Below are 288,358 nucleotides of genomic sequence, written 5' to 3'. Positions count from 1 at the left end.
CCTAAAAAGGTGGATCTAAAATCTAAACTACACTATGTGTGATGTTTTTTAGTTTTCTGGATATTCGATAACATATAAATATATTGACGAGGTATAGCAAGGAACCCTCCTGACTTAATTTTCCAAAATAAATTGTTTTTTGAAAATTATTTTTTGATAATTCTGTTATTCCAAACAAATTTGCAAATTCAACCCAAAAACAATATTTCAAAATATGATTTGCAAGATAAAAAAAAATAAGTTTGAAGTTTTATTAAGATAGAAAATCTATTTCGAAATATTATTTGAACAGGAACTTTGAAACTTTTTTAATCAAAAGCCGTTTCTGGTTGTCACTCAAATTTGACCTGTTTAATTTTTCTTTCGTAAAAATACAATTTCGGTGTTTATCAACCAAAGCTATCTTAACCGAATTTATTCCATAATATCACTTTGTTAATCTATAATATAATTTATAATATTTTGATTGTTCCTTCCTCTGTTAGTCCGTACGTTGTGACTTGAAAAAAAAAGCCAGATACAAGTTTTGAAGGCCAAACTGCTTTTAAAATGGCCAATTCGCAAAATTTGGTTTTAAAAAGGCCAATTTGGCAACCCCAGACAAGAATATGGGAGGGATTTCTTTGATGGAGCTTCGTTTTCGAATATCAATATAATAATATATAATTATTGTTGTAACGATGTCAGAAAGGAAATCGTAGCAATTTCGACGTGCAGCAGTTCTTCACCGATGAAAGAAGTCAGCGAAACATTATGTAAAAAAATAAAACAGAATAACACTTTTTGATAAGGTGCTGGGTTAAACGAGTAAATTACAATGTGATTGTATTTTTATTGAACTATGTAGCACAATATTATTTTCCGGGTATTTTTTTAGTACTTACTAATTTATGTTTTTGGGGTCAGTTCTACATTTAAAATGCAATGAAAACTATTTTCATAGAAATGTTAATAAACTCATTTTTTCTCCAAAAATCTCACTCAGAAAAATATCTGCTTTATCCAAACATATTTGTTGATTAAATATATTGCTTATTCCGTGGAAATACTCCATCATGTCACAAAAATTTTTCAACATTAAATAGATTTAAATAAGTACACTAATACTTTTGCATTTCTATTTCAGGTTTCGGTATCACAATGATGTAAATGCTTCAGTGAATTTCATGTTTGATGCAAGTCTACGATGGGTCGGTGTTCGCATGGACATGACATTCACCTGTGTTTCCATTGTAGCAGCGTTGGTATTTGTTTGTACAAGAGGCGCCATTGCTCCGTCATTTGCCGCAATGGCGATGGGATTCATTAACTTGGTAAAACAATTTTCTTCCATATGAACTCATATAGTTACCATAGGGAAATAGAAAAGGCGATATCCACAGTCTTTACAGCAATCCCCCAGGCAAAACTGTACTTTTCATTAACTTTTTATGTTGGATCCAACCAAAGGTTTCTGTATTTTCGACCAGCGTGTAGGAATCCTAGTCGCCGATTAAACTAAACGAAGTTCGCAAAATGTGACGCATAAACAGTAGATCATAATTATGGTTGATAGACTCGGTTCGATATTTCGTTTATTATGAACGTTAAATGCTCCCTGGAGGCGACTATTAAATTAGATCAACATACAAGAAATTCTCGTAGGAATAATTAGTCAATAAAGATTATTAGGAAAAAAGAACGATTTCAATGAAATGTCTTCAATTGGACAAATAGAATTGAAGTGGGAACTTTATAATTCGATCCCGTAATTAATTGGTTGGAGATTTATTGCATTTAGGAAAACTGAATAAACAAAAAACCTTGGCTTAATTCTTAATCCGCATGTAATGGTATTATAATTTGAATATATTTTCCAGTGATTTTCATTGTCAAAACTGATAACATTCAGCTAATTATTATTCATAAGATTACGAAGATTGGAAAAATGTTTAGCACGGATTTTTGATCAAGTAAAATTCAAGAAACACTACTCTTTAGCTTTATTTATTTTGAGGTTGTACTTCAAACAATTCCCGTCACTGTACTGTCGCAATTCATGCATTACTCTTCCAACATACCGGGCGCGGATTTACAATTCACAAAGATGCCCACAGATATTGTTATATTTTTGCGTTTGGTAGCAGGAATTGAAGTAACATAGGCGAATTATGTTAAGATGGATTTCTTTTCAAAGAATAATGTAAGAGGTTACCGCGGAATTCTGCTTTGATGTTCTAATAAAAAAAAATGGACTGGGTTCTTGACAACATTCTCCGCTCTAACCCGTTCAGTCCGGTTCTCGAGAACTCAACTCGATCCCAACCTCTTCACTGCCGGCCTTATATTGTCTCATTCATGCAAATTAAGACGCGATCGAACCTGATGATTTTTCACTTTTCTGTGTCCCGTCAGTCGGGTTTCGAGTTCGCACATGCCACCCTTAGCAGTCCGCTTCCATGATTGCAATTGCCCCAAAATTTTCCCTACAGATGTGCCAGTTTTTTAAGTGCCCTTTCGCTGCTTCGTATATGCCTAAAAATAATTTTACAAAACTGCAATAGCGCCCGATAAATTATTTTAAATTAGCAGACATTTACTCGACCACAATATTACAGGGCGTTACACGAATGCACTATTTATTTATTCAATTATTTTTTAAATTTATTTTTAATTGTATTCTTTGTGGAAACATGCTACTAAATATACAAATAGGATCCTTTGAAATTATTACAATATAGACAATGGAAACGTAGTAGTGTCAGAGTTATGTTGTCTGAAAGCCCGTTTTCTAGCATGGCCACCCGACCCGTAGCACACAGCGCTTTAGTTAAAATCCAGTAGAAGTTGAAATCTGAATCCGTTGTTCTCTGGTTTTACGTGTGGCAAGAGAACTTGTTTCAGACGCAGAACCACAAATTAATACATTAAGAGTAATAATGTGACTTCTGTGTTAGTCATTTGTGTGTTGTGGGCATAACTTTCCCGATTTTGTATGTAACTGCCTAAGCCATGTTGCTTGGCAGGAATAAAAGCTGTTAATCTTGCAGATTAATGCATAGCTATGATCAACGAGGAGGGGGAGGATTGTATTCAAGTAATTCTTTACAGTGAATCGAGATCCTCAAGTGGCTTTTTACGCTATTAAGTTGTAACTCATTAGTATATAAAAAAGGTTTTCTTTTAAAACTTTATATTCGTTGTCACAAAATAACTTCCGTATTGAAATCTGTTGATTTATTTAGAAATGGCTGGGAAAAGGGTGAGAAATCACCAATACGATTTATCACAAGAATTTACGGCTTTGCTGATAGGATGATAGGAGAAACTACTACACGACGGACAATATTTGATAGCACGTAATTTCTGTACGTAATTATAAACGCGAATATTTTCAAAAGAAACGCCGACTATCTAGAACAGACTTCCGCGAAACTGTAGGGATCTTTTGCGTGAGGGACTAATAAGAGTTTTCACCGTCTCGAGTTGCGTCCCTTACCGGTGTACGTTTTGCTTTGTTTACAATGATAATAGAGACGCCATTATGTAAAAGCCGATCGATCGTTCTGTCATTTCCAATCCATTCACATCCTCAATAAGATAAGGGCACAGGTTCCTTCAAGAGATACTGATAAATTATTATTATACCTTTGCACATATTTGCAAATGCATTTTTCAATTCTGGATTTTATTAAACCTAATTTTCTCATACATGTACGGATATGATTATTTCAGTTATTTTTGAATTATGAATAAACTGGGGAAAAGAAGAATCCAGTTATTATGTGTTTGAACTAGTTGTCAGAAAACTATGTTGATTTTTTTTAATTGTCAATAAATTTGAGAGACATTTTTTTTTTACTTAAACCTGATTTAAAAAGAAAAATATTGCTTTCATTATGAAGGAGACATAAACAAATAAGATTGAAAAAAAAAACTTTCTTGTGTAAGGGGTTTTCTTGAGACATCACTATTATTGGGAGGGTTCCACGGAGGTAAAAGGTTTGGGAAAAACTGTTCAAGGAATACCAACGACATCAAAAGTAGATGTAAAAAGAAATCCAACCCACATTTATAGACCAAAAGTAACAAAAAGCAATAGAAAGTTAAGAACAAAGGAACATAAAAAGGGACAATTACCTTTTCTTTTTTTTTTCATAATTGATGTATTTTCTTTTCAGATTTTGAATGTGGCTCAGTTTTTTGTTCGTCTGCTCAATGACACAGAGGCCAGATTTACATCCATCGAAAGGCTCAATGAATATTTATCAGTAAGTCAAGCCCGGGAATAAAATGCAAGAAAACATCATAGCCAGTTAACTCTCTCTCTCTCTCTCTCTCTCTCTCTCTCTCTCTCTCTCTCTCTCTCTCTCTCTCTCTCTCTCTCTCTGTATATATATATATATATATATATATATATATATATATATGTTAACTGAAATTTGAAAATACTTTCATATTACAGCTTGTATATTACTGTAAAATTTAAGTTCATACAAATATTAATATCAATATTTATAAGACAATTCCAATCAAATAAAGAAGTTCAATATATAAGATAGAATAACATTATAAGCTAGCAAGACCCGTGTACCGGCGTTTCCCATTGGAAGTATGCCCCTCACATTACTTGTAAAAAAAATATTAAACTACGGTTGTTAGTAGGAACCAGTAAAATGGCGGGCTCTGGCTCCCGTAGACAAAATGAATGTACCGTGCTGTTAGAATCTATAAATTCATTATGTGCTGTGATTATTCTGTGCTTTCACCTAAGGTGTCACCATCGTGTCACGAGGAAAAGAAACAACAAAAAAAAACTGCTGTGAACCTGACCAATGGTTCCCATAACCTTTAAAAGAGTAAACGTATCCAGTAGCTGATACTAATTGGGTTGCCATATTCTACTAAATATATGAAGCTACATCTTTCAGGGAAAAATGCCAATAAAAGGCCAAATTATAACTATAGCCAGATTTTCACAAAGAAAAAAGCCAAATTAGAAAACAAATAGTGTGTGCGTAAATATATAAACATTTATGTATTTTACACATCATTATATTTATATCTTGTGTGCGTGTGTATGATGGTGACGCTGTAAACCAACGCTTTCATGTATATTTATATATTGGAGAGTTTTGTTTCCAAATAATCGCGTGTTTTATTGCAATTTGTTCCACAAAAAAAAAACGAAATTTTAATAAAAGAAATATGTTGGGGAAATAAAATAGTCGGTAAAAAATGAGTTCGTTTTTTTTTTCGTTCGAAAACTTCTGCGTTTTTTTTAAATGTTAAAAACGTAAATATTTGGGAAATAATCTGTTTAATTTAATCCAGAGTTAATTACACGAAATTATAGTTATATTTTAAAATAGATTCATTTTATTTTGTTTAACAAGCTTCCGTACTTTTTTTAATTTTAAAAACGCTAATATTTGGGAAATAGTCCCTTTAATTTAATCCAGAGTTAATTGCACGAAATTATAGTCATATTTTAAAATAAGTTCATTTTATTTCGTTCAATAAACTAAATAACTTATTTTATAATAAAAACCGCAAATATTTGGGAGCTAACCGCTTCAATTTAGTCTAGAGGTAATAACACGTTATTATAGTTATATTTTATTTTTTATATATTATATATATTTTATATATAATATATTTTTTATATATTATATATATTTAAATACAGTTTCAGAAAGTGCTAAAACCAGCAGATTCTAGCTTCGTGTCGTATATATAATCTTTTAACCAGTTTCTATCCTCTGGAGGTATTCTGTCGAAAAATAAACTTGTACATGTAAATTTCTGATGTACAATTTTTATTTATATTTATAGTATATATATATATATATATATATATATATATATTTATAGTATATATATATATATATTTATAGTATATATATATATACACACATATATATATATGTGTGTGTGTGTATGTATGTATGTATGTATGTATGTATGTATGTATGTATGTATGTATGTATATATATATATATATATTGGAAAATATAGAATGAGTCATTTATTTAATAAGGATATACATACATGTATTTGGGGGATAAAGTGAGCTCTTTATACCAAGGTATTTCGAAGCCTAATGCTTCTCATCAGAAGAATAGAGAAGGTGCTAGGTAACATAATGGGGATGTGACGTGTAGCGAGAGAATTATCAGGAACAAAATAAATAAAATTATCGATGTTGTTAGGGGAAACTATATTGAATTCTAAGATAAAGGAGGGGCGTACTATATAAAGTGTAGTGTAAGAAGGAGTATATTGTTTCTATCATAGTTTTAAATAATGTAAGTAGTTTATGTATTTAAGATTCAGCGGGAGGTATAGGGGCTGTGGTTCTATTTTATCCGTATGTAAGATATATAGTGCAGGGTATTTACGTTAAAGGTTTTTATCGATAGCAGTAACCGAGATAACAACAGCACTTAGAGACGGTGTATGTTTTCAAGCATAATATTATGATGAAGAATTAAAGCGATGACGTATATACTAAGCAGGATTAATCGAAGTAACTTATATCACAACGTTACTTATAAGTTGAGTATGGCTGTATCGTGATGTTACGAGATTAATTCAAGTTAGGTTGTGGATTAGATGGGTGTGCTAGGGATTTAATTTAGTAGGATAAACTAATAGCAGCTGTAAACAAATTCATAATTAATATAAGATGGAAAGCATACCACCATGACCTTAACCTTAATTTAAAGCAAGCCCACTTGATAACCCCCCAAGTAAACCACACGCCCCACAGTAACTTAGCAAATCCTCCTCTGCTACCAAATAGTAAATCCAGGCAAAAAGAACAGGAGAGAATGGCAGCTTTTTTATCAGCTTTTGGCCGAAAATTTGGCTCCAAGAGGTTAAAATTGAAAAAATTGACCTTTGCAGACTCTACCAAACTCCTCCCCCAATTTTGGGTCTAAATACTTGAAATTTTTTATGTAGGTTACCTGGATGAGTAAAAAATTTATTATATATATATATATATATATATATATATATATATATATATATATATATATATATATTATTATTATTATTATTATTATTATTATTATTATTTTAGAGGTACAGAATTTATATACAGTTTTGAAAATAATAAGAGGAAGTTTCTCAAGAGCTCTTTCGGCTATCATCTCATCAGGAGAAAATCGATAGCGTACAAAATAATATTATGTCGAAAATAAAGAGTTCTAATGGGGAACTTGTTAAATGTGCCAAAAGTACGGGGACACTAAAATAAATTTATTAACGTTTAAAAAACGATTAAAATATTGGCACAACGAGGGAGAAAAAAAAGATTCAAAGTTCCCCAAAGAGAAACAATGCGTTGGATGTTTCCTTTTGCCGACACAAAGAAGGTTGACGCACCGCAATAGAGACAGACTCTAAAATGTTTAAATGGTTTTTGGAGTCCGCTCTATGTAGCACCTCGAACCATTTTATTTTATATCTATCGGCACAGCACGGGTTGTCAACCAAATGCTGGCCAATAGCAGAGTTCAAGGCTGCAGAAGTAGGGAGACCACCATCCTTCCTTATCTGATGTTCGATGGAACATGCTGGTTTATACGAGTCAAAAGGTGCAAGGATGTTCGCCCAACATAACCAGCATCGCACTGGCATTTAAATTGATATACAATATTGCTATTTGGGATGTAAGGCAAACTATCCTTGGGAAAAGACGGAAAAGCAGGTCTCGTAGTATATACCAAACGCAAGGACACAGAATAAAAGCAGATGAGATGATAACCGAAAGAGCTCTTGAGAAACTTCCGCTTATTATTTTCAAAACTGTATATATATATATATATATATATATATATATATATATATATATATATATATATATATATATATATATATATGCACATAACGTTATGAGCAGTACATAGGGGCCGAGCTAGTATATATATATATATATATATATATATATATATATATATATATATATATATATATATATATATATCAGTGGTACAGATTGTTGTTGGTGAACATATGCCTACGAATATTAAAAACATTATTTAATGTTTATTAAAAATAATTGTGGGGATGCATTTGATTTATTTCTTGATCTGTGGACTAATTTTCGTAATATTATTTTTTTTTAAATAAAAAATAATTTACAAAAACAAAAATACAAAAAATAATTTACAGAAACAACCAAATATGCTTTGATGGTTTACCATATATATATATTCCATTTTTATTGTTTTCAATTTTACAAATGTTTTTAGTTGCCACCGGAGGTCAGCGATAAGACCATTGTCGAACGAACGCACAAAGGTTGGCCTGTCTCTGGCGACATTCAATTCTCGGACGTATGGATGCGATACAGAGAGGATATGAGTCCCGTATTAAAATACGTTTCCTTCCATATTTTCAACAAGCAGAAAGTGGGGATTGTCGGACGGACGGGAGCGGGTAAGTTATATTGAAACACTTATATATACTTATGTATTCGGCGTTACTTAGGTGTCACTACGTCAGGCCATTTAATAATACTTATTCGGACCTTTCGTTTTTTATTGTTAAGGGTTACATAGTCAAGAGCGGAGATGAATTTTTTTTTTAAGTTTGACCAGTTATAGGAGTCGGATTCAATTTTTTTTAATTAATTAATTAAGATTATTACTGAGTATTGAAAAACTTATTATTACTGAGTATTGAAAAATGTATTATTACTGAGTATTGAAAAATGTATTATTACTGAGTATTGAAAAACTTTAAAATAAGGAGTGTCAGTCGGAACTTTTGGAATCCTAGAAGTCGAAGTCGGATCTTACATCTTCTGCATCAGTAACCGATTAAGTAGAAGTATTTTACATGTTATTAACATGATAATAACATACTTCGCTACAGTTCATTTAAAAAGTATGCAATCCAGTCAGGACATTTGATAATATTGAAATATTTTTAGGTATGACCGAAAATCAAAAAGTTGTTTGTGTGTTTACGTCATTAATGGAAAATAAAAGTTATTGGTAATCTACTTATTTTATTTGATAGATATACATTTTCATTTTTCTGAACTGCATAATAACTGATTCATTTCTAACAAGTATTTTACTATAAAAACAGTAGATTAAAAATGTTGGTTTATAACAACTGCTTAAACTGATGCTTTTCTGTAATGATTTCAGTGTCATTACTTGCTAATGACTGTGTGCGGTTTTCTTTACAACATGCCATAACAATTTATAATACTCCTTCTTCAAATATAGATTTAATTTGGATTTTTTGGATCCTATTTCTATCTTATTTACACCTAACATAAATTGAATTTTACTTCTGTTCTTGTCAAGATGGTGCTACCTTTAAGAACGAAGCCATTAGAAACCGTGATTATGAGTTCGAGCCACGTCCGATTCTGTATATGTGTTAACTTTGTCGGTTGAAATCAATAAGTCATTTCAAATTCTAACTTTTCGCTTATGTTTTCCCTTTTCTATTTTCAACATAATTTGTTGAAATTATAATTTATCTTCTTTTAAAAAAGATACTACATATTATATAAAGAGGATAATATAACGTTTTTAAACACATCTTTATTGTTTCCGGTTATTATGTATAAAACCCAGCGGCGTTAGCTTTATATTGACTTCAATAATGTTTATACAAATTCGTTTTTATAATAAAAAATGCGATTGAACGACGTCTAATAATTTATGTATTTAAGAGTTAACAAAGAAGACTTTCTATTTTCCAATTAAAATATTTCCGAACAACATATGTTGTCTGGGATTATTTGTAAATATGTTTCGAGATATTCTTTTATATTCTGCTACATTTAAAGAAGTGGTAATATATAAAAAATATGGCAGGTTGGAAAGAAGACAGGGCGCAGCTATTACTATTATGACGATTACCCATTATAGAAAAACGTCAATTGTTGTTTTAAAAGAAAATATTTTACTTATTATAATAGTAAAGTAATCCTTAAAAAGAAACTGGATATTATATAGTTCGAAACAATGGAAAAGTGAATCAACTAAATAAAACAGGTAGATCGTTCATCAATTATATTTTTAATGAATTAATAATGATATGAGCAATTTATATTTGCGATCGTAATTTAACAATGTTTTCATATTACGAGTGTCCAGATAGACTCACATCGTTTTTTAATATAATGCAGTTAGATACGTTACTATGATGTTAACAATATAGTTCAACAATAGCAAATGAAAAATGGCTAGTCAGAACTTAAGTTTGATATATCCAACTTTTAAAATTTTATCAGTTTTATATATCTACAAGTATTTAAAAAAATATCTAACCTTAAGGTATAAAAATCATCACATATCTTTACACTTGACCAAATTTATTTTTTTTTTTAATTTACAATACTTTCTGTATGAGTTCGCACACTTTTCCAGATGGCTCTTTCCACTTCTAGATTCTACATCTGCAATGCTTTCTCTGAAATGCAATACATTTCTGTCGTCGCTTTTTTCATATTTTTATATCGTGTATCAAATCGTTTCGCTTTCAACATGGAAATTCTATTTTCACATAATGTGCACTGTAACAGTTTACTTTTGAAAGATCTTTGAATCATTTTTTTTTATAAAATCCTTCATGCGTAATAATTTACATGCACTTTTTTGTTTTGTTTTTCAGGAAAATCGTCTTTAGGAACTGTTTTATTCAGACTTGTGGAGATTTATAAAGGGCACATATTTATCGATCAAGTAGACATAGCATCGGTCGATCTGGAAGAATTAAGAAGCAAAATTTCAATTATTCCACAAGATCCAGTTCTTTTTACGGGAACAATGAGGTAATATTTCGTGTTTTTTTTGGGGGGGGAGAGGGATATTTTGTTTTTACTAGTGGGTCAGCAGTAATCAAAGCGATGCGAGGTTTAATTATATGGAATGGTATGGAATGGAATGGTAGTTATTAATAGTTGAAAGCTGAACGAAAGAGTTGAGGATGATTAATGAAATTAACAAATTAAGGATATAAATTATGTTTTCAATCTTAAAAAAATGGTTTTTACCCATGGAATTAATCCACATCTGTTATTAATCACTTATGCTGCTCATGTCTTATAATTTGTGTGTTGTATTCTTGGGTATCTAAATGAAACATTGTATATCCACTAATTATTATTCTGACAGCAAAACCACCCAATAGCTATAAATGTGTTTCACTCCGATTAGAAGATGTCTACTCTTGCATTTATGGATAAAAACATTTAGAACAGGGAGTGAAGTAAGAAAATAAGTAAATCAGCATGGATTTTACCAACTTAAGATGTCAGATGACAAAATCAATTAAACGATATGAAAACATTCAAGTAGAATGACAATAAATTTTAAAACATTAAATAATAATAAATAAATTAGAAAATCTCACTCGAAATATTGTACAAGGATTTATAAAATAAAGAAACAGCGAGATCTAATTTAGGAACTCAACGAATGGGATATATAAAAAAAATTTAAATGGCTTAGGGTTTTCTGTGAAAACTTCTCATGACTCTGTTCTTAAATAAAGATACGAAAATTAGGCGATATATTAATATTTAAATGGGCTTTTCCGTAACTACAGCAAAGGTAAATGCTTTTTACATGCTCTTCCCGTTAAGGGAATTTTTTTTTCTTTCTCTTCAAAAATGCTCTATTGTCAAAAGTGTATTTATTCATAAAGTCTGAAGAAATGCTGGTTTTGGAAAATTTTCAAACGATACATGGAAACAATTGTAACGTAAAATGAAATACACTTTTTGTTGCCATCAACGCCCTGTTTGAAGTCTTGATTTTGCTTCCACAGTAGAACCAACACAAAGTCAAGTATCTGCAGAATGTCTTCTTGGTTCCTCCTCTTCTCTTTTCTCTCTCCCAACAATCGAACACAGCATATAATAACAAAACTCTAAAGCACGTCTGACAGCACTGACTTCTGGCAACAGTCTGCCCCTCCTCTTAACAACACAGGCTTTTTATATCGCAAAATCGTTCACCTCTATTTGCATATTCTTCTAACTCACGTGATCACTACTCTATAAATAAGAGTCTTGACCGTTTCTTTTCTTTCTTTTTATTTATTTTCGGTGACCGACCCGCACGTGGTCTATCCAGGTAAGTCACGCATTTTTCCACACTCCCCCCTGATCTCATGATCACAAACAGGACATGCGGGCAATCGTCGTTGGCGGGTACTCCTTCGAAGAATTGGGGGCAGCACTTCCTCATTGCTGTTTTCTTCATTACCACCATCATTACTACCAGTCTGTTCCATTATCCCGTCTCGTGGTTCCATAGGCGGTGTCTCACAATCAGGGCAGGGGGGCAGTATCCGTCTTTGTCGGGTACTTCTCCGAAGAATCGGAGGCGTCATCTCCTCGGTATGCTCCATCATCCCTTCTCGCGGGGTTTCGCAATCACGGGGGGTGGGCAGTATTCGTCTCTGTCGAGTATTTCGATGAGGCATTACTTCCTTGTGTCCATCGCTCTCCTCACTATTGTCATCAGTATGTCCCATCATTCCCTCGTCTGGTTCTGTTGGTGGTGTTTCTATGCTCACCTGAAGGGGCAGTAAGTGATCAGGATCATCTCTGAACGGTGTGTGATCCTCCTCATCGTCCTCAGAATCAGAAGAGGTATAACAAGGGCGGATATCTTTTACGTGACGTGGTATGCCACCAATCAACATGGTCTGAGGACTTATGATTTCGTCTATTTCCCCCGGAAAAATTTCGTAGTGCACCCAGCATTCGGGGGTTTTATCCAAACAAGGTCTCCCACCTGATATGGTGTATTGACAACACTCACCACTGATGGTATGGCATCAACTCCTTTCACACGCTGTTCATATTGGTAAATCCCATTGGCTGGTGCAGTTCCTGGTGTTGCATTGTCCTTGGGTGTTATATTATACCAGTACACAGCTTCTGGAATAGAGCACTGCGTCCTGGCTGCAATTCTTTTGATGGTGCGGTGACACCGTTCTGCTATACCATTACCCTCGGGATAATATGCACACCGATAATGCATTTTAATCCCCCATTCGTGCACGAATTTCTGAAATTCTTGACATCGAAATGTGGCGGCATTATCAGTCAGAATTTCAATCGGGGCACCACGTTCAAAAAAGACGGCTCTCAACTGTTGTATAATGCTGGCTGCATCCTGTCGTGTCAACAGGCGCCATATTGTGAAACGCGTCGGGCCACAATCCGTCATGGTCAAAAAATGTTTGTCCCCATAATGTGTTATGTCCATCCCTACTCGCTGCCAGTTGCCCTCCACCTCGAGCTTCCCTTTTTGCCATTGGGATGGTGCCGGATCAATTCTCTGACACTCTTCACACGAACGTATGGCTGCTTTCACTGATGCTTTTGTAGTTGCAGGGCATACTCTTCGGACAAAATATGCAGTCCTCTGAATTCCAGGATGTCCAATCTGCTGGTGTATCATACGGATCTGGTCAGGTGTTAATTGATCCGTTACAGTCGCGCATGTTTGTTGTTGAAGATCGGATCCCTGCCTCATTGCATCGATCCACCTCTTTGGTACTCGAGTCAAGCTATCAGCCAAATTCTGCATCGACGAGACTAACGTAATGTCTACCTGCAAGCTGTATTCGTCAACTAGACGCTTAATTATTGCTAGTCTCCTTCGTACTAGCATTTCACTTGCAGCTCTAGTCTTAACTCGAGCCTTTCCAGTCAAGGTGTCGGTTAACCAATGGTAAACACACAATGAGTCAGTGTGGAGATGCACAACATTAGTCTGCCATTGCAATGCGAGATTAAGACCTTTTAACGTGGCATCAAGTTCTGCCAAATTTATATGTTGGGCATCATTTTTCGGACGAAGCCAGCATGCATCTTCCACAACAACACCTAGTTGCTCCAGCACGACACCTGTAGCTAACGAACTTGCGTCAACCCATGCATTTAGTTCGTTTCCAGACACTTGCTACTCACCCTGGGCAGGGTCATTCCTATGCACTCTGGACAACATTTCAGCCATCATTTGTTGGAGAGAATCATCATCCGCAACATCGTCCCATCCTTTTGTTACTGTAGTCACTCGTCTTTTCACCACTCCTGTTGCCGATCGGAGCCATCCACAGACAGGTAGATGTCCTACCAATTTACCACAGATAGAAAACACAGTACGTCTTGTTAATACATTGGGTAACTTTGGAAGTGGGCTCCCTCGTTTCCATCGCAACGTATTGCCCTCCTCCCAGACCTCGAGGCCTAGCACGGGCACTCCATCCTTTAGGCGCTTAGGGTCTTTGCTTATTAACCCAAACGCTTTCAGTTTTATTCGAACTGCATCCGCAGACATTATGTCCTCATTAACATAGATGTCATCTATGTAGGCTGAAGCAGCTTTTGCTGTGGTCTCATCCTGCATCAAAACAGTTTTAATAATGGTTGTCATAATCAAGGGTGCTACGTTTAGGCCAAAACCCAAACGTGTCAAACAATATAGTTTTCCCTTGAGTAGTACTGTCTGAAACGGCCATAATGACTCATGGACACGTATCTGCAGGTAGGCCCTCTTTAGATCCAGAAGTGCTACATTGCTCCCTTTTTGACGCCACTCTCTCAGTTTAGCAGCGCACACATCTGCGTTTCCGGTAAACGCATCAACATGCCGATTCAACTCTCGGTAATCCATTACGGGACGAATTTTTTCTTTGGTAGGTTGTTCAACAGCCATGAGCGGAATTAATCCCTTGGGTGGTCCCAGACGTTCCTGTGGGTATGGTATTAACCAACCATTGTCAATCCACATCTGAAGTTCTTCTTCATATGCGGCCCTATTCTTGGTAGAAACTGCATACTCTGGAATCGTGTTGCACAGCCGATCTGGTTCCTGGCCCATGGCCCATTTCCACTTTGCAGTCCACACCCTTTCGTTGTCATCAAATGTAGCACAGAAGTCCTTTTCTTCAATCGACATGGCTGCACAGACGTCTTTCCCTTCTCCAAGCCTGATACCTCTAGCTGCTGTGATTGTAACGCCTCCTAGTGCTTGTATTGCATCAATTCCAAGCAACATGTCGTAGCCAAGGGGTTTCTCCTGCATCACCAGAACGTCAACTTTAGCTGTGTCACCCTTCTCAGTACAGATTGTGACTGTCCCTTCACCACAACATACCCGTGATAAGCCATTGATGGTCATAACGCCGACTGGGTTCCTCCGCCACACCGGACAGCAATGGGCACTAACTATAGACCGGGAACACCCCGTGTCTATAAGTGCTGAACACTGCACATCATCAAGTTTAACGCTAATGACAGGCAATCCTGTGTTTATTGGTTGGCAGGGGGCAAGGGTAGCGATAGTACCTTGCCCCCAACTTCGTTTCCCGAACAGTTGCGAGATATGTGCCCAAACTTATTGCAGCGATAGCATTGCACTGGTCTCTTTGATTGTGGATATACACCTCTCCTATCACTCCGGCACTCTTTAGCAAAATGATTGGCCTCCCCACATTTATAGCACACTGGGGTGGCATGCTTATTACTATCTGGAAGAGAGTCCACATTGCCTCCATGTCGAAAACGAGCTGCTGCTGCAATTGGTTCCTGTTCCTTACAGATGTTTCGAGCTCGGGCCAATAACTCATCAGTTGACAATTCATCGATTCTTGATGATGCCCGCAACAGTTTACTGGCCTCCTCGGGTAGGCCTACCAAAAAAGCACAGCTTAATATTTTATCGTTGACCCCACCAAACGGTACAGATAATTTTCGCAGGTCGGCTAGGTACACGTCGACTGTTTCCTTGGGTTGAAGTGTCCGGCTCGTGAACTGTTGCCACGCAACAAATGGATCTGTACCAAACGCTGTATACAGGCTCTGCTTGATTTCATCCCAGTCTGGTTCATCCCCGAGTTGTTGGTAGACTGCATAGGCCCCTCCGGTTAGCCTCAAAGGGATAACTGTGGCTGGTTCTTTAATTTTGCACAGTTTACAGATTTTCTCTGCCTTTTCAATCCATTCGACGACAGCCGGTCCAGTGGTAGATCCGTCGAACTCGGGTATTAAGCGAATGTCGAATCTGTCCATTGTTAGTCACCGCACACCAAGCGCCGAAATAGCTTAAAACCAACACAAAGTCAAGTATTTGCAGAATGTCTTCTTGGTTCCTCCTCTTCTCTTTTCTCTCTCCCAACAATCGAACACAGCATATAATAACAAAACTCTAAAGCACGTCTGACAGCACTGACTTCTGCCAACAGTCTGCCCCTCCTCTTAACAACACAGGCTTTTTATATCGCAAAATTGTTCACCTCTATTTGCATATTCTTCTAACTCACGTGATCACTACTCTATAAATAAGAGTCTTGACCGTTTCTTTTCTTTCTTTTTATTTATTTTCGGTGACCGACCCGCACGTGGTCTATCCAGGTAAGTCACGCATTTTTCCACATATATATATATATATATATATATATATATATATATATATATATATATATATATATGATACATATGTATAATGAGGATATAGATGTATATATAGAGAAATATACAATCTTTAGCGTAGGAAATTGCCTGTTTGTCCGAGAAATAAAACTGAATTTGAAATGTTAACTCATATTACTGTGTTTTTAAAATTAAAAACGACAAAGCATAAGCATACCAACGACTCAGAGATATTCTCAACTCATGCAGAGAGGGGATCAAATTGATTACTTTTTATTTATTGTTATATATTGTTTAAGTTTTGAATTTCTTAATATCTACTTAATGATTTTATTTAAGCTTAGAAATTGCTTTATTTTTTAATTTTTTTTGGGGGGGGGGGTGAATCTGCTTCCCTGAATCAGAAAGTTTACAAATAAGGGGCTGACGAGATATAAAGCTGACTTAATTTAGCGATTAATAAAATCAAAAGATAAACATGTATATCGGCAAATGCCCAGGAAAACAAAAAATGAGATAAAATTTTTTAAAATTTAAAAAAAAAAAATGATAAAATACATTCGAGAATCGCAAAAAAATGCAGAATTCTACGCAACGTGTGGAATATCATTTCCGGTGAAACATATAAACAAAGGCGGGAGAGAGTCCAATATAAATGATGTAAGATGTGTTCCTTTTGCGATTGATTTGACACCGTAGTGGTCCTGTTGATGGCGTTGTGATAAACTTTTTTCGAACTTCTTGTTTGTCGTCGTTTAACCTTATTTCTGTGCAAAATGGGATGAATCCATCTTGCATATCACACTACAGATAAACTTTATAAGGTCAGATTGCTGAGAGAACTGTCCTCTGATCGTAAAAAATTAATCAGTCATGACTACATATAAATTCATTAAGCGGTGTTGTTTTATTCTTGCTTTTTTATCAGTAGTTTTTAATGAAAGATTTTAACCTTTTATCTTTGTCGCTGCTTATCTTGGATCCTTCATTCGTCGCTGCTTATCTTGGATCCTTCATTCATAAAACGTTAGTTTTAGCTGTCATTATTCAACAAAAAAAAAAGCAGAAATATTCTATATATCTTTTAAAAAAAAAATGTTTTCCACGCATACACACAAACACACCATACACACCATACACACATACGGGGTTTTACGAAGCCTTTCAAAAAAGAGCATTTGCTGAAGCAAAAATAAAAAAAGCTTCCTTTTTTGTATTCGTTGAAGATGAAGCGTGAACAACTCCATTTTGGAGTTAAAGAATGCAGTTTTAGCGCCTCGTGCTGCTCGCTCCAGAATTATTTGATTTTCTTTTTAAAACAATGGACAATATAAAAGAATATAAAAGACAGTTTGAGTTGAACTCTTTGATTTTTTTATAACTCTAGTCTATGGTATAAGAGAAAGAAGAGTGAGAGCAGGAAAATTATACATGAAAACCGAATAATTTTAATTTATCAGATTTTTGTAAAGAATTTTTACCTTGGTACCAATGCCAACAGAGTTTATGTTATTTCTAAAAAGAATTTTTACCTTGGTACCAATGCCAACAGAGTTTATTTTATTTCTAAAATGAATTTTTACCTTGGTAGCAATGCCAACAGAGTTTATGTTATTTCTAAAATGTTCTTTTCCTTATTGATTGCGGTATGTTGCTAGTCCTGTATAGTTTTATGAGGCCCACATTCTCAGGCTTTGCCTTCTCTTTGAGAAGATAGTTAGCTTATTGCTAATTGACTAGGCCGATCCAGGGATGTTTTGCAGGCCAGAGTGTTTTTCCTCATGGGCACTGGCTCTTCAATCCCACTTTTCAAACTTGTGTCACATCTTCTCAGCGTGGGAGAGAGTGAAATACCCGAATTTTTGCATGGAAGCAAGCATTTGTCACCTAGGTGTTTATTTATTCCATGTTGTTTAATTTTGCTTGAATTTGCGATAAGCGCTGATTCAAGAAGTCTCAGCCGCGATTTATTTGAAATAATTTAACTATTTTTACTTGTTTGAAGTCCTATTTTAAGTATGATTATTCTGCAATAAATGAGAGAATAATGCATTTAGAGAATTGCTATTTCTTACATGTCTTTTATGTTCATTCACCAACGTATATATGATGGCAATTTTGGCAACGAACAGTGTATATGCCTGCATTGGAAATTGGTTTGTTTTGGAGATGTTTTGTTGTTTTTAATGTTTGTTTTATAGTTTGTGGTGCGGTTTAAATGATTGGAATTCCTAGTTTGTTTAGTGTGTTTTGTATGATTAGTGTGTTTAGGTAAAAGAACACGTCCGTTTAAGAGAAAAATGTCTGGTGTATATGATTTTTGCTTATTTATCCTGGAAAATATTTGTGTGGCTTTTTTCTTAGCATTTAATATAAAATATGTGGGATATTGCCAGGTTGTCAAAGTGTTTGTGAGGTTTTTCAATTCTTCGTTCTGATATTATGGGTTGCAATTTCTGAATGCACGTGGGAAGAAACCAATTATCATACCTGTTTTTATTTTGTTTTTATTATATGAGTAGAAATGTATGCAATTATTTTTGTGTGTAGTTTTGCGGTGAACTTTGAAGAATAGTTTATAAGATTTTATCAGTATGTGTAGAAAACGTAAACTTTATAGAGGGTTCGACTGAGTCTAATTTGTCTTTAATATTATCTATGTGCGTGTTTTCAGGAAAAAAATTTTAAATGTCGCCAATGTATCTAAAATATTTTGTGTTTGAAGGTAATCTGAATTTGAAAGGACCAGATTCTAGGAATTCTAAGAACAGGCAGACTAAAAGGGTTACTCATAAGAAGACTGAAATTTTGCTCGTAGAAATTGTTATTGAATTGAAAATAAGTCATGTCAGTTTTAAGTCTAATAATTTTTATAAAAGTGTCGGGAGAAAACGGTAAGTTAATGTTTGTGTTTTTTAGGTGTGTATGGAGTAAATTTAAATATGTTTAATGGGGGCATTAGTATATAATGATGTTATATCTAAGCGTATAGTTTGTTATGCATATTAACGTTTTTTATCTTGTTAAGTAAATTTCTGGAGTTATTTATGTGAGAGGAGCTGATAGTGCGCATAAGTGGAGTTAGGATCTTGGGTATTTCCTGTGCATTTTTTTGTGTTGCACTACCAATATTAGATATTATGAGGCGCATAGGAATATCCGGTTTGTGAATTTGGGGGAGGCCATATAATGACGGAATATTGAGGTGGTATTCAATGTATGATGTCCAAGTTTTATTATGATGTCCAAGTTTTATTATGATGTCCAAGTTTTTTAAAAATTTGTTGAAAGATCTGCAATAGAACAAGCTTGCGTAAATCAATACTAGTGGACTAGTGCTTGATTGATTCAGGAATACACGCTTTTAATAAAGAGAAGGAAGAGGCTAATATGGCGATAATTGAGTGTGTTGTTCTTTCGCCAGAATTCTTGAAAACTGGTACCATACAAGTAATTTTTCAGCAGTCAAGAAAGCAAGATTCGGTAAGGCATTTGTTGAAGAATTTGATGAGAACTAGAGCAACCTCAGCGAAGCAATTTTTTAAAAGCATTAGCAGGAATTAGATGAGACCCATACGCCTTTGAGATGTCTAGGCTTTTTATATCACAGAAATGAGAAAGGATGATTTTCAGATCATCGAATGTGGTTTCTGTTTGCAAAGGCAGGTTTTTTTTGGGGGGGGGTAGCTTGTTGTGCCTAAAGTGGAGTTGGAGGCAAACTGACAGGCAAGCAAGTTAGTTGCCATGCAAACAACCTCATGCTTTTTTGCATAGGGACATTCATATTAAAGGGATGAAAAGGAAGAGATATGATGGGGACATTCATATTGGAGAGAGACGGCGGACATATATATAACAATGATGAGGGGAGAGAGAGAGAAGATATTTATACATATTGCTGTTCTGTATACATATATTAGTTAGGAGAGAGGGTGATCAGTTCTTTTAACCCAGGAGGAGACAGTCATTACTTATGATGGAGGAGGGAACACATTACTTGGAAGGGGGTTATACAAAGTTCATATTAGATGATTAACACATTACCTTCAATTGTTGAATGACGACACAAAAACAACAGTTACAAAAGTCGATGATGTTCTTTATTTCATTTGACCGGTCGAATGATGCTGATTTTAGGAATCCGAATTCGTTTCTACATGGTTAAATGGTCTCCCTTCGCTTCTAAAGGGACCTTTCTCTGACCATGTCAACTCTTTCCGACTGCCTTTGTTGACTGCTCGAACTGCCGACTGCCGACTCTCTTGGTCTAACTAAAACTAGCTCCTGTATTGAGAAATTCCCTTTTTGTTATGACGTCAGATGTGTGGTTTCAAACGTGACCAACTCACGTGGCTCAGCACACGTTCTCCAAACACACTTTTGACAACAAAGAATTCTCACTAACCTATTTTTTTAATTCAGTTTTCATAAAAGAACGAACAATTAAATTCTTTTTACAATACAAATAATATCTAACCATTTCCAAAACAATAGCTAAATTCTAACATTCCAATTTCTGAATCTATTCTGAACCTTGCTTACAAGGTTCGAATCTCGGCTTATCCTAATCTCATTTTCCACTTATCTAATGTTTTTCTTATTTACAGGAAAATGGGGAAGCCTTTTCTTGTAACACTTTGATAATAGATTTCATTTCTTTTCGTCTTGTTCGTCGCTTTGATCATCATTGAGGCTAACCTGCTACAAAAGCTGAAATAAATTTATCAAAAGCAATAACGCTGTGGCAAAATGAAATTCAACCGTATTCGAATCATTCAATGATGATTTATAACCAGTGCACTTACTTTAATTGAAACTAGCAGCTCGTTGATCGGCGTTGCCCGATGGAAGCCTGTTCGGCCTCGCAAACAAGTAAACTACGGTTGTTGGTGGTGGCCACTACCGTCCCTAAACAATTGCGAACACTGGCGGTTGTGACCAAAATGAAACAACCTGGCAGCTAGTGAATAACAGTGCATAATACAGGTATTTATATTTCTATAAGTACTTGTCCCCATGAAATTTGAATAAACTTTTCTTAATCAGCATAGTCGAAAACCTACAAAAGTCGTCATTCTAAAGAAAATTGTGGAGGTGGACCTAATGTACAAATTTACCTATACCCCACCCAAAAAAAGTTAACGTGTGCTAAATGTCGAGAATCCAGTAGATGATATTGCCGAAATTTGGCAACGGTCGTAATAGATTGTGCAGGTTTAAATAAAGTATATTTAAATAAAGTACATAAAAAACGTAACTATGTCTATAAAAAGTATAATTAATTACTGGAACAAATGAATAAAGCGAGCGAGCTAGACAGAAAGAGAGGGGAAGGGAATAAATGTTTGATGTTTTTTCTTCAGCATCGCTGTGAAGAAATGTAAAAAGCGAGCAAGAGAACGAGAAAGCGAGAGAGAGAGAGCGAGAGAAAGAGAGTGTGAGCGCGCGAGAGAAAGAATTGGGAAGAATATATACAAAGGGAGATAGGGAGCGAGATAAAGAGAGGGAAGAAGAAATACAAACTTACGCCGTTAAATGTAAGGAAATGAATGCAACAATTTACTCAGAGCGCAAAAGTACGTATCATTGTGACGCCATGTGTGAATGGTACATTAGCGTTCGTTTAGCATGCGAATACCATTAACCCGAAATATAAGAATGGTCAGAGGTTAGCCAATCAGATTGAGCAGAATTAGTCTGAGGAGACTTTAATATTTTTTGAATCGGTAAAGAGAAAGATTATGTTATGCTTAGGAGTTTATGATCCAGTTACGAAGGGTGAACTCCCATATCTGTCGAAAGTGCAGAATTCCTTCCGTCGATGGCTAGGGACGGTAGGAGAGCTTGATATTTAGAGGGAATAAATAGGAACTACTTTCTCTAAAGATGGTTGCGAGTATGATGATGTGGCTCCAAGGAAGAAATGTAGAATTTTATTTTAACGACTAAATGTGCCTAAAATGGCGTTCTAAATTTACATATGATCATGGCTAATAGTCTAGACATAATAAATTTATATGTGGCATCTGTTGTTGCAAACCTATAGTACTTTGGTCCAGAGGGGAATTTCCACGATTAAAATATTATATATAGAGATCATACATACAGCAGACACAGAGAGCAAGTGAGAACGAGTGACCTTTAGTTAATTGGTGAGTTTGATTTTGCTCCGTGTCGTGAACTGATCTATGATTTAGCAATCTGTTATCTCTTTCCTATGACGTCATTCTTAATCTGCTTTCCGTTTGATTATGCCTTTTACACGTTTCAATGATTTGACACCAGTAGCAAGTTCTTTCTGAATTGATTAAATTCAGCCATATCTTCTCTATATTAATAAAGTTACCGCAGGAATTCCCCTCTGGAAAAAAGTATTGTAGGTTTGCAACAATAGATGCTACATACAAATTCAATACAACTAGGCTAATAGCAACGAAGACCTTTGCAGATACATTCAATCGTAATAATAAAATACTACATTACATCCTAGAAGTAACGCCATCACAATCGAAACCTCGTAGGGAATGCCCTTTTCTCTTCACTGCAATCTTTTTCTCACAGAGGAGACGTTGCGAGCATATCTCTGCTTTATCATTATTTTCATGGCAAGTGCTTGTCTGAGCTCCAATTTATGGTCCCCCTCGCTAAACTTTCACGAGAAACACTCGTAGCTGAAAACTCTATCAATAATTTCCCCCACTCTTTATCTGTGCCTAAATCTAAATCCATAAACAATGCTTCTTTCTTAGAACTGCCTGTGGAACTCTCTTCCATTTGCTTTCCAGCTGATTCCAATGGTTCTTTATGAGCTGCTCGCTTTAAGTAATCTAATTTACCAAATTCCCACTACTAACGATTACTATGATATTGTCCCATTGACTAGTGTACACTCTTTAATCCTTATCCTCGAGTGGCCTCTGGGCCTTGATAAGTTGTGCCTCCTATGTAAAAAAGGGGGTACCTATTTTCTCTCTATATATTTAGACCTATCACCACAACCAGTCGACACCGGAAGTCTACATATTCCACAGATTCTACGGTTACACCGGCCGTGATTGGCTTCTTTCCCGTAGTAGAATAAAAAAAAATAATGAAGTCTGCCTTGGGAAAGTTCGCTGCCTCTGATTGGTTGCCCGCTAATTCTCTTATTCAGGAATTAGATCATTCTAAACGAACATTGCACAGCGTCAATTTCAGTTAGTAGACACTTAATTTTCAATGTATAACGACAGCGAACGTATCGCCTACCCCTTTTAAGTAACTAATGACTGTTTAGCTTTTCTACTAAAACATACACAAACATACATTTACTACTAGATACAATACGTATCTTCTAGATTCTTCTTTCTTTCTGTCTTCCTTTCTGGTCGTCGTTGTTTCTTTTCTCATTCTGATCGCCTACAAACGGAGGATGATGTTTACACAATATATTTATGCCGGGGTTTGATGAATAATGTTCGTTTATTTCTTTTTATTTATAGATTCATACATTTACACATTCAATTTTTCTTCTTTACGCAGTCATTATATTCTTTTCGAACTTATGCATTTACTGAAGCGCACTGAAATAATAATTTGATTATTTAGAAACCCACAACAAACGTCAGGAGGGAATAATGTTTTGCAAATATTGCATACTTTCACCTAACAAATTAATAACAGATACCGTAAATCTTAAATTTAACTAGAATATACTTTTTGAAGATTATTGCGGTAAAATAACTGCATGGTGGATCCTGAAAATATATTCTAACAAAAAAACTCTTCTCTGCTACAAAAAACAAATACAATAGAAGAGGAAGATTTCACCAGCCAGGGCTACTTTTTCATCCTTGGTCTTGAAAACTTCTGTTTTTACTTATTATTTTACTAATGGACCATTTTTCGTCATTTTTTTTTTTTTTAAGTTATACTGATTTAGGCATGACACATAAGTACGTAATAATGTTTTTCCCTTAAATGCATTTTTTAGAATCCGCCAGTACCTGCAGATTATCCCCCCAACCAGCACTAATTGGCAGTAACCATTGATGCTGACAGTCACAGACAGTGGCTCCCACTAGCTACCACTGGAAAACAATGCCCGACAGTAGAAGCTAGATTATTTTATTTGGGCCACGGCCACCAGTGTCCACTATTTTCCAGGGACTGCAGTAGCTACCAACAACAATCTTAGTTCAATTTGTTTTCGAGGGGGTGGGGCTTTAACGATTCTATTCTAGATCTATGTCATGCTTCCACCGGGTAACACCGGGTAACGGGTCCTGCTAGTTGCTTAATAAATAAAAATTACGTTGTGATTATTTGTAGATAGACTATTGATACTTTATTTGAGGTTTTACATACAGTACAGTAAGAAGAGGGAACGAGACACATTTACTTGTTTTGTTCTACGAGCCCATATTAATTCGAGTGTTTGACTTTATTGTCTGTCGTGAACTAATCTATGATTCTCTTCTTTTTCTCTGTGACGTCATTCCTCATTCAGTTTCCACTTGTTTTCTCTATTCTCACGTTTAGTTGAGTTGGCCCTTAATGCTGTCAGACAGTTTGTTCTTGAATAAACGTACAACTAAACGAGAAACAACAATAATGGATTTTATTCTGGGCCTCGAAAATCAACAGACATGAGACCATTCCTCTAATTACCCGATCCCTGTTGATTTTTCGGCGGGAGTTTAGTTCTGTGACATTCTAGGAGGTCTAGCCTCCCAGGCTTTGCCTTCTTTCTTTGAGAAGGGATTAGTTTATTGCTAATCGCCTGAGGCGCCCTCACCAAGGAATGCCGACGAGACTGCCCAGGCACTTTTTGCAGGTCAGAGTGTCCCTTCTCTAGGGCGCTGACGTCTCAATCCCACTTTCCGACCCTTGTGTCACAGTTCTTGCAGTGGGAAAAAAATAAAAACCTCTAATCATTTAATACAAATCAACATTCCCGACACTCGGTATATGGCATTAGCGCTTGCTTTCACTGTGGCAACAAAATAATTTTTCGAGTATTCTGACCTTATTTAATTTTATGTGTGTTATAGTAACAACCGTTTTTCGTGTTATTATCTTGCATTTTACCGTTTTATAATACTCGAATACCGTTCTATTGATTAAAACAATATAACCGATTCTGTATTAACTACTAATTACCAATTAATTATAGATACAACTTGGATCCTTTCTCAAAATATACAGACGACGAATTGTGGCAGTCGCTCTCAAAAGTTCACATGAAAAACAAGGTAAGATGGACACATTTAATTTTCTCATTGCACGGCATATCAATATTTTTTGCGATCATTTAATACTTACAGACTTTCTTTCCTTAGAACAAAAACATAACAAAACTAAAAGCATAATTTTTAAATACGGAACACAATACAAAATGTAAGTGAATACACTATTGGGTAACGCCTGATAGGAACAACTTGTACTAAATATAATTTCAAATTTTCAGTATACACGCATGAATAATTCGGATTATGTATTAAATGTTGACTAATAGATCTCAACTTCTTCAGCAGAAAAACGTGACGCAGTGTGTGCTGCTTTATTGCCTTTGAAAATTACATTATCCTAGGCAGTACAGTAAATTGACTCAAACATTAGTATCCAATCCATATTTTCTTGTCGCTTTCACACTTTTTTTACCTACCCTATTTCCCTGTCCTACCAACTATCCAAGCTCCCTCTACTATAAACTTCCTAGGTATAAAACAAGATTGAATCCGTCCTTAGAGAGTGGAATCATCCTCTTAGTTGCTATTGCTCCCATATCTATTCTTATTCGTAGTGGTATTACGTATGATAATCCCATCTATGTGTAAAATAAAATCTATCAAGTTCACACTATTTACAAAATATACCCCTACAAGTTAAATTAATCTACAACTTACTTAATATTTGAAGAAATTAAGAAATTTAAGTATAACACTTTTACAGTAATATTAGATTTGTTCGAACATGTTTTTCTTCACATATACACATCCACATGTACGCACGCACGCACGTACGCACACACGCACGCATATACACAGCCTCATACACACACTCACATTCATGCGCATACGCACACCCGAGCTGTGACGTCACTTCCTTTTAAGTGAAAACCAGACATGCGCACCCAGAACATTACTCCAGTATAAAAGTCAACAAAACCTGTCAACTTCCCTTTTTCGTCCGGACCAGCGTCCGAGCTGCTTAGTCGACGAACCGACCGCGCGCCCTAACGTCACTTTCCCTGCTACTGAATGTGGGATAAGCGCACGTACACTTTATACGCTTTCTCTCTCCACGAACTGGATTGACTTTCTCACTCTATCTCCCCTTCGCTTTGGTCCATCAAAACAGACATGTGCGCGACGCTCTACTGAGCTTAACCCTCTCTTTCTACAGGCCAGCTTGCCACTTCGCGTTTCTCTATTGCATTCCCCTTTCCTTCCACGCGCGTAGTCGTCAACGGCTGAATGAACACGTGTACACCCAAGACTTTCATTTCTCAACAGAAAATAAACGACATGCTTATTTTATTCCAGCATTTGAGTTCTTTGTTTCCTTCATTCAATTCGTTTCATTATTTTTTTCTTGTAGCAAGTTTAGGGTATTTATATCCTGGTCCGCAACAGATTCGACATTAAATAGCTCGAAGACGGTGGACATGTCGTAAAACAAATTAAGCAAACCTCGAGAAGTACGTCTAATGTACCCAAAATAACATTGTTGAATTAAAGATATTTTGTGTGTGTGTGTGTGTGTGTGTGTGTGTGTGTGTGTGTGTGTGTGTGTGTGTGTGTGTGTGTGTGTGTGTGTGTGTGTGTGTGTTCCTTTTTTTATTGTTGTAAATATTAACGACAATACTTTACTTTTGCCTATTTCTTTTTTTCTTGATTAAACTGATTGCTGGGCGTTAAAGCACCTTAAATAAATTTTCTTAAAATTTTGTAAATATTAAAAAAAAACATTGGCGCTATTTAATGTTGTTATTATAAAGATACCTAAAACTGCATAATTATTTATTTATTTTTATAGATTTCGAATATGGAGACGGGCCTGGAATTTATGGTGGAACAAAATGGTGACAATTTATCTGTTGGTGAAAGACAACTTGTCTGTATGGCGAGGGCAATTCTGAGAAATAACAAAGTAAGTGTGACCCAGTGGTTAGGTTTGAAAAATTTAATATTTGAGATTTTGCCAATTTTTAATGATTCCCAAACAGCCAAAGCCGCTGTCTTATCAAAACTTCTTTGATAAGACAGCGGCTTTGGCTGTTTGGGACTCGGATGATTCTATTTGTAAAACATAGATTTTATAAACAACAATAACTGCATGTTATCTCAGAAAATCAAACATTTAATACGTTTCTGAATTTGTGAGATGGAGATTGATTATTCGTATTATTTGGATTCTTTGGACTACTATTTTCATCTAGAGAATTATTTTCACAACGTTTCGATCGATGTAACCTCCAACCTTCTTCAGGTATATTTTGTTGAACTCAGGAATCTTTCTCTCAAACTCGGAAATCTGCACGGAATTTTAAACGGAACCCTTTATTTAATCCAAGAAGTTAGCATGCTCTCGTTCCGTCAGCCATGACTGGGTAGAAGTCCTAAGTAATTCTACAATTATATGTGGAGTGTCACCTGCACTGAGGATTGAACTTTCAACCTCTAGAAGAGTGTAACTTTATAAACGAATTTTACCAAGTACTTTATCCACTACATCGTGGGTTGTTGTGTAGTGAAATATAAGATCAGTAGTCTTAAGAATCGAAATAATATGAATAAACATTTATGTTGATAAAATTATGAAATATTTGTGTATTTGTCTCTGTTGTTGACGAATACACAGACGAGGGTCAGAATAAAAAGATAAATTGGATAATGGTAAAGAAAAGGTTAAATTTATAGATATCCATGGGAGAAAGTATACATGAAACATGTCAGATGGTATAAATTTTTCCTCTCTCTTTGTATGTGTATGGCTTCCAGAGATACCACTTATGACGAAATATTTTCTTCGTTGTAATCTCTTTTTATCAGACTCGATAACACACGGACAAGACCTGGTCGACCGGACCAGTAGGTTACCTAATCTTATTCCCTGTAGGGGTTGATGTGTCGCCTAAGTGTTGAAGTCGACGAATGGTTTCTATGCTCTGGCGAAGGCTAAAGGTGGTTGAAGCCTCTTAGTTGATCGGTTCAAACTTTGGTACGTCGTATTTGCTCCAAAATCAGAATTCCATATCTATTTCAAAAGATCGGTGTAATGAAAATACATGGAACACAGAGAATAAAAAAAACCACAAGAATATTCTAACTATAAAAATAAGAATACATTATCAAAATTAGAATAATACAGTCATATAAGCACAATAATGTCCGTTGGAGATGCGGAGTTAATACTTTGTATTTCGACTGGCACTTTCTATTATTTCTCATTGTGATAATAAAATTGATCTCAGACAATTTTCTCAAAGGCAGGGTAATTTACGACAAAATATCTAGACTTTGATAATGTCTTCCCTGCTTGGGTCTTCTGTTTAGATATTTTGGCCTACTGAAAAAAATTTTCAAGCGTGATATTTTCCCATTGGTTCAACTCGTCCACTATTCATCCTCTCTCTCTCTCTCTCTCTCTCTCTCTCTCTCTCTCTCTCTCTCTCTCGCTCTCTCTCTCTCGCTCTCTCTCTCGCTCTCTCTCTCTCTCTCGCTCTCTCTCTCTTTCAGAGTTGGACGCATCTTCCTTTCATGTGATTATGACGCATGTTTCAACTTCTGTTTCATGTGTGTTTCAACTTTTACAAATTGCAGGTGTCGGCTGGCTTTCAAATTTTGGTTATTAACACGTTCGTCTATTAAAATAGCGGATTTTACATATCAACCTCATGGACTACCTCGCCACGCCAGAGATTTAATATTGTTAAAATATAAAAACAAAAGTTTTGTTCACGAAATCACAATTTACCTGTTCTAATACTAGAGACTTACAAGTTCTGTAGAAACTTAATTTTTTCAGGAAATTCGGTTTTTCCACGTCCACTCTCACCTTTTTTTGTCAATTACTCATATTCATATTCATATTCATGTTCATATTCATATTCATATTCATATTCATATTCATGTTCATATTCATATTCATATTTATATTCATGTTCATATTCATATTCATATTCATATTCATGTTGATGTTCATGTTCATATTCATATTCATATTCATGTTCATATTCATATTCATATTCATATTCATATTCATATTCATATCCATGTTCATGTTCATATTCATATTCATATTTATATTCATGTTCATATTCATATTCATGTTCATGTGCAAGTTCATATTCATATTCATGTTCATATTCATATTCATATTCATATTTATATTCATGTTCATATTCATATTCATGTTCATATTTATATTCATGTTCATATTCATATTCATGTTCATATTCATATTCATATTCATGTTCATATTCATATTCATATTCATGTTCAAGTTCATATTCATATTCATGTTCATATTCATATTCATATTCATATTTATATTCACGTTCATATTCATATTCATATTCATGTTCATATTCATGTTCATTTCATATTCATATTCATATTCATGTTCATATTCATATTCATGTTCATATTCATGTTCATGTTCATATTCATATTCATATTCATGTTCATGTTCATATTCATATTCATATTCATATTCATATTCATGTTCATATTCATATTCATATTCATATTCATGTTCATGTTCATGTTCATGTTTATATTCATGTTCATATTCATATTCATGTTCATATTCATATTCATATTCATATTCATATTTATATTCATATTCATATTCATGTTCATATTAATATTCATGTTCATATTCATATTCATGTTCATGTTCATGTTTATATTCATGTTCATATTCATATTCATGTTCATATTCCTATTCATGTTCATGTTCATGTTTATATTCATGTTCATATTCATATTCATGTTCATATTCATATTCATGTTCATATTCATATTTATATTCATATTCATATTCATGTTCATATTTATATTCATGTTCATATTCATATTCATGTTCATATTCATATTCATGTTCATGTTCATGTTTATATTGATGTTCATATTTATATTCATGTTCATATTCATATTCATGTTCATGTTCATGTTTATATTCATGTTCATATTCATATTCATGTTCATATTCATATTCATATTCATATTCATGTTCATGTTCATATTCATGTTCATGTTCATATTCATATTCATATTCATATTCATGTTCATGTTCATATTTATATTCATATTCATGTTCATATTTATATTCATATTCATGTTCATGTTCATGTTCATGTTCATGTTCATATTCATATTCATGTTCATGTTCATATTCATATTCATGTTCATATTCATATTCATATTCATGTTCATGTTCATGTTTATATTCATATTCATATTCATGTTCATGTTCATGTTCATGTTCATATTCATATTCATATTCATATTCATGTTCATGTTCATATTCATGTTGATATTCATATTCATATTCATGTTCATGTTCATATTCATGTTCATATTCATGTTCATGTTCATGTTCATGTTCATGTTCATATTCATATTCATATTCATATTCATGTTCATGTTCATATTCATGTTCATATTCATATTCATGTTCATATTCATATTCATGTTCATATTCATGTTCATCCTCATATTCATATTCATATTCATGTTCATGTTCATATTCATGTTCATATTCATATTCATATTCATATTCATGTTCATATTCATGTTCATATTCATATTCATATTCATATTCATGTTCATATTCATGTTCATATTCATATGCATGTTCATGTTCATATTCATGTTCATATTCATATTCATGTTCATATTCATGTTCATATTTATGTTCATGTTCATATTCATGTTCATATTCATATTCATATTCATATTCATATTCATATTTATATTCATATTCATATTCATATTCATATTCATATTCATGTTCATATTCATATTTATATTCATATTCATGTTCATGTTCATATTCATATTCATATTCATATTCATATTCATGTTCATGTTCATGTTCATATTCATATTCATATTCATGTTCATATTCATATTCATATTCATGTTCATGTTCATGTTCATGTTCATGTTCATATTCATATTCAGGTTCGTATTCATGTTCGTGTTCATGTTCATGTTCATATTCATATTCATATTCATATTCATATTCATGTTCATGTTCATGTTCATATTCATATTCATATTCATATTCATGTTCATGTTCATATTCATATTCATATTCATGTTCATATTCATATTCATATTCATGTTCATGTTCATGTTCATGTTCATATTCATATTCAGGTTCGTATTCATGTTCGTGTTCATATTCATGTTCATATTCATATTCATATTCATATTCATATTCATGTTTATGTTCATGTTCATATTCATATTCATATTCATGTTCATATTCATATTCATATTCATATTCATGTTCATGTTCATGTTCATATTCATATTCATATTCATATTCATATTCATGTTCATGTTCATGTTCATATTCATATTCATATTCATGTTCATATTCATATTCATGTTCATGTTCATGTTCATGTTCATGTTCATATTCATATTCAGGTTCGTATTCATGTTCGTGTTCATGTTCATGTTCATATTCATATTCATATTCATGTTCATGTTCATGTTCATATTCATGTTCATGTTCATGTTCATATTCATATTCATGTTCATGTTCATGTTCATGTTCATGTTCATGTTCATATTCATGTTCATATTCATATTCATATTCATGTTCATGTTCATATTCATGTTCATGTTCATATTCATATTCATATTCATATTCATGTTCATGTTCATGTTAATGTTCATGTTCATATTCATATTCATATTCATATTCATATTCATGTTCATATTCATGTTCATGTTCATATTCATGTTCATATTCATATTCATATTCATATTCATATTCATGTTCATGTTCATATTCATGTTCATGTTCATGTTCATGTTCATATTCATGTTCATATTCATGTTCATATTCATGTTCATATTCATATTCATATTTATATTCATATTCATATTCATATTTATATTCATATTCATGTTCATGTTCATATTCATATTCATGTTCATGTTCATATTCATATTCATGTTCATGTTCATATTCATATTCATATTCATATTTATATTCATATTCATGTTCATGTTCATGTTCATATTCATATTCATGTTCATGTTCATATTCATATTCATGTTCATGTTCATGTTCATATTCATATTCATATTCATATTCATGTTCATGTTCATATTCATGTTCATATTCATATTCATATTCATGTTCATGTTCATGTTCATGTTCATGTTCATGTTCATATTCATGTTCATATTCATGTTCATATTAATGTTCATATTCATATTCATATTCATATTCATGTTCATGTTCATGTTCATGTTCATATTCATGTTCATATTCATGTTCATATTCATGTTCATATTCATGTTCATATTTATATTCATATTCATATTCATATTTATATTCATATTCATGTTCATGTTCATATTCATATTCATGTTCATGTTCATATTCATATTCATGTTCATATTCATATTCATGTTCATATTCATGTTCATATTCATATTCATGTTCATATTCATGTTCATGTTCATGTTCATGTTCATATTCATGTTCATGTTCATGTTCATATTTATATTCATATTCATGTTCATATTCATATTCATGTTCATGTTCATGTTCATGTTCATGTTCATATTCATGTTCATGTTCATGTTCATGTTCATATTCATATTCATGTTCATGTTCATGTTCATGTTCATGTTCATGTTCATGTTCATGTTCATATTCATATTCATATTCATATTCATGTTCATTTTCATATTCATGTTCATGTTCATGTTCATGTTCATATTCATGTTCATGTTCATGTTCATATTCATGTTCATATTCATGTTCATGTTCATGTTCATGTTCATATTCATATTCATGTTCATGTTCATATTCATGTTCATGTTCATGTTCATGTTCATATTCATATTCATGTTCATATTCATGTTCATGTTCATGTTCATGTTCATGTTCATATTCATATTCATATTCATGTTCATGTTCATATTCATGATCATATTCATATTCATGTTCATATTCATATTCATGTTCATATTCATGTTCATGTTCATGTTCATGTTCATGTTCATGTTCATGTTCATATTCATGTTCATATTCATATTCATGTTCATGTTCATGTTCATGTTCATATTCATGTTCATATTCATATTCATATTCATGTTCATGTTCATGTTCATATTCATATTCATGTTCATGTTCATGTTCATGTTCATATTCATGTTCATGTTCATGTTCATATTCATATTCATATTCATATTCATATTTATATTCATATTCATGTTCATGTTCATATTCATATTCATGTTCATGTTCATGTTCATATTCATGTTCATATTCATATTCATATTCATGTTCATATTCATGTTCATGTTCATGTTCATGTTCATATTCATGTTCATGTTCATGTTCATATTCATGTTCATATTCATATTCATATTCATGTTCATATTCATGTTCATGTTCATGTTCATGTTCATATTCATATTCATATTCATGTTCATGTTCATGTTCATATTCATATTCATATTTATATTCATATTCATGTTCATGTTCATATTCATATTCATGTTCATGTTCATATTCATATTCATGTTCATATTCATATTCATGTTCATATTCATGTTCATATTCATATTCATGTTCATATTCATGTTCATGTTCATGTTCATGTTCATATTCATGTTCATGTTCATGTTCATATTTATATTCATATTCATGTTCATATTCATATTCATATTCATGTTCATGTTCATGTTCATGTTCATGTTCATATTCATATTCATGTTCATATTCATATTCATATTCATGTTCATATTCATATTCATATTCATATTCATATTCATATTCATGTTCATATTCATGTTCATATTCATATTCATGTTCATGTTCATGTTCATGTTCATGTTCATATTCATATTCATGTTCATGTTCATATTCATATTCATGTTCATATTCATATTCATATTCATGTTCATATTCATATTCATATTCATATTCATGTTCATGTTCATATCCATGTTCATATTCATATTCATGTTCATATTCATGTTCATATTCATATTCATGTTCATATTCATATTCATGTTTATATTCATGTTCATATTCATATTCATATTCATATTCATATTCATGTTCATGTTCATATTCATGTTCATGTTCATATTCATATTCATATTCATATTCATGTTCATATTCATGTTCATATTCATATTCATATTCATATTCATATTCATGTTCATATTCATGTTCCTATTCATATTCATGTTCATGTTTATATCCATGTTCATATTCATATTCATGTTCATATTCATGTTCATATTTATGTTCATGTTCATATTCATGTTCATATTCATATTCATATTCATATTCATATTTATATTCATATTCATATTCATATTCATGTTCATATTCATATTTATATTCATATTCATATTCATGTTCATATTCATATTCATATTCATGTTCATGTTCATATTCATATTCATATTCATATTCATGTTCATGTTTATATTCATGTTCATGTTCATATTCATATTCATGTTCATGTTCATGTTCATGTTCATATTCATATTCATATTCATGTTCATGTTCATGTTCATGTTCATATTCATATTCATGTTCATATTCATATTCATGTTCATATTCATGTTCATATTCATATTCATATTCATGTTCATATTCATATTCATATTCATATTCATATTCATATTCATGTTCATGTTCATATTCATGTTCATATTCATATTCATGTTCATATTCATGTTCATATTTATGTTCATGTTCATATTCATGTTCATATTCATATTCATATTCATATTCATATTCATGTTCATATTCATATTCATGTTCATATTCATATGCATATTCATGTTCATGTTCATGTTCATGTTCATATTCATATTCATGTTCATATTCATGTTCATGTTCATATTCATGTTCATGTTCATGTTCATATTCATATTCATATTCATGTTCATGTTCATGTTCATGTTCATATTCATATTCATATTCATGTTCATGTTCATGTTCATATTCATATTCATGTTCATATTCATATTCATATTCATATTCATGTTCATATTCATATTCATATTCATATTTATATTCATGTTCATATTCATGATCATATTCATGTGCATATTCATATTCATATTCATGTTCATATTCGTATTTATATGCATATTCATATTTATGTTCATATTCATATTTATACTCCTGAAAGAGAAAAGAAATTAAATTGTTAGAATCAATAAAACTGACAAAGTTCCAATATCAAAAGCATAATGTAAGTCTATCATACGCAACATTATAGTCTCTCGACAATTTTAGCAGGATGGTAGTAACAGGAATTCAACAACATAAATCATTTTTTTTTTCTCACAATATCCTTAAAAATTACATCTACCATCCTCTCAACTTTTTTTTAATTCACATTTCATTTTTGGTGGTTCAAATCCTTACCCTGGGGTTTCAAACTTCTCTTTCCTTGTTGACTCCATCTTCCTCTAGGTCACAGATCTTGACTCCAGTTCATGCATACTAAGCCCACTAAGGAAAGCGTCCCCAGATTGAATTTCCCCTTCATCTAGGCATCTACACATAAGTGTCTTAGGTCCAGTTAACGCATGCATGCGTTTTCTCAGCCCCTTCCTCACATACAGGATGACTACTACTGCTGCTTCTGAAATTGCTTACGAAACTATTTTGGGGGAAGCAAATTGAACTAATTTTTCTGGCCGGTTTGAGTAACTCGGTCATCTTATCAAAGTTACTCGGAGGAATCCCTTAATAACCTGGTCGACTCGTTCACATTAGTTTACACTAATTGAAGAAAAGCCCTCTCGTGGGTCTCATAATTAGGGGGGTGGATAAACTCTAAATATTCCAAAACCAATGGGTAATTCCACTATTGATAATGGAGGCACCACCATTATCGTCTTCGCAGGCTCCCTTTCACACACACACGTGACAATCTTCTATTGGAAACACATTTCATAGCCTCTTCACTCGTAATATTGGTGTTAATGTGCACCTTTTCTTGGAGAGTGTACACTTGGGAAACTAACAAATTTGCGCATTCCCTATTCTTGACAACTTCAAGTTTTGTGACATTTAATATAAACACACTTTTTTTGATTACAAATTCCTCCCTTCAATTTCTTTTTGATCGTTTCTACATCACCCTGTGACACTGTTCAAAATAGAACATTTGGAATTTTCTGTTTTGTCTGCAACGATCCTACTTCCTTCTATTGCAGCCTTATATTTTCCCAACCTCTAACGCTCACCTCTGTTCTAAGAAGTACAACAATTGAAGATATCACATAATCTCTGAATTTCCTTTGGCTACTTTCCTTCGAGCCTGGGACACCTTTTAGAGCTCGCATTTCAGTCAGCTCAACACTATTAGGCACCTTTACTTTGCTGATCTTTTTGAACGCTCTGTTCTCATGATGATGACTACTATGAGTACCACGTCTTCTGTTCATGCCTGCAACAACACGGGGGAATTTTGAAAAGAAATAAGATATGTTACGGTCACTTGCATTCCAAACTTCTTTGTCTTCATAGAATTAATGGAACGATTGTCATTTCTGGGAACAGGATATGAGTGTGGTTGGTAGGAGTCCTTAACGCCCTCCTCAGTTTCTTTATTTGGCTTAACTTGATGATGAATTACAAAAGATTTAACTTAGTATGTTTATAAATAAAACAAATTTTAAAAATTCTTTATTTATAAAATTGCTTTTAAAAGTGTTTGTACATCAGAAACAAACTGAGTGTTTATTGAGATGACTGGATTCCAACTTGAACATTTTTTTGGCCGACTTAAATGTCTTGATATTCTGTAAAACAACCAAACCAAACTGAGCTTTTTTTTTTTGTTGTTGTTTGTTTGTTTTTTTATTTGATTTTTACTCACGTTCACCCATTAATAAGGCATATCGCCATTGGACATAAAGAGCTACTATTTTCGGACCATGCCTTGGAAAGATTAACAAGATGTTGGTTTACGTTACATTTAAACTTCTGCATATCAATACTGTCAGGGAGGCAGGTAGCAGGAAGGGAATTCCTAAATCTAGCTGTTCGAGCGAAGAAACTATTATAGTAGGAAACTTTTTGGCATTTAGGGACCTCAACAGTGAAGAGGTGAGATTTTGTTGCAAAACGGGTCTGTTAGGGATATGTGCATTAAGGAGGCACAAGTGCAATGAGTTCATCAGAGCGCATTCCATTAAAATACTTGTAAAACAGGCAGAGAGATGCAACATTACAGTGATGGGAAAGGGTGTGAGCTTAGTTAACAAAGTGGGAAACAATTAGATTCAAAACTCTTTTTTGCAAACTATCCAAGAGGGAGAGGCTAGTGGTAGATGCACCAGCCCAGATGCATGGGCGAATGGTGGCCTTGTAGAGGTGCAGGATACTTTCAGATGTGAGTAGTCTTCTAGAAAGAACCCACCTTCTTTGCAGCAACCTTCGCAATGTCCTCAATGTATTTGTTCCAGTTTATATTAGTAATGAATGTTAGGCAGAGAAGTTTGAATGAAGAATTCCTAGGTAGGATGTTATTTGTCATATCGGTGGTTGGAGAGGCGTCTTGTAATTACTAAAGGAGAACAGCTTAGTTTAACTAGCATTAAATGTTACCATTTGTGGCTCCATTCCACTACGGTTGGAGGTCATTTTCTAACGATTCTGCCATTGTCTTAGATTTATGTACATCCACTCTTCTCTCGTGCATAGAGTGTTGTATCATCAGAAAATATACCCATCTCAGACATAATATTATCAGGGAGGTCGTTTATGAATATCAAGAATGATAATGATCCAAGGGTCGACCTCTGAAGTGCTCCCACATTAATGCTATGCTACTTGGATGTACGTCTATCAATGACAACCTGGGTCTCAGAAGGATGTAATATATGTAAGTATATGTCCAGTTATACCATACAATTTAATTTTCATTAGAAGCCCTTCGTACCAGACTTTGTCAAAGGTCTACAGCTTTGGCTTCACCAACCTTATCCAGTGCATGATATATGCATCCAGAGATGACTGTCAAAATATCTACAGTAGAACGACATTGCGTTAATCCATGATGTTTGTCAGAGAGAAGATTTGCTTTTGTGAGATGGTGAACTAGTGCTTGATTAAGTTTTAATATCAAATTTTTCCTTCTCCTAGATGGATGACCTGACGAGATCTATGGGTCCGACACATCGAGAAATGCACCTAGTTTCTGCACTAGATATTTCTGCATCCCTGCATGGATGAAAATATTTAAAGTTTTACTCTATTTTAAATAAATAGCCGTAGGATTAGAAATAGATTCCTCTCTAACATTTACAAGAATTCATGTATCTATTATGTATTGTGAGAGAACCAATTTATTTTAGTAATTAATTTGTTTTAAAATAAACGATATTATTAATAAGTACTTGGATATGTAAGAAAATACAAAGAAACGAAAGAAATGGTGGAATTAAATGTACATATAAAGGTTAGATACACAACAGATAGAGAGATGCACCCAACCCGGTATCCTTCAAACGACCCATGTTAGTCCAGCTCAAAAATCAGTGTCTTCATGTGAAATGAATTTGCGGTTGCAAAGATTACCATCTATCTGAGAGTAGTAAAAGAGGGGGGGGTCTGTTTTAAGAGCCAAATGTGTGCTTTAAACAGTTGACCGGTAGTTTTAATACTTCCCTTCTTGTATTTAATTGGAACAGTATATTTTCGATGTCTGCATTTATATTTTAAAATATACAAACTCATTTTCCAAAGGTGATGAATACTAGAAAATAGACGCTACTTCCAATTTCTCTATTGTTGTTAACTTAAACAAGATGACGCGCGAGACGGAAATCTGTGAAAACAGAGTTTCAAGAGAGCGGATAGCACGGTATATGGAAAAATGAATAAATAAATAAAATAAATAATAAAAAATAAAGTTTTTAGCAATATTAAAGTTGAAGACTAATTTAGACATTGTTAAAAATTGTTCCTAATGTAGGATAAGAATGGAGGAAAAATCTTCAAGTAAGATTCAAAATGATATTAGGATTTTATATTTAGTTTTAAAGCTGGGACTCTGTATCCTTGAGTCAAGAAAAGAGAAGACTATAAGGAGTATTTATTAATATAGTTTTAGGTAATAGCATCTATATTGATGTAATCTCAAATGAAACATATAAAATATAAATATTTATATCAGATAATTAGATATTACATATATAACAGGCCAATATAGAATTCAGATATTAAGTATCATACTTAAAGTTCTGTTCAGTTCTAATGTTTTAAAAAAATGCAAGTCCGCTTTACAATAAAATATGATAATATAATTTTGTATAAATATGGCGAACAGACTCGCCATTTTGTATTAATTTGGATGAGAAAAGTGGTTTGGAACTGGGGTTAAAACATACAGTATTAAGGCATTTCACCTAATATAAGTTCAAATATGTCTTCTCCCTTAAGGGAGAAAACACAGACAGGCTCCCTCACCACCACAGGTCCAACCAAGTCAAAAGGCACAAGATGGATAACAGATCACCTTATATACACATATATTTATGTAACCTACCGCTAGGAGCACACTCCTGAACCAGACAGAAAACTATAACACATTCAACAAAACACAATCAAATAAAAAAAATACAAACCTGACAAAGGGTGAAGAAAAATCTGCTTTCCAGGTCGGTAGTACTTCGTGAACAGTAACCTGAGATTCAGAAATTTTCTGTTTCTATGTCTATCCTTGTGGCCATGTCACTAGTGAGGGTGCTGGAGGTAAACGTTTCATCTAGGCTGACGTTATCTGCCTGATAGTCAGGAACTCGGACCTTGAATTAACCACTAAGGAGACTATCCTATCAGCAGGTTCAAAGTACTGGGGCTGCTCTATTGCCATTTGGTGAATGGATTCTGGACCATGCAGTAGTTTCTGGTGGGGCCTCTCGATGCCATACTAGTCGGTAATTGTTACGGCTTTACCTCATGTCCTGCAAAGAAAAGAATTCCTGTCTTTTTCTCTCTTACTTTCCCTCTCTATCCTGCTCTAACCAAGTCCGTTGACCTGTTCCACAAATCTCAAAACCTCAACATGAATTATATCCAGAAATAAAAACACGAATAAACCTAGAACCTCATCCTCCAATGTAGACCCCTACTACTATGTCTCCTTCTCCAACATCAGGGGTCTATGTTCCAGAGATTGAAACATAATTACAGGAGAAGAAATCAGACATATTCTTTCTAAGCGAAACTGGCATAGGGTCGACCACTTCCCTAGATGAGTTCATAATTAATCGATACTCTAACTTAACATCTCAATCTGACCCTCAAAATCGCATGGGCATGGAATATGTGCCTACATTAAAGATGGCTTTCTGTGTGGTAGGGATATCTCCAGAGAAGACCCTAATTGACCTTATATGTGCTTCCAGGTTTCACTTGCTTACACCACTGCATTTATATTTGCCCTCTATTGCCCTCACAACAGTGGGGTTACTATCTTGATGAGTATATCTGAGAAAATTGACCACATCCTATCTGCTCATCCTTCGGCTAACTTTCACATTTGCGGTGACTTCAATGTCCATAATGTGGAATGGCTGACCCACTCCAATAAGACAGATGATGAGGGGAGTTTCTGTCATGATTTTGCCATTGCCTATGACCTCACTTAAATTGTTCACGAACCCACCCATGTGCCCAATACTACCAGTCAGTATGAAAGCCTTCTAGATCTTTTTCTCACAACTTCTCCTGAGCTATGTTCATGTTCCGTTCTATCTCCTCTGGGATCCTCCGACCACTCTGTTGTATCAGTTAAGATAAAAATGAAATGTAATAAGTCTTCAGATGTACCTCTCCACCGTACTGTATATCGATACTCTATGGCTGACTGGGATAGCTTCCCAATATTCATATCTGATTTACCTCTGCATTCTATGTTTAAAAAGGATGTGTCCTCTATAGTATCAGACCTGACCGAATGGTTAATTGTAGGCATAGACCAATTCATACCATCCTAAGAATTCCAACAAACACCTAATAGCCAGCCATGGTTTTCCCCAGAATATGCTGCTGCCATCACGCACAGAAATCACTTTTTCCATAGCTATCAACGTAATAGATGCTCTGAGACTAAAGCTGTTTTATGGACTGCCAGCAACCACTGTAAGAGAGTAAAAAAAATGCGAGAGAACTATATGCTCAGTCTGTTAAATCCAAAGTAGCTGAGCAGTGGCTTGGTTCTCACCAGTTTGGGCAAATAGACAACAGGATCCTGAACATAAGCGTGCATTCCATCCCAACCATCAGTAATGAACCTGAGGTCATCTCGTCAGCATCAGACAACGCCAAACTATTTTCCAAGAACTTTGCAGCTAATATACGACGAAGGCCATCAACTCCCCGTATTTCCTCCTATAACAGACAACACGCTATGCAACATGCAAATATCCATGTGTGAGGTCTTCAAGCTAATCAAGAACCTTGATTCTAGTAAAGCAACTGGCCCTGATGGCATTCCAACTATAGTGTTGAAAAAGTTTCAACCAGAACTTGCCCCCATACTTACAAAACTGTTTAAGCGTTGCCTTAAGGAGAAGTGCTTTCCAACACCCTGGAAAACCTCATCAGTATGTCCCGTATTTAAGAATTCAGGTGATAAGTCAGCTCCCTCTCAGTACAAACCAATAAGTCTCCTGTGCGTCATGGGTAAGCTGCTAGAGAAGTAGTCAACCTTCTTAGTGACACACAATATGGTTTCCGTTCTGCTAGATCTACAGCAGATGTGCTAACGTTTATATCTCATAGGATTCGTGAATCTCTCGACAAAGGCTTCCTTTCTAGGGCAATTGCTCTTGACATATCAAAGGCCTTCGACAAGGTATGGCATAAAGGCCTATTTCACAAGATTTCCAGCTACGGTATGACTAGAAATGTTTTCTCAATCATTAAATCATTTCTCTCTGATAGCCTCATAAGAGTAATGGTTGATGGGCAGAAATCAGAGGCCCACAGTATTAATGCTGGAATCTCTCAGGGTTCCATCCTGGGCCCAACTCTCTTCCTCATCTACATCAATGATCTCCCAAAACACATACTTAAATCATTCGTTGACATCTATGCTGATGACACGACCATCTATGGCAACACATCAAAGGCCGTAAATGACAAAGTTCTCTCTGATTCTCTCTCCTCTGATTTTGAGTATCTGGTACAGTGGGGGAAGAGGTGGCTGGTTACTTTTAATGCATCTAAAACCAAACTCCTATCTTTACATCATCAATGCTCTTATCCCCATCTGGCATCAATTGAAATGGATGGCTCTTGTCTTGGGGAGGCTCAATGTTTTGACAAGCTTCTGGGTTTGAACTTTACTCCTGATCTGAAGTGGAACAGGTACATCAAATCTGTTGCCAGAGGTGCTGGAAAAATGGTGGTATCCTTCTACCACTCCAGAAGATATCTCAATGCTGATGCAATTCTCTATCTATATAAAAGCCAAGTACGTCCAACCATGGAGTACTGCTGCCACATCTTGGCAGGAGCTGCTAAAAACAGCCTATCCTGCCTTGACAGAGTACAAAATAGATTTCGTGGCTTAGTTAGGGATGCCCTTTTCTCTTCCCTGCAACTTCTCTCCCACAGAAGAGACTTTGTGGTTTAGTGGGGGATGCTCTTTTCTCTTCTCTGCAACCTCTCTCCCACAGAAGAGACGTTGTGAGCCTGTCTTTGTTTTATCGTTATTTCCATGGCAAGTGCTCGTCTGAGCTCCAATCTCTGGTTCCCCCTCACTAATCTTTCATGAAAAACACCCGTCTAGCTGAAACCACTGTCAATAATTTTCCCCACTCTTTATCTGTGCTTAAATCAAAACGTAGATTCCATGAACAAAGCTTCTTTCTTAGAAGTGCACGCCTGTGGAACTCTGTTCCGTTTGCCTGTTTTCCACCTGACTACAACTTGGATATCTTCAAGTCCAAAATAAACAAGTTCCTGATGAACCGCCCCCTTAAGTAAGACACTTTATTAGATCTCCATTACTACCGATTATACAACAAAAAAAAGAAGAAAAATCAATTAACATTAACATCTAATTAAAAAGAACATAAACATTGCAAATTCACAACCCATCTGCTAAAAGCACCCATTTTCAACACATAACTATCAGGGATCGTCTCAGCCTGATTCAGCCCGCCACTGCTCTTTTTTGCTTTGGAATTGATTGATAAAGCTGACAGATAACAAGAATTCCATCCAAAATGGAGATCTTGCCAAAGTGTGCATCTTGTAGATATTTACCTCGCGATGAGGTTAGACACAAGGTCAGATTATGTTTTGAAAGGCTATTATGCAAGATTAGGTGAATTCTAAACTACGAAAATGCCTGAGTAGCCCGGTCAGTATTCCTCAATAGGGAATAAACCTATTTCAAAGAGAGAAGATAAAACCTGGGAAGGTAGATCTCCTAAGACTACACAGAACCTCAGATCCAAAAGTTGTAAGGTCATCACCCACCCAAAAATGACCCAGACTGATTGTCAAGGGTGTTTCCTCAACTGGTATGACTCATAATCAGACTGTGTCATACCTTGTTAGATGCACAATCTATTGTCTGAAGGAAGTCATAAAAAATGTTATGAGCGAGTGTAGGTTTATGTATATAATTAGTGGCAATGGTATTAGCACTATTACGCAAGCAACATGGTCATCAGCAGCATTATAAGTTTGATGAATTACTCTTAAACGAATTGGATAAAGAAGAAGGTGGCGAGGAGGGGGTGGTAAATATTTTATTTTGAGTGTGTACCACATCTGATGCAATATCTTATTAGTTTTTTAGCTTATTTTTTAAATGTTAATGCTAAGTCATTTCAAAAAAAATTCTTCTTGCCAACCAATCACCAGTCATAACGAATTATAATTTATGCTGAATATTTCCCCCATTTTATGTTTGACTTTCCTCAATTAAAAAAAGGATGAAAATGATGATTAGATATCAAGAGTAACATAATCACATGGATAAACATTTAAGAGAAAAGGCGAAAAATGTATGTTTCATATTATAGTTAGGAAATTTTTGAGATGAGGATTGATAATATTATTTCGATTTCGGACTATTGTTCTCATCTTCAGTGTTAATCTCAGAATGTAACCTCCAACTTTTTTCAGGTGTATCTTGTCGAACTCAGAAATCTGTACAGAATTTCAAACAGAAGTGGCAGTCTGAAGTAATTCACAATTGCATTCTTAGTTCATATGATACACCTGAAGAAGGTCGGAGATTACATCGGTCGAAACATTGTGAGAATAACACTCAAGATGAGAACAATAGTCTGAATAATTCAAATGGACGAGAGAGTGTGGTATGTGCAAGTCCCCCATACTTTAAACTAAGTCAAGCGAAATGGGGAAATAACAACTGTTTGTAAATATGAACAACTGTTTGTAGGCTTTATGGTCTACCATAGATGAGACAATATCACGTAACAACAAATTGCCAAAACAAATTATCGTATTTTTAGCAAAATGCGCAGTTATTTATCAATTTTTTCTTTTTAGTATCTATTCTTCAAAGCATTTCCTATTTAATGATATGTTACTGGAGACAGGCCTTTCCACTCTTATACTCGTCCACTAGTGAGGAGAGGAGTGGCTGTAACCGTCAAGAGTTAGTATAAAGACCAATTGTAGAAAAACAGGGAGAACACCCAACCATATACGCAAATACTTGCTGACGCACTGCTGTATTCGATTGATATGGGATAGTGCAATCTTATACACTTGCAAAGGCTACAATAGTCTTGGTAACAAGCCATGTTTTCATTTTCCTGGGAGATAAGTCCTGTTAATGGATTTAAGACTATCCAATGCAACCTTCTGCAACTCTGTGCCATGATGTCGATCCGTCAGTGAGACTTCACAGAGACGTCCAACGTTTTTGGCTGGCTTCGCCTTTACTGTTGGGATTATATCCCCTCCAATGTGAATGTATATTTCCCAGACAGAGCCTTTGATTAGTGAAAGACTCCAGTTCTTTTTAGGCTTAACTTTCATTCTTGCCCAAGAGAAGAAACTGTGATAACGTCCAAGCAGGTTATTAGTGCCTACTTTAGATTGAACAAGAATTGTTATATTGTCCATGTAGGCTCTGGAAGAAGATTGCAAGCTCCTTGACAACATCTGAATAGTTCTTTTATACTTTATACGATATGCCATTTATTCCAGGTGCACTACCCACACGGGCCTTATGGACAACTTTCACTTCCCTCAGCCTACAGTTACAATTGTTAAAAGCTCTCAGATAGATAACTCATGGAAGGAATGGGAACGTTCTTCATTTCATCAGAGTACCTATTACTCCGATGGTTTTTAAGTTCATCCAGTTTTCCATTCTTTTCCTCTACAAAAAGCTTTTTGACAAAAGAATAGGAGTTATTGCAGAACGTTTTTCAAGATTGACGCTTTCCCTTTCAATGTGTCCTTAGATTATCATGATAATACGAGAATCTTTTCCTTTAGATGATCAAATCTTGAATGCCGCTTCTCTCATTATCTGGAACTTCCTTTAGTCATTGTTTCAAAATTCTCTGCTCTGTCCTTATATTATTCATAGTATATATATATATATATATATATATATATATATATATATATATATATATATATATATATATATATATAATATTCCAATTACGAAATTTCTCATGAAGGTACTTTATGTGCCTGGCAGTGTTCTTAGATAAGTTTTGTACTGGAATGTCTTTAATAAGTATCGATAATCGAAATAATCCGATGAAAGAAGGAACAGGCAATTTGGACCAAAGTTAACACCTTACACAGCCTAAGATTACAAGTGCATTTGAGAATTTTTATTACCCCACAAGCCGAAAGGCTCGACATATAAAATCAACAGTAGGTTGTTTGATATGGCAGGGACGTGTTTGAAATGAATGTTTGTGTTTAGAGCACAATTAAAGCATGATACTTGACTTTTGCATTTTAAACTTTAATTCAAGCCATTATATAAAAATAATTTTATAAAATTCACACTAGGTTCTCTACAGTGTAATGTAGACTACAATGTATAGTGGATTAAGGCACTACAAGGACACATGTGAAGCTTTCTCTCAGTGCACCACAGTAGGTCCCCAACTAGAGTAGGCAATCGAATTGATTGAAAAATGGACAATTTCACTGATTTTGATGACAATAAAAATATGAGAATGTGAAATAGTCGTTGATCATCATTCAATCCCGGGCAACGTCGGGTCTCCTTGCTAGTATATATATATATATATAATCTTATTTATCGCTTTCACTGTTTGAATAGTTTGAACTTATTTTATAATGTGACTATCACTCTCCCTTCTATTTCTTTTTCTGTTATTAACAGTAAAAAGTAATTAGTTTCTTCCTTTACTGATTTTTTTTTTAAATTCCTCTCATTCACCTCCCCTTTTCCTATATTGACGAAGAGATACAGTAAGTAAAGAGTAGCAATACAACGATTTAATGCAGAGTGGGAAACTGGGGACGGAAAGAGAGAAAAAAAGCAAGAGAGAAATATAGCAGAAGTAAATTAACTTGAGATTTTGTTTATTTTTAACTTGCTTTGCAAATTCACATTTTTCTGATTTAAACGAACTTACCATATTTCAACGCATGATTCAATGCGTCATACAATCTTTTCTATTTTTTTTTATATATAAAGCTGTGTCATGTTTTTTTTATATCAAATCCATTGCCAAGGTCGCTGGAAAAATGGTAGGATCCTTCTACCACTCCAGTAGATATCTCACTCCTGATGCAATTCTCTACCTATATAAAAGCCTGGTATGGCCAACGATGGAGTACTGTTGCCACATCTGGGTAAGAGCTGCTAGAAGTAGCTTATCCTGTCTTGACAGAATTCAAAAGCGACTTTGTAGATTAGTGGGGTGCCCTTTTCTCTTCCCTGCAACCTCTTTCCCACAGAACAGACGTTGCGAGCCTGTCTCTGCTTTATCATTATATCTATGGCAGGTGCTCGTCTGAGCTTCAATCTATGGTCCCACCACCACCCACCAAAATTTCATGAAAAACACTCGTCTAGCCAAAATCACTATCAATAGTTTCTCACACTCTTTATCTGTGTCTAAACCTAAATGTAGATTCCATGAACAAAGCTTCTTTCTTAGAATTGTACACTTATGGAACTCTCTTCTGTTGGCCTGCTTTCCTGCTGACTACAATTTGATTGTCTTCAAGTCCAACGTAAGTTCAACGACTTGAAGACAATCAGATTGTAGTTGAGCATTGTTAAATGCGAGCCTGAGTGGTGTGCTATGGATGACAGACCGTTGCCCATGTCACACATCTTAACCCGTCTCCACATTTCTGATAGATCTAAACGAACAGCAAGGTTATTACAGTTAGCCACCAAAACAGTCACAGGAGTTGCCAGAACGAAATTATAGGCAATGTCAAATTACCTTAAGGACTGCAGATTTTTCAAGATTTATTCCTGAAGCTTTTACCAGGGGTGAGTATGCCACAAAAATGTTGATATGCCATAAAAAGTGAAATCAAAACTACTGGGTAAAATTGCACAAAATCTGGCATAAAAAACTCTTAGGATTGTAGTAAAATTAAGAATACAACTTTTGAAGCTCAAATAAAATATCAGCAGCTTTTAATGGGAACGAAACTAAAAATCACCGTTTTTGAACGAGTTTTCATCTAATAATGATTTTTTTTTTTTTTTTTTGTGAAGATTTTGTTACTAGATGAAGCAACAGCATCAATTGATACAGAGACAGATGCAATGATCCAGTCAACAATCCGAACTGCATTCGCTGACTGTACGGTGCTTACGATAGCACATCGTCTGAACACTGTTCTTCATTGTGACAAAATCCTTGTCATGGACAAGGGTAAAGTAAGTTACACCTTTTGTTTTTGTTTTATATATCTTCTAATCTATAAAGTAAAGCCAGTCTTTTTATTGTAAATTTGTCATCAATAGTTTTCTTCCAACAAAATCAATGTTTCAATTTGGTTAGCCAATTATTTTTGTTGATCGCTGCATCATGTTACTAAGAAAAATTTAATTTAATTCCCCCCAGAAAATACTTAATCCAGGTCATAATTGTTTTTAAATGGTCAGTATCTTAAAAGAAGTCTATACAGAGTTATTTCCCTTTGATTAAAATAAAAAAATAATAATTTGAAAAATAAAAAAAAGATCAGCATAATTTCAAAAAAGAAAAATAAAACAAACTGCAACTAAATACACTACCAGGCAACGTTGGATAGGACAGCTTGTTTATAAAATAAAAGATGACTCAGACAAAATGTAGATTCAAAAATTCATTATGCTAGCATCTGAAAAGAACAGGTCTAACATGACACCATATTATCATCTTTCTAAATATAAGCAAAAGCATATTTTCAAATTGACTTTATTTCAGAATATTTTTCCATTCAAAAAATCCAAAACTGATTTATATTCACTTTTTATAAAGCAATTAATTATGGCAACTTATCTCATCTAAAAGATTAAAAGTACAGAAATTACTTCTTTCTCAAAATATGATACATGCAAATGAATTTACCAATAATTTAGTATCATTTGTGCGATTGCACCATCTTTTGTAATTTACCATTACGTTAGTACTCATTGTTTCTCACCACAATCATCTGCTTATTCGTGTATGTATCATTTCCTTAGTACAAATTTTAATTCACATTAGTTTTGGTCAACCTCTTTTCATGTAAGTTGGAGTTAAAGTTTCTTTTAAATATATTTTCAGATTTGGTTGAACGTCATTTCACATGATGCCATATGTTGGATAACCTTTAGAGATTGATTTCCCAACTAACCTATCTTTGGCTAGGTCTTTATTTAAATTGCATAACCTGAAATGTGACAAATTTTCTTTGAAAGTCACTTCTTTAATCAAGGCAAAACGTCTGGGTCGATTTGACTTTAACTTTTCTGAAGTTAAAGAGAATAAAAAAGTAAGGCACCTGGTTCCAAATGAAATACTAACATCATGATGAAACCAAATTTAACATTAAAGCAGGAACATAGGAATGTAAGGCAAATTTGCTTATCAGGCTAAAAACAGAATATTGAATTATGGAGTTTCATCTCATATTCTTGCTCTTGTGCAGATTCTGCAATTCAATAGAAAGATTCCATACATCAACAAGAGACACCTAAAGCCGAAATCTTGTGACAATAAAACTCAAGATGAAGACAGTAGTTCGAATAATTCAAATAATATGAACTAGCAGAACATGTGGAAATTCCACAGGGGACTCATTCATATGTAATATATTGATGTTGGCATTCTGTAGATGTTTGGTGTAAATGGAAACGCTCTGATATTGTTGTAGCTTTTTAATTAAAACTGCAAAAGTATTTATCTAAGTTAGCACGAATGCCAGGCAAAGCCTGGTCGTAAAGTATGCTTAAATATGATGTTTTAATTCTTTCAGATTTTGTTATAGAGTTAATGTTCTATTGATTTTTATATATTATAAAGTTGCAATTTCAAAAATAACAAAATATATCCATATGACTTGGATGCATTAGCTTGAATCGAAACCGAAACCAAAACTTATGAAGAATTCTTTGTAAAATTATTTATGACAAGAAATGGAAGTACATAACCGACCTGGATGTACGCATAACGCAGAAAATAACACACACGCTTTCGTATCAATAAATAGATCATCAATCAATAGGGTTAATAATCATCAATTAATAGGGTTCATGTTCATCAATTAATGGGGTTCATGTTCATGAGAGAATATAAAACTTCTCTCATTGAATATTTTTTTACCTCAGATTTTAATGATAAATGAAAAAAAATATGTTTATAAAGTAATCTGTTACCCCGCATTCATGCAGCTGTAAACTATTTGTTTAATTAACTATACTAATATGCATGGTCTGCTGCAATATCAATGTGTATAAACAGCTATTCGTTTTGTGTGAATAGCACTAAGGCAGATAATTCAGTATTCAAGAGAATGTAAACGTTATCAGCCGGTGATGGTGGCTAAGTGGTAAATTACATGAAATTACATGGCAACGTTGGGAAGGTACAGTAAATACAGTATATTCCACAGAAACACTTTCACTTCAGGATGTTGGCAACCTTCATGTGGTCCTTCCCATAAGAACTCAATGTTTTTCTAGTAGGAATTCTAACTAAAAAGTTATCATGGAAACAAGTGCCTACAATAATCATTTTATTCATTATTCATATGAAATGAATAATGTTCAACAACAGCAGCAGCAGCTGACGATAATGTTAGTATTTTTTTTTAATCTTGTTCATCCCCAAAGAAAGCATATTGCTATTTGGAGGTAAGAAGTTACTACTTGGGAACCATATCTGCTGGGGACTGTGAGGAGATGAGCAAGTGTCTGTTCACATTATATTTTAATTTCTGCATGTTAATACAGTCAGGGGAGCAGAAAACAGGGAGGGAATTCTAAAGTCTAGCAGTCTGAGGAGAGAAGCTTTATGGTATCTAGGTACCTCAACAGTGAAGGAGTGCGATTTTGCTGCTAGACCGTTTTGTTGGGTGTATATACGTCAAGGGATACAAGTGCAATGAGTTTTTCAGGTAATAAATTCTCAACAAATAAAACAGATATCATAACTTTTTGAGGTACTTCTGCATTAATATCACGTTGTTTGCATGTACGTCCATCACGGACAACCTTTTTTTTTTGTCTAAGAAAGGTTTAATTATATTTAGCATTCGTCCAATAATGGCATAATTGAATTTTTATTAGGAACCCTTTATGCTAGACTTTGTCAAAGCCTTTGGATATATAAAGAGCTAACTCTAACCCTAACTTTTGTCTTATTTAGTGCATTTTTTTTTTTCTCCCAATTTTCTTATCAATTTGTTCAAGCTGGGGATGGGCATCCTACCGGATGTAAAGCATTGTCATATATTTCAACCGAGAGATCTTTTTAAGATTTTGACCATCCATTTAAGTGCAATTGTTGGAATATCTCTTGCACTTGGTTCACCAGGTATATTTGCTTGATAGTTTTTGAAATTATTTTTCATGAGTCCAGTTGTTCTGAAAATTACTAAAATGATAGAGATCTTCCTAAGATTCCAATTTCTTTTCATAAGACGTTAGTATTTTATTATCTTTTGCCTCTCAGCTCTGTTTAACCCACCATCATTGGGAACATTAATTTCTACCTTGTTTCTTCTTATTTCATAGTGTATGCAGTCAGACATGATCGTTAAAATATCTGCAGTAGAACAGGCTAGCTTAAATTCATACTATCGATTAGAGAGAAGGTTGGCTTTTATGAGCTGAATTGATTAATGACTCAAAATTTTAGCAAAGGGGGGAAGAGACCAATAAGTTGATAATTGAGCAGGTCATTTCTTTCACTAGAATTCTTGTAAACTGGTACCACAGAAACAATTTTCCAGCTATCAGGGAAGCAAAATTCAGTAAGGCATTTGTTATAAAGTTTAGAGCGTACAGCAGAGCATTTTTTTATTAGTATAACAGAAATGAGATCAGGTCCACATGTCTTTGAGATGACTAAATTTTTTATGATATCACATGAAAAGGGATGATTTCCAGATGATCAAGTGTAGCTTCTGTCCGCATAGGGAAATTTAAGAGGGGATGGTTTGTGGGGATAAATTAAAGTTAGAGGCAAATTGCCAGGCAAGCAGTTCAGCCTTCTTAGTTGCCGTGCAAGCAATCTTCTGGTTGTTTGGATAAATTGTTGATTGTCATTTATTTACTACACTATTATAAAGATTCCAAAAATCATGAATTCCTATTTTCTGCAACTCCATGCATTTTCTAGTTATTTCAGTATGCTTCTTTTGGTTGTTACGATTTCACTCTCACAATGATTTCTAGTATTTATAAATGCTTGCTTATTCATACTTGACGTGTCGGATAAATCTGTGCAATAACAGCTGCACAGGTTGAAGTGAACCATCGGGGAGGATGAGTTTTTCTATAGAACTTGTTTGGGAACATGTGTTTCAATGCCCACCCTGCACTAACTATTCAGTTGCCTCATTTACACACTGTTCAGGTAGAAGAGAAAAAATATTACTCCAGTTGGATATCTCTGATGTGATCTACACTGGCTCCACAGCCCGGGATTGAGAATTAAAGGTGATTGCAACCAATATCATATGGCGATCAGGATTTCCAAATGGACTATGGACATTTGTAACACAATCCTCAGATACTAAACTTAATAACAGATCAAGAAATGAGGTGAATTGGGAATGTGACAGTCTGTGTTAGAAAATGAGATATAGAAAAAAGATGTGTGCTACTACCAGCTACATCTGTATAGTTCGAGAAACTGAGCTGATTACTATGGTGGACATCAAAGCCAGCTAATACATGTATTCGGGCGCTAGTCTCTAAAGAGGATGCTACATATAGATGCAGCATCCTCTTTAGAGACATGGTTGATCAGAGTAAAGTCCTGGAACGATGAAGAACAGTAGAGGAAGTATATTCAACTATCAGTGTTGCAAGTCTAAAGCACATGAAGTATTGTTTGTAATGTAAACGAAATGACAACTGTTTTTTTTTTTTACAAGTGAACTGAATCATAAAAGTTGTAGGTATTTTTCTTTAACATGTTTCCTTTTAATATTGTTCTTTTTCTTTCTAGCTTTTTCAAGGTCAGCAGTTCATTATTAATGCAATCATTTAATCATAGCAGTTGAAAAAACATACACATACATAGCATTACATTATGCAATTAAAAAAAACTATGAAGAAAATATACCATTTTTTATGGCATGACTATACTATATATATGATTTAATTGGAATTCATTATTGAAATAAGTATTGTTTATTAATTTTATTTGTTGAGGACCATTATACTCATCTTTCTTAGTTGTTTTGCCCAACTATTCCTCTGGCCTTTGTCAGGTGGTAACCGCGGTAACATGGTGAGACAACAACAACTATGGATGACAGTAATTGCTGAGAATGCAGTTAGGAGATTCGGAGTTCCTATCCCGTCACAGTTGCCACCTGACGAAGGCCAGAGGAATAGTTGGCTGAAACGTTGTGAAACAACAACTGAGAAAGATAAGAATAATAGTCCGCAATAAATAAAATTAATAAAATTAATGACTATATCACTTATAATGAACCGTAACAAGAAAATGCTTCATCAAAATTATTTTTATATTTTTTTTAATCTTAAAAAAATTTCATTTTTTGTTCAACATTTAAGTAAATAAATTTCTAATTTTGACATTAATTTAAAAAACAAAAAAATATTTTCATATTTTTTTGCAGGTCATTGAATTTGCTTCGCCAGATGTTTTGCTTAATGATCAAGAATCCACCTTCTTCAAAATGTTGCAGTCGGGAGAAAATTGAAATTTTCACATTGATATGAATAAGTCAGGAGATTTAGCCAAAGAGAGAAAGAATGAAAGAGCAAAGGAGAGAAGAGACAGTCATGAATTAATTTCTGTAAGAGAATTATACGAAACTGGTAAAAAAAAAGAAGAAAAAAAATGGCATCCAAGTCAGTTAATTTCACAAACTCCTTGTATATTTAATTTTTATACAAACATGCATTTCTTTTTTATTTTTAAATAGAAGTCAAAAATACGAACAATTTTTTTCCAGATTGTTAAAAAGTCATCCTGATCTAGAATTAAAAATTGTCGATCAGTTTGTTACGTTATATTTCACTTCGATATATTCAGTGTTTCTTTACTATAGTCACAATTGAAAATCACATTTCAAGTAAAAACACTTTGATATATGTGTCATGCTGAAATAAGTAAAATAACCAAAACTTAGAAAATGAAAAAGTAGAAGATAGTGTATAACTTTTTATTAAAAAATAAACAAGTCTTATATTTTTTGATCCACCATTGATAAAAGCCCATTTAACAAAGTAAACATGAAATATGTAATATCATAAAATTGTAATTATGATAAAATTGAGTTTTATTTGTAATCAAATTTATACTCGACCATTGTTTTCTAATTTCAGTATCTTACGTAAATACATCTTACGTAAATACATGTTACGTAAATACATCTTACGTAAATAAATCTAAAATAAATGCATACTAATTTCAGTATCTAACATTAATACATCATTTACTTGAAATGTGATTTTCAATTGTGATTAATAGTAAAGAAGGACCATATCTTATTTAATTATGGCAATTTACAAACCAGTCTTCCGCTGATGTGAGAATTGAATTGTTCTTCATCTGAAGAGGAAATATTTTGTTCTAATTGATGGAAACAGAATTAACTTTTCTTGATAGAGCTAGTTTCAACTTCATTACTTAAATGATTTATTATTTCCAATTCCACTAGTGTACTCATGCTCCCAGCCCTTAACTTCATATTACCATCTTTTTTTTTATCATTTTCGTTTTAAAATAAAATAGAGTACTGTTCGATCAAAAGTGATGGAGAGAGAAGCTACATTCTTTGGAGATACCAATTCAAGACAGACAACATTTTTATTTCAAAATAACATTAACGAAGATGTAATTCTTTAATTTTTCTTGATATAAAAATTGAACACTATCAAGGTAAGCAACTCTTGAATAAGTTATCTACTATTCTGTCTGTCATGAGAAAAAAAATTACCAGCCCAAAATCTCATGTTATCATTTTTATTCTATTTTTTTTTTTACTTTTCAATTTATAAATAAAATATAATAAAATAAAACGTTGTCTTTGTTGCTAATGAAAGTCATTCGCTAAAGCAAACCCCACAAATTTAAAGTAAAAGCTCTAATAGAAAATTAATCTACACACATATAAAGTTGAGTTATTTGTTGCACTGACATTGACATTAAAAGTCCACTATTTCTATTTGAAAATTATTAAAATGAACTTCTTAATATGCAAGCGACTTCATAAAGGTTAATCAATTTGCATATTCCTTTGAAAGACGGACTTTCATTAATTAATTAGCAAGAAGATCCGACGTTGCCTGGGATTGAATGAGGGTCAATGAATGTTCCACAGTTCCAATATTTTTATTGTCATCTAAATCGGTGAAATCATCCATTTTTCAATCAAATCGATTAATTGCCTCTTCTAGTCAGGGATCCAGCACACTGCACAGGGAGGAAACTTCAGATGCCTCCCTGTAATGATTTTCCACAATACTTTGCACTGTAGAGAACTTCCTGTTTATTTTATAAAATTCTGTTTAAAGTAAAGTTTAAAAATCAAAAGTTAAGTATAATGGTTCAATTGTGCTCTAAACAGAAGCATTCATTCTGAACGTGCCCATTTTATCAAAGAACTTACTGTTGATTTTATATGTATGGGTCCTTCTACTTGTGCAGTGATAAAACTTCACAAATGCACTTATGATGTTAGGCTGTATAAGGGTGTTAACTTTGGTCAAAATAGGACTGTTCTTTCTTTAATCAAATTTTTTTGATTATTGATACTTATCAAAGGCATTCTGATACAAAACTTATCTAAGAACACTCCCAAACACAAAGTACATCTGTGTGAAATTTTTTTAAATTGGCCCAGCCGTTTTGGAATCCATAGGAAACAAACTCACATACATACATACATACAGACACACAGACAAAGTGCCTTTTATTGAGTTGAAAATAAGATCTTGTGGAATTCTTAATTTTGATTTCAAATGATATATTATCAAATAAGTTTTCGTTATAATACCTTCATTTTATATATCATTTTAAAGAGCGTTTTTTGTTCTGTCTAATCGTTTAAATTACAATCGTTTTAAAACAATTGTTTTCTTTTCAAAACGTTGAATACAAGATGGAAAAAAGCAAATTCGCAAAATTTTCTTATTTCAATTCAAACTAGGCCAAAAAGCTGCTGAAACATTTCGCGATATCAACGAAGCGTTTGGCCGAGGAACCACTACTGAACGCACAGCAAAATGGTCGTTTAAGAAATTTGGTAGGAGCGACGTGAGTCTTGAAGATGATGAGCATAGAGGTCGGCCATCAGATGTGGACAACGATCAATTAAGAGCCTTAGTTGAAGCCAATTCACACACAACTGTTCGAGAACTTCTTTCTGAATTAGACATAATGTATACAACAATTTCCAACCATTTGAGAGATTGGAAAGACAAATCTTGATAAACGGGTGCCTCACAAATTGAATAACAACCAAAAGAAATGCTGTGATGAAGTGTCATTTTCCCTTCTTTTACACAAGAACAACCCATTCTTCAACCGGGTTGTGACTTGCGATGAAAAGTGGATACTTTAAGACAACCAGCGATACTCAGCTCAGTGGTTAGATGCCAATGAAGTTCCACGACACTTCCTGAAGCGAGAGTTACACTAAAAGAAGGTCATGCTGATTGTTTGGAAGTCTGCAACCGGTCTCATCCATTACAGTTTTGGAATGCAGGCGAAACTATTACAGCGGTGAAGTATTTTCAACAAATGGATTAAATGCATTAGAAACTTCAACAACAACACCCAGCAGTAGTCAACAGAAAAGGCCTGATTCTCTTCCACCACAATGCCCGACTGCACGTTGCTAAACCCTGGAGAAGTTGAACGAATTGGATTATGAAATTGCCTCATCCGCTCCAGACTTCTCACCACTTTTTTAAGCATCTCGACAACTTTATGCATGAAAACCTAAACGATATCAAAACTGCCTTCAATGACTTCATCGCCACCAGAACACAAGATTTTTACATTACATTAAATAAATACTTTTGCCAAAACAAAACAAGTGTATGTTGATTCTGATGTGCTTATTTTGATGAATAAATTTTTGTTTTAGCTGATATGTTCATCTGAATTTAAGTTAAAAACCGCAACAACTTTCTTGTCAACCTGATAGTAGAGGCTGGTGTATGTGTGTATATATATATATATATATATATATATATATACACACAAAATTAAAACAATTACCAAACTCTAAGTTTACTACAAAGAGACGGTTTGATATTCAGTGAGATAGGTCTGGATACATGTGAGTATTATTTTCAAATCATATTCAAAATAAAGACTATACACAAAGGTATTAATTTTTACAGCTGTTTCAAGACAATGTTTATTTTCATTCATATGATGCAACATAAAATTGGTCCAAATAGTGTCTCTCATTAGATCAGTATTTCATGAGCATATTTCAGATCTACCAGATAAAAACAGCAATGGCAAAAAAATAAAAATAAAAAAATAAAGATTTTTCTTCATTAAGAATAAACAAAGAAATTACAAGAATTGATGAATTGTAAAATAACTCAGTAAGATGTGAAATTATTTCTATGCCAAAGTGTGTATTCTGTAATTCAGAAAGGAGACAATATGTTAAACGGTTTGTAAATTACAAACTATTTGATATATTCAATACCTTGTGTATATTCTTTATTTGCAGCATAATTTGAAAATAATTTTCATGATTAAAAATACACACATAGATATTACAACTCAATTGTTGCTTGTTATCTTGCATGTTGGTAACATTACACTGAATAGCATCACAATTGGATGACATCCACTCATAATATAAGGAGCATTTTCTGTATGGGTATGTTCATCACAATTTTTTAAAACGAATATCTTTACTTATTTTAGGAATAGAAAATATTGCATCAATACTAAATAATGAATTCCCAACAAATAAAATGGATACCATAACTTTAAACCGAAACCTTGAGATCTTTTGTGTGATGTTCTACGAACTGAGTTATTTAGATGTTTTATGAAATATATCATAAAACATTACCTTAACAAAATAATTATAACTTTGACATGGTGTCAGATTTATGATTTACGTCATGTTTTAAGACATTAATTCAAAAGTAAGCGATCATAAAAATCAGTAAAAGAATGTTTACACATTATCAATCTTGTTGAAAATTATTTTCACAGTACAACATAGTTTATTTTACTATAACTACATATCAGCATTAAAAACTAAAACTAATATATACTAAAATTTGGGTCCATTATATATATATATATATATATATATATATATATTATATATATATATATATTATAGCAAGAAAACTGTCTCGACCCAGAGGATTTAGTCATCCACTTAAACAGAATTAAGAGACATGGGGAATCCTTTCTAACATCACAAAGTCATCATCCACTAAAACAGAATTAAGATGCCAGAAGAAATCTTTTATGATGTCATAAATGCAGAAATTATGCTATCCATTAAAATAAACAGCCAAGTGTTTCTGCTAGTTTACTTTAAAGAGAGAAGATTTTTTGTAAGTTTCAAATGCATTAAAACATTGATAATTTGCATGATTAGCTCAAAATGAAAAATAAGTAATTGTTAGGCTTTTCAGTTTTTAATTTTAAAAGTTACAAGTACTTACTTTTGTAAGCACTAAGTATGAATATATTATTTTGTATGAAGCAAAAATTGTTTTTGATTTATTAAACAGGAAAAAAATCTTATTCTGAGACAAATTCAAAGTGCCTGTTTTTGTGTTTTATGTTTAGAAAAATGTTGAAATATGGTGTCATGCTAAATCCATTCTTTTCACATGTTAATGCATACATTGAAAAAGTATGAACGCCCATTCCCTGATTATTTTTTTTATTATTTTTCTTTTTTTTTTACTGATGGGTCACCACTTATTAAGGCGCAGGCCACTTGAGGATAAAAGTTAAAGATATCATGAGAGGGGTGGAAACAATGAGTAGAAAGAAAAGAAAATTAATAATAGGAATTGGTTATCCAAGACAACGGCTAAACAAGTACTTATTTACATTAGACTTTAAAATGACCATGCTGAAGTTAGTTGGGAAGCAGACTCATAGTATCTTGTTCTACAAATAGGATGTTCTAGAAAAAAATTGTTCATGAGAGTTCTACTTGATTTTGGGGAAAAAGAAAGTTCTTAGCTGTGGTTGTGTGGTTGTCGCTTATGTGTGTAGTTCTTGATGCTTATATTTTACAGGAGGGGTTCAGGGATTGGAGTTACAAGTAGAATAGTAATGTTTGCTGAATCATTTCTAATATGCATTACGTTTCAGTTTTAGATAACAAAACAACGAAAAAGGGATTTGATATGCAGTAAAAATAAATTAATTTGGACTTTGATAAAAGTGTAGCATCTGTTTGGTTTCAAGCTTATGTATTCGTTTTTGTTTGGGGGCTAATTATCAGCAATCTTTCAAAAGTTGATAAATATAACTGATTTTTGTCAACACAACTTGCATCAACATTAGCAGGTGTTACATTAAAGTAAAACTAACAGGCTACAGTGAACATAGGTTTTTAAAAAGAAAATGGAGTTAAATGACCATGGAAAATTTTGCCAGATTTTTTTCCAGATGACTAATCCATCATTATCTGATAATGAATGGAGACTCCTGTAAAATCTTGCTCCTAACCCTGAACCCCATATTATTGTATATATTATTTTTTAATTGTTGTAATTTTCAAGTTATAAATAAAATAGAGTGACTGTTCCATCAACAATGATGGAGAGAAATACATTTTTTCAAAAAGATTAAACAACATCGAATAGATCAGCAACAAGGAGAGTAGAAAGTGAATCTGGGGTTTACTTTTGACAGCTTCGTAACACTTACATCCCTTTTTTTATCCTTTAATCCTCACATTCTATGAGTGATATTTCTGAAAAAGAGGAAAGAGTTACCGTTTTCTGGGTTGGAATCTATCCATGTAACACTTGTTGTTAATCAGTTTTTGAAGTAGCATATATAAGCTCCTTACATCAAGTGGCTTCATGCCTTGTCTGGAACAATTTCCATTTTTTTTAAAAATGGGAAATATAAAAATATATTAAAATGACATTCATATTCAAACACATCACCAATTTCCTCTCTGAAAGATAATTTTGAAGAAGTTATCCCTCCTCAATTTTTTCTTGATAAAGAGAAATCAAGGGAAGCAACTCCCAAATAAGTTAAAAAAGTTCAGTCAGAATTTTAATATTACATAGTGTCAATTTTGAAGAGTCACATTTTCTGACATTATTACTGTTATTATATAGCATAGATTATTATATCTGTTTCTGCCTGTTCTCTCCCATTTTTAAATCAGTCAAAAAATAACAGAATCATTTATTACTTAATACATTGGGGTATTGAGTGGGGAAAATTATTGACAGTAGTTTCAGCTAGACGGATGTTTCTCGTGAAAGATTGGTGAGGGGGGACGAGAGATTGGAGCTCAGACAAGCACTTGCCATAGAAATAATAATAAAACAAAGACAGGCTCGCAACGTCTCTTCTGTGGGAGAGAGGCTGCAGGGAAGAGAAAAGGGCATCCCCCACTAAGCTACGAAGTCTATTTTGTACTCTGTCAAGGCAGGATAGGCTGTTTTTAGCAGCACCCGCCCAGATGTGGCAGCAGTACTCCATCCTTGGACGTACTTAGCTTTTATACAGATAGAGAATTGCATCAGTGGTGCGATATCTTCTGGAGCAGTAGAAGGATCCCACCATTTTCCAGCGTCCTTGGCAACAGACCTGATGTACGTGTTCCATTTCAGATCAGGAGTAAAGGTCAAACCCAGAAGCTTGGCAAAACATGGAGACTCCCCAAGACGAGAGCCATCCATTTCAATTGATGCCAGACGGGGATCCAGATATTCATACCATTGAATGAAATAGTCTTTCCTATATATTGTATCCAGTTGTTATAATATTTTAGATGCTATTTCCTTCAAAACCTTTTTTGTTTGATTAAGAAGTTTTCTAATATAATTGAAAGACTTAGAAATTTAAGTTATTATAATATCTTTAGTTTTATCAAAGAAGTCCTCTCATGAAATAGCTGATTTGCTATTGTTTCTATTAACGTAAGTTCTATCTCTAATACCGTAGCGAAGCAAAGCTGAATATAATCAACCTACATTTTCAGAACATATATATATATATATATATATATGCATATGGCCATGGCTCAGAGGCTACTATATATTAGGTTCAATATAATAATCAATATATATTAGGTTCAATATAATAATCGATAGAGAATTGTCTATGATAGTATATACATAATCAGCATGAATTGAAATATCATATTTAAGCATCTCTTATGATCGGACAAAGACAGACGACCTGCTAGTATATGTTTTTCTTAAAGTACCATGTTACAACAGACAGATACTGATGCAGTTACTCATTTTCAAAATATTTGTCTTTTATTGGTAACAACTTGAATACAATTGTTTCAGTCCCAATGCTGGCATATAATTATATAATTATATAATAGTCCATTTATTATAATTTTGCACAACAGAGCATCTCCTAAGTGCAATGCAAGAACCAATTATGAAAAAACTACAAGCAAAAGAATGGTTCATAAAAAATCCAATCATTTGAGGCCTCTAGCACCACTCTGTGACTTTTAGTTTCAAAAGAGACAGAGTTTGAAAATATGGAGACAGACACAAATAGTGCCTTTTATATATTAGATTACTACTTTAAGTAGTTAAATTGCATATGAAAATACACACACATACATATTAGATTACCAAGGAGTCTTATCAAAGTCTGAATGCCACTTGAAGACAAGGGTTAATGAGTGCATAATGGTTAGCAGTGAGGTGATCATTAGTGGTGGAAATTGGTTAGAATTAGATTTTTTAAGGGGACAACTCAACAAAAAACCATGTTGTAGTCAGATAGAAAGCAGGCCAACAGAACAGAGTTCCACAGGCAGTAGTTCTAGGAAAAAAAGCTTTGTTTATGTAATTTATTCAGGCACAGATAGAGAGTAGGAGAAATTGCTGATAATGGTTATAATTAGACAAGTGTTTTTTGTAAAAATTTTACACCGGGGGAGGGGGGTATAGATCGAAGCTCAGACAAGTACTTGCCATGAAAATAATGATAGAGCAAAAACAGTCTTGCAGCATCACTTCTGTGGGAAAGGTTGCAGGAAAGAGAAAAAGGCATCGTCTATTAGGTTTTGAAGCAAAACAGTTTTGAACTCTGTCAAGGCAGGATAGAGTGCTCCAAGCAGTTCCTGTCCAGATGTGGAAACAGTATTCCATGTATCTGGCTCCTATGCAGGTAGAGGATTGTGTCAGAAGTGAGATACCTTCTGGATCAGTTGAATGAGCAACCATTTTTTCAGCGACTTTGGCAATAGATTTGATATAGGTTTTCCCTTTCAGGTTAGATCCAGAAGCTTGTTAAGGTAGGGGGCTTTATTGAGATGAGAACCATGAGATCTTGATAATTGTTGTCTTTGAAATGTTTCCATAGATGGTAGCGACATTTGTGTATGTCAACAAATGAAGTTAGAATGTGATTTGTGAAATCATTAATGAAAATAATGAAAAGAAATTTGGCCCAGGATGGATTCTAGAGGCACACTAGCGTTGATATTTTGAACTTCAAACTTTTGCCCCTTGACGATTACTTGTGTAAATCTTTTAGAGAGAAAATATTTGATGGTTGCTAAGACATTTCCAGATATTCCATAACTGGAAAAATATATATATTTTCAGAATGTGAGAGATATAATTATTTCCATAGCAAACAATGTTGCAGCTGCAACATTGTTTTACTGTAGAAATAATTATATATATATATATATATATATATATATATATATATATATATATATATATATATATATATATATAATATTGCTTCTTTATCCTCATAATCAGGTTTCAATATTTTGAGTGCTATAAATGTCCCAGACTCCAGGATGGGCAATACAAGGCAACGTCTCATGTCAGCTATGCATGCAGTCTGATAAAAAGCATTGATATCAATATCACTTCTTACTCATGTTGGTTCTTATTTTATCTACTATGCTCCCTTGTGCCTGGGATATTCAGATGCATTTATAACATTGATGCAAAAGGTGGCACACTGTACATGGTCGAACAACTTAAGACCGAGTGTGTATGGCATTCATTATCTTACCAATAGCAACTTTCTGATGAAAAACACTTGGTCTTCTTTCTTTCAGTCTGCAGCTACATCAGTCTGATCATGGAACAATTATTATGCAGAAACCATGGTCGATCTGAAGTGTTCTGGATCCATGTGTAACTACGATGCAAGATGGTACACAGCCTGAAAAACTGTTCCAAATCATGAAGGAAATATACTTAGATGTAAAGATTGAATCTTCCCCAAACAATAAATAGCAAGTAGTGATAACATGTTCGCAACTGCCATCAACATTCAACAGGTCACCCAAACAGCAGAAGGTGACTTTAATATGAAGTGCTGGGTTTTCTGCATCCATATTAGCATCAATTTGACCACTGATAACACTAACACCTATGGTAAACATAATCTTGGCTAACTATCAGCATCCCAGCCTTCTTGTGGACCCATAGTTTGCACTGGGAGTGCTGAATAGAAGTTATACCCACCCTCTGCAACAGACAGAGAAACATGCCAATGTCTTGCAGGAGGTTGAAACCAACAGCGGAAAGTAAAAACTTTGTTTTAAATATAATTTTTATTAAAAATTTATTGGAATGCATACATTTACCAATCATTTACAAAAGTTATAAAATCGATCATTGAGAGAAAAAATCCATTTGTCACAGTAGCTTTAAACTGATTAATATTCATTCTTTTATCAATATTCATTTTTCTTATCAGTATGTCAAAATTTCACACTTACCAGCAAGTATCTTGAATTACATCTTTTTCTCACTGTTATTCAATCATTTAAAAATGAAATAAAATTTTAAAATATTGCTTAAAATATGAGTGACCATTTTATCACAGACCAAACGTTTGATTTATAATTGTAATAAATCATTTGTTAAGGATAGATAACTATTTTTTTTTTTTTTCTTAGCACATTTTGTAAAAGTCAAAAATATTTTTAATAAATAATTTTCATGCTAAATAATTATCGTCCTTATTTTGAGAGAGGAACCACCGTAGCCATGAAGATCCCAGTTGGATTAATTGCTGCTTTTAGATAGGCAGTGGGTTTGTAAACTCCAAGGAATTCTCCAGTGAAAGTTTCAGTGATATTATAACCAGCTGGATCAGTGAGCTGCAAGTATTTTAAAGAAAGTCTGAGTTTTTTCTGAACTCCATCAGTGTTAAAGTTAACAAATGCAATAGCATAACTTCCATTTGGCTGGACTGGCTTCATCCAATAATCGACATGTTCAACCTATAAACATATTGAAATAAAAAACATTAAATATTTTGAAACATAAAATAAAAACAAATTAAAACTAATTAACTTCAACTTGAGCAATTAATGAAAAATTTGGACATTTATCAAGAGCAAAACTAGGTTCTACCTAATTCATATCTTCTAGATTATTATTATAACTACATTATTGTGTCACAATGATGCAACAATTCAAGCCAAAATTGAACAAGTGGATCTTCTATATAAATTTCTACCACCCTTTCCTTACATGATAACGGAAGCTTGTTTTTTGGGGCATTATAAAATTATATTACATAAAAAAATATGAGCATGAAAAGTAATATGGTCAACATTAAATTTAGAAAAGTAAAAGGACTAGTTGTTAAAACTGGAAATAAAAAAAGACAAGATATTCTAATAAAAAATATAAATTTATAACTTAAAATATTGCAGCATTAAGAACTTATATATAATGTTCGATTGAATTTTTTTAAATTCTTAATGCTGCAATATTCTAAGTTATAAATTTATTATATCATTTATGTAATCTATGATTTTTCCAGGCTTTGCTTTGAAATAATAGTTTCTTTTTGTGTTCAATATCATACGCATTGTCAACAATCCATAAAAAAAATTATTATCAACTTCTTAAATTGACTAAATAAGAAAAAAAATCAAATAAAAGATGTAATTAAGTAAATAAACAGAAAGAGGGGATAAAAAAAGAGAGAAACAGAATTAACGGGCAACGTTGTAAGCAAAAGATTATCAGCTCTAGCACGGTAAAGAGTATCACTTATTAACTCTCTCTATATAATCCAAATAAGATATCATGCGAGCAACATTATTGCTACGATTTATGTAGGTGCTGATGACAAAATAATTGATATGGTAACCAACAGTTAATCAGAAGAAATCATCTCTAAAACGTCAATGTTGAAAAAGTTGCTATGGTAACCAACAGCCAATCAGAAGAAACCGCCTCTCATGTTCCTTACTTATTCAGAAAAATTTTAAACACCAGTGATTTTATTATAACTTTTGTTTTAATGAACGAAAATTGAAAATTTTTATTTCAAAATATAGCTGAGAAGGTGACCTATGAACTGTAAAAATTGTTTGAAATTTGGTCGCAAAATGAGCCAACTATGAAAGCAGTTTGAAAGGAGTAAAACTAACACTTAACCATATATTCAAACACTGTAATGTTTCAATGATAAAAAAAAAATGCATTTTAAGTATAAAAAAAAACAATTACATAATTATCTGCCATGTAAAAATTAGTACGAATTTCCAAACCTACAAAAAAGCATAAAAACAATTACAAAAAATAATAAAATTTATCGAATAATGCATTCTTAACAGTTTAGTCTATTGCAGTCAATTCCATATGACGAACTAACTTATCTCCCTTGTTTTCACTTACCTTTAGCTATTTCAAATTAGAAAATGGCAGATCGATAATAACAATGTATTTTTGTAAAAAAAAGTTTTAGTAGACCTACTTGATTATTTTTCTTAACTTTTTGGAAATTTTACTAATTTCGACATGACATGTGATTACATAAGTGTTTGTTTTTTTTTACTTAAAATGCATCTTTTTATTTTATTTTAGAAATCCAAGGATATAATGCACAAGCACCATTTTATATTTAGCCAAATGTATTGGATTGAATTAAATATAGTACTAAAACTCTGTGGATCATTTTTTTTGTTATTTGGTTTATCTTTTTTGTCTTCATATGGATTACATCACAAGCAAATAACATCATCTAAAACTGGTGGAAAACAATGAAGATCTATTTACTTTCCTTTGAGAGTTAAAGTGACAAACATATTACAATTAATTTTTTACAGACAAAAAAAGAAAAGAAAAAAAATAAGAACTAACCTGCCAGATTCTTCTTGCTTGAATTCCCATTGGGTCTTGGCTGACTGCAATTACTCTTTTGTTTGTGAGCAATTCTTTTGCAAAAGGTTTCACATTGCGCAAATCAACGGACATGATGAGGGGTGCCGCCAACATTGCCCATATACCCATCTGAACTCTTTGTTGATCTTCACTTAAGCCAAAATCACCAACAATCAACTGTAAAAACATAAGAAAAAACATATACACACAATTACAATTTATGTCAAAGTAGAGTATAAAGTGGACCTTGGGTTTACTTTCGTTAGCCCTGTAACTCTCACTCCCTTTAGTTCTCACACTATGAGTGATATTTCTGACAGTGGAAAGAATTGCTGTTTTTAGGTTGGCATCTATCCATCTAACGCTTATCATTTGACTTTGAAATAGTATTTTTATTTCTTTTAGCTCCTTACATCAAGTGGCTTCATGTCTTGTCTGGAGTGATTTCCATAAAACAAAGGTTAGACGTGATATTAGTAGGGAATCCAACTCCTACAAAAGGAGAGTATTCTGAACAGGAGTATTCTGAACAGGTGCAAAACTTTTCATAATCAAGCCAATCAGAAAATCATTGTTATGAGTGCCTCAGACAAATCAATCCTTCCCTCCTGAAGAAGGAGGTAATACAAGATATCCCACTCACATCCAAACCCAAACAATGGGAGAAATATATAAAGTAGTTCTTGTACGATTCTTCACAAACTCCCCCTAAAGTTTTGCAGAGAGACCCCTATAACCATTAAATCTATATTACTCATTGTATTTGGACTAGTATATTTTATTTTGATCAAAGCAGGTACAAAATTATAGTGGGATCTGTATTCAGCTTGACATCCATTGTAATCCAAAAAGGAAATGACATATCTTCTCTTCAACAACAAAATTCACACCAACAAACCTCAGCTCAAATCTTCTCTCTTAAATGGGAAACATTCAACTGCTGCCTTCATCTTAAAGTAGATTTTCTCCTCACATGCAGATGAATGTTACACATAAAAAAATATCAAACTACAAACAGAAGTTCTTTCTTTTTTTACTGAAAATCAAGTGAGTAATGTGTGAAATTGTATCAATTTGGGGGCTTTTTATCACAAAACGCAACACTCAATTCATTACCTCTTTTTCTTTCCGAGATATCTACAATCGATATGCCAAACAGATGTGTTACTGCTTTTGTAAGTAGTTTCGATGCTTGTGCAGATGAGTGATGTTATTACATGTCAGATCAAAATTAGTATAAATTCCAATATTATGAACGATGATTCAATAAAAGATGTGCTAGATGTATTTTGCACAAAAAAAAATCATCCACAATTATGTTCTTAAGATTTTGTTTTAAAATGGCAGAATTACAATTATTTAATCAAAATGATCAATTGTAGTTACCTACCTTGGATCTTGCAAACGATTCAACATTAAAACATACAATAAAACTATAAATCGATAAACTCAATAAATTTTATTTTTACTTGTAATTATTTTCTGCTGAAACATTTTTGTAACTTTTGGAATTTATACTAATTTGACATGACATGCAAGTACACAATAATATTTTCACCTGAAATGTGTTGGTTTAAGACACCACTAATCTGCACAAGCACCATAGTTTCTATTACCTTCTGGGTCTGAAATAAGTCGCCAGCAATGTGGTTGTATGATTTTACTGTTCTAGCAGGTATCTCAATCTGACGCAATCCTCTACCTGTATAAGAGTCAGATACATCCTAAAATGGAGTACTGTTGCCACATCTGGGCAGAAACTGCTTGGGGCAACCTATTCTGCCTTGACAGCGTTCAAAACCAGCTTCAAAACCTAGTAAATGATTCCCCTTTCTCTTCCCTGCAACTTCTTTCTTACAGAAGAGACGTTACCAGCCTGTCTCTGCTCTATTGTTATTTTGATGGCAAGTGCTTGTCTGAGCTTTAATGTATAGTTCTTTCCCTTGCCAAATTTTCCAAAAAAAGACCCTTGTCAAGTTACAATCATTAACAATTTCCCTCAATCTTTATCTGTGCCTGAATCTAAATGCAAATTCCATGAACAAAGCTTCTTTCCTAAAACTGTCTGCCTGGACCAGTTCTGCTTGCCTACTTTCCAGCTGACTACAATATGGTCATTTTCAAGTTCAATGTAAACAAGTTCTTGTTGAGCTGTTCCCTTAAATGATCAAATTATATCCAATTTCCACGACTAACGATTACTATGCTGTTGTCCCAGTGACCACCATACACCCATTAACCCTTATCCTCGAATGACCTAGGAGCCTTGATAAATAGTGACTCTCTTGTGAATAAATACGAAAGAAATTGTTCTAACCTCGTTATTAGAGCAAGAAATAGAACAGACTTTTTTAATTATTCATTTTTTTTTACTGGAAATTTTTCAAGACAAACATATGAAGCAAGTTAATGTAAAGAGCTTTCAAAAATGAAAGATAATTATCATGTTAGAGAATGGATAGAGAGAGAGAGAGAGAGAGAGGGGGGGGGAAGAGGTGAATTATAGTGTAGACACGTTGACCGGAAGTTAAGATCAGCTGATTGGATTGCGTGTGAGTCATGTAATCAGATTAGCTGAATCGTTGAGATTTGATTTGGACACAGAAGACAACGGACGGCTTCCCGTTGTCTCCTCCTCTTCACTGGGGGGAGGGGGAGCGAACGCTGACGTGTGTAGAAGAACCCACACAGGCCGATTTCACTTTCCAACTTCTGCAGGACATCTGGAGAAAGTGAAATAAAAATTATAGAACTAATTCCTTGTCTTGGAGTGATTGAATCTTCATCCAAAAACAGGTATCAAGTCTCCTTCCAGGACGGGAAATTCCAGATGGTCCAACATCGAAGAAGCAGAGGTAGGTTCTGAAAATACATGTCACTCACACACGATTCCCTTTATGATACAACATAAATATATAATATAACACGTCATCTCTTCTAATCCATTATTAGAGATGACACATCAAACACACAACCCTTTATTATAGAGACAATATAACAATCATACAGAGAGGAGATACCTATTGACCTTAGTCTTGAAAAGACCAAATCTGTAGGAAGGAGGAAAACAGTGAGCAGGAAGAGAGTTTCACAACCTTGCAGTCCTTGGAAAGAATGTACTAGAACAGAAAACGGATCAAGTAAAGATTAGATACCCCGTAGCAGACGACAAAAATAAGCGAACAATTCAAGGGGCACCGTTTGTTCGACCTTGACATTGCAGTTAGGTCTTTCTAAATTTGTAAACACGTCAAATAGTAGACATATTTGAATGTTCACGAGCAAGATTTTTTAAAAATATATTTACAAAACTTTTAAAGATCTAAAAGAAAAAAATATATATTTACAAAACATTTTCTTTAATATTAAATATTTACAAAACTTTCAAGGATTAAAAAAAAAAACAAAACTTTTTTCTATTTACACAAAACTTTTTAATGTAAGTAATAAAACGAACGTATTTAAACAAAATATATTTAAATAAATGGGTGTCTTTCTGAGTACGTTCTTTTTATAAATTTACAGAACTTTTAATAACACTATTAATAATAATAATAATAATAATAATATAAATAAATGGTAAATTTTTACGACATGCCCCAGCATATTATAAACACTCTAACCTCCCTATGTTAAGAACGGCTTTCGGAAAAAAAAAACACCCCTAACCTCAAAAGCCGTTCTTAACATGGGGAGGTGGGGAGGTGTTTATTCCGAAAGCCGTTCTTAACATGGGGTGGTTGGAGCAGGTCGTAAAATAATACCAAATAAATAAATAAACCGAGGTTATAACTGAGAATTTCGGATGATGTCAATTAATACATAATTAAAAACAAAAAAAATTGAAATAAAATTATTATAACCAAACTTTTTATGGCAGAAACAAATATAAAATAACTGACTTGTTCGGATTTTTGCGACCAAGATTAATTTTTATGTACAGTGTGTGTGTGTGTGTGTGTTTATCTTTCTTCGTGCGTTTTTAATACAATTCAATATTTATTTAAAGTGCGATGTATGTAGGTGGTCAGTGGAGGAGAAATCCTTCTAGACCGAGGTAATTTTTATGCATAATAAAATCACAAGTATAAACAATCGAGATTTTAAAAAATATATTTTATTCACATATCTTTTATAACTTTTATTTTTATAAAGATGAAGTGTAGCATCACAAGATACAAATCTTTTTATTTTTATTTAAAAAAAACAAAACAAAAAAAAAAACTTGCTATTTGCTTACTTCTCTATAAAGGTAAATTAAGTGAAAGTAAGTTTAGCATCCAAAAATTTCAGTTTCCAATGTTTTGCAATTAATATAGGTCATTCATTTTATTTTTTATTTTTATTATAATTATAATTATTATTAGTTTTATTAAAAGTTCTGTAAATATATAAAAAGAACGTACTCAGAAAGACACCCATTTATTTAAATATATTTTGTTTAAATACGTTCATTTTATTACTTACATTAAAAAGTTTTGTGTAAATAGAAGAAAGTTGGGGGGTTTTTATCCTTAAAAGTTTTGTAAATATTTAATATTAAAGAAAATGTTTTGTAAATATTTATTTTTACTTTTAAATCTTTAAAAGTTTTGTAAATATATTTTTAAAAAATCTTGCTCGCGAGCATTCGGACATGTCTGCTATTTGACGTGTTTACAAGTTTAGAAACACCCAACGGCATTCGAACATGTCTGCTATTGACGTGTTTACAAGTTTAGAAACACCCAACGGCAATGTCAAGATCGAACAAACGGTGCCTCTTCAATTGTTCGCTTATTTTTGTCATCTGCTACGGGGGTATCTAATCTTTATTTGATCCTAGAAGACTGTATTAGGGGTATCAAAACAACAAATTTATGGAGACCACTAGACAAACAAGTTAAATGAGCTGAAACAAAGGAAACCGTGAATAGATGAATAGATCAGATAATTCTGAAGAAAACATGCCATCATAGAATTTTAAAAAAAATTTTAATGATTATGATCTCATCTTACACGTGAGAAAGATTTAATATTGGAGAAAATAAGTACATACCATATCTGGATCATTGAACTGTCCTGGCCGAGCAATTTTTGCAAATTTTTGCTTATCATCACCATAATATTTAATGATATCAGAAACACTATCCCAGGAATCCTGGACATCTTTGTAATTTCTCCAAATATTGCAATGTTTAGCAATCGAATGATAATCAGGCTGTGCAAACATAAATGAAATTATATAAATTCTTTCATATAAACATGTTAAAAAAAAAATAGCAACGTCTTCACACTTCAACCATTTTATTTATAATAATTTTTTATAATCATAAAAAGAATTGTGATAGTAAAATGAAAGCAAATCATTGAACAAAAAAAAAGTTGGTGCTATTTTTTTAATAGTACTTTCTAATTAAGTTCAAGTTTTAGGAAATCTTCTTTTTAAAGTGTTAGGTGAAAGTATAAAATAGATACAAAACACCCTCCCTAGATAATAACATTATTTAAGCATGGTAAATTCTCTGCATAAGTACCAAATAATTGAACATTACATTAATGAGTGTTAGTTTCGCAAAGCAATATACAAATCGCTCACTCTAATCGATGAACTCATGGCTTTGTTTATGATTTAACCAAAAGTAAAAGCTAAAAAAAAAAACAGTTTTAATGCAAAATATATCCTTTTCATTGTTGCTCATTTTGGGGTGCCTCAGGTACAACTGAACCGCTTTTAGAAATCTTAAGGTTTACACTTTACTAAAATGTTATATCAATTGAATAAACTCTTTTTCATTTCAAAATATTTTTCAGCCATATATATATCATAAATGTCAATGTTTGTGTAACTATACAAAGAAAGGTTAGAGAATTTACATAAAAACTAAAATTGTATTGATATGGAAAATTTTCTGAGGAAGATAATGGAAGTGGTCCAAATTTCTAAGTGCACCTTTAAAAGAACTATGGAGGTAGAAATCCCTCAAAATTTTAAATGTGTATATCCAATTTTAATGAAATGTACACCATATGTAAAAGATAATAATCCAAAATGTTCTCCAAATTTTCAGCTTCTTTTGTCAATATTGGGGGTAGGAAAAAAAATAAAGGTAATATGGTCTTATGAGTATAATGAAAAATAGTATAGTGTTTCTCATTCACTTGCAAACAATATCTTTCTGTAAGTGTGTATATGCATGCATGCATGCATAATCTTTATATGTACCTATGCATGCATGCATGCATGCATGCATGCATAGGTACATATAAAGATTCACGCACATTCTTTTCTTCTTCTCCATCGACTCCCTTATCCACCCCCTTCCTCCTTTCTTGTTTTCATTTTTCATTAATTTTTTCAACCCTCTTTTCATCATTAGAAGACCATATGACTTTATAAAATGCAATTTTTGTAAAATTTGATCTTTTGGAGGAAGGTGTCTCCTGGTGAGTTCTTTAGTTATTCATAACTAATTGACTGAAACATTATCATGATTGTGTAGCAATATTAAAAGTATTTATTTAAATATAAATAAAACGTGTGTATGTATGTATGTATATATATACACACACACATACAAGAAATGTGTTTGCACAAATGATATTATGCAAGCATAAAATAAGTTTTTGATCTTTGATACAAAAGGCAACCCAAAATGATAGATTTAATTTTTTTTACTTACAAAACTTAAGTCAGTGTTAAAGCCTGCAAATCAATTTTAGTAGACAATGAAAATACATACATAAAAATACAATGAAAAAATAGATTCAAATCTGAGAAAACAACATAAAAAAATCCATTGACAAAACATCAATACTAATTCATGCAAAACTATGTGTTAAAGTACTGCTAGTTATAGAAGCTATAAAGTTATTCATATTGAATTAACTAGTGTCTTTAAATTAAGTGAAAAGATGAAGGTGAAAACTGATAGACAATAAAATAAAAATAAATGGTCCACATTGTGAATGTGAAGCATATTTAAAGGACATAATGTGTTGATTAAAAATAAAAATGAGAAATAATAAAACAAAGAAAAAAAAAGAAAAAAAAAGACTAGAACAAAATGGAATTAACATAGAGTCATGATTTTATTCAATATTTAGTCCAAGATTCAGACATTATCAAGAATACATGATGAATTAACAGAATCAATATTTATACAAACATTAGTGCAGTAGTGGGAGTGAGAACCATAAATGCAAGATAGCAAGGTAGGACAGAGTGAAAGATGGATGTATGGATATTAACAGGAAAGTAGCATGTTATTATTGTTACACTAATTGAATAGTTTCAAGGTTTATAAATGCATTAGCAGGCCACCCCACATTGCCCGGTCATAAAATATGCTTAAATATGATATTTTGATTAATGTAGATTTCATATTTATTATTATATTATATTGGACCCAATATATAGTAATGATTTAAAAAGTTAAATAAAAAAAATAAATTTTTAAATGACTTGTGCGCCACCACTGAGAATCGGAACCCAAACGTTTAGCTTACGATTTACTTTTTCTTTTGATGTTAATGCCTGAGTTATGAAGAAATGTTTGCTGCAAGGCTAAAAATTAAAATATGAATGAATGGCTATTATGTTATGCATGCATATTCATAATGCTGTCATTCAACCTTTACCTGGAAAATTCCATTATTTTATTATTTTTTAATTGGAATTCATCGAAATGAGTATTTTTTATTAATTTTATTTATTGCAGACTATTATCCTCATCTTTTATTGGTTGTTTCAACATTATTTTAATTTTCATACTTTTGCACTGATTTTTCCCAGCTAAAACCCAAATATAAAGTTTTGCATGGGTTTGGATACCCTATATATGAAGTTTCATGTCTATAGACCAAAAATTGATAGAGGAATTTGGTAAACAAAGTTTAAAAAAAAAATATATATATATATATATATATATATATATATATAGAAAGAGGGTTGTGTTTACTATAACCTTTTTATGCAAATATTACACAAGTATAAATCATGTAGAATATCTGCATGAACATAATTACACGTAATAGTTAACTAAAGATGATCATCTTGTAAGAAAACCAAAAAAAAAAAACTAATAGGGAATTAATTAAAATGAGCGTTTAAAAGAATATGCAAATTAGCTAGATCTTTTGCAGATGAATGCAATTCCTCAATCCATATATAACAAAGTTGTATTTCCTTTTTAAATAAATAGAAAAATAGGGTTTTTAATATGAATATCAATACATAAAAAACAAATTTATAGTATAGATAATAACAGAATCACTAATAAAAAAATGAAACTAAATACTTTCTCTGCCTTATTTTCTAAAAAAAAAATAAATAAATAATGGGGTGGTGAATGTTTAGTCAAATTATTTGTCATTCAACCTCTAAATATGAAGAGAAGAGAAATATGGTCAGTCAAGAAAACCAACGTAAAATATATAAAATAAAAATAAAATGGAACCCAAAACGTTATAATACAGTCAAGACAATCCTGCCCTCTCAATAATAAAATGAAGAAAAAATGTTCTAAATTCCCATAGATCGCTTAAATAATTACTAAATCTCATTTGATTGCTATCTACTTAGGTGGGAGGCAATGTGGTCTATGCTGATCCATAATAAATAAGTCAGTCTTCAACAATTTAAAACTAAATCTATTGACCAATTAATTTTTTTGCTGATTGATTAGATCTTTTTCCTTCAAAATCAGATAAAGAACATTAGCTAGGAAGAGAAATTCTTACAATGGCATTGAATCCACTCAGAAATAAAAATTAAAAAGTATTTATGAAGAATTATCTGATAAAACATTTAATAAATTGCTTTATCTCAATTGAGAAGCTAAGGTGTTAAAGTGATGTGATTTTCACAGGCATATGCAAATTTAATTCAATTCCTATAACTATGTACCTCAAAAATAGAGCTATTAAACCGGATATGATATGGGATAAAAAGGAGAAATAAGCAGCCTTAGAAGTTAGTGTTCAATGATGCTGTGTTAAACAGAGCTGAGAGGGAACAGATACTGAAATACAAAGGTCTTATGTATGACGTGAAAAGAAATGGAATCTTAGGAAGATCTTCATCATTCCATAAATTATAGGAACAACTGGACTCCTGAAAAAATTTTCAAAACTACCTGATAAATATACCCAGTGAACCAAGTGCAAGAGTAATTCAAACAATTGCAAGAGTAATTCAAACTTCATTTAAAGAGACAATTAAAATCTTAAAAAGATCTATCAATTGGAATGTATGAGATAGCAGGTCAATGGCATCTGATACGATGCCCCATCCCCAGCTAGAACAAAATAAGGAAAAATACCAGGATTGAGGACTTTGAGCATAAAAAAAGAACAAGATTGATGCCAGGAAACAAGTTATTTCTTAACAGTGTTTGAAAGAACAGCAATGACAGGAAAAAACAGAGATATGCAACAGATTTTTTTTTACTTCAAATATTAATTAAAAAAAAATAATTAAAAAAAAACTAGAACCAAATAAATTAATTAACCAATCAAATAATGTTCTTCAAATTTATTTAAAGAAATAATATTAAATAAATCTTTCACAAAAATGTTCATTAGCGTTTGATAATGTTTTTTAAGAAAACAAATCTTTGAAAGCTATATCATTTGGGGGTAAAATGTTACAAGCAAAAATCGACATTTGAATTATATTTGCATTATAATTGAAAATAAAAACTACCAGAAACTAACCTTACTATCATAAGCAGGCCAACTACAGGAGTAGAGAATCGGTCGACCAGTTAGGTTGAGGAAAAATCCCATTAGAGGATATCCTAGAGAGAGAACATGCATTTTAAAAAAAAAAGGGAGGTAAGAAGGTAAGAAAGGAAAAAAGAAATATAAGATAAAAAGGAAATAAAGGGAAAAGAAAAAAAAGTTTAATAGTTAATATGAAATTTATCAATCCAAGCAACAAACATCAATCTACAAGGTCATGAGTTTGATAAATGAAAACCCTTTTTATGTGAAAATTTAGGTTGGTTTTTAGTTTTAGCATAAACATTGTCATATGAATTAAATAACATAGATCACTTTTTACTTGGTTGTTATTGTTTATGAAGGACCAAAGATCACTCTAGGATACGTTTAAAGTAATGAATCTGGAATTTTTTTTATCAACAAAATATTATTTACATCTATTTTTTTAATGAAAAAAATTGAAGTTTGGTATTGGAGTGTGATTGAAAAGAAAATGAAAACGTATTGCTTTGTACAGGGATTAAATTTGCAGCCTCTGGATTATGAGATTTGTGTTCAATACATTTCCACTCCTTCCACCTCTTGTCTCATTCACCTTTTATTATTACATGTTAAACATGTTCCGTAGTGATTAGATGGATCGGCAGATGGAAATATATATATAGGTACATACACACATTCATCCATCCACCCACCCGGTCATTATGCTTACTGATATTAAGTATATGTGTGCATGTGTGTACACATGTATACAACACGGTAAAAGTGATAAAAAAAAGACTAAAAATGTGATAAAAAAAAAGGGAAAACAAATTAAGTCATCTACATCAAAGTGCATTAAATAAGTTTGCAGATTTTTTTGTTCAGGCATTTAAAATTGTTGTAGATTCTTGAAAATTCAGTATGTTATTGCTATACATCTTATGAGATGACTGCCCAATTTTTATGATTTCAGGTTCAAATGAACAACTACAGCAGGAATTGAAATACACCCAACTAAAACCTGATTGTCACAGCTGATGAATTCTTAAAATGCACTCTGGACATGAGGACACTTTAGAAGAATGATATGCAATAAAATTCTGTTTTAAACTTGGAAAAATTGCCACAGAAATGTATGGAATGCTTCAGACTAGCATCAGTTTTGGGATAGCATTCAAGGAATACAAACAGTGTGAAAGATGCTGAGAGATGTGGGAGCAGTAAGGAAATCAGAACACCAGAATTGATTGACCAAATAAAGAATTTCATGGATAAGGACCGTTGTATGTCTATAGAGACAATAAATGCACAGTTTGATGTCAGTGTGGGAACTGTACACACAATTATTCGTGAGAACTGAAGATGAAGATTTGCATGAATGCAGCAGTCCACAACTCCATCTTTGTCACAGATTATTTGATCAAGATGAGCATCAACACAGTTGCTTACCCTCCCTATAGTCCAGACCTTTCTAGACTTTTTTGTACAAGCTTTAAAATTGTCATAAGCTCTTGAAAATTCAGTATGTTATTGTTTTATATCTTATGAGATGACCACTTTTATGATTTCAGGTTCAAATGAACAACTACAGTAGGAATTGGAATACACCCTACTAAAGTCTGACTGTCACAGTTGGTAAATTTCAAAAATGCAACCTTACCCTCTCTATAGTCCAGACCTTGCTTCCTGTAATTTGTGGTTATTCCCTAAGCTCAAGGAAAACCTTAGAGGCTGACGTTATGAGATCATTGAGAAAATAAAAGAGGCTGTGAGGAAGGTCATCGACATGCTAACACGAGACGACTTTCAGAAGTTGTTGGGTTAGGGTGCAACAAGTGCATTGCAGCCAGTAGAGATTACTTGAACGGGGACTGCAGTTTCATGTGTGTTTCATCAATAAAAGTGCCCATACGAAAAAAGTCTGGAAACTTGTTAAAGGCACCTCGTAAGTGCAGCATGGCCTTGTGCTGGGAAAAATCTATTATCATACACCAAGGATAATAACTATTTAGTAAGGTAATGGAGAGTAGATAATGCATGTGGATGTGTTATCGGCAGCTCCAGTAACTCTCGCTTCTCCTTTTTTGTCCTTCAGTCCTCATTTCCAATGAGTGATTTTTCTGACAAAGGGTTAAGAAAATGCTGCTTTCTAGGTCGGTAGTACTCTGTAAAGAGTAGCCTGAGATGTCGGAAAATTTCTGTTTCTATGTCTATCCTTGTGGTCATGTCACTAGAAAGGGTGCTGGAGGTAAACATTTCATCTGGGCTAACATTACCTGCCTGATAGTCAGGGACCCGAACCTTGGATTAACCACTAAGGAGGCTGTCCTATCAGCAGGTGCAAAGTACTGGGGCTGCTGTATTGCCATATGGTGAATGGATTCTGGACCATACAGTAGTTTCTGGTAGGGCCTCTCGATGCCATACTAGTGGGTAATTGTTACGGCTTTACCTTATCATGTGCCACAAAAAAAAAATTTGTCTTTTTCTCTCTTATTTTCCCTCTCTGTCCTGCTCTAACCAAGTCTACCGACCTGCTCCACAAACCCCAAAACCTCAACAATCATGACAAATCTCCAAAAAAGAAACACGAATAAACCTAGAACCCCATCCTCCAATGTAGACCCCTACTACCAGGTCTCCTTCTCCAACATCAGGGGTCTACATTCCAACCTTCCAGAGGTTGAAACACAATTACAGGAGACGAAACCGGACATATTCTTTCTAAGTGAAACTGGCATAGGGCCAACCACTTCTCTAGACGAATTCATAATTAAAAGATACTCTAACTTAACATCTAAATCTGACCCCCAAGATCGCCATGGGCATGGAATATGTGCCTACATTAAAGATGGATTTCCATGTGGTAGGGATATCTCCAGAGAAGACCCTAATTTACCTTATATGTGCTTCCGGGTTGCACTAGCTTACACCACTGCATTTATATTTGCCCTCTCTCGCCTCCACAACAGTGGGGTTACTATCTTTAAGAGCATATCTGAGAAAATAGACCACATCCTGTCTGCTCATCCTTCGGCTAAAATTCACATTTGCAGTGACTTAATTCCATAATGTGGAATGGCTGACCCACTTAAATAAAACTGATGACGAGGGGAGGTTTTGTCATGATTTTGCCATTGCTTATGACCTCACTCAGATTGTTCACGAATCCACTCGTGTGCCCGATACACCCGGTCAATATGCAAGCCTTCTAGACCTTTTCCTCAAAACTTCCCCTGAGCTGTGTTCATGTTCCATTCTATCTCCTCTGGGATCCTCTGACGACTCCGTTGTACCAGTTAAGATAAAAATGAAATGTAATAAGTCTTCAGACATACCTCTCCACCGTACTGTATATCGATACTCTATGGCTGACTGGGATAGCTTCCGTACATTCATATCTGACCTACCTCTGCATTCCATGTTTAAAAAGGATGTGTCCTCTATAGTATCAGACCTGACTGAATGGTTAATTGTAGGCATAGACCAATTCATACCATCAAAAAAAATTCCAGCAAAAACCTAACAGCCAGCCATGGTTCTCCCCAGAATGTGCTGCTGCCATTGCGCACAGAAATCACTTTTTCCATAGCTACCAATGTAATAGATGTACTGAGACTAAAGCTGCTTTCAGGACTGCCAGCAACCACTGTAAAAGAGTAATAAAACATGCAAGAGAGCTATATGCTCAGTCTGTTAAATCCAAAGTAGCTGAGCAGCGGCTTTGTTCCCACCAGTTCTGGCAAATAGCAAACAGGATCTTGAACAGAAGCGTGCGTTCTATCCCAACTATCATCAATGGACCTGAGGTCATCTCGTCAGCATCAGACAAGGCCAGACTATTTGTCAAGAACTTTGCAGCTAATTCTACCCTATGCGACAATGACCATCAACTCTCTGTATTTCCTCCTATAACAGACAACACGCTATGCAACATACAAATATCTGTGCGCGAGGTCGCCAAGCTAATCAAGAACCTTGATTCCAGTAAAGCAACTGGCCCTGACGGCATTCCAGTTATAGTGCTGAAAAAGCTCCAACCAGAACTTGCCCCCATACTTACAAAACTGTTTAAGCGTTGCCTTAAGAAGTGCTTTCCAACACCCTAGAAGACCTCATCAGTATGCCCTGTATTTAAGAATACAGGTGAAAAGTCATCTCCCTCACAGTACAGACCAATAAGTCTCCTGTGTGTCATGAGTAAGTTGCTGGAATCCATAATAAATAAAGAAGTAGTCAACCACCTCAACAGAAATAACCTTCTTAGTGACATGCAATATGGTTTCCACTCTGCAAGATCTACAGCAGATGTGCTAACAGTTATATCACATAAGATTAGTGAATCTCTCAACAAAGGCTTCCTTTCCAGGGCAATTGCTCTTGACATATCGAAGACTTTCGATAAGGTATGGCATAAGGGCCTACTTCACAAGATTTCCAGCTACGGTATTACTGGAAATGTTTTCTCAATTATTAAATCATTTCTCTCTGATAGGTTCATAAGAGTAGTGGTTGATGGGCAGAAATCAGAGGCCCACAGTATTAATGCTAGAGTCCCCCAGGGGTCCATCCTGGGCCCAACTCTCTTCCTGATCTACATCAATGATCTTCCAAAACACATACTTAAATCATTTGTTGACATCTATGCTGATGACACGACCATCTACGGCAACACATCAAAGGCCGTAAATGACAAAGTTCTCTCTAATTCTCTCTCCTCTGATCTTGAGCACGTGGTACAATGGGGGAAGAGGTGGCTGGTCATTTTTAATGCATCCAAAACCAAGTTTCTATCTTTACATCATCAACGCTCTGATCCCCATCTGGCATCAATTGAAATGGATAGTTTTCGTCTTAGGGAGGCTCCATGTTTTGACAAGATTCTGGGTTTGACCTTTACTCCTGATCTGAAATGGAACACATAAATCAAATCTGTTGCCTGGGGCGCTAGGAAAATGGTGGGATCCTTCTACCGCTCCAGAAGATATCTCACTACTGATGCAATTCTCTATCTGTATAAAAGCCAAGTACGTCCAAGGATGGAGTACTGCGCCCACATCTGGGCAGGAGCTGCTAAAAACAGCCTATCCTGCCTTGACAGAGTACAAAATAGACTTCGTGGTTTAGTGGGGGATGCCCTTTTCTCTTCCCTACAACCTCTCTCTCACAGAAGAGACGTTGCGAGCCTGTCTTTGTTTTATCGTTATTTCCATGGCAGGTGCTCGTCTGAGCGCCAATCCCTCGTCCCCCCCTCACCAATCTTTCATGAGAAACACCCGTCTGGCTGAAACTACTGTCAATAATTTTCCCACTCTCTATCTGTGCCTAAATCCAAATGTAGATTCCATGAGCAAAGCTTCTTTCTTAGAACTGCACAGTGGAACTCTCTGCCACTTGCCTGTTTCCCACCTGACTACAACTTGGATGTCTTCAAGTCCAACATAAACAAACTCCTGACAACCCCCCCCTTAAGTAAGACACTATCAAAACCTCCAATACTAGTGACTACTGCAATACTATCTCATTGATTACTGTACACGCAATAACCCTTATCCCTGAGTGGCCTTCGGACCTTGATAAGTGGTTACCCTCATGTAAAAAAAAAAAAAAAAAAAAAAAAAAAAGGTACATGCTTCCATCATTTTTATATTGTCACCCCAGACTTGGATTAATGAAGGGCATGTATTTTTGTTTTATTTTTGCCGAAAATAAACTGGAAAAAAAATAAAATAAAATAAAAATGTGTTTTCACTTTCTTTTTTTTTTTAGTAAAAAAAAAAAAAAAAAACATGTCCTTCATTAACACCAACACTAACCCTAAATTCAGTGTGGCAATATGAAAAAAGGTTAACATATCTGGAAAAAGAAAAAATTTTCTTTAACTCATCAATTTTTCGTATTATTTGGATTCTTCAGATGACTGTTCTCATCTTGAGTGTTTTCCCAACATTTTAGTCAATGTAACCTCTGATCTTTCTAAGGTGTATCTTGTCGAACTCAAGGAAGACCTAAATAATTCACAGTTGTATTTTGAGTGTCGCCCGAACCTTCAACATCCAGAAGAGTGTAAATTAAAAGTGAATTTTACCTTATCCACCACACATAATATCCATCTTAGTTGTCGATGACAAAACATTTTTACAACTGTGTTAAGCTTGACTAAAGTCCGATGCAGTCTGTGAGATTGCAAACAAGAGAGATAACATTTAAAAAGCACTACTGCAACCATAACAGAGCATGGCTGGAAGCAAGAGATAAGACGAAATAAGCAGTAGGTGCTTAAAAAAGAAATTTACGATGAATCTGAGAAAAAGACCAAGAACAATAAATGAAAAAAAAAAAAGGAAATTACATGAAGAAAAATATTTCCCACAACTAAATTCAACTGTACTTTCCAAAGTCTTTCCTCTCTCTCAGCTGTTGAAAAATTAACTGCCCCTCATGCTTCCAACTCGTCCTTTTCATAACAGTTTCTGTCTTCTTAAGCAAATTAATGCCATATGTATATTACTGAACCTTCTACAAATGAAGATCTTTTCTTTCTCTTTCCTTCCCTCATTCTGTCATTTGACAGGAAAGAAAGAGGCATACTCATTTGTGTAAGTCACTTTCTTCATTACTTCACCACATAATCAATTTCTCCAATATTGTTGTTCAATTCCACTACAAGCAAACAATATAATTCAGGAGAATTTATGTGATTGATAACTGCATAGTTTCATTCCAAGTAAATTGATATCTCACTGTTAAAAAAGACTTTAAAAGGTACTAGTAATAACTTCTCTTGAAAATGAATAAAATTTGACATTATGTTATCAAATTTGGAAATAATTTGTTAAATTTCAAGTCTTTTGTTTAAAAATGTATATCAGATGATCTTCAAAATCTTAAAAGTAAATAGTTCTACTATAATATCCTAAGTCTGGCATTCACCCTACATCTAAAATGAATGTTGGCATTAAAATATCATGGAATTTTGTGCCATTTACTTTACAGCCACTGATTAACACAATCACAATGTTACAACACACAAAAAGAAGGAAAAAAAAGGATTCTTGCTCAGAATTTCCCTTATATTAAGCAATACAAAGTAAAATCTGTATGATATACATACTTGTGATGAAACGAAAATATTATTCCAAAAATCACATAAATTGATCAAGTAGTTTTATTTTCATAAATATAATAATTTTTAAGCAATTAATGGGAATTTGTAGGGGTTATAACATAAATCTAGTAATTGATTATTGTAGAATTATCTCCCTTTGTTTTTGGACATTTTTTCCAAAATGGCTACAAGATAAGTCACTTCTCGGATACTCATAAAATTTGATTTTCTTATTTAAAAATAAAAACAACTAAATCAATTTACATGATTTTTGGAATATGATATTTTGGTTTTGTTATAGGTACATTCATTATACAGATTTTTTCTTTGTTTTGGACAAGAACCAAAAAAAGAAATGAAAAGCAATCTTATAGGAAAGGCAGGAAACTACTAAATGTGTAGATGTGTTTGAGAGGGGGAGGGTTGTAAAGATTATGAGAATTAATAAAATACAGTATGTTAAATATTACTCACAACAATTAATAATACCATGCATTGTTATGTAACTAACCTGTTCGGTTTGATAAAGTGGCCATTCACAAGAGAAGAGGATTGAGCGACCTGTGTGGTTTAGGAAGAACTCCATCACAGGATAGCCTAAGACAACAAATGAACAATAAATATTGAAAAAAAAGTAACCCTAAATTATGGATCGGTTTTCAAAGATAAAATAAAAGTGTTAATATTCTGCCATTTTTGCCAATTATTTACTATAAATAAAAAAAGAGTGTGGACCAAGTGTACATTTAGCACTCCCATTATGTTGGTAGCTGAAAAGAGTAAGTTTAACATAACATTGTATCTGACATAAGTTAAATGCGATGTCTTCCTAAAGGTAAACAAAACGTGCATGTTGAAATCGACTTGAAATTAGAATGAATTTTTTTTTTCAATTATTTTGAGCTTTATGCCCTGCATTGGAAAGGCGAAAGCATGAAAAACAAACTGGAAGGTAAAAAATTTTGTCTTTATATATATATAGTTTTTTTGGAAAAAGAAATCCAGTAGTGTGCTCAATTATAAGGAAAATCCGAAAATAAGAGCATATTTATATTTTATTATTTTGTTTACAGAAAGTTTTTAGATTTCTCATCTAAAAACTTTCTGTAAACAAAATAATATATATATATAGTATGTTTATTAATACAAACATTATTGGCTACATATGTGCATACATGTTTCAGCAGTGCCTCTTTTCAAAGCCACCACATCTTCAGGCCAGCATATGCATCAATACCAAATTAAACAATTTTAATTCTTTTCTTATTATACAAAAGTATTTAATCTAATTTTACTTAAAGAAAACTGCAAAGAAACAATGTACATGGAAAGTGGGATAAACAAAAGAATGGAGGAGAAAGAGGAGGTGAAAAAAGGGTTTATGCTCATGTTGGTCAGTTTTAAATTAACTATATGCTTTGAATTCCTGTTTCATTTTCTCTTTCATCTTTTGGTTTATTAATTTCATCTTTATATTCTCATATTATTTAGGATCATTTGCACTATCATAATGACACTCAGTGCTAAATATTGTAGACTCTGGTTACCCTAGTATCAAATCAGCTATCAGAACTTCTGCCAATAACTGAAGCCCATAGTACATAAACACATACATACAACCTCCATACCCATATACATTCAGACAATACAGTTTAAATTAATAGTTGAATTAATTCCTAAAAAAAAAGTCACCAGTGTAAACACATTAATTTAGGTAAAGATTGTGAAAAACCTAGACATTTGGTATAATCGCTTCAAATAATGCTGGCAGATACATTAGATCGTGTGAATGTACACTTGTCCAAAAACAACTGGAATGCTTAATAACATGGAATGAAGAAGGGAGTGCAGTATGTATATAAATAATGTGGAGAATGGACTTTGTAAAAGTTAATGAATAAATGTTTTAGTTAACATACATAAAAGGGAAAATGCAATATATATTTCTAATAATTAGTTAAAAAGAATTAGTGATTAAGATGTAGTTGAACACCTATTATTTATGTGTATGTATGTGTATATGCTTTGTGTTTATATATAATATACATAGTATCCTTTTAAACATATATTCAGCGAGACTTTATGCTTTTGATTACATAACATTACATTGTCAACTATACATAAGATATTAACACAACATGCTGAAACAGCTAAACTTTTTTTGTCAAACGGTGATAGTGACGTAATAATATTTGAACATAATGGTATGTTGATGTTTACACGTGGCATGACCGTACACACATTGACACTAGCAATATCTTTCCAGATAGAATTAGCAAATACTGAAAAATCCACATCCCAGCTAAATGATAATAGACTTATATATAGATGGATATAGTTACTTGTATGAACGTTGATATATGTGGTTTATATTTATGAATATGCAATTAGTGGTACAAAAATCTGTATGTGGAGAGGAATGTTTATACTTGTATAAGAAGTTTTACCTTGGGTAAAATATCAATATAAATAAAACACAGATAAAAATAAGGAAAAATATATAAAATAAACAATGGTTATTTCATAAAGATTTTCATCCTTGAAGTGTCCAGTCTGGTCTTGCAGACATTGACAATCATGGCTCTCCATTCTTCCCATGAGCTTATTGTTGTAGCCCTCTTTATTCGTTGTAAATTTATTTAAACTATCGATAAATTTTGTGCATTGTCTTCCTCTGCTCTTGTTTTTGCATATTTTGCTACTCCATAATAATTTATCTAGTCTGTCAGCCCTGATTATATGGCCAAAAAATTTCTGTTTTTCTCTGATGAGAAAGGATCTCTTGTATCCAGCCATGCCCATTACTTCTGTATTTGTTTATCTTTGTCCATGAGACTTTCATGATTCTCTAGATGAACCACATCTCCACTACTTCGTCATTGTTCTGTATCCTTGGTTACAGTCCAGCATTCGCATAGAAGAATGGACCATATACGTAAGCTCTTATAACATGCATCTTTGTCTTGAGGCTTATCTTAATGTTTGTAAAAATGCATTTCATGACCTTAAAAGTTGTCTTAGATTGTTCAATTCTCTTCTTGATTTCTGTGTCACACTTGCCATCCAGGGTGATAGTACAACCAAGGTATTTAAATATTTTTACTTGTTTGATTCTGTCTCCCTTACAGGCTATATTGTATTGTGGTATAACAGATTTCGCCGAGATCATCATGCATTCTGTCTTCTTTGCATTGAGCTGTAATTCTTTCTTTTCACTTTTGTTCGTTACTGTTGTTGTTTTGCAGTTTTTCTTCAGAGTCGACAATAAGGACGGTGTCATCTGCATATCTCAGGTTGTTGACGTTGTGGGCATGTTTGTTTCAATAAACATACTATGATCACACTCTGTTCATTCACCAAGCACTTTTTAATAAATACAGGGGTTTCAGTGAATTTACATCTGGGAAACTAAAACTATACAACCATTATATATATAGGCATGAGAGAAGTAAATAAACATCTACAAAAATAATTCATATTTGTTTAAAGTTTCTGCTTCCTTCTTTGACAGCCAGCACTTGAAGCCATACAAAGTTTAAAATACTGATATTTTAAACATTGACTTTTTGTGTGTGTGTGTTTCAAATATTAATATATCCATATTATATATCACCATTTAAGTATAATACTAGCCAACAAAGTATTAGAATTGTCAGTTTAAGAGATGTCATATTATAGGTGAATCTGAAGGTCAGCTTAACCAGTGGTAATTGCTGCAAATCTTGAGATTCCACTTTCCACTGTTAATCAAATGATTGTCCAAAAAATAAATGAATATCATCTCACCTGCATCAATCAGGACCCTCTGACATAAGTCTTCATTATTATTGATAATAAAGGTATCTATTCGCTTTTATCATATTTTTGTAAATAGATTTCTCACTATTTGTAAAACATGAGATAAGCCATAATATTTGGTAGCGAATTAAAGTTTCTAATTATATAGTATGCTGTAGAGTGGTTCGTTGGTGTGAATTGAATATTGAGACTGCCATTTGTTGAGTTAGGCGTGTCAGTATTTATCTGACCGAGCTGACTTCAAATAAAAAGGTCACAAAAGTTCCAAACAAAATAAGAACTTCCTTACAATATATTACAACTTTATTTAACATGAATACAGGAATGTGAAGTTAATTCAGCAAGCATGTATAAGAAAAGAAATGTAATCTAGGATGGTCTCGAGTGCAAATTTGTATCTCCCCTTCCATCCATTCCTGCCTCTCATTACCATAACAAAAGGCAAAAGAAAATGTATTTCTGTCTACATTGAGGTCTCAACTAGAACTGAATCATATTTGAGCACAAACCAAGTTGGGCAGAAATTAGGAAAAGGTTGAAACGTGCATATGTGCAGAAGTATACAAATCCTCCGTGACCTTATATCACAATGCATTCACAAAGAAATGGATTTCAATCATGTGACTGCTACACTGTGTCCAAATAATATTCTAAGAGTTGATTGTATTTTTCGTATTCACCCCAAAAGTTAAGCTATTTAAAAAAGTACAGCACGACTCCTTTTCCCTAAAAATACTACTTCTGAAATTGTTAATAAAATTCACAATAGTTTCTACAATCCAAGCATATTTGATATAAGTTCCAGTTTATGCCTGACTTGTCCATTAAGTTTTAGTTCTGAATGTCAAACAGTCTTTTTTATTGTCATTCCATGATTTGCTTTGCAAAATTGTCAATAACTGATATACTCCTCTTTTGATACTGCCCTGATTTAGGCTGTGATAGACCTCTTCAGTTCTGGAAATTATTTTGATAGATACTATCTTTGAGATAAACCGACTGATAATAATTTTGGGGGTTAAGGTGCAGTGAGTGTGAAGTCCATTCAGGATCAAACATCCTTCTGATGAGACAATTACCAAAATGATGCCACATATTATTGAACAGCAATTTATATTCTACAATTCTGAATATCAATTTAAACTGTTGAGGCCATAATTTGAAAGGTGTAGAGAGTATGAAGGTATGGATTCAATAGAATGCATCTGTTCTGTCTCGCATTAAATAGATTTCCAAGCTTTTATCTTCCTTTGTGGGTCTGGGTTTTAGGGTTTCTATCAGACCTGTTAACGCTTGGTGTTCCTTGCCGATCTAGTTTAAAACCCGACCCCACAAATTGAAACTTCCATTACGGTATCTTTTAAGGTAAAGCTTGAATGCTATAATCATTCTCTATCGAGGTTAGATAAAGCCAAAAAAAAAATATCCACGCATAATTATGGAAGGGAAGACTATTTTCAAATATTCTCCTAAACTGCAAACGGAGTAACGGACTTATATAAGCTAAAATGCTCAAACATTCTCTATCAGGGTAGTTAAAGCCAACAAAAACAAAATAAAACAAAAGCATTGTTGAATTTAAAAAAAATAAATAAATAAAAATACAGAACGCAAGATGCCACCCCCCACCTCAACACTTCCCTTTAAGTACCCGGCATAAACCAGTTAGGACCACTAGTTCTTCCCTCTTCCTCGATATGAACTTGAGACCGCAAGGTCAAACTCTTCCAAAAGCTAAGTTATACCATTTTCTATCTATAATTTTGAAATCCACCTGTCTTAATATCGCAAAAATTTGTGTGTTGCAAACATTATTTTCTATTCATTTTTTTTTTTTCCAGGTTTGACTAAATTTCTGAGCATTTCAACTGCACTTATGTTTCTTTTGCTCTTTTTTCTGTTGTTTTTTCTCCAAATTATATCTGCACTATTAACTAAACACTGAAATGCTTTTTCTCAACAGTATGCATTATTTCTTAACCAGTGTAAACTTAGTACCTAAGCCAAATTGTTCTACTCTTAACCAGTTTTTAAACGGGTTCTTCCAAACTAAATTAATACAAAAAAAAAATAAATGAAAATAAAACCCGACCTCACAAATTGAAACTTCCATTATAAGGTAAAGGTTGAATGCTCAAATCATTCTCTATCGAAGTTAGATAAAGACAAAAAAGAAATATCCACGCATAATTATGGGAGGCAAGACTATTTTCAAATATTCTCCTTGACTGGGAACGGAGTAACGGACTTATATTATGTAGATATTAATAAGTCCTTGCATTTTTTTTTTTTTTTTTTTAAATGGAGAGTAGATAATACATTGCGGTTGTATTATCAGCAGCTCCAGTAATTCTCGTTTCTCCTTTTTTGTCCCTCAGTCCTCATTTCCAATGAGTGATTTTCTGACAAAGGGTGAAGAAAAAGCTGCTTTCCAGGTTGGTAATACTTCATGAACAGTAGCCTGAGATGTCAGAAATTTTTCTGTTTCTATGTCTATCCTTGTGGCCACATCACTAGTAAGGGTGCTGGAGGTAAACATTTCATCTGGGCTAACATTACCTGCCTGATAGTCAGGGACCCGAACCTTGGTTAACTACTAAGGAGGCTGTCCTATCAGCAGGTGTAAAGTACTGGGGCTGCTGTATTGCCATATGGTGCATGGATTCTGGACCATGCAGTAGTTTCTGGTGGGGCCTTTCGATGCCATACTAGTGAGTAATTGTTATGGCTTTACCTTATGTGCTACTAAAAAAAAAAAAATTCCTCTTTCTCTCTCTTACTTTCCCTCTCTGTCCTTCTCTAACCAAGTCTGTCAAGCTGTTCCACAAACCCCAAAAACTCAACATGAAATATCTCAAAAAACACAAATAAACCTAGAACCCCATCCTCCAACGTTACCCCTACCACCAGGTCTCCTTCTCCAACATCAGGGTTCTACGTTCCAACCTTCCAGAGGTTGAAACACAATTACAGGAGACGAAACCGGACTTACTCTTTCTAAGCGAAACTGGCATAGGGTTGACCACTTCTCTAGATGAGTTTATAATAAAAGGATACTCTAACTTAACATCTAAATCTGACCCCCAAGATCGCCATTGACATGGAATATGCGCTTACATTAAAGATGGCTTCCCGTGTGGTAGAGATATATCCATAGAAGACCTTAATTTACCTTATATGTGCTTCCGGGTTGCACTTGCTTACACCACCGCATTCATATTTGCCTTCCATCGCCCCCACAACAGCGGGGTTACTGTCCTTAAGAGTATATCTGAGAAAATTGACCTCATCCTGTCTGCTCATCCTTCGGCTAAAATTCACATTTGCGGTGACTTCAATGTCCATAATGTGGAATGGCTGACTCAATCAAATGAGACAGATGATAAGGGGAGGTTTTGTCATGATTTTGCCATTACTTATGACCTCACTCAGATTGTTCACGAACCCACCCGTGTGCCCGATACTACTGGTCAGTATGCAAGCCTTCTAGACCTTTTTCTCAAAACTTCCCCTGAGCTATGTTCATGTTCCGTTCTATCTCCCCTGGGATCCTCCGACCACACAGTTCTATCAGTTAAGATAAAAATGAAATACAATAAGTCTTCAGATGTACCTCTCCACCGTACTGTATATCGATACTCTATGGTTGACAGGGATAGCTTCTGTACATTCATATCTGATCTACCTCTGCATTCCATGTTTAAAAAGGATGTGTCCTCTATAGTATCAGACCTGACTGAATGGTTAATTGAAGGCATAGACCGATTCATACCATCCAAAAAATTCCAACAAAATCTAACAGCCAGCCATGGTTCTCCCCAGAATGTGCTGCTGCCATTGCGCACAGAAATCACTTTTTCCATAGCTATCAACGTAATAGATGTACTGAGACTAAAGCTGCTTTCAGGACTGCCAGCAACCACCATAAAAGAGTAAAAAAAAATGCAAGAGAACTATATGCTCAGTCCGTCAAATCCAAAGTAGCTGAACAGCGGCTTGGTTCCCACCAGTTTTGGCAAATAGCAAACAGGATCCTGAACAGATGCGTGCGTTCTATCCCAACTATCATCAATGAACCTGAGGTCATCTCGTCAGCATCAGACTATTTGCCAAGAACTTTGCAGCTAACTCTACCCTCTGCAACGAAGGTCATCAACTCCCCATATTTCCTCCTACAACAGACAACACACTATCCAACATACAAATATCTGTGCACGAGGTTGCGAAACTAATCAAGAACCTTGATTCCAGTAAAGCAATTGGCCTAGACGGCATTCCAATTATAGTGTTGAAAAAGCTTCAACCAGAACTTGCCTCCATGCTTACAAAACTGTTTAAGTGTTGCCTTAAGGAGAAGTGCTTTCCAACACCCTGGAAAACCTTGTCAGTATGCCCTGTATTTAAGAATTCAGGTGATAAGTCATTTCCCTTTCAGTACAGACCAATAAGTCTCTTGTGTGTTATGAGTAAGTTGTTGGAATCCATATTAAATAAAGTAGTAGTCAACCACCTCAGCAGAAATAACCTTCTTAGTGACATGCAATATGGTTTTCGTTCTGCTAGATCTACAGCTGATGTGCTAACAGTTATATCACATAGGATTAGTGAATCTCTCAACAAAGGTTTCCTTTCTAGGGCAATTGCTCTTGACATATCAAAGGCCTTTGATAAGGTTTGGCATAAGGGCCTACTTCACAAGATTTCCAGCTACAGTATAACTGGAAATGTTTTATCAATCATTAAATCATTTCTCTCTGATAGATTCATAAGAGTAGTGGTTGATGGGCAGAAATCAGAGGCCCACAGTATTAATGCTGGAGTCCCCCAGGGGTCCATCCTGGGCCCAACTCTCTTCCTGATCTACAGCAATGATCTCCCAAAACAGATACTTAAATCAGTCATTGACATCTATGCTGATGACACGACGATCTATGGCAACACACCAAAGGCCGTAAATGACAAAGCTCTCTCTGATTCCCTCTCCTCTGATCTTGAGCGTGTGGTTCAGTAGGGGAAGAGATGGCTGGTTACTTTTAATACATTTAAAACCAAGCTCCTAACTTTACATCATCAACGCTCTGTTCCTCATCTAGCATCAATTGAAATAGATAGCTCTCATCTCGGGGAGGCTTCATGTTTTGACAAGCTCCTGGGTTTGACCTTTACTCCTGATCTGAAATGGAACACATATATCAGGTCTGTTGCCCGGGCCGCTGGGAAAATGGTGGGATCCTTCTACCGCTCCAGAAGATATCTCACTACTGATGCAATTCTCTATCTCTATAAAAGCCAAGTACGTCCAAAGATGGAGTACTGCTGCCACATCTGGGCTGGAGCTTCTAAAAACAGCCTATCCTGCCTTGACAAAGTACAAAATAGACTTCGTGGTTTAGTGGGGGATGCTCTCTTCTCTTCCCTGCAACCTCTCTCCCACAGAAGAGACGTTGCGAGCCTGTCTTTGTTTTATCATTATTTCCATGGCAAGTGCTCATCCGAGCTCCAATCTCTGGTCCCCCCGCGCCAATCCTTCATGATAAACACCCATCTAGCTAAAACCACTGTCAGTAATTTCCCCCACTCTTTATCTGTGCCTAAATCAAAACATCGATTCCATTAACATAGCTTCTTTCTGAGAAGTGCATGCCTGTGGAATTCTCTTCCGTTTGCCTGTTTCCCACCTGGCTACAACTTGGATATCTTCAAGTCCAACATAAACAAATTCCTGATTAATCGCCCCCTTAAGTAAGACACTTTATCAAATCTCCAATACCAACTATTACTACGATATTATCCCATTGATTATTGTACACAAAATAACCCTTATCCCCGAGTGGCTTCCAGGCCTTGATAAGTGGTGACCCCCATGTAAGAAAAAAAAAGTTTTTGTTCTCTTTAAATATTTCAAAATTCTTTGGGCATCACCTATAAAAATTGCCTTTTTTCTAATCATAGAATTATATAATACAAAACATTATTTTTTAGTATTATTTCCTTTATAGAAATGAACTTTGTTACCTTCTCACCATATGTAGAACCTCCATTTAATCTCTTGAAATTCAGCTGTTTCTTAGCATAATTTGTATGGGTATTTTTAGACCGAAATGCTTTCTAGTCTGTAAGCTTATGAAGTCTACAACTCTCTTTAAGGTTTTAGTAAGTCTCCACCTTCATTTTGTAGGTACGTGTTTCTGAAGCAAATTTTTTTTTATCCTTTCCGGTTTACCTTGGTTGATGATTAATGAACCCACATCTAAAACATACTATGCCTCAGAGTGTTGATTGTCAAGGAGAGTTTATGCTAATTGTGCAAGGATTATGTGCATTTACATGGAATACATGCATCACAGAAACAATAAATATAGTCTCATTTAACAACTATTTATTAAAAAAAAAATCTATAAATCATCGGCATATAAAACATGTCTGTTTTTGGCATAACAAAGGTCAACCTCAATCATTTACAAAACAAAATTATACATAATTATTTTACAATTTATTTTATAAACTAACATGACAAGAATGCTAAAAGAATGCTAATAACTATTCATGACATGACAGTCATGCAAGTTATAACCAAATTTAAAAGATAAAGAAAGACTATCATTCCATCTTACCAACAGCCATGTCATCAGGGTTAGAATAGCAACCATCTAATTTCAAGAAATCAATTTTCCAATCAGCAAACGTTTGAGCATCAGTGCTCAAATAGAATTCACTGCCAGGATAACCACCACAGGTTTTCGTACCAAAATCTTCATAGATGCCAATTTTTAAGCCTTTGCTGTGAATCTGAGGAATAAGAACAGAAAATAGTATTGAAATTGAGATTATAGATTTATTTTTATTGAAATGAATAAAAATTTTAAATTAAAAATCTTCTGCTTGATTTCCTTTGGTCAGTATCTTTCATGCTATAATAAAAATCAATGTGCATTCATTTATAAATATATGTTCTAGTACATAACGCAAAAGTAAAACACATACCTTTCATAGGCCCTGGATGAAACCATTTCAAGTGGTTAGACAACTACCTCAGACTTACCCTACAACTTGAAATTAATTCGGAAAAAAATCCTCCACTTGATTATAAAAGGTCAATGGTGGCTGTTTTTTTTTTTTTTTGGTCATCAGGATTGATGAGTTATATATGATTTTATATGAATACTATTACAGACTGGAAACTTGGGTATGCTGAGTTCTAATCCAGTTTGTTCTACAGAAACACTTTTACCAAACCCACACCTTCTAGTAAGAGTATGAAGGCATTCGCCTGAATATATACTGAATTATCTCCCTTAGTGTTTCATGCAAAGTGTTAGTTATTCATATACAAACACACATACATGAAAGAGAGAAAAAGAAACATATCTATATAAATAGTGATTTCAAACATTGGTGAAGCATAACATTTTTTTTCATCATTTTTAACTGAGTGTGTACACTAGCTTTTAATATTTCTTCTTGATCTGGAAAGTTATTATCAAGTTAGATTTCACAAAACTAGATTTATTAACCAATCAAATTATTAAGTGAGTAATAGAATATTAGAAAGAAGTTTACCATATCTGATTCGAAACAGCAATAGTGACAAACATTTTAAGATAGGATTGGATAAATTTAGTAATAAATGGTACAAAAAAGAATTAAGAGGGAAGTTTTGGGTACTATCTGATGAAATATTTAACAGAACTTGATCTGCATAGAGATATTGTATTAATAGTGTAGAGATTATGTGCAATTTTTTTTTTTTTTTAATTGAGAAATTAATTAAAAGGGCATGTGCACAAAGAGACATAACAAAAACAGATAATAAAATAGACAAGATCCAGGAAAACAGTAAATTCAGACTATGGACAAAGATGCAAAACAATGAAGCACATAAGTAAATGCAGCAAACTAGTCCAAAAAGGACATAAAAAATAATGATTTTGTAAGGAAAATAACTCACTAGGAGTTGTGCAAACAACTGCGCTTTGAACATGCAGATAACTGACACAGGTGCAAACCAAACGTAGTATTGAAAAATGAAAAGATACGAAATTTTCAGAAAATACATATAGACAAACTCATTTGAACAAGAAAATCAGGCATGGCAATATTCAATAGATAAAAACCATACCAAATAGTAGATTTCACTGTCCCAGCAAGAGGCAGTTTGAAAGAGACAGAAAAACTAAGCAAATTCATGGATCTTGCTAGAAAGTTGAAAGGAATATGGAATATGAAGAAAACTATCATAATACCAATTGTAGGAACACTAGGAACAGTTGAGAAAGACTAAAAGAAAAGGAATCAACAAGAAGATTGAGACAATATTAAGTATGACACTAATGAAAACATTTAAAATATGAAGAAACATTTGAGTGCGAAAGCTAACCCACATAGGCAGATGACATGACTAAAATGAAACAGAATAAACACTGTTTATAAACACAGCAGGAAATATACAAAGAACATTATACAAAACTAAAGGAAATATACAAAGAACATTATACAAAACTAAAGGAAATATACAAAGAACATTATACAAAACTAAAGGAAATATACAAAGAACATTATACAAAACTAAAGGAAATATACAAAGAACATTATACAAAACTAAAGGAACTAAAACTGCCAGAATAGATAAGTAAAAAAAAAATCCAAAATCTGCCCCCAATCTCTCTGCCTCATAAAAAAAAAATGCAGTGGTGGCACCAACATCAGTTGGTTGGAGTTACAGAAAATGGTCGTGAAGGGTTAGGGAAACTGAAAAGACTAAGGGAAAGTGAACACAATTCTCACTTCCACTAGAAAGGCATGGAAACTGGAATCATGAGGAGGCTTATTGTCACTTAAATTTGTGAAAAATCCAACAACCATTGTCAACAAGAAGTAAATAATAAATAAGGGTCGCAACAACATAAAGTGATATACAAATGTGATCAAAAGAAACAGTCCTCAAATTCCTGTTGTCATTTGGGGAACACTACTGTTTTTTGCCAGTAAGTGATCACTGGTAATGATGATTTCTACGAGAACTCATAGTAAGAAATAATGATAATTATTTTAATATGTACCTGCTATTAAATTTAATATACTAGAATTAAAGGCCCTATAATGCCAAATACTAGTATATATTTAATATTAAATTGTTTTTACACGAATATATATAATAAAAACAAATAGTTTTTGACTATTAAAATAATTTCCCACACTATTGATAATGTTCACCCATGATAGTCTCCAACCTAGGGATGGTGCACACCATTTTCAAGGTCAACGGTTAAGGTTATATTTGGTGCGGTTCTTCATAAACCACCCCATTAGGGATGATACACACCAAATTGGGGTTCGCCATAGTCCCAGGGGCCACCACTATGTTCTTTGTGAATTTAAATCAGATTACCCTCCTTCACCCCCATCCCCTCAACCAATTTTGATGAAATTTGGCATGATAGTAGTTCCTAACATAGGCCAAAATTTGTTGCACTTTCTCTTAATTTTGACCTTCCGAAATAATGGATCATTACGGATCCTCTTTTTAAAAATTTAAGATAATACTTTTCCCTTTCAGATACGCACTAAAGATGCCTCCCAACTTAAATAGAAGCAAAACTGAAGAAGAAAAAGAGTGGCAAGATTAGAAGCTAATAAATTAAGAGTTGCTGCAATTTGCTCCAATAAAAACACTTCACAAAGAGAAAAACGTCTGGAGCTTTTTTTTTTCTTTTTTTTACATAGGCATCACCACATTATCAAGGCCCAGAGGCCACTCAAGGATAAGGGTTAAAGAGTGTACAGTAGAAATTGGACAATATAGTAATCATTAGTAATGAAAATTTGGTAAATTTGATAACTTATATGGAACGGCTCATCAAGAACTTATTTACTTTAGACTTGAAGACAACCATATTGTAGTCAGCCGGAAAGCAGGAAAACGGAAGACAATTCCACAGGCGTGCAGTTCTAAGAAAGAAGCTTTGTTCATGGAATCTACGTTTAGGTTTAGGCACAGATAAAGAGTGGGGGGAATTATTGATAGTGTTTACAGCTAGACGAGTGTTTCTTGTGAAAGTTTGGCGAGGGGGACCATAGATTTGAAGCTCAGTTGAACACTTCCATGAAAATAACGATACATCAGAGACAAACTCGCAACATCTCTTCTGTGAGATAGAGGTTGCAAGGAGGAGAAAAGGACATCTCCTACGAGGCTACGACGTCTATTTTGAACTCTATCAAGGCAGGCCAAGTCCTTTCTAGCAGCTCCTGCCAAGATGTGGCAACAGTATTCCATCCTTGGACGTACCTGGCTCTTATATAGATAGAGAATAGCATCAGCAGTGAGATATCTACCGGATCGATAGAAAGATCCCACCATTTTTCCAGCGGCCTTGGCAACAGATTTGATATACGTGTTCCATTTAAGATCAGGAGTAATGGTCAAGCCCAGAAGCTTGTCAAAACTTGAGGCCTCCTGAAGACGAGAGCCATTCATTTCAATTGATGACAAATATGGATTAGAATGTTGATGATGTAAAGAGAGAAGCTTGGTTTTAGATGCATTAAAAGTAACCAGCCACTCCTTTCCCCATTGTACTACGTGCTCAAGATCAGAGGAGAGAGAATTGGAGAGAACTTGGTCGTTTACTGTCTTAGATGTGGTACCATAAATGGTAGTGTCGTCAGCATAAATGTCTACAAATGATGTAAGGATATGATTTGGAAGATCATTAATGTAGATCAGGAAAAGAGTTGGGCCCAGGATGGATCCCTGAGGGACACCGGCATTAATACTGTGAGCTTCTGATTTTTGCCCCTCAACTACTACTCTTATGAACCTATCAGAAAGAAATGATTTAATAATTGAGAAGACTTTTCCAGCTATACCATAGCTAGCGATCTTATGAAGTAAACCTTTATGCCATACCCTATCAAAGGCTTTAGATATGTCAAGAGCAATTGCCCTAGAAAGATTGCCACCGTCGAGAGATTTGCTAATCCTATGCGATATAACTGTAAGGACATCTGCTGTAGATCTAGCAGAACGGAAACCATATTGAGTGTCACTAAGAAGGTTATTTTTGTTGAGATGGTTGATTACTTCTGTATTTAACACAGATTCTAGCAACTTACTCATGACGCACAGGAGACTTATTGGCCTGTACTGAGAGGGGGATGAGCGATCACCTGAATTCTTAAATACAGGGCATACTGATGAGCTTTTCCAGGGAGATGGGAAACTATTCTCCTTAAGACAACGTTTAAACAGTTTTGTAAGTATGGGCGCTAGTTCAGGTTGAAGTTTTTTGAGTACTATAATTGGAATACCGTCAGGGCCAGTTGCTTTACTCAAATCAAGGTTTTTGATTAGCTTCGCAACATCACGTACAGATATACGTATATCACATAGCGTGTTTTCTGATACAGGAGGAAATATTGGGGGTTGGCGGTCTTGGTTAACAGAATACATCAAAGAGAAAGGAAAACAAGATTAACAAATTTGAAAAGATCAACCCAATGTAAAACCGACAGAACTAGACATGCTGCAAAGCGGTTAAATTCAAGTAAGGTAAAGAGATGGTCAGGAAAGGGAAGCAATACAACAAACAAATGAAATAAATGAGGAAACAACAAGAAGAGTTATATGAGGTCAGTTGAGAGAAGCAAGACGAAGATTAAATGAAACAGATGAGGAAACAAAAAGAAGACATAAACAAGGTGAGTTGAGAGAATGAATCAGAAACCGAACGCATCTTTCACCGATCCCAGGAGTGTGAGTGAGAGGCAGCAAGGAAATAGAGTATGACTTTGCCCCAGCAAATGACCGAAAAGGAGGCAGCTGGACAAGAAATGGCTGCTTTGAGACAACACGAAATAGAAAATTGCAAAAGAAAAGGATTACTCTACAAAAAAATGACTCGCGCTACAGCTGACATAGGAAAAATGGACAAAGTACGAGTATGCCAGCATTGCTCAGCTGTGAAATTTAAAGGAAAAAAACCCTGGTTGTTCTTCTTCTGACAAGGTTATCCACCATTTCTTCAGTTGCTGTAAGATTTGTTCTCATGAAAAGGTTCAATCTCTAAAGAGTTCCTGCAAAATCTACAGTTACAATTGTTTTACAATGACTTCATTTGTTCACAAAAATGCAACGGTACATGGGTGGAATCCTTTTAGAATTGGAGGCCAGGTTTTCCACAAAACGAAGTCTTTTGCCACCTGAAGATGGAGCAGTAAAATTTATTCAAATCTACTTGGATAGTCTAGTAGAGGAACTACATAGTCAGGAACATGACAGAAGACTCAATCAAGATGAAGGCTGACTGAATTTTTACGAGAACAACAATCTAATTTGTCAACTGGAAACAACATAGGCAAGGATTGAAAAAACCTGGAAGAACACAAAGTTGTTATAAGGAAAGACCGACTCGTTAATGTACCACTATGGTTCTCCATCTCATGACATCTACATAAAGGCATCCATTGAGCAAAAAGTTACCCAACAGCTGTTTTCTTCCTACCATTTGATGACTCAGACTGGAAACTATTTTCTCCGGTATCAAACGTTGTTTCAACAATAGCTGGTGGATGTGCACTGCAAGATTGAAACAGAATGTTTACAGTTTCTGAGGAGCAACAGACCTTGGGAGCTGACAATTATGGAAACTTGAGGGATTCAATTCTAAGGGAGGATGGGCATCAAGAACAATGTTTGAGCGCTAAAGTGATGCTATAGATTATATTCAGTGAATGGGCTGAGCCGACCTCTTCACCACTTTCACCACAAATCCAAAGTGGATGGAAATTACAGAAGATTTCTTCAAGGACAGGAGCCTTAGGATTGTTGTTTAGGTCTTTAGACAGAAGCTAAAAAAGCTAATGAAATTTATTAAAAAATGAGGATTTGGCAGGTTGAGAGCTTCCCTGTACAGCATTGAATAACAAAAGAGAATACTACCGTATGCACACATCCTCACCTAACAGGCCCCAGATGACATAATTCAACAAGAATAAATGGATTTCTGCTGAGATACCTGACAAAGAGGGAGACTGACCTTCACGCAAAAGTGATGGCACATATGGTCCACGGGCCTTGTGGACCAGTAAATCCAAGTTGCCTATATATGATTGACAATAAATGCTCTAAAAAGTATCAAAGAATTTCTTCAGGGTACCAAGCAAAGCTAGGACTCTTACCTCAAGTACAGGCATAGGAAACCAGAAGATGGAGGCCAATAAGGATGAAGAAAAATAGTTGATATGTTTATCAAAAAATCGCAAACCAGTGGATTGTTCCCTACAACAGGGTCCCTCTTCAGCAGTTCAATGCTCACATTAATGTAGAAATTTGCAGCTCAATCTGAAGCATTAAATACGTCCTTAAATATGTGAACAAAGGATGTGACCAAGCATTGTTTGAGTTATAAATAACTGATGAAGCAGCTAACCAACAAGGCCAAGTACAAAAACAAATTGTGGATGAGATCCAACAGTTCCAGAATGTAAAGTATGCTGGCAGTTCAGAGGTAGCCTGGAGGATATTGGAGTACTCCATTCATGAAAATTTCCCTCCAATTGTACAACTTTCTGTTCATCTTGAAAATGGGCAACGCATCAGCATTTTTAAAGTACCCTTGGATACTCATTGAATGGATCAGCCAGTTTGCAAAATTACTGGTACCTCAGCCTTGGCAAATGTCATTCAGGACACATCAGCAATCATTGTAGACAAAGCCCCGATGACACACAAGATTGCTTATAAAGCAATTGACCGGACACTACAAGACATCATCGAAAACAAGCCTATGGGTGACATTCTAAGATTATAGTAAAGAAATTGATATCTCTGGAAACACAGCCACAGTCGACTTCTCACAATTGCTTCTCCAAATTGGTATCGGTCAGTTTCCAATCACTTCTCCACCTGACAGAATTAAGATTCTGACCGAGCTTGGTAAACGTGTCGGTAATCTAAAGAAAGTTTACCCGAACTTGCAAAACAAAAAATTATCAGTGTCTTGCTGAGAGGGCTATTGTTTCACCACTAAACAGTAATGTGAATTTCTTGAATAATTGGATAATGGTTGAATTTCCAGGGGACTCAAAGAAATAAGTCATTTGATTCTGTCACTAATGAAGGTGAAGCTGTTCATTACCCTGTAGAGTTTTTAAACTCTTTGGAACTGACTGGAATGCCTCCTCACATTTTAAATCTCAAAATCGGAATGATGCTACTGCCAAAGTTCCCTTTACTTCCATCTGACGCGCTTCAGTTTCCTGTGAAAGTATGTTTTGCAATGAACATCAATAAAATTCAAGGTCAAACATTTAAAACCATTGGCGTAGACCTGACATCAGAATACTTCACACCTGTTATGTTCTACATCTCCACCAGCCAGACAAGAAGTTCAGAAAAACTCTACATTCTGGTTCCAAACAGAAATGTAATCTACCACGAAGCTCTTCAATAAAATGTTCTAGAAAAGGATATGATGAAAAAATGATATGATCTTGATTGTGGTAAGTTTGAAGTATTGCATGTATCAGATAAAATTTAAGCAATGTGTTCAAATTTACTATGTGATATCATAAAGTAACCTTCATCTTTGATAAAAATGTATTTGTGATACTAAACAAATTTTAACCATTGTGTTTCTTTGTAATTGTGTCAATTTTTATGTGTAACAATATAAATGTCAACTTTGATATAATCTACTTGCTTTAACGTTCATGGTTGGATTTCAGTCACTTCAAGAGGTAGTTAAAAAATTTGAACACATTAAGCAATAGTTGCTCTTACAACATCCACTTATGCAAGCGAAAATCAAAGGACGGATACCTTTGCTAGTATACATAATATATTGTTGGCAATAAACTCCAATGTTTACCATTTTGAAAATTATTACATAGCAATACATTAGACTAACAGATTATTATTAACAAAACAATTAGCTGTCCCTACCCGGCATTGCCCAGTAGTGTTTTTAATTTGTTTGACTTTTTTGAAAATATTTTTTTTAATCGAAGGGAAGTAACTGTAGGCAAATAAATTATTACAACCTGGAAATATTTTTACAAAAAGGAATTGAATCAAATTAAATAGTGCATGTTCAGAATTTTGCCTCCTGAAAAACAAAACAAAAAAAAAATCTCTGATTTATATACTCTTGAAAGAAAGAAAATAGTTTTATCAAAAAATCACTTAAATTTATCAAGTAGTTTTATTTTTAAATAAGAAAATCAAATTTATAACTAAAAGATGAGTGACAATCCCATCTTGAAAACAGTTAAAAACTAGAGAACTCCAAACAATTCAAATTTGCGAAATATTAGAAAGATATTTTTAAATTACATTTTAACATTGGAAAAGTTCAAATTCACTTAAAAATGATGTTTTTTTATAAAATTAAAACTACTTGATCAATTTATATGATTTTTGGTGTACAATATTTTCTTCATGTGCAAATTTTTCTTTATTTTTGTTTTTTCATAGGAAGAAAATTCTGGAAAAGCGCCAATTAAATTGTATTCTTCTTAATGTGCTAGAATGATCCATAAAAGAACTAATCAAATATTGATTTTATAGGAAGAAAACTATCTTTGATATAGAAATAAATGACTTTACTTTATATATTAGATAAGTATTTAAAAAAAAAAAAAGAGAGAGAAAGAAATCAGCTAAAGAAAATGTTTAGTGATGCAAATATTCGAGAAATATGGAAATCACTTTGTATTTTGTGGAAATTTTAATCCATGAACTTAAGGTTAAAAGTCTTACATATTCGGCAAGTTTCTTAATACCGTTCGGGAATCTTTTGGGATCTGCTTGCAACTTCCCATTTTCATCCCGTTCTTTTGACATCCAACAATCATCAATGTTGATGTATTCATAGCCAACATCTTTGTAGCCATCAGATGCCATATGGTCAGCCATTTGCATGAAAAGTTTTTCACTGAAAAAGCAAGAGGAGATTATCTTTATTTGGACATAATCTATATATACACACACACATTTCAGCCTGGCGTTGCCTGAGTGTTTGAAGGTGTACGTTGAGAAAAAAAATAAAAATAAATAAAAAATAACAAAAAGCGGTCAATTTTTTTTAACTTTGACCTCTATTATGACCCCTTAACATTTATTGTTTTGGGTTCAAATCAAGTTATTAAGTTAGATCCATGTCTAGGGAACCTATATCTAAAATTTCAAGTGTTTAGACCCAAAATTGCCAGAAGAGTTTGGTAGAGTTTTCAAAGGCCAAATCGTTGAACTTTGACCCCTTAACAGCCAAATTTCTGGCCAAAAATGGATCACAAAGATTTTCCCAAATCTCAGTACCCTATATATCAAATTTCGAGTCTGTAGACTTAAAATTGACAAAGTTATTGCGTAGGGAAATGTACACACACACACACAGACACACACATTCACTTTTATAGATATACTAGCATTTATAAATGCTGAATTCAGTCATTTCTAGTAAAAGTTTTTATGCTTGAAGGTGTCATCATTATATCAGGTATGTATTAATTTGTTTTTTTGTAGACATACCAGAGCTCTACAGTGCGAGTGAAACAGTCGCATTTGTGAGTGATTTTTCAAAGTGACGACTAGAAATAATGAAACGCTTATCTTTTGGCGATTGTATTTCTTTCACTGGCAATCTTCCAAAAGCTCATTACTGCATGAAAAATATCTTTTCAACTTTTTTTTTTTTTTAAATAAAACATGCAAAGTCAAATTATTTAAACAATAAAAGGTTTAACACAACAATATACTTTTTTTAAGAAAGGCTGTTTAAAAACATCTGAGAAAATTCGAATGTTTATACCTTCAAGTATCAATATAAAATTCGTTGTATATTTAGAATTACACTTATTAAATAAAAAATACTGAAAAATCTTTATGCTGTACATGTTCGTCACAGAATGAAGATGTCATATTCTAAAAATCATGTGAGTTTGGCTAGTAACTTTTCTATTTGGCTACTAAACGAAAATATTTAGTTGTCAAAGGTCAATTAAAGATAAATTTGTCCATAGAGCCCTGCATATTTATAAATAATAATCCACAAATTAATGATTTGTTTCAAAAATAAAGCCTCCATTTTTTTTTTAACTCAAAAAATTGAAGAGTTACAAAGACGAAACTGGTACCATTAAAATGAATGAGTTTTTGTTCTCCAGAATGTATTTTTCTACATAGTCACCAACATTCTCAATGCACTTTTGCCAGGAATTCAATGATGCATCTCTGCTTCTGACACATGTCCATAACAGGAATTGCTTGCTTAGAGTTTTACGCTGTCAATATCTGCAACAGAGAGATAAAATTTTCAGGTCATGAATACATAAGTTCAAATGCAATTTGCAATCTCCTCTGATCCACTCAAACAAAATAAAAAAAAATGAGGTGTCCAAAAGATCAGTCTTGTATGTTGAATTATGAATTTGAAAAAACAAAACGTGCGTTAAAACGTATACTTTTCTCTCTCTCTCTCTCTCTCTCTCTCTCTCTCTCTCTCTCTCTTTCTTCCTTTTCATTCTAATTAAATCAGGATAGATGACAAAACAGGTCACATGCTCTTTGCTGTTTGGCCTGTGGTCGAAAATAAATTCAAAGTTAAAATGCTCCTTAACAGTTAATAATAAAAAAAAAAATGCCTTTGGTCACTATTTTGTAAAGCGTTCAATTTTCAGAAGCAATCTATGTCATGAAGAATGTCTGTCATTAATGACGATGGGAATGCTGCCTGTAACAACACAATGAAAACTTTATGACCAGACTTGCCAGCTGGTTATAGTTTATACCATATCAAACCCTTGATGTAGTTTGCTTATGCAGTGGATAGAGACAAACTGAAGTAAATGAAGATATATAATGGTGGTATGAGTTGTACAGATTCCACTTTTCTTTTTCACACAAAAAAAATATGTTTACCTGATGCAATTGTCTGGATCATTTACACAATCAGTGTTACAACGGAATCTCTCCCAAGATAACCATCCCATGGGCGGCGTCAGAGCAAGACCATTGTCCAATGAGAAAACCAGAGCTATGGATAGCAACAAGGTCACCAAACACAGTTGTTGACCAAACATTTTGTTAGGTCTGAAATGAAAAGAAATACATACAAAACGTCTATCATTTTTTTTCTAAGTTAAGCATTTAAAGCTACTTAATAAGAAAATTTCCTGTACAATGTATAATATAGAAAAATGCAAGCATGAAAAGTAATATGGTTAAGCTTAAACATGGAAAAGAAAAAGACAAGATATTCTCGTAAAAAATATAAATTTATAACTTAAAATATTGAAACATTAAGAATTGATCATATAATGTTAAATTGAATTAAAAAAAAAATTCTTAATGCTGCAATATTTTAAGTTATAAATTTATTATATTTTTTATTAGAATATCTGGTCCTTTTCTTTTCCATGTTTAAGCTTAACCATATTATTTTTCATGCTCGCATTTTTCTATTGTAATCCATGAATTATCCAGGTTTCCAGTAAATTCACTTGTTCTTTGTTTAATTTCAGTCTTATTTTTTTGCCACCATAAACATAACATACACATATGTAAAACAATGTACGGCACTCATCTGCTTTCATCCTCTGTTTCACTTGTTACTTCTCTTTTCGCGAAAGCAATTAATTAGTAGCAACACTAGTTGCTGAAGTGACATGGTTACTATGGAAACTAGTCATAAAAAACATCGCTCACCTTACATTTTTTTACGATTTTGAACACCAGTAAATTCATCATAACTTTTGTTTTACTGAACGAAAATTGAAAATTTTTTCACAATATAGCTGAGAAGATGATCTATAAACTGTAATGATTGTTTGAAATTTGGTCGAAAAATGAGTGAAGGGTGAAGCTTTAAAGCAGTTCCAAATGACTAAGACTGACACTTAACCATATATTCAAACATAGTAGTGTTTGAATGATAGTCTTATGTTAAAAACATAATGCTAGATAATGCAGAAAGGCTGAAAGATATCAAAGGCTCAGATTGGTTGAACAAAATCATTAGAAGGGTAAAGGCATTTTGAAATGGTTAATGAGGTTTGTCAATAAGAGATCCAAATAAGAGATATAGATAAGAGATATAGATAAGAGATATAGATAAGAGATATAGATAAGAGAGGAATGCTTCCCCACCTGAAGAAATCTGGAGAAAGAAAGAAAAAATTAGAGGAATTTATAATAAAATTCATGAAGAAATCAAAGTTTGTTGATGTTGTGCAATTAATGAAAATCGTAATTATTCTATATTTCTAAATTTCAAAAATGGGGATTAATAATTTGTATCATTTCGATTAGTCAGACAACTGTTCTCGTCTTAGTATCATTCTCAAATCATTTAAATTGAGATGTAAGCAGTTAAAACACCTCGTAAGATATTTAAAAGAAGAGAACCATGAAAGAAATAGAGAATGAAAATAAATTTGTCATCAACCTTTTCACCGGGTAAAATCCGTGTGGCGAATATTAATTTATACATGATGACCTCATAGCGTTCTCTTTCTTTTTTGTTTTTATTGTGCTCTTTTTATTTACTAACAAAGAAAACCCACGACTCACAAAACTTATGTCGCAGGGTGCCATCTCAGGAAGTTGCACACTTCCAACTCAAGCTGCACCAAGTTTATAATTTTATCTATCTGAAATAAAATATCTTTTAATATCCCGCTATTGTTTCTGCGAGTTAGTAACTTCAAACTTAAGGCCTTGTGTCATCTTGGTTCAGAAGTCAGAAAGTTCAATAGGCCTATGTTTTTCACTTTTGCCTTTTCCTGTCTGTCAGACATAATGCGTTCCATTTCGGCTGCTTTCTTAATCCTTGGTGAAAACACCACATAAGGGAACTCCTTTCCATGTTCGCTGTCGCTTTAGAAGTAATTTCTCCAACACATGTTGAATTTTAGTATACACCCATGCATTAAATGAAAAGTGTTAATTTGATTGGCCAAATTAGATCACCTGTTTTACAGTTTCTAGAGGCTCTGTCTGCTTATGTGACTAAGCAAAATAAAACAATGGCAGTGTCTGCAACAAGGTGATCTGGTATTGCCCGGCATGAGGAAAATCACAGTAGCATGCTCTTGTTTCATCAGCCATGACTAGGTAGAAGTTTCAAGTAATTCAAAATTATATTCTTAGTATCGCCTGTACTGAGGATTGAATCTTTAACTACTAAAAGAGTGCTACTTAGAACTAGATTTTAGCTAGTACTTTATTCATTATGCTATAGTTTCTTATGAATTCAACAAGATACACCTGAAGAAGGTTGAAGGTTATATCAGCCAAGAAGTTGTGAGAATAACACTCTAGATGAGAAGAGCAGTTAAGATCATCCAATACATTGTTCACATCCATCTATATATGCTCAATCACTACAAAGAAAGCAGCGAGATGGTGACAAAAACCCGTTTTTTTTGTTTTTTTTTTGGAGAGGGGACTATTTTAATTGAACACCATATGCAATGTATATTATAATAGACTACCCAACATTACAATTTGTTTTTTGTCTTTCTAAACTACATATTTTTTTTTCAAAAATATTTTGTTCCAAACCAATTGAAGTAACTTTGCATTGAGAAATAGAGAGTTAAATCCTTTTTTTAAGTTGGTGACAATTTGGAAATAATTTAAACTCAGATAAAATATTTTCTGAAAGAAATTAAATTGAGTTACATTTTATTCTTGCAACAATTGTTTGCTGCAACAATTCACAAGAAAAACTAACAAACCAGAATCAAATATCGATTTTGTAGAAAGAAAACTATTGACGACAAAGAAACCATAAAAAGATTGACTTTACTATATATATATATATATGACGTAATATAAGTTATAACAAAGCTTGAATAACAGACTTCTGTCTATGAACTTGTCTGTTCTATAAAAAATTATTTATTCATTGTAGGAAATGATTAAAAGTTAGAAATTTTAAAAGCAACTTCCTTATAAAACTCTAAAACTAGAATCTTATTTTCATTATATCAAAAACTATTAATGTGGGCACATAAATCTTTGCAAAATATAAATAGTATCAAATATATTTTAGTAGTTCCGTTTGATACAATTCAAATTTTGCTGGAAATTAATTTTTTCTTGTTCACAAATCAACTATCATTAAAAATGCCGGCTTTTTTTTTTTTTTTTTTACAAAGGAGTCACCACTTATCAAAGCCCATAGGCCACTCGAGGATAAGGGTTAAAAATGTAATGCCATCTTGTGGTAAATGATAATTGATCATAATGAAAACAATGATTATTAGATAAAACCAGACCAAATATTGTTAAAATCCTATTACCGCTTAAAGAAAAAAAATCATGCACAAATAACACAATTTTGACAGTTCATATTATTCTATTTAACAGTTAATACATTGGATCTTCTTAATATGATTTATATCACATTAGTTATCAAGCTAGATTTGTCTTTAAATAGAAAATTTAAAAAAAAAAAAAAGTAAAAATAGACAGAAAGACAACTTAATAGAGTAAAAATTTTATTGACTAAAATTTTCAACTTGAATTTTATTTTGTGAAAGGAAACCCTATTTAAAGCCCACTAAAGTGAGCTTTTATTTTCTTTAAAATGAGACTATATCTATATGCATAAGAGAGACACAATATTACATAAATCAAATCTGAAAACACCAACATTAAAGATATAAAACATTAGTTACTGAGAATAGTAACCCAACTTGAAGTAACCTGGAACAGAAAAGAATTATAAACATATAAAAAATAAAAAAAAAAATAGGTTTTTACATCTAAATTTTATCAAACTACCCTGAAAAATAAATAAAGTTGAAATGAAGGGAAATTTCAATATAATATCCATTTTTTCACTATTTGTGATATCTACAAACAGAATCCTACAGTATTTCTGGATGAATACTTAACATAATCAGATTCTTCTTAGACAAGAAACAAGTTCCATCCTTGGACTTTCATTATTTCTAATATTCATAAATGATCTACCTTATAAAATTATGTCTGAGGTAGATATATTTGTTGATGACACCATTCTCTATAATAGACATGATGGGAAAACGAATGTACATATATTGAAGGCAATAGTTAAAACCTTAGAAAATGGCCTTCAGTCCATAGTGGAATGGGCACAAAAAATGAATGGTAACATTCAACACTAATAAGACAAAATTTCTTTAACAATTAAAATGAAACCTTCACAATCACTGATTGCCATGCTTAAAACCCTAAATACCATCGTTCATACTCCTCAGATTAACATCCACAGGCAACATGGAATTGGAACGGATACACTGAAGATATTGCCAACGTTGCTGCAAAGAAGGTAGGCTCCCTCTACAGAGCTAGAAAACGAGCTCACACTTGACAATATCTTGTATCTCTACAAAGTCAGCATTCACCCATGCACAGAGTATTGTTGCCACACCTGGGCTGATGCTCTTTTAGACAGCCCCCCCCCCAAAAAAAGTCTAAAACCTAATAGGTCCCGCACTATCAACCAAGCTCCAGTCCCTGTTCCATTGTCACAATGTTGTATCTGTGTTTGTTTTACAAATACTTTAATGGAATGTGCTCTGATGAACTCACAGTAATTGTGCCCCTTGATGTAAATACCCCTTACAAACCTGACAAGTAAAATCTCACCCTTTTATTGTAGAGGTCCCTAGATGCCAGAAGCCAATTCCAATAGTTTCTTCCCTCAAACTGCCAGACTTTGGAATTTCCTCCCTGTTTCCTTCACTATACCAACATGAAAAAATGGAAATGTAATGTGGACAGACATCTCAATGCTTACCTCCCTACATAGTACCTCTGTAGAGATGATCCCAAAAATGTCTAATTGGCAATATATCTTGTTTGGGGGTAAATAAAGAGTAAAAAAATCTAAAGAACAGAAAAAATGTGAAAAAGTGCTCAAACCTTCAAGTTTGAAGTAATTGCTGCCAGGCAACATCAAATTCCTTTACTAGTACAATTGTAAAGAAAAACACTCGTTCACAAATACAAAACCTCTGCTTTCATGAAACAGCTCCGAACTTTACTCTTAGCTGGTAATATTCCAAATAATCCAAACACAAAGATATCTATTATTTTGGAGATAGACTTGAAAGCAGTTGTAATAATTAAAGGGGGCAACCAAACGTGCATCAGTTAAACAAAATTTGGTGGTTAATAGCGGCCTGCTATTAGGTTCCAAAAACAATGAAAAAAAAAAAAAAAGAGAGATTGTCTAGTTCAACCAGGCAAACATAAAGGAAAAAGATCAAGCATTTATAAAAAGAGATTTGGGTTTATTAATTGCCATAATTTACATGAAAGAATAAACGAGTTGCTCTGCTGTGAACTTTGTGAGCTATGTTTTCAAAGGAGCTGCAACAAATAATTACATGTTAAGAAATGAATTTGGCAGGAGAAACCAGTCATTCTTAAAATAAAGAAAAACAGGAAAAGGATTTATTTTCCTTGATTAAAATAATTTATAGTCTTTGAATGTGAAAAGGCCATTTTGTCTACATTCAACTTCGTTTGTGAAATCTATTTCCTGGTACTCTTAATGGAAGGTACATGCAAATTGCATGGCTGATTCTCCAAATGTATGAACATTTTGACTGCCCTCCTTTCACTTAAAAATTCACCAAAATTCACAAAATTAACTAATTTTAATAAAATTTTCAATATTTATTAACAGTCAAAGAATATAATGAATTTGTAGTGTTTTAAAAAAATCGTAGTGAAATTGAATTATTTTGTGTAAACAAAAAACACCTTAATTAAAGTTATTCTTTTAAGTACTAAAAAAAAAATGCATAAGTTTATTTTTACTTTTTTATGAAAATAAAGCATCATAGACGTTAACAATTGTTTTTATGTATTTCAGGAACATTATAAAAAAAAGCTCTTAAAGTCCATGTTAATGAAATCAATAAAGAAAAATTAATTTATCGAACTATCGATATTATCATTGAATTAAGCATTGTTTATTCAAGATTTTCACAAACAAAATCTATATATCTATAAAAATGAAAATGTCTACCTGTCTGTCTGTGTAAATTTCCCTACACAATAATTGTCAATTTTCAGTCTACAGACTCGAAATTTGATATACAGGGTATTGAGATTTGGGAAAAATCTTTGTAATCAGTTTTTGGCCAGAAATGTGGCTGTTAAGGGGTCAAAGTTCAACGATTTGACCTTTGAGAACTCTAAACCAAACTCCTCCCATAATTTTGGGTATAAACAATTGAAATTTTAGATATAGGTTCCTTGGACATGGATTTTACTTAATAACTTGATTTGAGCCCAAAACAATAAATGTTAAGGGGTCATAATAGGGGTCAAAGTTAAAAAAAATTGACGCTTTTTTCGCCCATATTTTCGAAAGTCATCCCTTCTTTTCGATTGTCCAGCCTTTTTAAACCTACATCATGTAAGGTTTGACAGTGGTCATAACAGCAAAGACGTCACGTTTTTTTCCCGTTCTTTTCCTCCTTCACGGTACGGGTTCAAGCCTGCCTTCCTACTACCACTTTTTCTTTTTTTTTGCTCAACATACACCTCCAAACACTCGGACAACGGCGGGCACCCATGCTAGTATATATATATATATATATATATATATATATATATATATATATATAATTACAACAAATATTTCACATGATTTTGATAACAATTCTCACAAAAATTTCAAATGTAATATTATAATTTCCTTGTATGTATGAGCGTGTAAACATTAGTGTAATAATTTTTTTATAATCTTGAAAATAAAAAGTTTTAATTTTAGAACCAGGGTCACTAAGAAAAAAGTAATTTAAAAAATGGGATTATTTTTTACTCACGATTCACTTTGAGAAGTACGGGTGAGCAACTTTGTAAAAAGAACAAAAGCAGACAGAATTTGCATCCTACTCACTGTATTCTATTTAATTATCAATAAATAATTGTTTTAATGGTTTTCACATTCATTTCATTACCATCTGAAAAAAGAATTTACATACTGTTGTTACATATTAGGGACTATGTCAATAGTGATTAAGTCAGCTAGTGTGAATTTTGATAAGGGTTACACTGAGTGCATGGTAATAACCCAGATGTGTAAAATAGAATTGTTCCTAGAGATGAGTGATGAAAAACTGAGGCAGGAGGCAGGAGGTCAAATGTCGTAGACAAAAACAGTGATATGAGGATATGACGAATGACATCACATTTTCAAGTCGAAAGTGGAAGCCTTGCAAATAAGACATTGCCAATAATGTAGAAATTTTTGTAATCTAAAGCGAATGTTACTTTGTGTCCATGGGTGTCACACATTTCAGTAAGTTCGAAATTAGCTAAGAAAACAATATTCATGAAAAATTTAATTATTTAGCAACCACTAGACAAAATAATGATGATAAAGAGACGTGGATGCATTAGACTATCATGCATAAGCATCCCTGCATGTATAAAGACTTATCTTGTTCTTGTAAATATTACACTGCAAGTCCTACTGTTCAGCTTAAGTGAACATCTAGAATAATGTGCATGGATTGTGCCCATCACTAAAACCTTTGAAAATCGATGACTTAAAATTTGATAAAACAGATTTGATATACTCAAACTATAATGAACACATCATTAAAAGATTTTATGATTATCAATTAAGAAAATATTTTATAAAATAATAGCAGGGCTACCTATAATTGCCCAACATAACTCCTCTCTCTCACACACAAATTTATGTCAGCATAAGGGAAATAACTCAGAAAAACAAATCAGAGTTTTGTTTTACATAATAACATTAAAAGATGTGTAGCACTAAATGAATGGCTATTTCACCTCCAAATAATAAATATTATACATCTTGGGTTATGTCAATTAAAAAATATCAACTTTGTGGGTGTTTCTTATGTATTTTAAAAATTTTAACTGGCCATAGAAACATTTTCCCCATTATATAATGGACATTATTGCTAAAACAAAACATTTTAACTCAGAAAGAATACTATTTAAATTAGAATTTAGTTTTTGTTTAATGGCATATCAACCATTTCATCATCATCTTGTCTTTTTTACATGTTAGTGACAAAACTTCTGAACAACCTCAATAGTTTTGCCATGCAGATAAACTTTCCCCCATATCTAAGTTTTCATTTGTCTTACAATATCTCACACACAAACTGATTATCCTCACTCAAACTATCAGTTATTTTACTGCATTTCTTGTGTACCAAATGCTTAAAACGTTCCTTTTTTTGTAAGCTTTCTAACACTGGAATGACTAATTATCACTTTTGTCTTAGTAACATTCACTCTCAAACATTCAGTTTCTATAGCATTCCTGCAAATCTCCAACTCAAAAATTAGACTTTACATTGTTTCTTTTTATTTTAATCAATAAGCACAGGGGAAAATGACAAAAGATATAAGCCGCACGCCAGACAAGAAAGCTAAGAAAATTCTCTCACTTGTGTATTGTGACTTAGCAGGTCCGATCAGCTTGATGGGGAGAAATAACCTAAAGTACGTTTTGAACTTTATTGATGATTTTTCCGGTTTAATTATGGTTTACTTTCTAAAAATCAAATCCAACACTATCCTCGCCACTAAGAAATATTTAGCTGATGTTGCCCCGTACGGTTCAGTAAAATGTATTCGCTCAGACAATGGGACTGAATTTACTAGTAAAGACTTTGAACTTCAATTAATTAACAACTGTATTAAACACGAAAAGTCAGCGCCATATTCCCCCTTCCAAAATGGTACCGCTGAAAGGGAATGGCAAACCCTTTTTGAGATGACAAGATGCCTACTTATTATAATTTTATCAAAATTAGTGCATAGTTTATGGATGGACACTTTAATGGCAGCAGCATATATCAGAAATAGATCGTTCAATAAGAGGCTAGGAAAAACACCGTATGAAGCGTTTTGCAGTGTAAAACCTAAAATGAACAGAATGCATCTATTTGGTTCTGATTGTTTTGCATTTATAGAAAACACCAGTAAACTAAATACTAAAAGTGAAAAAGGTACTTTCGTAGGTTACGATAAAAATAGTCCGGCATACTTAATCTACTTCCCAAACCAAAATGCCATAAAAAGGGTTAGATGTGTAAAATTCAATAATACATTAAATTTTAAAAATGGCGATCCAGTGGATGAAAAACGTGAAATATTACCTAGTATCTTAATCGATCACAATGAAAATATTAATAACGATGACAATTACAGTAGAACTTCTGACGAAAATATTAACCAGATACATCGATACCCAATAAGGGAGCGAAAAAGGCTAGACTTCTTACAAATTGAAAAGATACAAGATTACGTCATGGATTACTGTTGAACAGCGCACCGGAAAGTTATAATGAGGCGATTAATTTAGAAAATCACCAAGAATGGGAACAAGCTATGGTATCCGAATTGAAAGCTTTATCTGAAAATAACACATACGAAATAGTGGCAAAACCGACAGATAAAAATATACTTTCTTCGCGCTGGGGTTTTTTCCAAAAAAAAATCACAGCTTCTGGCAGTGAAACTTTTAAAGCAAGATTTGTTGCAAAAGGTTTTTCACAAATTTCTGGAGTGGAATATTTTGCAACATTTTCACCAACGACAAATTTAACGACAATTAGAATTTTATTACAACTTGCCGCTCAATACGATTTAAAAATACATCAAATGGATGTAAAAAATGCTTATTTAAATGCTCCGATTGACTGAAATCTACATTTACTCTCCAGAGGGATTTAAAATGAAAAATAAAAATTGGGTGTGGAAATTAAATAAATCGTTATATGGACTAAAACAAAGTGCACACAATTGGAATTTAACACTCCATAATTATTTAATAGAACAGGAATTCAAACAATGTCCCGTAGACGCGTGCATATATACCAAACATGTAGGTAATAAATTGTTGATTTTGGTTTTTTGGGTTGACGATATATTACTCGCCTCAAACTGTGACAACACTTTAAAAGATGTTAAAAATGAATTAAATAAAAAATTTTAAATGGCCGATCTTGGACGACTGTCATGGTTCCTTGGTATAAAATTTACCTGTGAAAATGAAACTATAACTATGAACCAATCACGATACATTGAAAAAATTCTACTCAAGTTCGGAAAGCAAGATTGGAAGCCGCATTCAACTCCCGTCGAAATGGACATAAATAAAAATATAGGGACCGAAACAAAATCCATAGATAATCGAATATACAGGGAAATTGTAGGGAGCCTCATCTACTTGATGACGACAACAAGGCCTGACATATGTTACACTATAACAAAGCTATCTCAAAACTTATCGAAACCGACAATTAAAGACCTTAATCGTGCAAAACAAATCCTTCGTTACCTAAAAGGAAACAAGGAACAATCTTTAATATTTAAAAAGTCTACATATCCTCTAAATTTAGAAGGTTTTTTGGATTCAGATTGGGGTAACTCTGAGGATAGAAAAAGTATAGCGGGGTATTGTTTTAGATTGTCAAAGACTGGACCTATGATCTCTTGGAAAACTAAAAAGCAACAAATTGTTGCTCTTTCTACTTGTGAAGCAGAATATGTGGCTCTTACTCATTCTATGCAGGAGGCAATTTTTCTGAACACCCTTCTAAATCTATTTTAAAACCAGATCTAAGCAAAAAACCTATAGTAATTCATTGTGATAATCAGAGCAGTATCTATGATTCTATGATTCATCAAAGGTCGAAGCATATTGATATCAGATATCATTTTATAAGGGATGAAATAAGGAAAAATCTATTACTCTTACTTATGTGACGTCTGAAAATAATATAGCCGACATTTTCACTAAACCTATAAAAAGAATAAAATTAAGATATTTTATAACCAAACAACTTTTTGGAATCTAATCTATAAATATAAAAGCGAAAATGTATGTATGTTTCTATGTGTGTTCGTTTTTTCTGTATGTCTACAAAAGGCTTTTTTCAGAGAAGCGGTCGGTCGCCTAACAACTTTTTAAAACTTTTTATATCACATATAAATCGTAATATCTCACAGTTAACAACAAAGCTCGCCTGTCTATTTAATTTGCTCGACTTTGGGAAGATAAACATTAAACATTTGTCACTCGCCGCATGTGGGTTAGTCTTTTTCCTATAACATCTTGGGAAGCGTTCCCACAGTAAATGATACTATCCCGCAGTCAAACTTGACCTCATTAACTTATTAAAACGGGCACCTGCCAAATCCAAGTAATTAAATAAATTCAAACGTGTTTCCGTTAGCATCTCGCAGTGGGGCAATGGTTTTTTTTCACACTTTAATTTACAACTTTGCCTCAAGGGTTCGGGTTCGATCCTCATACTTACCTACCAAAACATTTTTTTTAACACCCCCCCACCTCCTGGAGTTTCCACACACACCTCCAAACACCCGGGCAATGCCAGATACCCCTCGCTAGTTATGAATAAGTCTCTTTTCAGAAACCCAAAAAGAGAACCATGAATAGTCAAAATCACACACAAAAAAAAAAAAAAAAAATTGTAAATTGTCCCGGGCACAACGTTAAACTGCAACCATTTCTACCTTACTAACCAAATTAATCAACTAATACCTAACATAATATTTCCAGTTTTTGTAAAAAAAAAAAATAAAAAAAAAAAAAAATGTATATTTGTGAATTTTTGTGCATATGTTTATATGTATTTGAAAAGTATTCTATTTGTATGTTTATATATATTTGAAAAGTGTTTATTTTTATGTAAAAAAAAAAAAAAACTCAATAAATAAATTGGGTTTTTTTTTTGCACACATTATACCAATATATTAATAATTCTTTTTGACCAATGAGAATAAACACAAATTCCCCCAAAATCAGAAGTAAAAAAAAAAAAAAAAAAAAAAAAAAACACAATTATTTTATTGGTTTATTTTTCTTTTGTCATTTTCCCCTGTGCACATACATCACAATTTGGGAGATCGTCTGAAGGTATTATTTTCATGCCTTCGACTAAATTTGGTAATTTTTTAATATCAGCTGTATTGCAGTGTCCTAGAATTTTATGCCAGGTTTCCAAGTTGTGACAGGCAGTTTTTGAGGAAACCATACTTTTTAAATAATATAGTCGGCCATTTTCTTTAATGTCAAATACAGTTCCATTGGGGTATATCAATTTTGATTTATTTTGGCCAAATTGTATATTCACGCCTTGTTTAATTGCACCCTGCACGGAAAATATGTCTTGCTTAAATATAGGTATGAACAGAGCATTTTTTAGAATACAGTTACAGATTTCGCCTTTATTATTTTTTAAGGATATTTTAGCATCGCCTCTTTTCAAGACTATATCATTTATTTGATTACCGTCAGCAAGTTCGACAAAATGACTTTGAGGATTAAAGTTTGAATCAAAATTAATAAAATCAGATTCCTTGGTGATAACGTGTGCTGTAGCACCACAGTCTACAAGGAGATTTTTACCGTTTATGGTATTGTCAAAGTTAAATGTGAATAGAAATGTATGTTCTTCCTCAAAGTTCTCAACGTTTTTTATGGAGTCCATTTTAGAGCGTTTATATCGACATTGGAAACTTTTGTGGTTGGGTCGTCTGTTGAATAATCAAAAGAACTGTGTTAGTCAATAACACACAACAACAACAATAATAATAATAGCAGCAACACTTACCAAGGGTCCAGCTTATGCACAAGAGAGACACCAGATTGAGCTGGACTGAGGGCTTGTATTTATGTACAAGCATATCCAATCAGGTGATTCAGCCAATCCCAATCCAAAGAATAGACTGGCCCATGTGTGCACAATGGAATCTCCCACTGTGCCATAAATAGTTCTCCTCTTTCATGAGAAGTAACTTTAGTCTTTGTCAAGTTATCCACAACTTGAACGCTGACCGAAAGTCCACTACACAATCCAACATGGCGCTACGAACAGGATTCGAGACAGAAGATTGGGAAGACTATTTCCTCAAAGCAGGCATTGCTGCCGATTCCGCCAAGAGCTACGCTGCAACTTTTGTGAAGGAAAAACTGAGGAAAGAAAACCTTCAAGTAATGGATCAAGCCATGCTAAGAGAATTGGGAATCACAACAATGGGAGAAGCTCTGTCTATCCTTCGACAAGCCAAGGAGCCCGCTACCCAGACCACCTATGCTAAGGCACCAGCTGCCAGGCCTCCCCAACTTCATCTCGAAATGACCCCTCAACAATTCAGAAAATTTCGGATTGACTGGGAATAACGGACATGCCAACTTCTCAGGCCAATACCCAGTTATACAGTTGCGCTGATGAATCCGTTCAAAACGCAATCATAAATACATACCCTAAGTTCTTCACCACCAACCCAGACAAGCTGCTAGAGATGACAGAAGCATTGGTAACTCAAAAATCAAATCCCATGGTCCATCGGATGACATTTGCATCTATATCACAGCATGAAGATGAACCCATCCAACAATACCTTGTTCGTCTTAGGTCCACGGCCATAGACTGTAATTTCTCATGCCCCAACTGCGATCACGACCTGTCCGACATTTACATCAAGGACCAATTTATCAAAGGGATATCGAATGATACGTTTCAGACCGATCTACTGGCAAAAGCCGGGTTGCTAAAAACTCTCAACCAAAATATTTGTCATGCTGAGGCATTTGAGTCTGCACTACGAGACCAAACCGCAATTACTGATACCTCAGACATAGCTACAGTCCGGATGTCAATGTATCGCAAAAAAAAAAAAAACAGTGCTGTACGGACTAGCAGAGGCAATATTCGCACTAGCTCTACTGCTACTCACAACGATAACATTGCTGATAAAGAACCCCGTCAAACCTGCATAGGTTGCGGTAGTTACCAACACGGTACTCCAAGGACAAGTGCCCGCCATTTAACATGTCCGGCATGGAATCAAATGTGCAACACTTGTGGGAAACTTAACCATTTCTCAGCAGTGTGCCGGACAAAGAAATATCGACCGGCAGTGATAAAAAGTCTTGAAGACCAAGAAGCTCCCATGAATACACTCATGGCCCATGTCACATTCGATCAAATGAGGGGCACCATTATGACTACAGAAGGTGATCTGTTAACTGAAATAAATGCATCAGTAATCCCATTCTCACCAAAACCAGATCCCAGACAAGCTGTCAATATCCCTAGGAGTTGTAGTACAACGCTAAAGGTTTTTCCCGACAGTGGTGCCGCCATTTGTCTTGGGGGACCAAAGCATTTAATCAAAATGGGCCTCACAGAGATTAGTCTTGTCCAATCAAGAAAGATCATACGAACAGTTGGAGGTTTCACACTCATGTGTCAGGGTTGGCTACCAGTTGAGTTTGTGGTCAGAGGGAAAACAACTAAACAAGCCCTCTACATATGCAAGGGCATACAACGGCTTTATCTCAGCAGAGCAGCCTGCATCGATGTGGGAATATTGCACAAACATTTTCCAAACCCTTTAGCAGACGTACATGAAGAGGTAGACACCGAGTCTAAAAAGTGTGTAGATCAATTGCCAAATCGCCCCAAAAACCTCCCTTTTCCCGCAACAGAAGATAACATAGGCAAACTTAAGAGCTGGCTCCTAAAAAAGTTTGCCAAAACGACATTCAACAAAGATGGGATATTTCCAGCCATGTCCGGCCCAGCTGCCCACATTCACCTCAAAGAGGGAGCAATCCCTAAAGCCAGGCATAACCCAATTCCTGTACCCTTCCACTTCAAGGAACCAGTAAGACAAGCCCTTTGGAAGGATGTAGAAAAAGGTATCATAGCTCCAGTACCCGTGGGTATGCCTACTGATTGGTGCAGTACTATAGTAATAACTGCCAAAAAGAATGGTAATCCACGGAGAACAATAGATTACCAACACCTTAACTCTCAATGCAAGCGAGAAACCCACCATACTGGGTCGCCATTCCAGTTGGCACTGCAAGTGCCACCTAGAACAAAGAAAACAGTCCTAGACGCTGTTGATGGATAATACTCGATTCTCTTAGGCAAAGAATCTCAACCATTAACCACCTTCATAACTGAGTGGGGAAGATACATGTATCTTAGGATGCCTCAAGGATATGTCGCATCTGGGGATGCTTACACTCGCAGATACGATGAGATAATAAAAGATATCCCACGCAAGGTGAAGATAGTAGACGATACCCTGCTATATGACTCTAGCATTGAGGGAGCTTTTTATCATACCTTCGATTTTCTGCTCCAATGTGCTAAGAATGGAATTGTGCTCAACACCGACAAATTCCAATTCTGTCAGGATGTCATACAATTTGGAGGCCTTCAGATAACTTCTTCAGGAGTGACCCCTTCTGAGTCCATGATACAAGCGATATAGGATTTTCCAGTCCCAAGGACAATTACTGATGCCAGATCATGGTTTGGGCTTGTCAACCAAGTAGCCTGGGCATATTCACTGGGTCCAGTTATGGTGCCTTTTCGGGACCTCGTCAAACAAAACTCCAAATTTGCTTGGAATCAAAACCTTGAAGACGCATTCAAAGATTCCAAGCGAGTTATAATTCACCTAGTCCAGAAGGGGGTAGCAACATTCGACAAAGACAGAGCAACTTGCCTTGATTATAGCAGATAATTTTATTCTTTTTCTTGGGAAAATTACTTTTGCAGAATATGTTGCGGTGAGGTGCATAATTTGGTGGTGTCTGCTTTCGAGAAGCATTTTTGAACTTCATAATATTGCTGGAGTTATTATTGTCCACGAGCATATGATTAGTCTCTTTGTAACTGCGCAATGCCACTTTAAATTCGCTGAAATTTATGGGTTTGTCTTTCTGAGTTATAACAGTTGTAAATGGTTTAAAATCGGCTGGAAGTCCCTTGAGAGTCATTGATATCAACAACCTATCACTTATTATTTCACCTGAGAGTTTTAAGGCATTGGCGGTTGTTTCTGCCCTTATAACGTAGTCGATGATCGTTTCATCCTCGTTACGTTTCAGAGGCGTTAGTTCTGTATATAGGAATATAATTTTCGGTTTCCCTTTTGATAAATAATGTTCTCTTAATATGTTCAATGCTTTTTGTCCATCATCCAATGCGTCTCTCATAATCAGAGACAGACTTCTATCATCTAAACATTGAATCAGTTCTGCAAAAACAGTCGCATTCTTTTCGAGAAATTCGGGGTCGTTAGGATTCTCTGTTGGAGATTGTATGACTGTGTAGTGTTCGAATCCTTAGATATCCCAGAAATTTTACCTGCCACAATTTGAATTTAGATTCTGATCCGTCAAAGAAAAGATGATGGCTGGGCGCATAACCTGTTAAGTTTTGAGACATTGTGTTGAACAAAGATGGCGGCGTAGTTCAGATCAGTAACCAAGATGGTGGCCAAGAATCAAATGCAGTCCGTGGCGTAGTTAACGGCGAACTGATTGAATCCAAAATTCGACAATTTTTATAATAATTTTGAAACATTTTCATTGGTTGTTTAGCACAGCCGGTGCTTATAAAAATGATTGGCGAATCCATTCGTCTCATACCTCCCATTAGGAGTCAAAAACATTTTACAGTCATTAGGTCAAATTTTAGAAGTTTCAGGTAATGTGTAAACACCTTTTAGTTGCCATTATTCTCAGGTCCATTCTACTCTGAAGTGGAAGTTCCTATTAGGATATGATCTACGAGTTAAAAAGAACCTGTTCTAGGCATGAATCTAAACTAGGGCTGCTCAACCTTTTTAACCATAGAACCATCGAAGAATATCAAATTAAAGTAAAAGATAAAGGAAAAAAGTAGTTTCAAAGTATTTCTTGGTTTGCCTTCATGATGACTCCTTTTTTCTTATTTATAAATTAAAACTAAAAAAAAAAAAATATCTTAATGATAAATAATAATGGCATTGCACCAAGTATGATTCAAATGTTTAATAGATATATATATATATATATATATACGTGTGTGTGTGTGCGTTTTGGGGAAAATATGCTTTTTCAATTATATTTCACCTTTTAGTTTAGAAGCTCAATGGTTTTTTTTGTTTATTTTTTTTTACACAGGAATCACCACTTATCAAGGCCCGGAAGCCATTTGAGGATAAGGGCTAATGGGTATACATTAGTTAATGTGATTATAGCATAGTAAACATAGGTAGTGGAATTTTTGTAAGTTGGATTACTTAGGAGGACGGTTCATCAAGAACTTGTTTACATTGGACTTGAAGACAATCAGATTGTAGTCAGCTGGAAAGCAGGCCAACAGAAGAGAGTTCCATAAGTGTGCGGTTCTAAGAATGAAGCTTTGTTCATAGAATCTACATTTAGGTTTAGACACAGATAAAGAGTGTGAGAAACTATTGATAGTGATTTTCGCTAGACGAGTGTTTTCATGAAAGTTTGGTGGGTGGTGGGGACCATAGATTGAAGCTCAGATGAGCACCTACCATGGATATAACGATAAAGCAGAGACAGGCTCACAACGTCTGTTCTGTGGGGAAGAGGTTGCAAGGAAGAGAAAGGGGCATCCCCACTAATCTACAAAGTCTCTTTTGAACTCTGTCAAGGCAGGATAAGCTGCTGCTAGCAGCTCTTGCCCAGATATGGCAACAGTACTCCATCGTTGGCCAAACCTGGCTTTTATATAGGTAGAGAATTGCATCAGGAGTGAGATATCTACTGGAGTGGTAGAAGGATCCTACCATTTTCCCAGCGACCTTAGCAATGGATTTGATGTGTTCCATTTTAGATTGGGAGTAAAGGTCAAGCCCAAAAGCTTGTCAAAACATGAAACCTCCCCAAGACGAGAGCCATTCATTTCAATTGATGCCAGATTCATTTTTTACATAGGCATAACCACTTATCAAGGCCAGAGACCACTCGAGGTATAAGAGTTAGGAGTGTACAGTAGTCAATTGGGCAATATAGTAATCGTTAGTAATGGAAATTTGGTAAATTTGTTGACTTAAGTGGAACGGTTCATCAAGAACTTGTTTACATTGGACTTGAAGACAACCATATTGTAGTCAGCAGGAAAACAGAAGACAATTCCACAAGCGTGCAGTTCTAAGAAAGAAGCTTTGTTCATGGAATCTACGTTTAGGTTTAGGCACAGATAAAGAGTGGGGGAATTATGGAATTATTGATAGTGTTTTCAACTAGACGAGTGTTACTTGTGGGGGCCTTTTTAGGAACTAATGCAAAACAAACGGAGGTTTATTCACAGAAACCAACCATTAACAAATAAAATATAATTCTCTTTATAATGAGTTCAGAAGTCCTTTTTAAGTGTTCGTATAAAAAAAGGAGAATGTCTTTTTTTATTGAACTGTTCATATGTTAAAACATGTTAAGAGAGGCAATAGGTAATGTTCGCCTGTGAAATTGTATGAAGCGCGCGGAGCGGTGAAAATGGAAGAGTGATAGTAACACGCGTGGAACGTCCGAATGAGAATGCAGTTGAGAGAGTGATTTGATGTTTGTGTGTGCTTAAATACTATTTGGACCGGCTCCCAGCGAGCTTAAAAGGAAAAGTTTAGAAAAATGTCCTTGGAGAAATCCCATTGGACGGAAACATCACGTGGGGTGCTCTGTACTACGTCCGCTCGTTTTGAGTCTATTTAATATATAAGGCCACGCCGGAATTTGCGTGGGAGTTATTTTTTTTATTTTTCACACGTCAACATAATCATAATCATACTGTGCGCCTAAATTGTATTTATTTTTCTAACAATTTTAAATCCGAATCTTAACCGTGTCAACTGGCACACTTGTGAAAGATTGGCGAGGTGGGGAGCCATAGATTGAAGCTCAGTCGAGCACTTGCCATGAAAATAACGATAAAACAGAGACAAACTCACAACATCTCTTCTGTGAGATAGAGGTTGCAGGGAAGAGAAAAAGACATCTCCTACGAGGCTACGAAGTCTATTTTGAACTCTATCAAGGCAGGACAAGTCCTTTCTAGCAGCTCCTGCCCAGATGTGGCAACAGTACTCTGTCCTTGGACGTACCTGGCTCTTATATAGATAGAGAATTGCATCAGCAGTGAGATATCTACTGGATCGATAGAAGTATAATTTTTCTAGTGGCCTTGGCAACAGATTTGATGTACGTGTTCCATTTAAGATCAGATGGGCATCAGAGCATTGATGATGTAAAGATAGAAGCTTGTTTTTAGATGCATTAAAAGGTAACCAGCCACCTTTTTACCCACTGTACCATGTGCTCAAGATCAGAGGAGAGAGAATTAGAGATAACTTGGTCGTTTACGATCTTTGATGTGCTACTATAGATGGTAGTGTCGTCAGCATAAATAACAGAGCATATACAAATGAATAACAGTATAGTTACGTTTCAAGTACCAAGGTTTTATTTATTTTACCATTCAGTTCTTTCAGCATATCAAAACTTCTGTACATTTTACAAACCTGTTTCATCATGCAGAAACAATCATTATATGTCAATACTGAATTCTTTTCTCATGTATACTCATCAGAAAATCCAGAAATTCCACTTAGAAGTAGGCACGACCATGTAATGTTAGATCACATTCTATAGAAAAATTAACATCTCAAATTTCAGGATTGTTCCTAGTGCTCCTACTATTATTGGTGTTATCTTGACTTTCCTCATCTTTCGTATCTTTTTAAGCTCTGACCAGTTCCATGTATTTGCTTCACTTCTGCCTCCTTAATATTTACCTTGTGGTCTGCTGAAACAGTGAAATCCAGGATCTGACAGGACTTTTCCTTTTTGTTAACTATTATAACATCTAGTTTCCTTGCTTGAATGAATTTATATGATTGTACATCTAAGTCTCATAAGATTGTGATTATTGCTTTCAAGTACTACTACTGGGTTGTGCTTGTAACATTTGTATGGGTGTTCAAGAAGTAATTGTTTGCATAGTTTCCAGTGTACGTCTTTCCTCAACTGGTCATGTTTATCGCATTCATTTACTATAAACTATAGTTTTGTCCACAAAGTCTGCATTTGCTATTTTCTTGTGTCTTGCTGATCTTTGCTTTGATATGGTTGGTTCTAATCGTGTTATCTTGTGCAGTTGTTCTTAGGTGTCTTTTTCATAGACATGTCCAAGTGTTTTCATGAGTCATCTTTTGTCAACCTTATGAATGGTCTGTGTAAATATTTCTCTTATTTTTCTTTTCTCGTCTTCTGTCTTATTCATTTTTGCTGTGTTCTGCTTTAAGTATTTTTCTAATTCTTTTTTTGTCTCATTCATATAGTCTTCTATACAAACTAGTCCCCTTCCTCAGTCTTTCCTTTTCACGTAGAGTTGGTCAGCATCATTGTTTTGGTGTAGTGCATTATGCATGGTCATAAGTTTCCTGGTTAAGAGGTTTCAGTTGTTTGCTCCAGCATATGAACAGTCCAAAGTATCTTACTTTACTGACACTGCTCAGCTTTTATTAGGTTCCTACTATACAGTTTAGTTTCTAGTTTTCTTGTTCTTCCTAGGTATTTTTATTTTACTAATTTTCTCTTTCATTTCTTTGGATTTGATGAAGTCTGTTTTCAGAACTCTCAAATATTTGTAGATGCTGTGTTTGTCGAGTGTCCTCATCTCTTCTTGGTTGTGCAGTTCCATACTTTCCGTTGCTTCCAGTTTTTCTCTTCTCACAACTAGCAGTGCACACTTTTCCATTGCAAATTCCATTAGGATATCCTGATTGAAGATTCTGATTGTCTTTATTAGCATCTCTAGTCCTTTTTGTTTTTTGCAAATTTAAAAAAAATACAGGGTGACCCAGAAAAAACAAAAGCTAAATGGAGGTCATCTAGAACATATGCTGTAGAACGGAGAAAAAAAAAGGCCAAAGACCCTTGTGTTTTGATGTGATGTTTTGAATATAATAAACTAGTTATGACCAAAGTTTCATTTCATTCGGACAAAACACTAAGAAACGGGGCCTAATTAGAGTTGGGGCCAGTTTTTTTTTTTGGGGGGGGGGGTCATTTTTTTTCTCATTCTCAAATCTGGTGGTAGACCACAAAACTTATTCTGTGGATCACTGGTGGTCCACACAGCTCCAAACTGTTTGGACAGCTTTGAACAAAATGTTAATCCCCAACCCTACCCTCTATCTCAAAATCTATATTCTCCAACTATTTATACCTTTTTTCTGCCAAACTATCAACTACTGAAGCTTTTTCTACTTCATAATGTTTTCAATATGACAGTATCTGGGAGTGAGGCTCTAATCAGGACCATTATGGGAGAGTAGAGTCATCTTACAGTCGCTATTGCTCCCAAGTCAAAGTTAATTTGTTTTATGATTTTGTTGTTTTTATCTATTTTTTATTCATATTTTGTAAATATCCCAAATTATGATTAAAGATTAGCGATTGTTAGAAACTTACAAAACTTTCCCTTAACATTACCACTAACTCTAAGTCCAAGTAGCAACAGCCATCTCCAAAAGATACTAGCTTATATAAGTTTTTTGCTTTCCAACTGTACAAAGTTGGGGAGATGGTGCATTGTCACCTATGGAGTTGGTAGCAGTAACATTAAGGAAGACTGTTTCATCTATTTTACTCATGTCTAAGATGGGGAAATTCTATTGTTGATCAGTCTGGGGATGTTTTGATTATCTTGGTTTATAATTTAGTAATAAAACAAATACAATAACGTTTATTAAAAAATGAAATTGAAATACATTACAAATTAACATAATATAAAATATTACCAAATAAATTGTCTTATGTGACAAACTTTTGCATGATAGACTAATTTGCCTTGATATCACACCAAAAAATAAACAAAACTAATTGACACAAAATAAAAATAGCAGGCCTTTTTGGAGTTAACTGTTTCAAGATAGTCAATAGATCTGATTAGATTTCAACTTGGCTTCTTTTTCTTTTTTTTTTTTTTTTTTACACAATGATCACCACTTATCAAGGCCCGGAGGCCACTCAGGGATAAGGGTTATTGCAAGTACATTACGTTAGTGTGGAGATTTGATGAAGTGTTTACTTAAGGGGGCGGTTCATTAGGAATTTGTTAACGTTGGACTTGAACACATCCAAGTTGTAGTCTGGTGGGAAGCAGGCAGACAGAACAGAGTTCCACAGGCATGCAGTTCTAAGAAAGAAGCTTTGTTCATGGAATCCGCGTTTTGATTTAGGCACAGACAAAGAGTGGGGGAAACTTTTGACAGTGGATTCAGCTAGACGGGTGTTTTTCGTGAAAGATTGGCGAGGGGGGACCAGAGATTGGAGTTCAGACGAGCACCTGCCATGGAAATAACGATAAAACAAGGATAGGCTCGCAACGTCTCTTCTGTGGGAGAGAGGTTGCAGGGTAGAGAAAAGGGCATCCCCCACTAAGCCACAAAGTCTATTTTGTACTCTGTCAAGGCAGGATAGGCTGTTTTTAGCAGCTCCTGCCCAAATATGGCAACAGTATTCCATCCTTGGACGTACTTGGCTTAACTAATTCCAGAGTTAGCGTTTGTGTCCATACCACCGATTCTGTCCCTTAAATTTATCTGTATATTTATAAAACCAAATCATTTGTTACACTGGCAATGAGATTAAAAGGCCAATTTCCAATATTATTGATAGAAAAAACAAATTTCTAATCACTCCTGTATTTGTGATCAACATCTGAAAGTAAATTTGCATATTGCTTTGCAAAACAAACTTTCATTAATTATTTGGGTTTTTTTTTCTTTTTTCATTTTTTTTCTAATTCAATTATTGTTTTATTTTAGTTACAGTTCTATTCATGGATTGTTTCTATATTGTGGATAAAGTTAATAATTTAGAAGAGAAAAAATGTTTCTAATCTTTTTAGGGTGGAAGGTTTGATCAATTTTTCCAGGCAATGTCGGGACATAGGTCTTGCTAGTATGAAATAAAAAGTGATCTTCACTTACCATATACTTAAAGCAAAACTAAATTGTTAAAATTTGTGTAATATCTGCAGGTTGTCAACCAGAAAATATGCTGTATGTGTGCATTATTTTTGAATCAAAATAAAAATTTTAAAAATACATTCAAGAGAATAAGAAAGGAAGTATCAGTCTGATGAATGTTTAAACCAAGGAAATTTTGCACAGATAATTTGAGAAGCTGGAGCAAAAGAAAGGTGACATTGCAAATCCAAAACAGAATAATTGCTGTCATTAGTTTAATAGTTAGAACAGACAATAGAAAATGAAGGCTTTACTGAAGCATGTGTGTGGCTCGAATAAGTTCCAGTATAATTAACAGCAGAAACTACTACTACTGCTTTGTTGATGGGGGGGGGTGAAGGCATTTTTTAAGGTTTTAATATTTGTTAAAGTTAAGTTTCACAATAAGACAAGCATTAGTTATATCTCTCCCTGTAATCACTATTACTTGAAAAATGTAAACAAAGATCAAATTTTAAGCAAAAATTGCAAATTTTGTCAATTTGGGAAATATTCCAGCCTCATTTAAATGTACAAAAACAATTGAATCAGGTAAACAACTATCGATCACAAATTTTTCAAAGATCTTGTGAGAAAGTAACCAAAAGGAACTTAGTGAGATTATTCATCTGTTGCATATTGCTGTCTTGCATTCTACGGATTTTAATTATTGTAGCGTTTTTGTTCAGACTGAAATATGCTTGTCTCATTAATGTAGTTTCAGTTTGGTTATTGTGACTATCTCCAAACATTTTACAGGATTTTGTGAAATTTCCATTCTAAACACAGACCCCATGATATTACTGTACTTTCTTTGGATAGAACAAATACTACACTTTGATCCAAGCCGAATGTAAAAAAAAAAAAATGCATTTTAGTTTCACATTTGACACAATATTGACATCAGAAACATTTTTAAAATTACTTTTTTTTACATTGAATTTTTAGTGATTGGGTGATCCCATCCTTGAAAAAAAAAAAAATGAATGCTGAGACAATTGGAATTAGGAATTATTTTAAAAATCAGAACTTTTGGAGTATCAGAGTCAGTATCAGAAAAAAGTTGTGCCTATTTTCTAATGCTAAAAACTATTCTTTTTATTGCTAAAAGCAATAAAAGAATAGTTTTGTTGGTTTTCACTTAAAACTTAATTTTCCATGACTCATATTAATGATGAAACAGTAAATATTTGATTTTAAACTATCAGTAAAACTAAAATATCATCTTACAAATGCATTTTGAACATTTGTAAAAATATATGCACAGATTACATGGTTTTATGCAGTAATCTGACCACAATCCAGAAAAAAAAAGCCTCTATATTAAGAATTTAAAAGAATTGAAATTAATTTAGACCAGAACCAGTAATTGTATCGGAATCAGGAAAAAATATTCGACTGATCCCATTGCTAATACAAACATGAAATCGACTTAGCATTTACATAGATTGCAAAGATGTGCAAATTTTGCCGATTGAGGGGTCGAGAGATTCTCAGTACTATGTTAGGGAGCAAATCTGATTGTCTTTAAACACTAATAGTTGAATCATGCAACAAACACATTTTTGGTGAGATTTTGGAGGAAAAAAGGTATTTAATCTGGGCGCCATTTTTCAGTCCTCCACTTCAGCGTTTTCTTGCAATAACAATAGCCATTAATCTTTACTTTGTGGATTTTGAGTAAAAACTAAGAAAATGTTAGATATTTCAAACAAATAAATAATCACATTTGGGGTCATTTAAGGTATAAGGAGAATTATCAATGTTTTCTTGAAAAATCTGGCTCATTTCATTTACAGTATTCTTAGCCTTTGGGCTGGGATCAAGGTGTAGCGTATTTTTTCCCCTCAGTCATTGAAGAAATTCTTTGTGCTGGGGCAATTTTTAGTTTTGTTGGATTTTCCCTACATTAAAAACCAGCTTTGTATCTAACTGTCCTCATGTCAAGGCAAGTAAAGAGGGACCTTCTGCAAAATTCTGTGAAAAACTAATGAATCAATTTTAAGAAAATCAGAAAACTAACAATTAATAACTCGAAGTAGAAAGAGACAAGCTTAATGTCGAAAACCAAATAATGATGATGATGATGATCAAGAAGATGAAGAACAACTTATGTGGAGAGATGATGAACAAGTTTGTACCTCAAGATTTGGATAAAGAACCACAATTCATCCAAAACATGCTGAGACAGATTTTATGGACCCTGGTAACTCTTCAGCATTGACTAGGTGATCAGTCTGCACTTGACAGAGAATCAGTCTTGTGCTAAAAAAATTAATGAGAATTCGTTTTGCAAAGCAATATGCAAATTAATTAACCTTCAGATGTTGATCACATATACAGGAATGATTATATTAGAAATTTGTTTTCTTCTCTTCTCTCTTTATTAATAAAGTAGCCGCAGGAATTTCCCTCTGATCAAACGTATTGTAGGTTTGCAACAACAGATGCCACATACAAATTCAATACAGCCAGGCTAATAGCCACTATCTTATGTAACTTTCGAACACAATTTCAGATACGTTCAATCATGATAATAAAATACTACATTACATCCTACGAGCAACACCATCACAATGACAACATCGTTAGAGGAAGAAGTCCCGATTTTTCTCTCTAAATATTTGGTACTACCACAGTTACCAGGAAGAATTTTACATGTTCCACAGATTCTGTGATTACACCAATTGTAATTGACTCATACATACATAGATCTAACATAATCTTTCCAATTTCCGATTCATAAATAATAAAGCCTCCCTCGCAACGTTCCGTTCATTCTGATTGGCTGAGTTCTGATATTCTCATATTCCTGAATCCAGTTCTTCACTTTATAAACAAACGGTTACTAACATTAAAATATGGCGTCACTAAGAGACATTTTATTTCACCTAGTGTCAAGTTCATTTAATGCATAGGTCATTTCAGTCATGTAACATCAAAAATACAAGAGAGAAAATCATTAAACCAATTTACTTGCTTTCTTTTACAAAGTTTAAAACACGCGATCCACTATAAGAATTTTCTTTGTCATTATCAAAAAAAAACAAAAAAATTACACAGCCCTTACGATAGAGCTTTTTTTTTTACCATTGAACACACATTGTAATACAGACTGGTATTCCATTTCCTTTATTCTTTTACTCCAGTTTACATTCTGTCTTTTGCAAATTTTTACATTAGTAGGGTTTCAACTGTTCAGGTACACCCTCACATGGTTTGGCAGACCTGAATAATGCTAGGTGAAAGCACAATAATCGCATCACATAATCAAATCTCCATGTTAAGAATGGATTTATAGATATTAACATTATTACTTCGGCACGTACATTCATTTTGACCATGGGCGCCAGTGTCCGCTATTTTACTGGGCCAGCAGTGACTCCCACTAACAACTGTAGTTTAATCGTTTTGGTTTTTTACGGGGTGATGGGCTTCTTCCACTGGGCAACGCTGGTACGCAAGTCCTGCTAGTTCTACCAATAATATTGGAAGTTGGCATTTTAAATGACTCAGCTTTATAAATATACAGATAACTTTTGATTGAGAAGCACAATTGGCATCATAGATACAAACGTTGACTCTGGAATTAGTTGAAATCTAATCAGATCTATTGGCTATCTTGGTGCAGTTAACTCCAGAAAGGGCTGCCATTTTTGATTCAATTAGTTTTGTTTATTTTTCATAGCAGTGTCAAGGAAAATTACAATTTCTTCAGTAATCATGTTTACAATTTTATTTTAAATAAACACCTTTTGATGTTATTCATTTCTTACTAAATTATAAACCAAAGTAATTGAAATACTCCTATAATGATCAACTATACGTTTCTCCATCTTTGAAACAAATAAAAAAAATAGTGTTACTTATGCAATTATTTCAGAACAAAAAACAAAACATACTCTCCCTAAACGTTAACACTTACTTTTAGAGTTTGTCTATAGCATTATGTAAGTCTTGTGTCGACAGAAGAAATCTTGGGTGAACTTTTATTTAATTCTATTTTATTTCTTAGTAAAAGCAGAATAACATACCATTTCTTGAAAGCCAAAATTTTCTATTTAACACTTTTTCTATACATGGAACAAAGTCGGTTTGATGAGAAGAATATTCAGTTCCAACAACAAAAGTGGCTTCAGTCGAAAAGGATTTCTCCTCTTCTGGGTGAAGACAAAACAGATTGATCCTAACCCGAAGGCTATGTGTCAGGATGAGAGCTTTTAAAAGTTTCTAAACTCAACATTCATCTCAACCAAAAGGTTCTCAAGTTTGAAAGAAAATGTGCATGAGGAAAACCGGGGTTTACATCGGCCAAATTGTAAATATAACAAGACGAGAATAGTGGTTTGAACAATTCAAATTATCATTATTATCATTATTATTATTATTAATGGGGTTTGTATTGCTGTACACAGATTCGAAAAAGTTGTCAAAACAAATATATAACAAATAAATGTTATCAAAGGCAAGATAAGTTACTTTTCTACCTAACTAGATATGTATTTAGTGTTTTTATTTGATGTAACATGTTTATTTAGCTCGAAAAACAGTGTTTACCGATGTATTGGAAAGTTAAAAATGTCGCCCGACTCTCTTTGACACGGTAAGTTTGGGAAAAGGAGTTAAAAATAACAAACTAGACAAAATACGGTTAAAAACTCCCTCAATATATATTACCGTGACATAGGCTGACATATATTCAGTGGGTTTTAACAGTATTCTGTTGCGCACCTCAACACCACTTTCCGACACTACCCCCACCCAGACACTTGGAGTGCTTTTGTTCTTTTTCATATAATTTTAAATGTTCCACAAAAGATTCGTACGCCATGTGAAAAGGCAGTTTGCGACGTGAACGCACACATCTGCTGCTGTCTATGTTACCGCGCACTTGCACGTAGCATAAACAGAAGCTGTAAAATGGCAGAAACTGTCCCTGGGTCCAGGGGTTAATACCATGCAAACGGTAAATTTGCAACGGGTTTGATTATCAGATTCGTTGTCAGCGACCTTGATTACCCCCTTAAAAAAAATAAATAAACTGCTCAGTGTTCTGTTGTAGCTTATCCCTATGTTTACCAAATGTTTTTGTAAACCGCTTGTGAAAACTTAATTTTTTAGATCAATTAAAAAGCATCAAAAACTACGTAACACAGAAAAATGAACCACATTGTTATTTCAAATGTTATTTCAAATGTCTACTAAAAAATTATTCCGCGATCTGACAAGTCACTTTACTACGCGCGAATGCATCATGTAAGAATAGCATAAACGAAGGCGGTAAGATAGCACAAAACAGTGCGAGGGTTTAGGGGTAAATACCATGCAAACAGTAAATTTGCGACGTGTTTGAGTATCAGATTCATTGTCAGTGACGCCGAAAACCTAAAAAAGAAAAAAAAATTTATTGGTCGGTGTTCTGTCGTAGTTAAAGTAAACATTTACCCAGATTTTTATCTCGGCTTTCAAATTGTAACCCGCTTCTGCCATTTCCAGGTTCTTTCATAAATCGCAATATTCTGGCCGATATGGATCCCCATCTATACAAGCATTTGTTTGTATATCTAATTGATATTTTTTTACATTAGGTCAACTAGGTGCGTCAAACCGACATTAAAAATGTGTGAAAAAAAAAAAAATTGAATAATTGGACCTACTATCTTTCCAAGCTTATAACTACTTGAAAAATGTAATTCAAACCTTAATTTTTTTTTCAATTAAAGGAGCAAAAACCAAATTTAAAAAATAACAGGTTTAATAGCAAATTATACAATATTTGTGTTTTTAAATCGGTTTTCTTTAAAAAAGATTTAAAGAAAATCAACAAATTTGAACTTGCTTCGATAAATATATGTATGTATAAATACCAAAAAATCACTTACCTATAAAAAAATACTATTCAATGGGTACTTCCATTCTTCATTGTAAAGAATTTATCCATATTTATATTTTAAATTCCATGTATTTTTTAAATAAAAGAATTTTTTTAAACAACTATTTGAAAAACCCGCCATTACATAAGCATTGTTACGTTGTTAGCGAAACACCGGAAATGATATTTGTTCTTGTTTTGAAATATGGATGGACAGAATGACATAAAAAACCACATGTTCGTGTTAGCTGTCTAGCCTTGTGTGTCAAGAAGTATGTGCCACCATAGATGGTCACATTTTACTTATAAGATTTGCCTTAAAAAAAAAAAAAAAAAAAAAAAAAACGAGTCAATTTTTTTTTTTCTTTTCTCAAAGAAATACATGAGTTTTTGATTTAATACATTTTATTTCTTCATGGAGTGAATTTTCTTTTTAATATAAAAAAAAACAAACATTGAATGAAATAGAAATAATTGTTGTAATTAAACAAAACTTTCTGTGCAGTATAAGAATATAATAAGGTTTCACTTAAAAAAAAAAAAAAAAAATTCACCGTGGTTTTTTTTACAAAAGGTTATAAACTTTGGACTTTACAGGTAAATTTACAAATAACTATTTTTTTTTTTTTTTAAATTAGCTTATTTTATTTATTGATGTTTTATCTTCAATTTGTGATATATAAATTTGAGGTGAGAAAATTAATTATTTTCATATTAATAGACATTTCAAAATGGGGGAGTGAATTTTACAAAACCCTTGTCTAGAATATTATATTCAGTTTATTGGAAAGAGCATAAAATTTCACATTAAACCTGAAAATATCGTAACAATTGAACCAATAGAAAAATTTTGATAGATTTTTAAAGTGAAAAAATTGAAAAAAAATTAACTCGTAAAATTGAATTGATTTCATTACGTAAACAAAATGGCTATATGAAGGCTACATGAATGGCTACATGAAGGCTACATGAATGGCTACATGAAGGCACACTGTTTTTTTAAAAATAAAAAATAATATTTCTATTATTTTTTAAACGACTTTAATAGTTTATTCTGGAAGTATATTCCATAAAGAAAATAAACAACCAACTTTAAAAAGAGAAATTACGAGTTTTTTTTTATATTTCATTCAGTTTTTTGTTAGGGGTGTCAAAAATTCCTTAAAAATTCTGACTCACTTATAGGTCCACCTCCACAATTTTCTTTAAAATGACGACTTTTTAAAGTTTTCGACTATGCTGAATACGAAAATTGCTTTGAAATTTTGCAGAAATAAGTAGTTATCGAGATATACAAAACTGTATTATGCATTGTATTCTTCGGCGGCCATCTTTCGTATGCGCACGAAATAAACACATCTACTTATCTATGACGACATTTCCACCTAGTAGAACCCCCCCCTCCACCTAGCGGGGGGGGGAGGGAACAAGACTCCCCCACCCCACCCCTCCACCTAGCGGAAAAATCCGCTTTTCTGAGACTGTGCCCCTTCAACCATTGGTCATTTTTATACATTCGGTCCACCGAGACAATTTTCTTTTAAATTAAATTAAATTCAGTTTTTACGATAGTTGTAAGTTGAAAGTACAGAATAGTTACAAAACGAATTTAGGAAAACTCGTCCCTTTTTGCTAGGTAGGAAAACTGGTCTCTTATTAAATAAATTTTCCTACCTAGCAAAAAAGAGGCGAGTTTTCTGGGTACGGGTTTTCCGGCCACCTTACAGAGCACCCTCTCCCTCTCCATGTTAAGTATGTGTTATTAAATAAGGTATTCTTTACAATATTATTTTAGAAAAAGCGTGAACTCGAATTAGTAAATAAAAATATATTTTTCTTGTAAATTTTGATGTGCTAAAAAAGAATCTGAAAACCATATCCGTCGCAAATTAAAAGTTTTGGAGATATTAATATTTTTCTAATGGATTATTTTCTTTATAAAATCAGCTATAATGGCGTAAGTCGGCTGATTGCGCATGCGCACAGAGGCCATTTCACTGACTTCATTTATGCTACGCATGAGCAGTAGTCACGTGACCTTTCATAAGGTGCATGTATACATAGCGGACATTTTAAATCACAAGAATTATTTTCATAAAATAAAAAAAAGTTTTCACCTCATTTTATATTATACAAAATGCATATTTTTATGTTTTTCGTTCTTTTTTTTGTGGGGGGGGGTAATCATATCTATATATATATATATATATATATATATATAAAGTAGTAGCATTCGTATGTGTGTGTGTGTGTGTACAACTCCCAATGACCAAAGAAATATAAAGCCATATGTGTGTACAACTCTCCTGGTCAAGAAATATTAATGCCCATAATAGGATACTTCTGTCAACGGAGATATATTTCATACGTAATTTCTATATATAGCATTCTTCAAGTCACATCTACATTGATTGACTACGGTCATTAGCATATCACATTAAATTAATCTATTTAAATAATTAGCTCGATGATATTACTTATTCGAAATAATAGCTTTGTTTTAACTGAACTGATTAAAAAAATTTTAAATTATTTAGTTTATTTAAATTTCAATTCATATTTTATTTAACTTATTTTATCTGAAATCTGAAATCGTCTAATTTTCAAACTAAAAAACCAAAGGGAAAATAACTGTGATAGTTTAATTGAAAAATTGTTTTTATCGGAGCACGTTATTAAATATTTTCTGTAATAGATTTGTTTTCATTTCGAAATATTCTTCTAAGCTGAATTATTAAACTGGGGGATCACTTTTCTATAATAATTTAATATAAAATGAGCACCCACTTTGTATCCACCATTTGAGGGGGGGGGGACTTTCTTTCCATCCTCGGAAAATCTTTTAAAATTTCCACTAACGTTAAAAATTCCAGGAAACAAGTAGTTTATAGGATATGAAGAAATGCACCCACTCATTTGCTGTAATTTTAATCGTTATTTTTTGTGTTTAGCGCCCCCCGAAAACCTATAAAAGTGGTAATTTTAAAGGAATTTTCGAGGGTGGAGTGATTCTTCATATTTATTGAGAAAAATAATTAAAACTAATGTCCTCATTTACTTGCATCCCTACGAGGGCAGAATTAGTCAGACACAGGGCCAATTTTCCATGTGAGCAAAATCCATCATTCTTTCTTTTTGTTTGTTTATAAAATTTAACCGGTGTTGCCCGGTATTTATTATAATAATTATACCATAGTAAGTGTGTTTAATTGCCTGCGAAACAGATTTTCTTTATAATTTATTTAATATCTTAAATTAAAAATGGTCACTTTTTACAACGTGACCCAGCGTCATTTAACCCCTAAAAAAAAAAAAAGAAAAAAAAAATTAAGACCTACTTTTTGGGGGCCTATTATGTTTAAGCAGTCTTTATAAATAATATGAAAAAAGAAATTTTGAAAAAAAAAAATTAGCATTTTAGCGTGAGGGATAACTTTTCTATATAACTTTAACGAAAAATGAGCACCCACTTTTTGCCTACAAAGCAATCAACCAGTCATGTCATCTCTAGCATTTTTTCAAGTTTGGCGATCATGGGGGAGGAGGCGGGAGTGAAACATGACAAGTACAATTTTTTTTTTTTTGTGCTGGGGGGCGGGAATTACATTTGAAACATAAAATAACGATAAATTTAATTTTTATAAGACCATTCTGTACTTTCACCAAACAATTTTATAAAAAAACAAACTCCAAAATATAACAAATTCATTGGGGGGGGGGGATTACATTAGAAATATAAAATGACAAAAAATTTCATTTAATTGTTTTTGGAATTAATTTTTGGTAGAACTTTTTTTTTTCTTTTTTTTTTTGCAATCGCATGGGTATTCGCGGCTATTTTTATTGAAACAAAAGTTGTAATGATTTATTTTAAATTATTTTTTGGGGGGAGAGGGTCTTTCCAGTGCTCAATATCCAGAGAATAGTTTCTTCTCTTTGTAGCCCTTCTGCCGAAATATCTGGTGGAGAGGGTATCACATACTTCTTTTTTGGGGCGATTACATTTACATGTTTTCATCCGTTCTTTTATTTTTGTTGTGAGGGTATCCATGTTGCCCATGATAAAAATGATTAGGATACAGATGTGTTTCAAACAGAACTTCATGTCAACCCAGGCAACGCTGGGAACCCATGCTAGTATATATATATAGAGAGAGAGAATTTGTATAGCTTAACAGGTGCTTCTGCAGTTTAATTAACTGTTTTTCTGTAAGTAATGTGCCAAAATTTATCGAGCAGAATAATGATTAACATTTCACAAAAATTCTGTGTTTACATTGGCAGGGGGTGGTGGTGTTGCAGCCGCGGCTCGGTAAATTTCAGCCGCAACACCGTCGCCGCTCTCCTCCGCACAGCCAATGTAAACACAGAATTTTTGTGAAATGTTAATCATTATTCTGCTCGATAAATTTTGGCACGTTACTTACGGAAAAACGGTAATGGTTTTGTAAACTGTTCATGAAAACTGATTTTTTAGATCAATTAAAAAGCATTAAAAACTACATAATACACAAATCAACCACATTTTTTAAAATGCCCGCTAAAAATTCCTCTGCAATGTGACAGTCAATTTATTTATTATCCCTAAAAATCGTAAAATTTGATTTTCTTAAAAAAAAAAAAAATAAAAAAAAATAAAAATTAAAAAAAAAAAAAATGAATAAAAGTATTTGATTGATAAAATATTCGATGATCTGCATGTACTGCCCTTGTTGACCCATATTTCCGCCAGGAGTCGTTAGTTGCGTTATCTCTCAAACAAGATGGTGTGTGGCTTTTTCTTCGATGAATCATCCGATAATATTTGATTTTCTTAAATAAAAAAAAAACTACTTGATCGATTTATGTGATTTTTAGAATATGACATTTTCATGCAGTAACAAGTATGTACATTATAAAGATTTTTTTCAGATTTTTATTGTATAAAAGATAGATTTGTTGTGGCCCATTTATAGACTTGCACCGCAGCTTCTTTTTTTTCGGACCAGCTTCCAAGCTGGGCGGTCTACGGACCGACAGCGTGCCTTTTCCGAACGCGCGTGCCTCATGCCACTTATTACTATGTGGGACAAAAAGCTAACAGACCATACGTACACTTTATACGCTTTCTCTCTCCATGAACTGGATTGACATTCTCACTTTTTCTCTCTCTATATATACAACTTGTCCCTGAGAATACCTTTGCGTAGCTGACTGCTAACATGGCGCACGGCTTAACTGATGTCAACCGTCTATCCTTTTCTTTGTCTACACGCTGGACTATCATTCCCATTTTACACTACATTACTCACTTCTCTTCCCACGCGTGAACAAACGATAGTGACCTGAACGTGAGATGAACACACATTTCCTTTTTCCTTCTATACTACCAGTCCCACGATGGTTACACCCGCGCGGACATGAACACGTGTTATATCTAAAACATTCATTCTTTCAACAGTAAATAAACGACACGTTTATCTTATCCAGCAATTGAGTTTTTGTTTCCTTCATTCCATTCATTTCATTATTTTCTTTTGTAACAGGATTAGGATTTATATATCCTAGTTCTCTACACTCTCGAACTCCCCATGTTAAGAACGGATTCTGAGATTGGGGGTGTTTATTCTGAAAGCCATTCTTAACATGGGGAGGTGGGGGTGTTTATAATTCTGGTACACGTCGTAAAAATTTACCCTAAATAATATTTCAGGTTCACAAGAAAATAAAAATAAAAAATAAATAAATAAAAGGAGAGAACATTCAAACTCAACACTCACCTTTAAAATTACGACTTTTGTTTTTCGAGTATGCTGAAAACGAATATCATATTTAGACTTTCCACGGGCTGCGGGTATTAAGATATTTTGGTCAAATAGCAGGGCAAATAAATAACAAGATTTTTTTCCGATTGAAAACCAAAGAAATGCGCAAGAAAATACAACACCACCAACGCCCCGAATGTAAACAGTAAATGGTGTTCTAATCGGTAAATGTCGGTGCGTTAAGTAAAAACGGTTAATTAAACTGCAGATGCACCTGTTAAGCCACACAAGTTCTATAATTCAATACCCCTCCAGCAAAAAAAAAAAAAAAAAAAAAAAAAAAAACGAAAAACATAACATTTTTGGTGCTTATGTTTTTGTAAACCGCATTAAAAACTACGTAAGACAAAAAAAAAAGTCTTTCCGACATTACTCCCCCCTCCCACTTGGTGTGATTTTCTTTTTCGTATAAGTTTAAATGTTCCACAAAAGATTCGTACGCCATCTGAAAATGCAGTTCTTTACGTGAAAGCACATTCAACAAACTTCGTTTATGCTGCCGCGCATGCGTAAAAGGAAGCTGTAAAATGGCGGAAAGTAGTTCATGGGTGCAGGGGTTAATACCATGCAAACGGTAAATTTGCCCCGGGTTTGATTATCAGATTGGTTGTCAGCGACCCCGATTACCTCTAAAAAAAACAAATTAGAGTGGTCGGCGTTCTGTTGTAAATAATCTGAATATTTACCGAAAATAGCATTTAAAAAGATAGCGCGGTAATAAAAGTGCATAAGCACCTAAAAAATATATATATAGTAGTCGTAATAGTAGCAGTACGGAACCAAACTAACGCACAGTAAAAGAAAAAAGGTTTGTTTACTTTTTTTTTTTTTTCAGCAAAAAGAAAACTAATAATTTCTCACCACACCAGTGTGGAATTTCTCCCTACTTGTGCACTTTCTTGTTTTTATTTGAAGAAAGTTCCGTCCGCGACAGGGAAAGAGTTAAGAAAGTCGCTGTCCCCTATGTAAAAATAGCTTTCTAAATTTGCATAAGAGGATGTTAAAATGCATAAATACCATCGCTTTTTAATAATAAACAACATGTTTAAAAACAAAATGAATTAAATAAATTTCAATAAAATAAACAATAAACAACGCAGACACAATGGAAAAAAGAAAGCATTTGAATTATGTTTTTAAATCGAAGAATTGTTGATATAAGTTTTCATTTTTTTTTTTTCTCTCTCTCTAAATAAAATAAGCACATTGGAGAATTTTTGTTCAACTTACCTATAAGTATGGCAGCAAACAATAATAAACTTAGTGAAAAGCGCGTCTATATAACATGACCTCTCGATCACGTGACATTTTGCGGCGGTGTAAAGGCAAAGTAGTACAGCCTGCTTCGGAAGTTCCTCTTCCTTTCTAAGAACTAAAAAAAAAAAAAGGGTTCTTGTCCAACGCGCGATTATTATCATCCTGACTTTTTTTTTTCTATTTAAAAGAAGAAGCTTCAAATAAACTGCTAATATTTTCTTTTTAATTTTTTACAGCTTATGAAAATAATGAAAATGCGAAACAAAAATCATGTTTACATTATCGACGCATTAAAACAACGTTCCTATGTAGTAACGTGTTTTAAGCCGTTGACACACCTGTTTTCAAAATTTAGCAAAAATAAAATAATAGTCATATTTACCTGAAATTTTCGATATTTATTCATTATTAAATAAAAACTTACATATTAAAAGTAGATTTCGTTAAATATGTTAGAGGGTTTTTTTTTTTTAGGTGTTCTACCCCCCCCCCCATATTTCATGTTACGCTGAAAAAAATAAATGTAGGTCAATAAAAATTTTGTAGTGGACTGGTGGATAGAGAAGGAAATGCGTGTTCATCTCACGTTCGGGTCACCAATTTGTTGTGGACTGGTGGTATAGAAGGAAATGCGTGTTCATCTCACGTTCGGGTCACCAATTTGTTGTGGACTGGTGGTATAGAAGGAAATGCGTGTTCTTCTCACGTCGGGTGTCACCAATTTGTGGTGGACTAGTGGATATATTATACATATCCCCCAGTCGTACAAAATAGAAAAAATGAATTGTTTTGAGGAAGAAACGAACAACATGTTAAATTGAATTAAACGAACTAGAATTTATTTCGTGAAGAAACACATGAAAGAAAAGGGTACAGCACGTGTTTAGTTTGGCGTGCGTCTCTCGCTGTTAGCGGGTTGATGTGCCGTTTGTCTGAAAAGGAAAAGAGTTCTGGAAAAATGAGGTCCGTTAGCGCGAAGAGGAAAAAGGAGGGTTCAATGCCATTGTTGCTTGTTGAGATTCTTGTCGGTAGTAGTTTACTTGTTTTTCTTTGTTGAAGAATTTGTTTTTTCTTTATCAAATAAAACGCGCGTCTCGCTCAAAACAATTCATTTTTAAAAAAAAGTAGGGTCGCCATGCGTGCTCGTTTCACGTCAGTCGGTCGCCAGTTTGTTGCGAGACTTGTAGTATAGAAGGAAGTGCGTGTTCATCTCACATTCGGGTGTCACCAGTGAGACTGGTGGATATATTATACATGTCCCACAGTCGTACAAAATAGGAAAAATGAATTGAATTGAAAAAGGAACGAACAACGCGTCTATTTGAAATAAACGAACTAGAATTTATTTTGTGAAGAAACAAATTAAATGAAAGGGTACATCACGTGTTTAGTTTGGCGTGTGTCTCTCGCTCTTCTGGTGAGAAGGAAAGTCTATTGTTGTAGAGAGAGAGAGAGTGAGAGACAGAGACAATCAATCCAGGCCATGGAGAGAGAAAGTGTGTAAGGTGTACGTACTGTCTGTTGACTCTTGCCTCACGAATAGTAGCAGGGGACGTGATGCGTGCCCCAAAAGGGAGTAGTTGGTCCGTCGACCGCTTAGGTCGGGAGCCGAATCAAAAAAGAAGGAAACAGCTCAGTTCTCTTGTTTTGTAGTTGCTTCCAGTGGTCTTTTGCGCATGTGTGGATTTCCTTTAAGGGAAGTGACGTTGCCCATGTGTGCGCGTATGTGTGCACGTTAGCGTATGTGTGTATGCACGTGAATGTGAGTGTATGTACATGAATGTGAATATATGTACGTGTGCGCGTATGTGTATGACAAGAAAAGTGGCTTCAGATGTGAATGCGTGTTTTGTGTGAGTCTAGAACAGGCTGCACAATTTCAACATTTTTTTAAAGCTGGAAAGATCAAATAAATAAAAAATAGTTATATTCATATATATACTAGCGGGGGGTACCCGGCGTTGCCTGGGTATTTGGAGATGTGTGTGTTGGGGAAGGTAGATCAAAACAACCCTGTTTAAAAAAAAAAAAAAAAATGTTGGCCAGGTGTTTGGAGGTGTAAAAGAAAACAAAAAGTTTTAGTAGAAAGGTAGGCTTGAACCCCAAACCTTTGACATGGAGGTGGAAAGGAAATGGAAAAAAAAAACCTGCGACCTAACCATCCCGACCCTGACAATAGATGAATTGATAAGTGTGTTAAGTTGACGTTTATAAAGCGAAATTAACAGGTGCGAGAACGTTAAGTCACATGATGATTGACCTAGTTTTGCGCTAGAAGCCAGTTTCTGTTTTCCCCGCTACACGGCGATCAACAAATATCTTAAAAATAGCTTGCAAAAGTCAGGTAAATTAAAGATAGCTGTGACCCGAGTTCTTTAGTTGTAGATATTATTATTTAGACAGCATAAAAAAAAGTTTTAAGAAGGAGCAAGCCAACCGAGAAGCGCGGTCAAAAAAGCACACAAAAAGAAAATACACAAAAAGCAAGCACACATACATACATACATACACATTTTCGCTTTTATATATATAGACTAGCTGGGGGGGGTACCCGGCATTGCCCGGGTGTTTAGAGGTGTGTGTGCTCGGGCAGGGGGGGGGGTGTTAATCAAAACATAAGAATAAGCGAAGTAAATATTTTTGAATATTAAATAGTAAATTATTAAATATTTTATATAAAATAAATGTTAAAACTTTAAAAAATCGAAAAAAACACAAAAAAAAACTAACGTAAGGCAAACAAACGATGTTAAATGTAAAAATTGGAAAAACAAAAACAAAAAAAGAAAACGCGAATGTGATGGAAAAAAAACCCAGAAAAACGAACGTTAAAGCTTCTTTAAAAAAGCTGAAAAATAAATAAAAAACCAAAAAAAAAAAAAAAAAAAGACATAGAGCGTGAAAAATGGCTTAAATAACCGTTTCAATATTAAACATTTAAAAATCGAAAAAAAAAAAGAAAAGACATCTCACACCACGATTCGAACCAAAACCTTTAGATAATGAGGCCGCACTCTAATGAAGTGAGCTAAGACAATGTTGACAAAATTAGGTCGGTTTTTTTAATGTTCCGACGTCATTTGCGTCATTTGCGCATGCGTAGAAGCGAACTTGTCATGAAAGGACGGTTTTTGCTGACCCCTCACTGTAGAAAATTGATGATTTTAGGGTGAAGGAATTAATGCTTGTGGCCAATTTTTCAATATTGTCGGGCGAAGGATCGAGCTTTAAAATGATACCAATCTCGTGAAAATCCGTGACCCGTGTCGAAAGTTTTTGTGAGACATACAAACGCACATACAAACATACATACATATATACATACATACAAACATTTTCGCTTTTATATATATAGGAGATAGATAAAATCCCATAATTTTTTTCACTTACCTCAAAGTTGTAAATAAAATTGGGCATAAAATCATTAATATTATGTTAAAAAAAATAAAATGAACAATTTTTCTTGATTTTTTTTCTCGGTAACATAATTATTTGAATTACAACAAAAAAAAATGAATTCTAAAAAATAATTATTTTTAAAAAGCTTTAAATGATATTAAATTCAAATATTATGCGATATGAAGTTTAAACCGATTTTTTATATAACAGGTTTCCAATATTAAAAAAATATATTCATATAATATAATAGATAATAAAAATTGCAAAAGAAAAATCGACCCCAAAAAAAATTCGTTTCGATTTGATTATTTAAAATGACAGAGATTGAAATCAAAATTTGCGCTTTTTTACAAAAATATACGGAAGCCTGTAATAGTCCTTAATCCGCGGAGTTTCGAAGAAATACTCTCCTTCTCATCAGAGGGCAGGAATTAGCAAAATGCAGGATCGGATTTTGCATATAAAAGTATTTAATGAAACTACAAGTAAGTCAAAGATCTTACTTGGTTAAAAAAAGGGTGAGGTAAGGGGAACAGGAGGCAAAAGAAAAATAATAGAAAGATTTCACATGAATGGTGAAGGTCCGGTGAAGGGTAAAAATCCAAAAATGGTAAAATCCAAAACGGTCGAATTTAAAATTTCAATCCAATGGGTAAATTCCAAATGGTCCAAAATCATCCAAAAGGCAGAGTTCCTTGGAAAAAAGCGCAAATGGAATGAATTCCAAATCATTAAAAGAAAAGCACTAGAGATAATATTTAAAACACGTCTGTCAAGGCTGGATGAATCAAAAAAATTAAGGCTTAAAAAAACCCGAAAAACGGTGACAGTTTAAATTTGAAAAGCAAGGTCAAACTGACCCAGACAAAAAGCACGAAAGTTAGCATTAATAATTAGGTCAGCTTAGATATGCACGTGAAAGTCCCAGAATTAAATTAAGAAAACTAATCAGAAGAACAAATAAATGGCCAAGTCTAAGAAATGGGGCGTCTGTTATATATATATATATATATAAAGTGAAAGTAATTAAATAAAAAATAAATAAAAAATAGAAAATTATATATACATATATACAGTCACATACATATATACATATACACATATACATACATACTCTTAATTTCTTAATCACCGTTTTTCGGGGTTTTTTTAAGCCTTAATTTTTTTGATTCATCCAGCCTTGACAGACGTGTTTTAAATATTATCTCTAGTGCTTCTCTTTTAATGATTTAAAATTCATTCCATTTGCGCATTTTTCCAAGGAACTCTGCCTTTTGGATGATTTTGGACCATTTGGAATTTACCCATTGGATTGAAATTTTAAATTCGACCGTTTTGGATTTTACCATTTTTGGATTTTTACCCTTCACCGGACTATCCATTCATGCGAAATCTTTTTATTATTTTTCTTTTGCCTCTTGTTCCCCTTACCTCACCCTTTTTTTAACCAAGTAAGATCTTTGACTTACTTGTAGTTTCATTAAATACTTTTATATGCAAAATCCGACCCTGCATTTTGCTAATTCCTGCCCTCTGATGAGAAGGAGAGTATTTCTTCGAAACTCTGCGGATTAAGGACTATCCACTTATCTTGTGCTTCTTTTTTTAAAATTAAATATGTTTTTAACTCTTTTTCAAGATGTCTTTTAACATGTTTTATTAATCATTTGTTCATATTATAAGCTCTATTTCCTTTTTGGTTTTATTGAGCTTTTTACATCTGGCTGAGTTTATTTTACTTGTAAATATTAACTCTTTAATATTTATAATATATTTGAAGTTTACCATTTTGATTACCTTAGTAAACTTATTGTAACTTTTATTTTATTTACAGGGTTATTCAAAAATCAAGAGACTTTATTCAAAAACCAAGAGACTTTATTCAAAAATATAAAGACTTTATTCAAAAACCAAGAGACTTTATTAAAAAACCAAGAGACTTTATTCAAAAATATAAAGACTTTATTCAAAAATATAAAGACTTTATTCAAAAACCAAGAGACTTTATTCAAAAATCAAGAGACTTTATAATTTCATTTATTCAACACCTGTTATTACTTGGTAGATTAGGTCCCACATATTTCTTATGAGATTTTCAAAAATTTGCACATCCTCCCCATTTAAGTTTTCCAAAACATTACCAACATTAATTTTTAATTCTTCCCTAGTAACAGCACGAGGTCTTATGGCCGAGTATCTAGACTTAACCATACTAAAAAAAATTTCTATAGGGTTAAGGTCAAGGCTGTAGGGGGGAAGATATACAACTTCAATCTGGTGAGATTCTAAAAACTCTTTAACAACAATTGTCTTGTGGATTGGGGCGTTATCCATTACTAAGACTACATTTCTCCTTAAAACACCCTCATTAACAGCCCCGACGAGAAACTCAAGAAACCTCTCCCCATTAAATGATCCATCAATCAGTTTGTAATAGGATAAGCTGAACTGTGAAATAATACAGCAGGCTGATAGGTTTTGTCCTTTAGAAGGGGGCACATAAGTAACTGGGCTTACACCAATTTGCGAATATCCATAATTTTTGGATGTGTGCAAATTAAAGCCTGTTTCATCCAGAAACAAAACTTCGCGGTTTCGATATCCCACAAAAGCCCTGCCGTATTCTCTCATTTTTTCACGGTGATTATTCGTGTTAACGACAGCTGCCTTCCTCTTCAGCCTTTTTCTTGTTAGCCCCGCTTCCTTCAAAAGTCTGCAAACGGAGGTTTGATTCGGGGTAAATCCAAATTTTTCTTCAAACTTTGAATCCCTTTTTGAGTTAACGACTGGTCTTCATTAATAATATTGTTTACCAAGTCAGGATGCTGTGTTGTAGGTCGCCCTGATTTTCCATAATTCTCAGAATAAGAGGAATCTGGATTTTCTCTTATCTTTGAAACTGCTTTATACACAGACTTGCTCTGTCCTGTCATCTGCATAATTTCCGTTGCAGGTACATTTTGCCCAACAAGCCTTTTTATTAACTCAAAAAGAGATTCATTCATCATTACTCTGGGTTTCTTGTTAGCAGAACCATCCGAGTTCATATTGTTCTCCATACCTTGATTTGATTCTACCATTAAGGGTAAAATTTAAAAATAATTTTTTTTTTATATCTGAAAAAGTCTTTATATTTTTGAATAAAGTCTCTTGATTTTTGAATAACCCTGTATATATATATATATATATATATATATATATATATATAGGTTTAATAAAACATGTTGAGAAACAATTTAGCAAGAGTTAAACACATATTTATTATTCAGAAAGAAAACACAAATGGAGGTGAAAGTCTTTAATCTGTGGAGATTTGAAGAAATACTTTCCTTCTCGTCAGAGGGGAGGAGGTAGCATAAAAAAGTTTTGTCTGTAAAGTATTTAAAGAAACTAAGTATGAAAAGGATCATACTTGCATGAAAATGAAATATAGAACAATGAAACAGATGAAGTGGGGTAAAAAGGAAAAATGGTTTCATATGAGAGAGTGTTCCTGTAGTTGTTGAGTCCAAAATAGAGTGAATCGAAGGTGGTGAAAGTAAAATATCCATGTTTGTGGTAGTCCGAGTTCATGTTGTTGGAGTTTATAAATGGTCCAAAAAATACATTTCTATGTGAATAGGCACAGATGAAGAAGTCCAGTTTGTGAGTTTAACTGAAGAGAAAGCCACTTGAAGAATAAGTAGAGAAAGATAGCACACAGTGGACTGAGTTAATTCAATGATGAGGGAAGGTATTGACCCAAAATCAAAGCAGTTCAACGCTGTGGGGTAAGGGAGGATCATGATCTGGTTGTTATGACACCTTATCGCTGTAAAAATTAGGGTATTTGGGGGTGAAGTGGAATAGGTCAGTGAATATGGTTTGGTGGAATTATGGGCAGCATTAACGAGGTTGAAGCAAAAGTATTTAAAAAAAAAAAAAATGGGGGCTGTAAACTTCTAGCGAGAAAGAATTTATAGGAAGATTGGTGAATTTTATTGAGAGTTTTAGTGGATTGTAATGGTTGAGGAAAGAGTAAAGGAGAATTGGAGGGAGAAGAAGGTGGCTGGTACTCGCAGACTGTCATAGTGCAAGCAATAAAAACAAAAGAAAAAAGTAAGAAGAATTATACTCAAACTCCCATACAAATATATATATATATACACCTATGCATAAGCACCCACAAATGCACATATGAATACAAGCATTACACGTCAGAGTATAGATGCCAAGGTCTGCATATACATAGAAGATAAATACATGAACACATGCATAGGCATTCTAATAGAGTTCACGAGGTGGGGGGAGCATGGCCAGCCGATCAATGGAGAGAGAGAAAAGGATAGGGAATATATAAATTAATAGGGTAATAAAGTGCTGAGGAAGTGGAAGGAAGAAATCTGTAATTGATGCAAAATTTTGAGATTTTAAGAGAATTATTTAAAGTTAAGTAATTTCAACTTGACCAGATTTAAATTTAGTCTTATGCCTGCAAAAGGAGACTAGTTCACTTTTAGAATTTATTATATTATTAATTTTGGGGATAAGTAATTATTGTTATAGCTTCAGACGTGCAGAGGTAACAAGAGCCTGGGGTGTACGACTTAATTTTTTTTTAGGATAGTTCATTTAATTGAAAAAGGAGTTTTAGTAGATCTAAGTTTTTTGATTAAAGTAGTTAGAGAAGTTTTTTGCTTATTATTATGGTTTTGGTTGTTAAAGGAAAGAATTGTGGTTAGATATTCTGGTCTTTATTAAAGTTGAGGTGGCGCCGATATAAGTGTGTATTTTATGAGATGCTCGGGGCCTATTATTGGTTTGTTGATTTGTATTGGGGTTTGAGGTAGGGGGATTGCTTAAATTTTGTTCATTGAGGTGAGTGGAAGTTGGATTAATAAGTATAAAAGTGTTGCTGTGATTATCAGTGTTATTAGTGTTAGGATAATTATCAGGAGAATCATTATTTTTCTTATTATTATCATTATTACTATTAGTAATGGGGTAGTTAGTCGACTGACTGTTTAGCTCACTTATTTGATCAGTGATTCAATCAGATGGAAGATGGGGGGGGGGAGAAGATGTCAAGAGAATATTGGAGTCTGTTGTGAGGGAATTATGGGGTAGCTCTGTTATTGTGCAAGAATATATAACATCCCTATGGATGCAATCATTGTTAAGTAGGCAATTAAGCTTGCAATTGTTTTTAGGCTTAATTGGAAAAGGGATTTTTAGGCCAATTTGATTTTTTTATTGTTAGATGTTAAGGTTCTTTGTTCTAAATTCAGCATAGTTGAGTAGAAAATCCTAATCGAGTTTTTATTAAAAGATAGCACTATATCAATGTGGGTACTTTAAAGAATTTTGTACAATATTAAAAATTTCTTTAGGTATATTAGTATTAACATTTGAGCTAAATAGATTAAACCAGATGTTTTTCTTTCTCCTAAGGTGGTTGGATGATTTAGGATTATTAGGATTAAAATGTTGATTCTGATTATGATGGTAGTGTAGTTCATTGTTATTAATTGTGGTATATCTTATAGGTGGTTTATTATGGGTCATGTTGTGGGTAATCATGGATCTTAGGCGGCCTATAGATGGAGTAAGACAGTTATATTTAATTTTTTCTTTGTATCCAGAATTCCTTAGGGCATTGAAGACGGTGGCATTTTGGTTAAAGGTTTTTTGTCAGCAGAAAGAGCAGAAATTCTTCTCAAGACGGATGGATGAAATGGATGGCTCTTGTCTTGGGGAGGCTCCATGTTTTGACAAGCTTCTGGGATTAATCTTTACTCCTGATCTGAAATGGAACACGTACATCAAGTCTGTTGCCAAGGTCGCTGGAAAAATGGTAGGATCCTTTTACCGCTCCAAAAGATATCTCACTGCTGATGCAATTCTCTATCTATATAAAAGCAAAGTACATCCAAGGATGAAGTACTGCTGCCACATCTGGGCAGGAGCTGCTAAAAACAGCCTATCCTGCCTTGACAGAGTACAAAATAGACTTTGTGCCTTAATGGGGGGGGGATGCCTTTTTCTCTTCCCGACAACCTCTCTCTCATAGAAGAGACTTTGCAAGCCTGTCTTTGTTTTATCGTTATTTCCACGGGGAGTGCTTGTTTGAGCTCCAATCTCTAGTTCCTCCTTGCCAATATTTCACGGAAAACACCTGTCTAGCTGAAACAACTGTCAATAATTTTCCCCACTCTTTATCTGTGCCTAAATCAAAATGCAGATTCCATGAACAAAGCTTCTTTCTTAGCAGTGCCCGCCTATGGAACTGTTCTATTTGCCTGTTTCCCATCTGACTACAACTTGGATGTCTTCAAGTCCAACATAAACAAATTGCTGATGAATCGGCCCCTTAAGTAAGACACTTTATCAAATCTCCATTACTAACAATTACTGTGATATCCCATTGATTACTGTATATGCAATAACACTTATCAAGGCCTGGAAGCCACTCGGGGATAAGTGGTGACTACCATGTAAAAAAAAAAATAAAAATAAAAAATGGTACTGTAGACTTTATAATAGAATTAGGGTGGATAGAGGACTTATGAACGTATAAGAATTTAAGGTTGGGTTTATGGTTTATGGTAGGGGCTATATGTCTCGCTGTTAAGGTTTAATGTAACATCTAGAAAATTAGAAGTTTTTTTTTTATAGGTTTGATAGTTATATAGAGAGGCCGAAGTTATTAAAGAAATCATGTAATTTCTTGATTTTATTATTATATTCTCTTGGCCTGGCTTTGGTGGTATATAGGGTGTTGTCTCTATATAAGCCCCCTTGGATATGTCTAAATTTGTGTTGGAGTTCTTTCAGCAAGAACAACCCCACTAAATCTGTCACCCTCGCTGAATCAAAACAACTCATTAAAATATCAAAGTTATTAGGAGTGTCCTTTCTGGTCCAGAACTTATTAAATTGTATTAGAGATCTTTGAGCTAGGAGGATTGATTTAATTTTAAAATTTGTCAAGTCAGAATTCCTTTTGGTGAAGATTAGGGCTTTATTTAAGAGAATTGGAGAACTAGATTGATAATAATTGATGATATCGAAAGTTATAAAGTTTAGTAAATGTTTGTTTTTAAGGAAAAGGAACCAATTAATTACAGAGTCAGAGCTTTGCCAGAGAGGGAGGCTAACTTTTTCTCTTATAGAGATGATTTTATCTAGGAATTTTTTACTTACAGCATCCAGATCCAAGCTAGGTGGACAGATTAATCTAATGAAAGAGTCGTAATGAAAGTTAGGTTTATGGTCCTTGGGGATGAATCTAGGGATACCTGGAGTAATTATTTTAGTGAAGTTGTGGATGTTCATTAAGGTGAGTAAGTTTTCGGCCTTCGCATTAAGGGAATCTAATGTACTGAGGGGAACTATTTTGTAAGATTTATTGAGTTCCTTATAGATGAGTTTTTTTATATGTAAGGTAGTCTACTTTGTAGTAATTTTCAGTTTTGTCAGTAAAACTAACTTTATTGGCAAAATTATTAATTTTTTGGGCGACTGGATTATGGTGGTATTTAGGTTTCTTAAATTTAATTTTTTTTACTAAGTTTAACATGGAATTTTCAAAATTGTCAAGGTGAGGACTCTGATAGAGATGGGTAGTGGATTTTAGTCGGTAGAATTTGGTAGATCTTTCAATCTTCTTTTGTTCTCTGAGAGTTGACTGGAAGTTCATTTTTTAAAAGTTCTGGGTGAAGTGGAGCATTCAGCTGAGACAGGTGTTCTGGATTTGTTGATGTTTAAGTCATGGTGGTAAGCTTTCCATCTTATTTTTTAGTCAAGTATTTACAGCTTGAATAAATTTATGGATTGTACAATTGAATGGTGAATCACTACAGTAAACTCAGAAGTAATATGGATATTAGATTTCTGATATTCATAAAATAATCTTAACCAGATGTAAAAGTTCAATAAAACCAAGATAGGGATTACATCTTATTAGAAGTATATAGATTTAATAAAACATGTTGAGAAACAATTTAGCATGACACCACTCTCTATAACAGATATGAGGGGAAAACAAATGAACACATATCCAAGGAAATGGCAGAAACACTAGAGGATGACCTCCAATCCGTAGTGGAATGGGGACAAAAATGGTTAGTCACATTCAATGCTGCTAAGACTAAGCTTGTTTACTTCAATAACTACAAGAAACCTTCTCTACCACCAATAGCAATGGCCAAGAACACATTGCCTGAAAGTACTTCTTTTAAACTCCTCGGCCTAACGTTTACAGGGAATATGAACTGGAATAGATACATTGAGAGCATTACCAAGGCTGCTGCAAGGAAGGTTGGCTCCCTCTACCGTGCTAGAAAACTACTTACGCCTGACTATAAGGCAACCATTCGCCCATGTATGGAGTACTGTTGTCACATCTGGGCTGGTGCATCTGCTGCTTGTCTCTCGCTCCTGGACAGGGTTCAAAAGAGAGTCGCCAACCTGATAGGTCCTGAACTGTCATCTAGGCTTCAGCCTCTGTCCCATCGACGAGATGTTGCATCCCTCTGCCTGTTCTACAAATACTTCAATGGTGAATGCTCTGACGAACTGCAAACACTTGTACCTCCCCGACGTAACTACCCCCGACAAGCTACTAAGTCTCATCCCTTTACAGTAGAGATCCCTAGGTGCAAGAAAGCCTTTTACTCCAATAGTTTCTTCCCCAGAACTGTGGGTCTTTGGAACTCCCTTCCGGGATTCTGCTTTCCCAACTGCAACGATATGCAGAAGTTCAAGTGTAATGTCAACAAACATCTTTCTACTCATCTCCGTTCATAATGACCCCGCAAATTAAGTCCCTGATAGTAGCCCCCTGCTTCAAAGTGGCACTGTGCCTTGTTTGGGGTGAAAATTGAATTTAAAAAAAAAAAAAAAGAATTAAACACATTTATATATTCGTTGTCTTCTCAATTATTAAATCATTTCTCTCTGATAGGTTTATAAGTGGTTGATGGGCAGAAATCAGAAGTTCACAGTATTAATGCTGGAGTCCCTCAGGGAGTCCATCCAAAACCCTATTCTCTTCCTGATCTACATCAATGATCTCCCAAATCACATCCTAAGATCATTCACCTTGACAGAGTTCAAAATACTTCGTAGCCTAGTAGAGGATGCCCTTTTCTCTTCCTTGCAACCTCTTTCCCACAGAGGAGACGTTGCAAGCCTGTTTCTGCTCTATCATTATTTTCATGGCAAGTGCTCATCTAACTTCCAATCCATAGTCTCCCCCCTTGCTAAACTTTCACAAAACACACTCATCTAGTTGAAACCACTATCAATAATTTCCCTCGCTCCTTATTTATGCCTAAATCTAAACAGATTCTTTCTTAGAACTGCACACCTGTGAAACTCTCTTCCATTTCCCTGCTTTCCCATTGACTAAAATATGGTCATCTTCAAATCCAATATAAACAAGTTCTTGATGAGCCGTACCCTAAAGTAATCCAATTTACCAAATTTCCATTATTAACAATTATTACGATATTTTCTCATTGACTACCGAACACTCATTAACTCTTATCATCAAGACCCGGAGGCAACTTGAGAAGTGGTGACTTTTTTGTAAAAAAAAAAAAAAAAAAAATTTTAATAGCACTGCTGTTTTTTTTAACTGATAATTGAAATAATTTCTCTTCGACGGGGAAAGGGGGAAGTCTCAATATCCCAGATTGCGTCATAATCCAAAATGCTTAATATTCTGAATAGAGCAGGTACTATCCCAAAAGTGGGTTCTTTTTTTTTTCACTCACAAAATAAAGGATTTCTCTTCTTGAAGGAGGGGAACCTTCACATACATACAGTGTATCACAAAAGTAAGTACATCCCTCACTTTTCTTCAAATATTTAAGTTTATCTCTTTATGGGACAACACTGAAAAAAATGATTTTTTGACACAATGAAAAGTAGTCTGTCTGCAGCATATATAACAGAGTTAATTTATTTTCCCCTCAAAATATAGCCATTAAAAGCTAAATCCCTGGCAACAAAAGTGAGTACACCCCTCACGAAAAGTTGCCAATATTAGCATGTAACATATCAACTCTCAATATTCCAAGTCTGGAGACATGCTTGGCCAGTCCATCACCTCAGCCTCTTCAGTAAAGCAGTGGTTGTCTTGGATGTGTGTTTTGGGTCATTGTCATGCTGGAACACTGCTCTGCGACCCAGTTTCTGGAGGGAGGGGATCATGCTCTGCTGCAGTATTTGACAGTACATATTGAAGTTCATGTTTTCCTCAATGAAATGTAACTTTCTAATACATGCAGCACTCATGCAGCCCCAGACCATGACATTCCCACCACCATGATTGATTGCATGACACACTTATCTTTGTACTCCTCACCTGGTTGCCGCCACACATGCTGAAGGCCATCAGAACCAAACAAATTAAATTTTGTCCCATCAGACAGTTCCAGTAATCTATGGGCTTTGTTGACATGTCTTCAGCAAACTGTTTGTGGGTTTTCTAGTGTATTGCCTTCAGAAGAGGCTTCCTCCTGGGGTGACAGCCATGCACACCAATTTGGTGCAGTGTGCGGCATATGGTCTGAACACTAACAGGCTGAGCCCCAACCTCTTTAATCTCTGCAGCAATGCAAGGAGCACTCCTACACTGATCTTTCAAAGAAAGCATTTGGATGTGACTCTTAACATGTGTGCTCAGCTTCTTTGGACGACCTACTCGAGGCCTGTCCTGAGCGGACCCTACTCTTTTAAAATGCTGGATGATCTTAGCCATTATGCTGCAGCTCAGTTTCAAGGTGTTAGCAATCTTCTTGTAGCGTTGACCATCCTTATATAGCGCAACAATACGTTTTAAGATCCTTAGAGAGTTCTTTGCCATGTGGTGCCATGTTGGAACTGCTGCACTACAAATTTGAATAGACCTACTCCCTATGAACACATGGTATAGTTACACTAATGAGTCACATGACATTTTGGAGGGGGAAAAAAGCAGTACTCGATTTAGACATTTAGGGGTGTAGTTTTTTAGGATTGTACTTACTTTTTAGGGGTGTAGTTTCTTAGGGGTGTACTCACTTTTATTGCCAGGAATTTAGCTTTGAATGGCTATATTTTGAGTTATTTTGAGGGGAAAATAAATTAACTGTGTTATATATGCTGCAGACTGACTACTTTTCATTGTGTCAAAAAATCATTTTTTCAGTGTTGTCCCATGAAGAGATATACTTAAATATTTGAAGAAATGCGAGAGGTGTACTCACTTTTGTGATACACTGTATATGTTTGTATGTACGTTATCACCTTTCACACACACTTGTATCCTCATCAAAAATTAGGAAAAATTATCCAGTAGAATTTTATTTATTTTGCCGATCCACCATTTATTATTACAAATGACAAACTGACTTATCCCCCCCCCCCGCCTGCTTTACGGGTATTTCCACTATTATTAATGGCAGATCAGCAAAATATGAAAACTGATTTTTATTCTGCATTAAACTTTTACTCAATAATTTTTCTTTAGTTTTAGTGATGATACTTATTTTTGCCTAGTAGGCAACTATATGAAACAATTTTTACTTGGAATTTGATTTTCATATTGGCCTCATACTGTATAATTGCCCAGGTTTCTATTTGCTCATGAAGAAACTCCAAAACTATCATAACTCTAATATTATACAGATTGTTAAAACAAAAAATATGAAATGTATACAGGTATATATTTTTTATTAAAAATTTATTGGAATGCATATTTATTGGTTATAAAAGTTATAAAATGGAGAATGAAGAGGGAAATGTTTTTTTTGTTAATTTTTTATATATGTATTTACAGAGATTGTTTCATTTGTTTTCAAGCAATTCAGACTCTTCAATATTTATACATTTTATTTTCTGTCATGTGCAGATTATCATTAACCATATTGTACATTTTCCCTTTTTCTAAAAATACTGGATTTAAAAACAATTTAGATTTTTCTTTTGCTTACATGATTTTATGCATGATTATAGACAAAAAAAAAAAAAAGAAAGGAAAATAAGGTTTTGACTTCAATTATCTGACACGATGAAAGATAACTTGCTTTATGTTTTTTTTAACTTAACACCCATTTTATTTAACAATTTAAAAAAATATTTGGGTAAGATCATTTTTTTTCCATGAATTAATATCGCCCATATACTGAGAGAGGAACAGCTGTTGCCATGAAGATTCCAGTTGGGTTAACTAATGTGTGTAAATATGCAGTTGGTTTGTAAACTCCAAGGAATTTTCCAGTGAAAGTTTCTGTGATATTATAACCTGCTGGATCAGTAAGATGTAAATAATTTAGGGATAAATTAATTTTTTTCTGAACTCCATTTGTGTTGAAGTTAATAAAGGCAAAGGCATAACTTCCATTCGGTTGAATTGGCTTCATCCAATAATCTACATTTGAAACCTGCAAGTAGATTTAGAAAGCAAATGATAAAATATCTTAAAAAAAAAAAAAAAGAAAAAAAAGCAGAATTAAAGAAAGATAGGTCAACCATTAAATATGCAATTAAGGTAAAAAAAAAAAAAATGAATAAAAATCATTTACATTAGAGTGAGGAGAGAGTTGAAATTTTTTAAAAAAATCTGTCAACCAATTTACATTTCAAACTTAACTCGTATCCAAACAAATCTTGCAAAATCTGAATCCTCACCATAGCGAAAAAAAAAAACAAAAAAACAAAAAACAAAAGACCCCTGTAAAAATTTATGACTTCCACCCTCTACCTGTCACATACTATAGGAATAATGCCATCTGGAAAAAAAAAATTACCAATACACACATATATTTTATACCTGTCTTTTTGAAGATTAACATTATGAGCATATATGTGTGTGTATGTGTTTTCACTGCACAGGCAATAATCATCCACTTGTATTGGTCTAAAGTTGTTGTTCACTTCCAATACTGATCACATCGTCAATTGTATGGTCTCAGTTAAAACTGTAACAAAAGAATTCCCCCTTCAAATAAAATTACAACTCCAGTTAATACAAGTAACAAAGATTTATATTTTTTAGGTTAAAATGATACAGATTTTCAGACTTGCAAATGCGAATTCTTAGCCTGACCAAATCAAAACCTAAGTCCAACCAAACATAATCCATTAACTAAGAACTCCAGGGCTCATCTTTCTCAGAGAGGCACACAAACCTCAACTGACCATGAAATATGCAGAAAACCAACTAATTACCCATCTGCTGGAATATATATAGATATCACTGTGAGCACCAGAAAAAAACAAAAAAAAACGCTTGAGATAATGACGAATCTTATTTACGAACACACGAAAATCTACTGCCCAGAGATTTCTGTATCTGAACAAGCATTAAATTAGGAAGTTCTTGAATGGGTTATAACATAATTCTGGTTTTCACATTGTAAAAACTGCCTTTGTAATGCTTATTTTTCTTTTTGTAAACCAATTACATGCTTCAATCTATGTATGAAGAGACCAACTCACACAAAGAAAAAGCAAAAAATTTTTTTAATAGTATATAGATATGGATTATTTTTTCAATTATAATAGAATTACATGACATTGCCTGGCTAGCAAAATAGAAGAGTTAAAAAAATATGCTTAATATCTTTCTTTTAACGCATCTCTTGCATGCGTAAACTGGTCCAAGAAAAAATAAAAAGTTATCAATTAATTTAATCAAATCATTTTTGAAAAATTAATTTCATTGCTGATCACCTGAAGCAGATGAATATTACAATATTTTATCTTACCATAATCAGGTCGAGATCATAATCTCAGTATATATATTTTTAAAAATTCTTTTTCACCTCAAACAAGGCATATTACCACTTGATCAAAAGGGGCTACTATTTGGGATTGTGTCTACAGTCTAACAAGGGACTGTTGAGAGTTGAATGTCTGGTCACAATACATTTAAACTTCTGCAGGTTAGTAGAGTCAGGGAATCTGGAAACAGGGAGGGAATTCCAAAGTCTATCAGTCTAAAGGAAGAAACAATTATGGTAAAAGGCTTTTTGACATCTAGGGAAATAAACAGCGACAGGATTTTATTGCTGGTCAGGTTAGTTGGGAATATATACATTGAAAGAGCACAAGTGTTAGGAGTTCATCAGAGTACAGGTTCAGGTTCCATAGTTCTCTTATGTTATGAGGGCACTTAAGAAATTTTAAATTACTTCTGTTGTCTTCCTTGGTAAATCTATACTTCTATAAATTTGTTTTTTGTGTATTGATATTCATATTAAAAACCTTTTTTTCTATTTATTTAAAAAGAAAATACAATTTTCTTATATATGGGTTGTGAAATTGCATTCACCAGCAAAAGCTCTACCTAATTTGCATATTCTTTTTAAACATTCATTTTAATTAAATCCTTATTAGTTTTTTCGGTTTTCTTATGGGATGATCATCTTTAGTTAACTATTAGTGTAATTATATTCATGCAGATATTCTACATGATTTATACTTGCATGATATTTGTGTAAAAAGGTTATAATAAACACAAATCTCTTTCTGCATATATTTATGTATGCATATATATATTTGTTTAAAAATTTTGCCTACCAAACTCCTCTGTCAGTTTTTTGTCTACAGACATAGAACTTAATACATAGGGCATTCAAACCCATGCAAGACTTTAATCGGTGCAAAAGTGTGAAAATTAAAAAATGGAATTTGCCAGGTAAAGGTTGAACAACAGGATAACTAGTATACATGTGTAACGTAATAGCTTGGTTCATGTTTTAATTTTTAGTCTTGCAGCAAATATGTTTTCATAGTTCAGGCATTAATGTCAAAGGAAAAATTAAATCATAAGATAAACGTTTTTGATTCTCAGTGATGGCACACAAGTCATTTTTTTTAACTTTTTAAATCATTACTATATATTGGATCCAATATAATATAATAAATACAAAACCTGCAAAAATCATATTTAAATATCATATTTAAGCATCTTTTACGATCGGGCAATGCTTGGCAGCCTACTAGTTTTAAATAAGAATACTCTTTTAGATTTTATGTAATCTTTCTTTTTATTGGGAATACAAAAACATTATGTAAAACACACATACATACCCACAGTTATTGAGTTTACATTATATATATATATATATATATATATATATATATATATATATATATATATAGAGAGAGAGAGAGAGAGAGAGAGAGAGAGAGAGAGAAAAAAAACATTTTTTGCAGAAGTGTTTGCCATTTCAACATTAATCTGATTCTAATAATGGCCATGTCTGATCAGTGATTTTCAACAGTGTTAATGTGTTTATTTTCATGTCAATTAATGGCCAATAACTGTATCATAACAATGGTGAAAAACTATTTGAATAATAGATGCTGCAGAAAAAAAGATTGTGGAAGGCATGAAATACATGTAACAGATAAACAATAGATAACTGGCATTTAATGTTTGATTTTAGTTTATTATTTTAATCGATGTTTGAATGTGATTTTCTCAATGTTGAGTGCTTTGAATATATATATATATATATATATATATATATATATATATAGAGAGAGAGAGAGAGAGGGTGATTTAAAATTTGGCGCTTGTGCACTTAATGAACCACACTATTTTTAAATAGTACTTTCAAGTTAAATTAAAATTTTACAATATCCTTTTTATTAAATTTTTAGATGAAAGCACAGAATAGTTAAAAATACCCTCCTCTCCCCATGTTAAGAATGGTTTTCTAAATAACGTTATAATTTAAGCAGGGTTCAGTAAATGCACAAGTACCAAAAATTTACTCCTTACTTTAAAAATCTTGTAATTTATTTACAAAAAATGAATATAAGAACAAAATATGTAACATGAAATTTTATTTAAATGTCAATATGCCCATCAGCATTCACCTTTATTTTCTAAAGTCGCTCAGGAACAGTGTCAATTGATCTTCTTAGAAACTCTTGTAGAATGGCAGTGTTTATTCAGCCATTCATTTTCCTGAGAGATTGTTAGGTCAACATGGTTCACATGAATGGCTGGCTAAAAGCCCTGATTTAACATCATGTGACATTTTTTCTTTGGGTAGGTTAAAGGAACAAATTTACTCTAACAGAAGTCAACCACTTTAGAAGAACTTGAAGAACAACAACAACTATGATTCCTGCCATTCCACAGAAGTTTCTAAGAAGATCAATTGATGCAGTTTCCATGCGGCTTGAGAAAATAAAATCTCACTTGATATATGTTGTTCTCAATATTCATTTTTTGAAAAAAATAAATATGATTTATAAATAGATTAAAAGATTTGTAAAACAGGGAGTAACTTTATAATCACCATATATATATATATATATATATATATATAGATGTTATTTTATTTGTTTTTATTTGCAATACTTTTGAATGAATTTAATTATTTTATATGAAAGTACTATTTTACCTAAATGCGAATTGGGAATAATTTTCTTTTTTACCAATTTGGTACCCCCAAATGAGGAGCGGCATATATATTGTTTAAAATATAATTATCCACTGACACGCGTTTTGTCATCTAGAGATTAAAAAAATGCACTTTTGTATAAAATAACTGAATTCATTCAAAAGTATCACAAACAAAAACAAATACAATAACATCTACATAAAACACGATACATCTAACAGTTGTGCGAGATAGCCTAGGATTAGAGGTTTAGGCTTCTAACCATGGAGTCCCGATTTTGGATCTCACTAGATTCAGCATTTCTGATTAGTCGTAAACGACGAAACACGTGGATAACTATATATATATATATATATATATATATATATATATATAAAAACAATAATTATTCATTTATACCTACAGACACTAGTGTTTCATGCTTATGCAATCATCAGTGTAGGGTAATAATTCTTGACGGTCATAAGATTCAAACCCAGCCACGAAGTCGCCTTTTGCTCTATTTGCCGAGCCCTTACCTCAGGACCACCAAACAATTATATATATTTCCCCAAAACCTCTGGCCTTTATGGAGGGAAGACTAAAACTTGTTGCTATGGTTTCAAATGATCATACAGCAGATAACAGCAAATTGTTATATCTCCTCTCTTTTGTAAATAGAGTACGATTATGAATATCTCCAGTATCAAATAATCCTTATACACTATGAAATTTACTTTATGTATGAAAACTAAAAAGGGGAGATATAACATATGAGAAATATTTGGAATCAAGTCTCCCCTTGCTGTTATTTCAGATCATTTGAAACCATACCAGCAAGTTTTAATCTCCCCTCCATCAAGGTCAGAGGTTTTGGGGAAATATCAGATATTTTGTAATTCATATGCAAAACTAGGGGGAAAAAAAATGACTATGACCGAAACATTTTATGGCTCTAAAAAAGTACCAAAAATAATGGATGATCACCTAAATGTGCAACCTTTAGCTTTCCAACGAGCCTTCATTTATTGAATTCTGATCAATAGTCGCTGATATTTTGAACTTATAAAATTGGCAAAAAAGGTAGTATATATATATATATATATATATATATATATATATATATATATATATATATATATATAAACTATACTGGTAGCCAAATTGAATATTGAAATGCTCATATCTTTGATTCTATGGGACAAAACTACATGAAAATTTGCAGGCTTTTTGAAGATTATAATACTATTGTATTGTTAAAATTTTATGACAATTGGTAGAAAAGAACCTATATTTTCAAACCAATAAAATATCAAATATGCTCAAATTTACCTACATTTTTAGATATAGTGTCATGGCAAGCCAGCTTTAGTTTTGCTGATTTGGGATGAATTTTGCTTAGGTTTTCTTTTTTTTTGCTTGGTTATCTCCTCTGTGGCCTTGCCAGACCACTAATATTAATATATATATATATATATATATATATATATATATATATATATATATAGAGAGAGAGAGAGAGAGAGAGAGAGAGAGAGTGTGTGTGTTACATATCTATACATTTACTTATATGAGAAATGTAATTGTTAGTGTATAGAATGAGATAAGAAAACCATTGAAATAAAACATTGATACAGAAATATGTAAAAATGGTCATTGACTCAGATATTCCAATTCAAAGTTAATAAATATTTGATAAATCAACTGAAAATATCAGTCAACAAACATTCTAAACATGTTTGTTTTCCATTTCATTCCATTCATTAACCATTTCTTTTTTGTTGGAAATTTTATTTTCTTTGAACAAACTCCCTTATCTAAAATAAGTGGCGAATATAGAAACTTTTCATTTAATAATCTACCAAGAATTGAACAAAAAATTAATCTCAAACTCAACATCACAGATGCATTTCAGTGAGATTTTCTATAGAATGATAAACTACTAACCTGCCAAATTCTTCTTCCTTGAATTCCCATTGGATCTTGGTTAACTGCAATGATTCTTTTGTTTGTAAGCAATTGTTTGGCAAAAGGTTTCACATTGCGTAAATCGACTGACATGATGAGAGGTGCTGTCATGATGGCCCACATACCCATCTGAACCCTTTGTTGATCTTCGCTTAAACCAAAATCACCCACAATCAACTGTAAAAAATAAAATGAAAATAAAAAATAACAACTACACCATATACTGTATGGTCAACAAAAAAGTATCTAATTTTATTATATTATCATTTCTAACAATTATCATTATCATTTCTAACAATTATCATTTCTAACAATTATCATTTCTAACAATTATCATTATAATTTCTAACAATTATATCTATCATTTCAAACTCAGTAAAGCCTCTCTTGGAGAAATTCCTGGAGCATGAAAGTGTACAATATTGAATGTTGCAGCGGTTGGCCACAATCAGGACAGAAAATAATATCATGACTGTGAGACGTTTGGAGGGTCATTAAAAACTGTGCAAGTAGCCACCGTGATCCAACGCTAAAATGTTTGAATCAAGCACATTATAAACTATTGAATTGTGCTTGCCAAATATTGGTATGTGGATAAAAACATTTATACCACACAAAACTTACATATGTGAAAGATATGTCTATGAAAAAAAATTGTATTTTCAATAATAAATACAACTTTATCATGTATGGTTGCATCTTTTTGGGATCTCAACTGTAGTTTCAAAGATTACTTTTGAATAATATCAGAGACAATTCAGTTAGCAAACAATTTTTTTTCAATAAGTGTAATATTTATTTTGAATGAGTTAAAAATTTTCTTCATCTAACCTTGTTACATATGTTTTAAATCTTAGGATTAAGATATCAAAAACCCAATTGTGAAATAATAAAGAATGTCTGTTCAATTCCTGACGGGGATTTTCAGTTTGCTATGCAAGTTTTACATAAAAATCATCCTTTTCTTTTATTTGAATTGTTCTGACTAGCATTCTTTCTGTTTATTAGATACTAATAGGTCATCATTTATCAAGGCCAAAAGCCACTTGAAGATTCAGATTAATAATATTATTAATTGGTTCATGAAATTATTATTACGATGAGAATGGAAAACAATGGAGAAAATTTGATTACTTAAAAAAGAGTATTTATTAACATTGGACTTGAAAACAACCGTGTTGTAATCTGTAGGGAAGTAGTTATATGGCAACATCTCTTACAGGAGGGAAGGAGGGAAGTTTTTGAAGAGAAACTTTGCTCATGGAAGTTCTATTTGAATGTAGGTATGCAGAAGAAGAAAGAAAAGTTCTTTAAAGTGTTGATAGGAAGACGATTTCTTGTAGTGAATGTTTGATGGAGGAGAGTAACCAGAGATTGGAACTCTGTTCAGCACCTACAAATGGAAGATAGAGTAGAAAGAGACTAGTAATGTCTCTTCGGTGAGAAAAAAAACTGCAGAAATGAGAAACAGATTAGTTTAAAACAATGTTTCAATCGATGTACTCTCTGCATTTCTTCAGGTGCATCTTTTTGAAGTTGAGAATCTTTATGTTGAGTTTAGGAATCTATATGGAATTTGGAACCTTTATATCATCCACTGTTAGTCACAACCAAGTGAAGTAGTAATTATATTATTCTTAGTTATTATTGCCTGTAGTAAAGATTGAACCTTCATCCTCCAGAAGACCGTTACTTGATATGGATTTTTAATTAAAAATGAAGATTAAAATAATAGTTGGAATAATCCAAATAATTGTCATCAGAAAAATTCTGAAATAAAATGATACTGTGATTGAAATTCTCTGAATGGCATTTTTCAATTTTAGTTATTTTGGCTAAACACTGAGTGTAAAATCAAGTTGAAGTATCATACTATATAAGAATTATAAAGAAAATTGAACCCCTCTGCTAAAAATTGAACATGTAATTTTTTTCCATTAAAAATTTTTTTTTAGAATTTGAAATATTAGTGCTTGATCGATAATAATCCAATAATAAAGATGCCATTTAATTCTACCATAATCATGCCCTCCATTTAGTCTTGAGAGAAAATGAATACCCTTGTATAGATAGCTGTGAAAAACGGAGAGCACATGAAATATTGGTATTGTCAAATGGTCTCCCATTTAACATATAGCATTTGTCACTTAACTTGGGTGATTGAACGGGAACCACTGTATCAATGTGATTATGCTGCATGCTAATTTTGCTATAAGTAGCTTAAAAACGGTCAATATCAGAAGAGTTTTTTTTTCCAGCCGAAACATCATTGCACCAAATCAAGATGATTAGGATTATTGCTGATTTTCTCAAAAAAAAAAAAAGGGGGTAAAAAGGAATTGTGTCAATTCTGTTATCAGCAGTGTCATATTCTATTGTTATATTCTATTGTTATACTATCAACATCAACTCCATCATTCCCATCAAGTGTTGAGAAGTAAAAGAAAAAAAGAGAAAACAAATACAAAATAGGTCGGTGAAAAGACAATAGATAGTAAGTTGTTCACTGGAGTAGACAAAAGAAGGTTGACATGGGATTTTTGGTCAGAGTGTGGCAATGATGGTTACACAGTGCATGTAGATATATTTAGAATTGGTTTGTGGGCATTTGGGGAGTGGCTATAAGTTTACAACAGTAGGAATGGTTTACAAATCAACTTGAGTTTTATGACAGTTGGAGTTTGAACACAGTTGAAGACAGCTTGTGACTCGGAACAGATAGGGAAATGAATTGATCAACTGGCGGATGGACACAGCCTTGGCAGTAGATGTGGACTTCAGCATTTAGAGGGTTGGGGGTGTCATACACACACACACTCAGAGCCCAACTAATATATACTGAATGTATTGCAGGGTGTTTTCTTTTGTTTCCCTTGTTTGATTTTAATTTGATACTTGTGAACTTGTGTGCATCCTCTTAGCAACTGTCAATGCATAAAAGACAACACAGCCAGAACTAAAATGAGAAAAGATGAAGGAGAAGAAGGTCATGGAATACAATGTTATGGGACAGTGAATTGTTGGTGCGAACCACATGGCATCACACTATTGCTATGAGGAAAAGGCCAAATGTTTATATTAACATAATAAAAATGTCTATAATTCTCCTGTGGCTGTAATAAGGTCCAAATGACAATCCAAACTTCAGAAAGAACATCTGTTCATCCAACATTTTACAAAATTTGCAATGCTTTCTCTCAGCTGTCAAAAACCTTAACTCACCATCTGGTTTTCATTTATCTTTGTAAAGCCAGTTGGTCTCTACACATAAAACCTTTTTGCAGATATAAAAATTTGTAATTATGAACATGAATTCTTTTCTCTCGAGAAAACAAGTTATCAACACACAAAACATCTGATATTCTTTTAAGCTGGTAAGTCTATTGTTACAGTATTAAAACCTATTCAGTTTTAAAAAGTGAAACCTGCCAAACCCTGAAGGTGAGGTTAGAGAAATACCAAAAAAAATAATAAAATATAAATAAAATAAAAAATCAGTAAAATGGCTGAAGAATTATTCATAGTTATAATTCTTTTAATTTAGCACCAATTATTTCATAAAGTTCTTAAGGCAATTTAAAGGAAATAGTTTATATGCTAGGAAACGCAATAATACATATAGAATTTACTACGTAACTAAAGATTATATGCATTTGTAAGAAACCAAAGATGTATCTAAATCTCCAGTAGCCATAACGATGTTACAATAATGATCCAAACTTCATCATAACAACACTAACAAAATTTTAATTTCCAACACCAATGCATTCTCTCTGCTGTCAAAACTTGTCTGCTTTTAATCTTTCTTATTAAAAAATCAAATTAAAAAAATTAGTTCTAACTATAAAAAGCTGTAATTATGAACAAAAGTTCTTTTCTCTCTGAAAAATGGTCATTTGATAAATGAAACATCTAATATGTTTTGAAGCTGGTAAGTTTTCATCTCTATTGTTACAATTACAGATTTAATACTAATAACAAGAGACAAACAATAGAGGTAAGTTCATATTTCCTTGAGACGAGGCAAAGTGTAAGAGCATTTGATTTGTCTGACTGATTGTTAAGTTTTTCTTTTTGGGTTGATTTTGCTGTAAAAAAAAAGTAAACTTGTATTACAACACTGAAATGCATAATTGATAATCAAATTATAATTCTACTGAAGGAAAGTAGTTAATGACATATATATATATATATATATATATATCTACCTCCATATATAAAAGATTAGCCATGACCGGGTGGAAGTGTTAAGTAATTTGCAATTTTATTCAAGTATAACTCACACTGAGTATTCAATCTTCAACCTCCAGAAGACAGTCACTTAGAACTCATTATTATTTAGCACTTATATCTGTTACACCACAGGTTCTTCAGGGAAATTCTCATGTACATTTTATGAGCTTACACTTATTCTTGTTTCAGACATGTAGTTTTACTACATATTACTATATATATATATATATATATATATATATATATATATATATATATATATATATATATATATTTCCATACTAATTATAAACAATCATACTTTGTAAATATAAAAGAAATATGCTTCCTATCATGATGTTGATTGATTTTCAATCTAAACACTGCGTTCTGACTTTAGAATCATTTAATGATTTTCTTTTAAAGTGAATTGTTTTTTGTAAAACTGAAGTAAATATATCATTTGTTTTTTTATAATATATATTTTTCAGGGTTTATATATTGGCGGGGAGGGAGGTCTTATCTGGATGAAACATTAAATGATAGCAATCCTGTTACTTTGATCGTATACAGGAGTAATATATTTATTAAAAAATCAAAAGTATTAGATTTATTTTACATAATACAAGCCCTGCCAGTTATCTAACAAGTTAATGTAATGCATTCCCTAATAGAACAATAGAAATAAACACATACCATATCTGGATCATTGAACTGTCCTGGTCGAGCAATTTCTGCAAATTTTTGTGCATCATCACCATAATATTTAATGATACCAGATACACTATCCCAGGAATCCTGGACATCTTTGTAATTTCTCCAAATGTTGCAATGTTTAGCAATCGATTGATAATCAGGCTGTGCAAAAATAAGAGAAAGTAAAAAAAACAAATAAAACATTAAATTAGAACTAAAGAATTAATTTCATACTAAACAAGAAAAGAAAAAAGTATTCACATTTTTAATTGTTATAGTTTTATAGAATTTCCAACATCAATTTGATTACTCAATATTTTTATTATTTTGATCATTCAGACTATTACTCTTATCTTGTATCTTTTTAAACTTGGAAATCTTACCTGGCACCATTGGGGTTTTTAACTCGGTACCAAATCAAGGTCATTTCTTAAATGGCTTTTTCCCTGTTGATTGTGGTATGTTGCTGGTCCTGTGCAGTTCTAGGAGGTCTACCTCTCCAGGTTCTGCCTTCTCTCTTTAAGAATGGGTTAATTTATTGCTAACTGCCTGGAACATCTCTACCAGAGAATGCCAACCCAGGCATTTTGTGTAGGCCAGAGTGCTACTCCTCAGAAATGCTGGCTCTTCAATCTTACTTTCTTACCCTAGTGTTTAATCTTTCCACTGTTGGAAGGAGATAAATACTAACTCAGGAACTTATACAGTATTGCTTGAGTTTGGCAAAGATTCACAAGTTTAAAAGATGCACTTGAAGAAAGTTGGAGATTATATCATCAAAAACATTGTGAAAATAATAATATAATATCAATGTAATATTAAATTAATAAAATTATCAATAAAACATATTAGCATATTATCACAATAATTACCAATCTATTATACAAATAAAATTAAGTTTCCATCTGTTTATCTGTTTAGCCAATATAACCTCAGAAACTACTGATTGGATTCTAAATCGATTCTGGCATGCAGATAGACTATAAAGTTGACCTTCCTTCAAACATGTTTTTAATTTATCTGAAGTATTTGAGTTACCAATCTTTCAACATATTTAAATGAATCTTTGACGAACAAGACTCCTCCTCCCACTCTCAACTAAAGATGTTTAACTTTTTATTTTAATGTGTGTTAAACTATTAATAAAATATACACAATGGTGCTTTGCTGACAATTTGAACAAAATTTTATCACCTTTTTAAAACCCCTCCAAATGGTGTTTCTCTATTGAGATGACCTTGAAGAGATATGAAAATAGGAAGTTGTCAAGAATGAAAAAAAATAACATGAGAATGGAAGAGACAAAACAGGAGCACCAATTAACATGCTAGAGAATTTGTTTGTGTGTTATAACATGGGCTCTTAAAATAAATAAAACATTGTTCATCTTTCTCTCTGCTGAATTGTAACATAGCTGGAGTATGTGTTTTACTGAGGTTTATGTGTGAATGGCAAATGGTAAAAGACAATACAACACATGCAGAGCATTCGATTGCATGGTTTCTTTATTCAGAAGCAAACCAGACACCAATAAAGACGATATAAAACCTAATTAGTCCCTCATATAACAGTAGGCTTCAATCTTCACAACGCATACACTTCTACAGAACCAGTTTAGTGAATTTTTGTAGTCACAGTGGGGAAGTTATAACCAAAGTTTTCATCTTCTCTTCATTCTGTTGTTGTCTTATTCTCATTAATAGAATAAAATACAAAGAAAAGACATTGGATTTTAAAAGTGTATACACACAAAATATCCAAACTCCTATCCCATTTCTAACTGGAAAAATCCACTTTTACATCAGAATTTAAAATTCAAACCCTATTTTTACACAGCTACTTATCATGCTACAGAATAATGTACCCAAAATAATAAAATATTTAAAATATAAAATAAGATTTTTATACGGATTGACATTTTTTTTGTGTTTCAAATATTAATATATCTATCATATATTATCATTTAAGTATGACACCAGCCAAATAAGCATTCAAATCCTCAAATCTTAAGAGGAACCATATGTAGCAACGTGATTGGCCAATGGCACAAATAAATGAAATTGAATTTCTCAACCTGTCTACTCATGTGCATGTGAAATTTAATGTAAAATGATCTTTCATTCCTAGCTTTTTAGAGCAGTTAACAAAAAAAAACAAAGAAATTTGCTATGGGGAATAAATTGTTTTTTGTTGAGAAGAAAAGGGGATTTTATTTCATGTTGGAAAGTTAGTAGAAAATAATGATAATTACTTACTCTATCACTGACCTAGGTCCAAATGGTTAGTCTCTAAAAAAATCTTCCTAAATCCTACCACCAACTCTGAGTGGCAAGTCATCTCTCCAAACTAAACAACCTTGTAAATCCACATTTAGCACTGAAGTTTACACTTCGGTGTCCAAAATGAAAATGCTTAAACTCGTTTCTGTGCAGCCAGATTTTTCACAGGCATCTGAATTAATAAAAACAAATTATATTTTGGACCAATTAGAGAATTTTCTGAATTTATTAGAAATGGCCTTTCTGGAGCCACCTCGATCTCATAAAAGCCAGATTTTTCCTTCAATAAACACTTGAGACAAAAAAATCCAGACAGTGTTAATATACATCTCCATTTAATTGCTACAATTCTCAATTCAGGTAATCATACACTATCACAAAATACTCACACTTACAATACACACACACTACTTGAATCCCTTCATTGTCATCTGCTCACTTAAAACCAACTTATTTGTCGAACTATTCCCAACTTTAAATTTTCTTCCTAATATGGAAACAAATAAACATTAACAACTTTTAATGAAATATAACTTGTATCATTGAACAGAAGTTTTGATTATAATTTTAGACCCATATAATGTACAGCCCTAAAACTGCCAAACTGACTTCTTAGATATCTCAGCTAATAAATTCGCTTTGTTTTACAAGAACTCCAACATATTCATGAACATTCTGTTTTTCTTATGTAAACTGTAATCTTCTATAAACATATAAAATATTTATTTTGTGAATGTATGCCTCTGAACTCTTCTTTTATCCCCAAAATACTTTACCTAAATTAGAATCTTTAAAGAAACACACCAAAACCTCCCAAAAATTGAAAAGGACCCCCAAAATAATCACCTAAAGACAGATCTCTTCCACCTCAACTCTCAAAAATACAGAGAATTTATCTCCCATAGCAGAAAAAAGAATTTGATTAACTAACCTAAAATGCTAGAATGATCTGTTAATTTATATGCAAAACAGATTTCCCACTTTTTTTTTCTTCTTTCTAACAAGTTTTATAGGAAGTTTCTACACAAAATCCTGTAAAAAAAAACAACAAAATCTCATTTTTCTTTTTAGTTAATAGTGTTAATCTACAATAGCTTTTTTTATACCAAAAGGTATCAACTGTCTATTTTATGATAAAATTAATTCTTTTGAGATTTTTAATACTAAAATACAACTGTAAATCTATTATTGTACTAAAGCTGAGTTAACCAATGTTTGTTTTCCCAAAGATTCTTTAAAATATATTTTACTGAGAAAAACATGTGCTAAAATATTCCTTAGTTTGGGAAATGAGTTATGTTTGAAAAGAAATCCATTTAAATTGTTCTAATTAGTAATAATTTGGAATTACTATCAAGTGACCCATCCCTTATTAAAATGCTATCTATCACTCTTACCAGTGAAGGTATGCTTGTCAGATTAGTTAGGGGTATTTACATCAAGGAGGTGCCAATGTTTTGTACAATATTATCAAGCTCTTAAGTTTTGTTTGTCCATTTTTTAAAGTAAACCCAGTTTGGGTTATGTAATGTAGAGACATGATACGAATGATAAATGATTAATTGTATACACTTAATCGAATACAAATCACTGTTTTACTAATATTTGGGAGCAAATCATAAGTTCATACATAACAGTATTAGTGTATAATTGAACATTGTAGAGTCTACAACTATATCTCTATGTCAGTCTCGTTCCTACTTGACTTTTTTGCAGAGAAAAAAGAGAATATTTGAAAATGTTTTCATTGAAGTTTTCAGAGAAAGCAAACATAACTCCAGAAATTTAATGAAAAAAATTAAATTAACTCTTTTATAGATTTTCTCACAAAGATATCTCATTTTTATTGTTGTTTATTTGGTTATAGTCAGTTAACGTACTTCCTAACTTCTGACCTGGTTGCTACCGGAAGTGGTGACAAGGCAAATCAGTTCCTTTACTTTTAGCGTTCTTCAATATTTCTATTGTGAAAAGATTTATTTAAATAAAATATAAGAAAAGGACATTATTGAAAAATATACAATAAAAATTTAAATTATGTAGATGAAAATAATAATTAGTTTTTATTTACACTTTTAATAACAAAATAAAAAAGTTTATTTTAATTTAAATTTTATAAGAAATGTGTTTCTAAAAATATAAAAATACATTGTTTTTTTTTTAAAAGAAAAGTTTTTTATTTGGATTTATATAATAAATATATGTTTATGAAAGTATAAAAATAAAATTGAAATCAAAATAACAAATGAAATCAAAATAACATTTCAAACATAAAAAATTGTATCCAATACATAGTATTCCCAAATTAGTTATAAAAGATTTTAGAAAAGGTTTCAATAATTCTTTAAAAATAAATAAATAAAACTAATTTCAATAATTCTTAATTAAAGTATGACCAAAAGTCTTAAATAATTATTAAAACTTAAAAATTTTTTTTAAAAGAGCAGAGGATAGATATAGGTGCGAGAGAAAAAAAAGTGAAGGAACTGGTTTGCCTTGTCACCAATTTCAGTAACAGCCACGCCAAAAGTTAGGAAGCACGTTAGCTTATTATAACTATTTATTTTGTGGGAAAGACATGCATTATCAGGCTACAAAAGACTTGAGCTACAAAATGGACTTGTAATGTAACATCTGTTTCCTTAGCTTATGTGATCATTCTGACACACACATGAGCTGCCTCCACAAGTGCGTAGTTCTGATAGTGAAAGAGTTTTCATTCAGAGTTTCCACTTTAATTTAGCAAAACACTTGATTCAAAATAAAACATTTTTTCAGAAAAAATAAAAACTTGGAAAGGGAAAAAAATGGGTATAAATCAAAACACTTATGTTTCTGAATTTTTTAGATGAAGATTAATAATTTGGATTATTTCAGACTACTGTTCTCATCTTGTGTGTTATTTTCATAATATTTCGGTAAACGCAACCTCCAAATTTCTAGTGTATTTTGTCAAACTCAGGAATCTGTATGTAATTTCGAACAGAATTCTTTTTCATGAGAGGTAGCATGCTCTCGTCCTGTCAGCTATGATCAGGTTGAAATCTTAAGTAATACGCAATTGTATTCTTTGTATTGCCTGCACTGAGGATTGAACGTTCAAGCTCCAGAAGAGTGTCACTTAGAACTGAATTTTTAGTTCAAAATTTATCTGTAATACCACAGGTTCTTGTAGAATGACACTCAAGATGAGAACAGTAGTTCAAATAATACAAATCAAAAGAAAATATGAAATATATATTTTTTAAACTAACCTTTCCAACATATGCAGGCCAACTGCAAGAGTAGAGAAATGGTCGTCCAGTATGGTTGAGAAAAAAACCCATTAGTGGATAGCCTAGAAAAAGAAAAATGCAGACATCAGGACGACATTAAAAAAAAGTTCCAGAATTTCCTCTATATTAAAAACAAAAATAAAGAAAAAGTCTGTATGATGTATTTAGTTGTAATAAAACAAAAATATCATATTCTAAAAATCATATAAATTGATTAAGTAGTTTTATTTTTATAAAGATAATAATTTTTAAGTGATTAATGAGAATTAGTATACAATATAATATAAATCTTGCAAGTTTGAAATATTGAGTAATTTGTCTTTTTTTTTTTTTTTTTTTTTAATTGGCAGGCAAGACAGTCTCATAAAATTTGATTTTTTTTATTTAAAAAATTATTCTACTAGAGTTTTGGAATATGATATTATCGTTTTGTCATGGATACATACATCATAAACATTTTTCTTATTTTTTGTTTTTTAATATGGGAGAAGGCTAGAGAAAAACAAAAAATATACTTTTAAAGGTTTCATATTTTTACTTTTTTAAACAAGGAGTTCAACAGTTTACTTGATGTGAAGTCATAATAACTGAACTACGTCTTTTATCACTTATGTCTATTACTTCAACATATTGTTGTTGGTGAGGTAGTTAATAATTTTGTTGGGTGTTTATTAAAGATTAGAGTTTAATTGAATCCAAGTCAAGGGAAGCAAGGCATTCAGAGTATGGCAATTGTTTGATAGAAAGGATTTGCTTATATCATATTAGGCACAAATGAAAATTACATTCTAAATAAAAACTTTTGATATATTTACGTACCATGCAAAAATAAGTATCATCACTAAAAATGAGGAAAAATGACCAAATAGAATTTTAATTAAAAATAAAAATCAGTTTTCATATTTTGCCAATTTGTCATTCATTATTACTTAGCTAAATAACAGACTGATTTACCTCCCCCTGCTTAGCATGAAAATGGAAAACTGGTTTCTATTTTTAATTAAAATTTTACTAGATAATTTTTTGTAATTTTTGGTGTGGATACTTATTTTGCCTGATACATAAAGAGTTTTCCTGGTAATTTATTTGGAACTGTGATCTTCACATGTACTTAATACTATATAAGATATATTATGTTGAAAATATTAAAATTTTTAGATAAATAAAAAGTTATGGTGCACATTCATTCCCCCCACCCCAATACCAAAAATGAAAAAAAACGTTTTTATGATGTATATATTTGCAGCAGAAAGAAAATATTGTACACTAAAAATCACATGAATCGATCAAGTAGTTTTATTCTATAAAAAGGAAATCAAATTTTATGACTAAACGATGATTGATAATATCTACATTATTTTGCAAGACAAGAGACATAATTCCAAATAATTCAAGCTTGAAGAGGGAAGAGTATTGGAAAAACTCAAATTCGCTTAAAAAGATTATTTTCTTTATAAAAATAAGACTACTACATAATTTTTTATGTACAATATTTTCTTTCCATCATACACCATAAAGATTTTTCTTGATTTTCGTTCTATTTTGAGGGAGGGCAGGATATGGACTAGCACCAGATTTATTTAAAAGCAAAAATCCCATTGTTTGGCTGATAAGCATTTTTAAATATAATTCAAATATCTTTCAATGCTTTCAAAAAGAGGTATTACCCTAATTATTTATTATTTTTTACCGTAAATATACCACAAATAAGTAGGTAAACCATAATAAATTGTTTTCCATTAACTTCCCAACTGTATTTCTTTTAAAACAGTTTATACTCTCAACAGTAACACTTACCAACTTATGATACATCTTGGTTCAAAGTTTTTCTGCTTACAGTAACAAAATACATTTTGGAAGATGTAAACATAGACACTAAAATAAATAGAATCTGAAATGATTTCGTTGATATTAATTCAACTCCAAGATAGACATGTTCAAACAAATACTATATATATGATTAGTTTTTTTGGAAAAAGAAATCCAGCAGAGTTCTCAATTAAAAGGAAAATCCAAAATAGAAGAGCGTATTTATATTTTGTGTACAGAAAGTTGTTAGATGAGACAAATCATTGGTACCGTCGGTTTCAAGCCCGATAATTAGGACCGTTTAAGATATCCATATCAAGCTCTCTTCAGCAATATTCATCTATTTTATAACCAGAAGTGTGAAATATATATACCTTGCGAGTTCACGTTTACCTCTCATTTTATTAAATCCCCCCTCCCGTATTTTTATCGGATGTGATGATTTCATTAACTTTAAAATTTGAATTATTTAAATTTAAAATCTAATTTCGATTAAAAATTTATTTTATATATAAAAAAATTTTTTTCCAATATATAAATCGATTTTAATTTGAAACCAATTTAACTTAAAAATCTAATTTTCTTTAAATATATAAAAACCTTAAAATTTATATTGATATCAGTTAAAAACTTAAATTTCGTTTAATTATATTGAATTACATTTAAAAATTTCGAAAATACGTTTAAAGTTTTTTTTTAAATTTCAAATCTTTCGTTTAATTATATCAAATAACGTTTAAAAATTTCGAAATACGTTTAAAAATTTCTTTTAAAAATTGCAAATCTTTCAAGGTTTGGGGAAGTGAATATTTATCTAGTCTAAGGGATTTTTCCTAGTATATTAACACTATTATATTTTTCCGATAGTTTTAAATTCGAAACAGATTGTAAATTACATTTATAAAGTATGATTTTTAAAAATGTATATATATATAATACATCAATTTAAAATCTATAATACAATTACGATTAAAATCCAAGTTTACTGACTAAAACCATTTTAGTATTTACAAGTTTCCTCTTTCTTTTATTACACACACACATATATATATATATATCTCAAAATCTAAGTTTTGTCCTTTTCATTGACCCAGTTTATTAGGAGCGCCTTCCTTCTGTATATGCAATTTTTTAAGAATTCACTCCTCACACTTAAACATTTTATTTTTGGGTCATGAATTGCTCGGAGGATGTATTTTTCTGCATTACAGAGCGAGCATTGACTTAATTCCGGAGCATATGCTGGTTTGTGCTCTATTTTTCTCCATTTTATGGAAAAAGGTGTATTTTTTTCTTTAAGCTCCCACACCCGGGTAGCTAATGCTGTATTTATCCTTGTTTTAATTCTAAAAGGGCTCATATGTGTGTAGTATCTTTGTTTAAATTGGCCTTTTGTCATACCTATATATTTTTCCCGTATGTTTGTAGACGGGTCCATTATTGTGGCCTCATAAACAAGGGATTCAGCTTTACAATTGCACTCCAATGGGCAACTATTTTTGGTCCTGCAAGAGCAGCCTGCGTTATTTATCTTTTTTGGTTGCTTAGATATGATCGACTTAATTGATGGAGCTGTTGAGTAACTAACTTTCACAGTGTTTCTATTAAAAATTTTATGCAGTTTGTGTTTTTCTGGAAAATGCTTGTCCAGACGACTAAGAAAAAATGCCCTACTCTAGTTTTTGTATTCAATGAGAATGGAGGTAAGAACAAGATTATCTTCTGTCTCCTATTTCGTTTTTTATTTTCTCTATTATCCTGGGTTTGTTGAAATTTTATGTTTTCTCTGAACCCACTTTTATGTAGTGCTTCATTATAATATGGTGCTGCTTGTTCAAACACTTCAGCGTTCGAAGAAAGTCGTGAAATTCTTTGGCTAATGTTTGTTACCATATTTTTAAACACTGTGGGTGGGTGGCATGAACCCTTATTTCTGTACACAAGTTTTTCATTTAGTTTGTGGAAGGGTTTATGTATTTTCTTCGAGATCTAGAGTAGACGAATATTGGCTGAAAAAAGCTTGATAAGGATATCTTAAGCAGTCCTAATTATCGGGCTTGAAGCCGACGGTACGAATAACTTGTCTCATCTAACAACTTTCTGTACACAAAATATAAATATATAGTTAAAGCTGTAGGTTCCGTGATAGAAGTGTTGATTAAATTTTAAAATGAATACGCATATATTAGATATGTTTAAAAACCAAATTACAATGCAATATTATGAAGTAACCAATGCTCTTCCAGCATTTCAAAAAACAAAAATAACTGATTTCCTTCTCCAACTCATGGCAAGAAAGAAAAAAAGAAAGAAAAGAAAGAAAATGTACAAAATTCTGAGGATGAAGTCTGACTTCAAAATATATTAATTTTAAACAAATAAATATTGCTTATCCTTCATAATATTGTGTTGTGATTTGGCTTTCAAACATATGAAATGAATACATATTTTATACGTATTCATTTTATGCATACATATTTAAGTGTATGATATTTTAATTTATACAGTTTTTGTATTTATTAGAGCCAATCCTTCATTGATTACTATATTGTACCCAATATATAATAGTGCCTCCCTCCATGGCATGGTCTGATCATAAAATACGCTTAAATATGATATTTCAATTAGAGCCAATCATCTATTTATTATATTGTACCCAATATATAATAGTGATTTCATAAAAAAATGACTTGGGTGCCATCAGTTAAAATGAAAACCAAAACATTTAGTGCTCCAGCCTTAGTTATTATTGTTTGAACTATTAACATATGAATAAGAAAACTTCCAAATTAAGCAACTGCAATGTATAAGTGTAAATTTGCACATGCATAGAAGTAACAGGTTTAGTCAACTTATTCCTGCCAAGGTTGATTTTTTTCAATTTTGACATCTTAATAGTTATTTTTACCAGCTAAAAACCAAATCAAATTTGTTCTACACATTCAATTCTGGAGACCAAAAATTGGGAGGAGCTTTGTACAGACTGTTTAGCACACATACAAACAAGGTCACTTTTATATGCGTGTGCTAGGACTTTTTAGCTGTTTAGGTTTAAGGAGGATTTGTGGCTATATATTTGATTGATTTGGTGTCAGACTGTATTTTTAATCCACCGGTCAAGAAACATAACTATCGTTTGATAAATGACCAATTTTTCCATTCGTTATATTCTGTCAATGAAGAAATTCTCCTAAAGCTTGGTTCCCACCAGTTTTGGCAAATAGCAAACAGAATCCTGAACAGAAGTGTGTGCTCTATCCCAACTATCATCAATGGAGCTGAGTTAATCTCGTCAGCATTAGACAAAGCCAAACTCTTTGCCAAGAACTTTGCAGCTAATTCTACCCTTTGCGACCAAGGCCGCCAACCCACAATATTTCCTCCTGTATCAGAAAACACGCAATGTGGTATACAAATATCTGTACGTGATGTTGCCAAGCTAATCAAAAACCTAGATTCCAGTAAAGCAACAGGCCCTGACGGTATTCCAATTATAGTACTCAAAAAACTTCAATCAGAACTAGCGCCCATACTTACAAAACTGTTTAAACGTTGTCTTAAGGAGAATTGCTTCCCATCACCCTGGAAAATCTCATCATTAAGCCCTGTATTTAAGAATTCAGGTGATCGTTCATCCCCCCTCTCAATACAGGCCAATAAGTCTCCTGTGCGTCATGAGTAAGTTGCTGGAATCTGTGTTAAATAGAGAAGTAATCAACCATCTCAGCAAAAATAACCTTCTTAGTGACACACAATATGGTTTCCTTTCTGCTAGATCTACAGCAGATGTGCTTATAGTTATATCTCATAGGATTAGTGAATCTCTCGACAGAAGCAACCTTTCTAGGGCAATTGCTCTTGACATATCAAAAGCCTTTGATAGGGTATGGCATAAAGGTTTACTTCACAAGATCTTCAGCTATGGTATAGCTGGAAATGTCTTCTCAATTATTAAATCATTTCTCTCTGATAGGTTCATAAGAGTAGTAGTTGATGGGAAAAAATCAGAAGCTCACAGTATTAATATCTCACTGTTGATGCAATTCTCTATCTATATAAGAGCCAGATACGTCCAAGTATGGAATACTGTTGCCACATATTAGCAGGAGCTGCTAGAAAAGACTTGTCCTGCCTTGATAAGGCTCAAAATAGACTTTGTGGCATGGTGGGAGATGTCCTTTTCTCTTCGCTGCAACCTCTATCTCACAGGAGAGATATTGTGAGTTTGTCTCTGCTTTATCGTTATTTTCATGGAAAGTGTTCGACTGAGCTTCAATCTATGATCCCACCTCGCCAAACTTTCACAAGAAACACTCGTCTAGCTGAAAATACTATCAATAATTCCCCCTACTCTTTATCTGTGCCTAAACCTAAACATAGATTCCATGATCAAAGCTTCTTTCTTAGAACTGCATGCCTGTGGAATTGTCTTCAGTTTTCCTGCTTTCCAACTGTCTATAATATGGTTGTCTTCAAGTCCAACATGAACAAGTTTCTAATGAGCCATTCCACTTAAGTTAACAAATTTACAGAACTTCCATGACTATCGATTACTATATTGTCCTTTTGACTGCTGTACACTCTTTAACCCTTATCCTTGAGTGGCCTATCGGCCTTGATAAGTGGTGGTGCCTATGTAAAAAAAAAAAAAAAAAAAAAAACTAAAGCAATTTTTAATTTTGTTTCATTCCAGAGTGTCTTTTTGGCTTTTTAGGTAGCAGGATTTTCTCCACATTAAAACTTGACTTTGCCCACATGGAGAAGTAAGTAAATAAGACACTATTCGGCCATGCATGGAGTATTGTTTTCACATTTGGGCTAATGTATCTACCATTAGTCTCCCCCTCAAAAAGTAAGGTTCAAAAAAAAGTTTCCAATCCAATAACTATTGCACTGTCAATCAAGCTCCAACTTCTGTCCATCACCGCAATGTTGCATATTCAATGCGAATAGACATCTCAATATGCCTTGCTTGGGGTGAATAAGAGTAAAAATGAATAGATAATTCAAAACATTTTTTTTAAATAAATAAAAACGGCTTTTTTTTAACTTACCTACAGTCATATCATCAGTGTTAGAATAACAACCATCTAGTTTCAAAAAATCAACTCCCCAATCTGCAAACGTTTGGGCATCAATGCTCATGTAAAATTTACTGCCAGGAAAGCCACCACAGGTTTTGGTTCCAAAGTCTTCATAGATGCCAAGTTTTAAGCCTTTGCTGTGAATCTGAGAAATAAGAATGTAACATGCCATTGAAAAACAAAAAAACACAATTTTCCCTTTTACCAATTTGGTACCCCATTTGGTATTCCTAACTTGCATTTAGGTAAAATGCACTTATATATGAATAATTGAATTCATTCTAAAAGTATCGCAAACAAAAACAAATAAATAACACCCACATAAAAAATTGCGATATCCAGCAGTTGTGTGAAATGGGAGTGGTAGAGGTTTAGGTTTCTTTCCATGGGCTTCCAATTTCGAATCTCACTAGATTGAGCCACTCTGATGAGTCGTAGATGACGAAACATGTATCAGTGGATAATTATATTTTAAACTATATATGTCGCTCCCCATTTAGAGGTACCAAACTGGTAAAAGGGAAAATTATTCTCAACTCGCATTTAAGTAAAAATGCACTTATGTATAAATAATTGAGTTAATTTAAAAGGTATTGTGAACAAAAACAAATACACACACACGTATGTAAATCCAACTGTTGCTTAAATACTTTATTCTTGAAAAGACAATGCACAAAATGGCAACCTCATGTTAAAGAACAAACTCCAATATATGCAGTGCTAAAAATGTTAAGGCTAGAATATTCCTTATTCTTTGAGTTTTTATACGTGATTTAATTATCCTTCAAGGTTGAAATAAAATAATGGAAGACAGAAATCTGAAAATTAAAATGAAAAAAAATCTTAAATCTTATATTTTTTAAATTATCATATAAATAAATTACATACAACTGCAGAAATTAAACTAACAGCTGTACCTACCCTGTGTTGTATTTATGTGCAATTTGTTTTGCTTTACTTTTTTTGAAACTGTCATTTTTGTTTTTTTTCAGAAAATATTTTTATTCCAATCAAAGAGAAGTCATTTTTTATGGACAAATACAGTTATATCTTATATATATATATATATATATAAATGACATCTATTTGAAATTCCAACTCAGATAAAGTATTTTCTGGAAGTTTTAAATTGAATTACATTTTATTATTCTTAACAATATACTGCAACAAAAAAAAAATATGCCAAAAATTAATTTTGTAGGAAGAAATTTATTGATAACAAAGAAATGATAAAAAGAGAGCCTGACTTTACTTTCTATATTAGAGAGAGAAAGAGAGAGAGAAATAAAGAAAATATTAATGAGAAATGTAGAAAATCTCAGGAGTGATTTAGAATTTCATAGAAATCTAAATAAACTGCAAAGTGAATAGGCTTACATAGTCAGCGAGTTTTTTTATACCACTTGGGAATCTTTTAGGATCTGCTTGCAACCTTCCATTTTCATCTCGTTCCTTTGACATCCAACAATCATCAATGTTGATATATTCATAGCCAACATCTTTGTAGCCATCAGATGCCATATGGTCGGCCATTTGCATGAAAAGTCTTTCACTGAAAAAAATAAATAAATAAAATTATAATGAATAAATTATAATAAATTTTTTTTCTGGAAAACATTTAAAAACAGCTTATATATATAAGTAAATATTCTCAATTATTTTTATATCAACAGACACTAGTGTTTAATGCTTACAAAATCATTAGTGTAAGAAATGAGAATTATTGCTGGTTTGGAGATTCAAACCCAATTATACTTGACTCTGTAAGCTAGCATCTTACCTCAAGGCCACTGTCATATGTTTGCATGAGTTGGCATTCAGTTTACCTTAGAAGAAGCTAGTAGTCATTTATAAACAAAGGGAAATATGCATTTTACATCCTAAGGATAATATATATATATATATATATATATATATATATATATATATATATAGGTGCTAATGCACTTACTGATCTGCACTATTTTTTAACTCGTATTTCCAAGTTTAATTAAAGTTTTATGATGTTTTTTTTATTCAATTGTAAGGTTAAAGTACAAAATAGGTACAAAACACCCTCCCCATGTTAAGAATGGCTTTTTAAATAATAACGTTATTTCAGCACGAATCAATAAGTGCATGAGTACCTATATATATATTAGTGGTGGGACGATTCCAAAATTTTTCCTGATTCCGATCCAAATTTCTGATTCTGATTCAATTCCCAATTTTGATTCCGATTCTTTTAATATTTATAAATATTTAATTAGATATTTGTGGGGGTTTTTTCTTGTTTTTTTCATAAATTTTCAAATTATTACGTAATTTCCAGGTATATTATTTTTCAAATGCTTTCTTTGTAATGTATTGCAAATTGAAAGACAACAAAAGATTTATTTTGATTTTAAACAAAGCCAAATTGTAGCAGTTCGTCGTTAGTATACAACATGCTACTTGAAAGTTTTCATAAACAATTGAAAATAGTTGATGATTGGTAGGTAAAATGAGAAAATGGTGTAAGAACAAAATATTAAAAATGCTCTCCCATTGTTACAAACGAATTTCTAAATAATAATGTTACTATTTAGAAAACCAAAACGTTGGGCTTCGTTAACTATTGTGTGCCTTCCTTCTATGAATGTTTAGATTTTATTTTAATTATATAAATTTGGTGGGTTATTAAATTGATTTGCTTTGCTGTAAAAAAAAACAAAAAACAAAACAAAAACAAAATCCAAATAATAACTAGCGGGATCTGTGGAAATTCCACAGGGGGACTCATTCAGATGGAATATATTAATGTTGGCATTCATGGCATAAATAGAGATGCTCTGATATTATTGTAACTCTTGTTAAAACTGCAAAAGTATTTACCTAAGCTAGCAAGGACGCCTGGCATAGCCAAGTTGTTAAGTACACTCGTGAACAAAAAAAATGGGCCATGATTAAAATTGGAACAAAAAAAAATGGGCGATGATTGAAATTGGAACAAAAAAAAATGGGCCATGATTGAAATTGGAACAAAAAAAATGGGCGATGATTGAAATTGGAAAGAAAACAATTTTTAAAATTTTTATCGCTTGTTTGCTAATAATTAGCTGTTATTTAGTATTTTTCAGATTATTAGTATTAAAGATGAGTCCAAAAAAGTAAGACGACATCTTGACGAAAAAATTCAAAACCGAATTGCAGGATTACGACAGGCAAATTTGACTTACAAGCAGATTTTCGACATTTTGAAAGAAGAAAAGGTGGCAACATCTCTTTCAGCTGTGAAGAGAATTGGGCAAAGGTTCGAAATTGAAGGCACAGTGAGCAGGAAAGTTGGTTCTGGTCGCCCCAGAGCATCCATAATGAAGGACGATCACAGACTTAAAATGACCGTTTTGAAGGATCGCAAAAAAACTTATGTTGACCATAGCAAACAATTCGAAACAGCAAAAGGAAATTCTCTTTCTAGAGTGACAATATCCAGAAGGATGAAGGAAATGGGATTTTCATCAAAAAGATGTGCAAAAAACCCTTTGTTAACTAAGAAGAACATCAGCGACAGAAAGACATTTGCATCATGTTATGGTACGAAAGATGCAGATTGGTTTAGAAATGTTTTCTGGTCGGACGAATCAAGACTTTACTTTGCCAGTGATGCCCCTGAACGTTGCATCCGAAGATCCGGAGAAAGATTTTCACCGAATTGCATAAAAACCACAGTAAAACATGGAAACGGAGGAATAATGGTATGGGGGACCTTTTCTGCTGCAGGAGTTGGGGAAATTATCAGATGTGATGCGTCAATTAATGCCAAAGAATACATTCAAATATTAGAAAGAGGTCTATTACCAAGCATCCAGAAGTTAGAAATGAACAATGACATTATTTTTCAACATGATAATGCCCCTGCACACACAGCAAAAGTCACAAAGAAGTGGCTTACTGATAATTCAATTGATGTGATGTTTTGGCCTGGCCAAAACCCAGATTTAAACCCAATGGAAAATATTTGGGCTATAATATCTCGTGCATTAATTAGAAAAACTTTTTCCAACAAAGAAAAATTATGGGAAGCAGTACAAAGAGAATGGAATAACATCTCCTCTTCACAGTGCTCCAAGTTGGTTGAGAGCATGATAAAAAGAATTGATCTTTTAAAAAGATCTAAGGGCAATTCCATTCCATACTAAGTTTTTATTAAAGTAAATATCTTGCTCTTTATATTTTTTACTCATTTTCGTTTATTATTTAATTGCATTTTGTGTAATGCAGCTTTTTGTGCAATAAATTGTAAATTTCTTTCCTGGCCCATTTTTTTTGTTCATGAGTGTATGCTTAAATATGATATTTTAATTCTTGCAGATTTTGTATATATTATTATAGAGTTAATGTTCTATCGATTTTTATACATTATAAAGTTGCAATTTCAAAAATAAAAAAAATATATTCATATGACTTGATTGCATCAGCTTGATCGAAACCAAAACCAAAATTTATGAAAAATTCTTGATAAAATTATTTATTAAAGAAAAAAAAAAAAAAATATTGGTCACTGGAGTTCCATCAGCTATGATCGAAATCGAAACCAAAACTTTTGAAGAATTCTTGGTAAAATTATTTATAAGAAAATAAATGACTTGAGTGCCATCAGCTATAATTGAAACCAAAACCAAAACCTATGAAGAATTCTTGGTAAAATTATTTATTATAAGAAATGGGAATTCATACTTAAACAATAGTCACTCGGATGTAATCGTTACACACAAAATAAATAACACATGCTATCATATTAATATATAGTATTGTTAAAATCATAAAAACCATAGTCTTTTCCTACTACTAACCCTAAGTACAGGTGGCAACATAAAAAAATATAACAATTACATGTGATTTTATGATTTTGTTGATCGGCCTTAGAATTAGTGGTAGAAATGACATAACTGCTTAAAAAGTTATAATGTACCAAAATGGGATCAGTTTACATTATATTTAAATGCACAACTGAACACCCATTCTAAATTCTAAACTAAGGTTTCAGTGTGCTCACACATAATCGCCTAAAAAAGTAGAATCTCATATGTTTTGGGTATTTTAAATGTAAAAAGTTTTTTTTTTAAGTTAACAAACTTCTCAATGTTTGCTCTTCCAAAAGTTTTGATAAACTTGTGAGATTTTCATGTATATTTTCACTTGTGCTAAAACCAAACAAAATATAAGGAAACAAGAAACATTTCAAAGGATGTGGTGATCATACAAAATCAGCACTAGGAAAAAATTCCAAGCAGGATATTAAAGTCTGAAGTCTCTAATAGACGCCATTTATCAAATAGGTGCGAAGACTTAAATCTGTGATATTGAATAGGCAAGTGAACTCTAAAATATTTACTTTGCTTACAATAAAAACTAATAAAAACAAATTAAATTGAGCTAAGTAGTAAGTTATAAATATATATATGGCAATTAAGGTACATAGAATATTCTGCATTTTATCCATGCCTGACGAATCCTAGCATGGATGAAACGTGGAATATTCTGTGTAGCTTAATTGCCATATATATATATATATATATATATATTATTCTTAAAATCTAAAATGCATATTTTTCTCTGTGTAACCCCCACTTGTCATGGCGGATAGTACCTTTTTAGAGTCCAATGTTTAAATTCCTTATATTGACATTCTCAGGCAGGCAACTGGAGGTGGAATAAGTATAGAGAAGATGTCGTCAAATCTGCTGCAAAGTAGGTAGTCTCCCTTTACCAGGTTAGAAAACTTATTACATCTGCCAGTATGTTATAATGTTTATAAAACTTCCATTCGTGTGTGCATAGAGTATTGTTGCCACACCTGGGCTAGTGCACCCAACATTAGTATCAACTTTTTTGCACAGGCTAAAAAAATGATTTCTAAACTAATAGATTTTCCACTGTCTGGCTCCAGTTCCATCCACCAGTGTTGTGTCACTGTGCTTGTTTTTTAAATACTTCCACAGAAGGTGCACTAATGAGCTGACTACACTTATAGACCACAACATAAATACTCCCAACCAACCTGACTAAAATGCCAGAAAATTATTTACACTGGGAATTTCTTTCCTTGGACTGCTTGCCTTTAATATTCCCTTCCTACTCAATGTTTCCTGGACCATACAAATATAAAGAAATTTAAGTGTAATGTAAAAAAACATCTTGCTTCCCAGCCCCCTACCAATGCCGCACACAGCAATCTGATTCCTATCACAGTAGCCCTTTACACTTCAATAGCAATATGTCTTGTTTGGTTTAAATAAAAGTAAAACATAATATTTATATATATATACTAGCTGTACCCGGCCACGCATTGCTGTGGCTCAGTTTGTTTAAAAGACAAAATGTATGTTTCTTATGTTTATGCTCTCAATATTTTCTGTGCAAATGTACAGATTGTCTGATTTGCCAAATGTAGAACATGCAGCATATGTGAGAAGTATTGTATCAAAAATAAATCAATGATAAACTTGAAAAGAAACTGTTTAAAAAATAAAGTAAAGGGGAGACTGATGATAATTCAGAAGGAAGAAAAGAATGTAAAAATGTTGTAGGATTTTAAAAAAGAAAGAAATAGTTTGGCAAACCATTGTTTTTTTTATTTAAATAAATATCCTTATTTTCGCACATTTTTTTGAGAAAAAATATTGCTTTCAAATATAATTAACGAGAATATTCATAAACATTTTGGTGCTTCTTCGTTATTGTAGCAAAATTCAGAAATCAAAATATTGATTTTCAAGTGATATTGATCTTCAGTAATGAAAATATCCAAAACTTGCGAAAAACGATAAGGTAAAAATTAATTAAGGAAAATAGTTTTTGAAGAAATTAAAATTTTTTAGCTATTTTCCTTGTGTTTACGTCACAAAACAAACATAGCTGAAATCGTTTTTTCATTGAATCATGGAAGAATTAAATAATCGTGAAATAAAAACTGGGTAGATAACATTGTTTATTGTTGAAATTGACAAACAATAAAAGTAGTTATTGTTGGTTTTCAAATTAAAAATCAACTTTTCAGCAGATTTCACTACAATAATGAAAAAGCACCTTTTTTATTAGCCAACTTGTACAATGAACACCCAGCATATATTCTTTTGGTACTCTTGCAGAATTTGATCCGGATCATCGGGATTTTCCATCAATTATGGTTCGGGCTTGATCAGCAGTCACCAGATTAAGTCAAGCAAAGTAACAGACACAGACGAATTTCAAAACAAACAAACCAGAAAAAAATAGAAATACAATAAATAAAAAATAACAAAAACCTACTGTGAATTTACTGAATATATATATTTTTATTTTCCTCAAAAAAGGTTGCATTTTGTATTGTTTATTTACTTTTATTTTTTTTTTTTCAATTTTTTTATTAACAAAAGTTGTGGGGCTTTTTTCCAAGAAAAGATTAATTTTTTTGACAGTAAATTGTTAGGGGAAAGAACATTTTTTTTTCAAGAAAACTTATATTTTTGTTTTGTTTTGTTTTTTTTAATTAGCATTAAACGTTTTATTTTTGTTTTTTTTGTAAACAGAAGTTGTCATTTTTTTTATAAGAAAAGATGAATGCTTTTATGAAAACTGTAAATTGTTAGGTGAAAGTACAGAAAAGTTTTTTTCAAAAAAGTTATTTATTATTACAAAATCTGGAATGCTTCCAACAAACCAAACTGAGGCAGATTTTAAAAATCCCCTAGGAGAGCCGCACCATCAACATTGAAGTCTTGGAACAAGTCTCAGTGATCAGCGTAGAGGCTACCATCATTCACCACCACCTCTGCTGAGTGGGACATGTCCATAGGATGGGTAATTCAAGGCTCCCCAGGAAAATGTACGGGGTGCTGGCCCAGAATATGAGGCTATGAGGAGCCCCAAAAATGTGCTATAAGGATCAATTCAAGCGCACCTTGGCTATGACAAATATCAACCCGTTCTTGTGGAAAGAATTTGCCAGGAACATAATGATGTGGAGAGCTGCAGCACATGATGGCACCGTGGACTTTGAGAAGAGAAGGAGAGAAATTGAAGAGGCTAGGAGAAGATGAAGAAAAGACTGATGACAATGACCCTGTCCCTCCCCTACCCTGCCTTGCAAATACTGTCCACAACTTTTCCACCATAGACTCGGACTCAACAGCCATGTTACACACAGGCATCCATCCCAAAGATAAGAGACTGGTGACACGAGACAAGACCCAATACTCAGATGCGAGTGGGAGCCGAGGACTACGATAATGCCACTGTAATTACTTCAGGCACCACGGTAGAGTGGAAAATATCTCCCAGTATACCATCTTTATTCAAATCTTATAAATAGGCTTGTATATCTATTTACTAGCCATTAATTTAACCATATGGAGATATATCTTACAAATAAATAAATAAATAAAGGATTTGAAAACGAGAAGCAAATGAACGATAAAAAAAATGAGGATAAAATAAATAAATAGAACTTAATAAAATAGAGGAATAATGTAGTCACTGCCAGAAAAGAAAAAAAAAACAGCCATAAAAAACAAAGATAGAGAAGTTAACAGTAATGAGGGCATAATATTACTTCAAATTAAAGCAAAAACTTAGGCCAATAAACAACCACCAAGTTAAAATAATACCAATAACCCCTGCTGCTACAGCTTGAAGATCGTACTTCCCCCCTCTCCCCTACCTTCACCACACCTCCCTCCAAAACCCCTACTGCTCACATACACCCCACTTCCTTCCAAAACAGAAACACCAAAATACCTCATTAAAAAAAAAACAAAAAAAAAAAAATGTAATCTTACTCTTTTCAATATTGCTCCTTCTTTTTGGTCTCCTTGAATTAGGATTCCACTGAAACATGTATGCATATATGTAACCAATAATGTTGATATAATAAACAGACTATATATATATATATATATATATATATATATATATATATATATATATATATATATATATATATATATAGTACCTTTTATAACAAGACTATTAAGTCAAAGAAATGGAGAAAAAAACTGTCTCTGTTCAGTCAGCCCTTTTTAGCAAATATAAGTTGTTGTTTTTTTTTAATAAAATGCAATTAATTTTATTGAATTTTATATTCAAACTGATTAACAGTTTTTATTTTTAATACTAATGTGATAGAAGGAGACAGGAGAACTAATTTGCCCTAATAATACTTTCGTTTTTTTTTTTTGGGGGGGGGGAGAAATCCTATTTCCGTCATGTAGAATTTCAAATGAAAGTAAAACGACTCCGGGCAACATCAGGTAGAAACAGCTAGTAAAGTATCAAGTCGGTGAAAGAAAAAGTTTTTGCCGGTTTGTAGACGATGCATTTTAAACCATTGTAATGTTTTTTATATTGTTATTGCTTAACCATATTAGCACGATTAATTTATAACTTTTTCTTTTAAAACATTATATATATTTTACTGCATGTTGAGCGGAAAACGACCTTCTTTAGTCAACAGAAAAGGGAGTCATCTTCCACTATCATAATGCTTGTCCTCAGGTAGCACTACTGACCAAAGATCTAGAAAAATTTGGTTGGAAAATCTTGCTCCATCCTGCATGTTCTGTACTAGGTCCCTTGGATTATCACTTATTTTGAGGATTACAAACTGTTTAGATTGCCTTAGATTAATATCACAAGAAGAGATTGAACCCGAGTTAGCTTTTCATGTGAAATATGAATCTAAAGAATTTTACAAGTGAGGCATTTATAAGCTCGTTGACAGATGGAATCAAGTTATAGAGAGCAAAATTCATTATAGTTATGAATTAAGATTTTCAAAGATACAGTTTTTCATTTTCAAAATGAAATTTTAAATTGGCAAAATCTTTTAGACCTTATAGAACATGGCTGAACAACAGACAATCAACTCTACTTTACATATATAGATTTGCTAAAGTAATAGATGACTTGAGATCACCATAGAGTTCAATATGTCATGATTTACTTTAGTTCTACTCAATAAAAATATTTTGTAATCGTTTGATATACACATAATATTTTATAAGGATGGGAAATAAACCAATTTTCACTTTTATCAGACTGAAACTATTTGTAAATTCATTTCTTAATCACGAGTTGTGAATAAGCGGTTATAAAATGAGTCTTCAGTTTATTGCCAGTCATGTGATGATCATGAGACTGCAGACATGTTTTTAGTTTTTCAATCACACAAGATCACGTCAGGTTATGACATAGAAGAATTTTTTTATTAGTTTATGTAGGTACTTTAAGATATATTGTTACAACAATAATTAGTACAATTAGCACACAAATACAGAAATGCCAGAAGATTTCTACTTTGATAACTTCTTTCCTCTGATAACTTGTCTTTGGAATTTTCTCCCTGTTCCCTATTTTTCTGACCATACAAAAAAATATAATGTAAACAAAAATCATGTTACCCACACCTATGTAGAAAAACATCTGACTCTTATCACAGTAACCATTTACACTTAAGTGAGAATTTGCCTTGTTTGAGATGAATACACATGTAAACAAAACAAAAAAAAAAAACATAGCAATAAATTTAAAATCTATAAGAAAATTATAAGATCCACATGTGTTTTTCGTACATCAGCGTAACTTTATTTTATTTACTACTAGCATGGGTGCCCAGCATTGCCTGGGTTTTTGGTGTGTGTTAAACAAAAAAAAAAAAAAGTGGTAGTAGAAAGGCAGGCTCGAACCGTACTGGGAAGGAGAAGAATGTGAAAAAAATGTGACGTCTTTGCTGTTACGACTACCATCTAACCGGAAGTGACATAGGTTTAAATTAAAGCTAGAAAATCGAAAAGAGGAGATGACTTTCGAAAATATCGGCGAAAAAAAGCGACCTCTCCCTGTAGAAAAGTGTCGAGTTGAGGGTGAAGGAATTAATGTTTTTAACCAATTTTTCGGTATTTGTCGTCTGAAGGGTCGAGCTTCAAAACGATACAGATCTTGTGAAAATCCGTTGCTTCTGTCGAAAGTTTTATGCAAACATGCATACATACATTTATATATTGGTAGCTCAAATTTTCGACCCAAACCGATTAAAAAGCTTGCCCTATCTCTAAATACCCTTTATGTAAAATTTCAAATGTTTAGACCAGAAAGTGTCTGGGTAATTTGGTAGAGACCGCAGAGATCAAATTTTTTTAAACTTTGACCACTATTATGACCTCTTAACATTTATTGTTTTGGACTCAAATCAAGTTATTAAGTTAGATCCATGCCCAAGGAACCTATATCTAAAATTTCAAATGTTTAGACCCAAAATTGTCGGAGGAGTTTGGTAGAGTTCTCAAAGGTCAAATCGTTGAACTTTGACCCCTTAACAGCCAAATTTCTGGCCGAAAACCGATCACATAGATTTTCCCAAATCTCAGTACCCTGTATATCAAATTTCGAGTCTGTAGATTTAAAATTGACAGAGTTATTGTGTAGAGAAATGTACAAAACACACACATTCACTTTTATAGATAGATTTATTTTATTTACAAATATTTATCGAAATCAAAAATACAATAGTGTAAAATAAAACGAAATTTTCAAAATCCTATTTTAAAAAAATAAATTAATCTTGTGAATATCTACTAGAATTCATTTTGGTTTCTTTTATATCTTCGAAATGAAATTTTATAAAAGTCCATAAGATTATTATAAAGTTTGGGTTTAAGTGATTTTGATGATAAGAAAGTGCAGTGCAGTGCAGTGCTGTGCGATGTGTAAGACGGTACATTTTTCTATTATTTATTCCCAGACAATTCTAGGTATTTTTGACTTAGGTATTTGATATTTAAGACTTAGAAGAAATAAATAACTAAAAAATATAGGATTTAAATTTTAATATTTCCTAAAAACTTCCTTTCAATTTTTATTGCAAAACCGATTAATTAATAAAATATATTCCTTCATTCAATAAGGTTTCTAAAATTATAACTATTTTCTTACAAGAAATTAATAAAAAAAACGAAAAAGCAGAAAGAGGGCAATAATCAATACAATTTTTTTTTTTTTTTTAAATTACAGTAAAAAGATTCATGGACGAATCCAATAAAAGTCATAAGACATTAGAGCCTCCAAAACTATTGGGCATAACTGAATTAAATTTAGCATGGAAAGTAATTAGGATGCCAGGTGTATCAGAGGGGAGAGGGCATAAAATTAAAATACTACTACAATAATAATAATAATAGTTCTGATTTCGTTTATCAACGTCTCTCTGGAAAGGTATGGGATTCATTTCCAGAGGATTTCCCTCAATCCCGGCTTCAAACCAGGAGCTTCAAAGATCAAGGGTTTTCCTAAGGATGTTGGTGGTACCTATAATTGCAGAAGTCTGGAGGCCGCCTAAAACATTGGGGATTTGTAGTTTTTTCAATTGTCCTTCCAGATGACGTGATACTACTCCTAGTGTACCAACTACGACTGGGATTATTTGTGTTTTAACCCCGTGTATACGCCTTATCTCCAAGGCAATGGAGCATAATTGTTCCACTTCTCATTCATCATCATCATCATAATAAACAAAACAAAAACATACTGATTAACTGTTGCACCAAGTGATCGATCCAAAAAAGGTCAGAAATTACATCCGTCAGAATTAACAACTAAGATTAATCGAAAGCAGAAAGAGGGCAATAATCAAAACAAATTTTTTTTTAAAATAACAGTAAAAAGATTCATGGACGAATCCAGTTACTAAAAATTATAAGACATCCGTCAAAACTAACAACTAAGATTAATCTAAATATTACATATAATCAATCCTCATCTCTACAATTCTGAAACATAATACCAATAAGGGTTGTAAGGAACATACATATCAATTGTGACAAAGTTCATCTTTTATTTATTATACATGGGTCGCTATGCAAAATATACTTCTTTCCATTAGAGTTGCAGAGTCAGAGTAGAGTGGAATTTTTTTTTTTTTAATCACCAAAAAAAAAAAAAATCAAACATTATGAATATTGGAAATCTTTAAGAGTCGAAGTCAGATATTTTAGAATCCTAAAAGTTTGAGTTAGATCGTATACGTTTTGACTTCACAAATCTACTTTCTGTGGGTTGTAGTAAATGAAGGTTGAAAATGCCTGCTCTAAGATTTCACAAAATTGTTCCATGCATTGATCAGGTTTAAATTTGAGAGATTTTCATATGCGCAAACCAGTTTTAAAATCAATGTTACTAATATTTTATTTTTATGTAACATGCAATTTAATATTTGTTATTTTATATTTTGCTTGTGCAAAGAATTAAAATTTATTTAGTGGTAGTAATACATTTATACATTTTTAATGTTGACAAATCTAATAAACATCAATGAATTTTTCTATACAAAAGTCAGTTATAAGTTTATATTGAAAAAGCAGACAATTTGCATTAATGTGAGTCTTAAAGACAGACTTAGATCTAATGACCTTAAACATGAGTCTTTGGCTATGTTGAAAGAATGGATGAAAATTCTTGGACTAATAGTCGTAAAATAGTTGAGGTAGCAGGGTGAGTTGACAGGAGAAAGCTAAGAGAAACACGGGAGGAAGTGATGAGGATGAAGTTGAGAGAAAAAAAACGGACAAAGATTTGAAATAGGTTAGTTTGAGAGTCAATAATTAAAAGCAATCCAACACACGCCAGCATGTAAATTGATGTCAAACTGATGATGGTCATAATAATGATGATGATGATGATGGTGGTGGTTTATATAATTGAAAAATAAAATCAATATATCGGTTAACTGATTAGTTTTTATCAACAGATAAAAGTTGACCATATTTTCAGCCAGCTGTTATCATATGATAGCAAAACTAATCAATATGAAATGAGTAAGAGTCAAGCGATTCACTGACTGATATTACAAGTTAATCAAAAATTGAATCAATAGATCGGATGTTAAATGACAGAAGTATATTCAAAGCAAACAACCATTGAATTAAAAAAAACAAACAATAAAAACAAAGAAATTTGCAAATTAGTTAACCTTACGACTTTGATCGCATACATATAATCATATATTAATAGTTTTTCTACTGTATATATTAATAAGATATTGTTTTTCTATTGTATAAATTAATATGATATTGTTTTTCTATTGTATAAATTAATATGATATTGTTTTTCTATTGTATAAATTAATATGATATTGTTTTTCTATTGTATAAATTAATATGATATTGTTTTTCTATTGTATAAATTAACATGATATTGTTTTTCTATTGTATAAATTAACATGATATTGTTTTTCTATTGTATAAATTAACAAGATATTGTTTTTCTATTGTATAAATTAACAAGATATTGTTTTTCTATTGTACATCTAATAAAATATTGTTTTTCTATTGTATAAATTACCATAGCCTTGGATATGTGTACATTCGTTTTTCCCTCATGTCTATTATAGAGCATATGTATGTATGTAGGTTTACACTAGTTTTACATACACTGTGTTGTACGAGAATCTTTTAACTGTCAAATTTAAACAAATTTTTTTTAAAGCCTCTTTATTTTTATACCAAATATGTTTTAGTAGTATTTGGTTAGTGGTTTTGTTTTACAGCATATCAACCCTTTCTGGGTTATTTAATCTGGTTATTTGAAAAAAAAATTTTTAAGTTTCATGTTCTTTAGGTCTTCAAATATTTATTCATGATGTTTGGTTTGGTTGTTTTGTAGAGAAAAATTGTTTTTGTTTTTTGGCTCCTGGATTGAGTTTTTTGAAAGGAAAGGAAAAAATACCTCAACGTTTGGTGATTTTATAGTCAGAAAGCCGATATCTTCAAACAGCCTGATCTGATAGCACCAGATAGTAATATTTTGAAAGTTGAACTCAATTATTACTTTGGTCATTAAATCATTAATTAAAACAATGTTTTAAAACTATAGTTTTATGTGCTTTAATTCTATCCATAAAATTATTGGATGTAAATAGATTTTAAAACTTTTAATAGAAATCAGAAGCTGAAAAGAAAATTGTATGTTATAATGATTGTATGTTATAATGATTGTATGTTATAATGATTGTATGTTATAATAAAGAAACGTATAATCTTTTTCAAATCATAGCACAAAATACTTGTTTAACCTTCAAATCACTTTTTCTGTTTGTCTATGCTTCTCATTCTACTACTAAAATTATTACTGTAAAAATATTTTTAAAGCCTTTTGTCTCTTCTTATTCCTGGTAATAATTTTAAAAAATAATACTTTCTTTATTTGTAAATAAAGTCATTTCTGTAAATATGATTTTTAAATCCAAATGTTATTTTAAAGTAGAAAAGTTCTACACAGTTATTTAAATTAAAAATAATTTCTTTTTTTTATAAATCTGAATTTTATAAACATGGGTTATTTAAAAGTGAAAGTGTTACACACAATTGTGCTAGTGAATGCATATGCAATTAATATTTATTTGTATGAAGTTAAATTATTTCAAAGACTACATTATACATGAACTATTCATTCCTCTGTGTGTGTGTATTTCTCTGACGAAGGTTTGTGAGGAAGAAACCTAGAATAAGTAATTTAAATTTTTTGCTTATACATGAACAATAGGTAATGAATTTACCAATTATTTTTTAGTTTGTTTTTATTTCATAAATCATGTTTATTTATGTTCACACACTGTTCATTTTTTTCTCTTCCTATCAAAACCGGAAGTTACAAGAACTCAACTAGGTACTGTAATGATGATGGGACGGTTCCAATATTTTTTCTAATTCCGATACAATTACAGATTCTATTCTAAATTCTGATACAATTATCGGTGCTGATTCTAAAATCGCCAAAATTTTATTTGGAGAGAGGGTAGCAGAAAGTCCTCATCTACTTTTAAATCTAGATATAATTTTTTTTTTTTTAATTTGCAAACTTATTAATGTTTTCTCTTTATGTATCATATTTAAGATTTTGATAAACTCATGACATTTTCATTTGTGCCATTGTCGAAATCAAGTTTTAAACAAAAAAAAAAAAAAAAACAAATAAAAGAATAGTTTCCGGAATCAGAAATGAAGCTAAAACTTTCCTGATTCTGATACCCAAAATACTTTTCTTATTAATCGTCCCAACACTGGTTCAGACAAAAACTATTTTAAATAACTAAACAAACAATTTTTATTGTTTTAATGAGACAAATGACTTATTTGCATTAACACACATACAATATCTAATCTATAAAATAGAGATGCAGAAAAATTAACTCCACCTCCTTCTCTCTCTACAAAAAAATCATCTTAATTTAACATATTATTTTATAATATATAATAATTTTTTGCATAGTTTTCATTTTTAATAATAAAGAGGCTTTTAATTGCGACAAAATATTGCAACTATCATTATGTATTTTATACAAAAGACATTTGAAATAGACTTAGCATGAGAAAAATTTTACTAATCAGACAAGAGTGTTAACATTTCATGAATGCAATAGTCATTTTTACCAATCAAAATATTGTATCTTCTATTGTGATATGTGAATAAAATTAATAATTGTTTTATATATTGTCGTTGATATATTTTTAAAAAAATATAATTCTTTGTCCAAGACACAGTTCACAGAGAAATGTTAACCCTTTTGGATCTTGTACCAATTCATTAATAATAAGCCAAAAGTTATGGCGTCTAGTATGTAAGTTAATGGTGTCTAGTATGTAAGTTAATTAGCAAAATTATCTGATAACGTATTATTAGAAGACTGAAATATCAGCCGTGTCATCTTTTTAGCTATGTTACTATTATTATTATATCAGCCATGCAGGTTGGAAGGGTTAAAATTATTTTTTCATTAATTTCTTCAGCGGCTAGAGCTTGTTAGGTCATGAACATAAAAATGTCTCCTGGCTAACAAAATTCCTAGTCGGTCTAAGTATTATAAAAAAGGAACTAAAGAGAACCCAAATATATCCAGGTTAATAACATAGTAGAAGAAAGAAAAGAAAAAGTAGAGTTTATTTATTTATCAGATGCATTACTGTTTAGGTCTAAGATCGAAAATTTAACAAACTTATAGTCAAAAACTGTAAGCCACGTATTGGGCTTACATTGAGAAAAAGTGAGTTTTCAAAGATAAATTTAAAAAATAAAACTCCAAAATTAGTCTTTCTGTTTGCTATATCACTCCAACTATAGTTTATAAAGTAATAATAATGTGGTGATATTCTCTAGAATTTTTAATGGACTATTCCAATTTTCTGTTAGATAGTTTTTGTTATTAACTATCAAAAATAATAAAAGAGTGACAGAAACAAGATTGATAGAGACTGTATAAAAAAAGGAGTTGGGATCAAAGAGTGAGAGAAGAAAAAAAATATAAAAGATGAGTAATTTGATAAGTCAATTACGATTAATCAGAACAATTAAAATAGATTTCACACATACATAAATTCCAAAACCATGAAATAATTTTTAGCATATATTTTGTGTGATAAAATATATAAAAACTTTAGAGAAACTCAGATTGATTGACTCAGCTTCAGTATAACAAAAAATATATATACTTTGTGATACACTGTGAGAAAAGAAAAGACAGAGGAATAAGTGGGGTGAATATAAAAATAAATCCAAGCTGGTAAAAAGGCTGTGTGAGTGCAATTGATGTGGACTGTAATTTTATCCTTATTCTATCCTGTAGCTGTAAAGTCAGTTTTGAGGTCGCATCACATGAAAACTATTTGACAAAAATCTATTAAATTTCCTGTCTTTAATGCCTGTGAATCTTTTAAGCATATCAAATTTGAAAACTGACCCTCTAAATCAATTGTTAGTTTAGTTGTATGGCATATAAACACTTTATGGGTCATTTAATATTAAATTCAGTAACAAGTACTTAATATCAAATATAGATTAATTTGATTTGCAGACACATGTTTAGCAAGTAGATTGTGGTTTTGACAAGAAATAAAACTCTTAATAAAATTGAAGATATGCCAAGCACTGATATGCACAATAATTTTGTACGCACTATGAAACCTGTGCACAGAAGATTGTCACTCGAGGTCTTTGACATGTACTGCATTCTATGCATCCATCTTTCTGACCAAATCCCAAACTGTACCATCTGTGCTAGATGTGAGACTACCAGCATCACAGAGACTCTTCTTAAAAGAAGACTTTGCTGATTTGATTTGCTCAGATTTTTAGTATTGGTTACTGGAACCAAGAATGGCTGAAGAATGTCAACAAATCAACTGTTGATCAGCAGAGGTGATCTGCCTTGATACAAGATATGGTGAACTTATTTGGAGTCATCTTAACCCACCTCAGGTGAATGTCATTAACAATTACAGATGTACACAGACTTTTTGGTGAAACACAATATCATCTCAAGACAAGTAATCTTGATAATGGCCAGTTTCAACAAAAAATTTTCAATTTACTTCATTAAGTTCTCAAAACAAAGAACCCTTTTCTGGGACTAACATTTGATTTCTATATGAGATATCAGTGTTTAATCAAGAATCTCCTCGACCTCTCAAACATAAACTATTGAAGAACACTAATTTTCGTCTCCCTAATTGACCAATTAACTATATTACAGTATATCTTTCTCTTTCTGAGAAAAGAATTTATCTAGTCTGGTGGAGTATCCAGCTAAGTGTTGTTACTTGAAATCACGTCATTAGAAGGTGCAGTATTGTATGAGCCAGTGTATAGTCAAGAGGATCTAATTTGGACTTTGAATACTATGTTACTTTGAATATCTGGTCAGAATTTATTTATAGGGTTAAGTATCATCATGTCAGGTTGTACTGACAAACCCTAGTACAGAGAATCCAAAGACACTTGAGAATGGTGTCTAATATGTAATTGAAACTCTCCAGTAAGTGTGAACTTGACTTAACAGATTCATCAGAGTGCACATTGTTCCAATTCAATTGTCCCATTATTTTTGACAATATATATATTTCAACAATTGCTAAAAGGTTAACACACATAGACTTTACATTTATTTACAATTGTAAAACTGATAAACAAAATGAATCAAAATAAATAAAATTCGTCCAAGCAGAAAAAAAAGGAAAAGTAGAAATTAGCACATGATTTTGTTAACAATTCTGTGATGATGAGATGGCCAAAGATCAGGGAGTCAGATACAGAAAGAATCAGAATTTTTTGAGTTTGCTTGAACTTAAATGATTGTTCTACTGAACTTTCAGATCAGTCCAAGATCAGTTTCAGATTGATTAACTATCTACATTAAAATTGGATGTGAGAAAATGGGAAGAGAATGAAATCAACTTTATTTTTATTTTATATTTATTACTAATGGAGATCTTGTATCAATTTGGCTGAAGCCGACCTTATACTTTTTACTATCTTTTATTATTTGGATTATTCAGATTACTGTTCTCATCTTTAGTGTTGCTTTATATATAAATTATATTATAATAACACTCAAGAGTAGAGCAGGAGTGTGAATAATACAAATAATAAAAATTATCAATCCTTACCTCAAAAACTTGGAAACATAATACTATCTTTTAATACACAATTCAGTTTACAGACTATCTTTGAATGCTATATATGGGTAATGTAGTATCTGTTTTACTGTTGCTATACAATCCTCCCAGATATTATCTCCTCTTTATTGGGGGGAGAGGGGTATTATATGTTCATTCATCAGGATATCATCCTCCCAGGCATAATCTCCTTTTTTGGGACAGCATCATAGTATATGTTTGTAATATATACTAGCAAACATATGGAGCATATTTTTGCCCATTTAATTAAATATCTTTAATAAAATTAATTACCACAGAAAGACAGGAATAAATAAAATTGTAATGGCAATAATTAATAGTTAGACCCCCCACACACACACACAAGAATAAAATCCTTGCACAGTTTTTAATTCAATTATTTTTTTGTAAAAACGTAAATTTTTATGAATCAGCATGGTTTCAGACTCAAAATAGAAGACTTACATCAATTCTGTTGCTAAGGTTACTGGAAAAATGGTTGGATCAATCTGCTGTTCCAGAAAATATCTCACACCTAACACAATCTTCTAGCTATATAACAGCCAAATATATTCTCAAATGGTGTACTGTTGCCACATCTACGGAAGTGCCACACTTTGGGCCTTGATAAGTGATGACTTACAAAAACAAAGAAAAGATCTGTTGTTGGCACTGGTCTTCCCCAATTCTTTCTAGAATCAGGTATTAAAGGGTGGGAGATCACATGAAGGTTGCTGACATTCATAGTAAAGGTGGTCCTATAAAACCGACTTAATTTGAACCTGGCACACCCAGGTCAGCAGTTTACATCACCTCCCATTATTTCTTTTTATGCCTAATTTGAGCATCTGTTTTAACCAATTATCTCATGTCAATGTTAAAAAGATATAAAATATAGAATGTGAATAACTAGGTCAAATTTTTCTGGATATTTCATCAGACTCAAAAAATGTTCCTGTTAATTTAGATTCTTACTATTATTTCTGAATTCATCCACTAAAAATTATTTCTCTTTCTAACACTCAATGTCTTTGTGTGCATGTGATGTTTGTATATAGAAAGAAAGGTTAGAGAATCTATATAAAATCTAAAAGTGTATTCTTAAGTAAAATTTCCTGGGGAAGACAATGAAAATGTTTCTAAATCTCTAAATGCACATCTAGAGGGCATACTCCCTTTTAAAACTTCAACTATATCCTAGTTTTATCAAATTTTAATCATACATACAAACTTTTCCGGGGTATACAATGAAAGTATTCCCAATTGCTAAGTGTTCCGCTAAGAGGAGTATGAGGACATGACATTCTTATAACTTCAACTATATCCTATTTATGAAATTTAAATTACATAACATTTTCTGGGGAAGACAGTAGAAGTGGTTCCGAATCTCAAAGGACACTCCTAACATTGGGGTCGAATCTCCTTTAAAACTTCAAATATATTCTATTTTGACAAAATTTATATACATATAAAATTTTTAGAGGAAAACAATCACAAATCCCCATGTTAACTTCTATTTGCTAAATATCTACATGCCCCCCCCCACTATCCCTATGTTATCCATGAAGAAAGAAACCCATTTTAATGAAATTTAAACCATATATATGACTCTAATTTAGAGAGTTTTCAAACATTTTAGCTTCCTCTAACTATATTAGGGGGTGAAACAGGAGGAGGTGGAGAACACTCCAAACCAATTAACGCAACATGGTTTTATGAGGAAAACAGTAATTCTCATTCAACCACAAACAACATCATGCTTTCCTGCTAGTAAGATTTTTAACCTGATTAGGTAATTTTCTTTTTCAAAATTATGGAGAGTAGACAATGTATTGTGGATACATTATTGTTAGCTCCCGTAACGCATGCTTCTCCTAATTTGTCCCTCAGTCCTCATTTTAAGGAGAGATTTTTTTCTGACAAAGGAGGAAAAAAAAACCTTGTATTCTAGGTCAGCAGTATTTTTGTGTGAGCAGTCACCTGAGATGTTGGAAATTTTCTGTTTCTATGTCTATCCTTGTAGCCATGTCACTAATAAGGTTGCTGAAGGTAAACGTAACTAGGCTGACATTATCCGCCCGATAGTCAGGGACCCAGACGTTGAATTAACCACTAAGGAAACTGTCCCATCAGCAAGTGCAAAGACCTGGGGCTGCTGTATTGCCATTTGGTGAATGGATTCTGGACCATGGTGGAGCTTCTTGATGATGTATTAGTGGGTAATTGTTATGGCTTTACTTTACCATGTGCTACAAAAATATTTCTTTGTTTTTTTTTTTCTCCTTTACTTTCCCTCTCTCCCCTGCTCTAACAAAGTCTGTTGATCTGTTCCACAAATCCCAAAACTCCACCATGAAGTCTTCAGAAAAAATACACAATTAAACCCAGAACTCGTGAAGTAAACCTTTATGTCATACCCTATCAAAGGCTTTAGATATGTCAAGAGCAATTGCCCTAGAAAGGTTGCCTCTGCCGAGCAATTTGCTAATCCTATGAGATATAACTATAAGCACATCTGCTGTAGATCTAGCAGAACGGAAACCATATTGTGTGTCACTAAGAAGGTTATTTTTGATGAGATGGTTGATTACTTCTCTATTTAACACAGATTCCAGCAACTTACTCATGACGCACAGGAGACTTATTGACCTCTACTGAGAGAGGGATGAGCGATCACCTGAATTCTTAAATACAGGGCATACTGATGAGATTTTCCAGGGTGATGGGAAGCAATTCTCCTTAATACAACGTTTAAACAGTTTTGTAAGTATGGGCACTAGCTCTGGTTGAAGTTTTTTGAGTACTATAATTGGAATACCGTCAGGCCCAGTTGCTTTACTGGAATCAAGGTGTTTGATTAGCTTGGCAACATCACGTACAGATATATGTATATCACATAGCGTGTTTTCTGATACAGGAGGAAATATTGGGGGTTGGCGGCCTTGGTCGCAAAGGGTAGAATTAGCTGCAAAGTTCTTGGCAAGGAGTTTGGCTTTGTCTGATGCTAATGAGATTACCTCAGGTCCATTGATGATAGTTGGGATAGAGCACACGCTTCTGTTCAGGATTCTGTTTGCTATTTGCCAAAACTGGTGGAAATCAAGCCGCTGCTCAGCTACTTTTGACTTGACGGACTGAGCATACAACTCTCTTGCATTCTTTATTACTTTCTTACAATGGTTGCTCGCAGTCCTGAAAGCAGCTTTAGTTTCCATACATCTATTACGTTGGAAGCAGTGGAAAAAGTGATTTCTGTGCGCAATGGCAGCAGCACATTCTGGAGAGAACCATGGCTGGCTGTTAGGTTTATGCTGGAACTTTTTCGAGGGTATGAAACGGTCTATACCTACAATTAACCATTCAGTCAGGTCTGATACTATAGAGGACACATCCTTTTTAAACATGGAACACAGAGGTAGATCCGATATAAATGTACGGAAGCTATCCCAGTCAGCATTAGTGTATCGATATACTGTACGATGGGGAGGTACGTCTGGGGACTTATTACATTTCATTTTTATCTTATTGATACAACAGAGTGGTCGGAAGATCCAAGAGGAGACGGAACAGAAACTGAACATAGTTCAGGGCAAGTTGTGAGAAAAAGATCTAGTAGACTCTCATACTGGCCGTCATTGTCGGGCCCACAGGTGGGTTTGTGAACAATCTGATTAAGGTCCTAAGCAATGGAGAAATCATGACAGAACCTCCCCTCATCATCGGTCTTGTTTGAGTCGGGTAACCATTCCACGTTGTGAACATTGAAGTCTCCACATATGTGAATGTTAGCTGAAGGATAAGCAGATAGGACTTGGTCAATTTTCTCAGATATGCTTTTAAAGATAGTAACTCCGCTGTTGTGGGGGCGATAGAGAGTAATAATGATAAAGGGAAGTTCTGTCACGATTTTTCCATTGCTTATAACCTAACTGATTGTTCACAAACAGTGTGCCCAACAGAGATGGTCAGTATGCAAGTCTCCTAGACCTTTTTCTCACAACTTGCCCTGAGCTACGTTCATCCTCTGTTCTGTCTCCACTGGGTCCGACCACTTGGTCGTATCAGTTAAGAATGAAATGAAATGTAATAAGTCTCCAAACATACCTCTCCATCGTATAGTATATCGATACTCTATGGCTGACTGGGATAGTTTCCATACATTTATATCAGATCTACCTCTGCATTCCATGTTTAAAAAGAATGTGTCCTTTATAGTATCAGACCTGACGGAATGGTTAATTGTAGGTATAGGCCGCCTCATACCCTTCAAAAAATTCCAGCAAAAACCTAACAGCTAGTCATGATTCTCTCCAGAATGTGCTGCTGCCAGTGCCCACAGAAATCATTTTTTTCCATTACTTCCAATGTAATAGATGTACTAAGACTAACGCCACTTTCAGGACTGCCAGCAACCACTGTCAAGGAGTAATGAAGAACACGAGAGAGTTGCATGCTTAGTTCGTCAAGTCCAAACTAGATGAGCAGCGGCTTGGTTTTGGCAAATAGCAAATAGGATCTTGAACAGAAGCGTGCAATCTATCACAACTATCATCAATGGACCGGAGGTAATCTCGTCAGCATCGGACAAAGCCAAACTCTTTGCTAAGAACTTTGCAACTAATTCTACTCTATGCAATCAAGACCGCCAACTCCCCCGTATTTCCACCTGTATTTGCAAACACAAGATGTGATATATAAATATCTGTGTGTGATGTTGCTAAGCTAATCAAAAACCTTGATTTCAGTAAAGCAACTGGCTCTGACGACATTCGAATTATAGTGCTGAAAAAGCTTCAACCAGAACTAGCTCCCATACTTACAAAGCTGTTTAAGCCTTGTCTTAAGGAGAATTGCTTCCTAACACCCTGGAAAACCTCATCAGCATGCCCCTGTACTTAAGAATTCAGGTGATCGGTCATCTCTCTCTAAATACAGACCAATAAGTCTCCTGTGCATCATAAATAAGTTGCTGTGTTAAATTGAGAAGTAATCAACCATCTCAGCAAAAATAACCTCCTTAGTGACATGACATATAGTTTCCATTCTGCTAGATCTTCAGTAGATGTGCTAACACTTATATCTCATAGGATTAGCAAATCTCTTGATGGAGGCTTCCTTTATAGGAAATGGCATAAAGGTCTACTTCACAAAATCTCCAGCAAAAGTATAGCTGGAAATGTTTTCTCAATCATTAAATCATTTCTTTCTGATAGGTTCATAAGAGTAGTGGTTGATGGACAGAAATCAGAAGCTCACAGTATTAATGCTGGAGTCCCTGAGGGGTCCATCCTGGGCCCAACTCTCTTCCTCATCTACATCAATGATCTCCCAAATCACATCCTAAGATCATTCATAAACATTTATGCTGACAACACTATCATCTATGGCAACACTTCAAAGGCTGTAAATGACTACGTTCTCTCTGATTCTCTCTCTCCTCTGATCTTGAGCTTGTGGTACAATGGGGAAAAGAGGTGGTTGGTTAATTTTAATGCATCTAAAACCAAGCTTCTATTTTCTTCTTCTTTTTCACATCATCAACGCTCCGATCCCCATTTGGCATCAATGAAAATGAATGGCTCTCGTCTTGAGAAGGCTTCATGTTTTGACAAGCTTCTGGATCTGACCTTTACTCCTTATCTGAAGGGGAATATGTATATCAAATCCATTGCAAAGATCGCAGGAAAAATGGTGGGATCATTCTACTGCTCCAGTAGATATCTCACTGCTGATGTAATTCTCTACCTATATAAGAGCCAAGTATGTCCAAGGATGAAGTACTGTTACCACATCCTGGCAAGAGCTGCTAGAAGCACCTTATCATGCCTTGATAAATAGACTTTATAGCTTAGTGGAGGGGGGGCTTTTTTCTCTTCTTTATAACCTTTCCCACAGATGAGATGTTGCGAGCTTGTCTCTGCTTTATCATTATTTTCATGACAAGAGCTTGTCTGAGCTCCAATTTATGGTTCCTCCCTCACCAAACTTTCATGAAAAACACTTGTCTAGCTGAAAACACCATCAATAATTTCCCCCACTCTTTATCTGCGCCTAAACCTAAATATAAATTCCATGAACAAAGCTTCTTTCTTAGAACTGCATACTTGTGGACCTCTCTTCCGTTTGCTTTCCACCTGACTACAATATGGTCGTCTTCAAGTCCAATGTAAACAAGTTCTTGATGAGTAATCTTAAATAATCCAATTTACCAAATTTCTACTACTAAGGATTACTACAATATTGTCCCATTGACTACTGTACACTCATTAACCCTTATCCTTGAGTGGCCTCCGGGCCTTGATAAGTGGTAACTCCTTTGTAAAAAAAATTTTTTATTCAAGGCCATAACTTACAACAGGCCAGGTGATCATGCAACTAGTTTTTTTGTTTGTTTTTTACTGAAGCCAATGTAAATTTTCTACAATAATTTATATAGCAGTAAAAAACAATCTGCAAAACATTTAAAGCTGCAATAGATTTTGAATTTTAAAGCATTGCTTGTCAAATAGTAGGATAAAATTCAAAGAAGTATTTTTAGGTTTAGCTGTTTTAAATCTAATGCTTAACTTAATCTCTCTCTAAAATTTAACCACAGATATTTTGTAACTTGACTTTTTTTATTTGTTTTATTTTTGTAAACAGCATGGGATCTCATGAGGAAATAATGGGTGGTGCTTCTTTACTATACAGTAGAATCCAAGGATACGGTGCCCCTGTGATACAGTTTTTTCAAGTTACAATGTGGAACATGATATTTTTTCCGGGCCCTGGTTACGATATTTGCCCCACCTTACAGTGTAATTTATGTTATTTGATTATATGCATGTGTATTATATACTATACTGTATTTTGTTATTAATTTTTCATGCCGTATCCCAGAGTTCTACTGTATTAAAATTGAAAATCACATTTCAAGTAAAGACACTTTGATATACGTGTCATGCTGAAATAAGTAAAATAACCAAAACTTAGAAAAATGAAAAAGTAGAAGATTGTGTACAACTTTTTATTAAAAAATAAACAATGGTTTTATATTTTCTTGATCCACCATTGATAAAAGCCAACATATACAAAATTCCCATAAAGCAGAAGAGATAAGTTATTTTTTCATTTAACAAAGTAAACATGAAATATGTAATATCATAAAATTGCAATTTATGATAAAATTGAGTTTTATTTGTAATCAAATTTATACTCGACCATTGTTTTCTAATTTCAGTATCTGAAGTAAATACATCTTACATAAATAAATCTAAAATAAATACACACTAATTTCAGTATCTAACATTAATACATCATTTACTTGAAATGTGATTTTCAATTGTGATTAATAGTAAAGAAGGACCATATCTTCTTTAATTATGGCAATTTACAAACCAGTCTTCCACTGATGTGAGAATTGAATTGTTCTTCATCTGAAGAGGAAATATTTTGTTCTAATTGCTAAGATAATTTACCAATCATTTTATTTATCTACCTATCATTTGTCTATCTTTTATTTATTGAAAAGAAAAAATCTAGTGCTTTTTTACTTAGTCATAATTGGTAAACACTTTGACGTATGCTGAAATTTATATCTTCAACAAAAATAAAAAATACAATAATCAAGTAGAAGATTGACTAGAACTTTTTATTATTTTCTCAATCTGCCATAACAGCAGAACTATCGGAAATTGTTTTTATTTAAAATGCAATTTTCAATTGTGACTAACTGTAAGAACGTACCCAATTGACTGCTAATATATTATTTCATGGTTTCCCAGCTTGCTTCATCATTTTGACACATAAACTGCTTTGAGAATTGTATAGATCTAGTAGCGAAGGATAATGGAGGTGTTTTTTATTTTGTTATTTTTGGAGTTTTCACTTTAATAAATTAAATGATACAAAATTAAATATTTTTCCAAAAATAATTAACCTTATTTAAGAAATCACCCCCACCCCTCACAATCATTTTTGATCAAACTGTATATTTAAATAACTGAATGTTAGGTTAAAATACAAAACAACAAAATGAAAATCTGTGCCAAGCATTCTGAAATAACAGAGGATTTAATTGACACCTAGAAAAAAAATTGAATTTCTATGTTTTAATATTCTAATAATTATCCTTAATTTGGAAATTTACTGTAAAGGTAGATTTCCAAATCTAAATCTATTAATCAACAAGAACATGAAAGATGTGTTTGGCTAATTAATTCCTATTTCAGTCATGCAAATTATTTCGAGCTGAAGTAACACAATTAAAATTCCCACAAAATTTCAACATTGATTCCACTTTACAAGGTCATATAAGAGCAGAGCATCATTAGTTGCAATATGAATGAAATAGCAAGTCTATGACAAACAGAACCATAATTATTGCCAAATAATGTGAATTTTTCCTTTCATGTGAATTAAATAATTAAATAATAGTTAGATCATGCCCTATATTTTCTCCAAGTTTGGTGATAATTGATCAAGTGATATGGACACTAGGCTCTACTCTAACAACTATTTCACTAATAGAATTTTTTTTTAAAGTGCAAAATCAGCAATATCATAGAAAATTTATGATGGAATTGGATGAATTTATAAATAATGGTTAAAAAATTAAAAAAGCATTTTTGGGGAACCATCTGCCTATTAATATTGACTAAGTTTTGTGCAATGATTTCTTTTTAAAGAGTCGAATTAAAGAGATGATTAAAAAGGAAGATACACCAAGTGTGGGTTTTCATAACTTAATGACACAGACATGTGCTGCCTGAAGAATTGAAGAAATAATGTAAACAAGAAAATGATTTTATATAAAACAACAAAAAAAATATATTTACCTGATGCAATTGTCTGGATCATTTACACAATCAGTGTTACAACGGAATCTCTCCCAAGACAACCATCCCATGGGTGGCGTCAGAGCGAGGCCATTGTCCAATGAGAAAACCGTAGCTACGGATAGCAGCAAGGTCACCAAACACAATTGCTGACCAAACATTTTGTTACGTTTGTGATCACTGAAATTTACAAAAAAAGCATCTTAAGTTTAAAAAAACGGCTCAAAATACATCTTTGAAATTGTGATATATCAAGCATAAAATAATAAATAATAAATGTTTATTTCAATATAAACAAATATAATTTGCTCTGCAATTTATCATGGTCTTATGCTAAAGACATGTTCTTTCTTGCATGGCACAAGGCAAAATAAATTATTTCTGATTTTTGTAGATGGGATTTATAATTTAGATTATTTGGATTATTCAGACTAATGTTGTCATCTTTGCACAATGTTTCGGCTGATGTAACCTCTGATCTCCAAGTGTATGTTGAACTCAGAAATCTGTTTGTAATTTCCAATGGAAATACGTTATTTAATCTACTGAGGTAGCATGCTCTCATTCTGTCAGCCATGACTTGATAGAAGTTTTTAATAATTTGCAGTTGTATTCTTAGTATCACCTGCACGGAGGATTGAAACTCAGTTGGAAAGTTAAATCAAAGTTGTGGCGAAGGTTCAAATCCTCAGTGCGGGCAACACTAAGTATACTATTGCATATTATTTAAGACTTCTACCCTATCATGTACAAGAAATGAAAGTATCAAATAGGGTTCTTGTCTTGGACACAGTATCAAAAACAAATTTCTAACCTAATAAATCCTGCACTGTCTGCCAACCTCCAGCCATGGTACATTGCCGCAGTGCTGCATCCCTGCACTTGTTTTACAAGTATTTTCACAGAATATGCTGCAATGAACTTACTTGCACTTGGCCCTCCTCCCCAATAAAAATACCAACTAGCAGCAAAATCCCACCCCTTCATTGCAAAAGTTCCTAGATGAAAATGATTTTCTATTCTGATAATGTTTTTCCTTTAATTGCTTAACTTTAGAATTCCCTCCATGCTCTCTGTTTCCGATTGTACAACATGCAGAAATTTAAATGTAATGTGAACAAACATTTTGCTTCCCAACTTCTCATCCAGGTTGCCTCCCTATAAATGTGGCCCCTATCACAGTCACACAATATGTTTTGTTTGGAGCGAACAAAAGTTTTTGTTTACAACAGAAAAAAAAGTTGAATTACTGTTTTAGTTGTTTCTTCACATTCAATTTTGTCTGAAGAACAAAGACAATTTTTATTACTGTTACCCTTTACAATTGTAGCAGTCGTACTAGAAATAGCAACAACAAGCAGCATTAATGATGTTTGATATTTGCTTGACTTTTAAGTTGGGCTCTGATTAAAACAAACAATTTTGATTTTGATTTTCCGAATGAGGAGTAGAAAGTAAACTCTAGATTTACTATCCAAGGCCTCATAACTCTTATTTTGTCCTTTAGTCTTCACATGCCATGAGTAGTGTTTCTGAAAAAGTGGGAAGAACTGCTGTTTTCTAAAATCATTATCTATCTAATACTTGGCTAGTTTTTGACTTTGTATGCTTTTTTTTTTTTTTTTTTTTTTTTTTTTAGCCCTTTAAATCAAATGGCTTCATGCCTTGTTTGGAATGATTTGTATAAAAAAAAGAAATCTCTCATGCTGGCAAAGCATTGATCCTGGAAGTTTATTTTAAGGGAGTACTTGCCACTCTTTCTTTAGTCACAAGCAAACTTCTATTGTGTAATTGCTGAATTTAACCGCCAAACTCCTTTTGAGACACAAATCCTAACCCGCCGAACCATGAACCTCTTGACATGAAGACTTCAATATCTAAGATGGCTGACCTACTGCACATGGATTTATTTCCAATACTATTTTCAACACATGTTTACTTACAAACCACATATGAACTTTTAAACCGTACATATGTACAGACTATTACAAACATTCTCCTATTTCAGTTGCATACAAACAGAACATTCATTCTTCATATTATAGGCTTTAAAATCTTTGTCTTTGTCCAGATTCATATACTTTTTTTTTTTTTTTTTTTTTTTTTACAGAGAGTCACCAATTATAAAGGCCCGAAGGCCACTCACAGATAAGGGTTAATGTATGGATGGTGGTCACTAAAACAACCACAGTGATCGTTATTGGTAAAAATTGGGTAGAATTTGATTCAAGGGGATGGCTCAACAAGAACTTGTTTACATTAAGCTTTAAAAGCAGCTCAGCAGAACAGTTCCACAGACGAACAGTTCTAGGAAAGAAGCTTTGTTCATAGAATTTGATTTCCTTGATATACTTATGTATCAAGCAAAAATAAGTATCTTCACACAAACAAAATGCTACACTCCATGAAATTGGCACAGTCCAGTCAAATTCAGGCCCTAGGTCTCAAAGCATTTTTAGAGGTAATAGTGGTTGACCGACTATGAATACAATAATGACTAAATGCCACAATAATCTAGTCATATTCATTTCTCATAGAGTAGGTAAATAACTTGTATTCGTGCTCATGTGTGAGTCTGGTTGTCCCACCATCAAAGTATTTTTTAGTTTAACTATATTTTAATTGGTTATCTTAAGGCAATTAACTTTCAAAGTTTTAATTAGACAATTTATAAATGAATTAATGTATTATTTCATTTATTTACTAAGTGTACCGATCTGGCATTGCTTGGAATCTATATTTTCAATGTTATTTTGTCAATAGAATTTCGAAAGTTAAATTTATTATGGAACAACATTAGTTAATCTCAGAAGTTTGTAGCCCTTTTTCCAGATGAAAACCGATTAAAAAGTTTTCCATATGTCTGAATACCCTGTATACCAAGTCTGTAGATCAAACATTTGTTGAGTATATTGGTTGAGAAGTTTCCTCTCACACACACACACACACACACACACTTTTATAGATACATAGGTTTTAAATGGAAGATTACAACAATAGGAAAAACAGAAGGTTCATGAACATTTTTAGAGTCCTTGTAAAACAAGGAGAATTAATTAGCTGAGATATTGAAGAAGTCTGAGTTAATAATTAAGGGCCGTGCATTACATAGAGCTAAAATCGTAATCAAAACTTCTCCCCTCAATGATATAAATTTATATTTCATGAAAGATTATTAATAAGAATCAATGTTCTTTGTTTTCATATTTGAAAGAAAGTTCAGTGAGAAAGGCTGGAAATATTTCAATGAATAAGTTGATTTTAAGTGAGCAGATGAAAATGAAAAAATTCAAACAGTCAGTGTGTGTGTGTGTGTTTAAGGGTAAACTTCAGTGTTATAGCGCCTTTGAGTGTGGCCTAGAATCACACTAACCTTTCATATAATAATGGTATAAACATAAGTTATGTTTTAGCGAAAGAAGAAAATGAAGGGTATATATATATATATATATATATATATATGACTACTTCATTTAATCACATAAATTTATATACGAAAGTATTATTTTATGCATAAACTTTAAGTATTTACTTCAACAGTGCTCAATACATAGGTAGAGCTAGGTAGTAGCGGTGGAAATTAGGAATCTGACTGGCTAACTTAAAACTCGATAGAATGTGCTTATATAAAAACGCAAGACAACCACGACTCTTCGCATAAGCCTGACGAATCATAGCGTGGATGAAACGCAGAATATTTTGTGTAGTTTAATTGCCATATATATATATATATATATATATATATATATATATAGAGAGAGAGAGAGAGAGAGAGAGAGAGAGAAAGATAGGGAACATGCATGTAATAATGGGAATAAATGGAAAATTAAGAAAATAGAAGGGCCAGTGCTACCTAAAACATGAACAGTTTTATAAATGTAACAGTTGAGAAAAACGAAATTTTATAACAAAATCATGAATTGAACTGAATTGTTATTAAACTATACTTAAATTTTGTTATTAAAATGTTTTCCTCTCAATTTATAAAATCATTGGATGAGAATTTAGGGGCAAGAAAACAAAAAAACTATGAAAGACAGAAATATATCACAAATAAATGTTACCAAAGGCAAGATATCCATCTTTATAAGATTTTTCATGTTTTAACTAATTTTAAAAGTGTTTTTCATTACTTCGAAACAAAAAGTAGTGTCAAATCTTACAGTTAGAACAAAAAATGGTGGTTTCATTACTGCCATCTGGACCCTCGATAATCATTCAAAAATCGAAAATTAAACAAAATATTGGTAGGATATTACATTTTCACATAATTAGTAACATTTATTGGATGGGTTTCTACCAGTATTTTATTTCATTTTAGATTTTTGAGCGATTATTGATGATCCAAATGCCTGTAAGAAAACCAACATTTTTTTTTGTTCTAACTTGTTTCAAAGTAAATAAACATTTTAAAATAAGTTAAAATACAAAAGATTTATCTAAGTAGAAGAGTGACTCAGCTTTTGCTAACATTTATTTGTGGTATATTTACTTTTCTGCCACTTTTGTTTTTGGTTGTCTATTGTTAAAAATGTCCTGATTTTCTATTAGCAGTTCAAATGCTTCTAAATTCTGCAGGGGAGCCAAGTAATTTACCCCCACCCATATAGATTTTTTTTTTTTTTTTTTTTTTTAAGGCGATTATGTGTTAGTGAAAAAAAAAATTATTACAGAATTTAGAGTGGGGGATTATTTTTTTTTTTAATATAAAATCAAATTTCCAAAAAGGCCAAATTCGCGAAATGACAATCTGGCAACTCTGAAGTAACTCATAATTTGGAAATCTATTTTCATTAGTAATTAATTTGCTACCACATCGTTTTTCATAATTTTTGGATACATTACAAATTTTTACATGACAATGGAGTAGATACCATTGGTATTCCGACTTTTGAATTTTGCTACGATAATGAAGAAGAACCAGAGAGTGTTGTGTAGTATGGGTTCATATTGGAGATGGCAAGGAGTTCAAATTGGGGCATATATAACGGCTCATGTAATACAGACATAACGATAGTGATGAGAGGCAGAGAAGACATTTATATATCAGTTCTTATCTTGGAGAAGGGGAGACATTTCTTGTGATAGAGGAGCTGGGACACATAACTTGGAAGGGGTTTACAATGTTCATTACAAGATGATAAACACATTACCTTTTCTGTTGTAACTGAATGATGACACGAGACAACACTTACAAAACCATGATGATTTCTTTATTCATCTGATCGACCAGTCGATGAACGTCAAGAATTCACTTGTATCTACATGGTTAATCTTTTACCCTTTCACTTCCAAGGCATTAACTGACCACTAACTGCCAATAGACTGACTCAAATCTCTCTCTGACTGACTGACTAAAATCCGAACCCATAGAACTATATGGAGAATTGTCATTTGTCTATGATGTCAGAAGTGTGTTTTTCAAACGTGACTAATTTCACGTGGCTGTTTATCCAAACACACTTCTGCCAACAAAAGAATTCTCTCCTAACCTATTTTTTAACAATATTTTTAATTTTCATTGTACATTCTTTCACTGACATATTTAATATTCAGATTTCTAAAAGAATTAACAATAGACTTAATTTCTAACATTCCATTTCTTAACTTTGCCTACAGGGTTCGATTCTAGGCTTATCCTAATCTCATTTTCACTTATCTAATATTCTTCTTATTTACATGGAAAGGGGACAGCCCTGATTTTTAAATGTTAAAACGAACCTTACAACCTCCATTATTTTTGTCCGTCGCTACTTTAAGCTCTTCAGTAGGCACAGCTAAAAAAAATGGTAGAAAAAACAAGTTTGTTTTTTTTTAAACAAATTAAAACTTATTAAAATCCATTATTCTTGAGCAACTTTTTTTTTCCAGAAAGATAAAAGCCTGAATTTTATCATATGAAAAGTAGAATAATATAAAACTTTTTCTATTTTTAATAGGATTTTTAAAATTTTTAATAGGATTTTAAAAATTCCAATTTAAAAAAAAAAACCCATCCACCACCATTTTTGTCTTGATGGATAACACATTTGTATATATCTTTAACGAATTTTTGAATCAATTTTTTTTTTTTTTGTCTAAATAAGATTTAGGATGATTTGCTATAAGAAATCTTAAATGGAACACATACATCAAATCTGTTGCCAAGGTCGCTGGAAAAATGGCGGGATCCTTCTACCATTTCAGTAGATATCTCACTGCTGATGCAATTCTCTATCTATATAAAAGCCAAGTACGTCCAACGATGGAGTACTGTTGCCACATCTGGGCAGGAGCTGCTAGAAACAACTTATTCTGCCTTGACAGAGTTCAAAATAGACTTTGTAGCTTAAGGGGGGGGGCCCTTTTCTCTACCCTGCAACCTCTTCCCCATAGAAGAGACGTAAGCCTGTCTCTGCTTTATCATTATTTCCATGGCAAGTGCTCATCTGAGCTCCAATCTGTAGTCCTCCCTCACCAAATATATATATATATTTTTTTGCTAATCTGAAAGAATAATTATTAACATATTCAACAAATTTCACACTTCAAAACACAAAAGAATAAAAATTAAACACATTCAAAATTCGAATTTTCAACCTTAAAATCTGATACGTGAGCATTTTTTTAAATCTACAATCCTCACCCTCCCCACAATACAAGATATTTTGCATTCACTGCAATTACTGCATTCCGTAGTTGTTGTCGTATCACTTGGCCAAAACGTGGTGAGACGACAACAACTATGGAAAGCAGTAATTGCAGTGAATGCAGTCAGGAGATTCAGAGTTCCTATTCATCGCAGTTACCACCTGACGAAGGCCAGAGGAATAGTTGGCCGAAACGTTGTGAAACCACTAAGAAAAGACAATAGTCCGCAATAAATATATATATATATATATATATATATATATATATAATATCGATGATAAAAAAGTACACCGTTCTAAAGTTCATTCTTCACTTAATAATCGGTGAAAATTTTGTATTGATTGGATGATTACTTAATTTTTGGTAGATTTTTAAAGAGAGATTCCGTCAAAAAATACTGACTCCTCCCTCCTTCCGTTTTGGTTGTGCCTAAGCTTTATAAAATGGGTAAATTTTCAGATTAGGTCCACCTCCACAATTTTCTTTTAAATGACGACTTTTATAGGTTTTTGACTATGTTGAATACGAAAATCTAAAATATATATTTCCCCTCATATTTTTAATGAAAACTGCTTATAAAATATAAGATAATTTAAAGTTGATTAAGTATCGAAAATTTCATGAAAATCTGTAGATTATTGCTGAATTTTTTAAACACAGGTGTGTTTGCGCTTTCCAAATGAGCACTACATAGGAAAATGGTTTTATGGCGTCGATAATGTAAATACGATTTTGGTTTCGCATTTTCAATTATTTTCGTAAGCTGAAAAAATCTGTTTAAAAAATATTGGTACTCATGCAGTAGGTGTATCAGAAACTTCGTAGAAATATTGAATAATTCGACCCCCTGTCTTTCCAAACTTATAACTACTCGAAAAATGTAATTCAAACCCTAATTTTTTTTTTTCAATTAAAAGGAGCAAGGACCAAGGTTTAATTTAAAAAAAAATAATACAAAAAACAACGTGTTTTTTTAATTTTTTTTAAAGTTTTAAACTTCGGACTTTACAGGTAAATTTCCAAAAAAACTGTTCTTTTTTGTTTTAAATTAGAATATATTATTTATTGATCTTTTATCTTCAATTTGTGATACATAAAACTTTGGTGAGTAAATTAATTATTTACTTTTTAATAGACATTTCAAAATGAGGGGAGGGCGTGAATTAATTCAACCCTCTGTCTTTCAAAGCTTATAACTACTCGAAAAATGTAATTCAAACCCTAATTTTAATTTTCAATTAAAGGAGCAAGGACCAAGGTTTCATTAAAAAAAAAACAAACAAACAAATAACCAAAAAACAACGTGGTTTAAAAAAAAAAAGGTTTTAAACTTAGAACTTTACAGGTAAATTTCTATATAAAAAAAAAACACCAGGGAATATATTATTTATTGATCTTTTATCTTCAATTTGTGATATATAAAACTTTAGTGAGTAAATTAATTATTTACTTTTGAATAGACATTTCAAAATGGGGAGGGCGTGAATTTAAAAAAAAAAAAAACGTTTGTCTAAAATATTATATTCGGTTTATTGGAAAGAGCATAACATTTCACATTGACCCTGAAAATATCGTAAAAATAGAATCAATAGAAAAATTTTGATAGATTTTTAAAATTTAAAAATTGAAAAATACTGAACTCGTAAAATTCAATTAATTTCATTACTGTTTTTTAAAAAAATAAAAATAATAATATTTCTATTACTTTATATACAACTTTAATAGTTTATTTTGGAAGTATAATCCATAAAGAAAATAAACAACCCACTTTTAAAAGAGAAATTACGAGTTTTTTTTTTTTATATATATTTTATTCGTAGTTTCGTGTTAGGGGTGTCAAAAATTCTTACAAAAATTCTGATACACCTACTCATGCAGAGAGTGATCCGTGCTGAAATAATAACATTATTTAAAAAGCCATTCTTAACATGGGAAGGGGAGGGTGTTTTACTGTTTTGTACCTATTCTGTACTTTAACCTTACAATTGAATAAAAAAACAAAAAAAAAACATAAAACTTTAATTAAACTTGGAAATACGATTTAAAAAATAGCGCGGATCACTCTCTGCATTAACACCAAAATATTACTAGTTTATTTTAAGCTGCCAATGATTTAATAATAAAAAATTAAAACTGTATAATCCAAATAATTTTAGTCGCTGAAATAGGAATTAACCAACATTTTAATTGATAACTGTTTATGCTTGGTTTCTAAGTACAGTTTAAAAAAATAACGTTTTTTTGTTTTTAACATTTTAACATCGTTTTCATTTCGTTCATCATCATAACAAACAACATGAAACAAAACAACGAGTTTTACTAAATACGTTTGTTTGTTTTCTAGTTTAACCTTCTGTTGATCGTCATGGAAATCATTTGCAAAATCGAAATAAATATGGGGCACATCATAAAAAAGGGGGAAAAAAATTCTGTTCAACTTACCGGTGGTTAAGAAAGTTTATAGAAGACTGATAGAAAAATAGTGGAAAACATGTATTTATTTAACACAGATATGAGACGGAGATCACATGACTCTCTCGAGTGTGATATCATATATCTGAAAACGGTGTAAAGGTAAATTTAGTGAACTTTATTCAGAAATTCCGCTTTGTTCTCACATAACAAGTCAAAGTGCACGAACAAATTGTTCGTCGAACAATACAAACGAATTCCGAGGTTCAGTTTGATTTGGTTTGTTTGTTTTACAGCATATCAACCCTTTTCAAGTTATTTAATGCCGAATCCAGTTATTTTAGAAATAGTATTCATGTTATATCCAGTTAGTTTGTAGAAGGTGTGTTGTAGGAATCCAGTAGGGAAATGGGTGTGGAAAAAGAAAAAGGGAGGGAGGGGAAGGGGACTTTTGTTTTTGGGTCTTGCAGAACATGGTCGAGTTGTGCAAAAGAGAAGAAAAAACAATAACATTTATGTGCGGTGCATTTGAGTCAGGAAGCCACTATTTTTCAGACAGCCTGATCTGGTAACACCATTGGATGCAGTTTAACGTTTTACCCAGAACAATTGAGGTTCAGTTCAACCTTTGAAACTTGGTTAATCTAATATATAAAAGACTATGTCTGTCTGTCTGTCTCCATATTTTCAAACTCTATATCCCCCGAAACTAAAATTTGCAGAGCAGCGGCGTTAGGAGCCTCTAATAGGGGCCTTTTTTACAGACCGTTCTTTTATGGGGTTTTAGTCGGTTAAAATAGTTTTTAAGAGGTAAAAATTGTGCCAGTTGGCACAGTTTAATATTCAAATTTAAAATCGTTAAATACAATTTAGGCACGCAGTGCAATTAATTGTTTCGGCACGTTAAAAAAATGAAAAATGACACCCACGCAAATTCCGGCGTGACCTTTATATACCAAAGGTGCGGACCTAGTTGAAAGCACCCCATGTGATGTCTTCCGTCCAATGGAATTCCTCCTAGGACATATTTTAAAACTGATTTTCTAGAGCTCGTTTGGAGCCGATCAAATCATATATAAACATGCACAAACACAAAATCTATCCTTTTAGTCTCTTAGCCTTTCGAGCATTCTTTCGTCTCTTTAAACTCTTCCGACTCATTCAACGCTTTCTCATTAGGACTTGCCACGCGTGCAAACATCAATTATTTCATTTCCACTGCTCCGCGCATTAATACTCTCTTTTAACAGACAAACATTAATATTGTCTCTGTTACATATTTGAACATTCAAAGAACACAAAAAAAGAAACTCTCCATCTTTCATATGAACTCAAAAAAAAAGAACTCTGAAATATTGAGAACTATGTTTTGCTTGTTATTGTTTGTTATTTCTATTCCGGAAATAAACCTCCGTTTGTGTTGCACATAAGATTTCTTATTTTCATTTTTATTATTTGTGGAGGAAGTCAGTTCCCCAAAAAAGGCCAGGCGACCCCCACAAGTTGGTGACCCGACGCAGAAATCATATGCACAACGGAATCTTATAAGCTATTAAACAACCATGACTCAGCGGCAAAAGCGACAATTTTTTTTCAACCACAGTTTTAAGCTCTGCGTCCTCGGAAAAAGTCAGTTGACAGTTTAAAGGCTTTGAAATCACTTTCGAGCGAAGAGAACAAACATGGAACCTTCCTGTGTTGAAAAACCTCTGGCAACGTTAACGGTAAATATACCAGCATTTAATCCTACCAACATAAAGACCTGGTTTATCCAAATCCAGGCCCTTTTCGACGCAAAGCGGATAACGTCTCAACGAACCAAATACTGTTACTTGGTGGAAAAACTCCCGGCAGACGTTGTCGAAGAGGTGGCGGATTTATTGGAGAATGTGCCAGAAGACAACCCATATGACGAACTTAAGGAGGCCATCTTACGACGGACAGACTTTTCAAACGAAACAAGGTTACGCAATCTTTTCACCCAAGTAGAATTGGGAGATCGCACTCCGTCACAACTTTTGCGATACATGCGTACATTGCTAGGGGACAACAAAATGTCCGAAAATATAATGAGAAGTCTGTGGCTGGATAAACTTCCAGACACAACAGTACAAATTCTAGCACCCACAACGGAAGAGACAAATATTGAAAAACTCGCCAATATGGCAGATCGAATCCATGAAAATCTGAGGCACCGCAAAGTAAACTCAGCACAAGCACAGCAGAAACAGACGTGCGACGACGATATATCGAGACTAAAAATGACGGTCAAAAATCTCACTCGACAAGTGCAGGAATTAATGCAAATAAACCATCGTTACTCATTTAATAAACGATCGAACTACCGAAAACTAAGTCTTAGTAGAGGTCGAAGCCACACACGGGAACGAGCGAACGAAATCTGTTTTTACCACAAAAAATTCGGCACACAAGCTCGGCGTTGCACTTATCCTTGTTCTTTTAAAAACAAGAATCAGGGAAACGATTATTCTGGCCAGTAGAGACGACGACTGTCGCTGGATTTTCCACTAAAGGTCGTCTATTTTATATTCGTGACAATAATCACGGATATAACTTCTTAATAGACACTGGAGCTGAAATCAGCGTGATACCACCTCTACGTAAACAAAAAGCTATTCCACAGCCTTACCACCTCCAAGCAGCTAATGGCACACAAATACCGACATACGGTGAAAAATATTTAGACGTCAATCTCGGCCTGCGCCGCACATTTCCGTGGATTTTTACCATAGCCAACGAGACGACACCAATATTAGGAGCAGATTTCCTAGCACGGTTTAATCTATCGGTAGACATGACTAGTCGCACACTGACTGATAACCAAACAAAAATCGTAATTAAAGGTATCACCATAAGATACCAGTCTACTGGGATTAGTTCTGCCTTACCTGGAAGAGACGTACATTCGTCGGCTGTTTCAAAAATACCCACAACTTACTCAGCCATTCAAAGTCACAGATAATATTAAACATAATGCAAAGCATTATATTAAAACGAATAGACAACCCGTCTACGCCACCCCCAGACGTCTGAAGCCGGATAAGTACAAGATCGCAAAAGACGAATTTCAACGCATGTTGCAACAAGGAATTATCCGACCTTCCAAAAGTGCGTGGTCATCTCCTCTACACATGGTACAGAAAGCAGACGCGACAACATGGCGTCCATGCGGCGATTTCAGGAGATTAAATGCACAAACTGTACCGGATAGATACCCTATCCCACACATTCACGATTTTGCAATCGGACTGCAAAATGCCACGGTATTTTCCAAACTGGATTTAGTAAAAGCGTATTACCAAATACCGGTGGCGGATGAAGATATCCACAAAACAGCACTGGCCACACCATTTGGACTTTACGAATTCGTCAGAATGCCATTCGGACTTAGGAATGCTTGTCAAGCCTTCCAAAGGTTAATAGACGAGGTTTTTAGGGACCTTCCATTCGTATTCGCTTACGTGGACGATGTCCTAATTGCTAGTAGAAACCTCGACGAACATAAACAACACTTGGAACAAGTTTTTCAAAAACTGTCCCATTATGGTTTAAAAATAAACTTGGACAAATGTATTTTCAGTCAGCAAGAAGTAAACTTCCTTGGACATTCAATTGATAAGGCTGGTATATCACCATTACCCGAAAAAGTAAGCGCCATTACGGATTTTCCACAACCTACGTCTGTTAGACAAGTTCGTCCCTTAATAGGTATAATTAATTATTACAGACGATTTTTACCCAACTGTTCCACAATCCTTGCACCGTTAACGTCATTATTGAAGAACAAAACGAAAAACCAACAATTAAAACTGGAAGGATCAGCTTTAAAAGCTTTCCATCAAGCTAAAACTGCCTTAGTCAATTTCACAAAATTGAATTATATTAAGGACAGCGAAGAATCGAAGCTTACACTTACAACAGACGCGTCAGACATAGCTGTAGGAGCAGTTATACATCAACTGACAGGGGATACAATGACCCCTATATCGTTTTTCTCAGCCAAACTGAGCAAGACACAGACAAAGTACAGTACCTTTTCAAGGGAGCTATTAGCAATTTATTTGTCAATTAAACATTTTAGACATCTGTTAGAAGGAAGAAACTTCTGTATTTACACTGACCATAAACCGTTAACATATGCACTGCATACGCATGTAGATAAATATGGTCCAAGAGAAATCAGGCACCTTGATTATATTGCCCAATATTCCACAGACATCAGATACGTCAAGGGGCAAGAAAACATCGTGGCGGACGCATTATCACGAGCTGCAATAACTTCACTAAATTTCAGTTCGTTAACTATGGAATTAATTGCACAAGAACAAAAGACGGACAAGACACTCACTGACGTACAACAGAAAATGTCTTTGCAACTGAAGGAAATGCCCGTACCTTTTAGTGTAACAACACTTTATTGTGATACAGCAAAAGAACAACCGCGTCCATACATACCGCCAAGCATCAGACGACTTGTTTTTCTACATTTTCACAATATGTCGCATCCAGGCAAACGAGCCACCGTAAAAATAATAACAGACCGTTTTGTTTGGCCTAATATGAATGCAGATATTCGAAATTGGACCAAGACGTGTGTATCCTGTCAGAAAAATAAAATACACAGGCACACGAAGTCACCGCTGGGCACTTTCAGTGCGCCTGATGCCAGGTTCACCAATATCCATGTTGACTTGGTGGGGCCATTACCGCCCTCAAAAGGACACACCCACATTCTCACCATAGTCGATAGGTTCAGCAGATGGCCAACAGCCATACCCGTGAAAGACACATCGGCGGCAACAGTAGCTGGAATAATACTAAAAGACTGGATAGCAATTTTTGGAGTACCGTCAATACTCACAACGGACAGAGGTTCGCAATTTCAATCGAAACTCTTCGCAGAGTTCAACCAATTGTTGGGAACAACCCACATAAAGACTACTGCTTATCACCCTTGCTCAAACGGCCTCGTCAAATGCTTTCACAGACAGCTAAAAACTTCTTTGGCTACGAGTTTTAACAGCGCGGACTGGTCAGATAATTTACCATTAATCCTATTAATGATCCGAAACACAATAAAAGAAGACTTACAAAGCACACCAGCGGAGCTAGTTTTTGGATCCGTAGTCACACTACCTGGACAGTATTTTAATGCATACACAGATATTTCACCCACGGCTACATTTGTGACGGAATTAAAGAACAAAATATCTTCTCTCAAATTTACCCCCACCAGGAGGGCTGACAAACAAACATATATACCGAACGACCTTCACACATGTAAATTTGTGTTTATCAGGAATGATACGGTCAAAAAGCCATTTTGTCCAAATTACACTGGACCATACCAAGTTTTGGACAGAAGTGAAAAATATTTTACTGTCCAACGGAAAGACAGGAAAGACAACATCGCGATTGACCGAATTAAACCAGCATACATTGAGGAATACCCTCAGGCAATTTCCCCACCAGAACAAATTCCCTTAGAACATGGGAGTCCAGCAGAAAATGACGAAGACACCAAACCCACGACAAAAACGGGTAGGAAAGTCCACTGGCCGAAACATTTCAAGGAATACATTACATATTGAAAAAAAACTTTTTTTTCCAATCTGGGGGGAGTATTTGTGCCAGTTGGCACAGTTTAATATTCAAATTTAAAATCGTTAAATACAATTTAGGCACGCAGTGCAATTAATTGTTTCGGCACGTTAAAAAAATGAAAAATGACACCCACGCAAATTCCGGCGTGACCTTTATATACCAAAGGTGCGGACCTAGTTGAAAGCACCCCATGTGATGTCTTCCGTCCAATGGAATTCCTCCTAGGACATATTTTAAAACTGATTTTCTAGAGCTCGTTTGAAGCCGATCAAATCATATATAAACATGCACAAACACAAAATCTATCCTTTTAGTCTCTTAGCCTTTCGAGCATTCTTTCGTCTCTTTAAACTCTTCCGACTCATTCAACGCTTTCTCATTAGGACTTGCCACGCATGCAAATATCAATTATTTCATTTCCACTGCTCCGCGCATTAATACTCTCTTTTAACAGACAAACATTAATATTGTCTCTGTTACATATTTGAACATTCAAAGAACACAAAAAAAGAAACTCTCCATCTTTCATATGAACTCAAAAAAAAAGAACTCTGAAATATTGAGAACTATGTTTTGCTTGTTATTGTTTGTTATTTCTATTCCGGAAATAAACCTCCGTTTGTGTTGCACATAAGATTTCTCATTTTCATTTTTATTATTTGTGGAGGAAGTCAGTTCCCAAAAAAAGGCCAGGCGACCCCCACAAAATTAAAAAAAAAAAATCGTTCTACATTTTGTACCTTCATCTTAGTTTATTTTTAATTTTTAATCAGTTCATATGCGTGTCACGTTGGTACAGTGGTAACGTCACCAGCTTTGAATGCTACAGTTTTGCTTTCGGTTTGGTGGAATTTTTGACACCCCTAACAGAAAACTGCGAATAAAATATTTAAAAAAAACTTGTAATTTCTCTTTTTAAAGTGGGTTGTTTATTTTATGTATGGAATATACTTCCAAAATAAACTATTACAGTTGTTTAAAAAATAATAGAAATATTATTTTTTTATTTAAAAAAAAACAGTGTTTACAAAATGTTTACAAAATGCCGGCGTGCCTTCATGCAGCCATTTTTTTACGTAATAAATCAATTGAATTTTACGAATTAAATATTTTTCAAGTTTTAAACTTTAAAAAATCTATCAGTCCTGGATATGACCTTAAACTGGTACCGGGAAAACTTGTCTCCGGAAAACCCGTACCCGGAAAACTCTTACCCGGAAAACTCGTACCCCCCCTTTTTACTAGGTAGGAAAACTGGTCCCTTATTGAATAAATATCGATTGAAAACACATTTTATTACCGTTCTTGAAGGAGATGTTGTTTTTAAATGAGACTATGCACCCCATAATATTTTTAAAAATTATTTTAACTCTTGCTTAAAAAATAAACTTGATCATGGAGTCAAAATACGAAAAACGAAACTAAATATTTATTAAAAAAATACTCTAGTTTTAACACTTTTTGTGTCATTACGAAACAAAAAGAAAGAAAGAAAACATGTATTATCAAAGAAAGCAATTATTTTATTTAGAAGAATTAATTTAGTTTAAATAATTCTTGTGTTATTACACAACAAAAAAGAAAACACAGTCTTATGTAATTTTGGTACCGCGCTGAAATAATAACGTTGTTATTTCAAAAGCCATTCTTAACATCGGGAGGGGAGAGTATCGTTTGAAAGTCATTTCGGGGGTACTTGTGCAGTACTTAAAAATATACAAATTTATTTTCTTTTGGGTGTGGGGGAGGCTCGTTTTAAAACTATATCTACCTCAGTATTTTCTTTAATTTTCGGACATTTTTTGTTAAAAATTATTTACTAAGTAATGTCGAGTCAAAAATAAAATAAGTTTAAACACCAAAAACTTACAAAGCTAGGTAGAAAACGAAAACTTAGAAAAATCAATTTAATTTTTTTTAAACAATAAACATGTAAAAATATTTTTTTTAAATATTATGGGATGTGCATTATTACCTAAAAATATACAAATTAATTTTCTTTTTTTTTGGGGGGGGGCTCGTTTTAAAACTATATCTACCTTAATATTTTCTTTAATTTTCTATTTTTGAGCAATTATCCTCCTAAGACGTGACGTGATCCTCTTATGTCGGACGTTTGTTCATAAGTAACACTCGACATTACTTTGTTTTTTTTTTTGTTTTTTTAACTAAATAAACTCTTTAAAATAAGTTGAAAGACCAAAAACTTTCAAAGCTAGGTAGAAAACTAAAACTTTAAAAAATAAATTTAATTTTTTTAAAACAACAGTAAACAAGTATCTTCTTCAAGAACGGTCATAAAATGTGTTTTCAATCGATATTTATTCAATAAGGGACCAGTTTTCCTACCTAGCAAAAAAAAAAAAAAAAAGGGGGGGTCGAGTTTTCCGGGTACGAGTTTTCCTAAATTCCCTTAAACTATATCCGATGGTGAGGTCGAGGCCCCAGCTTGCAGGCCTTAGGGAGTGTGGAGGAGCCACCCTTTAATTGCCTTTGCTCCCAGGTCCACTTTGACCCGGAGTGGTAGTACCTGTTAGGGTCCCAACTATTGATTAAATAGAATACGACTTAATAAAACAAATAAATCGTTCTTCAAAATCACCAGATTCGGCATTAAATAACCTGAAAAGGGTTGATATGCTGTAAAACAAAACAACCAAACCAAACCAAAAAATCTATCAAAATTTTTCTATTGCTCCAATTTTTACGATATTTTCAGGGTCAATGTGAAATTTTATGCTCTTTCCAATAAACCAAATATAATATTTTAGACAAACGTTATTTTTTTCAAATTCAGCCCCCCCCCCCCATTTTGAAATGTCTATTAAAATTTTAATTAATTTATGTACCAAAGTTTTATATATCACAAATTGAAGATAAAAGATCAATAAAGAAAATATTCTAATTTAAAACAAAACAAAAAAAGAAAAAGAATAGTTTTTTGGAAATTTACCTGTAAAGTCCAAAGTGTAAAATCTTTTTTTTATTTTTAAACCACGTTGACTTTTTTTTTTTTAATGAAAGCTCATGTTATGCTTATATCATCAAGTAAATACCAGACGCTGACGGCAAATTTTTCTATTTCATCCAATGTTTTCTTTTTTAGATATTTAAAAAAATATATATAAATTCAGTCGATAAAGAATATTAAAATATATCAATAAAAAAATCGTGTATTTCATTAAAAGAATTTTTTTAAATAATCGATAAAGTGGATTTTTTGTTTTAGGGGAAAAACGTATAAGTGAATGTGCGTTTCTTTTTAACTACGGAGGACGAAAAATACTAATTTTGGTTAACACACGCAATAATAAAAAAAAGAGGCATTATTTATGTCACTTGAACGAATCCATATTTGATAAATTTCATATTAGCAGCAGCAGCAGCTCTTTAAGCTTGGCGCAAAACACGTTACGAAAATGCGATTTTCTACGACCTTCACTTTAAAAAATCCTTTTAGTTAGAAAATACATGGAATTTAAAATATAAATATGGATGAATTCTTAACAATGAAGAATGGAACTACCCATTTAATAGTATTTTTTTTTAGGTAAGTGATTTTTTGGCATTTATATATATGCATATATTAATAAGCAAGTCAAAATATGTTGGTTTTCTTTATATTTTTTTTTAAAAACCGCTTAAAAAAACAAATATTGAATAATTTGCTATTAAACCTGTTATTTTTAAAAATATTGGTCTTTGCTCCTTTAATTAAAAAAAAAATTAGGGTTTGAATTACATTTTTCAAGTAGTTATAAGCTTTGAAAAATAGTAAGTTGAATTATTAAAGTTCTGATCATCATTTTTAATGGCCACTTCCTGATACATCTAGCTGATGACACCCAAATACTTTTTTTTTTTAACTTTTGAAATCATGACTCTATAATAATAATATATATGAAATCTGGACAAATTAAAATATATTTAAGCGTATTTTACGACCGGGCAAAGCCAACCCCCCTCCCAGTCTAATGTATGAAAAGCTATGTCTGGCTGTCTCCATATTTTCAAACTCTATCTCCTCTGAAACTAAAAGTCGCAAAACGGCACTAGGGGTCTCAAACGATTGGATTTTTTATGAACTGTCCTTTTATGGGTTTTTAGCTGGTCTAGAAGTGTAAGCCATGTTTAGTTTCAAAACAGTTTCCAATGGTTCGTTGTTCTACACAAGTCCTGGGAGGTGACTGGTTTGCAGTAGACAGAACAGTTTCTAATGCTTCTTGTTCTACACTAATCCTGGGAGGTGACTGGTTTGCAGTAGACAGAACAGTTTCCAATGGTTTTTTGTTCTACACAAGTCCTGGGAGCTGACTGATTTGTAGTAGACAGTTCTCGAGTTGGAATCCAGAGAGCAAAAGATTCTTCTCGTGTTGACACAAAGAAAACATATGCGAAATTGCTACAGAAAGGTTTAATATTTATGGAGCAATTCTAGTTTCTGATTGGTTAGTAGCAGAACGTGAATTAATTCGATTCGTCAGTTCCTAGCAGCATCGTTTATAAATAGAATCTCCCGACTGTGCAGGATCATAACCCATTATACTTCGCTATGATGGGATGTGTCTCCTAGCGGCTTCGGCTGCAGGGAGACAGGGTAGTACACGTCAAGGATTCGTCACTTGATACTCAGCCCAACAGGTGAGGGGCCGGGAACCGGCCCAGCACCTGTTGGACTGAGGTACACCGCCTGGGTAATACCTAGGAGGTCCACCCTCCCAGGCCTTGCCACCGGGCTTTCCGGTGGGGCAAGTTTATTGCTTGCTGCCTGAGGCGCCCCGACCGGGGAATGCCGACGGGGTTACTCAGGCAATTTTTAAAATTGCAGGAGTGCCCCTTCTTTAGGGGAGCCTGCGGGGTTCCCACTTTCTGGCCTTGTGCCACATATTGCTGATGTGGGCAGCAATTAAATATATACCCCATTATATTCCGGTATGATGGGATGTGTCTCCTAGCGGCTTTGGCTGCAGGGAGACAGGGTAGAGTACTTGTTTCAGTTCAACAGGTGAAGGGCCGGGAATCGGCCCAACACCAGTCTGACTGAGGTAGGAGGTCCACCCTCCCAGGCCTTGCCACCGGGCTTCCAGTGGGGCAAGTTTATTGCTTGTCGCCTGAGGCGCCCCTACCCGGGAATGCCCAGGCGATTTTTGCTGAGGCGAGAGTGTCCCTTCTTTAGGGGAACTCGCCTGTTCTCCGCCTTCCGGCCTTGTGCCACATTTTGCTGTGGTGAACAGCAAATAAATATCTACCCCATTATGGATCAAGTAAAGATTAGATATCCCGTAGCAGACGACAAAAATAAGCGAATAATTCAAGGGGCACCGTTTGTTCGACCTTGACATTGCCGTTAGGTGTTTCTAAACTTGTAAACAGGTCAAATAGCAAACATATTCGAATGTTCGCGAGCAAGATTTTTTAAAAATATATTTACAAAACTGTTAAAGATTTAAAAGTAAAAATAAATATTTACAAAACATTTTCTTTAATATTAAATATTTACAAAACATTTTCTTTAATATTAAATATTTACAAAACATTTTCTTTAATATTAAATATTTACAAAACTTAAGGATAAAAAAAACAAAACTTTTTTTTATTTACGCAAAACTTTTTAATGTAAGTAATAAAATGAACGTATTTAAACAAAATATATTTAAATAAATGGGTGTCTTTCTGAGTACGTTCTTTTGATATATTTACAGAACTTTTTAATAAAACTAATAATTATAATAGAAATAAAAAAAATAATATGAATGAGCTATATTAATTGCAAAACATTGGAAACTGAAATTTTTGGACGCTAAACTTACTTTCACTTAATTTGCCTTTATAGAGAAGTAAACAAATAGCAAGTTTTTTTTGTTTTTAAATAAAAATAAAAATTATAAACAGATTTGTACCTTGTGATACTACAATTCATCTTTATAAAAATAAACGTTATAAAAGATATGTGGATAAAATATATTTTTTAAAATCTCGATTGTTTATACTTGTGATTTTATTATGCATAAAAATTACCTCGGTCTAGAAGGATTTCTCCTCCACTGACCACCTACATATATCGCACTTTAAATAAATATCGAATTGTATTAAAAACACACGAAAAAAGAGAAACACAAACACACTGTACATAAAAATTAATCTTGGTCGCAAAAATCCGAACAAGTCAGTTATTTTATATTTGTTTCTGCCATAAAAAGTTTGGTTATAATAATTTTATTTCAATTTTTTTTCTTTTTTAATTATGTATTTTTTTCATTGACATCATCCGAAATTCTCAGTTATAACCTCGGTTTATTTATTTATTTGGTATTATTTTACGACCTGCTCCAGCGTAGTATAAGCACCCCAACCAGTGGTTTGGCCAACCACCCCATGTTAAGAACGGCTTTCGGAATAAACAACTCCCAACCTACCCATGTTAAGAACGGCTTTTGAGGTTAGGCGTGTTTTTCTCCGAAAGCCGTTCTTAACATAAGGAGGTTGGAGTGTATTGCTCGGGCACGTCGTAAAAATTTACCATTTATTTATTACTATTATTATTATTATTATAATTATTAATAGTTTTATTAAAAGTTCTGTAAATATATAAAAAAGAACGTACTCAGAAAGACACCCATTTATTTAAATATATTTTGTTTAAATACGTTCATTTTATTACTTACATTAAAAAGTTTTGTGTAAATAGAAAAAAGTTTTGTTTTTATCCTTAAAAGCTTTGTAAATATTTAATATTAAAGAAAATGTGGTACTGGTAGCGGTTTTAGTTCCATGCCTAACAACATAAAAAAAAAACTGAATTCTCCCTCTCCCTACGCATGCGAAAAAAACATGTTTTAGTTGCCATAGTAACTAAACGATCATGAATTTTTATCGACTTTTTTTATAAGTTTTACTGCTTATGAATATTGAAATAAATAAAATTACTACACATTTATTAGTAATATTTTTTTATATTTACATTTTATATTTAAATTTTCTTTTTAAATGACGACGTTTTACTGTTTATGAATATTAAAAGAAAAAAAAATATGTCTCACTTTTATCGGCTTTTTGTTTTTTTACTAGCATTTTCTTTTTAAATGACGACGTTTCTCACTTTTATCGACTTTTTCTTTTCATTTAAAAAAATGTAAATATAAAAAAAATTATTACTAATAAATGTGTAGTAATTTCATTTATTTCAATATTCATAAAAAGTAAAACTTATTTAAAAAAGTCGATAAAAATTCATGGTCGTTTAGTTACTATTGCAACTAAAACAACTAAAACATGTTCTTTGCGCATGCGTAGGGAGAGGGAGAACTCAGTTTTTTTTTTTTTTTTTTTTTTTTTTTTTTTTTTTTATGGTGTTCGGCATGGAACTAAAACCGCTACCAGTACCGAAAATGCTTTGTAAATGTTTATTTTTACTTTTAAATCTTTAAAAGTTTTGTAAATATATTTTTTTAAAAATCTTGCTCGCGAACATTCGAATATGTCTGCTATTTGATCTGTTTACAAGTTTAGAAACACCTAACAACAATGTCAAAGTCGAACAAACGGTGCCCCTTGAATTGTTCGCTTATTTTTGTCGTCTGCTACGGGGTATCTAATCTTTACTTGATCCCAAGGTTGCAGGTTCAGGAATCTCTAGAAGACAAAAGTAGTAGAGTATCCATGGGACCGTTAAAGGTAAATTTAACCTAACCACCAATTTGCAAAAGGCTTCCACCAAACCACATCCTCACTCATATAAAATAAAAAAGTGAATAACTTTGAAAAACCAACGACACTTAACAAAGAACTCAAGAGCACTGTAATAAAATGAAATAACATTTATTTACGTGTTTAAAATAAAATTAATTCATATCGTTTCAATGTTAAGTTTTTTTTGCAATGAGTGTTCATTAGGTAGGCTTAGATAAATGAGTGTCTTGTGAAAAAGGCATGAAGTTTAAGATTACTGAGTTTTATGAACAGAGAGACACACATGGTTATTTTTTGAGGCGAAAAGAAATTCATTTAACCATGTAAGCATCATGCATGTGTTTGTGTTCATCATATAAGAAAATGTGTGAAATAACATTGTTGAAAAGAAGAATTAATTCTAGTTCGATATGGGAACTTTCCATGATGAGATTAAGGTACATATTTTGTGGCGTTCTTGGTGAAGCCGTTTTATGTCTGAATAAACGAGGTCCAGCATGTGGGCTGAGGACGGGCAGCGGTGATGTTTACTTGTAGAACTGCATCCTGGACTGTTTGAATTTTGGTGGTTAAAACCTTATATATGGGTGTTCTGGAACATTCAAGTCTGTTTGTTGTATCACAGCACGTGGAGTGCAACATAGTTCCTTTATCACATGTGTGCAGATGGGCAAATTATGACGTGTGCTGCACATTCTGATATCTGTGGGCATTGAAACGATGATTGCTATAAAAATGTCTCTGCTCAAGATTTGTTCCGGCCATATGTAGTAGTCGCTACAACGTCACCAGCTTTGAATGCTACAGTTTTTGCTTTTGGTTTCGATTCTAGCGGATGGCACTTAAATACTTTTCTTTATTACTCTTGAAATCACGCCTCTATAAATGTATATATGAAATCTGGTCAAATTAAAATGGTATATTTAAGCGTATTTTACGACTGGGCAAAGCCGCTAACTACTACCCCCAGTCTCTAATTAAGATCGTTATATACGTGATTATTTTTCTACCTCTTACAACTGAAAAATGGGATACAAAGTTAGATTACAGTGAGCAAATCAGCCTTCACCATCCCAAATAGGGCAGAGGTGTTGCAGGACTACGGGTGTCGATGTTAGTTCCGCAAACTCAAAAAAAATAAAAATAATAATAATTTGTTATGTGGGGTTGAACAATCAAACAAAGATGACCGAGACAGAGAATAAATTTCATACAAAATTTATTTTCTCAAAATCGTAAATAAGTGAAAAGAGAAGACCAGAAAGTTTCTTCTTAATTGAGAGTCTCTTCCTGCAACTAAGGTAATAAAATGAAATGAAGTAGAAAAATAAAAGTTCACGGTTAGAAATAACCAGTCCTTTTTAGGAATAACTAAACAACATAAAATCCATCGTTTACTTCAGCCAAGAATTGGAACAGGGTAAAAAGTCCATCTTCACGTCGAGAATCAAATGATGGGTGCACATGAGTTTAACGTTTTGTGGACGGAATCGATGTTGATGCTTACAGCATGCTGACTGGGGTCGACTGATTGGTTTTGGCACAAAATGCCCTTTTTATAGATTTCAAACTGGCTCCATGGAAGCCGTCAGAAAAAATATTTCTTAAATTTGCATACTCCGTAATCTGATTGGATGAAAAAAATAACACATCTTTGTGACGTAATGTGCTTTGGAAGATGTCCGCGTGAAAAGGCATAGTTTTAGTTTTTATGCCTACAGAATTTGCGTGAGTGAAGAAAGGAAATGTGCTGAAAGCTGAAATGATCTTTATACAGCCACGCGTGTGCAAATGGGTTTTACAGTTGGAGAGCACACACGCGCTGCACACCATTATTCTGTTTGAGTAGGTCTCACTGTCATTTGCCATGACAACTGCGAGGCTACGATAGGAGTAAATATCTGGTTGGGTGCAAAATTTGCCATAATATAGATGTAGGGATGCATTGAGTGATTACCTTTGTTTTTCTTTTATTGTGGGTTGTTATTGATCATTTGCTTTTATATAGTAATGTTGTATGTGACTGGCAGTGTTGATATTTGTTGAGTAGTTATAGACTATGATAATTATTGTTTATATGGAATCCTTGAATTTGGTCAGCCTATTTATGACTCATTCTGATTCAGCACACAGGTGACGCTATGGTGTGATGCCTGGCCATTTTGAATAACAATAGCATTTTAGAGTATCACCATTTTAAGGAATCATTAGTTTTGGAGAGTCACATTTAGAGGGTTTGATTTGAGTGAGATATTTTCAGATGAGACGGTTTCAGAGTGTAGCAACCACTACATACGGCCGAAACAAGTTTCTAGCAGGAACATTTTCATAGCAATCACCATTTTAATGCCCACATGTATGAAGAATGTGCAAGCACACAATGTCATGATGTGACCATAAGAGACAAACAAAATGGAGTTTCATTCTATATTAATAAATAACTTTATTTGTCATCTTCATTAGCAGCGTGTACATGAGAAAAATGGGTTAGTAGGAGAGTTCAGTGTTCGTGCACGCACATGTTTTTATAGTAGTCATTAAAAGCGTTCCTGATGTGCAGACAAAGATTAGACATTAGTCATGCCTATTGAAGGAGAAAGAAAGGGAAAGATATTCAGTGTATTTAAGTGTTGCAGTGGGTGTGTGTGTGTCAGTGTATCGACAAGAGCAATTCTGTAACATGATAAAGAATGTTCGGTTGGGTACCGCATGTGGAAACAAATGGGAGTTAGAAGGTCACTTTGTTATGATTGTTGTACTCACGTTTAGCCTGAGGCCAAAGCCACAGACTAAGTTTGCTGCCAGCTGAAGCCAGGAAGTAAGAGAGAAATAAGAGTTTCAGATTTCGCCTTTTATCTACTCAGTCACATGATTGAGAGCTGGCTTGAGATTGGGCAAACCAGGGAGAAAAGAGATTTCAAATCTCGAGGCGCAAGATTAGCTCCTGCTTGTGATTGTAGCGAGTTTCAACTCCTACAACCACCCACACACATAGAACAAAGGAACTATGTTATGTTTTCGCACATATAGATATAGCAATCAGGCTAGAACTTTCGAGAACATCCCTATATAAAGATTTGCCATAAAAATCAAATCAGTTTTCCCTCCAAACTCTCAACCACTGCATATTTTGAAGAGAACTCTGTCCTTGAGATGTAAAACACTCATCATGGTCTTTACACGTGCTACAGTTGACAATATCCATTGCCAAAAGTTACCATATTGAATGAGAATTTAATTCTTTTTAAACAAATTTTATTTTGAATTACTGTTCTTGTGTTGTGATGAACACAAGTGCAGACTTTCATGATTAATGACTGCTTTTCTCAGAAAATAATCACATTAATTTCAAGCCATGTGTGACACTCTGTTCATAGAAATCAGTAATTTTTAACTCCATACTATTCTCACAAAATCCGTATTTAGCTTATCTTGCATAATGAACACTCATTACAAGAAAACACTTACGTTGGAACGATTTGAATTAATATTCTTAACACGTAAATAAATGTTGTTTATTTCATATTAATACAGTGATTTTCAGTTCTTTGTAACGTGTCATTATTTTCCAGAGTTATTTCTATTCTTTTATTTTTATGTACATGAGGATGTGATCTGATGTCACCCTTCTATTAATCAGTGATTTCACTAAATTTAACTTTAACGGTCCCTACTACTTACCCTATTACTTCAAGAGATTTCTGCACCTGCAACCACAGTCCTAAAAATCGATAGATTCCGACTATGAATTGGTGAAAGTCGACTCACATGCTTACAAGTTAGTGACTTCACGGTCAAGTCCACCTACAAATTGGTAACTCCTCCGTGGTCCTACAAAGTGGGAACTCTGACTACAAAAGCAACATGCAATCTCTGCACCCTCCTATGTTGGTAACTCCTCTGTGGGTCTTACAAGAGAAATATTTTCAGTGAAAAAGGATTTTAGGTTTATGTGAGGAAACGAAAAATATGTTATATGATAAAACAACGCAAAATAATGAGTTCAGAGGCAAACATTCACAAAAGATATATTTTATACTAGCGTTGCCTGGTCATAAAATATGCATAAATATTAGCACAGAACGTACGTTTATTCAAAACAGAAATACCATAGGTATTAAATGTAATGTTAAAATGAATTTTTTAAAAATGAAAGAAACTGAGACATGTGCATGCGAGTAGCAAGTGCTACCTAAAACATGAACAAAGTTTTGTAAATGTAACAATTGAGAAAAACGAAATTTTATAACAAACATCTTTATGCAAGATATAAGAATATAAAAGTTATTTTCATGTTAGTAAATCTTCATAGTGCAAATATGTGTTTCGTAAAGAAAGTTTAGTGAATTGTCACAAAGTAAAGAATTGTCTGGGTCAATATGTTCATAGTGTAATATGCAATATAAGTAATATACGTATGTGAGTATTTGGAAGTGTGGCATTGTGTATGTGTGTGTATTAGTTTACCTTCTTCTTGTTAATGCATATATAAATGTGAGTAGCAGTTCATTTTTGTTCGCCTAACTCTTGCTAGTGTGTAAGAACGTGTGCGCAAGATGCAAAAAGCTGATTGAGTCATTGAGCCTTTCCACATTCTTTGTATCAGGCACAGAAGGGAGTATTCAGCAGACGTTTTGAAGACCTGTTCAAAGTATGATTGACTTGAGAATTCTTTGTGTCTCTCTAGATTTTGGATGTTTGTTTTATACGGGATTCTAACTTTTCACAAATAACATGTTACTTTTTGAGGGGTTGGAATGATTTCTAATATTTAAGGTGTTCAATAGGGTTTGGCATAAAGGTCTACTTCACAAGATTTCCAACTACACAATAGCTGGAAATGTCTTTTCAATCATCAAATTCTTTTACTCTGATATGTTTATTAAAGTAGTCATCGATCCGAAATTCACAGTATTAATGCTGGCATGCCTCAAGGATTCATCCTAGGCTCAACTCTCTTCCAGATCTTCATCAACGATCTCTCAAATCATGTTCTACAATCATTTATCAACTTTTATGCAGATGACACTACCATATATGGAAACACTTCAAAGGCTGGCAAAGACCAAGATCTTTCTGCTTGTCTCTGTTTTGAATTTGAGCATATGGTACAATGCGGTAAAAATGGTTAGTTACCTTTAAAACCAAACTTCTATCTTTTTACCACATGTGCTTGGATCTCCATTTAGCCTCAATTGAAATAGACCATTTTGATCTTGAGGAAGTGTAACCTGTTTTAACAAACTTCTGCGATTGACCTTCACTCCTGTTCTGTAATGGAAGACTTACATCAGATCCATTGCCAAAGCCATTTGAAAAATGGTTTTCATCATTCCACCACTCCAGAAAGTATGTAATTCCCAACACAATTCTCTACCTATACAAGAGCTAAATACATCTTAAGATGAAGTATTGTTGCCACATCTGGAGAGGAGTTGGTAAGAGTACTTTTCCTGCCTTGACAGAGTACAAAACCTTCAAGACAGACAGTTCTATGAAAGAAACTTTGATCCTGGAATTTTTGTTTAGTTTTTTACTGATATAAAGTAATCAAAACTATTGACAATTGTTGTAGCTAGACAAGTACTTGTTGCAAATGTTTTGCAGGAGGAAGGAGCTATAGATTAAAGCTCAGTCGAGAACCTGCCAAGAAAATAATGATAAAGCAGAAATAGACTTGTAACATTTCTTATGTGAGAAAGAGGAAGTAAAGAGGCAAAAAGGCTCTCAGCTACTGATTGGTCGTTACTGAGATTTGGTAATCTATCATTTTTTACATGCAGTCGTCATATTTTGTGAATGTTATTGTTGAAAACAGATATGAGTGTCCACAGAAAAAGATAAGAAGAAATAGTTCAATAACATTAGAAAAATGTATGATAAAGCTTTGTTTTTTTTTACCAGTATTTAAGTGATTTTACCAGAAAAACAAAACACCACTTATTGTTGGCTTATAAAGCATGCTCAGAAGAAGACTAGCAAGCAGACGTCTGTGTACCTTGAAAGTCGTGCCAGAAAGGGGAAGAACCTCTAAACATAAGCAGAACAAGATTATGAACTCTTGTATTGGGAGGGCTCTTTATGGCAAATATATATAGCTAAAGGAGATAACTCAGGTCCACAAGGCCATAATTTAAAGTAAAATACTAAAAAAGGTAGTAGTAGTAGTAGTAGTAGTAGTAGTAGTGATCCTTTTCTTACTGAAAGGTTCTTTAATGTTTATCCCATGTTTATAACAGAGTGGATGGTCTGACCCACCCCCATTACTGGTTCCCATTATACTTTCCTGTTAAGTAGTCACTTTGAAAGTGATCTGTAAAAATAAACGATGAAGTTTTTTGTTTTCTGATGCATCTAATAAATATTGAAATATTGGAAACTTTATTGCAATCTGATAATTTGTTTGTTATCTTAAAAGAATTCTTTGTTTACATATAAAATTTGGATGTTGGCTATTGTTTACAATGATAATGCAATTCAAAAAATACATTTACAAATAATCATATTCTATTATCTTATCAAATAAGAACTAAATTAAAGTTCATGACACACATAAAATAATGAGTATAGAATTTTTCCTGTCTCCAAACTGAGCTTTAAACTCGTTAGTTTTTATTTAAAAAAAGAAGATTAATTTTTTTTCCCACAATTGTTTTATTTGTATTGTCAGACCAGACTTAGGATAAATGCTGCGTTTGAGGAAAGGCATGTTATTGAACTTAGGATACAAAAAAAGAAAAAAAAAATCATAAAATCATACGCAAAAAAATCACCTAGTTGGAGACGAATAATTGCCATATAATGATTTGCAAAACTAGACGTTAAAGCACAAAACAATCAATGACGGTTTTTTTAAATCACTCCTTTATATATTATTTGTGCACTGCAAGATCATGGAGGAAAGTGAACCCACTTTGTACAAAAACAAAAAGGAGCGAGTGGTACTTACAGATTGTGGATTCAGCCTTCAGGAGGGGAAATGTGACCAATTCTTTATCCAGATAAAATCTATATATCTATAAAAGTAAAAATGTGTGTGTGTGTGTGTGTGTGTGTGTGTGTGTGTGTGTGTGTGTGTGTGTGTGTGTGTGTGTGTGTGTGTGTGCATTTCCCTACCAAAATACTCTGTTAATTTTCAGTCTACAGACTCGAGATAAGGGGTATTGAGATTTGGGAAAATCTTCTTAATCAGTTTTCGGCCAGAAATTTGGCTGTTGAGGGGTCAAAGTTCAACGATCTGACCGTTGAAAACTTTACCAAACTTCTCCAAAAATTTTGGGTCTAAACACTTGGAATTTTAAATATAAGTTACTTGGACATGGATCAAACTTTTTAATTTGATTTGAGCTCCCCCAAATAAATGTTATAGGGTTAAAATTGGGGTCAAAGTTGAAAAAAAATTGACCTCTGCGGTCTCTACCAAATTACTCAGCAAATTTCTGGTCTAAACATTTGAAATTTTACATAAAAGGTATTCAGAGATAGGGCAAGCTTTTTAATTAGTTGTGTCGAAAATTTGAGCTGCCAAAAGGGTCAAAGTTCAAAAGATTTGATCTTTTCAGTGTCTAGCAAACTACTCGGCCAATTTTGGGTCTAACATTTAAAATTTATACATAACGGGTATTCAGACATGCAGCAAGAATTTTAATCAGTTTTGGGGTGAAAATTTGGCTAAATTTCTCCACCAATTATGGGTCTAAATACTTGAAATTTTAGATGTAGGTAACTTCGGCATGGGTAGAACTTTTTATTTTGATGTGAGACCAAAATAATAAATGTTAAGGGGTAAAAATTGGGGTCCAAGTTATAAAAAATGTACCTGTTCGGTCTCTACGAAATTACTCAGACAATTTTTGGTTTAAACATTTGAAATTTTACATAAAGTGTAGTCACACGTAAGGCAAGTTATGAACAGTACATAGAGCCCAAGCAAAGCCGGGCTGAACTGCTAGTACTAAATAAAAATTTAGCTCTAAGTGCCACTTTCCTGGAGGTTGAAGGTTCACTCCTCGGTGAAGGTAATACTAATAATGCAATTGCAAATTACTTAAGACTTCTACCTGGTCATGGCTGACAGAACAAGAGTGGATTAAATAAATGTTTCCATTCCAAGTTCTGTACAGTTGAGTTGCTGGAAGTTGCAGGAACTTGAGTGATAGGTTGTGAGGGGAAGTTTCAGAAAGATAGCAGTAGAGATTAGAATGTGTATTGTACACAAGTGGCTTGTGAGTAACCCTGATAAGGGTTATTTGGGTATTGCTACTGTCCCTGGTTCTCAAGTTGGCATTTGGGAGGCTCCTAGCTATTAGGCCAAGTTGATATTTACTTCCATCCCACAACAGGAAGATGCAACACAAGGTCAGGAAAGTGGACTCTTAAAGGAGGAGCACAGTGGCCTAACGAAAATTGCCTGGGCAGACCCATTGCCTGGGCAGCCTCTGTAGGAGTGCCTCAGACAATAAGCAATAAACTTTCTACCCCCAAAACCCTGGTGGCAAGGCCTGGGAAGGTGAACCTCGTAGGACTACACAGGACTTTGTAGTCTTAACCTCCATCAATAGGGAAAAGGTCATTTAAAAATGGCCTATACTCTGTTGACATTAGAAAGCTCTGCAGACCGAGTTGAAAATTTTGCTGTGAAGCCACTTGTATCATAGAAAGCCGTTCATGCTACAATCGATTGATTTGATAAACAAAGGAATGATTATAATTAATTTCACACCTTATTACTTACAGTCGAAAGTGTCTTCAGTGTTTATTATTTATTCTAATCTCGGTTCGAGATAATAGTCCTTTGTTTTTATTTAGTTTGTGAAAAATGACGTTTTTGTGTTCTTCTTTGTTGTTTGAAAACAATCATTGCTTTTTTTAACATGGGTGTCAAGTTTCTGCTGGCAGCATATACAGAATTGTTACGATCCAATATAAACAAAGAAGTAGTGATATAAGACCACAACAGATGCATCAAGTACACTTCTAATGCTTCAACAAAGAGGGTTGGGGTCTTTCTGAAGAGACAAATATTTTTGACATATTGTCTCTCTGTCTTCCAGTTATAGTCTGCAGCCGTGTACTTATAAAGACTATATGAAAGAATAGTTAGGACGATTTTCTCCCACCTGAGTGGCTGGAGGAAACTTGCCAAGGACTTATCAGGGTTAAGTAATCCTAATCAACAGGAAAACCCATTGACGTGTATCTCTTTTGTGACACTTCTAAAGAGGCGTATAGGTTTGCTGCTTACATTATATAGAACCAAGGATCTTAGTTTATGTTTGCCAAGGCAAGAGTTGCACTGATGTAGGACAAAACTCTGCCTGTGTTAGAGTTAATGGCAGTTTATCTATACCCCCAGTACACATCAACCATTCTAGACGATTATGAGTAGTTTGTTCTGACTAATTTATATGCAACAAACAGATGGTGTTATCCTTAATTTTATTTCAATGCATGGCTAGCAAAAACATCTTTGTTAAGAACAGTCTCAAAGACATCATACAAATGAATTGTTGGTTGGAGTCCCAATATGGCCTAAACCCTCTTTTTAAGCATGTGGCCACTACAGAAAACTGAGCTGATCTGATCACAAAAGAGTTGACATTAAGAAAGTTCCAATATAACTTGGAATTTTGACATACTGGTCCTTCTTGACTACATAAAGGAATTCTTCAGTGGCTAGCACAAGAATTACTATTTGAATGAGCAATGTCAACAAATGACTCATACTTTAATGAACTGTTCTCTGAGTTGAGACAAAGAGTACCCTTCCATTATACCTATTCAAGGGTTTTCAACCATCTCTCATCTGCTGAGGGTCACTTTGATTGTGTTAAAGTTCATAGACATCAATTTAGAATGAGAATGAGACAATTCCAATTCTACTTGATGAAAACCATCCGGACACAAGAAATTCCAACAGGGAGTAAGTATCTGAAAGAGACTAACCCATATAGGTTCATGGTTTGGATATTTTTCTAGATTTGGTTTGATCTGTTGAAGGAGGAGAATTAATCAATCTCCACATCTTGCCTTAAAATAAAAATCCCATTTTAAAATGGAAACATCACCTGGGCACCAGACTTATAATTTTAGACTACCACGCAAGATATTCTCACTTGAGGTGGAGTGGTTATTGGATCGTACAGGGAAGACAGAGGTACTTGGGAACATTGGATTAAAACAATAAAAACCTGCTTCTTTTAAGATTTTGGCCAGGAATAAATTGAACTGCTGTACTGTCTTGACAATATACGGCATAATCACGTTGACACAACGGTTCCCGTCAGATCACTGAAGTTAAGCAACGTTGAGCCTGGTCATTACTAAAATGGGTGACTAATTTGGGAAGTCCAGTATGTAGAAGGACGTCGACACCTCCCTGCAAAAAGTTGCAAAAACCTAACATCGTCATCTCCCCTAACGGGGATATACATGCGACTGAGGACCGCTTGTGAATTTCATACTCCCATGAAACTTCCTTCTTCGGAGGAAGCCGGTTAGCCCTGAATAGGGTTGGTGCTGACTGCACACACACTATCTTGACAGTGATAAGCGATATGCAGAGATAAATGAACAACTGACTCCTGATGTACAAGGTGTCTGTAGATAACCATACTACGGTTGTCACTCCCAACATGTCTTTAAAGCTCAACAAGAATGGGTTACTATTGCAGTTGAGCAAAAAGGATCTTGCTACAACTGTGCTACCCAGCAATGAAAGGTTTATCAGAACTATAGAGCTCAGGAACCAATGATCGCCAGAATTCCATGAGTTGTGATACTACAAATACATTTGAATCTGGGAAGGAAATCTACAGAACGTTCTCAATTGCAATCAGAGAACTGCCTTCAGAAGGATGATGTAGTGCTTGTTAGGATCCCACATTTTGGGATTTGGTAACCATTTTGGATTTTATTCAGAGCGATGCTGGTGTAATTAGATTGACCCATGTCAGAAGTGAAGCGATAATTGTTAGTATTCAGTAAGAAAGCAGAGCTGAATGATGGTGCAAGTGTGATAACGACTTTATTCAGGACAGCACCAAGCAGTAATGGTTACATCCAGTCCGAGAGGTGAATATTATCTGCAGTACTATAACATTCCTCCTGTTTAGCTTCTTTTTTTTTTTTTAGTTTTCTTCCTTTCCCAGCGGAGAGTTTGTGGAGACAGGTGATATGTCAGCTGTATGTATCGTTAAGTTGTTATGTGTATATTTGTGATTTATGTGCATTTCTTGTATGTTTTGTCTTTGATTTATAGCATGTGATGGTGTTATGATCTATGGGATAAGAACAGTCTTTGTACGACGAGGATGTTCTTATAGTTCTGTCTGATTTAGTTTGGAGTCGGCCATATTTGTTTATGTCTAGTGGAGATTTGGTGATGTTGGGTTTGGTGATTTTGTCTCTAATATTAATTTCCTTTGGCCTGTTCGTGTTCTGATTCAGAGATATCAAAGTGACTATTTTTATCCACTGGAATTGGTATGGTGCACAAATGGATACAATTGGAGCCTAGTTCTGTTGGACATCTCTATAATGTAGCTTCTAAGTCCTTTGTCATTCTTGATGATGGTTCCAGGGTTACTGAGTTTATTTAGTATCTGTACACACTGACCTGGGTATAAAGGTTGTAATTTCCTGGTTCCACTCTAATGGTCATGATGTGTTTTCATGCTTGCTAATCTCTCACATAATTGTTTGCACTGTTCTTCCTTCTCTGATTCTGATTGACTGATTAAGGTGCTTGGTATATGCCTTTCAAAAAGTATTTCAACTGGTGGTGGAAGTTTGTTGTCTACTGACATTGCCTTAACATGTAGCAGAGAAAGTTGAATGTCAGTTCTCTCCCTTTTTCATTTTTTTTATTGCTGATTTAATATGTCTCACATGTCTCTTTACAAAGCAATTATTTTGTGAAGTGAGCTTATGACGTGATGCCCCAGGATTTGATAAAGTTTTGAAAAGCCTGTCCAGAGTATTGTGGATCATTGTCCATCATTTTGTGTGGTCAATCAAAAAGCAAGGTATAGTATCTCATTTTATCTGCCACTGCTTTACTGGTTTCTTGTATTGGCATTTCATTGACGATTGGGTACTTTGAGTATCTGTCTCTCTCTCCCTCCCTCTCTCTCCCTCTCTTCTTCTTCTCTCTCTCTCTCTCTATCTATCTATATCCCTTTCTCACTATATATATATATATATATATATATATATATATATATATATATATATATATAATCTTTGATAGATGCATTCCAGGGAGAAGGGGGCCTGAAGAGGCTGCAAATCATTTGTAATTAAAAAAAAAATGAACTTGAGAGAGAAATGGATTATAGCTATTTATTACAACATACAAGAGCATAACATATATATTCAAACTTTTAGGATGCCATAAAATAGTTAAGACAATCCAGCAACTGCATAGTTTATAAACAAGAAATATACACCTTGGCACCAGGGACTTAGAAATTTTGGAAAGGCCTAATCCTAATATAAACAACTAGCACTGACATGGCAAGGCAGTGATCTATATTAACATTGTAGTACCTATCTACCTTCCTACATGTGTCAGGCTTTTGATTAAATGTTTTATGTGAATAAAACTTCTCTCTCTCTCTCTCTCTCTCTCTCTCACACACACACACACACACACACACACACACACACACACACACACACACACACACACACACACACACACAAAAGTACCAGCTGACGGTGATCAATTTAGACCAGTCATTAAGAATATCACATGTTAACCAACCCTTTTTTCAGTTCTTATGAGCATCTACTTGATTTAAAAGTTTTTCACATCTATTCGATTAATCTAAGACATTGATGTCAGTTCTTTCTTTGTCATTTTTCATGTTTCTAAACTAGTAGTGAAATAAAGTGTTCAAAAGCTATAAAGATGCCATAAAATCAAACGACTTGAAAAGAATTTTTTAGTTATTATTGAAAGAGTTACATTTTTATTCTGATAGAGTCAAGTTCTTTCAGAAAATGAAAAACTGAAAAACAAAATAAATTTGGCTTCAATATAATTGTAAGTGGATTTTTCTTTTCTTAACTTTATTTTAAAGAAATGTAAAATGTGTTTTCAGAAAAAACAAATGAAAGACTAAATAACAGAAGTAGGTGTCTTTTTTGCCAATAACAAAGCTTAACTACCCACTCACATACACTAACAGAGTGCCACTCTGCCTTTTTTTTTTTTACATGGTGATCACCACTTATCAAGGCCCAGAAGCCACTCAGGGATAAGGGTTATCGCAAGTACAGTACGTTAGTGTGGAGATTTGATGAAGTGTTTACTTAAGGAGACGGTTCATTAGGAATTTGTTAACGTTGGACTTGAAGACATCCAGGTTGTAGTTGGGAAGCAGGCAGACGGAACAGAGTTCCACAGGCGTGCAGTTCTAAGAAAGAAGCTTTGTTCATGAAATCCATTTTGATTTAGGCACAGATAAAGAGTGGGGGCAATTTTTCACAGTGGATTCAGCTAGACGGGTATTTTTTGTGAAAGATTGGTGAGGGGGGACCAGAGATTGGAGTTCAGACGAGCACCTGCCATGGAAATAACGATAAAACAAGGATAGGCTCGCAACGTCTCTTCTGTGGGAGAGAGGTTGCAGGGTAGAGAAAAGGGCATCCCCCACTAAGCCACAAAGTCTATTTTGTACTCTGTCAAGGCAGGATAGGCTGTTTTTAGCAGCTCCTGCCCAGATATGGCAACAGTATTCCATCCTTGGACGTACTTGGCTTTTAGTTTTATATAGATAGAGAATTGCATCAGCACTGAGATATCTTCTGGAGCGGTAGAAGGATCCCACCATCTTTTCAGCGACCTTGGCAACAGACTTGATGTACGTGTTCCATTTCAGATCAGGAGTAAAGTTCAAACCCAGAAGCTTGTCAAAACATGGGGCCTCTCGCAGACGAGAGTCATCCATCCCAATTGATGCCAGATGGGGATCAGAGCGTTGATGATGTAAGGATAGGAGTTTGGTTTTAAATGCATTAAAGGTAACCAGCCACGTCTTCCCCTGATGAGACACTTGTAGTCTGTCTAAACTGTACGAACGAACTGACTAAACCAAGATAGCCGACTACTATTTATATCACCACAAGCAAGGGAGGTAACCATGTAACTGAAGCAAGGGATGTAACCAATGTCTACATTAACATTGCTGCTGTCCTCAAGTGAATAATTTATTTCTGATTTAACAAGTCCCTTAGAAGCTCAGACGAAGCTCCTGCCTTGGTCAAACAATCAGAGACCTGATCACAACCCTTGATCCATTCTATCTGTATCTCCCCTCTACTCTTCATTTCCTTCAGCCTTGCTACATCTATTCTCAATCGTCGATCGCTTACCAGATTGTTGGAATTCAATGTCTCCACAAGTGATGCATTATCTGTCTTGCAGAGAACGTCTGGCAATTTAGATAACTGAAATACCTCTTGTATCATAACCGCAGTCAAAACACCAGCATCAGCTCCCTCATTCAGAGCAAGAGTCTCTGAGGCCAATGGGCTTTTTGTCACTCTGTCCAATTTCTTTGACGCCCAACACATGGGGGCCATTTTGTCAGTACTTCCTCCAATAAAGACAACAAAACCACCCTGTGAAGATCCATCTTCCAGACTGGCATAAGAGGCATCAGTATAACACAAAATGTGTAAATCTGAGGGCTTTCCCAATTTTGGAAATGTTATAGAACCCTTCTTGGATTTCAATTTTGATAAGGCTTTATTCGCCTCAAATAAGGCTTTTACTTTGGGATGCTTTCCAGTGTTGCTCATTTTACACACATCAAAAGCTATATCAGGGCGTGTTTGAGTTGAAACCCACATCATCTGACCTGCAAGTCTCTTCAACTCATGCTTTTCTTCTTCATTCAGTTCATCATTTTTCCTCAGTATCCTCCCTTTGCTTATTTCTATTGGAGATATGGAAGATACATATAGATCTTGTTCTACAGTGATCCCATTTTCCTGTTGATTAACATTCAGTCCAACATATTTGAATGTTCCACTTTCATGAGATCCCACCTTAAATTTTTCTTTCAATGTTGCAATCACATCCCTTTCAAACTCTGTGTTTCCACAGAAAACAAAATCATCCACGTGCATAGCAAGAATTCCAGTCAAATTTTCTTTAATATCATGCCACAAAAACAATGCATTATCATAAGCACTTGCTACTCCTTTTAATTCAATCAAAGCCTGAGTAACTCTCTTGTACCATGCCCGTGGAGCATCATTCAATCCATAGATGCATCTTTTTAATTTCCATACTTGAGATTTAGGACAAACATCAGATGGTGGCCTCAGGTACACATCTCTCTCTAAAATACCACCTTGCAAAAAGGCTGAGGTAAAATCTATGGTCTGCAGCATCCAATTCTTTATTGATGCGGTTAGCATGACCATTCGCATAGCTTCACGGCTACATGTTGGGGAGTCCGTTTTCAGATTACTATTTTCTTCATAGCCTCGTGCTACAAGGCGAGCTTTCATTGTTTTCTGATTATCCTTGAATTTTTCAGTAATCACCCATCTTGTGGATATTGTTTTTTGACCTGTGTATGGCACACATTCAAATACTTCATAGGTGTTCATGTTTTTTATTTCTTTATGCTTGGCATCCATTACAGCTTTGAACTGCTCTTGTTCAGCGGTGAGCAGGACTACATTTTCCTGTTCAGTATATTGGGGCACTTCTCTCCAATGATCAATATGATTCCAGTTGATACAAACTTGATCCTCGTTTACATCCTCAGGTTCTATATTGATCCAATGACTATATTTGCCAGTTGATTTAGGCTGTACTGACATAACCTTTCCTTTCTTCCACTCCTCACTTCCATTTATTTTATAAGTTATGGTCTTATTTCGGCCAGGTTTTTCAGTCTTATCTCTTAAACTGGTAGAACTATCAACAACTTCTTCTCTGTCTATATCTTCACTTTCTACCACTTGATTCTGCAACTCCTCCTCCTCAACTGAAAGGTATTCATTCTTCCCTTCTGTAGTGTTTCCCAGCATTTCAGCTTTTTTTGTTCTTTTTTTGTTGTTTTTATTCACTTTCATCAATTGGCACGGATGCATCCTATAAAATGCTCCGCCATGTCTGATTAAGACAAACTGGCCTTCTCTGCCTAACACTTTTGCTGGACCACGCCATCCTTTAAAACCCTGCCTCCGATAATAGATTTGGTCTCCGGTAGCATAATCTTCATCAGCATAAGTTCTGACATTAGACCTGAGAGCTCTCCTAATTCTCTCACTGGACTCAGCTTCCAAAAAGTTTCTCCTTGCACTATGGAGAGCATTTAAATTTTTTCTCACCATGTCACTTGTAGTAGAGGACTCCATAGCAGGTAACTGGTCTGTCAGAATTGAGGGTGTATTTACATTGAAACCGAATACAAGTTCATTTGGACTGTGTCTAGAGTAATTGAGGAGGGCATTTTTTGCACAAATAGCCCATGCCAAGGCAATTTCAGGTTCACACTTCTCATCGTCAATTGTTTTTTTCATTGCCTCAGCAACTATCAAATTATGACGTTCTACAGTACCGTTGCTGAATGGACTTTCTGCGGCAGTAGTACAGGTCTCTATGTTGAGTTTTTCATTCATCTGTCTATAGTGTTCGTTGTTGAATTCACCCCCATTATCACTCAGAAAACGAACAGGAGATCCGAAATAGGTAATCCACATCATAAAGATGTTTTTGATGATCTCCTCCTTCTTCTTTGTTTTGATCAATGTTGCCGCTGAATACCTGGTAGCGGCATCAATGAGATGTAGTATCCACACCTCATTGTGGATGAACTCTTTCAAATCCATGCAAACTGTGTGATTAAATCTATTGCCAAGAGGCAATCCCACAACCGGTCGCAGTGGAGCTTTTTTAAATCTAAGGCAAATTTGACAGTTTTCACAAACCTCCTCAATCGCCTTTATAAATTCCTTGTCATTGAATTTGCCACTTTTTTTAACCAAGGAAACAAGTTTTTCCTTCGAGGCATGAGCAAACTGTCGATGAAGTTTTTCTGCTTTTTTTTTTTTCTGTGAAAGAACACTGACCAAAATTCTGAACATGTAATACAATGTTCTTAGTACCACTATGATCCAACAACTTATTTGTTAAGGGGAGACAATAGTGCCCTGAAGTTGTGGTCTTTAGTTCAATACATTTATCAAAAATCCAGCACATATCTTTCCGGAAATCTAGCACTATTCCTGCTGTCTTCATTGATTTGTGACTTAACAGAAGAGGCAAGTCGTTTTTCACAATATCTGCTTCGATATAAACTCTTATACCTCCGAGTGTAACCGGAAATTTAGCAACTTTAATTGCTGTGACAGCCACTCCATCACCAAAACAAAAACTCCGGTCTGAGTTCGTATACTTCACTAGTTGCAGGTCACTTTCATTTAAAGTATCTAAATAAACATCAAGCCACACTTCGCCAGCCAGTGTGCGAGTACAAGCAGAATCCAAGACTGCCATTCCAAATGTTTCCTTTACAAGATTTGAGATTTTTTCATTTGTACTGTTCAAATAAATATTTTCTTGAATGAACAACGTAATGTGTATTTGTTCTGTCGCTTCCGTAAACCTGGGCGTATTTCTAGGACACTCTCTAATTAGATGGTTCGGAGACTAACATTTGTAACACAACAACACGTTTCCACTTCGGTCACATGGATTAGATTGTCCTCGACGAAAACGCCTTTTGTTGTTACCCGGTTTAGAATAATTATAGTTGACGATTTCGGGCTCTGATTTCATTGAACCACGCGCTCGAAATCAGAAGAGAGAGAATTAGAGAGAACTTTGTCATTTACAGCCTTTGATGTGTTACCGTAGATGGTCGTGTCATCAGCATAGATGTCAACGAATGATTTAAGTATGTGTTTAGGGAGGTCATTGATGTAGATCAGGAAGAGAGTTGGGCCCAGGATTGACCCTTGAGGTACTCCAGCATTAATACTGCAGGCTTCTGATTTTTGTCCATCGACCACTACTCTTATGAGCCTATCGGAGAGAAATGACTTAATGATTGAGAAAACACTTCCAGTTATACCGTAGCTGGAAATCTTGTGAAGTAGACCCTTATGCCATACCTTGTCGAAGGCCTTTGATATGTCAAGAGCAATTGCCCTAGAAATGAAGCCTTTGTCAAGAGATTCACTAATCCTGTGAGATATAACCGTTAGCACATCTGCGGTAGATCTTGCAGAACGGAAACCATATTGTGTGTCACTAAGAAGGTTGTTTCTGCTGAGGTGGTTGACTATTTTTCTATTTAATATGGATTCCAGCAACTTCCTCATAACACACAGGAGACTTATTGGTCTGTACTGAGACGGAGATGACTTATCACCTGAATTCTTAAATACAGGGCAAACTGATGAGGTTTTCCAGGGAGTCGGAAAGCATTTCTCCTTAAGGCAGCGCTTAAACAGTTTCGTAAGTATAGGAGCAAGTTCTGGTTGAAGCTTTTTTAACACTATAATTGGGATGCCATCAGAGCTAGTTGCTTTACTGGAATCAAGATTCTTGATTAGCTTGGCGACCTCACGCATGGATATTTGTATATTACGTAGCGTGTTCTGTGTTATAGGAGGAAATATGGGGAGTTGATGGCCTTCGTCGCATAAGGTAGAATTAGCTGCAAAGTTCTTTGCAAGTAGTTTGGCCTTGTCTGATGCTGACGAGATGACCTCTGGTCCATTGATAATGGTTGGGATAGAACGCACACTTCTGTTCAGGATCCTATTTGTTATTTGCCAAAACTGGTGGGAACCAAGCCGCTGATCAGCTACCTTGGATTTAACAGACTGGGCATATAGCTCTCTTGCATTTTTTATTACTCTTTTACAGTGGTTGATGGCTTGCCTAATACTTATATGTGCATAATACTTGTATATGCCTATTCACACTAACAAATATATTCACACTAACAAATATATAAACAAACACATCTTTAGTCTTCGTGTCTGATTTATTTTGTGCTTTTCCAAATGAACATTTCTGACTAAAAGTACTTTTATCTTTTTGTAAATTTATAGTTATATAAACGTTTTGTTATTAATCTTGTTTTGCCTCGATTGTTCATTTACAAAGTACTGTGCATGTTAAGTTAGCACTAACCCTACTGGTGACCATTCTACTTCCACAATATTTCATTCATTTTCATTTTAATATGGATCCATGTCTGTCTAATATGCTTTATTTTATTCATTTGCTATAACGTGACTTTTGCAGTGGTGTCAATTACCGATCTCACTTTGTTTACATTAGAATGGCACAAACACAAATACATGGTCAGCAGAGAATGGACATTCCTTGAAATATGTCATGACCATGTAACAATGACTACTTTTTTGAACAACTATGGAAAAAAACAAAACCTCAGTTTTCTGTAACTAAACAAAAATAACAGACTTTTATTTGGGGCAGAAAAGAATATATATATATATATATATATATATATATATATATATATATATATATATATGCAGGTAATAAACGCCACAGACATTTTTGCCTGTACAAAATCTGTCAAAAAAAAAGTCATCCGTTTGTTTAGACACACCATAACCTGTAGCATGAATGGCTTTCCAAGAAGCCAACGACTTTCACAGGAATTCTCCAGTTTGGCCAGAGCCTCCCATCCCGACTTGTCAAGCCCATTCACCATGACAACCAGGGGCAGCAGCAGCAGTACCCAAACAGCCCTTTTCATGGCTAACTACCATAAACTAATAATATGATAAACTAATAATATGATTCAAACAGCCCTTTTCAGGACTTGAATTCCTCCTAGCTAAACTTCAGAAAAAATGGAGAGATGAAAAGACAGCTAAAGAGGCAAACAAATTACCTCTAAAGCTATGGTTGAGAGAAACGAGACGTCCCCAAACGCAAGACTAGTGAAGGCGGGTAAAATAGAGATTAGTGTTTGATGGTCTTGAAGTGGGTTGTAATGCAATGCATTTGCTGGCTCCCACATGTACATAGAGGTTCCCCTTGTGTGTGTTGGGGGGGGTGCTAGTGGATTGATGCACAAACTGTTCTCTTGGATATTGCTTAAAGACAGAAAACTAAACGAGAATAGATAAAGAAGAGACGGAAGTGTGTGTTTCTTTAAACACTTTTGAAAATGAAAACAGATCAAGCCAAAGAGTGATAAAAATACATTCTAACAATTTATTTCGACTTTTATGGGAGATTTTTTTCAGGGGAATATTTTTCATTTTCACCGTTAACACCGATAACAATTCAATTGGCGTCAATTTCAAAGTTTTTTTTTTCGAAGTCTTTTTTTTATCAGGTAAAACGTTTTATGTATGTATTACAGCGAACTTAAGTAAATAGATATTCATTTTAACTTACATCCGGTAAACAGCGCCGTTTTTTTTTGTATTGTTGCTAGTACATTTTTTTTCACCCCCTTTTTCTTGTTATCTATATTGCACAATCGCTCATTATTAAATTATTAACTGAAACAATATACGAAGGTTTAGAACTATTTTAACATTCTTGGCGACCAAAACATCCGTCTACTAAAAATAAACTCTAACTTTTTCATTCAACCTTCGTTTCAGTTGATAATTAAATAATGAGCGATTGTACAAAACAAACGGATGAACCAGAAAAAAGGGGTGAAAAAAATTACAGATAACTTTTACTAAACTCAAAAAAAAAAAAAAAAAAAAAGATGTAATTTTCTGTCGATTTGCCTTTTTTCAGTTTTGGAGTTTTTTTTGATACTTGTACAGTTTAATCAAGACATTAAAAAAAAAAAAAAAAATGAAAATATCGAAAAAAGATTATATTGTACGTATCCGTTATGGATGGAACAAGTTCCCCGAAAAAAAAAAAATTGGGTTTGTTTTACTATACACATTCGAAAAAGTTGTTAAAAAAACATATGTAACAAATAAAGGTACTAAGAGTGATCCGATCCGTCCGATCCGCGCTATTTTTTAAAATCGTATTTCCACGTTTAATTAAAATTTTATGATGTGTTTTTTTTATTCAATTGTAAGGTTAAAGTACAGAATAGGTACAAAACCCTCCCCTCCCCATGTTAAGAATGGCCTTTTAAATAATAACGTTATTTCAGCACGGATCACTCTGCATGAGTACCGAAATAAATGTTATCAAAAGCAAGATAAGTTACTTTTCTACCTAACTGGATAATTTTTTAGTGTTTTTATTTAATGTAAAGTGTTTATTCGGCTCGAAAAACATACAGTGTTTACTGATGTATTTGAAAAATGCAAATGGCGGCATGCTCGCTTCTTGAACACGGTAAATTTGGGAAAACGAGTTTAAACAAGAAAAAATAAACAAAATATTGTTAGTTGAAACTCACTCAATATATGTTACCGTAACATAGGCGGACATATATTCGGTGGGTTTCTTACAGTATTTTATATAATTTGTTTGTTTGAACTCATTTTCCCAAACTTACCGTGTTCAATAGCGAGCATGCCGCCATTGTGCTTTTTAAAATATATCGATAAACATTGTATGATTTTCGAACCAATTACACGTTTTAAAGTGAGTAAAACCACTAAAGACTTTTGGGGTTTGTATTACTGTACACATAGACTCGAAAAAGTTGTCAAAAAAACAAATATATAACAAATAAATGTTATCAAAGGCAAGATAAGTTACTTTTCTACCAAACTGGATATAATTCACGTATTTTTATTCAATTTAACATGTTTACTCAGCTTGAAAAACATGCAGTGTTTACCGATGTATTGGAAAATTCAAAATGGCGGCCGACTCTCTCTTAAACACGGTAAGTTCGAGAAAAGGTGTTATAAATAATAAACTAGACAAAATACTATTAAAAAAACACCGAATATATGTCAACCTATGTCACGGTAATATATATTGAGCGAATTTCTAACAGTATTTCTAGACTAAATGTACGACAATTGAGGCCGCCATATTGCTTTTAAAATTTGGACAAATTGGTCTTTTTTATGTTCTTTTATGGAACCATGTTTTAATTAAGAGTAAAAAGGCTATTTTTTAAAAGCAATATATCAAATGTAAATTTAGTCTAGAAAGAAATTGTGCAAAAATAATAAAAATAATTTTTATTCTGGGTTTTATTTCAGGCTTTGGGTTGAATAATGTTTTTTATATAAAAATAAGAAGTTTTATAATTTGTTTGTCTGTCAACAAACGAAAACAAAACAAAAATAGCATTGTGTAAGGGTCAGAAGCGGTTGACATGATAAATAACTGGTTGAAGTTGAGGTAATCTTTGGAAAATATGTAATTTAAATCGTCCACAGTAAGAGTAAATGTAAAAAAAAAAAATAATATAAATATATAAAAAAATAGCAAAAAAAAAAAAGTAAACCAAACGAAAAGCAAACAAAACAAAAAAAAAAATAGCATCGTGTAAGGGTTGAAAAACCGCTCTCAAATTGAAAAATAAATAATGGTATCCGTAAATGTTCTTTTTTCAGGTTTTTTTGTTGGGTATATTAGTAGGCACTTGCATAGATAAGTTAACAGTATTTAATTTTCTGTGTTTATAATTGGTATTTATTGCCTCATGTAGAGAGCGCTGCCATATTGGAAAATTTCTTGAGTGTTCATTTATGTATGAAGAAGTGGATTCTGGAATAATAGAATTGGCTGGTCAATTCCGCCCCAATCAGATGGGGCGGATTTTGAGAAGGGAGAATTATTTTTGAATTGAATAATGGAAAGATTATGTTAGGTGTATGTATCTAATAACCAGTTATGATGGGTGCAATGAAAGTATCGTAGGAAAATGTAGAAGTGGTCCCGGTGTCAACTGGTAGCAGAAGGAGAACTAAATATTTATAGAGAAAAATAGGAACCCCTTCCTCTATAGATGTTACGATTGCGACTGTGTTGCTTCTAAGACGCTATGTAGCATTTTATTATAACGACTTAATGTGTCTAAAATTGTGCTTGAAAATTACATAAGATAGTGGCTGGATGTAATGAATTAGTATGTGGCATCTGTTATTGCAAACCTACAATACTTTGGTCCAAAGGGGAATTTCTGCAGTCAAAATATAATATAGGAGATAAGAATTATTTGCTGAATTTAAAACTTTGTTTTCTCAATCTTGTTGCAATTAAGCAGAGCTTTTGTCCTTTAATCCTCACATTCCATGAGCAAAGAAATTTGCTGTTTTTTGATTTTGAAATATTTTTTTTTGATCTTTACATTATTAAATGACTTCATGTGTTGTTTAAAGGTATTTCCATTAAAAATGAAGAAAAAAGGAAATAAAAAGAATTTGTTGAATTTAAATGTGAACGCATTATTTTTATTAGTTCTAGAAATAAATTTGAAAACTCTAGACATGTTGTATATTTTTCATTCACTTAATTTAAAAACTGCATTTCATTTCCTTGCACGTCATTAAACAATGAATGAATCAGCATGTTATTGGCCAAGTAATTTTAAAGTGTGTAATAAAAATAAAAGAAAACTCATTTATGTTTAAGATTCAAGTAAAAAAATTTATTCCATAAGATGGCAGAAAAATACCAGTAAATTGTCAACAAATTTATTCAGATATCCAATTAATGTCTGAATTTTTCTTACAAAAATATCAGACCTAAACCTTAAGGATTAAAAAAAAATCTGATTAGATTTTTCTTTCCCAAAATAATAGTTGGGCCAAACCACCACCAATGAAAGACAAGGCCTGCTAACTGAAAAATGACATCAAAATAAGTAAGATCTGTTGATAATGAGTGACAGTTTTTGAAATAGGATGAAAAACTTTTTTTAATATATTGCAAAAAGAAAAATGGCAAACAAGATTTATACTTGAATTTAACTTTATTCAATATCAATTAAAAAAAAAAAAAAGGAAAAACAAGAATTAATAAATAAAAAAAAGTTGTACATTGTCCCTGCGTTAAAAATAAAACATCAATGTTTATCATGGATTCCAAGGACTAAAATTTGTTTATTATTTTTATTGTGAATAATTTGAAAATAATTTTTGCATATTTATTTAAATAAAAACAAACAAAAAATCAAGCAATATATTGTATATATATATGCATACATATTGTATGTATATATATACTAGCATTTCAGCCCGGCGTTGCCTGGGTGTTTGGTTGTGTGTTGGGAGCAAAATAAAAAAAGAAAAAAAAGTGAAAGTAGGAAGGCAGGCTTGAACCCGTACCGCGAAGGAGGAAAAGAATGAGGAAAAAACCTGACGTCTTTGCTGTTATGACCACCGCCAAACCGGAAGTGATGTAGGTTTTAATTAAGGCTAGACAATAGAAAGGAGAGGATGACTTTAAAAAATATTGGTGAAAAAAGCGACCCCCCCCTGTAGAAAAGTGCCCAGTTGAAGGTGAAGATATTAATATTTTTAGCCAATTTTTCAATATTTGTCATCTGAAAGGTTGAACTTCAAAGCGATACTGATCTTGTAAAAATTGTCAGAGGAGTTTGATAGAGTTCTCAAAGGTCAAATCGTTGAACTTTGACCCCTTAACAGCCAAAATATCTGGCTGAAAACCGATCACAAAGATTTTCCCAAATCTCAGTACCCTGTATATCAAACTGTAGACTTAAAATTGACAGAGTTATTGCATAGGGAAATGTATACACACACACACACGGACACATTCACTTATATATATATATATATATATATATATATATATATATATATATATATATATATATATACACACTAGCATTTCAGCCCGGTGTTGCCCGGGTGTTTTGATGTGTATGTTGAGCAAAAAAAAAAAAGTGGTAGTAGGAAGGCAGGCTTGAACCCGTACCTCAAAGGAGGAAAGAATGGTAAAAAACCTGACGACTATGCTGTTACGACCAACGCCAAATCGGAAGTGACATTTTAAAAAATTTAGGTTAGACAATCAAAGAGAGAGGATGACTTTAAAAAATATCAGTGAAAAACGCGACCCCCTCCTCCGCCCTGTAGAAAAGTGCCCAGTTGAAGGTAAAATCCGTCGCCTCTGTCGAGAGTGTTGGGCAGACATGCAAACATACATACATACATAGATACATTTATATATTGGTAACTAAAAATTTTTTACCCAAATCGATGAAAAAGCTTGCCCTATCTCTGAATACCCTTTATGTAAAATTTCAAATGTTTAGACCAGAAATTGTCTGAGTAATTTGGTAGAGACCGCAGAGGTCATTTTTTTAAAACTTTGACCCCTATTATGACCCCTTAACATTTAGTGTTTTGGGCTCAAATCAAGTTATTAAGTTAGATCCATGTCCAAGGAACCTATATCTAAAATTTCAAGTGTTTAGACCCAAAATTGGTGGAGGAGTTTGGTAGAGTTCTCAAAGATCAAATCGTTGAACTTTGACCCCTTAACAGCCAAATTTCTGGCCGAAAACCGATCACATAGATTTTCCCAAATCTCAGTACCCTGTATATCAAATTTTTAGTCTGTAGACTTAAAATTGACAGAGTTATTGCGTAGGGAAATGTACACAGACAGACAGGTACACAGACACGTTCACTTTTATAGATATATAGATAGATAGACTAATAGATTAAACAAAAATATATACGTATACATAAATATATATGGAAACAATTTTTTGTTTACTGTAAAGATTTTACGCAAATATTATGCAAGTATAAATCATGTAGAATATCTGCATGAATATAATTTCACGTAATAGTTAACTCTGGATGATCATCCCATAAGAAAACCGAAAAAACTAATAGGGAATTAATTAAAATGAATGTTTAAAAGAATATGCAAATTAGCTAGATCTTTTGCTAGTGAATGCATTTCCACAACCCATATATAAGAAAATTGTATTTTCTTTTTAAATAAATAGAAAAGAGGGTTTTTAATATGAATATCAATACACACAAAAGAAAAACGAATTTATAGGAGTATATATATATATATATATATATATATATATATATATGATACAAATATACATATAAAAATAATAAAAACACAAACTACATGGAAAACTACAATAATTATAATAAACCTAACAAAAACATAATAACCTATAATATGACCATGTCATCCCACATATGAATGAAAAAAAAAATAATCTAGCTACAATACAAAACCAAATTAAACCACAAGCATTAGCCACTAGCACAAAGAAACCACAAAGCAAAATCTGTAAGCATAAAAACAGACATAGGGTAATTCTATGGTTTAACCCCCCCATATTCTAAAAATCTTAAGACAAACTTAGCCAGGGAATTCTTTAAAATATTAGAAAAAACTTTAAAGCCCCTCATAGATACAATAGAATCTTTAACAAGAACACTATCAAAGTGTCTTACTCAACTATGCCAAACCTACAATAAAAAAAAATAATTAGTTCTAACAATAAAAAAATTAGTAGGATACAAAATGCAACTATGGAAACTATAGCAGGCTGTAACTGTAGAAGAAAAAATAAATGTCCTTTACAGGGTACCTGCAAAGTAAAAAATGTGATTTTTAGCTGCACTGTATCAAAAATTCGAAATATAAATTATGTTAATACCAACCATACAAATCCCTTCTCACAGATTAACTCCACCACACAGTTTATCAATGACAAAACCCCCATTAACCAATCTACCAATCAAATACAACTAAACGTATTACATACCAATACCACTCTTAATCTAGCTGACAACAGATATATTAAACAAAATGCAATTTACTTCGAGTCCACATCTGGACTTATTAAACACAGGATCTCCGCGCATAAACACTCCTTCAAAAATCTTTCCTTGAAAAACCAGACTTCTTTATCTAAACATATTTGGTGACTTAATGATAGATGTATTCTCTTCAATTTAAAATGGGAAATAATAGGATCTTATAAAGCATATATGTCGGGGGACAAATTCTGCGCACTTTGTAGATATGAAGCCCTTAATATTTTAAAATATAATGACACTAAATTCATTCTCTTAAACTTAAGACAAAATTCTTACTGGATGCATTCATAAACGTTGGTTTAGGTTCGACAAATTTAAGCCACCATAAATCATAAAATTTTCTTATTACTAATGTCTTTTAAACATTTATAATTTATAACTTAATAGCTATTATTATTATAGTTTTATTACTATTACTATTACTATTACTATTATTATTATTATTATTATCTTATTTGATATTTTACCATTATTTTCTATTTTATTTTATTATCTATTTCATTTTGAATTTATATGCTATTATTTTTTATTAATATTAGTTCTATAACTATTATAGTTATTATTATTATTTAATTACTACCAAAAATATTAATGGTATTACTATTATTGATTTTATTAATATTATTATGTTTAAAACTAATAAAATAACTAATTTTATAAGTAATTAGTGGTTAACTCCCTTTGAACAATAAAAGTTTCTTTATTTTTCTATTTGAGTATCATTTTTCAAAAATGGCAGTTATCTCCCTTTATAAATAAATTATTTCATTTAAATTCAAATATAGCGTTTCCAACGATATAAAACTGATAATATTACTTTTATTAGCATTTCCTTTGAAGTTTGTATATATCACCATTTCAACCATTCATAAACTACATTTAACAACATGCCAATGAATGGATTGACTAAGATACTTACAGGCTTTGAAGGTGGGCGAATAAAAGGTATATATATTTTTTATTAGAAATATTAAAGATATTCCCTCTTAACTTTACTTTTCCACACGATTTTATTTTTATTTTACTTTGTTTATCAACATGAAAATAAGTAACTGTTTTTCTTTATATTTTAAATATTTTCCAGATATATCTGCCTTACTTAAAAAAAGCTAGTTTTATTTTTGGTGTCTTTAAACCCCGACCAACTCTTTTTGCTGATGAGAAAACTTTGTTTTATAAAATCAAATGACGCCAAGTGTCTGAGACATTTCTCTGACATTTTGATGAGGATTTTGCTCAACAACTGATTGCAATTGTTTGTTGTCAAGACTGCATTCTCACCCTCTACCTTCTTCATCTTCAAGGCTCTTGACTCCACTACGGAATTTTTGGAAACAACCAGCTTTATTGCAGATTAGTAAAATATCAATATTTCATTAAATATATGTCACAAAAAATGAAAATTGTGTCATCAAATGACTGTTTCTAGGGTCATTATTTCCCAAAATGTTATTAAAATCCATGCAATGTTCACGAAGTTATGACATTTTATTTATTATCAAGTATTTTATAGTCCATCAATTTATTGCAGGTCTTTTAAAATGCCAAAAAAGGGGTGATTAACGGTTATCGAAAAGGAAAGGATTGTTGCTGGACTTGCAGAATGTTCATCAAAGATTTAGCTATGGAGCTGTAAAGCGATCCAAGAACTTTGGTTTCATTCGTGAACAACCGCAACACCAAATCCAGAAAGGGTAAGGGCAACAGGAAAAGCCTTTCACATTGTGATATTCGGAAAATTTGTAGGGAAGTCAACCGAAACCCAAACAGCTCCAGTTCTTCCATTTTTGCAAGAGCTGGAACCGCTCCAAGATCCAGGAAGGCCCGATGTAATGTGTTGAATGAGATGGCAAGGAGCATCAAAGCTATTCAAGGCCTCCATTGAGCAAACAACATAGGGAAAAACGAATGGCTTGGGCACAAAATTACATGAAAATGGATTTCGAACGTGTCCTATTTGCAGATGAGACCCGTTCTACTCTTGACGGTCTGGATGAATAGGCCAAAATTTGGAACTCGAACGGAACTCCAACACCTTACAAAGTTCATCGCCAACAAGGAGGTGGAGACATCATGTTTTGGGTGGGAATCATTGGGGATAAGTTGGTTGGACCATTCCAAGTTCCAGAGGGTGTAAAACTTACCAGCAATGAGTACATGGCCTTTTTGGATAAACATTTTTCACCATGGCTAGAGGACCAACCATTGTCATGTCGCTTTCAGATGATTTTTATGCATGACAATGCACCATCCCATTCTGCTAGAGTGACTGCAGCTTTCCTTGAATCTATGAGCTTCTTTGGAGAAACCCTCAAGAGCTGGCCACTGTGTTCTCTGGATCTTAACCCCATTGAACATCTCTGGTCAATCTTGAAAAGAAGTGTTTGTGAGGGAGGAGAGCAATTTACTTCAAAGGATGCCCTGTGGAGGAAAGTAGTTGATGTTGCCAGAACCATAACTCCTTTTCAGATCAAACAATTGACTTTTTTGGTGGACAAAAGTTATTAAAAAAAAATGGTGAATATAGCGATAAATAATTAATTTGTTTGAGGCTTAGCACCTAGGATGTGCTTTTGTTTATTGTTCTTTAACAGAAAAATATAATAAAAAGTCAAGTTTTCATGATTAGACATTGTATCTTTGCTCTAATACAACATTTTAAGAGACCTGCAATGAAGCGATGGACAATGGAAATTCCTTAATAAAGAATAAAATGTCTTAGCTTTGTGAATATCGCATGAATTTGAATAAAATTTTGGGAAATAACTAACCTTAAAGCAGTCATTTGATTATACAATTTTTATGTTTTTGTGAAATATTGATATTTTACTAATCTGCAATCAAGCAACTGACACAGTTTATATATATATATATATATATATATATACATATATGTGTGTGTGTGTGTATACATATAGTATATATATATATATGTCTACTTATAGTATATATATGTGTGTGTATATATATGTGTCTACTTATAGTATATATATGTGTATATATATATGTATATATATATATAGTACAAAACTTTGTTAAAATTCAAAGACTTACATTTTTTCTTTTTTATAACTTTTTATTTCATCTTGGATTTCTTCATTACAGCCGTTTCGTTAATGGGATGGCAATTTATGATTTTATGGTTAGGATTTAAAAATGTCCTTTTCCTCACCAACTCGTCAGATGTTATTTCCATTCAATGTTACCAACAAAAAGTTAATTTTGTACATGATAAACCTGGTGTTTTTGTTTAGAGAAAAGAAATTCCATCCCCATGTTGTTACAAGTCGGCCATCTTGGGTATCATGCAGACCAAGATTTCTGTTTTAAACCTTTATGTCGTATTTTTTATTTTTTGTTTTAGTTTTCAATTTTTTTTTTCCTGCTATTTATTCTTTCCTATTTTTGATAATTTTTATTTCTACATTTATGCGTGTTTATTCTAATATTCATTTTGTTTGGTTTCAAATTCTTATTTATTAATTTCTTTGTTTCAAGGGGAGGTTACTCTCATGGAATTTATTTTTATAGATACATTGAGCTTTACTCAAAATTAACGGTGATTCAGTTTTTATCATAACAGTCTCAACCCGTTAAACGAAAAGGGTATACATTGAAATTAACAACATTTCAAAAATAAACATTTATAAAATAATATATATATATATATATATATATATATATATTTATAGGATATATAGTATATGATACTAATTTAAGAGCTTTGGAAAGTATGGAATCAGGTTGGGAAGATTAATCGAGAATCGGAAAAATTGGAAGATTTGGGGGTATTGGAATCGGAAAAGTTGATACCTATTTTTCGATGCCAAAACGATTCTTTTAAATGTTTTTTTTTTTATTTGATTTTTTTCAAGTAAAATCTTCCATTGCTGGTAATAATGATAAAATAATGAATATTTATTGATTTTAAATTAAGAGTGAAGCTAAAATCGATAGATCATTCTCAACAAGTGTATTTTTATATCTAGGAAAAATATCTGCACATTTAACATGTGTTTTTATGAAAATTATTTAGTTTACAAGTTTAAAAAATAAAAAAAGAGCAACAGAATTTTCGTCTTTCTCTGATGGTTAGAGAATTTATTTTACAATTCCTATTTTAGTCACGTACGTTTTTTAAAGCTTAAGTGTGATAACACGCAAACAAACAAAACATAAAAGATTTAAATATATTTCAATGAAACAAATGAACACTATTACACTCGACTAAAATTTATGCATTTTTGTGCCCAAGTACAAACATGATGTATTTACACTTTAATTAATAAAAATAACGCCACTTACTTTGCTAAACTTTGTTAGATTAAAATTATCCCTTCTAATTGCATGTATCCACATGGATAATTGTTCTTTATCCTTTGGAAGATAAAATATGTGCACTTTTGGACCCTTGTTTTAATAATTTCCGCGACACCTTGGAACAATGCAATGAAAAATTATTTTTCACAAATCAACACAACACATGTACGAAACTGGCAAAGCTGGTAGGGAGAAAGTCATAACTTTCTGCCTACTATTTTCTTTCTATATGTGACGTCACAATGTGTTATTAGGCCTCCTCCTTTTCTAGATGGCTGTAGCTAAACTCCCTCGTATGAAAAGAGTTCTGGCAAAACAAGGGAAATAATTCTTGGTAATTAAAACGATAAAAATATGTTTTAATTGCATTTTTATTCACTACTAGTGAATAATATGAACAGATTTATTTCTCTTTGCATCTTATTTAACTTGTGTGTATTGGCCATTTGAAAAATTCAATTTTTTTAGCATTGATGATTCAACTTAATGTTGACTCATTATTGCTTCACAAAGTTCACTTCAGGAAACACCTGAAACGAGTCCTAGAGTGATATGATGGTGGAACGAGGAAGTTGAGAAATGTATCATAGACAAGCAGAAGCATAGGAGACAATAAGAATTTGTGGAGGCAAACAAGGAAACAATAAAAATATACAAAGCCTGGAAATAAGCTGAGAAAATCATTTTCAGAGATAACTATAAGAACAAAGTATTCAAAATGACAACAAATGAATAGAACAAGAGGGATGCTTGGAGATGGCATTATGAGAAATTGTTGAATAGTGGATTTCCTTGCAACATTAGTATCAACAAGAAGTTGCAACATTAGTATCAGATCAAGCTTTAGGAATTGCGAAAGAAATGGTAAATGAGGCAGTAAAATCAATGAGGGTAAGTCAGAGGACCTTGAGGCGATAATGCAGAAATATTGAAGGATGCAGTTGAAATGAACATGAACAAATCAGATCCTAAAAGAAGAGATTACTATGAAAGACTGGAAACGTAATACTATTTTATTTAACATTTATGTGTCTGTTTTGTTTATTGTCCAACATTTTTAACAATTTTATTGTCAGAGTGGATCATAGCACATTTTCTTATTTTTTTTCAAGTACATAAAAAATTTTTAGTTTCAAAATTCTATCTTGCAATCCTTAGGGTTGTGCTATTTAAAAGTTAGATGGGAATAAAGAAAGAATGTCTATGACGTTCAACTACATTTAGTGGTGAGGCCCTAATTTAGGAGCTTTGGAAAGTATGGAATCATCCCTTTTCTATTATTCCAAAATTCATCCTGATCTTGAAGTGCTAGTACCTTTCAGGGTTTCATATATGTTATGGTATATAGATATATTTACATTATGAACAAATATTTAAAGATATTAGGAACTTGAAGCATAAAATCTTGTACTAAAATGATTAAACATAAAGCAAACATCAAATCTTTATAAAATGTGTATTTTTTAATGTCAGAAAATGTTAATGAAATCTAAGAAAATGTTAATGAAATCTAAGAAACTTTTTTTTTTTATTTCAGCTTTCCAATGTCATTTGAACCTTTTCTAAAAAATATTTACTTTTTTGTTAAAATATTAAACCAAGCCTGTTCAAAAGATGTTATGGATTGGGACTTAGATTCCTGGCAGAATGCAGTCCATTGGGCCACATATTGTGAACAGGTAAGCCCGAAAAGTTTGATACTTATTTTTAAGTAAAATTATTCAAAGCTGATTGCATCAACTAACAGAAATTGCCTTCTGCTGTGATGTTTGAGACAGTTAAATGGCTGCCATATTCCTTGTCAACAATGATAGTGTGCATTATCAGTTGAGTATTATGTTTTTCTAAACTAAATTTTAAATTCCAGTTAAAACATTTTTTAAATCGTATTCACCTCATACCACACAAATTGCCAAAGGGACTACTGTGAATGTCTTCAGACATACTCTAAGTAGAGAGTTGAGCAGCAAAATGTTTGTTCACATTATATTTAAACCTCTGCATGTTAGTACAGTCGGGGAAGCAGAAATCGAGGAATGAATTCCAAAGTTTTACAGTTTGAAGGAAGAAACTCATGTGAGAAGGCTTTCCAGCATCGGGGATCTTTATAGTGAAAATGTATGATCTTGCTACTTGTTAGGTTAGTCGAGAGTATTTAGATTAAGGAACACCAATGCTACGTGTTCGTCGGAGCACATTCCATTAAAGTATTTATAAAACAAGCACAGGGATTCAACATTTTGCCAATGAGTTTGGTTGATAGTGCGGCACTTATTAGATTGGAGATTTGTTTTTCTTTTACCCTGCCCAATTGAGATAGACTAGTATTTAATGCACTGTCCCATATGTGACAAGAATATTACATACATGGGCAAATGGTAGCCAGATATCTCGACCTAGCATTGACGGCTTCCACTGGAGACAACTGCTATTAATTGGAGATGACACAGGAATAAACTGACTGACACAGACCCCAAAAAAACTTTCTATTCCTTCTTCCTCTACCACAGTCCTACGTTTAACTTCCTGCTGTGAAATTCCTGCTTTTTCATTGTTATTATTGAAAAGAAATTTTGTTGTTTCCTTTCGTGCTGTGTTCTTCATTAAATATATTTTATTAGGAGTAAAAACTTCACCTCTAAAGTAGTGTTGCGACGATTAATCAGAATTGGAAAAATTGGAACCTTTTGGGGTATCTGAATTGGGAAAATTGTATGAAATGATACTTTTTGTCTTGAAATAAAATTGAATTTTATCTGAATTGTTTACTTATCACAACTATTTTCTTTTTGTTATTCTTAAATTATCAACTCATATATTTTAATCTCTTCAGGATTATATTATTTAATTGGAATTAATTATTGAGATGAGTATTATTTATTAATTATTTTATTGCGGACTATTATCCTCATCTTTTCTTTAGTTGTTTCACAACATTTCGGCCAACTATTTCTTCTGGAAGATCATATAATAAATAAGCATGAATTTATAAAACCAAAAAATTCAACCTTGATCGCCCTTCGGGGCCCTTAGCACAGTTGATAGAGACATTGAATTTCTACGGTTCCAGGTGAGAATTGTCTGAAGATAGCGGTTTCAAAAATGAAAATCAAGTAAAAATATTCCCGGTAGATAAAAATCTGACATAGATTTTTTTTTAAATGTAATTTCAAAATACTTTTTTTTAAAAATGTAATTTCAAAGTACTTTTTTTTTAAAATGTAATTTCAAAGTACTTTTTTTTAAATGTAATTTCAAAATACTTTTTTTTTTAAATGTAATTTCAAAATACTCTTTGTTTTAAATGTAATTTCAAAATACTTTTTTTTTTAAATGTAATTTCAAAATACTTTTTTTTTTAAATGTAATTTCAAAATACTTTTTTTTTTAAATGTAATTTCAAAATACTTTTTTTTTTGCTTGAATGCTTACAATCATTCATTATCAGTGTTACAGACTTGTCTAGTCCTTGAGGATTTTTTTATCAATTGCACAGGCATACCATTTTTTTTAAAAATCGTACCTAATAAGCATGTCTGTTCATTTGTTTTTCTTCTGATGATGAAAAGAGAAAGTGGACTTTTGGTTTACTTTTAGCAGCTTCAGCAGCTTTGTAACTCTCACTTCCTTTATTTTATCCTTTACTCCTCACATATCATGAATGATGTTTCTGACAAAGGGGGAAGAATTTCTGTTTTCTAGGTTGAATCTATCCATTTAACTCTTATCATTGGTTAGTTTTTGACTTAATTTTTTCAGCTCTTCGCATTGGCTTCATGCCTTGTCTAGGGTGATTTCCATAAAAAAACTTTATGCTACTTGTTGAGATGTAGATGAAACAAATGTAGTTTTCTTATTACGAAGACAATCAGTGTAGCAACATTGGATCAAGTAGATAAATAGGTGTTTGGAGTTGCACGACTGACATAATAATTAATTACATCGTTGTTTTCTAATCACATTGGCCATAATAATGATCATCCTGTGGACAGGAAAAAAAAGAAGAGAATTAGTTAAGTACATTGCTTTTAAGATTACAAGTTTTTTTTTATCCAGTTGATTATCTACTATATTTTTGTCACTTTTTCCAATACTCAAAGGTTATATTTTCTGACATCATCTGGTATTATTCTCATTTATTATAGTCCTACTAAACTTTTTCTTGAACCCCTGTTTCATTTCTACAATGTTTCCTGTATCCAAAACTGATCATCCAGATATGTATTAGCTCATGTATCCATTCGCTAGCTCATCTACTCTAATATCTAACATCAATAACATTACTTATACCACTTGTGTGATATCATGCTCAGATAAATAGATCTTTTATTTTAGGTGATCTTGGTAGAAGATGGCAAAAAACGCTTTCTATCTTTTTTCTACAAAACTCTCAGAGATGTGAGACAATTTCAGCTTATTCTTCCAGGAAGACTTTCAGCATCCTCTCTTTAAACACATTCGCACATAAACAAAGTATATGTGACAGTACATTCTCTCATACGCGATAAAGTGACTACATGTTATGAAAGCAAACTAAACACTAAGAATTCAGCAGATACTCATTTTCTTTTCTTTCTTTTTATGTACAGCTATATCAGCAGGTGATCAACAGACCAATGAAGACTGATTTTGAGCTTTGTATTCATAGACTCAACAGCCTGAACCTTCCTTTGGTATGCGGACAGCTCAATCTGAGATTTTTAAAGAAAGCAAGCAGCCATCTTGTACAGGTATGAATTGGAGAAAGAAAAATTAAATGAAAAAGTTGTCTGATTTAGGAATAATATGTTGTTTTTCTTTGCATTATTGTCCTCATCAACATTGATGCCTATAGTTATACTATCATGGTATTGGTTTGTCCACTGCCTTTGTTTACAAAAACATTGCATGCCAGTTTTAACATACCACGTCTCAAAAACCTTAAGTCTGCAAACATGCATTTCAACTTTCTACACTCCTTTCCTGACATATATAGCAAATAGCAGCAGAATGTTGACCAAAAACTATAAAAATACAATCAATCAACATTCCAGATACTTTTGACTGCAACATATCTGGTCATTAATTATAATTTTTTTTTTTTTTACATAGGAGGTCACTTGAGGATAAGGGTTAATGGGTATACATTAGTCAATGAGATTATAGCATAGTAATCGTAAGTAGTGGAAATTTTGTGAGGGATGGTTCATCAAGAACTTGTTTACGTTGGACTTGAAGACAATCAAATTGTAGTCAGCTGAAAAGCAGGCAAACAGAAGAGAGTTCCAGAGACGTGCACTTCTAAGAAAGAAGCTTTGTTCATGGAATTTACATTTAGGTCTAGGCACAGATAAAGAGTAGGGGAAATTATTGATAGTGGTTTTGGCTAGGTAAGTGTTTTTTTGTGAAAGTTTGACAAGGTGGGGATTGAAAGTTAGATGAGCACTTGCCATGAAAATAACGATAAAGTAGAGACAGGCTCGCAACGTCTCTTCTGTGGGGAAGAGGTTGCAGGGAAGAGAAAAAGGCATCTCTCACTAAGCTATGAAATCGATTTTGAACTCTGTTAAGGCAAGATAAACTGCTTCTAGCAGCTCTTGCCCAGATGTATCAACAGTACTCCATCGTTGGCCGTACCTGGCTTTTTTATAGGTAGAGAATTGCATCAGGAGTGAGATATCTACTGGAGCAGTAAAAGGACCCCACCATTTTTTCAGCGACCTTGGCAAGGAATTTGATGTATGTGTTCCATTTCAAATCACAAGTAAATGTCAAGCCCAGAAGCTTGTCAAAACATGGAGCCTCCCCAAGACGAGAGCCATTCATTTCAATTGATGCCAGATAAGGATTAGAACGGTGATGATGTAAAGATAAAAGCTTGGTTTTAGATGCATTAAAAGTAACCAGCCACCTATTTCCCCATTGTACAACATGCTCAAGATCAGAGGAGATAGATTCAAAGAGAACTTAGTCATTTACGGTCTTTAATGTGTTGCCATAGATGGTAGCATCATCAGCATAAATGTCAATGAATTATTTTAGGATGTAATTTGGATAATCATTGATGTAGATGAGGAAGAGAGTTGGGCCCAAGATGGACCCCTGAGGAATTCCAGCATTAATACTGTGAACTTCTGATTTCTGCCTAGCAACCGCTACTCTTATGAACCTATCTGACAGAAATGATTAAATAATTGAGAAAACATTTCCAGCTATACCTTTGCTGGATATCTTATGAAGTAGACCTTTATGCCATACCCTTTGATATGTCAAGAGCAATTGCCTCAGAAAGGAAGCCGTCGTCCAGAGATTCACTAATTCTATGAGATATAACCATTAGCACATCTGCTGTAAATCTAGCAGAACGGAAACCATATTGCATGTCACTAAGAAGGTTATTTTTGCTGAGGTAGTTGATTACTTCTCTATTTAACTTCCAGCAACTTACTCATAACGCACAGGAAACTAATTGGTCTGTACTGAGAGGAAGATGACTGATTACCAGATTTCTTAAATACAGGGCATACTGATGAGGTTTTTCAGGGTGTTGGGAAGCAATTCTCCTTAAGACAATGCTTAAACAGCTTTGTAAGTATGGGAGCTAGTTCTGGTTGAAGTTTTTTGAGTACTATAATTGGAATACCGTCAGGGCCAGTTGCTTTACTGGAATCAAGGTTTTTGATTAGCTTGGCAACATCACGTACAGATATACGTATATCACAGTGTGTTTTCTGATACAGGAGGAAATATTGGGGGTTGGCGGCCTTGATCGCAAAGGGTAGAATTAGCTGCAAAGTTATTGACAAAGAGTTTGGCTTTGTCTGATGCTGACGAGATTACCTCAGGTCCATTGATGATAGTTGGGATAGAGCACACGCTTCTGTTCAGGATTCTGTTTGCTATTTGCCAAAACTGGTGGGAACCAAGTCGCTGCTCAGCTACTTTGGACTTAACAGATTGAGCATATAACTCTCTAGCGATATTTGTATGTCATATAGTATGTTTTCTGATATAGGTGGAAATAAGGGGAGGGGGTTAACAGCCTTGGTCACATAGGGTAAAATTAGCTGCAAAGTTCTTCGCAAAGAGTCAGGCTTTGTCTGATGCTGATGAGATTACCTTTGGTGATGGTTGTGATAGAGCACACGCTTCTGTTCAGGACCCTATTTGCTATTTGCCAAAACTGGGCATATATATATACTGTTCATAAAGTTATGTGCATATGTATATATTAAAAAGTGTGAATATGTAAAGTAATGCCTTTCTGTATAATAGTCTTCCTTAACTTCCATAGAGAAAAGACTGACAGACATCTTCACTTTTATAGATATACTAGCATTTTAGCCCAGCGTTGCCCGAGTGTTTTGAGGTGTATGTTAAGCAAAAGAATTTTTAAAAAGCAGTCAATTTTTTAAAATTTGACCCCTATTATGACCTCTTAACATTCATTTTTTTGGGCTCAGATCAAGTTATTAAGGTAGATCCATGTCCAAGGAACTTATATCTAAAATTTCAAGTGTTTAGACAGTTTGATAGCGTGCTCAAAAGTCAAGTCAAGTTGTTGAACTTTGACTCCTTAATAGCTAAATTTCTGGCCGAAAACCGATCACAAAGATTTTCCCAAATCTCCATACCCTGTATATCAAATTTCGAGTCTGTAAACTTTAAATTGACAGAGTTATTGCGTAAGGAAATGTACATACAGACACGTTCACTTTTATAGATATATAGATTGGATGCAATATATAGTAATGCTTTAAAAAGTATAAAAAAAAGACTCATGTGCCACCACTGAGAATCGAAACCAAAACGTTCAGCTCACGATTTATTTTTCGCCTCTGCCGTCAATGACTGAGCTATGAAAACATGTTTACTGCAAGGCTAAAAATTAAAACATGAACCAATAGCTACTACATTATGCATTCGTAATGCCGGCATTCGAGCTTCAACTGGCAAATTTCATTTATTTTAATTTTCACACTTTTGCACCGATTATTCCGGGCTAAAACCTAAATATAAAGTTTTGCATGGATTCAAATACCTTATATATGATGTTTTGTGTCTGTAGACCAAAAACTCTAAGAGGAGTTTGGTAGGCAAAATTTGTTAAACAAAAATATATGCGTATACATAAATATATATGGAAACAGTCTTGTGTTTACTATAAACTTTTTACGCAAATATTATGCAAGTATAAATTATATAGAATATCTGCATGAATATAATTACACGTAATAGTTAACTAAAGATGATCATCCTATAAGAAAACAGAAGAAACTAATAGGGAATTAATTAAAATGAATGTTTAAAAGAATATGCAAATTAGCTAGATCTTTTGCTAGTGAATGCAATTCCACAACCCATATATAAGAAAATTGTATTTTCTTTTTAAATAAATAGAAAAGAGGGTTTTTAATATGAATAACAATACACACAAAAAGAAAACGAATTTATAGGAGCATAGATAGATAAAAGTGAAAGTGTCTGTGCGTGTGTGTCTGTGTGTCTGTCTGTGTATATTTCCCTACACAATAACTCTGTCAATTTTATGTCTACAGACTCCAAATTTGATATACAGGGTATGGAGATTTGGGAAAATCTTTGTAATATGTTTTCGGTCAGAAATTTGGCTGTTAAGGGGTCAAAGTTCAACGATTTGACCTTTGAGAACTCTACCAAACTCCTCTGCCAATTTTGGGTCTAAACAACTGAAATTTTAGATATAGGTTCCTTGGACATGGATCTAACTTAATAACTTGATTTGAGCCCAAAACAATAAGTGTTAAGGGGTCATAATAGGGGTCAAAGTTGACCTCTGCTGTCACTACCAAATTACTCAGACAATTCCTGGTCTAAACATTTGACATTTTACATAGAGGGTATTCAGAGATAGGGTAAGCTTTTTAATTGGTTTGGGCCGAAAATTTGAGCTACCAATATATAAATGTATGTATGTTTGCATGTCTGCCTAAAACTTTCGGCAGAGGCGATGGATTTTCACAAGATCTGTATCGTTTTGAAGCTCGACCCTTCAGACGACAAATACCGAAAAATTGGCTAAAAACATTAACTTCTTCACCCTCAACTGGGCACATTTCTGCAGGGAGGGGTCGCTTTTTTCACCGATATTTTTGAAAGTCTAGCCTTAATTTAAACCTACGTCACTTCCGGTTTGGCAGTGATCGTAACAGCAAAGACGTCACGTTTATTCCCCGTTCTTTTTCTTCTTCGCAGTACGGGTTCGAGCCTGCCATCCTATTACCACTTTCTTTCTTTTGCTCAACATACACCTCCAAACACCTGGGCAATGCTGGGCACCCATACTAGCATAAAAGAATTATATATATATATATATATATCTTTATGTTAGAACCTATCAAGATAATAGAAAGCTCAATATACTAGATAGAGCAATTAAAAAACAAGAAAATTGATGATGAAAATAAAAATTCAATAAATTACAATATTTATTCCATATATTATTATTACTATTATTATAGCTCTATTTATTATAATATTGAGCACTTTTAGATTCAGTATAAACTATTTACCGCAAATACCAAATTCAGTAATAACCGTTATTCAATTTTTTTTAAATGGCATTTTAAAAATTATTTCAGTTGGATAAAATAACTTCTCAAACAAATTAAAGCAAATTAGTTTATTTTCGTCCTTACCAACATTGCATGAAAAAAACAAAAAAAAAAAAAAACGAACAAACTGATAAATCAGAATTAAATACTGTTTTTTGTACAACAAACTTCATCAATAAATAAAATTGACAAACTGACTTTATTTTATTACATAGAAAAAGAAAATGATATATTCGTGTAATTTTTTTGACAATTTAAAATTTCATCTTGAAAATAAAAAACTGTTTTTGAAAATCTTTCTTCAATGATCATGACTTCTCCTCTCTATAATTTGATTCCATCTGTCATCGAGCTTATAAATACCTCTCGTAAAATTCTTTAAGTTTTGTTGTAAAACATGGATTTAACTCCTGTTCGATCTCATGATATTAATCTAAGGCCATCTAAATGGTTTTGTAATCCTTGAAACGAGTGATAATCTGAGGGAGCTAGGTTATGAAAATATACACGATGAGGCAAATTTCCCAACCAAATCCTCCTAAAAATCTTTGGTCAGTAGTGCTGTGTGAGGATGAGTGTTATCATGATGGAAGATGACTATTTCTGTTGACTAAAGAATATCGTTTTCAGTTCAACATGAGTGAGAATATTGCAGAAAAATACAAAATATGCTTGGATAATCTGAAAGAAAAAGTTAAAAATTAATCCTGATATATTTAAGCAATGACAGTATGCATAAATTAAAATAATCCAAAATACCATTTCTGCAAAACAGCAAAAACTTTTGCACTGACCTGATATGTTTGTATAAATAATTTAAAAAATTTGTTTTTATTATTACAAGTTGAACTGAGATTATTGAATGATTAAAATAAGCATAATAAATAAACACTGTGCACTATTTAAGTATTTTTTACAACTTGTCATCCACTATTTTCATTATGTGACCATTTTTTTCCTTTCTTTTGCATTTCAAATAGTTGCTGATGCAGAATCCTTATCTTCCCAATAAGCTGTTTGAAGAAACTATCAACATTTGCATGAAAGATAGAGAATCTGTGCTTATGGTAAGTCAGAAGCTTTTAAAGTCACCCATCTGTTTACTGCTGACCATAATTCTAATTACAGGCATACGCATAAGAGACAAAGAAACTGTGTTTTTCAATTTTTCTAAATCTGCATACTCTACTGGTATTAGTGTACAAAACTTTAATACAAATATATATATGAGATGAAGACAAGGTCAATGAGGTCAGAACTGTTAATGATCACAATATGTTCATCTACTTTAAACATCAGCTTAAAGTGAAAATCAGATATGATTGGAGGAGATTGGATTACATGGATTTCAATAGGATGTGGGTACACAACACTAATTTGTACATTCAATGAGGAACCAGGCATGCACGGTTCTGAGTTCTGCAGAATACATTCAGAATATTTCTAAAGGCTTTTAGTTAGTAATGTGAATGAGTCTTGTTTTGTTTTTTGATACTAGAAAGCCTCCAAAGATGCCTATTTCCCACATTTTATTTTGTCTCTGGTCACTCCTAAATTGTTGTATTATATCTTGGAGGATATCAGCCATTTCCACATTCCATCCCAATCTGTTTTATTTTTAACTTTCCACTGAACCCTTATACTCACATTTAGAGACTGACTTGCTTGTTTTTGAATTACCCAGAAACTAGTAGCCAGTCTGCACTTAGCAGGGGGTTCAGAGGGCGTTACTAACCTATATTTTTCTTTTCTAGTTTCTTTTTTATATATTTTTAATATTGTTCCACTCCCTATAATGGACTTAAATTTACTCTAATTCCCTCTTTGTATCTTAATATACATTAATTATGTATCTTTTAACCATAGTTCAAATCATTTCTTCTAATCTAAATTGATAAAAACCAATAACCTACATAATTACATACTTTGGAGAGGGGGACTTATCTCTTATTTTTTTATCCTTAGAAGATAAAAGAACTTTATTTAAGTAGATATTCATTATGTATAGTTTATATCTATATTTATATCTATTAAGTAAATACTTATCTATAGTTTATAATTATATTTGATATGACATCTGTATTGAATAGATATTTATTAGTCAGAGTTTATTTATATACTTAAAATTATGTATTTATTAACTTTTTAACCATATTTTATTCTTCCTTTAAATTTAATAGGTACAAATCTAATGTTTACACTCCATTCTTTATACTTATCCCCCCTCTTTTCCACTTATAATGAGAGGGGAACCATATCCTTTTATTGTATTTTAATTATTTTGAGAAGGAGTGTAACTTTTCAGTAGATACATATATTTGTAGTACTAACTCAATTAATCCTTTCTATCTGGGGATGCAGAAATACCTGATATAGAATCCAAGCACGGGGCTACCCCTCTCGGTGCTGATGAACCTGTAGATCTCCTCAGATCATCCATCTAGGAGAAGTAAAACTGATGTTTAAATCTGTGCTACTGACCTATATTTTGGTACCAAACAAACAGGGGAGAAAGACCTTAATCCTGGTTGACATTCTCCTTAGAGCAGGGGACTCAAACAAATTACCGGTTTGCAAACTTTAATGCTTAAGGAATAGATAGGCTCTTATTTCCCAGCTTTCATACTCTTTCTTTACTTATTAGCCAGGCACAGAGGTGCGATCACAGGGATTCAGCAGAGACATCCAGTGCTTTGCCTGGTTTCCTGATTAGGGCAATGCTTCCACCTCATTCCTTTCCCTTAAAACTGGGCATCTTGAGGGTGCTTGATTGACACATGTCCATGTGATTTGACTGGGCCATTCTTGTCTGACGTGTTGAGGATATCGGTTTTATAGTTTGTCTGGTTGCTTTATTTTGACTTACAGTACAGAAGTCCTAACTATTTGGTTGTGCTTATAGCGATTGCTCTATCATACGTTGTATAATCGGATGGTTATAGTGCCATGTCATGCATACAAAGGGACTCCGCCTTCCCGAGGCCATAATGTAGATGAAGAGTAAACTGATGGTCGTGTTGTGTATTTGGAATTATGCACATCCACTTTGTCCAACATTTCTCACCCTAAAACTGAAACTATTAAATAAAATGATAGCTCTTATCCAACATTTCTCACCCTAAAACTGAAACTATTAAATAAAATGACAGCTCTTGTCTAACATTTCTCACCCTAAAACTGAAACTATTAAATAAAATGACAGCTCTTGTCTAACATTTCTCATCCTAAAACTGAAACTATTAAATAAAATGACAGCTCTTGTCTAACATTTCTCACCATAAACTGAAACTATTAAATAAAATGACAGCTCTTGTCTAACATTTCTCACCCTAAAACTGAAACTATTAAATAAAATGACAGCTCTTGTCTAACATTTCTCACCCTAAAACTGAAACTATTAAATGAAATGACAGCTCTTGTCTAACATTTCTCACCCTAAAACTGAAACTATTAAATAAAATGACAGCTCTTGTCTAACATTTCTCACCCTAAAACTGAAACTATTAAATAAAATGACAGCTGTTGTCTAACATTTCTCACCCTACAACTGAAACTATTAAATAAAATGACAGCTCTAGTCTAACATTTCTCATCCTAACACTGAAACTATTAAATAAAATGACAGCTCTTGTCTAACATTTCTAATCCAAACCCTGAAACTATTAAATAAAATGACAGCTCTTGTCTAACATTTCTCACCCTAAAACTGAAACTATTAAATAAAATGACAGCTCTTGTCTAACATTTCTCACCCTAAAACTGAAACTATTAAATAAAATGACAGCTCTTGTCTAACATTTCTCACCCTAAAACTGAAACTATTAAATAAAATGACAGCTCTTGTCTAACATTTCTCATCCTTACACTGAAACTATTAAATAAAAAGACAGCTCTTGTCTAACATTTCTCATCCTAAAACTGAAACTATTAAATAAAATGACACCTCTTGTCTAACATTTCTCACCCTAAAACTGAAACTATTAAATAAAATGACAGCTCTTGTCTAACATTTCTCACCCTAAAACTGAAACTATTAAATAAAATGACAGCTCTTGTCTAACATTTCTCACCCTAAAACTGAAACTATTAAATAAAATGGCAGCTCTTGTCTAACATTTCTCACCCTAAAACTGAAACTATTAAATAAAATGACAGCTCTTGTCTAACATTTCTCACCCTGAAACTGAAACTATTAAATAAAATTACAGCTCTTGTCTAACATTTCTCACCCTAAAACTGAAACTATTAAATAAAATGACAGCTCTTGTCTAACATTTCTCATCCTAACACTGAAACTATTAAATAAAATGACAGCTCTTGTCTAACATTTCTCATCCTAAAACTGAAACTATTAAATAAAATGATAGCTCTTGTCTAACATTTCTCATCCTAAAACTGAAACTATTAAATAAAATGACAACTCTTGTCTAACATTTCTCACCCTAAAACTGAAACTATTAAATAAAATGACAGCTCTTGTCTAACATTTCTCACCCTAAAACTGAAACTATTAAATAAAATGACAGCTCTTGTCTAACATTTCTCACCCTAAAACTAAACTATTAAATAAAATGACAGCTCTTGTCTAACATTTCTCATCCTAAAACTGAAACTATTAAATAAAATGACAGCTCTTGTCTAACATTTCTCACCCTAAAACTGAAACTATTAAATAAAATGGCAGCTCTTGTCTAACATTTCTCACCCTAAAACTGAAACTATTAAATAAAATGACAGCTCTTGTCTAACATTTCTCACCCTGAAACTGAAACTATTAAATAAAATTACAGCTCTTGTCTAACATTTCTCACCCTAAAACTGAAACTATTAAATAAAATGACAGCTCTTGTCTAACATTTCTCATCCTAACACTGAAACTATTAAATAAAATGACAGCTCTTGTCTAACATTTCTCATCCTAAAACTGAAACTATTAAATAAAATGATAGCTCTTGTCTAACATTTCTCATCCTAACACTGAAACTATTAAATAAAATGACAACTCTTGTCTAACATTTCTCACCCTAAAACTGAAACTATTAAATAAAATGACAGCTCTTGTCTAACATTTCTCACCCTAAAACTGAAACTATTAAATAAAATGACAGCTCTTGTCTAACATTTCTCACCCTAAAACTAAACTATTAAATAAAATGACAGCTCTTGTCTAACATTTCTCATCCTAAAACTGAAACTATTAAATAAAATGACAGCTCTTGTCTAACATTTCTCACCCTAAAACTGAAACAATTAAATAAAATGACAGCTCTTGTCTCACATTTCTCATCCTAAAACTGAAACTATTAAATCAAATGACAGCTCTTGTCTAACATTTCTCATCCTAAAACTGAAACTATTAAATAAAATGACAGCTCTTGTCTAACATTTCTCATCCTAAAACTGAAACTATTAAATAAAATGACAGCTCTTGTCTAACATTTCTCATCCTAAAACTGAAACTATTAAATAAAATGACAGCTCTTGTCTAACATTTCTCATCCTAAAACTGAAACTATTAAATAAAATGACAGTTCTTGTCCAATATTTCTCACCCTAAAACTGAAACTATTATATAAATGACAGCTCTTGTCTAACATTTCTCATCCTAACACTGAAATTATTAAATAAAATGACAGCTCTTGTCTAACATTTCTTACCCTAAAACTGAAACTATTAAATAAAATGACAGCTCTTGTCTAACATTTTTCATCCTAAAACTGAAACTATTAAATAAAATGACAGCTCTTGTCTAACATTTCTCACCCTAAAACTGAAACTATTAAATAAAATGACAGCTCTTGTCTAACATTTCTCATCCTAACACTGAAACTATTAAATAAAATTACAGCTCTTGTCTAACATTTCTCACCTTAAAACTGAAACTATTAAATAAAATGACAGCTCTTGTCTAACATTTCTCATCCTAAAACTGAAACTATTAAATAAAATGACAGCTCTTGTCTAACATTTTTCATCCTAAAACTGAAACTATTAAATAAAATGACAGATCAAACAAACAAAAACAATAAAACCAGATGCACACTTAAACAAAACAAATTTGCCCCCTCCCCTGAGGCTTGCATTCACAAATATCCATGAACTTAGAACTAACTTAGGTGATATAGAATCAGTTCTGCTAGCAAACTCCTCTGAGATCTTAGCACTAATTGAAACTAATCTATACTCCTCCATCTCCTCTAACCACTTTAACGTTTGGTTATTTCTCACTTTGCCATAAGGACTCAGACAGGCACATGCACGAACTTGGCATCTATATTCAAAACTTGGCATCTATATTCAAAACTTGGCATCTATATTCAAAACTTGGCATCTATATTCAAAACACTCTAATCCATTGACAAGAGAATCTCGACTCAAATCAGACGACCAGGCCTTCATGTGCTTTAGACTAAACCTGCAACATCACGTTAGCTACTTATATTTTATCCACGGTTCTTTCTCGATTCAGGACTGTACCCTAATCAATTATGTCTCTAACAGCATTGATGCAGCATTCTCTCTAGATACTATTGCCCAAGTACATGTATTTGATAACTTTAATGTCCACCACAGCCATTGTCTTGCTTTCTCTAGTTACACAAATGCAGCTGATAACATCACAGTTTTTTTCTATCCCATTCCTTGTCACAGGCAGTCACAAATCCCAAACCTTCTCCCAGATCAATACGATCAGCAAACCTCACTTCTAGATCTATTTCTGACCGCAGTTTCCGAGGATTGTGTAACCAAAGGCCTATTCTCACTTGGGATGCTGATTGCATTGTGATATTGGTAGAAATTATCCTAAACTCTTGACCCTAAGTTGAAGAGCCATTACTCCAAATTCAGAAGGATGACTGGTAAGCCATCAGGGATCACATCAGAGATGCTTTTTTTTTTACATAGGCATCACCACTTATCAAGACCAAGAGGCCACTAGAGGATAAGGGTGATAGACTGTACGGTAGACAATTGTACAATATAGTAATCGTGAGTAATGGAAATTCGCTAAATTTGTTAACTTAAGTGGAACGGCTCATTAAAAAATTGTTTACGTTAGACTTGAAGATAACCATATTATAGTCAGCTGGAAAGCAGGAAAACGGAAGACAATTCCACAGGCGTGCAGTTCTAAGAAACAAGCTTTGTTCATGGAATCTACGTTTAGGTTTAGGCACAGATAAAGAGTGGGGGAAATTATTGATAGTGTTTTCTGCTAGACAAGTGTTTCTTGTGAAAGTTTGGTGAGGGGGGACCATAGATTGGAGCTCAGTTGAGCACTTGCCATGAAAATAATGATAAAGCAGAGACAAACTTGCAACATCTCTTCTGTGAGAAAGAGGTTGCTGGAAAGAGAAAAGGACATCCCCTACATGGCTACAAAGTCTATTTTGAACTCTATCAAGGCAGGATAAGTCCTTTCTAGCAGCTCCTGCCCAGATGTGGCAACAGTACTCCATCCTTGGACGTACCTGTCTCTTATATAGATAGAGAATAGCATCAGCAGTGAGATATCTACTGGATTGATAGTAGCATCCCACCATTTTTCCAGCGACCTTAGCAATGGATTTAATGTATGTATTCCATTTCAGATCAGGAGTAAAGGTCAAACCCAGAAGCTTGTCAAAGCATGAGGCCTCCCCAAGATGAGAGCCATTCATTTCAATTGATGCCAGATGGGGATCAAAGCGTTGATGATGTAAAGATAAAAGCTTTGCTTTTAATGAATTAAAAGTAGCAAGCCACTTCTTTTCCCATGGTATCACGTGCTCAAGATCAGAGGAGAGAGAATCGGAGAGAACTTGATCGTTTACGGTCTTAGATGTGCTATCATAGACAGTAGTGTCATCAGCATAAATGTCTATGAATGATGTAAGGATGTGATTTGGAAGATCATTAATGTAGATCAGGTAGAGAGTTGGACCTAGGATGGACCCCTGTGGGACTCCAGCATTAATACTGTGAGCTTCTGATTTCTGTCCATCAACCACTACTCTTATGAACCTATCAGAAAGAAATGATTTAATAACTGAAAAGACATTTCCAGCTATACCGTAGCTGGAGATCTTGTGAAATAAACCTTTATGCCATACCCTATCAAAGGCCTTTGATATATCAAGAGCAATTGTCCTAGAAAGGTTGCCTCCATCAGGAGATTTGCTAAGCCTATGAGATATAATTGTAAGCACATCTGCTGTAGATCTAGCAGAACGGAAACCATATTGCGTGTCACTAAAAAGGTTATTTTTGCTGAGATAGTTAATTACTTCTCTATTCAACACAGATTCCAGCAACTTACTAATGACGCACAGGAGACTTATTGGTCTGTACTGAGAGAGAGATGACTGATCACCTGAATTCTTAAATACAGGACATACTGATGAGATTTTCCAGGATGACGTGAAGCAATTCTCCTTAAGACAACATTTAAACAGTTTTGTAAGTATGGGTGCTAGTTCTGGTTGAAGTTTTTTGGATACTATAATTGGAATACCAGCAGGGCCAGTTGCTTTACTGGAATCAAGGTTTTTAATTAGCTTGGCAACATCACGCACAGATATTTATATACCACATAGCGTGTTTTCTGATATAGGAGGAAATATTGGGGGTTGGTGGCCTTCGTCGCAAAGGGTAGAATTAGCTGCAAAGTTCTTAGCAAAGAGTTTGGCTTTGTCTGATGCTGATGAGATTACCTCAGGTTCATTAATGATAGTTGGGATAGAACACACGCTTCTGTTCAGGATTCTGTTTGCTATTTGCTAAAACTGGTGGGAACCAAACTGTTGCTCAGATACTTTGGATTTGACAGACTGGGCATACAGCTCTCTTGCGTTCTTTATTACTTTTTACAGTGGTTGCTGGTGGTCCTGAAAGCGGCTTTAGTCTCAGTACATCTATTACGTTGGAAGCAATGGAAAATGTGATTTCTGTGCACAATGGCAGCAACACATTCTGAAGAGAACCACGGCTGGCTGTTCGGTTTTTGCTGGAACTTTTTCGAGGGTATGAAATGGTCATATGTTATGAAAAAATGCTCTATCAATGGTAACCCAGTTTTCTCCAAATTCTTCAACAAATGTCTTACTTATTCTTGCTTTCCTGACTGCTGGAAAACTGCTTCTGTTGTACCAGTTTTCAAGAATTTTGGCGAAAAAACTGACTCGCTCAATGGTCTTGTTCTGGTGTATCTTGTCGCATCTGTGGCATGATGGATAAGTGCTAGATAAAAATTCAGTTCTATGCAACACTCTTTGGGGAGTTGAAAGTTCAATCCTATGTGCAGGCAATACTAAGAATATAATTGCAAATTATTTAAGAGTTCTACCTGGTTATGGCTGATAGAATAAAAGCATGCTAGCCCTGTGGATTAAATAAAGGGCCATTTAAAATTCCATACAGATTCCTAAGTTCAACAGGAAGATTCCCAAGAACACTCAAGATAAGAAAGTAGTCTGAATGATTCAAATAATACAAATTACTCCCTCCAATCCTAATCACAATAACATCAGTTACTCTTTGTGTTTCGATGATTTCATCAAGGTAACAAAACTTCTTCACAACCACAATAGCTTCACCATCACAATATTTTTTCTCTACATCTGAATTCTCATCTGTCTTCATTGTCAGACACTTTTGGTATGCATACTGATTATCATTTCATAATCTAAAAGGGTTGATATGTCATTGAATAAAGTGATACTTTGAACTGAAAATAAAAAAGTAAATAGCATTTTTATTGTATTTTTTTTTCTTTGAAAAAGAGTATTTTCAAATTGGGATCAGATAAGGACTTGATCTATGAAGCTTCAAGAATCTTTCCATGTGCGGATGGACTACATGCATGCCCCCATATAATCAAAGTTGACTTTGACCAGCCCTTTTTAGTCCTTAGACAATTAAACTTTTCTTTTCCAGTCATTTTAATGATGCTCCGACTGGAAGTTCCTACTCTGATAGTATGTTCATTGTCTATATCAATAAGAAAAGATTTGTTCTTCAAACTGTCCTTTCAAATATTGAACATTTTATTGTCATTTAGTATTGTTGATATTTTGATTGTTATTTTTTGTTTTTTTCAGCAATGTGTTGAACAGAATTGGCAAAATGCCTCTTTACAAATGGTTGACAGATTTAAATGCTGTTTGAAGGATTGCACAGAGAACAGACCAGATAATAGCATAAATGCTTCAAGGGAAATTCTTCCAGAAATAGAAGCAAAGTTTCTATGGGATCGGCTCGTTTTAACTCTTCGAGGCTCTCATGACTGTAACAGGTTTGTCTTCAGGACCAAATATTTATTCTTAATATTTAAAATTTGTGGCTACTTTCTAATTAATAGGTAGGATTGAATATTTCAATGACAAGAAATAATATTTTTATGGTTAGGGTGTCATGCGCACATGCAGCAGTCATCCTGCAAGCAGCAGCAATAGTAACAGAGGTATCATAGCAACAGATGGTGATCGTTACACACACATGAACTTATAATAATACACACAAACTCAACATGTGGACTTTCAAACCTTTTGTCTTCGTCCCTACTCATGGACGTATTCCCTTACTAACAGTCTTCTCTTTCATCTCCTTTTTATTTACATGTCAACAAAAACAAGAAAGTTGTTTTAAATATTAGAAATGGACTTTGTCTCCTTACAGATGGTCTTTAAAAGAATATTTGATTGAAATAAAAAAAATATTTTGATAAAACAATCTTGGCATAGTTAAAAAAAATCAAATTGTGAGTAAATATGCTACCAGCCAATGCCAGGTAGATGCAAATAATAAATTTGACTTAACATGTTACTGTAGTTTAATAGTAAAATCTGATTATCTGAAGTGTATTGTTAAAATCTTGTGGTCTTGATACATTTAAATACAAATTCTGAAATAGTTAATAACTTTACAAACATAATTTAATTAGCATGATCATGCTGACACATCAGTTCTCATTAGACGACCAAAGTTAAGCAACATTGAACCTAATGAGTACTAGATGAGTGACCATTTGAGAATATAAGATGCTGTATGTGGAAAACATCAGTACTTCCTAACATCATCATCTCTCCTAACTGGGATCTACATGCGACTGGTGATCACTTATGAACTTGATATTCCCATGAAATCAGAGAGTTTGTCTGTTTAAGAACTTTGACAATGCAAAATAACTTAAAGTAACAAAAATGGAAATAATTATTCATCTATTTCTTCTTCGATAGAAAATTAATAATCATGATCAGTTTTTTGTGTTTTTTTATATTTGTTGCAATGGATTTGCCATTTTAAATCAACTCTTCTTATGGTGAATCCATTTATAACTGCTTGGTTGCCGAAATAAGTACTTCCAAACTGTAACAAATGCTTTTTTTATTCAAATGGAGTAAAGTATGCATAATAGATAGAAAACCTCAAATTATAATGTTTGAAAAAAATTGTCATGTGCAAGGTTTTTCATTATCAGTCAACTTGAATTGCACTACTGTTCTCATCTTACGTGTTATTTGCACGTTTTTGCTGATGTAATCTCCGACCTCCTTCTTGCTCAACTTGCAAATCTTTCAGTCTTGGAAATCTGCATAAAATCTTGATAAAGTACATGGGTAAAATTCAGTTGTAATTGATACTCTTCTAGAGGTTAAAGGTTCAATCCTCAGTGCGGGTGATACTAAGAATACAATTGTGAATTAATTAAGAGCGTACAAAATTCCAGAGTCCTGAATTCGATGACAAGATACACTTGAAGAAGGTTGAAGGTTACATCAGCCGAAACATTGTGCAAATAACACTCAAGATAAAAACAATAGTTTGAATAATCCAAATAATCTAAATTATTAATCCTTATCGACAAAATTCAGCAAAATAACTTATATATTCAACTCAGGATAAATTGCAATTCAATGTGGGAACTATGAAGTGTTGCACTCTCTGACTGTAACAAGACTGCTCCAATCTCATTATTGCTGGCATCTACCACTACACTAGGGTTTATCAAACGATGCAGACTTTAAGACTAGTTTGCTACTTAGCATTCGTTTGATTTTCTCAAACGCTTCTTGACACTCGGGTGTCCATTGAAATCTCACACTTTTTCAACAACTCTGTTAGCAGTGTAGTGAGATTTGCAAAATTTCTGCAGAATCGGCGGTAATATCCTGCCATGCCCAGGAATTGCCTCAGGCTCCTGACATTTCTTGGTATTGGATAATTTTCTATTTCTTATACCTTGGCCTTCAGTGAGGTGATTCTCCCATGGGCCACTACATACTCTAAATACTTAACCTCGGCATGGCAAATTGTTTATTTAGCTGTTCTTAATCTCTGAAGTACTTGCTGGATCATTTTGACATGTTCTGTCCTCGTGTCATTGTATATGTATCCACATTTGTAATCCCAGCAAGGCATGCGTTTATTAACCTCACAAACGTTTGCTTGGGAATTCTTCATCCTGAATGGCATTACCTGATATTGGTCTGTTCCTTCTGAAGTTTATAAAAACCAATATTGCTTGGCTCTTTCAGTTAAGGACATTCCCCAATACTCCTTCAGGAGTCACATTTTGTGATGTATTTAGCATGGCCTATTTTATCTATGCAATTGTCCATCCTGGGCATGGAGTATGCATCCACCTTGATTACCGTGTTTACTCTGCGATAGTCCATACAGAATCTTACCATTTTGTCAGGTTTATCAACCAGCACGCATGGTGATGCTTATTCGCTTTGACTCAGCTTTATAATCTCATATTTTAACATGTATTCTATTTCCATTTTAATTGCCTCAAATTTTCTTGGACTTAAACGATATGGGTGTTGCCTGATTGGTTTGGTTTCTTTTAGCTCAACATCATGCACTGCTGCTTTTGTACATGTATGTACATCAGCGAATAGGTCTCTATATTCCATTAGTATTTCCTTTAATCTCTGCCTTTCTTCTGGGAGTAAATGTGCAAGTTTGCACCCTAAGTTTCCTAGTATCTTTGAATTCTTTAACTTAATGGGTGGATCCTTCCCGTTTAGGATACTCTTCATTTGCAGCTTTGCTGTGACATGGCACTGCCAGCACTGATTTTTCTCCCACTCTTCTAAAATATTTCTTTATCATTTTAACATGACATATTTGTGTCTTGCTTCTGCATTTAGGAGTATGTACTCTTTAGTTTAGAGGGCTTATCTTTTCAGCGATTGTGTATTGATATTTTGCCTTGAACGGTTGACCATTTAAAGGTAGGAGTATTAACACTTTCTCCCCCACCTCGAATTCTCTTACTACTTTTCTATTATATATGGCCTTCATAGCTCTATTCTTTAAGTGAGTCTTGGCCAATTTCTGTGCTTCAGCTAAAGTTTGTCGTACCTTAGTGACGTAATCTGATATATTATTCGGCATTACTGATCCATTGTTCTTTTATCACTTTCAATAGTCCGTGAGCACTTGATGACCGAAGACTTATTTGAAAGGATTGAATCCTAACAACTCCTGGATTGCTTACTGAGCTGCGAAGAGCACAAATGAGATCTCCTGGTCTCATTCGGCATTGTGTTTCACACAATAGCCTCTTAACATGGTCTTCAAGGTAGCATGAAATTGTTCTAATGCTCCCTGTGACTGAGGGTGATACGTGCTGGACTTTATATCGGTGATTTCCAATTACTCTATAACTTGCTTAAATAGGCTCGACATAAAGTTAGACCCTTGGTTGGTCCGTATGATTCTAACTAGCCCCATTTTGTTAAAAAAAATTTATCAGGGCATCTACCACCTTCTTCGTCGAGATGTTACATAATGGGATTGTCTTGGGGAACCTCGTGGATGCACACAGTATAGTTAACATAAATTTGTGACCTGTCCTGGTTTTGGATATTGATCCCACACAATCTTTGATTATTCAACTAAATGATTCTTCTACTGCTGGTATGGATTGGAGTGGGGTCGAGGGAATGTTTGGATTGGGCTTTCCCGTATTTTGGCATGCTCCACAGGTTCTGCAGAATTTCTTTATTATATCCCCACAATTCTTTATTATATCCCCACAATTCCTGTAAAAGTATCTGATCGGCTTTTCTAGCATCTTATTGACTCCTAGCTGACTTGCCAATGGTATCTCATGTGCGACCTTCATAATGTCCTCCCGATATATATATCAGACACCATTATTTGTCCTCGCGTGATTTCTTCCATTGTCCTGGAAGCATTCCATTTCCTCATTAGCACTCTGTTATTGAGGAAATATTGGCTATTGTCCTACTTTTTATCGTTATCCCTATGGATGCTCGTCCCCTACTTCTTTCTGTCTCATACCTTGCCATTATTTGGTTTAACTTTTGGTGCTTAATTTGACTTTTGGCGACATAATTCCCTAATATCATGGTCACGCTAATCATTGGAAGATAATCAATTACTGTGACTTCTCGTGAGCTCCAGTCTGATGCTAGGTGGACTTTGCATAACAGGACCATCATGGGTTTCCTATGCCCCTAATCGTAATCAATCTACTTTCATTTCACTAGGAACTGGGATGTTAATGGGTTCCCCTCGAGTTTCTTTATCTCGGGCGATATATCCTTTTGATATGAAGGGTTCATACGTTTTGTCTATTCCTTGAGATATCGCTCCATGTGGATTGCTTGGGATACCCTGATTCAGCTCAGTGAATCGCTTCGCCTGACATTTAATATTTAATTGGTTATTTAAAAATGTTTGTTTTTTAAATAAATTATAGTGAATATATTATTGTTAATAAAAATTAGCTCTTCAGAAACAAAAGTTGCTTTGTCAGCTTAAATGCTATTTGGGTCTAACTTAAAAATCCAAGAATGACAATGTTTAAATGTAATAGTCAAAGAAGAATGGCTACAAATAGTTTTGCTATATTTTAAATAATGAGGAATTATTTCCGTTTAAAATCCAGTTAGTATTATGCATGTAAAATTGAAAAAAGTAGGCTTGAAATATATCAATATTATGTGAATAAGCTAAAAGAAAACAAAATGGTCACCAAATTCGACCTGATGTGTTTAAAAACGAAATTCCAAATTTTACTCAAAATGTTTCCTCATTCAATAATATTCATTAATAATAATGTAAATATTTAAGAAAATCATAAAATCATTTTTAATGATGTTATAGAATTTTTCTCCTGTTCTCTGATTGCGATCTTTAAACATTTCCAACATTGTTTTTCTCCTTTTAAAATAATTGTCTTGTTGCATTATACACACTGCATGCTTCATCTTCCCTCATAGTTTTAGACAATATTTTTGGCTGTTATTAAATTGTTAGCCTCATTGTGTTTTAATATTACAACTAAAGATGAGAATATTAGTCTGAAACATAAGTAAATAATTGAATTATTTACTTATGTTTAATACACATTCAAAAATTATAACTTGTAATAATTCTATTTTGTTTTTACTATAAGTTTCTTTTATTGTTTCCTTCTAATTCAATAAGGTTGCCGATTGCAGTGAATAAGATTGTGATGAGCCTGAGTAAAACAGAAGTTGGTTGGGTGAGTTTGCTCTTCCCCCCCCCCACACGCACTTTTCTCTAGGATCAAATTTTATTCAGTGACATTTGCAAAGTTTGTCTTTGGTGAAAAGGTTTTTAACTTTTCTTTTTTAGTGGTTTAGTATTTCCCATTGATGAAATCTGTTGCCACTGAGACAAAGAGGTTAAAAGATGAAAGATGAAAATTTTAAATACTTCCCTGAGGGCTGCAACATGATCATCCTCAAGTCCAATAAACACCTGGCATAATAGTCATCATCATTCAGCTAATCGGCACCAAACCCAACAGAGTCTAAAATATTTTTGAAATGCCTTTCACTGTTGACTACAGTATATTGCTGGTTCTGTGCAGTTCTAGGAGATCCGTACTCCCAGGCTTTGCCTTCTCTCTTTGAGAAGGGATTAATTTCTTGCTATCTGGCTGAGGCACACCTACTGTGAAATGCCAACAAGGTTGCACAGGCATTTTTTGCAAGCCAGAGTGCACTTCCTCTAGAGCACTGCTTCTTCAATCCCATTTTCCGACCCTTGTGCCACATCATTTTACATTTTGCCATGGAAGATAAGATTCAGTTATCAAGCAATCCATCACATTAACCTTTATCATTGAGCAGCTTACTGAGTAGAATACCATTTAACATTTTACAAAAATTTTGTTTACATTAGGGTGCTGCCACCACCACCTCTCAATCGCCCTCCCTCCTGAATGTTAATTAAACTGCAGAAACACCTGTTAAACTAAACAAGTTCTATAATTGAATACCCCCCCCCAAAAAAAAAATGAAAAACATAAAAATATATTTTTGTAAACCACTTGTGAAAACTTAATTTTTTAGATCAATTAAAAAGCACAAAAACTACGTAACACAAAAAAATGTATCCCATTTTTTTATGTTTTTTTTTTTATCTTTCTTGTTATTTCAAATGTCTACTAAAAATTCCTCCATGATGTAATAAGTCCATTCACTATAAGAAAACATTACTGAAGGCAGTGAAATTGTGCAAAATAGTCCCAGGGTCCAAGGGTTCATACCATGCAAATGGTAAATTTGTGATAGGTTTGATTATCAAATTCATTGTCAGCGACCTCGGATACTTCTAGAAAACCAAATTAGAATAATCGGTGTTCTGCTGTAGCGTGAAGTAACATTTACCAACCTAGTTTCAAAACAAAAAAATAAAAACTTTATTATGTACATAACTCATCATCAAACAAAGATATATTCCAAAAATCACGTAAATTAATCAAGTTTTTTTCAATTAAGAAAATCAAATTTTATGATGAAGCCACTATTCCCAAATGGTCAACCATCTGGTAATGGCCAGGTTCATCATTTCTTAACTTTGGTGATCTGGTGAGTACCAATGTGTCAACGTGATTATGCTGTAGATACAATTTACTATTAAAGTTGCTAAAAATGATTTTCTATATAAGAAAGACTTGATTAATTTTATATGAATTTTGGAATATAGCATCTTCGTTCTATGAAAGTACATGCATCAT

The 288,358-nt window shown here is 33.3% G+C and overlaps 4 protein-coding genes across 11 annotated transcripts in view; 2 read left to right on the top strand and 2 right to left on the bottom strand.

The window, feature by feature from the left end:
- The window catches only part of LOC145256353 (ATP-binding cassette sub-family C member 5-like), a 327,323-nt gene extending 273,260 nt beyond the window's left edge, over positions 1-54,063 (top strand). For both annotated transcript variants that reach the window (XM_080115176.1, XM_080115185.1), the window contains exons 25-32: positions 1,127-1,313; positions 4,161-4,250; positions 8,241-8,427; positions 10,627-10,786; positions 25,560-25,638; positions 27,425-27,538; positions 48,360-48,524; positions 53,930-54,063. In XM_080115176.1, the coding sequence (XP_079971302.1) occupies positions 1,127-1,313; positions 4,161-4,250; positions 8,241-8,427; positions 10,627-10,786; positions 25,560-25,638; positions 27,425-27,538; positions 48,360-48,524; positions 53,930-54,013 (1,066 nt within the window). In that variant the 3' untranslated portion in view covers positions 54,014-54,063. The remainder of the gene's footprint in view (positions 1-1,126; positions 1,314-4,160; positions 4,251-8,240; positions 8,428-10,626; positions 10,787-25,559; positions 25,639-27,424; positions 27,539-48,359; positions 48,525-53,929) is intronic.
- Positions 54,064-64,047: 9,984 nt separating this feature from the next.
- On the bottom strand, positions 64,048-141,117 carry LOC145256343 (alpha-N-acetylgalactosaminidase-like). Of its 4 annotated transcripts, none has more exons than XM_080115133.1 (8): positions 140,996-141,117; positions 105,152-105,322; positions 102,992-103,166; positions 93,846-94,020; positions 83,945-84,030; positions 71,677-71,838; positions 66,618-66,815; positions 64,048-64,741 (listed from the first exon to the last, which is right to left on the bottom strand). In XM_080115133.1, exons 2-8 carry the CDS (start codon positions 105,310-105,312, stop codon positions 64,478-64,480), a joined length of 1,221 nt encoding a protein of 406 aa, XP_079971259.1. In that variant the 5' UTR covers positions 105,313-105,322; positions 140,996-141,117; the 3' UTR covers positions 64,048-64,477. The 4 variants fall into 4 exon arrangements, with proteins under 4 accessions (XP_079971259.1, XP_079971269.1, XP_079971280.1 ...); XM_080115143.1 differs by lacking the exon at positions 83,945-84,030 and adding an exon at positions 76,335-76,417; XM_080115154.1 differs by lacking the exon at positions 140,996-141,117 and adding an exon at positions 139,721-139,741.
- Positions 141,118-156,104: 14,987 nt separating this feature from the next.
- On the bottom strand, positions 156,105-217,799 carry LOC145256337 (alpha-N-acetylgalactosaminidase-like). Its single transcript, XM_080115119.1, has 8 exons — positions 217,442-217,799; positions 208,370-208,549; positions 181,492-181,666; positions 180,085-180,259; positions 173,201-173,283; positions 167,668-167,829; positions 162,739-162,936; positions 156,105-156,831 (listed from the first exon to the last, which is right to left on the bottom strand). The coding sequence occupies exons 2-8, from the start codon at positions 208,528-208,530 to the stop codon at positions 156,556-156,558; spliced, it is 1,230 nt and encodes a 409-aa protein (XP_079971245.1). The 5' UTR covers positions 208,531-208,549; positions 217,442-217,799; the 3' UTR covers positions 156,105-156,555.
- Positions 217,800-250,909: 33,110 nt separating this feature from the next.
- The window catches only part of LOC145256323 (uncharacterized), a 42,271-nt gene continuing 4,822 nt past the window's right edge, over positions 250,910-288,358 (top strand). The window contains exons 1-7 of one of the 4 annotated variants that reach the window (XM_080115083.1): positions 250,910-251,079; positions 252,491-252,561; positions 263,316-263,457; positions 266,368-266,508; positions 272,331-272,417; positions 281,430-281,623; positions 286,798-286,855. In XM_080115083.1, coding sequence (XP_079971209.1) covers positions 263,323-263,457; positions 266,368-266,508; positions 272,331-272,417; positions 281,430-281,623; positions 286,798-286,855 — 615 coding nt within the window. In that variant the 5' untranslated portion in view covers positions 250,910-251,079; positions 252,491-252,561; positions 263,316-263,322. Of the gene's footprint in view, positions 251,080-252,266; positions 252,562-263,315; positions 263,458-266,367; positions 266,509-272,330; positions 272,418-281,429; positions 281,624-286,797; positions 286,856-288,358 lie in introns of those variants that run through there. The other 3 variants (XM_080115073.1, XM_080115093.1, XM_080115063.1) reach the window with 3 other exon arrangements.

This window comes from Euprymna scolopes, chromosome 3 (genome assembly GCF_053919585.1).
Source record: "Euprymna scolopes isolate OS-2025 chromosome 3, ASM5391958v1, whole genome shotgun sequence".
NCBI lineage: Eukaryota > Metazoa > Mollusca > Cephalopoda > Sepiida > Sepiolidae > Euprymna > Euprymna scolopes.
Note: the sequence above shows the minus strand (reverse complement) of the source record. Positions and strands in the feature narration are given on the sequence as shown.

Bases quoted from the DNA above. Each gene is read 5' to 3' on its own strand.
- LOC145256343 (XM_080115133.1), bottom strand. From the start codon at position 105,312: ATGTTTGGTCAACAACTGTGTTTGGTGACCTTGTTGCTATCCATAGCT. The intron at 103,167-105,151 runs GTAAACATATTT...TTGCTTTTTCAG, and splicing joins GATCCAGACAATTGCATCAG to TGAAAAACTTTTCATGCAAA. The intron at 84,031-93,845 runs GTAAGATGGAAT...TTGTTGTCTTAG, and splicing joins CCCTGATGACATGGCTGTTG to GCTATCCTGTGATGGAGTTC.
- LOC145256337 (XM_080115119.1), bottom strand. From the start codon at position 208,530: ATGTTTGGTCAGCAATTGTGTTTGGTGACCTTGCTGCTATCCGTAGCT. The intron at 173,284-180,084 runs GTAAGTTAAAAA...TTCTTTTTCTAG, and splicing joins CACTGATGATATGACTGTAG to GCTATCCACTAATGGGTTTT. The intron at 167,830-173,200 runs GTTAGTTTAAAA...ATTTTTGCACAG, and splicing joins GGCCTGCATATGTTGGAAAG to CCTGATTATCAATCGATTGC.